This window comes from Hermetia illucens, chromosome 1, assembly GCF_905115235.1.
Source record: "Hermetia illucens chromosome 1, iHerIll2.2.curated.20191125, whole genome shotgun sequence".
Classification (NCBI taxonomy): Eukaryota; Metazoa; Arthropoda; class Insecta; order Diptera; family Stratiomyidae; genus Hermetia; species Hermetia illucens.
Genome location: NC_051849.1, coordinates 71,527,447 through 71,815,804, shown reverse-complemented (window position 1 = coordinate 71,815,804; position 288,358 = coordinate 71,527,447). Strand labels below are relative to the sequence as shown.

At 40.7% G+C, this 288,358-nt stretch overlaps 2 protein-coding genes and 1 long non-coding RNA gene across 10 annotated transcripts in view; 1 reads left to right on the top strand and 2 right to left on the bottom strand.

The window, feature by feature from the left end:
• LOC119652706 overlaps positions 1–18,277 on the bottom strand; it is a 23,432-nt gene extending 5,155 nt beyond the window's left edge. The window contains exons 1-3 of the mRNA XM_038057027.1: positions 17,142–18,277; positions 509–693; positions 228–447 (exon numbers count right to left, since the gene is read on the bottom strand). Coding sequence (XP_037912955.1) covers positions 228–447; positions 509–693; positions 17,142–17,770 — 1,034 coding nt within the window. The 5' untranslated portion in view covers positions 17,771–18,277. The remainder of the gene's footprint in view (positions 1–227; positions 448–508; positions 694–17,141) is intronic.
• Positions 18,278–113,464: 95,187 nt separating this feature from the next.
• LOC119647100 (filamin-A) lies at positions 113,465–280,437 on the bottom strand. 7 transcript variants are annotated; one of them, XM_038047873.1, is made up of 19 exons: positions 280,310–280,437; positions 236,187–236,651; positions 206,348–207,304; positions 205,452–206,244; positions 205,181–205,380; positions 200,142–200,420; positions 199,409–200,031; positions 198,943–199,340; positions 137,620–138,000; positions 136,762–137,392; positions 136,449–136,669; positions 127,335–127,483; positions 116,959–118,006; positions 115,873–116,895; positions 115,678–115,806; positions 115,244–115,605; positions 114,185–115,186; positions 113,944–114,123; positions 113,465–113,880 (listed from the first exon to the last, which is right to left on the bottom strand). In XM_038047873.1, the coding sequence occupies exons 2-19, from the start codon at positions 236,421–236,423 to the stop codon at positions 113,749–113,751; spliced, it is 8,745 nt and encodes a 2,914-aa protein (XP_037903801.1). In that variant the 5' UTR covers positions 236,424–236,651; positions 280,310–280,437; the 3' UTR covers positions 113,465–113,748. The 7 variants fall into 7 exon arrangements, with proteins under 7 accessions (XP_037903801.1, XP_037903799.1, XP_037903800.1 ...); XM_038047871.1 differs by having other exon boundaries at positions 236,187–236,866; positions 280,310–280,427; XM_038047872.1 differs by lacking the exon at positions 280,310–280,437 and adding an exon at positions 279,922–280,190 and having other exon boundaries at positions 236,187–236,866.
• LOC119647101 lies at positions 236,864–258,828 on the top strand. Of its 2 annotated transcripts, none has more exons than XR_005248802.1 (3): positions 236,864–236,999; positions 237,069–237,203; positions 258,449–258,828. It is a non-coding gene; the product is annotated as an uncharacterized LOC119647101 (long non-coding RNA). The 2 variants fall into 2 exon arrangements; XR_005248803.1 differs by lacking the exon at positions 258,449–258,828 and adding an exon at positions 248,539–249,038.
• Positions 280,438–288,358: the final 7,921 nt, after the last annotated feature.

Genomic DNA, 288,358 nt, shown 5'->3' with positions numbered 1-288,358 from the left:
GTTCGTTAGAATCTCAATCTTGTTTCATATCAACATTTGAGCAAGCGCTTTATTCATTTTTGATTAACTGTACTCCGATAATAAGGCGGAATCTATATTAAGGCAAGTAATATAACTCCAAAATAATTGCTTGTAATTCTTAATAGCTAGCATTCTAAAGTGAGTATTAAAAATGCTAGATAGTTTCATCTTCCCAAAAGCAAACCCAAACACATAAAAATACAAACCTATATTCTTGCAGTGTTGTCATGTATGAAGGTGGTGGTTGTCTATGTTGAAACTCCGGGTAGAAGTAGGCCCCCGTAAGGAAGCGGTTTGCACAGTATGGACTATTACAATTTCTGCATGTGTCGAAACTAGGTCGGAAGCATTGGAAGGATTCACTATCGTCGGGAATACTTAATCTCCAAATTGCACCGGAAATTACTAGCATTGATACACCAATACCTGCAACCAAATTTTCCCGATAAAATATTTGATAATTTTTTAAAAATATGCGTTTACAAACCTATCATTAACAGTGCCGCACTTAAATATTGTGTAGAATGTTCTATAAGACCAGTGGAACCAAGAACTATCCCGCCCAATGTGCAAGCTACGCCTCCTAATGCTAAAATTCCAATTACAAACGGAAGCGATGGTCTTGTAAACCAATCTGCACAGCACCTTTTTCTATTTGGTTCTGGAAGAGATCTGAAAGCAGAAAGAAAATAAAGATAAAGCATTATTTCAACTAGGTAATTACCACAAATAGTTATGTACACGTTAAAGACACTGCGTCAGCATGTACCCCAGATCGGGTTTAGGTAAACCGGAATGAAAAGAAATTAAAAATTAGTGACTTTTTATATCGATAGGAAATACGGGAAATGTATTTCCTATTGATATAGAGAGCCGTAATACACTCACTTATACAAATCTTGAACCAATAACTCAAAACTTTTAAATATTTCGGATATTTGCAATGAGATTGTTTCCTTGCTCGAGAATCGTTTAATGTACTAGCTGGCGCCAAAGTGGATCCCATTTTGAAATGAAGACTCAGGACTCCAATGTACTAATTAACTGAACTGGATGCAAAATGATAGTTCGAATTGGAAGTGTCATCAGACACAAAAATTTGTCCTGTTCCAATAAAATTTCATCATCATCATCAACGGCGCAACAACCGGTATCCGGTCTAGGCCTACCTTAATAAGAAACTCCAGACATCCCGGTTTTGAGCCGAGGTCCACCAATTCGATATCCCTAAAAGCTGCCTCGCGTTCTGACCTACGCCATCGCTCCATCTTAGCTAGGGTCTGCCTCGTCTTCTTTTTCCACCCACAAAATTTGGTATCTTTATATGTCAGGTCGTCAAGGAATTGTTGGTAGTAATGGCCTAAATTTGATGCGAGACCGAAGCGTGTGAAATTTTCGATTATGCCAGGTCAAAATCTGCACTGGTTGCCGCGCTATTGGTGATATTGGAGATAACCCTTTTCGTTTAGGGCCTCTCAATAAAAGATCTATTTAGCAGCTATACACTTGAGAATTCAAGGAGCACGGCAACTTACTCCCGAACTCAAAACTTTGTACGAGAGACCAACAAGAGCGTAAGTGAGTCTATAGTCCAGAAACAATTGGAAATTACTGTTTAATATATAAATATATAAATATCAGTTTATGGTTCGCTTTTACGATTCTGGCACTTCGGAAAAAGTACTCCGCATATTTACTTGAGCAGGTCTTGACGAATACTTCCAGCCAAGAACCAATAATTTAGAAAGAGAATTTTATTTAATTAATCTGTCTATGATTAATCGTCGGATGCTTCGATGGGTCATGCATTCTCTCTCGTTCCTGAAGTTGCGTAGATTATCTTCGAAATACAGCTCCACAAGGAATGTGAACTATTATATTTTGTGTAACTTGAAAAGTCATAAGTAAATTATAAATTCTTCTAAACTTATTTTTCTGCGGTCTGAGCACTAAGGGTCGTCGCCTCTCCTCACGTCTCCTTAGCTGAATACCATAGATACACCCCATTTCCACCTTGATATCACATGGACGCAAAATACGATGCCTCCATGACATGTTATTCATTCCGTCAAAAGCAGAGACCCAAGCGTTCGTTGAGCGTGGAGGTCGTAAAGTGGTAGAGAAATTGCCTACAGGATGAAATATAATTCAATTTCAAAGAATGTCCTAGGCTAGATACCGAAGGTAAACTTAGAATCAGTTTAGGGGAACAGAGTAAGAGACAATGCAGAGATCCTTTTGGATCAACTGCCAAAATTGGCAATTAGGAAAACATTATGCATTCTAAGAACAGATCATATAACACCAACTATACACAAAAACTCGACATCAGCGGTTATTCGTCAAACTGACTGCTTGGCTTTCGAAGGCTCTGGCCAACTATTGATGTGGTTAAAATGTTACACAATCCAACCCAAAACTTAAATACTGCAGTTTGATGCAATGTACAGCAAAAGTAGCAAACTATTTCCTGAACGTCAGCGAGAGACTACATACTTATGATAGTGGCAACTGTCCTAGGATTCACAGGGGTCTTCAGTCTTTTGCTATAGTTTCTCTCAGTTATGAGGGCTTAGTTAATCCGCTGTGGCCGAATTTGTGGGTAAATTAAACGGAAATGATGCTGAAAGTAAAGGGGTGAATATATAAAGCAATCCTTATAGAAATTTACAAATCTTGGAAAAACGATTGACTTTAAGCTGAGCATTAATCTACATTCGCGTTGGACGACAAGAGCAATGGGTACCAACTACCAGAACTAAACGAGTAGACTCAGCGAAATTAGATTCAAAGAATTTCAATCTGACACACTTCCGAAGTGGGCATGTTGAACTTAGGAAATATTTTCACCGGTTTGGTTCAAATAAATCACCAGGAGTTCCTACATGTAAGTGTACAGCGGAAGCTATAGATATTCCTCCACCTGCCGGAGGTTTGCAAAGATGCAAAGAAAACTATAAGAAACTAAAAATCGGATGTAGCTTCGATTACAATGTATGGAGAAGTTGATTGGATAAACTACCGATTAAAACCACCAAAAAGGTGAGTGAATATTAGAATGGGCAACTTAAAGTCGAACAAACAAGCGGGCAATACTAGAACAGTTATCCTGCGAGGAGAGTATGGCGGATATTTAAGAGAGCTAGTAGAAATCTGGCGTAAGAAATATCTAATAATATGCTTTTCGATATCAAGCTTAGTATTCGGAATATGGTTAGCTCAAAGTGGCCTGCTCAAATGTTAGTAGCGATTATTAAAATGAGTGGAGCAACGATGCTTCTTAAAATTTTGCAAGAAACTGGGGAAACATTTACAAAAATATTTCACTACAAGACAACAAACGGGGAACTCTAAATCAGACGCAATTCTACAAAAGGACTTCAAAACGGTGGTCAGTTCAGATTCAAGCCGACGATCGTCAGGTGATCATGACATGACACATCAAAGCAAATTCGTTATAAAGTTTAAATGTCATTCTAAAACAAGCTATCCAGGAAAAAAGTTGAGAAACGTATGTGCGAAAAAGGAGAGGGGGTAGTTTGGAGCGGACAGAAAACACGAAGACGAATATTGTGTAAAACTAACTAATTTTCAAAAAATGGGTTCGATTTGTTCCTGAATAGATCGCGTCTGCGTTCATACACCCATCGACAAAAAAAAATTGGTACACCTCTTATAAACCGCTTTTTTGTTTTATTTCACCAAATTTTCTCACTTCACTTCCCTTAGTGGGATATAGCGTGTCAACCATACCTTTCAGCTCAATTCGCGACATTCCGAGACGCTCCCTTTCCTCCCCTACTGTTCTGCGCCAATTTCCCTTGGGACGACACACTCGTCGGCTATCTTAGGAGAGTGAATTCCACTGCAACGCATAGTCAGCAATGCAATTGTCGCCCCTTCTTGTGTGTTACCTATCCACTGCCACTTCCGCCATTGGATAACAGTGCATATGAGTGCCAGCAAAACAGAAAAGATACTAGCAAAGAACGGTCTCAACTTGATCTTAGTGTTGAGATAACTGCATTTCGAGATTTTAGGCAGGGTGGTGAAAGCGGATTTAATGCTCTTAATGCGTCGGGTAACACCGTAAGCAGAAACCACGCTTTCTATATATGCAAATTGATCGAAGCCGTTGACGCTCAGGCTATTAATGCAGATAGGAAGACGACCTTGGTTTTGTTGGTGTTTATGCCCAGTCGAACTTTACCTGCCTCTCTTTCTAAATCCGGTGAGAGAGAAAACAGATGTCAGTGTAGTTGAAGTATTTCAGGAAAGATATCATAGTGCATTGAACTCCTCCAAGCCCTCCGAATAAGACAGCATAAGGAACGCCACTGATAACAAGAAGAAATAATATCGGTGACAGGATGCAACGGACTTCGCTTTGAACCTCAAAATCGACGTGATATTTTGAGCCATCATATGTCGCCTCTGACACGTTATGGAAGGCTTTCTCGAAATCGATTGAGCAGGTGTTGTTTTGAAATAATCCATAGGATGTTAATGTGGTCAGTGCAGGAGGATCCGAAACGAAGGCTCTGAAGATGTTCTTTGATGACTTCCAGGATTATTTTAGTTATTATCTTATCCTTTCTTCCACTCTCTGCGGAAGGTCTCGGAGTGCCAAGATTTTCAGACGAGTGGAAGCAGAAGAACTGCAAGTGCAACGGTATGCACCTCTGGGGAAAGATCGTCAAGGCCAACCGCTTTACGCAGTTTGAGTGCATTGATGGCCGAAATGATTTCACTGCCGCTTGGAGAAATGGTCTCTATCCGCATACTACGATGACTAGCCATTTCATAGACAGAAGAATGAACTTCACTGGATGTGACACGGTTAAAAACCGTGCTGAAGTGCTCTTTCCACCTCTTCAGTTGCTCGTTGTCATGGATGAGAAATCAACCGTTGACGTCCTTCACAGAACCATTGAAAGACTTCCGACCGCATGCAACCTTTTTCGTGGTCCGGTACACACTTCTGAAATAATTTCATTCCGCGGCATCTTCCGTTTCTCTGAATGCAATACAAATTCTCTTTTGTCACGGCATACACTACGCTGAACTTCTAGGGATTTCGCCCGGTATCGAAGTTGCGCTCGCATCTCTCGCAGCGGCCAATAGAACCCTTTGCGTTTATCAATCTGCTTCCATGATTCCGCAGTCAGACAGACCTTACGAGAAAAGAGAATTTTTGATAGAAGCCTAATGCTCACCGATATTCTCAGGCGTGCCACTCAGTGTATCCGCCGTCCGATTAGCAAGATAGTTCTCCCAACGTCGAGCGGCGGTTGGATCTTACAAGCGGTCGATATTGAACTTGGGGGCTACAAATACGGCAATTATTTTTATTGACGTAACCATTTAAACTTAAATGTGCTTCACCACTGAAGAAAATTTTCAAATGATATTGTGGATCAATAACAAAGTTGTCTTCGGATCATTTGCAATATATACGACGCGAACGTGATCGTGAACGAGTTGAATGTTCAAAAGATGTAACAGAAGATCTTTACGCCAAACTATCCATAAAGTGGATGACCACAAATTTAATTGTTGATACGATGCAGAATCGGCACATTTCGATCATCATCAACAATACGCTGTATACGATCAATCGCTTATTGTCTGCGCACTGTACAAAATTTCACGAGACGCCTATTATCGGTCAGAGTAAAGCTATTGCAAAAACGATCCAGAATTTGTCGAATTAATTGCTCTCAAGGACCATTATGAACACCATAAAATGAACGTAACGCCCCCTAAATTTCGCGATATGAACAAAATGAGATAAATACTGCTTCGAGATGATTTTATTCACAATGAACTGCCAAGTCATAATAAGGGTAAAACAGCCAAGAACTGTCAAATCTGCTGTCACAGAAAATAGTGCTGTCAAATTCTCCGCGTCTAAAACATAATCTGTATATCTACGATGGATTCTGTAGTACAATAGCTAGGCAGACTATTACAAAAAACCTTAGAAAATTCTCAAAATTTCTTAAATCGTTAGATTCGAAATTAAAATTATTAATTGTCAGTCCCTTTAACTAATAGAAATTATTGAAACGAAATGCATTCTCCTCCTTCTGACAAAGGATATTTTTTCATCTATACTTTCATCATATTCAAACTGTTTACATTGTGGCATATTTATTTTCCGCCATTTAAATGGGACCGCACACATTGCATTTTCCATCTGTTCATTTGACATTATATCCCTGGAACATATGACTTCCCTCATACACCATTCGACACATCACACACTTTATTTAGTCGTCGCCTCTTCAGGATTATTTTTCTTGGCTGAACGCAAAGTCTTGAGGAAGTTATTCGATCTCCGTCAAGTGACACTCAAGTTGGTCCTTTAATTGACTTGTGACCGACACACCAGATCATATATTGCGTCCTCGAACCAAGATTTCACCCTCCACGTCTGTTTCCATATGTGCATGATTTCCTACGTAGGCGTATCGGATTACCTTTGACTCATGAAATATCATCAGACACGTGTGCCACAATGGACAAATATGAGTTTTAAGTGTGGTAATTTGGAACTTGGGATGGACTTTCATATTTGCAGGGTGTATACAAACGGTCCAATTCAGAGGGTACTCCTTTCCAGGAATGGGCTATAGAAAAAGCGAACTAGCTCAAAGAAGTCCAGGATCTGCTTAAGCAGCATTGGCATTTATACAATACATAATGAACCTCTGTATATCTGTGTTCCACTAAATGGTGTATATCTATAATTGCCAAAAATTGAGAGGCTACTTATGAAGAGACTCACTAATTTTCGAGTAGTCAATTGGATACGAGAAAAGATTATGTATGAAATCTGACCACATTTCTTGAAATCTATAATATTCTGCATAAAAAAATTAACTCTAGCTTTAAAAATAGATATTATGAAGAAGTACCTTTACAGTGCAGGAGATATTATTCCTTTGGACATACGCACTTAATGATTTGGTTAGTTTTTTTTTAATACCAATAAATAGTCGGTTTCTGTGTTTTATTTCTAATATTGATAATTATAAAGTTAAAAAACATTTGTAAGGAGAATAGTCACACAACACCTTTCCCTACCTACTCAGTTTTGGACATCTGTACGCCACATGGATTGTCAATTTAAATTGAAATCTAGACACTTTTGACTAGAAAATCGGACATATGTGGAAACTTCCCAAGGTACAATTATTTATGATACAATTGCAAGGAAAAATAAAACACATTTTACGATTTTCCAACGAAGGAGCAACACCACCATCCCTATAAATCCAACATATTGTCCACTTGCAATTTGCCATTATATCAGCGCCATATGCTGCTCTGACCGTGCCACAAAAAAGGATCAATTTTCTTCCAATATCTAATTCAGATGGCAGCCATATCCCAAATTACCTACGAAAACCAAGAGGAAGAACCTGGCAGGTAAGTATAGGTGTAGGAATCCATTTTTTTATCCCTTTACACGTCAAATAAATTATTGACTGTTACAATACCCAAGGAGGTAAGTGTACTACAGAAACCGATTTAGTAAAAAAAGTATCTGAAGTAAGTTTTTTCCTCTTGCCTTTATGGGCCAGAAAAATCATTAGTTTTTTTGTAATCCACGCAACATTATCTTTTTCTTTCTTCTCATCTATTCTCGGACAATAATTCTTAGGTAGCACAAAAGGTGAAATAGAAAAGATCCAGATATTTTCTACTTCTTGTGCTCACATATGTAAGATTGGATTTTAGGAGATGCCAGAAAAAGATTTCGATGCATCTATTATGTTTCTTGTTCGAATTTTGCAGCTGCCGTTTCGATTTCAATAGCGATGGTGACGGGACCGAATTGAGGATTCCAAATGTATTTTTGTCCGAATGTAGGTACGTAGATTTTCCAGTTTTAGAGGAAACCATATTTACAAACATATTTGCTGTTCAAACTTTGGAAATTTGAACTATGCCCGACGTCGTTTTAAAAGGAATCGTTATAAATGTGATAAGGAAATTGGAGATTTCGTTTACAAATAGAGATTTTGAGATAAATTTCATCCGCATTAAGGATGCATATTTGGAATTTATTTAAACAGTTTATCTGACGATGAATGGTTCATCGTTATTTGAGAACTAACAACGTGTGCACATAATTTCAAATAAAATAATTTAGGAAGACACAAACAAATATGATAAATTGTGGTACTCGGCGGTAGATGGATAATTGTTTCTGAGTGATATGCTATTTGGAGGCAATGGAATGTCAGCTATTTAGGCTTAGATGAATTAGTCTGGGTATAGAGATCACAAACTTATTCCAAAAATTTCATCCTGTAGTTCCTTGAATAGACCGCATATGTTGCGGAAAGGACACTTATGTAAATACCCTCTTCAGTATATCATAAAGAAGCAGAGGTTTATGCTTACTAGTAATTGGTAAATACTGATAATTATTTTGTAATTGAGACTACATTACTTCATAAATCTTGCAGTGATGCATGTATAGTTATATAGTTACACATATTATCATATAGTTTCTACAAACTTTAAGCGAACAATCAAGGACCACTCTGCATAATTCAGCTCCCATCTCAGGCTGGAGGAGGCAAGGAAGACTTTTAGCATAACATAATCAGTAAGGCTAAGGCCACAACGGCGAATTGGTTATTTTACTTAGTTACTTGGAGCCTGAATACATACTCATCCTGGGTTGCCTAATAGCTAGAGTTTGTTCCGTAGTGCACTGTGGAAGATGCCTTCGTTAGGACTCTTGCAATTTTTCCACGCTCCCTTTCGACAGCGGACTACCTCATTTCAAATGTGATCATATCATGTTATAATATTCCACTATCTAGCCCAACAGTTTTCTTTCCTTTATAGAGAAATATAGAGGGAGACAGGGAGAACGAGATTGCGATGGATTCTATATTTGTGACACCCACAAGACAGAGAGACAACCACAAAAAGCGCCACTTCATCCAAGTTGCACCGACAAATGACGTAATTTCATAGTGCGGTTCACCGTTGGGTGATAGCATTTATCCGAAATACTTAAATGAATCACTTCGGAGTAGATGAGTGCCACTGGCAGTGATAAAACTCTGTTTTATCCAAATTCAGTCAGAGAACGTGCTGCATTAGTCAATAATTTCGACAAATTGCTCGACCTCAGCTTTGTTATGAGACGCAAAGTATACAACCAAGAGAAGTGGCGAAGTTTATTATTTGGATCGCGATGGAGTAATTTACCTCAGTGCACCAATTACTTTGGCACTAAGTACATATCATCGTCGTTTCGCGGCTGGTATTCTTGCCACTTGGCAAATTAATCAGAGGTATCTGTTCCCCCTGTACTGCATCCAAATACTTTAATACTGTCCAAACACAGCAAAACTTGTAACTTACTGCCATGAACTCCCCACAACCTCTTCAATGTAATCAGGAAAAATTTCGACCTGCACAAATCACACTCTATCCATTGCTCCCGAGGGCATCACCGATCGAAATATCACTAATGAAAGAAGTTTCTCCCAGGCAGTTAAGCAAGATGTGAAGCACCACATCAACACTACTGTTAGCTATTGCCAAGAAAGAGTTCGATTATTTCATGAAAGAGGATATTTGTAGACCTTCAATAGCTGTTAGTCATCTTCTCTCCATATAGTTCCTAATCCAAACAGCGAATGGAGGCCTTGCGGAGAGTACAGGCGTCTGAATTACCTATTCCACTCATTTATGATTTTGCACATTCACTGATAAGCTGCTGTGTTTGCACGACCTTGGATCTAGACAAGGGGTATCCCCAAACCCCAGCTGCTCTCGAAGGCATACCGAAAACGGCTATTTGTACACCTTTCGGTTTCTTCGAGTTCACCAGGATGGCCTGAGCAACGCTGCGCAAGCATTTTAGAGATTCGTCCACTCTGTCCTACGGAACTTAAACTTCTGTTTCGTCTACATAGATTATGTTTTGGTTGCCTCTTCTTCCGAATCTGAAGATTTGGACCCTCTCGAGTGTATTTTTCAACGACTGCTTGAAGTTGAACTCATTCAAACGTTGAAAAATGAAAATTCCTACAGAAGCAGGTGAAATTTCTCGGCCACATAATTAACTCAGGAGAAATCCAACCAGATCAAGATTGAAGCGATCAAAAGCTTTCTCCTGCCAACCCCGGTATAGAGGTCGCCGTTTACTGTCCAAGACTGCTCACCACCGAGCGATTCTCAACGTTTACTTGCCTGGGCCAAAAACAAAAGACTTCCGTGAAGTTGCGTGGTCTACTGAAGCCGTGCAGGCATTTGAAACTGTCCAACAACAGCTAATTGATGCGACAATCCTGACATTTCCTCGGCCAGATGCACCCCTAGCCGTGTTCGTCGATGCCTCATACACAGCAACAGGGGCCGCTCTTCACCAAACCACTGCAACTGTTGAAATCCTTTTCGAAACAACTGAACCCAACTCAAAATCGCTACAGTACCTATGATGATGAGCTACACGCCGTGTACCTCTCTGTTAATTACTTCCACTTCTCCCTTGAGCATCTCCCCGTCAGCTTTAGCAACTGTGTTTAATCTGCCAATTTACTTCCGACATCCAACACGTATCTGGAAAAGACAACGTAGTTGCGGACGCTTTGCCACGAATCTCGGAGGTCACAACCCCCACCGCGATTGATTACACGACAATCGTCGAAGGGCAAAAAGACGACGCAATGCTTCTGAGCCTGAGGGCAAATTCCAAACACAAGTTCAAGGAGTTTCCTATCTTCGGCTCACACTTCTTCGAGACCTTAGACAAGGGACCTAGGCCATTTATTTCGGCCGATTTTCACAAGTAGGTATTCCATCTTGTACACAATCTTGCACCCAGGCATCAGCACGACGAACCGACTAGTCACCGGGAAATACATCTGGCCGTCCATGAACAAGGAAGTAAACTCTTGGGCCAGACAGTGCATTGCGTGTCAAAAGTGTAAGATCAACAAGCACGTAAGAAATGATGTAAGCGGTTGACCAAGCGCCTTCACATTTTTCGCGCCGACATAACTGACCCTTTGCGAGATTCGCACGGAAACAATAGTGCCTCACAATCGACAGGTTTACGCAATGGCCAGACGCAATAGCTCTGACTGACATTACGGCACAATCATATGCCGAGGCCCTCTGTCAAGAATGGATCCCGCACATTGGTGTACCAGCCGTAATTTTTCTCGGAGTTACGCAAACTTATGAGTTTCAAACGCCATAGGATCACTATATACCATTCGTAGTTTCATGGGATGCTGTTATAGTGGCGCTAGATGCTAAAGGCCGCCTTAATGGTTCGCAACGATCCGGCGTGTTCACAATCTTTGCCTAGGGTGGACGCTCCCCGGAGGCCGCTGCACCTACCATATGAGGGCTTCTTTAAAGTCCTGGAGCAATGAGAGCACTCCCTCAAACTCGACGCTCGGAGCGGGCCCAAATGGGTCTCCCTGTCGAATAAAGGCCTTCGCCGAACCGAGGGATACTGCAAAAAAGCATCAGGTTCGCACGCTAAAACTATTGGCAGGATCACGGGCAAAGCGGAGGCAAGAACCCATGACTGCATTGCCGGCGGTGAGAACACCTCCGCCAACGCACTGAACTGTCTCCGACATAACTCGCAGCCTGGCATGAAGCCGTTTCGATACTCTCTCTTTTTCTTCTTGTTCCGACCACCGGAGAGTGTGGACACTGGCCACGACATTTGCACAAAATCTGTCACTCGTTATTGAAAAGTAGTCATATGACATTTGCGAGTTGGTTCGCTGAATTTGTCGTATTATCTTCTGAAGTTAAACTTCGAAAATGGTTTGTAAAATGTGCGGTGCATCCAACTTGCCAATATTCTGGCCACTGATGCAGTGTCTTTTAAAAAAGCTTGGGTGTTTAGCCCAAAAAAGCGAGGTTCGTGGATTACAAGAGAATAAGTAAGTTGGTTCCCAAGTTTCAGATCTGTCATCAAATGGATGCGTACTCCTAAACTCCCTGCATTTTAAACGAAAAAAAAAATTACTTCGGCCTAGTTTAGATTTGAACATACGACGAATTTCAATTCAATATAATTCGCACTCGTGTGGTGTTTGCGATTATATAAACGTTTTTAGGAGCGGGAAACCCGCTTTCATCCTTCTTCGTCTACAGCTTTTCGCCAACGAAACACTACCAGCGGTCACCACGTGGACGTGGAAATTGGGTTTGGTAGTAGAACTGCTGGTGTTGGTTCAGCAGGCGGTTCCACGTTTTCGTCTCGGACCAATACTACCCTTTGACCACTTCTCGTCGAATCTTTACCCTTAAATTTACGTGGTAGGACACGATGGTCTCATAGGTTGGTTGATTCCTTTTTTCATGTGATTCGTTCCTTTACGTTCGTTATTTTTTTAATTTTGCTTGCTTTTCTTAACGAGATTTATGTCGATTTTATGACCATATTCCTGCGACGTAAAAACTCAATGGGGCATTAGATGTTGTAATTTGACTTATGGACGACATTAAGACGCTGCGTAATATTTTAACCTCCCAGTAGTCGCTGCTTTATCCATCCGAACCAGTCCGAGATTGGTCTTTCTATGCTTTTCGGTGAATATTTTTTTCCTTTTGTTGGTATAATAAAGCAACACCGGTTTTGAGTCTTTCAGCAAGCGGGTTAGATTGTTTAATGGTAGTAATAACACACACCATAGAATTATCTACAATCCATAGGCCTACTTCCTAAAATCTGAACAAGGTATGTAAATGATATTTTCACCATTGTTCATAAAGAAGTAGTGGCCGACATGCTGGAAGTTCTGAACAAGACACATTGGCATTTACGGTGGAAATTGGAGACATTGCACAACTTCCATTTCTAGATTGGAAAATTACAAGAGGAGGAAAAGAAATTCTCTTTGACATTTATGGAGAACTGAACCCACACACAACGAATCATTCTGAGATGTTGGAACCACCTCCGCCCACATGAAATGAAATACCCTCCGGTGCAGAAAGCTATATAAAGGAAAATTAAGAACGGCTCAGTCATTGAAAGCCTCATGAAGAAAAAAGCGAAACACGAAGAAGCACTGGCTCTGACATTCCCCGTCAGCAATGAGGAGAAGAATAAGGGTCGCGCCAAGGAGACTAAACACAGGATATTCAACTCCCGGCGCATTGTTGAAAATTATATGATAAGGAAAAAACATTGCGCATATTTGAGAAAAATTCCCCGCATTAGGTCTAATGCCGTGTATGTGATTCAATGCGTTGGTGTGCGGCCATATGGATTGGAGAAACAAACACAAGGAATTTGCTCCTCCTGTATTTAATCTTCTTGGTTCGCGCACTCAGTGGTTTCGTCAAAACTCAAAAGACTGACGAAAGGATTGTAAACCGACATAGTGCCACCTGGTAGGATACGACAAATCAAAATCAGGTAAGGATCACCCAAAGACCGAGAATTGAAACACGGCTCCGGGGAAATAAATGAAGTAACATGTTCTAACTGTGAGAAGAGTTATGTAGCAAAAACTTAAATATTAGTTTTAGTACGCTGGGGCAGGCTTGCCTGGCCGTTCCCGCTATATAATAAAAGGAAGAGCACATCTCTGAAGTTGATGGAAGCATGGCATACGATAGAGCAGGGCTAAAGCATCACAATTGACAACATAACACTAAATGTACAAGGCAGCCTGGCAATGTTACGTGCACCAGAAGAAAATAGAGTAAACAAATACAATTCAATACAATAATATTCAATCGAAACTGATCAGAGATATGGCAAATGAGACATCTGGCAAAAATCACCTGACAGATACCCAACATAGAAGATAAAGGTACAGCACAAGTCTTGCCTAACCCCCAATTTCTTCAGTTCTCTTTTTTATCTAATTAGAATATCACCTATAGTTAAAAAATAAGAATACATAGATAAATAGCTGAAGGCAGACTCAATAAAGATGACTATGTGCTGTAAAAGGACAAAACTGGTACCTGAAATATGGATTCATAACTAATTAAATAAAGGAATAAAATTTCTTCCAAATAAGATTTTAACTGCAATATTCTACTTCTGAAGGAGTATTGCAATGATGCAGTGCTTTGCTACAACGGAGATTTCCAGTATAGTAGAGAGGGATACATCCGCAGTTTACTAGGGGCTGAGCAGAATACAAAGATGGGTTCTGACGACAACCTATTTCGAACATGTAATGACAATGTAATGGACGTAATAAAAATGGAAGCGTTTGTAGATTTCTGCAACTTTCCCTGCCTCGGCTTTGGTGATACACTGTTCGAGCGCAGGGCATACATACTGAGATTTTGACTGACCGACAACGAAAATCTAATCAGACTGACCACTTTGCAATCATCAATTGAGTTACGAGTTCTGAATGTACGTAACATTCCCTGAATAGCATCATGACAGTACTGCGTTTTCTCGCGGATTAACGGGGACCGGTCTCCAAACCCAACGGGCGTTGTTCCTACGATTCATCCAACATTAGGAAAATGCGAGTAGTACAGTAGAGGTAGCGCAAACTTCTTAGAAAATCGTGAGATGAAGCAGGTTGACAGATATCGATCGCGATGGCTCATAAGTGTGTTTGCACGTGGGAGGGTACAAGATTCATCCAGTTATAATGCCCACATCAGCAAGCGCGATAAAAACATTGCCAAACATTGCAACATCACCGCATTACCAAAGTGACGGTGATATTACTTTTGTGATGGGTAATGTGTTGTAATATAATAACACTTTACAAAACATTGCCTTTCCTCGTGGTACGAGTCGCGGCGACAATTATCCAGTGCCGAGTCGATGCCTACACCGAGTATCACTTGCAGATATATTGTTATGATTGCTGGTTCTTTTTGCAGGCATTGGGCTGGCTTCGCGCTGGATTTGGGCTAGAAAATGATTTCAGGTGCATGTTAATGTGGGGATGCGGATTCTTTGCTTTAAGTAACTATTTTGCAATGTTGGTAATGAATATCAAGTGCTGACTAATGTGTTTACGGCATTGGTATACGTAATATTATCAATTTCAAGGGGGCGAGGCAATTGTTGACATCAACTATCGGTCGGGAATATTTTTTCTCAAATGATTTCGATTTTGGGCTTTGTAGAACTTTTAATTATGCCAAAGATAACATCCATAGTAATTCTTATTCGCAACAATCATGATTCCACGTACTCTGCATGTAAAAATATTGCACTATCTAATATCTTGTAGAGGATCTTTTGCTTTTTTTTTCTTTTGTATGAAAGCTTCATCCATTCTTCATTGATACTCACTTGACGCTGTGTACACATTACGCTATGGATATAATAAATGCAGGGCAAATTACCCCAGTGACAAGTAACATTTTTAAATACAGTAGAATCCTCATAATTCGTATCGTCAAGGGACTGACGTTTTTGTATTAAATATCGGGATTACCAATTATCTGGAGTTCAAAATAAAGAAAATTATGTATAGTGACGGGCAAATTTGTACAAATCAGCTGGAAATATGAATAATCGATCTACAAATTATCGTATTCCACTGTATCGGCTGAGGCGAGTGTTAATATTTGATGCTGATAAGATAGATTTGGCAAATTTAATTTAGAATTTTCTAAACCAATTCAGAATTTTCTAAACGAATTTCGAAAATTTCCCAACTAACTAACTTCAGATTTTCCCAAATCAATTTCTATTTCAAATTGGTATAGGGTTCCTTTAAAATAATCTGATCAGCTCCTTAATTTTCCATCATTATTTGTTTAAATGCACCATGGTAATCTCCCTGGAGAAAAATATAATTCCCTCAATCTGCTATTTTTCTCATCATGTATTATATAAATACTTGTGAGGACAATTAATTCCGCCGTTTCCTGTAGTACCCCATTAATGTCCACTGACATACAGGAGGACTTCCCAAGCATTAAGAAGTTTAAATTGTTCTGTAGCTATGTGTACTATAACTATTATATTCTTAGACCGGTTCATTAAAGCAAACAATGCCAGAAAATTGATGGGCAGTCCAGATTTTTTTCGAAGAATCCCAGGTCCATCTTCATCCAGAAGTAAAACGTAGGTAGTATAGTGAAATATTGAAACATTTCTTCCTTCAAATGGAAAAGTCTGAATTTGAAGTGGAAAACTCTGAAATTGACTTGTAAAAGTTTGAAGTTAATGTGAAAATTTTTAAAATTAGTTTGAAAATTCTGAATTTGACTTGCAAAACCTATATAGCACAATATGTACGGTTAGAGTAATGACAGGTGATGTTTGTGATATATATTTTTAATATAACTTTTTTTAAAAAGTAATATGATGTCTTAAGGTGATATTTCGCACACCGCTCTAATGCTTACTTTTTGCTGATCGCAAAGTAAGTCCTACAAGCAGCATCCACCAGCATTAATTAAATAAAAAATTTTTGTGGTTAGAAGAGTTGCAGTTTTATTCCTTTACAGACGTTTTATTTTGCATTCGAAATAAACCTTGGCTTTAGCCACTAATGTAATTCGTTATCAAAACCAAAACTCAAAAAGATATCACTTGATTACTAAACAATTTAAAATAAATTGATGTTCCTATGTCAGACTGAATGACTGTCCTACAAACATTTAATGTCTGCTTGTGGGGAAGTCATACATAATATTTGAATAACTGAAAGCTAATCGAAGGAAGTGAATTCCTGAGGTTTTTATTGCTAAAAGTCCATACCAACTAACCTAGGCCACATGTACTGGAGACATAAATAAATTTAAACGTATTTATTCCATACCCAGTAACTGTATTTTAATCAATTTGATTCGCTAAAATTGACCCAGATATTCAACAGCTAAGAATTCCTTTGTTGTTTTCGACTTTGCCCTCAGGAGGGACCAATTTGACAATGTGCTAGGCGCTTGTATAATTACTTAATGGAATTCTGGCCTGGTTACCAACGAAAATGTAACACTGAACCTAGTGGGGGTTTCTTTATCAAATTCATTTTCAGTTCATCAAAGCAAAATAGTTAAGTTTAAAAGAGAGGAGAAGAACTCTAAAATATAAAAGTCATTACACATTTGTACACAAATTTATTATATACACACGGCCTAGTTTCCTAGAATCCTAAGACAATAAAATTTACCTGCGAATCATAGGAACTTGCACAGTCAAGTGGCCACTAGCAAAGGATCCTATAGGATTCTGAAATCCTGCCGTTGCCGGTACAATGGTTGCCCCCGTCATAGTCGTTACATTTTGCTGACCACTTGAATCCCCACTTCCAGCATCCACGTAGATGGTTGCATAAGGGGGCGGAAATGGGTTTACAAAAATCTCGGTAGGTCGGCATTTTTTTAATTTCCTCCGCGACGAAGATCGTTTCAGATTACGCCGCACATTCGACTCAAGGGTCGACGAACAGGTATCACTCGAATTAAGGTATTCCGCTTGACTTAACATGCCACTAATTGAACTCATATTACTTGGCGGGTCAATCACTAATGCACCACAAGTTTCCCCAGAGGACAATGAGGTATTATTGCTACAATTCACTATTGCACTATTTGAATCCGTCCGGAACATATTTAGATTTAGCATTTCACTAGTCAATGTAATCACGGAACTCGCGTTGGTCGACTCGCTCATAGTTTGCGATGGCTCAGGTAAAACAGCGCCCATCAATGTACCATTCTCAAAAACCTCGATTAGAGTTCGACCATGATTATCGCCCGCGGTTTCTGCGAAAGTCTTACTAGCGGATGACGACGGCATCTTCACCAACTCAATTAAAGATACCGCGTGCACGTCAATCACTTGTTAAATTGGATTTTTTTTGTAGGTTCTTAGATTTTCGAAGAACCGTTTCTGAGCTCAATCTAATATCGCAGCGACTTTTCTTCACTCGTCAACAAACAACCAAAAACTGATTCTTCGACCCGAAGACAGGCCACTCGATTTTCAAAACGATACACCTCGAATTTGAACCTAGATTTTTTGTGTGTCCCTTTTGTGCGTGTGCGACTCAAAATGCTTCAGATACTCCGATGATGGGTCGAAATTTTCAGATACTTTGATCCCATAGGCCTATGTACATTTTCGGCTTTAGGTATGATCGTAGCCAAGGAGTCGAACTGAGGGAAATTTAAAAGTATCGGAGTGGAATAGATTGATATGAATGCAACTAACAGTTCGCTTTTCAATAGCATTGGATTTTAAGCGTTTTACAAACTCATTTGAGTAAATAATTGCTTAAGCTATAAAGACAAATAGATCAATTGACATAATGCACGTTAGTTTATGGCAATTTTGATAGAAGTGTTAAAAATCAGCTTCGATATTTGACACATTCAACACCCCTACTCGTACCTATTCAATTTTTCGTGGTTTAATGACTATCCGGCATCAATTCTTCACTTTTTGTTTGTGTGTTAGGCCTAAGAATGGTCGTAAGCCAGTCCCACATATTATACATCCCATTTGGACCAGAATGTGTAACACCATATCTTATATTGTGGGGTGGAAAGATAGTAATTCTCAGCTTCGCATATAGTGTTAGCAATTAGATTTGAACATCTTTGATTAATGGCTGATGCTGAATTTTCGATTAGCTCCATCCAATTAGTAGTTTTTTCAAAAGCTGTTTGTTTATTACTTCTTTGAAATTCAATGAAGTACCTGTTTTAGTTTTTGCAAAGAGGCGGGGGAATAGCATCTGTCTTTAATACATATATACATATGTAACATACATACCGACGTACTTCGAAGGCACGTGAATGCTGCGCTGATTAAGTAAATAACCATAAAATTATATGTACATATATTCATATTTGGTAAAGATATTCCAGAGACATCGAAAGTTTAGAAAGGTCGGATTCCGATACTTTAGATTTATACAATATATCTAGCTTCTGAATGAAATTGACAATTATTTAATCTGGGATTACTCAGATTGATGGTGTAAACGCAATGACTGATGGACTAATGAATGAGAAAATATCTAAATTTCCAAAAAAAAATCTGCCAGTCTGTCTGGTGTGGTAGAGTGGTCACAAACTCGAGAAACTTTTCTTGCTCATTTTTCCCGTTTGTACATAGGTTAACATTCGAAATATGAGTATGAATATTCTAGACATAAGTACGACATTTACATACACTAAAGTATACATGCATCCAAATTAAACATTGCGCACATACATATACACGCATCTGATTATTTCCGTTTTAATATGTACGCAAAAGCTTCCATGGGAGTTCGAACTCAATAAAAATCACCTCCGGTCACTCCAGTTCCAGGCCGCCTCAACAACTCCCCAACCATACTCTCACGGCCTGGTTCAGATTCCCTCTCTCCATGGCGAATCTTGCAGAGTGAAGTACCACATTCACGGCGAATCATCTAGCCTAAAGCGATGCCTGTAACAAACACCGTGCTTTGTGAGGAATTCGGTAATATGGACGTTAATTTTCTCATGTATCTGTGGTTCATCGTCTCTTGGAAGACTTGTCCCATTTGCGTTGCCAAGAAGCATGTGACTTCGTCCTTTAAGCATTTCTGTATTCTATGTGCCTCCATATATGTCCTACATTGTCCATGAAGATTTTGGGGGTATAACGTACCTGCCTTGTAACCATAATCCACATGACCTGATTAGGAGCCCTATCCGAGATATGGGTACAACCACAACCACCATGAAACTCCAAGAAAGAAGCTAACGGCAAATAACGGGTCCGAGAACACCCCGGGATTTTCTAAGACACATGCTGTCTGAGGACCACCACAGTTCCCATGGTACCACATAATCTTCGGCGAGGCTTCGTGACAAGAGCCACTTTAGATGAGTCCTTTGCAGATTTGGGCCTGATAGCTTTCGTAGTCCTCAAAGCATTCGCCTCCTACATTCAAGACTGGCAAGTCGATGCGAATACTGCGCTTCCCAGTGCTACCGCTTGGAGGTTCTCCTCTAACCATTTTGTGTTGCTCAGAAGACTGCCTCCTCGCTACCTTTGACCAACTTCTACATTGTACAGCGGACTCTTTTCTCTCGACAGAATGTCGAATGTGATCATTCTTCCCATTTGATGACTCATCGGATGTAGTTCCAAAGTTTTTTTTTGATATTCATATTCACAGTCAGTACCCTGCCGAGCAGCATGACCTAATGCGACTACAGGTTTCATTTTGGCGTAGTTTTTTACAGGTTCGATAACTGTTTTACCAACGTGGAATTTCGCTCCTTTTCTATACATTTCGATTTTATAGTTGACAGAACTAAGAATACATTCGTTTCATACAGAATTTGACTTCCTCATGACCTGAAAATTATGTGGAGGCAAACGATTATTAGGCAACTCCGAAGACAACGTATTTAATTAACTGCGATGAAAGAAACGCCCAAATTAATTATTGTCAGCTACAAGGGTAGAGATATCAAACAAACCACAAAATTGGAGTTTTTATTAGATTAGCAAGGACTTAAGGGTAACTCTATCAAACGCCAATAAGCCTTTCGTTAGCAATTAGGCAAGCAGGTTTGTTGTTTTTTTCTCTTATATGATCACAAAAAAACTTATTTATAATTTTCACCAAGCTCCGTATCCCCAACATAAGACAATTCAGTTCAGGAGCAGTAGGCATGGGAAATGTGTATCTGATTTTTTACCATTTTTAAACTTTAAAACATGAAGTTGAATTTTCAACAACGAGTTTGCATTAAATTTTGCCCAAAATACGTAATTCACATGACTGAATCCGATTTAACATTCATCAAAAAGTTATTGCATTGTGGGTTTGAGAGCACAACTCGCAATTCAAATATCAAGTGAGTAACTGCATACTGCAAATAAGCCGAGGCCGAAGAAACGCGTAATTTTTCACCAGAGGCAAAATACCATTATTATCCGCGCAAACGAGAAGAGAAGCACCAATACAACAAAACCTCCTGTTGGGAAATTTCCACTTGGAAAGGGCGGACAAATCCGTTTACCTCAGGATAAATCTGACCTATTAGTCAATCTTAAAATTAAAATCTTCACAGCAGAAATAGACTCCGCATCCCCAAACCTAGTAATGATTGGGTTAGTTTATGGTTAGGGAGCATTGATTCAAAGTCAACGACATTAGAAGCGCAAAGCCTCAAGACAAATTCTTGGACCAGTAAAAGAAGGAACTTGGAAAAAAATCGACCTATAACCACGAAAACATTGAAATGACTCTGTTCGCGATGTTAGTAGAGGCAGGCTTAACACTTTCAGCTCGAAGCCTCGGTTACAGGATCGAGGCGCCAAAAATCAAATAGGGTCGTTTTTTAAAAGCAAGAAAATGGAATATAATTTTATACAATCATTAACATTCATATACTTTAGTGCATATACATAGTTTACCTTATCACAAACCTAAATATGTACGAATGACGCTTTCTTTAAAAAGACCTGAAATTCTGTAACCAATTGAGTTAGACATTGCATCTTCAAGTGGCGTCACTCACTTCAGTCATGGGGATGCAATGTTTGAAGAAGTCCTCTCGCCATGGTCGGAAAACAATCGTGGTGTTGTTATTCAGTCTAAAAGTTACTTTTTTTGAAAGTTTTTTGCTATTTATGTAAACCCCTACTGGTTTTTACCAAGATAAACCATAGAAAAAATATGGAAAGCTGGAAATGTATGCTAGTTTGATATTCGTTCTATAGTATGTAAATGATCAGGTCTTTGTCGTGTCAGAAACAGTGCAATCAAAAATAAGGATCATTCCCGAATTAGTTTTCGTCAAGCACGAACACAAAATCCACATTAGAAGCTTGTATAGAGTCGTCCGTATTAAAGTTTAACGGGTTAGGTGGATTTCAAAGGTTTAAAGCGGATACATTTTTACAATTTTATATATCCAATGAAATATCATGATTCATGTGATTTTAAAATGTGAATGCAAAATTAAAAAACCAAAAATTTTCTGTTAGTAGATCCTTTTAGATCGTGCTTGACGAAGGAAAAAAAATAACTTAAAATTTGTGCCTGAAGTACAAAATAGCATCAAGCACTCCTAATAACTTCGACTAGATTCTCTATAGCTTCATTGAAAACAGACGCTTCAAAGTTAAGTGCAAAGACAGTGTCAGTAGGCACCATCTCGTAACAGCAGGCTTACCACAGGGCAGCTTCCGTATTAGGATCGGTCCTTTATCTTTTAAACACCGCCGATATACCAACCAGTATTCTACTCTACTCACACGTGATCCCCACAACGGCTAGAAAGGAGTTCCAAGAACATGTTAACAAGATCATGGATTGGTTCACCATATGGAATATCAAGATCAACTAGGGTAAAGTAGAGGTAGAGCAAATTGCATTTACTCTAAGGAAGGACAATTGCAGGGCAATTAGTATTAACAATAAAGCAATAAAGCAGGTGAAAGTAGTGAGATAGCTAGGGATACACCTGGATAGGAAGTTGAATTGGAAGAAAAATATCCATATGAAAAGGGATACGGCTTTGCGGATCAGCCAGGAACTTCAATCTTGCAATAATCCTGGAAATCCAGACAAAGATAATTAGATTAATACTTGGGGCACCTCGCTGCGTTTATAATAGAATAATACAACGTGACACCAATATTCGCACCCTTCAAGATGAATGTGCTATACGCAACAAAAACTACATAAAAAGGCTGCGCAACCATCCAAATAAATCGGCCAAAAGCATTCTTACATCGCATAAATACCACCGCTTAAAAAGAACTGATCCACTCCAGTTGGTTAATTTGACTTAACGTTAACCACCGCGTAGTAGTACATACTCGCAAAATGGGAGGATCTCAGACGAAGGAAGTTAACGCGGGAGAATTAATTAACACGTCCATCGTGAATCCGGTAGATATAACATCATTTCAGATCGAAACTACTTTGCTGGTACTAGCTTGACCCGTTGGAGATCCACTCGCGTATCAGCTTTATGAAGACTACCGACGGAGCCTCAAAAAGAAATACGCGACTAGTACAAACCCTTGCTGAGCTTAGGAAGAGCTACCCTAGCCTCGCCACAAACAACGACCTAACCAGTAAAACCAACAATTGCAGATGTCAGGACGCTGAAACATCAAACTTAAATCTCCCATCAACCCAAGCTTTGGACAACCCAACTACAGTAGATCCGGCAACTATCATAAACTTATAAATTCATAAATATATTGTAAAACATCTGTTATTTAACTACCACAGCTATATAATTGCTCATACTGCAATGGCAGGAGGAGAAATGTTAAACTAGAATTAAGAGTTGCAATAATGCAAGCGAGAGGTTGGCCACTAACCTATTTCCTGTAATTGAAACCAGTAAAGTGTAAAACAAAAAAAAAATGCATGTTTGATGGAGTCGTGAACCAAAAGGACCATTTTTTAAATAAATTCGCACTTTGCATGGCCTTGGCAAATATTTTGAAATAGAGAGAAAAAAATCCTGCGTTCAAGCAGTAGAAAATATTATACAGAAGAAGTGTGCAAAATTTGAAGAAGATTGTTTCATTACTTTTTGAGAAATCGCGACTACCGATTTCGTTTACATAGAGTCGTCGATTTCAGCAGATATAAAAAACAGCCTACTGTAGCGGAAGTATCCAGGGCATCCTTTTGCCCTTATCTATGATGAGCTCTTGCTTCTTGCGTTTCAGCGACAGTTTTTTTCGGCTATAATTATGTGATCTTCATCCTCTTTTCAAACATACTCCTAGCAGTTCCGCCTAACTTCCAAAGGTCCTTAGCATTTTACTTAGACCATTTTCAATTTTTTACGGAATATTAAAGACATATTGTATTATTAAATAAGTAAAAAAACAAGAAAAATCAATTTTTTGAAATCTTGAAACCCAGTTAACCCCTTAATTCATTCGTAGCATTATGTGTGCCAGCTTGTGAAAAATGGATAGTTTCCTTGGCAGTTTTCTTAAAAGAAATAGCGCGCAATGACAAGCAACTTTATTCACATTATATAAACTGAACAGCAGCCGATGGTCACAATTTTGAGAAATAAATTTCGAATGCCGCGAATCCTGCCGCGCCACAACGTCATACATGCCCATAAATTCACGTGAAATACACAACATTAACCTTCTATAACTTGGTTAATAATAGTTGGATTTTCCAAAATTTTGTTATTACTTATAACAATAGCAAATTTTGTGCTTCTATGGTGAACTTAAGGGAGGCTTTCGGGTAAATTTCTAAAACATGGTATTATCTGAATCATCACCATCATCATCAACGATGCAAAAACCGGCCTAGGCCTGCCTTAATAAGAAACTCCAGACACCCCGGTTTTGCGCCGAGGTCCACCACACAAAGCTGCCTGGCGTCCTGACCATCGCCACCGCTCAATCTCAGGCAGGGTCTGCCTCGTCTTCTTTTTCTACCATAGACTTTCCGGGCTGGATCATCCTCATCCATACGGATTAAATGACTCGCCCACAAAACCTTAAAAATTGTGTTAAGATGTTCCTAGACAGTCCCAAGCCCGCTTGAGAGAAATGGAGAGAAGAATCACTATAGTCTGAACGACTATGCAACGCCTAGGCGTTTCAGAGTTTAGGTGGGATAAACCCCTTTCGGAACAAAATTATTCAGTATAAAGTTGGCTTGATAGACACTTTACCGAGGTGGTGTTTTCCTTCTCAGTTTGGGGTTCAGAAATCGCCTAACGTATTTGCGGATATTCATAAAAATCAACTAAATTGTGTAGAAATTTGCGGGCTAGCAATCTGCAAATTTCCAATTATGCTTATGCCGACTGATTTTATTTTTAACGCCTGTCTCGGTTGTGTGTCGGAAATCCCGAAGTGAACCGAAACACATTTTCTGGAACCAGCAGCGATGGCGCGTGTAGTTGACGCGTTCGAATCGATTTAAGGAACACTGACATTCATATATAAAAAGAACACCTCGATATTGACTTTCGTGAATCACGGCAGCTTCGCAGAATCTTGAAGAAACCCACTCATTTTCTCGCACTGTATCATGTAACTGCAGTTAATTGCAGGGTGACCTATGGGGTCTCCCTTCAATTACACCTCTCCTCGCCCTCGGCACGGCTGGGATTGAATTTTGTCCACCCCAGCTCAAAACGTTCATTACAACCTCAATCATAACAACAAAACACATTTAAATATTTGATTAATGTTTGCCAGAACCTCAATCAAAATTTCCAGTTTTGAAGTGACCTAATATTTTAACGCTCACTTCGTTTTAAAATTGTTAGATAACTATTTTCCCCTCTACGCAACGATATCAGATCCACACTGATTTATTCCATACACTGTACACCACGCCATTATCCATTCTCAAAACACAAAACAGATACGCGGCTTAGGAAAATAGAATACGGTACGAGGTCGACGGCTTTGTGACCCTCCATTTGATTTCTATGCCGGCTTTAATATGGGTTTTACTCTAAAACCTACCCTAATAGGTGGCTGAGTGTTTTTTAGTCGGGTTGTAATCTTCTGGTCTCCGAGAAAAAAGATACGGTATCTGAATGCATTTATCCAATGAGTCTGCATCTTTCTGGAGTTGCAGTTAGATAAACTTAATGAATTATGCAGGGATGAGGATGCGCATTTAAAAGGAGGACGTGCACAGTTACACTAAGGATGTTTCAATTATTGTCAGCAAAACGTATTACCTAAGCGAAGTGATATTGAGGATTGTGCATCTTATGCATTTTAGTTGCGCATTGTTAGATTGAAGGTAGTGATTGCACAAAGGACTGTAATTAATAGTTTGATTAATAGTTTAGTAAAGTAATCATTTTTGACGTCATCATGGGTAATTCTGTCCAGACCTTTTTCAATCCATAAATCGCTCTACTTTTCAATATTTGCTTACTAAAAGGAAACACAGCTCGTCGACTGTACACTACCGCATTCTGTGTAAATGACTTAACAGCGTCGGCCTTCACTGTATCTACATAGGAGCAGTGAAAATGTCACCCTCACTTTATCCCCTTTCTTTTTCCACATCCTCAATGCCGAAAAGTTGACATTACTTTGAATAAACACAAATTTGAATTTATGGTTCTATTGCCCACTCAATGACTTAACCACTTTGTGACAATATTTCTACATAAAAAATTTACGAGTACTTCGATTATCTTAATCCATTTTTGATGTGTTCATTTCCTTCGGCCTTCGGCGGCACATCCAAGCCGTCAGGGGTGTTAATGTAGCAAGACCGATTTTGATTACAACCAGATGAAATTTTACGTTTATCACGTTACAAATGCAAAGAAGATTAAAATTTTCGGGAGGCTTTGATAAAGCAGATGAAGTAGGGAGATATGAGTTGAAAATTAATAAGACGCATAAACGGCTTTTCTTGGGTTGAATGGAAAAATTAATCTGAAAATAATTTTAAGAAAATTATTCAGGCATTCAAGGTGGACTTGAATAGTGGCATGGCTGCGTATGCATTGTTAAAACTCAAAGGTATTATATATACGTGTACTTTTGTCTGAAGTGAAGGTGCTTTATGCAGATTATGGCATGCTTTTTGTCTTGTAAATCGAAATCCCTATCTGACTTTTTATATTGAATTAAACGTATGTTTTGATATGGCTCTTCACTCAGGCTAAACACCCGAATCAAATCTATAACGCAAATATAAAACAATTTGATGACAAATCTAAATGGATTAGGAAAGGTCTTTAGGTAATACTCAATTGTAGGTTTTTAAAATTTTAAATGGGGCAATTAATAGCATGCAGGTAATTGCAAGAACATGCTGCATTGCCCAGACAAAGGAGGAGGGTTTCACTACTATTCTCAGTCAAATTTGCAAAGAGCAGGCAAAGCTATAAGGTCGAAAAATACATATTAAATAACGTCGCAGATTAGAAAACGAAACTACTTGGCTGCGCATATAAAACAGCATACAGTCATCCCAATGGAAAACTTTCGGGAAACCCGAAATTAGAGTCCTTTTTATAGTTGAAGTCCCAAGGTTCCAGCGTACGGCACCCCCAAAAACACCAAATTTTTCAAGTTCTGCCTTACCAATGATCATGTTGTAAGGCAAAATAAGGATGGAGAAATGAGAAATAACTTTTCTAGACACCCAGAGGGGCTTTACAATTTGCTGACCCCTTATGATATTAAGATATCGCATGGGGACTTTAAGGCGAAAGTCAGTAATACGCCACACTCACCCTATTATTTGGAGCTTAAGATTATCATCATCATCAACAGCGCAACAACCGGTATCCGGTCTAGGGATGCCTTAATAAGAAACTCCAGGCATACCGGTTTTGCATCGAGGTTCACCAATTCGACATCCCTAAAAGTTGCCTGGTGTTCTGGCCTATGCCATCGTTGATTTTCAGGCAGGGTCTGCCTCGTCTTCTTTTTCTACCATAGATATTGCCCTTATAGACTTTTCGGGCTGGATCATCCTCATCCATATGGATTAAGTGACCCGCCCACCGTAACCTATTGAACCGGATTTTATCCATAACCTGACGGTTACAGTATCATTCTTAAATTTCGTTGTTATGAAGGCTACGGAATCGTCCATCCTCATGTAGGGGGCCAAAAATTCCTCCGAGGATACTTCTCTCGAACACAGCCAAGAGCTCGCAATTTTTCTTGCTAAGCACCCAAGTCTCCAAGGAATACATATGGACTGGCAAGATCATTGTCTTGTACAATAAGAGCTTTGACCATGTTGTGAAACGTTTCGTGCGGAACATTTTTTGTAAGCTGGAATAGGCTCTGTTGGCAGCCAACAGCCGTGCGCGGATTTATTCGTCGTAGCTGTTACCGGTTGTGATTTTCGACCCTAGATAGGAGAAATTATCAACGGTCCAAAATTTGTAGTCTCCAATGCGGTTGATGCGGTTTGATGTTGTTGGTTGGTTGTTTTTTTGGTGCTGATGGTGCCACTATTTATCTGGTCTTGCCTTCGTTGATGTGTAGCCCGAGATCTCACGCTACCTGCTCAATCTGGACAACGGTAGACCGTACATCTCGGGTTGATCTTCCCGTGATGTCGATATCGTCAGCGTAGGCCAGTAGTTGCATGGACTTGAAAAGGATCGTCCCCATCACATTTACCTCAGCATCACAAATCACTTTTTCCAGGGCCAGGCTAAAGAGGACGCATGATAGGGCATCCCCTTGTCTTAGACCGCTGCTGATGTCGAATGGTTTTGCTGCTTTTATCCGAAAAATTGCAGAGAAAATCTGATTAGGTGCTGATTTGCCTGGAGTGAAGCCTTTTTAGTATGGGCCAATAATGCTCCGGGCATACGGGCTTCAATGCCAGTCGCACACCTTGCGGATACCATAAGTTGATGAACCGTTTGGTATAATTGGTCGCCTCGATATTTAACCAATTCGCTGTAATTCCACCAACTTCCGGCGACTTATGATTTTTAAGCCGATGAACTGCACTGACTGTTTCTTCTATACTTGGTGGTGGCGCTATTTGTCCGTCGTCTTCAGTTGGTGGGACCTCCAAGTCGCCGATGTTCTGATTGTTCAGCAGTTCATCAAAGTACTCAACCCATCCCTTCAATATGCCCATTCTGTCGGAAATCAGATTTCCCTCTTTGTCTCGACAGGATGAGCATCGAGGTGTGTAAGGCTTCATCCTTCTGACTTGTTGGTAAAACTTCCGCACCTGGTGCGGTTGATTCATGTACTTTTCTAGTTTACAGACTTGATGGTTCTCCCAGACTTCCTTTTTCCGTCTGTGGAGTTGCTTCACCGTTCGCCGGAGTTCGTGATAAGTCTCCGCGCGCCCCGCGCCCTTTGAGAAAACAACATTACTCGGTATGCAGCATTCTTCCGTTGCTAGCTTACATTCATCGTCGAACCAACCGTTCCAATTTTTCTTGGGGCTGAGACCAAGTATGTTTACGGCCGTATTTATAATATGGTTGAGGAGATCATTTGTTGATTCTTCATCTCCAGAACCTCTATTATCTATATCTCTTATAGGTGTTGCGGAGGTCTGCGCTGTGAACTCTCACCTAATTGTCAGAGGGGATTTTTGGTGGTGTTGCTATTTGAGCTCGAAGCACTATGCCAATGAAATAGTGATCCGAGTCTATATTATCAAAGCCGATAACAGAAGGTTTTATTTTTTGGCTGACTAAGTAACCTACTTCGGATAGCTGAGTGGTTAGAGTACAAGGCTAGCGTACGAAAGGTCTCGGTTCAAATCTCATTGGTGGTAGGGGGATTTGTATCGTGATTTGGCGTCGGATACCAATCGACTCAGCTGACCCGAGTCAAATCAGGTTAATAATCTCGGTTGAGCGCAATGCTGACCACATTGCCTCCTACTGTAGTAAACCGTTACGGTCTAGCATAAAGTCCTCTAACACACTTCAAGGCCCTGATTCAATATGGATTGTGGCGCCAACGATTACTATTATTAAGAAACCTACTCCGAGCACATGGTTTACTGGATGGCCACTATAATATATGGTGTAATGGTTCTTGTTCAGGAAACCAGTTCCTGTCCAAGCCATTTCCTGCAACGCTGTTACATCAGCCGTGTATTGGGACAGTGTATTGGCTAGCTATTTGGCAGCTCCGTCTCTGTACAAGGAACGCACATTCCATGAGAAAGTGCTCAAATTGTTAATCCGTTTTCGTTGCCGGGTTGGTCGTTGTGTTATCAATCTAGTCCAAGGCGCCTTTTGTGGCTTCGTAACGAGTTGTTTGCTGTGGAGATGTCAGCCCTACTCAATCTCCAAGCTAGAGGACCAACCGATACAACCAGCGGTTACCACGTGGAGGTGGAGATATGGTTTGGTAGTAGAGCTTTTGGTGTTGGTTGAGCAGGCGTTTCCCAGCTTTTACGTTCCATTGTGGGTACCAATCTACGTTTCGTCCTGAGACCTATATAACCCTGCATCGACAGCTCTATATCCGCTTTCACTGTTTTATCCATCTCCACATTCATCGTTGTGCTACAATATGAGACTAATACGTGGAAGATAGCTTCCAATGTTATTGGAGAGCTCCAGTCTTCCATTAGCTCTTATCTGCAACGTGTGATCGGGGTATTCTAGCCTGAAGCAATAGCAAATTATCAACTTAGTAGTATACAGCAAATTCCTTTCGAGAGAATCTTGAATTTTCCGTAAGTCTTCCATGCAACTCGCTCCAGGAAATCTTGAACTTTCCGTAAGTCTTCAATGCAACTCGCTCAAGGAAATCTTGAACTTTCCGCATGATTCCAATGCAACTGGCTTCGTCAAACCTTTCCTTCAGGAGTACAGCTTGCTAACGACAAATATGATTTCGTTCGGAGCACCCTTTTAAATTTCGTCAACCCTTTAATAAAGTCTACAAACTTGTTGCTTTTTTGTTGAAACCACAGAAAGAAATCAATGATAAAACTTTATTTGATTTTAGAATGTAAATAACTTTATTACATAAAAAATGTAAGAGGAACTAAAAACTTTGTGTATAATCTCTTTCTTAAAATTGACATCATACTAAATTCATTTTCAAAATTCAATTATTTGTTTTTTTCAAATCACGGCCTGCTCAGCCACGGAGAACACCGATGGTGGCCACTGGCAGTCGAATTAACAACATTCGAAATAAACCCCGCTGCGCCACATCCCTATTGAAGAGTTGATGAGAAAGCGGAAGTGAGCGTTAGTAGGTCACACAGGTAATACTGTCACATTGACCGTAGACATGAATGGTAGGATGAGTCGTGACAACACCCTGTAAATACAATAAGAAAATGCACACACTTTCCCCGGAAATATAATAATTATACCTAATGCAATGGAATTCGGTGAGCATATGAACTCATGTATGCAGACTATAAAACCCTACACAGTGAAGTTTTTTCGTAGAATTTAAGGGGAAATCCCCATACAAGAGATCAGAGTTTCAAATGAAAGGTTTTAGCACTTTTCGAAACAGAAGTCTATGTTGATTGTAAACTAAGGAAGATTAAAAAGTAAAAAGGTGCAGACAGGACTCATTACAAGTAACTACGAGAGAGTAGGTATAAGTTCTAAATAAAAAAAAGTTTTCCCTCCGCTGAATGTTTTACGTCAAAGCAGCTACAACTAGCCAGTTGACGAGTTCGAAATTACCTCGAATTAACTTCAACAACTACGGAGAAATTGATGTCAGAAAGAACAATTTTACGAAAAACATTTTATTTGCAACTTTCATTATTAAAATCAATTCACCTCAGGGCCATAATCCTTCAAATCATCCTATTTCAAGAATTTGAAGAAAATAATTTCCTTTTTGATGAAAATAGAAATAGAATCTAACATAAGACCTTCACCCATTTATGGCCGCTTAGGAAAAGATAAGAGTGAAACAAAAGATTATATTCTACGTTCAAATGGGTTGGCGTATTCAAGGCACTAAGGAAAATCCTATCTCGATACTACGATTTGAAGAAAACCTTTAACTTCAACACAATGAAAAGAAAATTCAGAAATTTTCCCATCCATTCCTTACCTATACAAGGAAAACAATTTCGTGTTCCTGATAAATATCACAGTTTTAATGAGTTGAAAAAGTATACTTTTTTGGCTGTTTTGCTCTTAATTTAAGACGGTGCAGGTAAAAAATTAATAATGAAATTAGGTTTACCTCTTTAAGGAAAATATGGGGAGAGATTTTGTTCTGACGGATTTCCCATTCTTCTCCTTCGACTACTCTTTTGCTGCACCTTATAACGATGAGGTTTTTACATTTCTTTGTAAAAAAACAAAACTTGGCGAAAATCAATTCATTTTCTGTCTGTCCGCCTATGTCACACACTGACAGTCACAAGCACTTTTCTCAGAAAGGGTTACACCTAATGACACGAAATTTGGCGAAAAGGTTAGAACTGTGAATCCCCATATATGAAGTGAACCACATCAGCGAGTTAGGTAACACTTTCAGATAACGCAGGATAAGGATCCGTTGCACGTAAGCAATCTATTAAGATAAAGCTTGAAAGGATCGGACGTTGCAAATATTCAAATCCATCCAACTGTGTACATAATTATCTGACCCATAAATAAAAGAAGCCTCGTTAGTTTTAATTCAATTTTGGTAGTAGAAGTCAAGACTAAAGGACGCCTTATACGATATTGGTTTGATTTCGAATAAGAAATTAACGACTAAGACTTGGTAAGAAACTTTCTTTTGAAACGGACTTTCATATTCTAAGCGACAAAATTGTTTTAACAGAAAAAGGATCAAAAACCCACATAGCAGTATAGATAAAGGATACAGATCCTTTAAAAAGAAGAGGCAAAGGCAAGTTATCAATTTAAAAACAAAAATGGAAATAATTGAACTATAAAAACAAAACACCGACCCTTGGTATAAGAGAAGAGGGAAAAATTGCTGTCTGCCTGGATTCTCGACATGAACCAGGGAAACATATCAATTTCAACTGTAGTCATCCAAGAAAAGGTAAAGAGTTTGTTCAATGCCGCCAGAAGTGAAAACGAAGCCTTCGATTTTAATGCAAGTCGAGGATGGTTCGGCAAGTTCAAATCAAGATTTCGTCTGCATAATTTAAAATTGACTGGAGAAGCGGCTAGTGCCGATTATGAAGAAGCGAAAAAAATTCCCGACATGCTTAAAAGTATTATTGATGTTTTGGGCGGAAATGACGCTGGCGATTTCAAACTGAAGTCTCTACTGGTGTACCATTCGGAAAATCCAAAGGCCTTAAAAAAATATTTCGAAAACCACGCTGCCAGTTATTTGCAAACATAATAAAAAGGCTTACGTAACTTCAGCATTATTCACTTAATGGTGTAGAAATGAATTTTGTCCAGGAGTCAAAGAATACTGTTGGAAGAACAACTTATCGCACAAGGTTTTGCTATTAGTCGATAGTGCTCCTGGACATCCTGCAACTCTCAACCAAAGCGATGAAAATATGAAAGTGGCCTACCGCCAAATACCACTTCCCTGCTGCAACCCATGGACCAAGGTGTAATTGCTACCTTTAAAGCATACTATCTGCGTCGAACTTTCAGGCAGTTAGTGGAAAGTTTAGACGATATAATAGCATTGGATAAAGTTAGGCAATTATCAATTAAAGAAATCTGGAAAAATTTTGATATTCTCAATGCTGTTGGAAATATCGAAGCTTCTTGGAAAGAGGTAACTCGTGGCACAATGAACAAAGCTTGGGGTAAAATCTGGTCAGAAGTGGTTGAGTCTCTTTCTGGCATTGATATCGACAGCGATTAAAAATCAACAGAACAATTCTTGAGATTGCGAAAAATCGACGAAATCGATGAAGAGGGTATATTTGACGTAATTAATACTTCTGAAGTGTCACTTTCCAACGCAGAATTGTTGAATATTGTAACAGATGGCACAGAATTGGTACAACACAATTTAGACAAGAGAGAAAAAGAGTTTCCAACCAAAAAAATTTACAAATTTTTGGAACACATTGAGGAGGCGTTGGAGTATTTGCAGGATGATCGAGACAATGAAAGAAGAAAGACGGTGTCCTTTTCAATAAATAAAAGTGTTAAATGTTAAATTATACAAATCGAAAAAGATTAAAGCAAGTCAGACAACTTTAACTAAATTTTTTAAACCGTCAACATCTAGGAGAGCTTCTCAACTGCAAACCTCAGCAGGGATTCATCGTGGTTTGCCATCAAGTGATAAGCAGTGACTCATAAATATTCATATTGTATATAACATGTGTACTTTTATAATATTTTCTAATAAATCATCTTTATGTATGTATTTTGAATTAATTCTTAATAGGCGCTATATGCGAAATGTTAATTTTGGTACTTCATAAGCAACAAGCGACAATTAACGAAGAATTCTACTCTTCTTTGCCCTGTGCATTCGAGTATGTATTTTTTATCACATTTTCGACTTATAGCACACTTTCACGGAACCAATTAACGTGATAAGTCGAGGTATGCCTGTAGTCAATTTTCCTTGGCGCTGACTTTTTACGAAAGAGGAAGTTATCTTAACCAAGGCGACGAGGACTTAAGTCGTGAATTCTGATGCTACTCGCCTCTTCCTTCTTTTTATTTTGATCGTCAACGCCTTGCTATGAATTACCACCGAAAATGTTATATATGCATATTGCAAGCTGTCAGCTGTATTCGTGTCACAGTTTTCGGTAGAGCCTTTGATTTATCAAAATAATGCCTTCTGGTGGAATTATCATTCAATTGGCGTTTAAGAATTTGAATTGCTTATTTATGCCGGGGACTGCTACATATTCGTTTGACATTATCCGCGGCGTACACCAATGTAATTTTGAGAGGTCTAGTTCTTCACACTAAGAAAATTGCGGTCCAAATTTTATTGATAGCAAAGGGATTTCTAGCATAGGTCGAATGGCGGGTATTAATCGACTCAGTTGATAATGAGTATATGAGTTAAATTAAAGTAATAATCCCGGGCAAGCGCCATACAGATGACATTAGCTCCAAGGGTATGAAATTAAGTACTCTAGCACGATTCAAGACAGGCAATGAGATAATTGTAGGAATTTCTGCTTGACTTAGGTAAACTGAAGACACTTTTGCTTATATGTGTAATCCTGCCAAGAGCAAGCAAACCGTAAAATGCTAAGCCAAGCCTTCCTCAAAAGTGATTAACGTTTTCAGTCAATTGAGGCCTATAAACTCTAATAAGGATAATGGATTCTAAGCACCCGGTTTTAGAGCTCGGCAAAGATATTCTACAACTTTTAGGCTTCTCTTCACAACGAACTTTTAACTGAAATAATAAAAACTTGTTGTTTCTTATTCGTTGGTGTGGGTATTTATTCTTGCAAATACCGATATTTCGGGAACCACTTGTTCCCTTCATCAGTGCAAACAAGCTTGCTCATCTGTAGACATGATGTCTACAGATGAGCAAGCTTGTTTGCACATGATGTCTACAGATGAGCAAGCTTGTTTGCACTGATGAAGGGAACAAGTGGTTCCCGAAATATCGGTATTTGCAAGAATAAATACCCACACCAACGAATAAGAAACAACAAGTTTTTATTATTTCAATTAATTAATCATTGGAAACACCGCATAATTTCACTCTGAACTTTTAACGTTTAACCACGGTTAAAGTGTTCACCCTTTCTTTTCCAAACATAATTTATAAGCTTAGACATCGCTTCCAGACGGCATTCGTCACTAAAGATGACCTACAAAAAAATTAAAAATAGCAAATATTTGAAACTCAAAAAAAAAGAAGAAAAAAATAAGTTTAACCAATTTCCTTTTCTCCAATAGTCCGAATTGTAATCATGGTGTAAGCGGACTTACAAAAATCGCCGCTGCCGGATCGGTTCGGTTAACTTCGACTTTTTAGTTGGTCTCCTGCATTTCAATCCGCTTTCATACAAACGCCTGCATAGTGTATGATGGAATATCTCGACGCTAGCATCTCTTGCATCATCCAAAATAGTCTGGGAGGTTGCAGTTCGAGTTCCTTCAGATTTTGGTTCTCCTTTTGACATCCGTTTTCATAGTTTTTCCGATTATTCAAACTCCAACCTCCAAATGAGGATATCCGCGATCGTTATGGGATTGCACCGATCATGGAAAAATTGCGAGAGAATCGCCTTCGATGGTATGGTCACGCAATTCGCGCTAACGAGGATTCACTTGCCAAGATTGGTCTGAACATCGAAGTCGGTGGTAAACGACCAAAAGGCAGGCCGAAACAACGGTGGCTCGATATGCTGGATGGGGATTTAAAAGCTTCGAGATTACACCCAGATCAGGCATTCGATAGAGCTAAATGGCGAAATCAATCACTTGTTAACGGGACAAAGGCTGAAGAAACAGAAGAAAAAACCTTTGGTTTATCACGAACAATACTGAATCTTCTCGCTATTTTAGCCACTGATGGTTTAGAAACGCCGACATTTAAGACAATCGCTACATAGCTTGGCTTTTCCTCCTTCCAACTTGCATCTTCTATTTCACCTTTCTTCCTTTTTTACCCATTTCTTGGTAATTTGCCATTAATAAGAAACATAAGGCGAGTATAAGGAAAATAAAATCAATGTTTAATCCTAGGTAGTGGAAAAGCAAAAGTAGGTGGCAACGTAATTTTATTTTTCCTCACTATCAAAAACTCAAAGATATAGTAAATTTTGTCAAAATGTTCATGGTTCATAATTCGACGGACAGATGAATTTAAAGACCAGAATTGAACGAAAATTTCTTAGTTCACCAGATACTATGAAGGGCTCAACTTGTGCCCAAAATACCTATTTGCTAATCAAATTAAGATATCCCGTTTTAGAGGACTGAGAGAATCAACTAAAATGGAAAATTGGTGTTAATCATTTGAAGATTTTCGCTTTAGCGAAGAGGAAATCATGGTTGGCATTACAGCCTTGGAAGATTGGTACCACCCACAGGAATCAGAGAAGAATTACTGAAAGTTTGCAGTACGATATGCAGAACCGAAACATTTGGGTCCGTCTTAAGACAAGGTCGGATGCATTCGCTAAGTTGTCCGAGGCATGCATTGTAGAGAACACTTTGCCTGCATTATTCGCAGAGCCAATAGGAATACCGAACGCAAGCGCTGTGCAGTATACTTGCAAATAGATTACCCAGGCCTGATGAAAGGGGGGGGGGGGGAGGGTCAGAAGATCGACCAAGAATAGAGACATATAAAGAAGTAACTAACGATAAAGAGATAATATAGGCCCGGATTTTCTCCTCACAGCTCTGAGGAGAGCCGTATTGGGTCTGCCATGATAAAACCAAAAATCACGTCTTAACCTCTGATAAAACTGGCCACCAAATTAACCAGGCCGTTCTTAACTGCACTAGTCAATTGAAGCGGATAGTTTAGGGTTTTCCTTTATTTTTCAGAAAATATATCGCACGTCCGCATTGAAAATTTTGTTTAAAGCTTCTCTGCCGTTATTTTGAAATATTGTATATTATCATGTATAAAGCGTGGTGTTATACTCTGAACTATAGAACCACTTAGCCTACTATATCTCCTATTTTGGCATCGATGCAACCCACGAGCATGGCGCCAAGAATTTGTTGGGACAAAAGCTCTCTCCCAATGGGTAAATTCACAGCGGAAAACAAGGCGAATTTAGTTTGACTACAACTTCCTATTCCCCACTCAATATCACTTCAACCAAGAATTATTAAATCAGCATTACCTGATTTCGATGAAGCCGGTACGCTTCATTTGTTGATGATATCGTTTTACAAATTATACACCAAAAAATGTACATCCACCACTTCCTTTTACCACAAAGTTCAGGAGAACATAATACCTGTTTTTTCAAAATGCAACCCGATCCCTTCACAAAAGGAAAACATTTGCTAACCATTCATTACTTTGATACGGAAACTGTATTTACTCCAGAAAATTGTTAATACAAAAGAAGATTCTGACTGCGTTAGTACAAGCTGTTGTCCTTTTTTTTCCTCCTTCATAGCGCACAGGAATTGATGTGGTAACTATGTATACGGTTATTGTGGATTTAATTAAAGCTTGTGGGTGAATCCATTGAGTCTGACGTTGTTTCACTTATCCAGGGAGAAATTTAACTAATTGCAAGCAGTGTTACCACTGATTAATAGAATGAAAGACAATCTTCTTAATTATTGAGGAGTTAAATGATTCATAAAGTAAGCTTTCTCAGAACTGATTAACTGCCCGCTTTCAGTACTTTTATTATTTGCTTTCTATAACTATTCTGGGGCCGTGGCTGATGGTCAGTATCAACGTTTGCCTAGTTTTTAATGCGACAAAATAATCTTTAACATTTGCAGGCAAACTGTTCAGAAGAAATGCCGTCTTATCAAGCAAATAGTTTTCACACGCTCGTAAAAATCTAGCAATAAATTTTATTCAAATGTTGTTTTCCCGAAAAAAGTAGGAGAAACCGGGATCCATATTTCACATATTGTCCCTCTAAGATCTGTATAGACGTGATATTGTCAGTGCAAACTCCAGCAAAATTCTTGCAATATCGCAATGACCTTATTACATACGACACCGTCAGGAACATCGCATTGAAGCTGGTATTCCTCCATACTTACACGACTAGACTTGCGTCATCATCCCTTCTAACCTTTCAATTAGTCCCCACATCAGCTGTCAACCGTGCAAACCACGATTGTAAATCCCTTTAACCCAAATCAACTTATACCAAATTTAAAAATGTTCTACTTCGAATAATTACGTCCTCATTGGTAAAGTTTGACGTTGAGACCATCGCAGGCATGCAGCCGTCCTGGAGGAAAAACTATCACCTATGCTCCACGACATCAGCAACACAATTATAGAGGTTATGGGGAGAACTTAAAGGCACCATCAAGGAAGTCGCAGGGAAAGTGGTGGGATACAAATCCCGGCGAACGCGAATTGACTGGTTTGACGATGAATGCAGAATATCAATGCAGAACCATCATGCATAGAGTGGTGATATCTAAAATGAAGTAGCGGAAATCATCCCAATTAATTTGTTTGATAATGCTGGAATGCAGCGATTGAAGCATTCGTAGTAACAAACTTAGAGAGCATACCTTGTTTCAGAAAAGATGGATTGTTTAAAGTATGTGAGAAAATAAGCGAAATCAAATTCTAGAGGTGAACAAAACACTAAAAGTTGTCGGCCATGCACGACCAGACATGGTTATACGTAGTATTTAAAAATAGTTCTGCGACCCTTTACATCCCTGGAAGCAGCAACATTTGGTATTGGCACCCGAAGGAAGTAAATGACCTGGAGATCCAAGGAGGAATAATTGTGAGTTTGATAGGCAGTATGAATTCAGGAAAGGCCACTCAACCGTTGCCATCGAAGCCGAGAATGGTGGTGGCAGTTAAAAGAGTACTGCGCGGTGGCCACGTTGAATGTAAAGAATTCCATAAATTCGGTAAACTTGCCGCCTATCAAAACAATTTCCCAAAGCGAGGTCACGTTTCGCCCTTGTTCCTGCCTTGTTTTGATTACTTAAATGTCTAATGCTCATTACATCTTATATACCCCGTACCGTCGCAGTTTTGCCTTGGTGCAAGGTGAAATTCATAGAAACGTGTCAGTAAAACCGGAGCCCTTAGCCTCTAAATGTTTGAAAATTGTATATGTCGGCGAAAAGTTACTGTACCCACATCTCAACACTTACAATAGTGACAACCATCACTTCCGGTATTAACGGACCTGCACAATAATTATTTACCACTTTCCTATATGAAGTATGGCTTCGTCCTTGTGGTTGACAACGGTAGTCTCGCATATATTCTATTTGATTACCCCATCATTCAGATTTATTACAGTTGTGGACGAAATGACGCCTTCCACGGTACCGTCTCCATAGAATACAATGGCGGGGAAAGCAATTATTGAGTAAGAGGGTTAGCTCTTCTGACAGCTAAGGGTTAGCTGGGAGACAATAACTGGATTAGATGGATGGATGCAAGGGATAGGGAAATTTTTGTCAGCTCCTTGAACTATGGTTTGAACATGGAGCTAGCGGATCAAGCTGCAACACCTGACAACACTGACGTAGTCTTGAAATCGGGAAGTGGAAATAGAATTGGTGCCCCGCGTAGCCACTCGGAAGTTTCAGCATTAGTAAGTGATGCCTGCAGGGCCATCAGAGCAGTAGAATTAAGATAGGTTTTGCATCAGTGTGTGAGGAGAGGAAGAAAAATAGAAATAATTATAGAGTCAGAATAGAAACTTGTGGTACACAAGAGGAAGAGGCAAATCAACAGAATATGAAGTCAACAAGAGAAACGAAGCAGGAATAATTAAAGAGGTAGGGGGGGTGAGGATCTTAATGGACGCGATTTTGGATAAAAGTACCGCGTGATTAATGGAGTCAAACGTCTTAGAAAAGTTTCTGTAGATGACGTGCACTTCCTGCCAAAAATTTAGACATTTGACCACAGAGTAGGTCAAGCCTAGTAGATTAGCTGCAGTGGACCGTCGCTTCCAAAACCCGTGTTGTTCTTTAACTATAAAGTGTTCAAAATGAGTGAACAACGGAGGAGAGGAGAGAAATAGGATAGTAAATTTCGACATGTAAGATCACCGCTCTTCTACATAGGGATAACGGAAGTGTCTTCTTTCAGGCTGGGAAAATGGCAACATTCGACGCTTTTGTTAAAATTTACACAGACAGGAAAGGAAATACGTTACTTATGCAGTTGCTAGCAAAGGGCGTTAGGCGTTCAGGACGTGACTAGCAATGACATTAAGGTTACCAATATGATTGTCAACTATGAAAGGAGTAAGGAGGGAGATTAGAGAAGTTTGCATCTGGTCGGGGGAAGAGGAAGACGGAGAAAAAAAGTTATTCACTGAGGAGAAGTAATTACTATGAATGGAGCGAGTCAGCACAGGAGAATGCAAAGTTGATGAAGTAAAAGAGGGCTGAGCGGCATTGCGAGTTTAACGAATGTAAGACCAGAAGGACTTGAAGTTTCTGAATGCCAATGCCACCACGGCACTAGTCAGATACTGCTTTCTGGACTTAGTTATCAGCGAATTTACCGAATCTTGCAAAGCTTTAAAGTGCATACAGTCAACATGGCTTACGAAATATTTATATGTCTTTCTTATTGCTGTTGCAGACGCAGCTTTGTATGGATCTCGGCGTTGAACTAGGTAGGTAGGTATCAGTGGCCGGTAAGGGGAGTCCGTTATGAGAACGAGGAGGCAGAGTCAAGCTGGCTCAGATCTTTGGAGCCAGGCCATAGCATTCACCAATGGAAGTAGCTCTTCCACCTGCAGCTAGAAATCTCTAAGAGGCCGCCAAAGAATAATTTATCTAGTGTCGGCAGCCTGGCTATAGCTTGAGTAATCGCAAAAGAAGTTATTGAGGGTTTCACAATTGCCAAAATATTGATAGAAAAGCATGAATGTGGACAAATGAACAAACTTCAAAACAAAGTCAAATTTCTTGCCGTTCTATAACGCCTCAATAGATGGCGCCTGGCACTTGAATAGCTGGATATTCTAAACATCTGTAAAAACCAAGTGTCATCGCGAAGAGTAATGAATCGGAAAAGTGTAACAAAGGTTCTGCAAGTCCAGCAAGGAAAGTTCACTCAAAGGAGCTCGTTGTCAGGATGACTGAAATCATTCAACGGGAACAGCGGTTGATTCGTAAGGATCCAGGCCAGTTGATTCGAAAATTGTCGTCGGTTTGTTGGTGTGAATCAAAAAAATTTGCGTAAAATTGTTGAAAATGACCTCCGCTACAAATCTTATACAATCAAAGTCAGACAAATTCTTCCCATAGCTGCAAGGATAAAGCAAGTTGAAATAGTACTGCCGGGCGCCTCGGATATTTTTCTGGCGAAAAAATGTTTACTGTTGATGCGAAAAGCAATCGCAAAAATGACCACTGTATCGCCCATGATCCTGAAAAAGCTCCCATTATTTCAAGAACGAAATTCCCAGCGAATGTCCACGTGCTAGGTGTTGTACCCAGTGAGGGTGATGTCATGCCACCTCATTTCATCAACAAAGGAGAATATATAAATAAAGAAGTGTATTTGCGTCACATGTTTTTCAATAAGATGGCGCGCCCCGCGCACAAGTTATTTGATGCAAAATTGGTTGTCAGACAACGTCGATATTTTCCGAAGAATGTTGGCCTTCCAACAGCCCGGATTTGAATCATTTAGACTTCTGTTAATGGAGCGTAGTTGAGAGAATCACCAACAAGTCCATATATCCAAACCTCGCATTATTGAGAATCATCATTGAAGTGACATTGGAGCGATAGTGTAGGTCAGGACGCCAGACAGCTTTAGGGATATTAAGGCAGGCCTAGACCGTATACCGATTGTTGCGCCATTGATGATGATTGAAGTGACATTCGCCAATATGGACCGTGACGCATTGAAGCAAGCCTGCAAACGCTTTAGACCGAGAATGGAGGCCGTGAAAGCAGAAGGAGGTATTGGGTTGTTGCACATGAAATGGCCGATTTGGCAATCAAGTGAAGTTGGTTGCGATTTGGCTGTATCAAACTACCACCAGTTGGCGCTGTTGGTGTTGGATAATGAAGTATAAATACTACTACATTTAATCAAGGAGTTATTTCAGTTTTAACCATCGTTGTGATAACGGTAAATAAAAAGGAAAAAAAGGATAGAAAAGGGCTAAGAACATATATAATATTTTTTCTGCATGAGTTCAAACTCGGTCATATAGCAGCGGAGGCAACCAGGAACATTAATAGCGCATTCGGAGCTGATACGGTAAGCGAGCGAACCACACGACGGTGGTTTGAAAAATTCCGGTCAGGCGACGTAAACCTTTAATCTAAGCCACGTGGACATCCAGGACCATTGATTGACAACGACGAGCTTCGTTTGCTAGTCGAATCCGACACGTCAGTCTGTGGGAGACATTACAGAGAAACTGGGCATGCACTATTCGACAGTTTCCCGGCACTTGCAACAACTTGGAAAGGTGAAAAAGCTCAACAAATGGGTTCCGCATGCCCTTACGGAGCAAAACATGATACTTCGAATGGAAATTTGCAGTTCTCTACTCTCCCGCAATAGAACCGATCCCTTTTTACTCAGAATAGTGACATGTGATAAAAGGTGGATATTATACGACAATCGTCGCCAATCAGTACAATGGCTAGATGCTGATGAGCCACCGAAGCATATGCCGAAACCGAGCCTCCATCCGAAGAAGGTATTGGTGACTGTTTGGTGGTCTAAAGCTGGAGTTATCCACTATACTTTTTTTGCACATGGAGAAACGATAAATGCACAGAAATACTGTGCCCAATTCGAGGAAATGCACCAAAAATTGATTATTCAACGGCCGACAATCAAAATTATTTCAAAATAAGTTTGATATGTCCAGACTTTGGCGTCGCACCCCCGTAGAAAAAAATTGACGACAAAACAGGATCAATGCTACGGTATTTCTTCTAGAGTAGCCGCTTAATTTGAAGAGTTTAAAGCAAATTCCTTTAAAGCGCTGTGTACCTGGATTCTTTCAAGTTTTCATTCACTACCGGTAACTCCTCCCTAAATAACATATTCCCTTCCATTCCTACTCGCTCATGCACTACTAAAGTTGAGCCTCAGATTTTTTTAAAATGGGAGTGTACGAATTTTCTGGTTGAATTAAATTAGAGTCCCAAACAGACCTTTATGTACCTGAAGTTATGTACACATGTAGCATTTTTCGCAAGGCGGTGAAAATACAGACAGGAGCAAGGATAAAAATCCACTGCGCGAAAACGTGACTTAGCCACTAGCATCGCCTGAAATTATAAAACAACAGTAGGGGCGCTAGCTGGAATACACACTTCGCACAAGGATGAAATGAATAGGTAATCCTACGCGTTGGCATAATGGACTGTATTTCACACAAGAATGAATGCGGATGAGTGAAAAACATTTAGGTGACTTTGCGAGATTCAATTTAAGGGATGATGGGGATGTGCGAATTTCAGAATTGTGGGTTTTTAATAAAGTGGAAATTTGGATCATACTGAATTGGAAAGCTGCAATTATTTTTAAACCTTTGCTTCTGCTGTTATGAACACAAAAATATGCTCTCCGATTCATCACTTTTTATTATTCTTGCAAGGATTTGATTCAAGGTGCCGTTCTTTTCATGAAAACTCACAATTCCGAACCGTCTAGCATCCCTTAGCACCATTCCCTAGAGGCTGTACTAAATCTCAATCTGAGTGGTAATTAAAAATGGTACGACGGTTATTAGAATAATGTCGACGAGATTTCATGTTGAATCTCGCCTCTAATTCTTATTCCATGTTTTCTGAGATTGAGATTTTCCTTGTAAGGTAACTTTTCACTTTTGACTTCACGTAATCCTCCATTTCGCCATTTGCATCTTAAGTAGTGGTGGGTTTCCTTATTAGAATCCCAGGTAAGGCTACAGGCATGATTTTCTTCTTACGAAAAACGGGTCGAATGTTAGGATGCTAATGTTCTAGAATGACCCGAGCTTTCCCTCGTCATTCACTAAATGTTTAAAGTCTATTTGCATGAATTAGCTTAGGGTACATTGTGTAAGAGTAATTAAAACTCTTCATTTATCTTTGAGATTATGCTGCCCTTTGGAAGAAAGAACAGTAATTCCTTCTAGGAAATTAGGTTTGCCCAAAATAATTCCAGAGAAACTGTGCTTACAATGGAATATTTTTAAGTAAACTTTAACAGAGAAGGAGGAATATTCTTAGATATTTCCAGGAAAAATGGTTCTGTAGTTGTTGTTTCTTTATTCAGATGGTTTTAGGAATTTTTTTTTGTTTTGTTATCAGTGGGAGTAGGTTTGAGTCAAACGAGTCTTAGCTATAATGTAATAAAAAATTTGTGCAAGGGGGATTACAGGGAGGGGGGAGCACCCGCATGGGTTCAAAGGGGGTGAAGGGGAAAAGAGGCGACGATTGCCTTACAAATAAGCTTATTAATGATAACAAAATAGCGCCATTCCTTGGCCCCGCAACTTTTTAAGGAGTAGTGACAGCGATCTGGTTTTAGTCGTGGTAGGAAGACAGTACTGTTCTCTATCTTTGGCATGTGCTCTTTACCTCGAAATACAACTTTACCATGATGATATCAAAATACACCTATTTCATCATCAACGGCGCAACAGCCGGTATCCGGTCTAGGCCTGCCTTAATAAGGAACTCAATCGATATTCCTAAAAGCTCAGGAAGGGTCTGCCTCGTCTTCTTTTTCTAGTATAGATATTGCCCTTATAGACTTTCCGGGCTGAATCACCCTCATCCATACGGATTAAATGGCCCGTCCACCGTAACCTATTGAGTCGGATTCTGACGGTCATGGTATCGCTCATAGATCGTCCATCCTCAAGTAGCGGGTCAAAAATATGTCAATAGGTTTCCCAGCGCTTGCCGCACAGAGAAAATCTGATTAGCCTGGAGTGAAGTCTTCTTGGTATAGGCCAATGATATTCTGGGCACATAGTAAGATAGCGAAGTATATTTTATAAATGGTACTCAGCAACGTGATACCTCTATAATTGCTGCACTGTGTGATATCTCCCTTTTTATATATGAGACAGATAATGCTTCTTTGCCAATCGTCAGGCATTGATTCGCTATCCCACACCTTGAGCACAAATTGTTGGACCACTTGGTGTAACTGGTCCCCTCCATATTTAACCAATTCGGCTGTAACTCCATCGGCTCTGGCGACTTATGATTTTTAAGGTCATGAATTGCACGGACTGTTTCTTCTATACTTGGTGGTGGTAGTATTTGTTCGTCGTCTTTAGTTGACAGGACCTCAAACTCGCCGATGTTCTGGTTGGCCAAATACCTTTCTGGCCGTATGATGATAACGTTCTTCTGGTGATTGTGATTGTGTGTTGACTGCAATTATTGTAGCATCCATTTCCCTCTTATAGATGTTTGTGTATCTAGGGTGATGTTCGACGCATGTGCAAAATTCGGAAATACAACTATTGCAGCACTAACGTATTATTGATGCTTCTTCGCTCAATGGAGTTGATAAGTCTTTGCGCATGTCGGTCTTCTTTCAGATTGCTGCAACGCCCGATATCCAACATTCTCCCAGTTCGCTGCTAGCTTACAATCATCATCGAAGCAAAACTTTTGGCTTTTCTGCTACTGCGAACATATATGTTTGTGGCCGTGCCAACGATGTCCCCTTCTAGATGTTACGGAGGGCTTTGTTGACTTACTTGATTATCAGAGAACATTCGAGGTGGCGTTACTATTTAAAGTTCGAAACCCCTGAAAATGAGACCTGAGTCTATATATGCCCCCCCCCCCCAAAGCTTTGACATTCATCAAGACTGAGAAGCGGCATTGCTTCATTAAAATGTGGTCAATTCGATTGAAAGTGGTAATGTCTGGAGAGCCCATCGATTGTTTGTGGACCTATTTCTGCGCAAACCAGATACTTCCAACAACCAATTTGTGTCACCTTGCTAGTTGAATAATTTGCAGTCAATTGTCATTGGCAATTTTAAAATTTATCTCGGATACGCAAAGGGTATAACTGTTCGTTTGTGTTGCCAAACTTGATAACATTGATTATTAAAATCTGATGGACCGTATAATATACGTTGTAGTAGCTTTTCGTTTGAAAACTGATCCCTTTCCATGACACCTATTGCAACGCGGTCCGTGCAAGGCACTCTTTTCATGAGAACATACGCAAATCGTTTGTAGTTGTGTTGTCAATCTAGATAGAGGCTCCTTTGAGGGTTTCGTACAATTGTTTTGCGTGCAGGGTTGTTAGCCATACGCCCTCCGCAACCTGGACCAGCTGGTAAAGTTTGTATCGTTTTTTTGTTTGGTACATCGCCTTCATCCTTCTCCGTCTGCACTTTTGTGTTAAAACAAAGCTCCCAGTGATTGCCACGTGGAAATCTGGTAGCAAAGCTATTGATTAAGAAGCTGTTTTAAAAAGTTTGTTGATCCATCATGGGTAACAACCCATACTTTCATCTTGCGGTTTATACATAGTACGCTTCAACCGCCTTCAAATATTGCTCTGAATTCATGAAATGCTTTTACTTTGGCTCATTGGAGCTTGTTAAACTAGATAACTTCTTAGCGAAGATAGGTGTACCCAATACACAAAGCAGATCCAATTCGGTGTGCTGGGTGATGTCACAGAAACCTTACCTGGAGTGGCTTGGATTTTTTTAGGTAGACTTCCAGCTTCAGTACTGGATAGAAAAAGGCACGAGGAAATCGACTATTACACTTTTCCGATATTCGCAGGTATTGAGGATACCGCAAATTAAACTGGCTAGTTCATCTAGTTGTGTTTAGTTTGATGATATTGCGGAAGACCGGGGACGTGGTTTCCATCATTGTTTTAACATAGAGCCATTGACGAAAAAATCTTTCATTGCCATTCAGATGAAGGAAGGAATCTAAAGAAAGAAGGCGGTTGGGACGAGAGAGAATTAAGTTAGGGAAACTCTCGCGGGCAAAAAACATTGGAATACAGTTAACCACATGATGAGGGGCATTTTATTTAGATTGAGAGAAGCGGGAGAAAAGAAAAATGATAGTTAAGAGATGATGGACGAAACGAGCGCTAGCTAAACCTGCTCCGTGTTGTGATACTGGTATTAGTAGTTTTGGGGATGAAAAGCACACAGTATCCCTAAAAAATTTCCGTCACTAGGTAAAGATAGACAGATACCAAACCACTTTTATTAAGCGTTTGCTTCATTCATCAATAATGATGGTATTTTTATGTCATTTGACCTTTTTATGTTGCCAAATTTCGAATTAAATATCGACACTTTTCCCAAATCATCTAAGGAATGTCATAAAAGTCTCTTTGAGAAAATAAGGACGATTGAAGATGTAGATGGAAAATTGAAATCCATCATCCTGATTTGGATCTTCCCATCCGTCAGCCAGAATTCAATTTTACCTCTTTGCACTATTTCACTCTCCACAGACCTGTTATCGTACTCGTATTCTAATCAGTCCCAGTCATTAACGCATTAACTTAATTAGAGACTTTGACTGTGTTTCGTTAGCATAATTAGAAAAGTTGAATCCAGGATGCCTCTTTTCAACAAATTTTCCATATCTCGTCATTATCATCATCGTGTGGCTTTTCTGAAAAGTTCCACTCTTGTGCCTTTCCATCCGTTTCAATGGAATACTCCTTTTCTTCGAAGTTCGCATCGACTTTACGTGATATTGTGAAACAAATTTTTAAGGACAACCATCCCACTCACCGGCAACCTGCCCAGAAGATTGAAGCGAATCAGAGAAGAATGCCAAAAAGCATATATTGCAAAGGAGATTTGAGCCATACTCGCATAAAGTATGTCATCGAAAAGTTTTCTCATTAGCTTGAGTGCATCATCATTTCCATTCCATCGTTGGAATAATCGGATGTTGTGGGGAGGGTGGAGTTCTACGGAATGTCTAAATCATCCTTCAACTGAACGTGGTGGTAAATATAGTGCAATCAGGTGTATCCTTAACAGAAGACAATCATTTAAAATTTGCAGTGTTTAATGTCAAACTGGCTCATTTGTATTACCCAACTGAGATCAAAAGTTTGGAGGACGAGAGCAGAGGAACTCACATTTTATTTTCCTTTCCATTATGAACAACCTGTATCAAAGATTTGTTCCCACCTCCAGATGACCTTTTGTACCCTAGCTTTCCTACAATTTGCAAATTATTGAGCTATTCTTTTCCGCTTTGCCGAAGGAACTTTCCCCGGCACAGGCTTTCTTCTTTCCTGAATACTAGCGTAATAATGTAAATTGGGAAAGGTAATTGGAGCTGTAAATGCGCACGCCAGCTGGAGTCTACGACGGAACTTTTGATATAATACAGGAAACAGCGAAGCTCGGGTGGAGTGAACCATTTACTGCGAGGACTCGTTAAAGTTAAAGATCGAATAGATGAGATAATCTGCAGATGTTGCAGGTTGGGTAAATATGGCTCTTGGTTCATCTAATGTTTTGATATTAACTCTTTCACTGCTACCGCATACTTTGAACAAGTACCGGCGCTCAAATTAATATGTAGCTGTAGGACAGTAAGCTTCCAGATGGTACCATGTTCTTTACAAAATGAAATAAATTTTCCTCGATTTTCTTTACTCCTCTTTGCATTTCAACTAACATATTTTTCGAATCCAGTCCAGGAGATATATAGTAAAATAATATCCTGAAAATCGATGCCAGAGCAAATAGCATAAATCTACATAATAAAATCATCATTCTTGTTGAATATAGTGATTCAATCATAAAGTGCAAAAATACAAAATAACTTACGAATATCGGTTTAATGTTTCCCTTTAATTTTATTATTAATAGAAACCCATCTTTGGATAACAGTGGCGACCATAAAAAACTGCTAACAATATTGAAAACACCAACGAGACTGCGAGTCTCAGTAAGATTCTGGTTGAGAAACAAAGGAACCCATCCTTTCTTAGAAAGTCGGAATGGTTCCAGATGGAATCTTCTGATGAGACCCTAGTGCTGCTAGTCCGCTTCCATGCGCACTTTCCCGCCTCGCTGGCGGACTGTGAGAATCTTGTTTAGGGATTATTTAATCCTAGTCGTTATTACCGATATAACCGAGGATAAAATCAGCTGTAACTTCAGATCCATAGGCTAGTCGTATTGCCGACACAGCATGTAAGGGTTGTGCCTTGGCTTGGATTTACCGAGACGCTACCTTTCGGATGTGTACCGTACTTTTGATAACGTGCAAAAGGTTTACACACCGAAAGCGGTCAACTGTGGCTATGAGTCCGTGAAGGACTTTCGGCTAATTAACCTCACCACTTTCGTGCTGAAGACCCTTGAATGCTTCCTGCAGATCTACTCAAGGACAATCATGGAAAGGACGCCTATTTCCAAATCTGTACACTTCTTCCTCAAAGGCAGACCCTCAGAAAATGCTCTTCACAAGGTAATTAGTACAGTTGGGCGGTAGCTAAACTACAATAAATATTCTCTAGAAGCCGCCCTGGATATAGAGGAGCATTCAATAACGTTAAAACCAAAGCAACCAAGGGGACTCAAAGCAGAACAGAATTAGAGGGATGACTGGCGTATTGGATAATAAGCATGCTAAGAACTAGGACAATCCAATCTGGTCTGAAAGGTAGCCACTTGACCAGAGCGCCAAACAGAGGAACCGCCCAGGATAACGCCATCTCTGCGGTGACCTGGTTGATGATGATAAATGATACTCTACGTATACTGGACAGGACCTGGATAAAGATAGTGGCGTATACCGACGACTTGGTGATATTACCGGCAGATATGTCTCCCTTCATTGTGAGTAAAGTTATAGAGGGTGCGTTAAGAAAAGTTTGCATGTAGGTTGAAAGATATGAACTTGATCTGAATCTTACCAAAACGGAGCTAATGCTGTTTACCATCAAGACAAAGGTACCCGAATTTCGCCTCCCGCAGCTAAATGGACAAAAGTTGGCACTGATGACATGGGTGGAAATATAATCAGCGTGAGCAATTGGATAAACAAAGGATGAGCATCCTACTTCCTTGGAACTTCAAAATCTTTCCAGTTTATCAACAGCTTAGTACGAACTTTCTTTGAAACGTAAAGATTGCATCTCTGTAATTGATCTACTGTCGACAGAAAAAATGGGTATTGCCAATGAAATCCAGAAATTAAACAAATCATTTACCATTGACATCGTTGTATATGATCCTGGATCTCAAGTTAAATTATTAACTATATCTATATATCTATATATATAATCCCGTGGGTTGAATATCCGATTTCATTCTTTATTTCGGTCACTGGTCAAAATTCTATATGTATGGTTGCTAATAACCGCGCCAGAGAAACGGTAGTTCAGATGGCCTCGTGTTCATCAATATTCTAGGGTGAGTTATTTAAAGTTTCGTTTTTGCAGGAAGAGAGTTATTTCACTATTGGACAACAGCCAGATCACAAGAGCGGTCTGTATTGAATTTGGAGGCCAGAGTTCTTTTCTTTATGAGCAAATTATGGTCCTTTTCGATGCTGATAACGGCCTGTTTTCTGACCACCTAAATCTACTGCTGATTCCATATACAGTCAATCTAATTAGTTGTTCGTCGACATGCATATGACCATGTGGCCGAGTTGGAAGCCCTGTTTTCGAACAGTGTGCCGTCGATGACGACCATGATGATTTGGTGAAAGTAGTAAACGGCTCCCAAGTCAAAAGAGCACGTCTTCCGGCAGCCATTAACAACAGTCCGATATGATAGCACAGTACGGCAGGAAGGAGTGTATTCTTAAAACCTAACGTAGAGGATAACATCTAAACCTACTGCTGATCACCAAATGGTCAATCTGATTGCTCATACCGTGTCGATCTGTTGAAACCCAGCTGGCCTTATAACAGGCTCTATGCTCGATCAATGTGCCAATAATAACGAGGCGATGTGGAAACTCTAAATTGCATACCTCCCACCATTGTCGTAACGGTCATCAAGACGGTGCTTGCCCATCAGATGTCCAAGCAAAGTGTTGTCAAAGCCCACCTTGGCCTTTAGATCACCCTGTAGGACCACAATGTTAATTTTTAGGAAGCGTCTAATAGACAGTGTATAATTACTTATAAAAACATCCTTTTCCACGATGTTGGAAGTCTCAGCCACCGGATTTGTGTCTGCTACTACTCGGCTTTGGACTCGAGTTGGAAAAAACGATGACCCTTGCTATCGTTGTCAAGGAGGCGTACACATTTCGAACACCAGTCATATAGTCCATGTTTGATAGCTGGAGGTCACAGTTATCAAATAAGTCTTTATCCTTTATCCGAAGCGTTATTGACGTGTCGGTATCAGTTAAATATCGAAATTTGCAGGTTGGTATCCTATTTATATTTTTCTTATTCGACTCTTACGACACGCAGGGAAAACTTTGTGTTTATTTTTAAGCCCCTACTCAGGGCTAAAAGTACTCCTACTCCGACTAATATTCTGGAATGTTATTCTGTATTGTGGTCTCTCTTTGAAAAATAGCATTAAAGGTTATGTCATATAATGAAACCCTTTATACCAGAATGGCTTGTAAGTGAGATACCCTTGAATAACGTGCGGTTGAGCAGGAGTGTAAGCCCCTCGAAAAATCATCGGAAGAGCTCAAGCACATCGCTAACAACCGATAGCGATAGCGCTTAAGTGTGTTTGGGATACTATGGTCCGGATAGGCGTTCATAGAAGACAAGAACTGAAATTCATGGAAGTAAATTCACTCAAACTTTAAATTTCGAATATAAATTTTTGGGCCAAATTAAAAAAAAACTGCAGTCTGAAGTCTGTAAAAATGTTTGTGTTTAGTTGATTGAGGGCCATTGTCTGAGTTAGAATCTCACCTCCGTTCTACTGATGAACATTGAACTTGTACCTTGGATTTTTGAACTTCTAGAAGTTCTTACTTGCTTATGGTAAAATTTTGAATAGATTAGGTCATTTTTAAAGGCATCGGACTTCAAAACAAGTCGGGAAACCGGAATTTGGATGCTTTAGGTACGCAAGGTTTTGTGTATTTCTTGGTACGTGGCACGTAATATGAGCATATATTATGTGAGAGTATCCACTTTCGAGTGGTATTGACATTCATTATCTTGAATTTGCAAAGAAGCAACAACTTTGACCTATTAAAACTTTGTTAGTAATAGTGGGATTTCCACCAAACTCCAAACTAGATCGTGCTCTATGTTATACCCTATATTGTTGCGAAATTTCGTCGTGTTAGCATGAACTTAAGGTGGGTTTGCAGCGAATTACTAAAAATTATAGTAATATACTATTGTTCACTTTATTTGTACAGATATCAGTATGGAAGGTATTTCGGAGCCCAGGCACTATATAGTGGCAGCGTGTTGATTTTTTTCAGATTTTTCGGATTGGTAGTTTCTGAGAATGGCCACCTTAAAGGAATGATCACTTTCAATCCCCCGCACTCCCCAACTTTCCAATAAATGTCAAAACTAAGAACAGCTTCGAAAAATACTAACCAAGACCTTTAATTTGATACCCCACATGGCTATATTTGATTAAAAAAAATGTACACCCCTCTTTTGCATGTATGGGGACTTCCCCTTAAATTCGTCGTAAAAGGATGTAACTTACTGTATGCGTGAGCGTTCACAGTTCCCAGCTTTCTACCAAATTTGGTGTCAGTCGCCGCAACCGCCTCCGAGAAAAATGCGTGTGACGGACAGACAGACAGACGAACAGACAGTTAAGCCCTTTGGTGTTTAGCATAGGTACCTGTCATGGAGACTTAATCCTACAGTCCTCTTCAGACACGGATTGATTTTGTGGCCATAATCAGAGCCCCGCTGAGAGAAGCAACAACGATACTAGTCTATACCAAGTGCATGGCTTAGCATTCATACTGGTGGGTGCAAGAAATACCTAAATCTCTACCGAACTAAGGAGTACGGCACCCGTGTTGAAACGCAACACCACGCCGAGGCCCGAAGGTCTCTTCTCGCTTGAGCATAACCACAACCCCCATGAAACTCCCACTAGGGGGCCTACCGCAGATAACCGAGCTGTCCTCACATACAACAGGAGTTCACCCGAAGTATGAGAGTCCAGGGGCTATCCCGGTTCCCATGGTACCAGTATACCCCTGGTAAGGTTTGGTGACCAATTTGCCACTTCAGATGAGTCCCCGTGCAGAGTCGGGTCTGATCGACCTAATTAGGCCGTTGGAGTATTCGCCTACTACACCACGGCCGGCAAACCAAAGTGATTACAGCGTCTCCCGGTGCCACCACTATGGAGGTTCTCCTCGGCCACTTGGTTTTGGTTTGGCCGACAGGGTTACCACCCCGTCTTCCTCACCGCCACCTCTGAGCACCAGACGGGCAGACAGACAGACAGACACTAAACCGATTTTATTAAGGTTTGATGTTTACACAAAAGCTTTAAAAGGGATGTGAAGACATATTACTAACTCGCTCGGTACTCTAGTGGATGTGTCGTTTTCAGCTGCACATAAATCGCGAGCTTTTCTTTCATTTGAAAAGCTATATGGTGAGATGTCTTCAAATCGCACTCCGTTTATAAAAATAAGCATAACTAGAGGTAATTTGTCGAATTGTTCCAGCTAGTGTACTAAAAGAAGCATTGAACAATTTATCCGAAATCTTATCGCACGAGGAGAATCATAGATTTTGTGCGTCCTTGCATTTCACCATACTATCTCATCGGCGACCTTACTCAGAAAATTATCAAAAGGATTTTTAAATTTGTCAGTTTCATCAGCGCGACAGTCATGGGACATAAAGTAAGTCTACTATCGAGTATCCTTAACGTTGAAACGAGATCTTAATCATTAATAAAGTTTGGCCTTAAAATGTTGTTGAAATCTTATTGCCTCTAGCTTGCGGACTATCAAATAGAACATAATTCTCTACATAAATACTAAAGGATCGATTTGTGGTACCCATCTGCATAAGCAGTACGCATTACAAAACACCTAAACATTCCGGAAAACTACATGCAATACTCGCAATAGAAATCATTTGACGCTCCTAAATTTGCTTTCCTCCGTTATCTAATCCAAACTTTTGAGATTAAGACACAAACATGACCGTCCCCCTAGTACCTCTAAAATGTTAATTGACCATTTAGTCCTTCGGTTGTAAAAATTTAATGTGCCATGTAATTACACCTTGCCTTTGATTTCGGCTTGCTAGTGCGCACCATTGATTCCCAACGAATCCTAGCGCTCTCGCTGTCAGGAATGCGATTGCCTATGTGAACCCAGGGGCAATAAAGTTGGTTTGGAAACGGCAACTAGGTGAACTAGGCCATCATAAATTTTATGATCCACTCCGCGAACATACTAGGCTAATGTACCCGCTATCCTGTGGGTTCGTATACCTGGACGAGTGTTTACAATCTGTCCTAGTCAGAGCTCGCAGGAGATGCGGTTACGAACAATGGCACCATATCTGCAGTTAGGAGTCATAATAAAAAGTTCGTCATGAATCATTTTATGAATCTACGGAAATTGGCGCCATTAGGTCGGGAATATGACTTTCCGGTGAAAGTTGGCATAGCCAGCGACCACAATTTCAAGGCTTACGTTTTCCTGGCTAGATAGGTCATGCGAGAAAACAGTCCTTATTTTCGGTGTGCAATATGTAGCAGGTTAAGTGCGTCGCTGAACATTTTCCAGCGGCATCAATTTTTGTATTTGAATTTCCTAAAGTATATAAATGTGTTTGTCCTTAGATAACATGAGATGAAAGGGAGAACTACATTTACATATGTACCTAATTGGGTAGTTCCTCGCAAGAAGTTCTATATTTCATGATGTTAAAAAATTTGACTTTCTGTAAACAATCATAACGAAAGTCTATAAAATCTTTAACATGACAAGCTGTGCCCAACAGGATACGGACATACATATTTGACCCCGGGGAATATAGTGGATGGTACACGTTTCCTGAATTTCGGATGTGGAACTTTACCGCGCTCGCTATCTAATTTGAATTGTATAGCCTTTGTGCAACAAGAGGCAAGCAGAGAGAGAGAAATGCATGCAAAGGAAGGAAGGAACATCGTGCACTGGGTAGCTCTGATCATTATGTCATTTGTGGTGCCAGTTGAATGCAGTCCCTAAATAGGATATCCGTTTTAGGGACGTTTTGCCGGAATTGCACCAGTGGAACTTAATTTGTTGGGGTGATTATGTTCGAGGCAATAACTATCGAATGAAATAAAGCTTTTACTATCGCAAATAATGATAGCAAGCATGTTTGCGAGTCAGCGACATGATTGGTTTTTGTAGGTACTAACTAAATGTATTCATGGTTAGTGCAACATCTTCATCAGAATACATAATGGGTCACACGTTCTAAAATTTGATGTCAGGTGTGAGTTCTAGGTAGATTCTATAATTAATGGTATATTCAGCACTAATTGTGCCGAAGTATAGGATACTTTTTCCACGGGACCTGCAGTACTTCTTCTGACGTCAGGTATATTTTTACCATCTTATGATTCGAGGGTGGCGGCAGTGAGGGATGACTCCTTCTTACTGGTAATAGCCTGCTAGCTAAGCATGTCGTATTAACGCCATTTTTAAGCTCACTCGTTAATTCTATCGGAAATGGATACAAATTTGAGATCTTCTTTCCTAATTATCAGTAATATCGAATAGTTACTGCTGGTACCTTGCAATCAGCCCAGGATACATAGCGCTAATGAAAACCGAAGGTCATTTCATTGGCGATTCCTTATCTTTTAAAGAAATCAGTTAGTTGACAGGGAACCGTAAGCAACAATATATTCTTGGAATCAAACTTTGCAAAAAAATGTATGCAGCAGCTTTAGTTTAGAGAGATTACGCTCTACTTCTAACTTCTGGTATTGATTCGAGTGGACTCTGAACTAAAAAATAATGTGATGTCAGAACCTCCAAATTATCGAGATTTTCGGATAGGGGCTGGAGTAGTCTTTAATTCAGGCGGATTTCCTTTGCCTATATTTTCCGGAGCGCGATTTTTATTATTTTGAATTTTGGCAAAAATTTGTATAATTTTATGAAAAGCTTGTATTTTGTACTTTTTTTAGAAGCTGCGAAAATGGAACAAAACAAAATTTTCAAAAACTGGCTCCTGAGATCATAGCGAGTTGTTTACTGAAAAACTAAACAGAAATTTATTGAATTCGATAAATATTTCTGGTAGAAGTGATGCCACAATGTTTAAGAAAGTCAACTTTCGGGAAAACGCGTTTAAAGATAAAGTATGACATAAAACATGATTGCAGAACCCAATCTACAATGCTAAGGGCGTAGAGTCCTTCTTCCTCATTAAGAAAATATTTTCGGTTGGCTGCATGTTTTGGAGCCAAAATCCAAATACTGCTTTTGAAGGATTCGTTGCTGTTTTGAGTGTATGCACCCATCCATCTTTCTAATAAACTATCTGAAGAAAAATGCTCGTATGACGATTTCATCAACTATATAATCTGGGATCGATAGGAGTTCTGTCTTACTAAAAACTTGTGAAAGTCCCTTGGGCATCGGCCTGACGCCACTTAATGAGCGCTCGAAAAAATGACAGGTGTTCATGTTCCTCTTCCGAAGTACGCACGAAGGAATATTCTTTTCCTGAAATCCTTTTTATGACGTATTCCTTACGTCACTGACTTTCAAAATATGGGAAAATACAAAATTAGTTTGTTGAAATCACGACGGTAGAAAACTCCCTTAAGTCTTTGCGCCCTGAATTTCCGTATGTTAGCCACTCGCTGTGGGGTGCAGTTGGTGAGTCGGACGAGGACTGCAGAGAGCAGGAGAGCAGACTCGTTGACGTCACTAAATGCACTAGCTTTGTGGTCAACAAATCACCGCCAACTCGGCTTCGACAGAGTTATTTTTGCTTTCAACGACTTTACTCTGATCGTAGCGCAGAGCAAAATATGATCAATTTTTCACTGGAGTTGATGAAACTACTACATACTATCGCAGTTTATGCAGACTCGGAAGCATCACCAAATACGTGAAGCTTGAATTGATGTCTCTTCGCGTAATGGGTTCATCGGAGAGTTCGAACGAATTCCAGGAGTGGCAACTTCACCTCATACGGTTTCCATTTTCAAGAATTTCGTCCCGGAGAATTTCATCTCAACCAATTCCGGGGTGCCCATTTTCCTACATCAGAATTTTTCAGATAATAGGGGTAATGACGCCATTACCATTGAAGGAAATCGAATATCTAAGTAATTTTTTATCAAAGGCAGCAATATAGAATATTGCTCAAAAGGTTGGTATTAGTCGACGTTTACTTGTCCGTCCGTCAGATGTCTGGAAAGAGCTCTCGCCTCTTGGTTGAAGTCAGCTCTGCTAAGGAATTTTTTGACATAAGAATCTTTGATTAGCTTCTTAGCCTAGTGAGAACCTCGTTTCCCTATCTCCGACTAATTGAAACAACGTTCCGACTGACAGGAACGTGCCAGGAGCTTCCCCAAACGAAACAGTAAGGACGTTCTTTGGAACTGGCGTATGCCCACATGGCCACATATAGTACAAATTGCAAATGGTGATGATTAGAGGAAATCAATAATTGAAGTTTTCTTCTAAGTAAGATTTGCATCAAATCATCCTATAGACGGCGCGATGGCTGAAGGCGCTTCAGCCCCTGTATTCGGAAACTAGTCGTCTATGTTCGTTCTGTGTTTATCTCGCTGCTATGAGCTTATCACATCCACAGCGTTAAGTGTAACGAAAATGACACTGAAGCACATTCTCATTAGAGACTGTGTGGATGCGCTATATTCTACTAAATATTGAACAGGAAAAACTAAACATCCTCCAATTTAGGAGCAGTTAAAAATTTATCAATCAAGCTGGCCTCGATAATACTGACCTCAGCTTCGTAGTAGAGCTTTTCAAATTGTTAACAAAGTAACAAGGAAGATAGCATACATTCTAAAACATAAAACATATGGCACCACTTGCCATATGAGGCCCAGATCCTCTTCTCCTTTTTCTTTAGTCTTTGTCCCGTTCACATGCGGGGTCGGCTCATCGTGATCGGTTGCGCAATTTCATTTCATCAAAGGACTGATTGGGATATAGTCGCAAGGTCTCCAAATCACCGTCTAGTGTATCAAGTCACCGTTGTTTCGGTCGACGGTTTACACCCGCCACACTTCGAACTTTACTTTTCGGATCGTGGAGGAGCAATTTAACCCAGCGTACGAGTCCTTCTGGCACTAAGAGTCGTCGTACAACATACCAGATAAGTTCTTGTGCACACGGTCAAACGCTTTCTCCAGATCCAGAATTGCAATAGACGGTGGTTCTCCATGAATAATCGCGCAGCGTGTATTGCGTTAGTAGCTCCGCAGTTCTTGACAAATCCCGTTTGATTCACGGTTATTTGAACGATTTCGCGAATACGGTTGTCAAGAATGCGTTCAAGAATCTTCATGGTATGGGACGGCAACCAGATTGGACGGTAAGTTGTGGTCTAGATCTATATGAATCCTATTGCAATGCTTTGTGGTATGACTGTCAACGAGTTCAAAGCGAATCATCGCTTTATTTCATAAGTTACCTAGAGATCCTTAAGTGTTATTATTAGCATACCTATGGCTGCCTTCAAGGTGAACTGAAATCTGGTAACTAATTTAACGTCCTTGCAGAAATGTTGGATATTTATGTGTTGATCTCAGCATTGGCACATTGTCCGACAGAACCTAGCCTAATTTCATCGCGTAATCTACAACATTTCCCTTCTTCCGTCCAATTATCTGTTCGAAGATCCCTAGTCGGTTCCTGATTCCATAATACCATTCCATAAAACTTGGCATTAGCTAACTGTAAGTAAAAAGGTCATTTCGGTTTAAATTTTACCAATTCATTCAGTTAAAAGGGAAAATATTACATATATCTACCCCACCAATTTCGGTTATCGAAGTAAATGTCTTATTCTTCAATAGGCCCAACTTGTGTAAAATTGCTGACCTCCCATCAACAAATTCCTTATCCTTAGCCATGCTCAAGATGCAGAGTGGGAATGAGTTTTGGAGATCTTACTGAAAAGGAGGTTGTACCACTCATCAACCATTCAGAAAACTGGAGAGGCGCTGACCTGAATCGGTCGCGGAATCGTTGGATCGAGGGGCTTCAAAGAAGAAAGAAACTCAATGGTGACTTGATAGTTGTAAGATAAGCAACTTCATTTTAAAAAGATTTGTTTAGTTGCTATATCGATTACGCAGAATCGGTTTCGCGCGTTTGTATCGCGTACATTCGAATCTAGAAAAGTTATCGCCGACACTCATGGGAAAGGTGGCAAACCACCGAATCGGAACACACATTAGAAGGTAAAAACAACCTCTAGGGGGAGGCATTTTTTAATATATATTGAGTTCTTACTGTTTATACCTCTTTTCGTGGCTACTAAATGATGTTAAAGGGTCTATACTTTGTTTGAGGATTGAGGGATCCTAAGTCCGCATCCATTTGATATCGGACCATGATCCACGGACCCCTTGTTTATGTCTAGCAACCCAAGCTTCAAAAATACAAAGCGAAGATGGTTTCGTACCAGGGCAGAGGCAACTCATCAGACGCTGCCTCACCTCTGCCGTGGGCGTAGCGTGACCTAAGCAGTTCGCAGATGTAAAATGATCACTTTACATAATTTGCATCCACTGGATGTATTTTTGGTCCACGGACTGCTCGCTTGGCTTTAATAAGCGTATTTATGATCCCTCGTCTGATTCAAACCAAGGAGAAATATTAGGTTGTTGCACATGAAATGGCCGATTTGGTACTAAAATTTGAAACGACGAAACGACGAAATTTGAACTTACAAAAATTTACTAATTTAATCAAAATAGATGCCAGTCGATCCAAAACACTTCTCCCAGCGAGATACAAGATCATGTATGCCAGTTTCGTAGAAGTCCAATTTTCAGGGGTTGATAAACTCGTTGAAGGCAATTTTGATGACATCTTCTTTCCTCAATTCTTATTCTTATAAACATGATCCAAATACTTAAAAAAGTGGTAGTCGGTTGTCAAAAGGTCCGGTGAATATGGTGGATGAAGCAGAGTCTCATACTGCAATTCGTTCAAATTTTGAATCGTTGTTCTTGATTCATGAGGTCGTGTATTGTCATGAATCTCTGTTGACTAATCGGACCGTTGAATACTCAATTTTTGGTGCAATTTCTCGTGTTTGGCACAGTCTTTCTCTGGAATTATCGTTTCACTAGGTGCCAAAAAAAATAGTGGATAACTCCAGCTGTAGACCACCAAACAGTCACCATTACCTTCTTCGGAAAGAGGCTCGGTTTCGGCATATGTTTCGGTGGCTCGTCAGCATCTAATCATTGTGCTGTTCGGCGACGATTGTCGTATAATATTCACTTTTCATCACAGGTCACTATTCTGTGCAAAAAGGGATCGCTTTTGCTGCGGGAGACTAAAGAACTGCAAATTTCCATTCGAAGCACCATGTTTTGCTCCGTAAGGGTTTGCGGAACCCATTTGTCGAGCTTTTTCACCTTTCCAAGTTGTTGCAAGTGCCGGAAAACTGTCGAATAGTGCATCCCCAGTTTCTCTGCAATGTCTCTGACAGACAGTTGGATTCGACTAGCAAACCTAACTCGTCATTGCCAATCGATGGTCCTGGATGTCGACGTAGCTCACTCTGATGGTTTATGTCACGTGACCTGCATTTCGAACCACCGCTATGTGGTTTGTTCGCTTACCGTATCAGCTCCAAATGCGCTGTTAATGTTCCTAGTCGCCTCCGCTGTTTTATGACCGAATTTGAACTCATAAAAAAAAAGTACGTTTGTGGCTCCTTTCTATCCTTTTTTCCTTTTTATTCACTGTTATCACAACGATGGTGAAAACTGAAATGACTCCTTGATTAAATGTAGGAGTACTTATGCTTCATTATCCGACACCAACGGCGCCAACTGTTGGTGGTTTGACAGCAAAATCGCAACTAACTTCACTTGATTGCCAAATCAGCCATTTCATATGCAACAACATATGCCCAGGGATGATATCCGATCGTACGCGGATATTACAGTCTTAGGTGAACGAGACTTGAAACTGATTGATTCCAGAATCGTCAGGTGTTTGGCTCCGTTAAATTCCATGATTAGAAAGCAGGAAAATCAGAAAAGGCGAACAATATGCGGCATATTCATGTGCGCATATAACTTTCCAGTAAGTTTTTATATCACAACTCCACATCAAAAGCAGTCATTCGAGGAGCTTTGGATTCAAATTGATAAATGATTTCCTTAAAACATGGCGTAGCGTAACAACTTTCCGTTCTATTCTCATCTGACGATCTAGGGTACCAGAGGGATGTTATATTTTTTTTTGCGAAATCTAGCCTATCACAATTTCAACATTTAAGCTCCCTCATTTTAACAACTTATCTTGATAATGTACAATTCCCCCATTCCCACGGAAAAAAATTAAACTTTATCTCATCTACTCTCGCATAAATCAAAAGTCATAAATTTTTCCAATTTGCCACGCTCCTTTACATACTTTTTCTAGCCTTCAGAATAAGAACGACAATGCTCGCGAATCTTTTTATGTCTTCTGATAAAAATGAGTTTCCTTTTCGGAACTTTGAATATAAAAAACTCAAAACTTCCTTTCGACTCACATTCACTGCAGGACAATTTGAAAAGAAAAGAGGGATCCATTCCCGGATTTGCCTTAGATGTCGTTTTCCTGTTAATGCTGTGACTTTGTTGCTTTGATGTCCTTTTGATAACATCGTTTCGTCGCTTTCTATTCGGCAATACTTCAAAGAATATGTGCAAGAAAGAATGCTACATTGTGAAGCGTAAAAGTGTGACCTTCGGAAAAGTGTTTAACGGCGAAGGTTGTATTGGGAAATGTGTAGAAGCGAATTCGAATTGCATTCAAGTATTTGGTTAGTTGATAGCTAGGTGTATAGCTGTGTTTCTTCCTTTGAGGACGATGTGAAAATCTTTAAGCAGATCCTCGAAGAAAGAGCTCCGGTGAGTGTGGGCTTTTCACCACTTTACGGGTCACTGCAACACAATTTGGCATATTGTTCGCTTGGTGTTTGGAAGGTATGACATAGACTTCAGCCCAGGACGGCATTATTCCCAATAGCAACTCTAAAATGTTACTATTAGCTCCTTTTAGTGGTTCATGCTATTTCCCATTGTTGATTAGATTTCATATTTTCAAGATAATTCTAGTATTTTTTAAAGATCTTTCGAAGGGTTTCTACATTCAGATGCTATCGTGCGTCAATAATACTTCTCTAAATCGTATTTTGGGATGTTTATATTAATTTTAAATTCGCTTTCTTGGTATATACTGCATGGCGTGGATCGATAGATGAGTGCCATGCTTTTGGGAGTCCTGGAAGGAGCTAAAACACATTTCCACGAACTGGAAGTGCTGCTGGATGCATACTTGCTTACGCCTACGTTATTATTCGTTTTGATTCCTCATGTGTCATTTTAGAAAATCCAAGTGTTTTATGCATAGCGCGTTGGGGCTTGCACTGGAATAAGCCTAAAATTTATCGAAACCGCTGCGTTACGTCAAAATAAATATAGTGGGTTTTGCTGGTCCTTGTCGTTATGGACTTAAAATGCACCAGTTTGCGCGACAATGCCCAATCAAAACAATATATTTATCCCTGGAATTAATTTGTAAAGCGGTATGACAGTGCGTGAAACTACTGTTTGCTGCAGTCCCCAATTCTTTTCCCGAACGAGGGAAAGGAAGTATTAAAACTTTTCGATCTCAGTTGACCATAAGACGCCGCATTTGAGGTTTCCGTCCATCTTCATATCGGTTCTTCATGGAGGAGAATCAAGGAAGCTTTAGTCTGCTTGAATTGGTTATAAAGTACATTCAAGGGTGGCAAATAATTTAGGGTGCTAATGTTCCCCCCGGGCCATAAGGGTTCCTTTGTTAAAAGAGTGTAGGAGTTTAATTTCAATTTCTATTGCGAGAAAAGCTAAGTTGGCTAATTGGTCCTCCGAAATCAATTCTACTAGTGATCTGCCCAGCTCTCTAAACTAAACTCGTTATCTACCTCTAAGTTATATCCTCCTTCTATCTTGAATTCGCTGCATTCACTGATACAAGAAATGTACAAAAACAGATATCATAAGACGAATGGTGAAGTAATATTAAGATAATGATGCTTCGAAAGAGTGTCGCGTTTGCGAAAGGATAATGACTTTTAAACGGACTAATTTAGATAATTTTAATATTGATATGAAATGAACTTTGGTGCAATGATGCATCTTGGATGAATCACTATCACGAAGGCAATAATGTTGTGTTATGCGAAAATGTTTTGGTTAAAGGCGATGTACTTATTATAGGAGGAGGAGTATGAAGGATTCTACAAATAAATTACCTCAAACGATAGCGATTATTTCGATCGAAGTAAACCCATAAAATGGAAAATTAGCAGTCGCTACATTGAAAAATGACGATGATTTTCAAGTTAATCTGCCTAGACGTACGTTATTTCCCGCTGAGCAGCTTATGAGAATACTCTCTGAATGCAGGGAGGCCTGTAGTTTCAGTATCTTTTTCTTATTTAGCCTTTGTCCCGTTCAGAAGCGGGGTCGGCTCGTCTTGATCTGTTACGCAATTTTGTTCTATCAAAGGCCTAATATGGATGCAGTCAGGAGGCTTTGCTGTTTGTTGTTTCGACCGGCCTTGCGGTCGCTTACCATCGACTTTGATTTTCAGACCAACAGACCAATCTTGAAAAGTGAATTCTCGTTAGTGTGAATTATGTGATCATACCATCGAAGACGCCTGTCTCGCAATTTTTTCGCGATGGGTATGATCCCATTTGGATCGCGAATAACGTCATTTCGGATGGGATCAAGTCATGTTACGCTACTAGTTCGACGCAACATCTTCTCTTTTATAGTCGACCAAAGCTCAGAACCATAAAGGGTGTCAAGGCGGACGACGCGCCAGTAAATTTGAGATTGAGACGTTCGTTTAAGCGTCGATCACAAAGAGTACCAGTTGGGGAACGCCACTTCATCCACATTGCGCTAATGTGCGAAGCATTGACCTGAAATATTTAAATCGTTTAATTCTGGGCATGTCACTGCCATGGGTATAGGTTCCATGGGTTATGTTTTATCCAGATTCAATCTGAGGTGTAACACTGGTTGCATGAGACGATCATTCCATTTTTGGACAAGTTGCTCGAGATCATTTTTGCTATTATATGCTAGGAAATCATCGTCTGCTTAAAGCAGGGTGATGGGGGCTTCCTTGATGAACACCGACAGACACACGAAGCGGTTTTGATACCCCGGTCAAACTTTGAACTTTATTTTTCGGATCATGATAAAGCAACTTAATCTAACGCATAAATTCTTCTGACACTAGGTGTTATCGTAGAGCATACCAGATGAGTTTATGTGGCGCACGCCTAAACGCCTTCTCCAGATCCAGAAATACAATATAAAAAGGACGGTGCTTCTCCCGGTGTTTACCCGTGAGTAACTGGGCAGCGTATTTTGTAACGTCAGTCAGGTAGTTTTCTAGTCCACCCCCCCTTAATAACGTAGTTGAAGAGCTTATTGAGCCAGAGTATTGGGTCCTAGCTCTTCGCTTTACAGAGCGCAGCTGCGATGTCGCCTGGTCCTATTGCTTTCCCCAATTAGATTCGCTTGATTGCTTCCTCGGCTTCTGTGGCATTATCAGGTTCAATTGGTATATATGTCAGCAATGCTTTCGGAAGTGGTGGATGAACAAATTTTTTCGCTGAAATCTACTCGATGCATTCCTATTATCTGTCGGGCGCACCTCTTTGGTCGGGAAGCAAGGTATCAGCATCATTCTTGTTATTAACAAAACCACCATGTGTGCTTTAATGTCATATTTTGACAAATCGATTTAGATCTCCCTTACCCTCTCGAGTAACAGCGGTCTCTTTCTTTACTTTGCGGTTGGCATTCTAATAAATTGGCTAATTGGCCAGTGCCTTATTGGTGTGAAAATTATGGCAGAGACGTGTCTTCCCATGGACCTTAATTTGGAAACTCAAACGCCAAGTATCTCTGATGAACCACTCGCCAGGTTTGGCGACCCCGAAGGTTACACAACGGTCGGTGTTCTACTGCGATAGTCTAATCACTTTTCTGTCAGCAGCGGGGAGATGGCAACTTTCTATGAAGGTATATTTGACTTTCATTTTAGCGTTTCACTTATCAGACTTGCTGACACCAAGGGTTGCAGAGGCCGCTTTGTAGATCGAATCTTTAACTTAGTTCCACGAGTTTTCTTCATTCCTAATGGTTGGTAATCGCGTAAGTGAGATCATTTCTTCTTGCTTCTAACGAAATCGCCACCATTTAATGCGCGACAATCCAGTGCGTTCCTCATGTTTGATTCGCAAGACGACGATCAAAGATCGAAGTTGAGGTGCAATGACTTCATAGAGAACGACTTTGTAGTCAATGACAGTGGTAAAATATTGGCGTCTTATAGGAAGATGAGTCAATCGTTTGAGGTGCTTTGTATTCATAATGTATTCAAATTGCTCCAGTTACCTGCCCACATGACCAATAATGTTGCCTGCAATTATGATATAGTCGTCAGCGGGCACGTTACCGATTTTTGCCGGGAGGAGTTGCCAGCGTCGGTATCAACACGCCTTATACGAAGGGCTCTTCGGGGTTCCTTCGTCTTTCCATTGAGGTTTCCAATAATTAGCGTGCAGTCAAGTATTTGTTCTGCTCCGACTAATTTACTTGCGTCCTGATGTGCCGTTCATGCATAAAGAACCCTTGCTCTTGTCTCGGCTGGACTGGGACCCATCCTACCGCGTCGACTGTGGTGAATGCCTTAGCCTTTCGGAAGCTTACTACTTAACGCGATCATGTTGTTTTTAACGACATTGGATGCATTTGCTTGCTCGGCCTGTCGCGAGGCCTGCCACCTAGAGAAATCAGGTAGAATGTAGTATAGTGGAATGACTCCAACTATACTTTATTTATCACTTTTCCTGATTTCAGCATTATATTTTTGTTTTACTGAGGATAGCACAAAGTGCGTTTCCTCAAATCTTCTGCCTCTACCTGGGCTTGGGACCAGTATCGTATGTTAATAACATGGCGCAATTATCCCGACCGCATGAATCCATTTTCATTTCATTTCATTTTCATACTAGTACCAAGCTAGTTGCGTCCACTTCATCACCTCCTTTTTCCACCGTTTTCTAATAAAGGCAGAATAGAAGAAAGTGCCTCCAATGTGGTACCCTTTAAGTCTGTAACATGGATGAAGTTGATGAAGAAACTTAAGAAAACGCTACACTCTATTTTGCTTTTTTTTTGCTTTGCGTTTAGTGTTGTAGGTTTATATTCGAAAGCAACACACAGAATAAATGTTTGTGTAAGCGCATTTATCCCTAGATTCCTACCGCACGTCAGTTTTTCGATAGACATGTTTCACAATGTAGCTTATTCTCCGGAACGAATATTTGTCGCCCAAGTCTGTTATCTGTTATGCCTGATGATGAACAGAGCCATACGCCTCAGAGAATGCTAGCAAATATTTCTGTGAAAAGAGTGTTCAATAAACTCCTGGAATCAATCATCAAAAATCCTATATTTGTGTGAAAATATTTATAATAAATGCTAACTATTTGTCACATTCGGGGTAAATTTTCAATGAAGTGCAAGCTGTCTAAATTGGTAACTTTCAAAACATGAAACAAAAGCTTATGAGAATCGATTTAATGTCTGTCTGTTCCTCTGTCTGTCAGCCTTTTTTTCCAGAGGGGAAATCTTCTAAAAACACTGGTACACATGTACCAGCAGGTGGGATTTAGCCACTAAAACCACCCCCTAACTCCTGTCCTCTTCCCCGTGGAACCACCGCAAAGTATGATATCGCGACATGGATCTAGCCTTCCACTGCCTCCCTCAACCTGTACTGAGTCCGCCTGATCATGTCGTTCACTGCTTTCCAATTCTCTCCTGACACACAAGTATTTTTCCAATTATATATAATTCCTCTAGACTCTCGCTTTCTTCTGGGAATCTAAGACAAGGAAAAAAAACATTCTCTGGATTCCTCCGGAATATCGACGCAGCTAGGACAGTTGGGTGAGCCGTCTACCTGCGCGCCATCCCATCGGCCAAAATTTCGATCGGCGTCATTCTGACTATGGCGTACTCCGTTTCATCTGAAGTAGTTTTAAAACCACAGCCCACTCCTAAAGCGGTATTTCTATAAGCAACACATCTTTTAAACACTGCATGTGATCTGCAATGCAGTTGCCCAAATTGGCGCTGCGCGAAGCAGTATAGAGCTCACCACATTAGCTATAAGCAGCCTACGGATGCATCGCGAGCCCTCAATATTATACATCATTCTTGCCAGGGCCATGCCAGCATTGGATTGTCCAATAGACATATAGGGCTCCAAAAATATGGTTCACCAGAAAGCAACCAGGTTTAGGAAGCAGCACTACACTGTGTCTTTTCCATGTCTCGAGAAACTGGTACATGTAATTTGCGAATGTGTCAATATTTCATTACAACCCTATAGGCGCTTCCTCATGGGTCTATATCCGCCTATGTGCAGAGTTGTTTGAATCAGCCCCTCATAATTGACCGTATAGCTTGCTTCAAGTTTCTTGCAGCTTCCTTGTAAACACGCTGCTCCAACTCCTGGCCAACGCTGCCATTGCTCTGCCAACCGAAGATCAGAAAATTCACTATTCCAACAATAGTTGGGCCTTCTAATGTGGAAAGTATAACGTCTCGACATCGATGAGTCGCATACCATAGCGACACACTCTGTGATATGGAGGGCTCTCTCCGACGATATCCCTGGCATAGTATCCTGGTCCCACCATACATCAATCAATTTGTTCGTTAATTGCTTTCGCAAACCAACCTGGCGTTCTCCTCATTCTTGGATGAATACATCCCCAAACGCTTGGCTTGCTTTTCAGGTGAAAGGTGGTTGCATGGTGATGCCTGTGGGTGTAGTGTTCACAGGTGGCCCATGAAATATTCCGAGCTAATGAAGGGCTAACGAAAGTCACATCAACAAACGAACTGGACCTTCTTCCAGTAAGCATTACCCCGAATATCGAGACGACGCCCTTTTGCTTTCGTCAATGAGCTTCTCGATTCTGTGTGACGTGCAATGAAGTTACCGGCGACGACTTTTCCTCGCCAAAAACTAATCTGCTGCCTCAGAACGGATCCTAATTTTCTCCTTATATTTTTTAGGTATCTTTGGCAAAACTTTATTCCAACCGTCGCGTACTTTTTGGTCGAACAACGGCTGACGCTAATGTTTTAAGCACTACTTTACTACTTGCCGAGGTTTTTGGTCCCTTCATCAAAGGGCCATTTTGTTCTTTGGGAACCTTCTAATTTCCTGAATGTTTGTTTTCCTCTTCGCGAGCCTGTTTTTTTTTGCTCATCCACGAGTATACAGTTGGGTGTCGCCAGCATTGACTTCGTTACGGTTGAAAGGATAATTTTACGGCTCTCCTTGGACTCTGCTAAATACTAAATGTAGTTTGAAATTCATCAGTACTTTTCCACGTTTTTAAGTACTTTTTTGATTAATTGGGTACTTTTCGGTACTTTTCAACAGAAACCCAAAGGAAGTTAATATTTGGCAATATCAGATATTGCTTAATGACAAAATGACCGGAAAGTTGGACTGCTAATACAGCGGAACGTAACGTCATTTGTAATTTGCATAAAAGTCGGCATTGGAAGATATCGCAACATACACCGGTTAACAGGTTCACTTCTAGAGCATACGCAGAGTATTGTGGATAGCGAAGTTTCATAATCACTCAGCCAAAAGGAAAACGTCCATCCCTGAAAACAGCCTGGCTCTCTAAAAAAAGGAGCTTATCAAAATCTTTGAGTAGGTATTTTGAGTAGGTATTTAGATCTGTGGTTCGGCAAAGTAAAATCAGTCGAAAAGAAGTCAATCTGGAACTTAATATTTAGACTTAGATACCGCCCTCAAGCATGGTGGCGGGAATTAGTTGGGGTTCGAAGAGACCAGAGTGAATAGATTGGTATTTATTGACTAGAACATGAAGAACAAGTATACCTTAATGTGCTGTGGTTTAATTTGTTACAAAACGTGACCATAAGCATAGAATAACCATCTGACTTTCAGTAGGACAACAACCCCAAGAACACTCAATACCTTGCCAATTCGCTGCATTGTTTTTCCGCAATTGTAATTGCATACATAACATTAGAACTGAAGTTCGAATTTGGTTGGTTTTTAATTTAATTTGGTTGGTTTTTGGTTTCCATCATATCGTCTTACTTTTAGAAATAATGTAAAGTAATGACACAGTATTGGTAGTCACATACATGAGTATGACACAAAGTGCAACAACAAGAGAGGTGAGAATTATTTCTTTTTACTTGAATCTAGGAGCACTCATATGAAAGTACCATTTAGTACCTTTAGTACCCACATTTTTTAGAACCATAATTTTCCCGCTTCCGGCAACAAAGTAAAAGTTCTTCTTTATCGGTGAAATATATTTTTCTTATCGTGTATGATTTAGCCAATGGTCTTTCCAAAATTTTTATTTTTCTTCAAGGATAATTTCATTGGATAATGGTGATGGGATAACTACGGCCTTTTAATTAATTATTTTTCTTAAAACTTCTATTGAGCAAAACGCATCCATAGGCCAACCATATATAGTATTTTCCCTAAACTAAATATGTATGTACATATGTGCTGAGAGATAAAAGTCCGCACTTGCAACACTGCATAAAAAATTGTGAACTTTCAGATATTTACTCGCTGCTGGACCTTATCTAATCCTCACCTCACGGAAAACTCTTTTTATGCAAATTGATATTTTATGGTTTCTTCATTCACCCAAAGAACGTGCAGAGAAACAACCTAAAAAATCTTCATGGTCTATCGAACCACATCGTTTGTTGATTTATTGTTGACATAGATGTGTTTCCGTATCCTAAATTTTGCTTTGAAAGAGGTCCATCCTGTTCAATTGGATGGGTCAGCAGGATATAAAATTGGCATTTCACCGCCAGACAATCCATATGAGTACAAACATCCACATGGCTGCTGTCATGTGATATTCAAGAGGTGGCTGGGACAGAATAGCCTCAGAAATTTAGATGACATTGGGACCACTTTTTCCGCTCTCACCTGGTGTAACTATGTCGGCCGGAGAAGAAAGAAATCGTGCCATTGTTCGTAGTTTGTATGCAGTGCAGGAGAGGTCATTCGTATGCTATTCACCTCTTTTCTAGAACTCACATCCAGATGCAGTTGGAATTTCAATGTGCCCGAGAATAGAGAAATTCAAAAGCGTGAGTGCACGGTTTAATGGTTTTATTGTGTAACTTTACCCAGTTATTGAATTCTCGGTGTGGTAAAATTTATTTATTTTTATTGAAAAAATCGAATAGTTAGGATGTGTTGAAAGGCTTCCACTCAAATCGAATTTAAGTTTTCTATTACAAAATTTATATAAGTTGAATTGATCTTAGTCACTGGACAAAATTTTCTGCTAATGATATACAAAAATAATTGATCCGTAAACAGCACCAGGCTAGCATATGATCCAGAAGAGAACGTAACTGACGGGTAGTGCAACTTTCTAGAGTGGACACAAATGAAGGAAATGTTCGTCCCAAAAAAATTCAGAATAATGATGAGGAAAGTTGCAACACTAGCTGGCTAGATATATGATAGGTAGGATGAGGAAGATCCAGTACATGTACTGCTCAAAATTTCAAAATCCGAATTTCAGTCACATATTTGAGCAAGTCGGGTTTTGTGATCATCCTATTTGAGAAACTCTTTATGAACCATTTTCCATTCGTATAGCTAAGATATGGCGATAATGACGGTCAAAGAGTACTATAGGTAACAGGGCGAAACGTGGATTGATACCCACAATGAAGTATAAAACTTGGGCAACGCTTGCTAAACCAACACCAACAGGGATGGACAGGGACCGGTTTAAGACGAGGGACAAATGCTGCCACCACCAAGCATAGAAGAAGCAGTCCGTGCAATTCATCGCCTTAAAAAATACCGCCACGAGCCGATGAAATTACAGCCGAATTGGTTAAATATGGAGGCGACGAAATATACCAAATGGTTCATGAACTTGTGCTCAAAGAATAGGACGATTGGCAACCTGTCTCATATATAAAAAGGGTGATATCACGCAATGTAGCAATTATAGAGGTATCACGTTGCTGAGTACCATCTATAAGACATTATCCGTTATCTTGCTAGGTCGGATAGCCCCATACGCCCAGGACATCATTGGCCCATACCAAAGAGGCTTCACTCCAGGTAAATCAGCAACAGGTCAGATTTTCTCTCCGCAGCAAGCGATGGAAAAACTGTTGGAATATGGACATTAGTTGCACTGCATCTTTCCATCGACTTTAAAGCCGTCTATGATAGCGTAGCCAGGGTAAAACTGTACACGGCCATGAGAAAATTCGGTATCCCGACGAAATTGATAAGACTGACTAAGCTGACCCTGATCAATGTGTGAGACCAGATCAGCAGGATCACTAGCGAGACCGTTCAACATCAACAACAGTCTACGACAAGGAGATGCCCTATCATTCGTCCTCTTCAAACTGCCCTGGAGAAAGTGATTTGGGATGCACCATCCTCTTCAAGTCTACCCAACTACTGACCTACGCAGATGATATCGACATCATGGGAAGAGCAACTCGAGATGTACAGTCTACCTTCATCCAGATCGAGCAGGCGGCTATCGGTGCTAGATCTTGGGCTGCACGTTAATGAAGGCAAGATGAAGTACATGGTGGCAACGTCAGCGCCAAAACCAAAAGAACGAATAACATCGAATCGCGTTGTTCAAATGAAAACAATGAAGATAGGAGACTAGAACTTTGAGATCGTTGAATATTTCTCCTATGTAGGGTCGAAAATCACAACCGATAACAGCTATGACTATGAAATCCGCGCACGGTTGTTGGCAGCCAACAGAGTCTATTTCAGCTTACAGAACTATTTCAGCTTACAAAAACTGTTTCGCCCGAAACGTCTCACTATAGGGTCAAAGCTCTTACTGTACAAGACAATGTCTTACCAGTCCTTATGTATTCCTCGGAAACTTGGGTTCTTAGCAAAAAAAACTGCGAACTCTTGGCCGCGTTCGAGAGAAGAATCCTCCGAAGAATTTTTGGCCCCCTACATGAGGAGGGACGATTCCGTAGCCTACATAACGACAAAATCAATGAGCGATACCATGACCGTCCGGTTGTGGATAAAATCCGGCTCAACAGGTTGCGATGGACGGGTCACTTAATCCGTATCGATGAGGATGATCCAGCTCGGAAAGTCTGTAAGAGCAATATCTATGGTAGAAAAAGAAGACGAGGCAGACCGTGCCTGAAACGGAGCGTCGGCGTAGATCAAATCGCCATACAGCTTTTAGGGATATCGAATTGGTGGACCTCGGCGCAAAACCAGGACGTCTGGAGTTCCTTATTAAGGCAGGCCTAGACCGGATACCGCCGTGGATGCCCATGCTGATGCCAATGATGATGATAGCTAAGAATACAAAAATATTCCTTCATATTCTGATAAACTCCAAGATACACATTTATATATACATATCAAAGGTATTAATACTGTGTTCATCCTAAATAAACAAACATTTAGTATTACCGCATGACGATGCATACATATATCTATGCGCATTTAAATTGATCTAAAGGGGCTCACCCACTGGTGCCGACACGACAGTTTTGCTAACGTACAGTGGGCACAACATAACATGACACGACAGATTTGCTAACACCCATTGAAAACGACACGACAGAACAGTGCCTAGTGTTTTTGTAAGGTAAACAGAATGAAAACACTATTATTAAGTTATGTTTTGCGTAGGAAAATACCTCCGGATGTCGCAGACTGCAGCCAGACAAATATCTGTGCTTATTTCAGACATCATACACACAAATTTTTGCATCAGGCAAATCTGTTCCATTAGTACATAGCTAAAAATGCAAAATATTCCGTCATATATTGCTTTAAAAAATGTATATGTACGTACATATTAAAGATATCAATATGGTGCTCGAAATTGATCTAACGCATCTTCACGCATTTCCACCTTACTCCATGCGAAAAACCATACACATATATTCATCATCATCATCAACAGCGCAACAACCGGTATCCGGTCTAGGCCTGCCTTAATAAGGAACTCCAGACATCCCGGTTTTGCGCCGAGGTCCACCAATTCGATATCCCTAAAAGCTGTCTGGCGTTCTGGCCCACGCCATCGCTCCATCTTAGGCAGGGTCTGCCTCGTCTTCTTTTCCTACCATAGATATTGCCCTTATAGACTTTCCGGGTGGGATCATCTTCATCCATACGGATTAAGTGACCCGCCCACCGTAACCTATTGAGCCGGATTTTATCCACAACCGGACGGTCATGGTATCGCTCATAGATTTCGTCATTGTGTAGGCTACGGAATCGTCCATCCTCATGTAGGGGGCCAAAAATTCTTCGGAGGATTCTTCTCTCGAACGCGGCCAAGAGTTCGCAATTTTTCTTGCTAAGAACCCAAGTTTCCGAGGAATACATGAGGACTGGCAAGATCATAGTCTTGTACAGTAAGAGCTTTGACCCTATGGTGAGACGTTTCGAGCGGAACAGTCTTTGTAAGCTGAAATAGGTTCTGTTGGCTGACAACAACCGTGCGCGGATTTCATCATCATAGCTGTTATCGGTTGTGATTTTCGATCCTAGATAGGAGAAATTATCAACGGTCTCAAAATTGTATTCTCCTATCTTTATTCTTCCCGTTTGACCAGTGCAGTTTGATGTTGTTCGTTGGTTGGTTTTCGATGCTGACGTTGCCACCATATACTTTGTCTTGCCTTCATTGATGTGCAGCCAAAGATCTTGTGCCAGTCGCCGTCTGCTCGATCTGGATGAAGGCAGTTTGAACGTCTCGGGTGGTTCTTCCCATGATGTCGATATCGTCAGCATAGGCCAGTAGTTGGGTGGACTTGAAGAGGATCGTACCTCTTGCATTCACCTCAGCATCACGGATCACCTTCTCGAGGGCCAGGTTAAAGAGGACGCATGATAGCGCATCCCCTTGTCGTAGACCGTTGTTGATGTCGAATGGTCTTGAGAGTGATCCTGCTGCTTTTATCTGGCCTCGCACATTGAAGAAGAAAGATCCTTTATACTTTTATCAAAACACTTTGCTGTTTTCTCAAATTAAATGAAATGGAGGTGGGAACATCTGAGTTGTGATGACCCAGAAAATCTTTAAGCACTCCTGGAGAACATAAGAAGCTTTGTAATTTGTAATCACAGATGAAGAAAAAGTCCATCTTTCAGAGGTTTCATAACCATAGCATATACATAAGCCACATTTTATATAAATAAATTTATATGAAATTCAAAATCTGTTATATTAACTGACTTCATCCACTCACTTGGCACTTATGCACGTATAATGAGCAAATCCATTTAATTCTAGATTTTAATTACCATCCTAGTCTCTACTTTCCGTCCAGGTTCTCTGTGTGCTCATCCTTTCAATAGCGATCCTCTCTGAATACAAATGTAAAATGTAGAGTCTTCCCTCGATACTATGAAGTTTTACCCCGAGAGTCGTCCACATATGACGATAACTCAAAGCTCACAGATGTAATCCCAAAATTTCGGGAAGTTACCATAGAAATTCAAGTCGGTGGCTTTTGTGGTTTCGTCAATGAACTGGACTTAGCACTCCATCTTTGGCAATGAGCAGTTTGCTTTTACCCTTACGGAAATGTGACCATGTGGCATCGTCGGAATTTAAAGGATTCTCTTTCATTAAACAGCTGCTTTGATAAAATTCTGGGATGAGTCAGTTAGGAATGAAAAAGGGAATAGTAAAGTGGAACTTTGGAAAACACTTTAGCCTGCCAGTGGTAATGATGAGGAGAGGAAGGAAGTTTCCCAAATCATTTATTTGGTTAGTTAGAACCCATTTCATCTCATGAAAGAGTGGCGAAAATGGCACAAAACAGAATTATATATTAAAGTGAGAGCGGCGAAAGTTCTTTGTCTAAAAAGTAAAATAGATTCACGAATTTTGGAATTTTCCAAATTTGTCCCTTCACAGTTTGAAAAATTAATATTGTACATATTAAACATCCTTAAAATAGTGCAATTTTTTTAGGCTTTCGTGGGGGTTTCAGACGTGACTTCCTTGCTGATGGTAAAAATGTATCCAGAGTTTTTTTTTCAGATTGAAGTCGTAACCAAAGGCCTGAGAACAAACAGCAGATTTGAGCAGATCAAGAATTTTTCAAGCCAGCCATAAACGATAGTCAAAGGGATGGCCTATCATGTGTCGTCTTTGACCTCGACCTGGAGAAAGTGTTTCGCGATGCAGATGTCAATGTGAGAGGCGCCATTCTCCTCAAATCCACCCAATTACTGACGTAAGCTGATCATATTGACATCATGGGAAGAACAACTCGAGATGTACAGTCGACCTTCATTCTGATCGAGCAGGCGGCGGAGAGATCTTGGGTTGCACATTAATGAAGCTTAGACGAAGTACATGGTGGCAACGCCAGCGCCAAAAGAGTAAAGAACCAACAACATTGAATCACACTGGTCAAACGAAAACAATAAATACAGGAGACTGCCACTTTGAAACCGTTGAAAGTTTCTCCTATCTAGGGTCGAAAATCACAGCCGATAACAGCTATGAAGACGAAATACGCGCACGGTTCACTATTTCAGCTTACAAAACCTGTTCCGCTCGAAACGTCTCACCATAGGGTCAAAGCTTTTACTGTACAAGACAGTGATCTTGCCAGTCTTCATGTATTCCTCGGAGACCTGGGTTCTTAGCAAGAAGAATTGGGAACTTTTGGCTGCGTTCGAGAGAAGCATCGTTAGCGCAACAATCCATATCGGATCAGGGCGAGAGAAGCATCCTCTGAAGAATTTTTGACCCCCTACATGAGGATGGACGATTCCGTAACCTACATAACGACGAAATCAATGAGCGATACCACGAGCTTCTGGGAATGCATAACAGGTTATGATGCGCGGGTCACTTAATCCCTATGGAGGATGATGATCCAGCCCGGAAAGTCTATAAGGACAATATCATTGGTAGAAAAAGGAGACGAGGCAAACCCTACCTGAGATGGAACGATGGCTAAGTCAGGACTCTAGACAAATTTTAGGGATATCGAATTGTTTGACCTCGGCGCCGGGGTGTCTGGAGATCCTTGCTAAGGCCCGCCTAGAACGGATACCGGTTATTGCGCCGGTGGTGATGATGATGATAAACGATAGTCGGTAGTCGGTCATAATTTCGAGCAATAATGGACTGTCTTTATCATATTTGTTCATCAGCAATGTTTCGTTCAGTCGGCCAAGTTTCAGCAGTACCTGATAACAACTCCACACCAACTGGCTTGATATGTTGTTGCCATTTAGTGCTGATAATGCCGCCCGACTGTCGGAACAGATTCGAATGGTGCGACCCCTCCATTTTTGTCGCAGACATTTTTCTGCTGCCAATGAAATGGCATATATTTCCGCCTGGAATATGGTCGTCATTTTTCCGAGGGGTCGGGTCAGCTCTATAATCGGATTCTCCGAGAACACACCTGCACCCGATCCATCCTCCGTGACTGACCCATCGGTGAAGATTATTAGGCCTGTAATCTGAAAAGACTCATGGCCGCTTGTCGACCATTCTTCTCTTTTGGTGATTACGACAGTGTATGTCTTTTCAAAGACGAATCTGGAAACCATATGATCGGAATCTGGAAACCATATGATCAGGGCTACCGGATGTTTTTCAAGGGTATTTCCAAATAGACGCATGCCCGTTGGATTGGCCGCCTTTCCACGCCCCAATGGTATCGAGCCTATATGCGTCGTTGGCCGCTTTCCGTTTCACCTCCAAGTGAATTGGGGGTAAATTTAGGATAGCTTCAAGTGCCCCAGTCGGCGTAGTACTCATTGCTCTAGTAATACATAGACAACCAAGTCTCTGAATCTGCGTTAGCAGCTTCCTGCTGTTAGCAAAGTTCAGTCTTGACCACCAGACGATGCATGCATACATCAAAATGGGTCCTATTATGGATGTATACATCAAATATATCCGTTTAGGTGAAAGTCCCCAGGTCTTACCTATCGCATTCCTACAGCACCAGAGAAATCTGCAGGATTTCTGATATTGTTCCTGGATCTGATGCTTCCACGTTAACTTGGAGTCGAAATGTACTCCTAAGTACTTGACTGTTTGTGCCAGCTGGATTCCCGCCCCTGCTATGGTGGGTAGCGTATAGCTCCCTCACCTGACGTTCCTAGTGAACATAACTAGTCCAGTCTTCCTAGCGTTCACCGTGAGTCCATTGCGGAGGCACCAGCTGTGGATTACATGCAGAGTTGCATTCAAGCGGTCACATACTGTGTCCACAAACTTGCCGGTAATTATTACGGCTAGGTCGTCCGCAAATGCTTGCGCGAAGACTTTTTTGCCCTCCAGGAGCCACAGCAGGGTATCCATCACCAAGAGCCATAACAGTGAAGAGAGAACCCCTCCCTGTGGGCAGCCCCTGAGACATCCTCAATAGACTTCTGGCCGACCGATATGTGGATTTTTCTCCACTCTAGCATCTGAAGGATCCAACTGATTAGCAGCGGTTCGATTCCATGCTGTCTTGCCGCATCACAAATTGCCGCAAATGAAGCATAATTGCAGGCACCTTCGATGTCCATGAATGCGCCTAAGGCGTATTCTTTTTCGGACATCGCCTTTTCAATTTTTGCCGTAAGTTCATGGAGTGCTGTCTCCGTGGATTTGCCTTTCTGGTAGGCGTGTTGCCTATGGTGAAGTGGCCGTTTAGAAATGTGTGTATCCCTTATGAACCGGTCTACCAGTCTTTCTAGTCCTTTTAGCAGAAGGGACGTTAGGCTGATCGGTCGAAAGCTTTTTGCGTCTGTGTAGGTGGGTTTTCCTGGTTTGGGAATGAACAACACCTTCACATCCCGCCATTTAATTGTAATATAAGCGTGTGCTAGGCATGCACGATATATATTCCGAATATGTAGACCCAGGGCATCCATTCCTTCTATCACTAGCGCAGGGATGATGCCATCCGGACCTGCAGACTTGTATCTATAGAACGAGTTAAATGCCCATTTCACTCGCTCCACCATGGTGTTTTACCCTTCTTTGGCATCTTGAGTGGACAGCTTTCTTCGAAAGCTTCTCTCATGCTAGTTGTGATCATCTGGGTTGTCTTCTCAATTGCAGCAATGGATTTGATGCGCTTCCCAGGGATCGTGACTCGAGCGCTCAATTCTGTTTCAATGGGGGTACTTCACAATTGTATTTCATCATCGTTTCCCAGATTTGCAAGTTGGGCAGTTTTTGGGAATGGGTCCTGATTCCTGGTTACGTTTTTCACCGCCACTCTACTCCTTCCATAACCGGTTCCAAAACTTTTACTTACATCGTATAGTAGTAATCGATACTTTTCGTTGAAAACATGGCTTTATTCGGGGAGAAAATTATTGGTTTGGGTTTTTTACATTAAATAATTATTCATCCGACTTAAATGTTAATCAAAATGATCAATGTTACAGAAAAGACAATAAAAACTATATATTGAACCAACAGATAAATTTAAACTTTTTCCAATTTTTAATAAACTCTACCCTCTGTCCTGCCATGTTTTCACTGTCATTGGCGCTTACGAGCTTCGGCATTGCGTCAATGAAAACACGCAACCAACCGGTCGTGCTAAGTCCTGACCTATTATCGAGAACAGGGCACGCGTGAACCTACCGATGATTGTGTGGCAACACCTGAAACCACCCTGCTTCTTATCTAGTCTTGCAAAAATTAATATCCTTGTCCACGGATGGCCAGAAATACTTTAAAGTGACTAACCAATTTGTTGTTCGAATGCCCGGATTCGCTAGACCGTGGATGGCGTGAAATATTTCCCTTCGGAAATCGCCCGCAATTTAACTATATTATGTTTTCCAGACACTTGTTGAATGACGGAAGTAAACTGACTAATAAAGCTCATGTACCGAAGATGGCAAGGGAGCGCTTTGCCAGGCTTCTGTTTCAAAGCAAAAGTGAGTGGCTTATGGTCCGTAAACGATGTGAACGACCTGCCTTTAAGGGAATACCGGAAGTATTTAATTGTGAGGTTCGCGGGTAATAACTCACGACCATAGGTGCTGTAGTTCCGTTGAGTGGCATTCAGCTGTTTGGAGAAGAAGCTCAACGACTGCCAAATTTGGTTCACTTTTTGATGAAGAGCTATGTCTGTGGCATCGACGTGGCAATGAGATTTAAGGAATTTGCATTTATCAACGGCTTGGAGTAGACATTGAAAAATGCACTTGAGATGCTCAAAATGACCCAGGAGAAGACGCGACCAGAACATCATCCGAATATGCGAAACAGAAGTGCAGGTTTCATAACACAGAATGGACCTACTATCAGATCGTCCATTTTGGGACACAGATCTAGACTTTGATCTAGTCCTACTTCCCGAACTGAAGCACCGACAGCATCTGCCAACTCAGAGACGGTAACTGTTAACGCTGCAGCTGAGCCACCTGGCTTGATGTGTCGCGAAGCACCTCGTAAGTGGACCTCATCAATTTTGTCAGTGGCTAACATGTCCAGAGACTCCGAACATCGTACATTCCAGAATGGCCTGTGCGATCTTTGGGTTTGATCGCTCTCCTCGTGTATGTGACACTCCCCAACGGCTTGACTGAAATCAGTCCCGTGCGAGACAGGAATACAAGTGGACTTGCAGACAAAGAGACAATGGTACGCATAAGTCTACTTTGTTGGCAATATAAAGTCAAAGCTCCCATCCCATTATGTGCCTGGTAGGTAGTTTCGACATTATTCCCCTAACAGAAACTGCTGAAAACATCCCTCCAGTATCGGCAGGCCAAGTTTTGAACGCAATGAAAAGATTCCGAGACAACCCTGTAGCCCCTGGTATTGACCAAATTCCTAAAAGTGTGCTGAAAGCTGGGATTAAAGTGGCACCAAGCAAGTTCGCAGTAGTATGCAAAAACGACTGCCTAAAAGAAAAGACTTTAAAAGCTTGCATTGAACCTGAAACCAGGTAGACCTATCTGACTTCTTAATAGAGTAGCAGACTTTTTCGAGGAAATAATGTATAACCGGTTCGATCTAATAACTGATAGTGGCGGTTATATATCAAACAGATAGTTTGGCATCCGAAAGGCTCGACCGGAAGTAGAAGCTACTAAAATGGTTGTTGATGTAGCTGGGGAAGCCTTTAACTAAGGTGAATATTGCACACTGGTGACTCTATTCTGCAAGGTGGAACTGTATCATCGAAGCGCTCAATGCCGCACAAACGCCAAAAAATATAGAAAGTTTTATCTCTCACGTCAGTGAAAGTTATTCCATAGTTGGGACGAAGGATGGAAGACGTACGACTTAACGACAGGTTTTCCGCAGGGTTCTATTCCGAGTCCTCTGATATGGAACGTAATGTATGGCTCGCAGTACCTAAGAAAGTAGTCCTAGAACACGGTGCGTCTGCCAGATAACATTGTATGAGGTAATTTGGGTAATTGCGGAGGTAATCCAAGTCCATATTGTAGCCGCTTATATGAGAAACAGAAAATAAGACTAGCAAACAAACTGTCCCAATGATATCATTGATTGCGTGGCAAACAGCATGTTCTTAGGCGAGGATGGTCGTTGGGCACAGGTTTTTTCCGAACATAGAGAGGATAGGACTGCGCAAAGTCGCGGCGAGACGTCTTCGTCCCTCTTTTCATTTTTTGAACTTTGGGGGTTAACCTATAAAGAAAAATCCGTGGACCATAAAAAGTGGGTGGAAGTTGCTCTCCATTTGGTCCGGTCCGACATCAAGTGGATGCGAACTTAGAACTCTTCAATCCCTAAAAAGAAAATTGTCTAGCGGCGTCCAAGCTCCCCCCGTCCTCGTCCCCAAATTTATTAAAAAGATATCAAAAGCACATTAATAGCTCCTCGATAACTACTTCATTCTGGCGTCGCATTCCTAGTCTCTGAATCTAACGATAGCTATAAACAGTGAAGCAATTTTTTCTCTAACTTCAGCGGACGCTTCCAAAGCAATTACACCATTTTCACAAACCTAACAAGGCTTTTACAAAAAACTTCTTAATTGGGATGTAACTTTGCGAACTTTATCTGCCACCATAGATATAGTATAACGTATTGTACCCGTATTTGCCATAGTCCCATTTATTTGTTCAATCAATTCAATTTCAACAAAATAACGAATATGGGGAGACCAAGGGTAAACGAACAGATGAAGCGAATTTCTTGTTGGTCTCGACTAATTTATCTATTCTCGTGAAAGTAGATTTCCGAAACGGTGCATGAAAATAGTTTTGTTAATCCTTGTATTTACAAACAGAGTAGATAAGATAGCAGATCTAGCATACACAGCAGTGTTTCTAAGAGCATGGAAACTATGATTTAAACTAGCCGTCTACGAAATGACTATTAATGTCGGACGAATCAAACCTTGCCCTAGATCTGCTTTTGTACTATTGCAATATTTTCAGTTTTCACTTTTACAATACGATAATTCTGATTATAAAGCTTAAGAACTTCCACATCAAAGTAGAGGGAAGGCAATATTTTTCTACAATTAACAAATACATGATGGCGCCAGTCTGGCTGTATGAAGAGAAATTTTCTGATTCAATTGTTAGCGAGCAAACACCACTGCAGCACTTCCCATCATTACACGCCGACAACAATTAATTGCAAATGGTCGATAATTATACAAAAGAACCAATTAGAACTTTCGCTAGTGCAGCCACTGCGCTATGGCAATAAAATGGGGTGCAACGGCAAATGCAGCGTCGTTTGTAATTTGCAGTGAAACCGGTCTCGATTGTGCTGTGTGCAAACATGCTGAATTGGATTTAATTGCTCACAAACTGCAATTGCCTAATTTGTATTTGTCGGTGCCAAACAGTGAGTACTTAACACACTTAACAGTACCACAATGATTAGTGCTAATTTGCATCCATTAAGAGACTTCTGGCTGAGGAGAAAGAATGTTTCTTATGCTCGGAAATGATAACGATCAAGAGAAGGTATAAACTCCCTTTTAGCACTTACGAGTTCGGTCTTACATTTCATATGAAAAGTAACCCCAATACCTACACTTTCATGTCTAACTTTTCTTAGTCAATTCAGTGCTAAGCAGTCTAATAATTATTTGACGGTATTAATATTATTCTGCTAAGGGAAAGTCGCACCGCGTACTTAAAGAACTATTGTCCGCTGTCTCGTTGCCCTCCAACTCAGCATGGCCTGGAACCCAAAGTATCCACACCTTGTTGGACGAGTCGAGTGTATTCAGTCTCTTAAGGCATTCCCACACCAGTTTAGAGTTCACCTGGTTGCACGTAGGTGCCTTGATCGCTGCTTGACTATCGGTGAGAATAGCTCTGCCCCCTATAGTTCCTTTGCAGATTAAAGGGGGCACAGTTGGTTATGGCGTATATTTCCACCTGGAATATGCTAGTTCACCTACCCATTAGCTCAAAGTCCATTTTCCTTGGACCAATGACACTGGCACCCGCTCCCTCTGCTGTGAGGGATTCGTCAGTGTACCAAATAATCATTTGCTGGTTTAAGCCGTTTGTCGCAGCCACGCTCTCCCAGTTTGCCTTGTTACTTGTGCTTCAAACTTCTTATCGAAGTGAAACCTCGTTGTCATGTTATCCCTTGTTATCAGTAATTCGAGATACCACCTAGAAAGAATATCAATCTTCCTTCGATTTAGGCTTTTCGCCTCACTCATACTACCGGCCATCCTCAATATTTCCGATATGTGTCATCCAGAGTAATTTTTTAACTGTATACAGGCATGTTATCCTGGGGAAGTTCTTTAAGAGCAATATCTTGTAAAGTACAAATAAGTCTCCGGCGTTTTCGAAGAATACGGGCGATGGATGGAGTATTAAAGTGTCTAAAGAAGGTGGAGCTTATATCTGCGGATGGTGATCTAGGCCGAGTTGAGATTCATAGAGTATGCCAGTCTAAAGGAGACCAAAAGGTATTTACGGGTGGTTACTGAATGCAAGCTGGAAAACTGGCTAGGATGTTGCGATTATGTATGAACAGATAATGAAAAAATCCCAAATGGTAAATTTAATTCACCACCTGACGTATCTGCAGATTTTCAGCTCCTTAAATGCAACATCACTTAACACAAGTGTTGTTTTGGCAAGAATGAATACCTAATGTTAACTTACTTGGAAAACGCGTCTGTTGTGCTAGACGGATTAAATGCACTAATCGGCAAAAAGAGAGAGAGTCATGCCGAAATAAACTACCACCTCACGCAGCTTCCCGCGCTATACGGTCGCTGTTAAAAACAGTACTTATCTAAAGCCCGCCATCCACGTACAGTTACACCTGAAGAGTTTGCGTTCGACCGGCGGCCGTTATATGTATGGGAAGCATTTGGTCTGTGCGTTTCCACTGCTTAGCGGTCGGTGAGCCAATGAAAAGTGATTCGGCCAATCGTCGTCGTCTAATGGAATATCCCGGATTCGTTTATGTGTCGCAGAATTTCCATTTGTGGATGTGATGCTACCCGTTACAACTGGAGCACATCAGCACCGTAACCGGATGTCAGATGCGTATGTCTACGATGTTAGAATGTCTACGATACTCCTGCAAGTCTTCCTTGCGGTATGCATATTTGTTTCTCACAGGAAAAATTTGGTGTGACTACCAGTTCTTGCGGCGGTGGAGGACATGAAGAATCATAATCAGAGGCAACTATGATGTTTTTATTATCGCCATTAATCTGGTATTTATTGTAAGATGACTGCAACTAGGCCCTGGAACAAAACTGTCTCAGCACGGTTACCTCTTACCGTCTTGTCATCAGGACTTAAGGGGGTCATCCCGTGTGTCGGATAGGCGGGATCGATTTTTTTTCCGCATCAATTGAATCTAGATATAGTGTAGAATATATGGGCAATGTAATTTTTTGATATTCGGAGTCGTTCGGAAATCATAGTGTTAAACACGTGATAAGTTACATGCCAGATTTATGTCGAACGCCGTAACAAAGCTCGTATTTATCGGTCCGAATGACGTTCGAATGACTTCGCTAAAAGGACAAGAATTGAAGCCAAGGGGATACATGTCTTTTTTCAAGAAACCTAAGGTTCATGGACTAATTGCCAGTTAAGGTTTTATAGCTAAAAATCACATTCTACTTTTTAAATGCGTTTTTCTCGAAACTGCATATTGAAAATCAGCTGCCACCATAGCCCAAAATCTATCCAACGAAATTCTTTGAAATTTTCACGACTTCTTCAGAACTAGAAATGGTTCCCAAACTAGGATAATTGCGATTCATTCAGTCGTTTTTTTTATTCATTGAAGAAGCCGTGAAAAAACACCAAAATCCTCAAAAAAAAAGTTTAACATGGCACCAAAAATTTAGCTTTAAATATTTTTTAATAATCCTAGTTTGCGAACTGTAGTTAAGTTTGCACATTAAAATGCCGTTTACTTTTTTCTTTAAGATGATCGCAGCGCCCTCTATCGTGGCAGCAGAAAAACAACTTTTTTGGAGATGGGTGTATAAATTGTTCTTTCAATAACGAACTATGCGATCGGGCTGGGAAACTTACTATGTACGGTCAAGATATTAATAAAGCTATGGTGAAAAATTCGTATTTGTATCTTTATCCAGTTCTTCAAAACAAAATTCTAAAAAAAAGCCGAAAAAAACGACCCCCAAACGGGATGACCCCTTTAAGCTCTCGGTCTCATGGATCTTTCATCGTAAAAGATACCCATAGGGACATACTGTTACATTTTCACTGATTAATTTTTCAACTGGTTTTTCTTGGGGTCTCACACCCCGTAAGGCCATCAATCTGATCTGTGGAAAGGTCCATTATAGAGTATGTTGATATGTCCACTATGAATCCGCGAAAATATTTTGAAACAAGCTCAACTCAACGTCTGCTTGATCCTGAGAAGATGCTTAGAGCTGACCAGAACTACCCCATTGCAACAGATTTAGCCAACGAGCCGCCTCTCCGTTTCACGTCTTAAATTAAAGGAAAGAATTCCCAAAACCTATCATTTGTTGGTTCAGAACCCGAATGCTGAAAATTTCCTCTTTCCGATCTATAAGTCGTTCCGCAGCCTGTTTGACACTATAATTCCCAATGTTATTCCCGAAACCTCTAACAAGATTCAGGTTATCCTATCGTATGGTTGTGGCAGAGCCCGGGTGGCGGCTGCATGTGGCTGGGCAGTCCAGCGGTTTTCTGGTCCCGGGGTCTGATGCTACGTTCACACGTGGTGACTTTGCCTGTGGTCAGGCCATCAGGGTGGCTTTCAAGATGAATGAGGAGAAGGTTGCTTTCATTACATACTTTCTCCATACATGTAAATTACTCAAACAAACTATACCATCACATCATCTAGTGCCCAAAATACAAGCCGTTGCTTCTGACCCCATTGTTAAGTCCCTAAAAGTCGTATGGTGCCCGGCGCACGCCGGATTAGATCACTTCGTCTATGTCGAGGCGATAAATGTAACACTTGCATGGTTTGAGAAACTAACGAACACATAATCTTTGTGTGGAAGGACTATGCCCTATTTCGGGTTAAGTGTGGATATACCATATACCAATAAGTCTTTTAACTTTCAAAAAGTCTTACATGATTGATGACCTTTTATATTTCTCTAAGGAGGCTAGAATCAGATTATACAGGGTGCGGCAGCATAACTTCCTTTTTTAAAATGCGCGCCACTCAGTTAGTTGATGTCATAGCGGAGCGCTAGTGGTCTCGTTCAAGAGGGGATACTGTAAAATTTTGTCCCGACACGGTTCAGTCGCCATTATGCGTTGGAATAGTGAGGAGCGTGCCTTTGCCGTTGAGGTTTACTTTTCAAGCGGATGTTCGGTTATTGCAACACAGCGTGCATTCCGGAGTCGCTTTAATTTAGCCCCGTTGGCTCCCGTCCCAGACCGCAAATCAATTGTTACATGGGTCACTACATTCAGACAAATTGCAAGTGCGACAAAAGGAAGAACTGGAGTCCCTCGGCCCGTTAGATCACCTGAGAACATTGAAGCAGTGAGAGCGTCAATGTTGCGATCGCCACGGCGTTCTGCGCGCAAACACGCATCTGCCCTTGGACTGTCCGATCGTTCAGTGAGAAGAATTCTTCGTGATGATCTTCATTTTCATCCCTATAAGATAGATAAGGAACTTTCAGAACGTGACTTCAATTCCCGGATGAACTCGTGTGAGCTTCTTCTTGATGTCGTTCCCGAGGGTGCTATTGTTTTTTTAGCGATGAAGCCCATTTTCATTTGTGTGGGTCGGTTTATAAACAAAACATGCGCTACTGAGCTGACACTAACCCTCGAGAATTGCATCAAAAGCCTTTGCATTCACCCAAAATCACAGTGTGGTGTGCAATTTCCTTCGCTGGAATTATTGGTCCCTGGTTTTTTGAAGAAAATGAGGTTACAGTGACAGTGAATTCGGACCGGTATGTAAACATGCTGCAGAATTTTTTTTTCCCACGGCTAGAAAATTTGGATTTGGGGGACACTTGGTTCCAACAAGACGGTGCAACAGCACACACTTCAAGAGCATCGATGGCTGTTTTGAGGAAACACTTTCCAGAGCGCCTTATCTCAATTAGAGGCGATTTGGAATGGCCGGCACGCTCTCCCGATCTGTCCCCTTGTGATTTTTTTCTACGGGGCTTTTTGAAATCCCGTGTTTATGTGAACCGTCCAAGAACCCTATAAGGTTTGAAGACCAACATCCAAGAAGAAATTGCCAACATAACACCTGCTATGCTAACATGAGTCATGACAAACGCCAGAAATCGGTTTACGCAATGTTTGGAGAATGGGGAACGTCACCTAACAGATTTGATCTTCAAAACAATGTAAATAAAAACTTTAGACATGCACCTACATTATAAAAAATAAATAAATATTTTCCGATGCATACAATAGTTTTTATTGAGTTTTGAAAAAAGGAAGTTATGCTGCCGCACCCTGTAATACAATATATATAGTTTCACATTCTTCGCGGCACGGTACAACCTGCCATCCCTGCTCTTTTTTCGTGCATTGATCTATCATTACCCTCGGCGCTCCAATTGTTTACAATGGTTATTTGAGTTGCGGAGAAATAGCACACAGTGTCAAATACCTTTAAACTTAACTGAGAAGCCTCTATACGTTCGCGCCTCAAATTGCTACCAACTTTCTTGTCGGGGCGATCAGAAATGAGGCTGCATTGAGTTGGAAAACATGCTTTCTACAAATTTCTCCATAGGGGACATGGCTCATGATCGCGGGTGAATTCGTAGTCTGTGACCACTTACCACTTGAAAAGTTAAAATTCTTAGCTTCCATATTCATTTTTTTGGTCATCCCTAGTGTAACAATAACAGTAACAAAGTAATAATTCAATGGTAATCTAGTGGGTAGGATCAGATGACGAAGTTACCGCGCCTAGTAAGTAGTACGTGTTTCGGGTGAGACGGATGCGTCTTTTTAAAATATCCTCCTCTGTGTCAAATACCACTCGTTACAATGATCGTCTGGGGGCACGGCACTTCCCACTAGGATGCTAGAAAGCAGACCGCAATGCAACGGGCTCTGAAATTTTACGCCTGATAGCATCATCCTGCATATAATATTGCATCGCTCTCCGTATAAGAGTCGCCTGTTTAAAAAAAAATATTAAATTCGAAGGGATGACTTGTAGTTGTTGAAAAATATTAAATAATAGAGAAGGGTGTCATATCTCTGACTAGGCGTAGGTGGGAATGGAAATCGAATGCCATGTTCCTCTTACCTTCCTATCCTTCCTCTTCCTGATCAGTGGAGTAGGCAAACGGCTGGTCATTGATGTCAAGGAAAGGCGATCTTCCAGAAAGCGTTAACGGCAACGCAAACAGCGGCTATTTCTCGGTCGTAGGCATTGTAACTTCTCTGGCCTGTTTGATAATTTTTCTGGAGAAAAAACGTAGCGGGCGCCAGGTACCACGGGGAACTTTCAACTCGAATGGGACCGTCGATTGTGGTATAAAATACGTCCACTGTAAGGGCCAGAATAGTGTTCAATGGCAAAGTCGAAATTGTAGTTACATTAACTAGTGCTGTTTTACTGCTTCGAAACATAGAAGATCGTTCAATGGAGCCAATGTGTCAGCAGCCCTCGAAAAGCAGCTAGTAATCATTCCTAGAAATTGACGAAACTCGGCGGATGGAGAATGTTTAATGGATTGATATCCTCTAAAGAAGCCAAGGTATTATACTTTGCCCCCACCCAAGACATGGTTTGAAGTCCCGAATACGTCATCCAAGTAATACCGCGCAAATAGACAGTCCCCGTGAGCTTTATTGCAAAGACTCATAGATGACCGGATGCATTCGAAGACGCTGAATGGTGTTGTAATTGCCGTCTCTTGAATGCCCCTTTCTGTGGTCGGAATCTGTTAGAAGGCCTTGCGAGGTCCATCACAGAAAAGACCGCGCCTCTTACCTACTGTGACAAATCTAATAATGTAATGACTACAAATCATCCAATGGTCCAGACGGTGAATCGTCTCGTGTCGACTGTCTTTGAAACAAGCTGGAGCACTCTGCCTAATTCACTGGACGATGGCCGAAAATTAAACTACCCCTATAGATAAAAAAATTGCTTGTTGGCGACTTCGGAGTCCAACGAACCTGAGCTGGCGCTCTACGGTGCGCTGGTAGATCCGGAAGCGAAATGGCTATACTGTATAGAGAGCAGACGTCCTTTAATTTTTCTAGTGCAGCGAGTAACGACGTTCTCCCTCGGACATTGACAAGGAAGCCTTGTTGGGTCAAGAAATCTGTGCATTGCACATTTACGACAGTAAATTACCAGGAGTAATGACCTAAATTCACCGAAAGTGGCGATGCAATTACTTCCTCATGAAGGTCACCTTAGGTAACAGCGAGATGAGGAAACCAGTTACGACCGAATAAATACCACCGTTTTGCTGCGGGAAATATAGCGTTGACCTCTGCCGCCTAGGTGGGAGATGCATTTATCGGTCTCCCTGTTTATTGAAAGAGCAAGCCGTCCTACATTTCTGTGCCTGTGAGCTATACAACTTCGGGTAACTCCTTAGTCGAAAGCGCGCCTACGATCCTCAACGTCCTCGTTGCTGCTACTCGATGGGGGATGGAGGTTCCTAGGTTTCAATCGGCTACCCGGTTAAGGAGATCAGATGAGCCATGCTGAGCCAAAGCGCGAACTCCGCCATGCTATTAACGTAGTATGCTGGTCCCAAGCCCAGGAAAAGGAGGAGGAGTTGAGGCAACATACTCTGTACTATCCTCAGTAAAACAAAAATAATACGCTGAGATCAGGGGAAAAGATATATAGAGTATAGTTGGAGTTATTCCACTATGCTAAATCCTACCTGATCTCTCTTGGTGACAGGTCTCGCGACACGCCGACCAAGAAAATGCATACAATGTCATTACAAACATGATGATCGGATAGAGGCACAAGTCTCGGAGAATTGCTTGGGCGTCCACCTCAGTCGACGCGACAGGACGGGCCCGGTCCTGTCGAGGAATGGGCAAAAGTTCTTGATGCATGGACGGCGTCAGGACGTAAGCAAGTTAGTCCGAACAAAACAAATACGTGTCTGCACGCTAAATGTTGGTACTGAAAAGATCGAGGAACTCGCAAGAGCCCCTCGGAAAAGACGCATTGATATCTGCGCTCTGCAAGAAACCCAATGGTCTGGTGCCAAAAGCTTCGACATTGAACGCGAACGCGGTAAAAATGGCTATAAACTTCTCCTTTCTCTTCTTCTCAATATAGTGTTGGCATTGTCATCTCAGAGGGTTTCCGTGATGCTATTAAAAAATTTGAACGATTCGATCGGCTACTGAAGCTCACCATTATATCAGCTGATCGCACTATTCACTTCTTCACCACGTACGCACCACGGACAAGTCGACCTGATGCCGAGAAAGACGTCTTCAGGCAACTTTTTGACGAAAAGACTTTCACGTGCCTGCTGTGTATGTGGGTGAAAAGGCAGACGGTAACAGGTGCCATGGGGGAAAGGGGTTCGGAGCGCAGAATGAGGGTGGCAAGCGTTTAATCGATTTTGCGGACACCCATGACCTTATACTTATGAATACATGGTTCATCAAACGATTGTCTCATCTTCCTACATTTTATAGTGTTGTGTTAATGACAAGAACGGTACTTTGTTTACCAACCGTCGAGCCGCAACGAATAGATGGCGAGAATACTTCGAGCAGATTTCAACTGATGAATTTCCTCATCCTCCGCTTGCACAATCATTGCCGGCATTTGGACCAGCTCCTCCTGTCAGCGCAACTAAAGTCGAGGAGGCAATAGAACGAATAAAATCGGGGAAAGCCAAGGACCTGATGACATCGCATTTGAATTCTGAAAAGCGAAGAGCTGGGACCCAACACTGTGGTTCAGTGAGTTCTTTAATCGGATTATTCAGGAAGGTAGAACACCATCTGACTGGCAAGAAAGTACCACTGATCCAATATGGAAAAAGAGAGGTAGCCCAGCAGAATGTTTAAATTACCTTCCGATCCGGTTACTTTCCCATACCATGAAAATTTTTGAACGCATTCTTGACAACCGTATTCGCAAAATCGTTGAAATAACCGTGAATCAAGCCGGATTTGTCAAGCACTGCGGAACTACTGACGCAAAACACGGTGCGCGGTTACTCATGGAGAAACACCGTGAGAAGCATCGTCCTATTTACATTGTTTTTCTGGATCTAGAGAAGAAGGCATTTGACTATGTACCACACGAACTCACCTGCCATGCTCTACAACCATGCTCTAGAACTTGTGCGCTGGGTTCAATTGCTCTACCACGATCCGACAAGTAAAGTTCGAAATATGGCGGGTGTATCAAAGCCGCTTCGTGTCTCTGTTGGTGTTCATCAACGAAGCGACCTCTCACCACTCCTCTTTGTTCTTATTATGGACACCGTCACACGGGATGTCCAACGTCCAGCGCCCTACACACTGCTTTATGCAGACGATGTTTTGCTAGCATCTGATAGCAAAAATGATCTCGAGCAACTTGTCCAAAAATGGAATGATCGCCCCATACAACACGCTTTCAGACTGAATCTATACAAAACTGAATTTTTGACGACCGATCCCCATGAAACAGGCACAATCACTGTCCATAACTGAGCATATTTAAATACCTCGGATCAACGCTAATCAAGCCAATGGAGAACTGCGTTACGAAATTGCTTCACGCATTTACGCAGCCTGGATGAAGTGGCGTTCCACAACTGGTGTTCTTTGTGAACAACGTATCAACGAACGTCTCAAATCTAAAATTTACCTCAATGTCGTCCGTCCTGTCGCTTTCTATAGTTTTGAGTGTTGGCAGCCTGGTGGCGTGATACGTTTTGATCACATTCGAAATGAGGATATCCACTATCATTATGGGGTTACACCGATTGCGGAAAAAATGCGAGAGAGGCGTCTTCGATGGTATGGTCACGCAATTTGTGCTAACGAGAATTCACTTGCCAAGATTCTTCTGAACATCGAAGTCGATGGTAAACGACTAAAAGGCAGGCCTAAACAATGGTGGCTTGATACGCTGGATGGGGATTTAAAAGCCTCGAGATTGCACCCAGATCAGGCATTCGATAGAGCCAAATGGCGAAACCGATCACGACGACCCGTCCCGGCTTGTGAACCAGACAAAGGCTGAAGAAAAAGAAGTAGATGCTGATCCAAAGCGCAGTTAATTTTTTTGTTAGGATTGACTGCTCATCGAAGTGAAGTCTTGGGTGTTCTCAGCAGTCTGCTTATGTTTGGGGGCAGCAGGTCCAGCCACTTCACCCATTTCCCAGACTGGTGAGCCCCGGTTTTGTGGAGGTAACACCTCTGACCAAACTGAGATTCTGCGGAACGTCAAGAGAAATCAGACGCTAAGCAGCCTGGGAAACAATGTCATAAAAATTAAGAGAACGGAGAAGCGGATCTACTCCTGCAACTTCGGATGACGCGTGACAAAAGGACGCTCAACTACCAGATTGGTAGATCCTTAGAAGGAGGACATATGAAGGGAACTGGTGCGTCAATTTCAAATTCCATACGGGAGAGTCTACGCAATAGAAATTTTATGGAATGCATATGGTGGCAAGTAAACCGCAATCATCAGCTTGCCGGCTATTTGTGCCAACAGGAGCACATCCTTGTTGTGTGCCCGAGATTTGTAAATGAGAGGGAGCAGTTTGAACTATTCTTGAGGAAACCCTTACAAATGGAGACGATAATTCCGTAAATGCTCGAATCGCAGCTTTATTTAGGAGGAGCTTCGAAGATAAGAGCGCTTACGAAAAAGTGACAGGGAGGAACAATTCTCACCAGAGGAGTAGTTAAGCCAGTAGGGCTTTAACTCGGAACGTGATGTAATGTCTATAGATAGATCGGTGGGGCGGGTGAGGAGAGGTGATTTTAGTGGGTTAAAGTCACGGATTGTTTCATACAAAACCTGAAAAGTGTATTCTGAAAATCTTCTAATGTGGTTTCCCCCTTCAAGCCAGCTACTTTTAATGAAAATAGTCCATTCGATCTGGTCCAGTTATTACTTCGTAGGTCAAACGGACTACTTACTGGAATGAAGCTAATCTATATAAAATTTGTATAAGGCTTATATACTACCTGTGACAGTTGCTGCGTAGCTGTCATGTTAAGAAATGAAAACTTCCAGTTGCAGTTTCTGCTTCATTTTATAGGTCGCACATACACTTGAAGGTGGAAGAAAAGCTGCAGAATTTCAACATTCCGCCCGAAGAGTGTGAGGACACGTTATCAAGGGGTTTTGTCAACGCAGAGGATCACTCGAACTTGAAAATCCCTAAATGCAGCTATTAGGATTACCATTAGGTAGGTCATAACATGAAAATAATGAATTAGAGTGCAAGCGCTGCTATATTCAAATAAAATAGTCTTAAAGTCTTCAATAACAATGTAAAATAAAGCAAAGAAAATTGTCTTTAGCTTGAATAGCTATATTAATATTTCAATTCTCCTTCTTGTGGAAAAGATTTAAGGGATTAAGTTTTGTAATTCTGAAGTAATTCACAAAGAAACCGAAATATGGTAAATAAAGAAGTTTTCGGGGTACTTGAAAAACTAATAATATTTCAGCGAGCCTAATCTATTCAAATCGAACTTTTCTTCTCTTAACCAAATCAATTACGACTACTACTCTTCCACTTATTCGATCAGAATCGAGAGAAAATGCAATTTATTAGAGTCCTTTGGTAGCATTCGTTCCAGTTCCTATCAACTTGATTCGATTCAATATCGGCATTACCTTGTTCCTGTCTGACGATTTTAGTAATCCTCTTAATGTCGACCCATCAGCCTGTTTCATGCCAGCATCCACCTCCTTCTCTGTTTCGATAAGATAATAAGAGCATCTGTCCGACATCTCAGGATTCAGACATCGTAAAATCGAATCATTCAGTAATCCGTGCTCCATACAAAGCCTTCACCAATAATAATATAACGCTGTACCAACGATGATACCTCCATCAAAAGGAAGGTAGGTAGAAAGGTATATTTATGAAAGGGAGGACATCCATCCAGTTATCCGTAGGCTTGAAGAGCGTTCTGCACAACAGAATGCGTCGCTTTTATTGAAGGATAATGGCCTCTGTGCTATGCGGCGAGGGGTGAGATCCCAAACGTTCTGTAGAGTTTTTCCAAAAACGTGAATCCATTTAAATTGTATCGTTTCGTTACAAGCGATTTATCATTTCACCCCGTTTGCATGTTGTTTCTGGGGTAACTGACTAAGTTTCATCCGAAGGATTTTGGCATCTACTTTTTATTGTAGTAATATACCAATGTACTTGTAGTTTGCAGGATATTGTCCAATAATAAACAGTTTCAAAAGAGTTGGATGTAGGCTTCGAAACTGATTTGGCTCAGCTATACAGGCAGGGACCATAACCGGACATGTACATGGTATACATACTAATACTACAGTGTTCCTAGCTGATGATGAATTCAGTCAAATTGTCCAATTTTATTTAAAAAAACAAATTTCAAAGGAACAGATTTTATATTCACAAATAAACAGACTCTTTATTCCTGTTTGACAATACAGTTTTTACTCTACAGTTTATTTATAAAACAACCCGGAAATCACCCCCGGCTTCTGCGCTTCAGGTGTGAAGGGTTTTGGGAATTTCTTTTCATTTGAGCAAATATCGGTAAGGAGGGTATTTCGAAATCTAGATGCCACACAGTTGCAGATTCTTAATTTTTTTCAGATTTTTGGCTGGGTAGTTTCTAAGAATAGGTCCTTGAGAGCAATGATCACTTTCGACTCCCCGCATTGCCCACGTTTTTAACAAATGCAAAAAATAAGATCGGCCTCGGAAGGTACTAACCGAAATCTTTCATTTAATATCACACATGATTATGCTTGGTGAAAAAAAAATTATACTCCCCTTTTGCAAGTATTGGGACCTCCCTTATACTCGACGTAGAATGACTAACTCATTCATGGGTGTAACAAGACCATCCTATCAAAGCAGACAAATTCGCGGATAAAGCTCTCCATGCCACACAAAGCAATAGGTAGGATCAATCAAGAGCAAAACGAACATGCCTATAGGGAAGCCAGCAAAAACTTCAAGCCCGCCATCCAGTGGAATAAGAGGGAATGTTTTAAGGAGCTCTGTTCGGAAGCGGACATAAATTCGTGGGTTAGCGTCTATAAAATCGTGACAGGACGATTCAGAGGGGGTTCACATCAGCAGATCACGCCCTATCTGCCTATGAAAAATAATCCACGGGTTATTTCCGCACCAAAACGGGGGCGGGGAGGTTGGGTACTAATACCTCCCAGTAGCCCCTAAATGTGACACCGATTCCACCAGCCATCAGTGATGAGCTGCTGGAGATCTCCGGTCGAATAGGCAACGTCATAGGGTAGTATAGGTCCCAGGGCGAAACGATGGAGCATAAAATTTGGGAAACGCCTGCTGAACAAACAGTAACTGCTCTATTATCAAATCCTATCTTCGCCTCCGAAAAGCTGCAGACGAAGATGGATGGAGGCGAATCTCTTGCACCTAAAAACGGGACAAATTGTACTAATTGGTCCTCTAGGTTGGGGTTCGATAAGGCTGACAACACTACACGGAAAATAACTTGTTTCGAAGCTGCAAAAGGAGCCTCAGACTGGATTAACTACATAATGACGAACCCGGCAACGACAACGGATAACGATTTGCCCCCTGTTCAGGGATGGAGCTCCCAAGCAGCTAGCCGATACCCTGTCCCAATATAAGGTTGATGTAACAGCGTTGCAGGAGGTGCGTTCGACACAGACCGGTTTCCTGGAGAAGAGCATTACACCATATATTATAGCGGCCATCCAGTAAATCATGTGCAAATCGGAGTTGGTTTCTTAGTCAGCCACAAAATGGAACCTACTGTTATCAGCTTTGGAAACATAAGCGAACGGCTATGCATTCTGCGCTTGCGAGGCAAGTTTAAAAATATAAGCCTCATTATCATTCACGCCCCAACAGAAGAGACAGGGTCGGAGAAGGATACCTTTTACGAGGCAGTAGAACAAACCATCGAAGCCTGTCCCAGGTATGATATCAAAATCATACTTGGAGATATTAGCAGCCAAGTAGGGACGGAGCCCGTACTCAGGCGATATGTTGGCTCCCATAAATTACAGCATAATACAGCAAAATACAGCAATAATAACGGAATGCAGGTCACTCAATTAGCAGTGTCACACGAAATGTTTATTGGAAGTACATGGTCTGCGCGGAAAGCGGTTCACGAACAAACCAAATTGATCACGTACTGGTCGATCGCTACCACCTCCCAGCCTTGATGAATGTCAGAACATATGGAGGGGTCAATATAGGCTCGGATCACTATCTCGTTGGAATGGTGCTCCGGGCTCGAATAACACCACCACCCAGAAACCCCTCTATCAATCAAGTATTAGCAACACGTACAGTGGGAAGAGAATACCGTTATAACTGCAGTCAAGGAGGTTCTGCTTCATATTTCGACATTTCGCGAAAGTATACACTATCCGCATTAATAGATTCGAACAATGCGGAAGATTTGGAAGAACGGACATATTCCCAAGGAGTGTAATAGAGCTTCCAAACGCATTTTATACGAAGCATTGGAGGGACAAGAGAACCGACATACTGTTGGAAATGGAAATGATGAGAGGAATTTAATCAAGGAAACCTGCAGGAACGCTGAAAAATTTCTTCAAGCTACGAATCCGAAATGCAATGGTATGTGGTATGTCCTAGAACGATAACCAGGTCTACACCCACAGCAATTATCAGGCAATTATTTTCGAACTATATAGAGTGACTAAACCATGCTAGATAATAAGATGATCCATCGCGAAAGTATGTGACGTGCCTGTGCCAAAAATATGCATATTCCAACAATGAACTGGCCAGATTTCAGTCAACAAGTAAACGAGCTAAAGAACTCAAAGAGCCGTAGGAGGAACCGATTTGGTGCAAAAAGAGCAGGCCTTCAAGAAAAAAAAACTTAAAGTGGCTTCAAAAAAAACATAAAGTGGCTACCCACCAAAGCAAGAGGAAATGTATTAAGGAGTGAGTTCTCTTTGTAGGTAGACGTGACTAATTCTCCGACAAGGAAGGGGCACTAACGGCTTCCAGAGATCTGTTAATACAACGGTGATTGCCGCGTTGAAATAGATAACAACAAAACTCCAGGGCTGGACGGCATACCAAATAAGACTTTACGCTCGCGTCGAAATCTATACCAGACATGTTCGTTGATTTAAGCTGCTATTATTGCGTAAGCTTGGCAAACCTCCGGGTGAGTCATCCTCCAACTAAAACATATGTCTCTTAGATTCTGTGGGGAAAATATAATCTACACTAGGTTGTTGCCAACTAGTGGAAGCCATAATGATTCACCCAATTCTAGGTTAACAGGGAAACCGCTGGCGACGATTGGTATTAGTACCTGTCTTGCTACACTGTCAAAAGCAGAATCCTCTAATATAACACTGAAGGAGGACCCCAGAAGTACATCGCCCTTGCAGATATGATATTCTGCACAACTCTGTACTGGCCCCAATGTTGTAGAACATTATTTACACGTTGAACTTAACTTTCTGGTTCTGGAGGAAGAACTTTAGCATATGATGTTGCAACGCAACACTGGTGGATTCCTCATACCAAGGAGGAATCTAGAGGAAACTCTAAGAACGGTATTGGTACCAGAGAAGCATGTCAAGAGGATAGGAATTCAATCAACTCCATGAGGGGACCTGTAAAGAGTAAACAGTAAAGGCGTAGAAGTTCCGAATAGCGCGGTTGCATGCACGAAGCGCAGGGGGAGAATCGATGGTGCTTTTAGTTTCGACACACTGATGTGCCAAGGCAAACATCTTTTCGAGATCTCCACCTCTTTAACAAAAAAACACAGACAGGCAGACAAACAGATAGGTTTTGCTTTACATAAAACTTTAAAAACGTCCATTATTTTCCAACACTCTCTACCTACTGATTCCTTCCAAAAAAGGTTTCTTAGTTTATCGCGAATAAACTATCCGATCCTGTAAGTTAGAGGAAAATCGAAAAGTCCTCGAAGCTTTTTTAACAAACAAATGAGATTCAGACTCTTTATAACCCAGCTTGAATCGTCAAAGCCTAATTCGCTTACAATTCATTCAGTGTTATCAATGCGCATTTGGTAACGGGTGTTTTTCATCCCGCTGTAAATTGCTGATCCGTAAAGGCAGAGTAGATCCTGACTTAACTCAGTCTATCGTCCTCTCAGTATGTTGGACACATTGAAGTAGTTGCTCGAATATTGGCTTACGCCAAAACAGCATTATTTTGAAACTAGGCGATTCACATTGCCTGAAATTGTTGACTCCCATTTCCGGCTATAAGTTGCGTGGATACCCTGTTTATTTGAGTATCAGTAGATATTCGTGGTGCTTTTCCTATGAAATTTCATCGCACACTAAGTGAGGTTGTTCTAGCCCAATTCAAAGCCCAACGTTCGTATCCACAGGTCTTAATCAGGAACGACTGTAATTTTTTCACAAATTGTGCACTCCCTATTCCCTACCCATTTCTTCAATTTTTAACAATTTGAGACAAGTGGAAGGAGACACGTATGATCCTACTAAACAAAAAAGGCAATGCTTCATTGACTGTAAACTATCGGCTCATATCTCTCCTTCCTTTTTCTACGTCTAAAATTCTGGATAAGTATGTCAAAGACGGCCCTTCGTTTTGCTTCGGACATCTCATTGTGAAGAACCAGTATAGATTACAAAATGGGTGCTCGACTGTAACTAACTTATTGGAGTTTACAAACCTCGCCTCTAAATTAAAGCATGCACACATTTTACCCTCACTTCGTCAAAGCTTTTGACTTTTGACATCTGTTCCCTCTTGGTTGAGTGGTAAGTGGTATGGTGAGTAGGTGCTTTTTCGACACTTGCATTTCAAATTTTTTTTTCCGACATATGAAGTTCACCCCTTCAGGTATTTCCTCTTAGAAGGTTCTTGGCATGACATTCGACAGGAAGCTTCTATTTAATTTTCACTACGTTGATATTCTCAGCCAAGCTTAGAGAGCTCTTTCCAGCTCAAGATTCATTAGTCATTCCGTGCAACTCCTTTCTAACGAAATATCCTTAAGTGGGCTTCAGTAGTATGGTGCCACTACCATTAATGCGGTTGCCATGCAATTGGATCTGTTCAGAGAAAGTTTACTCAGTCTCTGCTTTTTAAAAGGAACTTTTCCTATTCGTGCCATCTCGATCAACTTCCATTTATTAACATATTATTTATTCAACACCACAGATGATGCGTATGTCCTTTATAAACGGGCGCAAAGACGGGACCGGTAGTTTTAAATACTGGATCCATGCCCTGGAAGGAAACATTTCCGTCGTCACCTTCATATTGAAATATTTGGTGGCTCGCAATCTTCCAATATCCACGAGCCCGACACTCTACCTGAAAGTGAATCATCGAGAAGGTGAACCTCGGGAGATTTGTCGAAGCCCTTGGAACAGGGGGAAGGGTTTGCAGCTGACACTGTCATAAATTCAGTTATGAACCTGATAGCAACAGCCAGGGGTTTCTATTCCGTGGAGTACACCCAGCCATAACAAATCTTCTATATATTGGTGAACAACAGGCCTGACGAAACGAAGGATAGAAAGTGATGATTCATCGCCGGGCCAGGGGAAAAGTCTCCATCTATCTATGCAATTATATAGATATATTTGGCAACCCAAAGGGGTTTCTTTTCACTCCAGTTCCGGATTTTCTTTCTACATACAACGGATTAGAATTATGAAACCACAACATGAGGGCCTAGCAGCTGGACTATATAGTACTGGAGCCTGCAAGAGCAAAATACGATTCAAAGTTAAAATGCTATATATTCCTTAGTATAAAACCTAAATATTACAGAAACAACAAACTGGTGGGTGGTTGTATGTAAGACTGATTGAAAAGGAAAGTATAAGCTTTATTAGAGGCCTAAAAACTTCTAATTAGTTGTGTAACGAAGTGAAGGGAATCTTGAAGGCAGTCTGTTCAGAGGCGCATATTAGCCATGAGAGGAATCAGGGTTTAATCCCTCTGTAAGAGCATCATGGCTGCCATAGGAGACTTGCGGGATAATAGTAGTAACCACCTTAACTCAGAAAAGGCCTACTGCAAAACTGATACTGAAGATACTGTGAAACAAAACTTTAGGCCTGGAAGACGAATTTAGTAAGTAGTTTAAGCTCACGGTTAAGGCATAACCATACACATTTACTAAGTTGGGCGTAACATGCAAGTTACATGTCGTGGGCCGAAAGCGTTTAAAAAAATGGACTCAAAGTCCCCGGAGATCCGAAATGAATCAAACAAATTACTAATTAATACTTCAACTTCTTTATTCACGGAACTTCCTATACCGACTCACGCGGATCTACGATCTAAGTAATATTCTCCGTGAGAAGTTACGTGGCAGGCGTATTTATGATTTTATTGTGCTGACTTAGCGTCTACATTTTCTTGAATTGTGGAATGTTGTAAATAATTTCTCACGTCTGCGAGTATGGTGTCGCACTTCTCGGCGTCATACTGTTCCATGCCAGACGTTACCCTGATACATAACTTCCATTGCAGAGGAGATCTTCCCGTTATGGCAGTGCAGAAACCTCTGTTGGTATCTCAGATAAAGAGATGAAGTCAGCAACGATTGCTATGGGAAAGAGCTGAAAACTTTTAAGATTAGCAATCCGATTTCCGACTTGGCCGGTGATGTTCGGTATAGTTTTAGCTTATTCAGACCTACGGCAGAAAGGAATCTGGAACTTTCTAGGGTTCTCGGGATAGATGAATACACCAAAATGGCTAAAGTGAAAGGAATACTAAAGAACCCACATAATTTTCACCCAGGTGCCGGATTTTCACTCTAGGGCCCTAGTGACGAGTTGTGGATGGGGTGTCATAAGCTCTGCCGTTTGAGACAGCGTTCAAATGACCGGGAGAGTCGTGATCCAGAATGACAGAGTGCAGATCAAGTAAAAAGAGACTCCGCACAATCATAAAAAAAAAACAATTTTTGCAACCCTTTCCCTTTGGCAAGCCTGCTTTGAATGGGATTGACAAGTAATACAACGAAAATTCACAGAACATTTTTCTTTTATATAGATCTACATACGCTGTATGTGTTAGCCATGCTGGTCACATGGAGTTCAAATGCAGAGTATCACTTCATATCAAATGCAACATAACCCAAAATTATTGAATCGTAGAAGGAAATTAAAACATTGTCTTGATACGAAAACAGCTTTATCGTCATAATCGTAGCAAACCGCCCAATTAAACCAGCTACAAAGCATAATCACATGTGAAACGTGGTGTGGTAACATTCACCATCAATGGTCGATTCTGCTTTCTCTCAAAATCGTTCCAGTACATTTAAATTACACGGTCACTCCCAACTCATTTCGAACCTTTTATACACCAGATGTTTAGTTCCCATTCGACTTCTCAAACGCATATCCCTTAGGATAGTTTAGGTGTAACTTTTCCAAATTTTAGCCCATAATTTAGGACTATTAAGGTCATCTAATTTTGTTTCGTGATGATTATTCCGCCTACAAATGTACCTAGTTTTCAGTGGAAAGGTTGCAGGTCATTTTAATAACTGTAAGTCTACTCTTAAGTAATTATTGCAGAAAGGACTACTTGGGAATGGTGCATCATTTTTAGACAACTGAGGAGGGTGTTTTATAGGCAACTGCCTGCAGCTTGGTTTGTATTGTAAATTAAGGTTAAAAAATAGTTGAACCATTTCTAATAAGAATATATATGCCTCTCTCTTCCAGTTGTAATTTCAAATTTATACTTTATAATTTGTGAAAACTTTGATATATGAGCAGTCTAATTTTGCGCTTCACTTTAAGTTATCCTGCTCCTATAGACTTATCACCTGAAAATTATTAAATGTGATGGCAATGCAACTTGACCACACCAATTACATGGTTTCAGTCTCGGCATGGAACAAATTGAACCTTATTTTGGTAAGGCATCCGAGATTTCCGGTCTGTCTCAGTTTTCTCTGCGCTAACTGTACACCTTCTATCAAATATAAGTGCACAGATCTTACAATCAGAAGATATTAGAAAGGCTAGATTCAGATCTTCCTATATCTCTTCCAATACTCTGTGGCCCTCACTCTGGTGTATTTTGAAAAGTTACACTATAATTGTGGTAATAACTCACTCACTCAAATGGGTGCAAAATTAAAGGTATCTTTATCATATATAGCGGATTTTTTCTTCAAAAAAAGTGCATTTTTATTCATGTTTTATGCACGGAAGTACATTAACAGTTACTATCATTTAGGACATTATCGTGATTATCGTGATAAATGAGTTCACACATTCTTCAGTGCCGTGCCGTAATAGTAACTATCGATGTAAAGTGTCTAACTCTAACTCCTTGTACTCCCAAAGTCAGCCTTTCAAATAACACTAAAAAACGTTCATTCAAAGTAACACTGGTTAGTCAACTCTAACTTCCCACCTTTTTTGCTTAGCACTCAAAAATGCTCCACTTGACTATTTTTCAATTACGTTCGCACACGTCAAATCACAAACAATGAATGATTTAATGCAAAGAGTATGATTACGTTCGATTCTGGTATGATTTTATACGAAAAGTTTTGCAAAATCACCCTAATGTTGAGCGCACTGAAACCGTAGCAACTGTACAAAACTTACTGAGTAATATTACAAGGGTTTTGGTTTATTCCCAAATTACACTAAGTTAGTAATATTACTCAAAAAATAATCAGAACACAATTTTGCTGCGGCAGTGTACTTTTAGACAGCCATTTATATCTATTTAAATATTTTTTGCAATTTTTTTTCAGACTATATATACAAGTATTTGGAAGGCAAAGGCAATTCAGTTTCCTCCTTTTTGTAAGCAATAGCAATAGCGCGAGATCTTGGGCTGCACATCAACGAAATCAAGACCAAATATATGGTGGCAACCTCAGCAGCAAAAACCAACCAACCAACAGCATCAAACCGCACTGGTCAAAGGGGAAGAATAAAGATAGGAGACTACAACTTTCACAGCGTTGATAATTTCTCCTATCTAGGGTCGAAAATCACAACTGATAACAGCTACGATGGTGAAATCTTTTGTTCGATTTTAGAAGCTTTGAGTCCAGGAGATAGGCAGCGGCACAGACATACCAAACATCACAGAACATCAAACACATCCAATCTCACTTGCAGTTAAATCGTACGAATATGGCCAACAGCAACAACAATAATTGAATGCAATACAATCCAGGCAACTTCATTTTTTTATTTCATTTCCTTTATTTTCTTTTAATATTATTTTCCGAGTTGCCACAATGTCGACAGATGCCGGATTTTACCTAATACTAGCACTAAGTACCAAGCATTTAGGCTCGAACTATCCTACTTACTTAAAAACTAAAGGGGCGCTGGTGGTGGTGGTCGGTGGTAGGTCAATGGGAGAATCCGTCAAGAACTCCTCGCAACATCGAGCACGTATGCAGAATGTTGTACTTCTATTTCCGGTTTCCGCTCCGGTGTGTCGTCTATTTTCTCCGCTCTCCCTGAATCACCAAGGAATATGTCGCGCGAGGAAAAATACGCGAAAGGTGCAATACTGCTGCTGGCGGCAGTCGCGGTTAGAGTGCCTCCCTTTTGGCGACGCAATCCGGCTGCGTGATTCCGCCAGTTGGAGGCGTGGGCGTCATGCGGACGTCACCAGGTTCAACCACGCACGCATCACGGACGTGCTGGAGGAGTGCCATTACGTCCGCTTGAAGGAGCAGCTGATTCGGCGCCTTTCAGTGAATGAGGAAGCAAAGATTGGTCACTTCCTGGGCGACACGGGCGCTGAGGTGTCGGTTCTCCCTGTAACTCGTCCGAACACCCTATTTCCGCAAAATTTACGTCTGGCAACCGCGAACTCATTTCCCATCAGCACCTATGGCTATAGGGTGGAAGTGAGTCTCGGACTGAACCGGACAGTTTCGTGGCGTTTCATTCTGCCGGACATTAGCATCCCCATATTTGGCACAGACTTAATGTGTTACTATGGGCTGCTGGTGGACAAAACAAGACATTGATAGACTCCGCAACCTCGTTACGTACGTCAGGGAAGATTTCTACTTGCCAAAATGACACTCTATCTATAATTTTCGAGGACTTTGCCGACCACCGCATTCGCGCACACCTCCGAAAATACAGAAACATCACTACAGAAGGTAGTTTCTCTAAGCCGGTTAAGCACGATGTGCAGCACCATATCAACACTACCGGTTCTCCAATCTGCTCAAACGTGCGTCTACTTTCACCCCAGAAGCTTGCTGTTGCGAAGAAATAATTTGAAGACTTGATAAAATAGGGTACCTGCAGACCATCTAATAGCTGCTGGTCCTCCCCACTTTATTTGTTCCCTAAACCAAACGGCGAATAGCGGCCATGTGGAGATTATAGGCATCTGAATGCTCAGACAGTTCCAGACGGAAATCCCATTCCACTCATCCATAATTTTGCGCACTCGCTAACGAACTACCGTGTTTTTACGACCTTTAGCAAAAAACCAAATCCCTGTCGCTCCCGAAGACATTCCTAGGACGGCTATCTGCACACCTTTCGGACTCTTCTAATTCACTAGGATGACTTTCGGCCTTTGCAACGCTGTACAGACTTTCCAGAGGTTCATCCACTGTCGTACGAAACTTGAACTTTTGTTTCGTCTGCACGAATGATGTTCTGATCGCTTCCTCTTCAGAATCAGAGCACTTAGAACATCTCTAGTGCATTTTGTCAACGCCTCCTTGAGGCTGGACTTGTACTCGCCATTTCTCCTTTCAAGATTAACTATTCTTACTTCTGCTCTTTTGAGGTTCTAAGCTCAAATCGTTACGAAGTTCAGCCTCAATCCGGGCGCATCTAGGGGCCGATCTACATAGTATAACTGAAATCAGACTTCGATATTAATATGTAGAAACGTCCGTTCTACCAGCGCAATCACATCATCCACATGAGCTTGGGCTTTTTAACAGATTTGGAATGCATTTTAGTTAACAATAATATTAAATTAACCGAATGTTGTTGTTAATGTTGCACCATATAAATATTCATCATCAATGGCGCAACAACCGGTATCCAGTCTAGGCCTGCCTTAATAATGAACTCCAGATATCCCGGTTTTGCGCCGAGGTCCACCAATTCGTCTTCTTTTCTACCATAGATATTGCCCTTATAAATTTTCCGGCCTGGATCATCCTCATTCATACGGATTAAGTGACCACCGTAACCTATTGAGCTGGATTTTATCCACAACTTGACCGTCATGGTATCATTGATCGATTTCGTCGTTATATAGGCTACGGAATCGTCCATCCTCATGTAGGGGGCCAAAAATTCTTCGGAGGATTTTTCTCCCGAACGCGGCCAAGAGTTCGCAATTTTTCTTACTAAGACCCCAAGTCTCCGAGGAATACATGAGGACTGACAAGATCATTGTCTTGTACAATAAGAGCTTTGACCCTATGGTGAGACGTTTCGAGCGGAACAATTTTGTAAGCTGAAATAGGCTCTGCTGGCTGTCAACAACCGTGCTCGGATTTCATCGTCGTAACTGTTACACTTGCCTGCACACGTATGTATATATTGCTGTCATAATAGGCTAACTGGGAACATGTCAACTACAGCAACACGTTCGATTCCTAGCAATATATTTCAGCTCACCCAACGATTTCCGTATGTGAAGCATTTCGGACAAACTCACTATTCACGAGTTAGAAAGTCTTCTCAAATTCGATGAAGAGCAGGTGGGGCGGTGATCTAAACTCCACATATTACTACACTATGATCCGACGAGTGCTGATGTGGCCAATGCAGGAGGGATCTAAAGTAGAAACCAAATGTTAATTTGTTGTTCGTTGACATGTTTCAGGATTATTTTAGGTACATATAGGCAAAAAGCACCAAATACCTCTCCAATTGTTGCACTTGTGGGTGTCCTTCTTTGGAACGTGATAGAAGTAACAACTATGCAGCAACTGCACTAACTACAAGGAAAATTTTAGGAGAGAAACCGTCGAGACCGGCGGCTACTACTTCCACATTTTCGCGGCAAATATTATTTCGCTTCTATTTGGGGCGTATCCGTAAGTTAAGCTGGCTTGCAATATCATCCACAAGAGGTGGAATTTCATCGGATATTATACTGTTATTGATCGTCGTGAAGTGATCACTCCATCTCTCCAACTACTTTTCATCGTCGATGAGAGAGTTCATTGCCCATCTCAGGACCACCGAAAGCCTTACGAGCGCTTACAAACTTTTTTATGAAATCATTGCAATTTGGGCAGCTTCCGTTTCCCTTACTAACACAGTAACGGAGTTCCAACCAAAGCTGCAAGGCAGTTCTTATACTTTACACAGTTACAGAAATTAAGCAACACCAACAGGCTCTCAGTTTCTTATTTTCATGAATCCGCTTCCATATTTCTGCACTAAACCTGTTTCTGCGGCCATTAAATGAAGTGGCGGAGGCAAATTCATATTGGCGTCTAGGTTCGCGCCTCTAATGTGCTGCCACAACGTCTCCCGACGTCCTTCTGGGACCTCGCCAATAATTCCTTCCGCGCCAGAAATAAAGGTAGGGTTCAGTGCTCATCAACATTCTTACTTAGAATGTGTGGTCTTTGAGCTGCAAGAAGGCTTTCCCACTACTGGGCAACAGCGTAACCACGAATGGAATGATATTGAATTTTGGGAGAATTGGGAGATGACTCTCTGTTTCTCTGCGGGGAGAGGCAGTGGTAGATTATCATCGTGTACTACCATAGTTTCGAGGCTTTTGTACGCACCTGTTTTGTTACAGCCATTCAGAACTTTCTGAGTTTTCAGACAACTCCTAAATATACTGCTGATCGCGATATATTCCATCTAATTAAATGTTTATCATCGATCCATTGAAATCCAGCTATTCTTGTGGCTGGACCCTGCCATAAGCGAGAGAAATATTATCAAAATCCATCCTGACACCCTTGTCATCTTTAGGAAACTTCTTCTGTACAACCTGTAATCTACCCTCTATACCAGAACTCACGGTTGGTGCTCCGTTACCTTGACTGGAGTCCTCCCGTCAAAAACCGATTCCAGGTCGTATAAGCATCCTCCGCGGTAGCTCTCAGCAACAGTCTGCCACCAATACAAAAGCAAAATGTTGTTAGTGGGAAAGGACTGCTATCCAGAATTGCATCATCCCGCTTTGTTTAAGTCTAGCATGTTCAGTTTATATTACCGAAATTCTCATACAAGCTGGAATAAGCGAGCATCCCTAGAAGAGTTCAATACCGTTGCCAATGACCATAAAGTAAATCAGCATAGGTTGAGAGCACCGAACTCAGGTATATAAATCGTTCGGTGGGTGAATTTTTTTTTACATTTAGCCGTTGACGGTAGGATAAATTGTTCGAGATCATCTCAGTAGTAAAACAGTAAGAATACAACACTAGTACCTAGGTCACCGGTCATTAGGTGGCCGAAATGGCAGAAGAAGAACAAAGGACCACCTCCGTGACAAACACGACCGGAGCAGTTTTGTTTTACCAACCATACTTCCAACTCCAACCTCTCAGACAATAGACATTAGGTACTAGATCTTCTTCGAGACCATACCATAAGAGTTTTTGTGGGATGCAGTCAAACTTATTGTCTGGATCTATGGAGGCAAGGAAAATATTGTAGTGTTTTTCAAGGTATTCAACTTTAGTTGAATGCAATTTCAGCAATGACTCGAATTAGTAAATCAAGAATGCCCTCCGACATTTTTATGGGATTGGATTCATACATACATTGGACCGGACTGATTTTTTCCTTCAATATTGGAATCATTGCGTTGTAATGCGAACGATGAACGCTCTGACTTAGAGTTTCATCTATCAACTCTTCGCTTTCTAAAGCTCCGCTGCGATGTCAATGGGTCCTTTAATTTCTGCAGCGCTTATAGGTAGAACTGCTTCGAATGTCGGCATTACCTACTATTCCAGGTGAGAAAACTATTCCGTTGATATTGGTTGAAGTATTCCCGCTGTCTACCTGCCGTGGCTTGATGATGGACAAGCAAGCTACCGCGCGTTTTATTATTAAAGTTAAAGTGCTCGTAAAGTTACCCTGCCAAAATTAGTGTTTACTTTTGTGTAGTAGGATATTTGGGTAACTATACTTCTGTACTTCCTTGGCATGATAATTCTGCCGTTTTTCTTAGGAAATGGACACAACGCAAGGCATACTGTTAATCAACATCTTAATCAACAGTATGCCTTGCGTTATCTAGATGATAGTTTCATGTACAGAACAGCAAACTCTTCCGTTCTCCCTTTAACTATAATAGTCCAATTCTTTGCAAACCACAATTTTTAGGTACACCGGAACATAGACTAGGTTTTTACAATCAATACTCGATAGATAACACAATTAGACTTTATTAATTAATTTATTTAAAAAATGAAGAAAGAGTGAAGTGACTATTTACTCGTTAGAGGCAGAAGAGAATTATCTCGCTTTATGTGTTTCTTTTCTGCCCCTAACTCATGGCACACTTTTCTCGCTAGTCTTCCACTCCCGTGGCGAAATAAATTTTGAATGCTGCGAATCCTGCCGCGCCACATCCCGATGAGTGTATAAATATTAAGTATGTAGGCACGGATTTCTGTCGCTTCCAATGATTATCTTATTGCTATTTTGCTTGTTCTTCATGAACCTTTATTCATTTTTCGGTAGGGCCTGTGGCTGCCCGTCGAGTTGCTTTTTTAGGCACCCTATCATCGCTTTTAAGTATTTCCGTTTCATCAAGAAATAACAGATGTAGATATATACCTTTTTTACTTTTAAAATTTTCAAAGAACAGAGATGTGAAGGGAAAGCGATCGGCAATCATAAGTTTAATGAGTATTATAACCAGTCGGGAAACCGAAAGCTTGACGCTTCAGGTATAAAAGGTTTTGTGCTTCCCTATGTGAGGAGCATAACGTAGTTCTCCATTGGCTTATAGCATTGACCCGAGATATTGAAATCGCTCAGTTCTGGGCAGGTTACTGCCATTGCCAGAACTGAGCGATTTAAATATCTCGAAGGGCAGGTTACTGCCATTGCCAGAACTCAGCGATTTAAATATCTCGAGCCAATGCTATCAGCCAATGGAGAACTGCGTAATGAAATTGTTTCACGCATTAATGCAACCTGGATGAAGTGGCATTCCCCAACTGGTGCTCTTTGTGATCGACGTATCAGCGCACGTCCCAAATCTAAAATTTACTGCAATGTCGTCTGTCTGCCGCTCTCTATAGTTCTGAGTGTTGGCCGACTATAAAGGACGAACAACGGCGTCTTGCGGTAATGGGGACGAAGATGTTGCATTGCACTGGTGGCGTGACACGCTTTGATTACGTCTAAAATGAGAATATCTGCGATCGATATGGGTTTGCACTGATCGAAGGAAAACTGCAAGAGAGGCGTTTTCGATGGTGTGGTCACGTAATTCACGCTAACGAGAATTCAACAACTGGTATTGGTCACAACATCGAAAGCAATGGTAAGCAACTAAACAGACGGCCAAAACAATGATATGTTGGATGGGGATTTAAAGGTCTCAAGATTACATCCTGATCAGGTATTTGATAAAATAAAATGGCGAAACCGATCACCACAGGCCGACCCCGCTTGTGAACTGATGGCTGAACAAAAAGAAAAAGATGTGAGGAGCGACGAGTACACGACAGCTTCGTGTAATATAGCTAAAAATTCCATTGCCCTCTATTTTCTAGAAAGCGATTTAAATAAATCATTTGATGGAAAGCCCTGTGTTGATAATGGTCAACCTCATACGCCTCACACCCTCAGTTTAATAATATTAGTAAATGCCAGCAATTTAACCAACATCAAATATAAAACAAGTCGGGAAACCGGAGCTGGACGCTTCAGGTACGAAAGGTTTTGTGTATTTCTCTCCATATATTATGTGAGAGTATCCACTTTCGGGTGATATTGACATTCATAGTCTTCAATTTTCAAAGAAGCAACAAATTTGAGGTATTATAACTTTGTTAGTAATAGTGCGATTTCCACCAAAGATCATGGTAAGATCATGCTCTATATTATAGGCTATATCTCTGCAAAATTTAATGGTACTAGGAGGAACTTAAGGGGGGTTTCTAACCAATTACAAAAAAATGTAGTAATATACTATTATTAACTTTATTTAAGCAGATATCGGGATGGAAGGTATTTCAGAGCCCAGGCACCATATAGTGGCAGCCTCCTGATTTTTTTCAGATTTTTCGGTTTGATAGTTTCTGAGAATGGCCCCCTTAAAGAAGTGATCACTTTCAACCCCCCGCGCTCCCCACCAAGACCGTACTTCTCCATCACATGTCCGAGCAAGATGTTATTGACCATCGATCACGAGCACAATATGATTGGTAGGAAGAGTCTCCTGAACTGCATGTAATGAATCATAAAAAGCATCCTACTCCACTATATCGGAAATGTCCGTACAATTGTCAAGCACCATTAGCTAGACGGAAATTTCATAGTCAATATCGTGTCAAAAACCGGCTCCCAAATCTAGAGCGCGACATCGGATTCACACGCGCCAAGTTGAAGATAAGAAGATACCTTCTAACGCAAAGAAAGCTAGGAAACTCCCACATGCTATTAACATAGCAGGAAAAAGGGGAGGATTTGAGGCAACGTACTTTATACTATCAACAGTAAAACAAAAATAAAATGCTGAGATCACGGAAAGAGATAAATAAAGTATAGTTGGAATTATTCTACTATGCCAAATCCCACTTGATATCTTTTGGTAGCGTGTTCCGCGACAGGCCGACCAAGAAAATGCATCCAATGTCATAAGAAACAACATGATCGGGTCGAGTAAAAAGCCTCGGAAGAATGCTAGAGCGTGCACCTCAGTTGACACGGCAAGATGGGCCCCGGTCCAGTCGGGAAATGGCCAAGGGTCTTGACGCATGGGCGGCGTCAGGACGTAAGTAAATTAGTCCAACCAAAACAAATACGTTTCTAACTAAATTAAATATGGGCACCCTAACTGGAAAGATCGAGCAAATCGCAAGCCATTCTGAAAGAAATCCGATGGCCTAGTGCCAAAAGCTGCGACACACAACGCAAACGCGGTAAAAATGGCTATAAGCTTCCCTATTTTGGTAGTCCATACACTCAATACGGTGGCATTGCCATCTCAGAGGGTCTCCGTGATGCCAGTAAGGAAGTAGAACGATTTGATGACCGGCTGACGAAGCTCACCATTATATCGCACTATCCATTTCATAAGACGCCAAAATTTGTTCCACTGTCATTGATTGCAAAGTCGTTTCCTCTGAGACTATCGCACTTCAAAATCGGCCGTTGATTGCCGTCCTACGAATTAATCAACCGATAAAATCGTGAGGAATCCACTGGCCCGCCGTACATTAAATGGTGGTGATTTCGCAAGAAGAAAGAAATAGTGATCTTACTTACGTTATTGCCAACCGTTACGAATGTGAAAAAATTAATTAACGAAATTAAAGGCACGATCCAGCGGCATCCGCAACCCTTGGGGTCACAAAGCCAGTTAAGTGGTGCATTAACCGAGATACTTGGCTTTGGAATGACGATGTTGAAATGAAGGTCCGTGAAAAGAAGCGCCGCTACCACAAGTTTCTCAATGATAAAACTTTCGCCAATTGGCAAATTTATGAAACTATCAAGTCGGAAGCACAGAAAGCGATCGCTGTCACCCAAGCGGCCCTTTACAAAAGCCTAATGATAAACTGGACACTCGGGATGGCGAGAGAAGTCTGAATCGACTTGCCAAAAGCTGGACCGAACGAACACAGGATATCGAACACTTCCGTTGTGTTAATGCCAAGCACGGTACTTTACTTACCACGTATAGATGGTGCGAATATTTCGAGCAGATTTCGACCGAAGAATTTGTTCATCCACCCCAATCATTGCTGACATTTAGAGCAGTTCCATCTGTCAGCGTGACTGAAGTCGAAGAAGCAGTAAAACGAATGAAATCGACGAAATCCACCGAACCTGACGACATCGCATCTGAGCTCTGGAAAGCGAAGATCTGGGACCCAACACTGTGGCTCAATCCTTTAATTGGATTATTCAGGAAGGTAGAACACCATCTGACTAGCAAGAGAGTACCACAGTTCCAATATGGAAAAAGAAAGGTAATCCAGCAGAATGTTCAAATTACCTTCCGATCCGGTTACTTTCCTATACCATGAAGATTTCTGATTGCATTCTTGACAACCGTATTCATGAAATGGTTCAAATAACCGTAAAGCAAGCCGGATTTGTCAAGCACTGCGGAACTACTGACGCAATACAAGCTATGCGGTTACTCATGGAGAAACACCGTGAGAAGCGTCGCCCTTTTTACACGAACTAATCTGGTATCCTCTACGACACCTAGTACAGACGAACTTGTGCGCTGGGTTCAATTGCTCTACCACGATCCGGAAAGTAAAATTCGAAGTGTGGCATATCAAAATCACTTTGGGTCTTTGTTGGTGTTCATCAAGGAAGCGCCCTCTCCCCACTCTTATATTCTTTCTAGGTGGTATCCCGAATTACTGATACCTAGAGATAGCATGACAATGAGGTTGGATCAGAAATTTAAAACTCGATGAAGCAACAGGGCCCATTGGGATAGCGTGGCAGTGACCATCGGCTTAAACTAGATACTGATTACCTGACATTGAAGGAGAACGTACTTCAAATTAACGGCTGAGCACATAAACATATGTATTTCAGGCGATAATATACGCTATAGCTAGGTGTGCCCCCTTCAAACTCTAAAGGAACTATAGGGAGCCAAATATTGAGCTCTGACCTTGATCAGGTGAATTCCAATCTAACATGGGGATGCCTTAGGAACCAGGAAAATAAAAATCCAGGACCATCATGGAGGAATCCAAGTGTTCGCTGGATTGTTTTAATTCCCCTAAGAAAACCGTAGTAACAAAAATACTTACTGGCCATTTGAGACTGCATAGGGAAGCTAGGGGTACATGTGGACACTGTCTCCATTTTCTGTGAGGAGAGCGATACGATTTCTATGCATGTTCTAGGATAACTTGTCCAAAGTTGGGTAAGGCGCTTGGGGAATACTTAACACCGGATGGTAGGTTGAAACGCCTAGAAGTGGGAAACATCTTAAAATTTCTGTCTATTATAAGCTTTACAGACTAGTTAATGAGTATATTATGACCGTTAAAGAAACACAATGGTTCTTCTAGGACGCAATGCAACTTCCCTCGACACTATTATTATTATTAAATTTATGCTGCATAGAGTTGTCTTCCCACTTTTCTCTTTATCTTTCTTGGGGAATGTTGAGATCGACTCTTGAATGTTCTATCTATCGCTTACTCTATGAGCTTGAAAACTACGTAAATGTTATTAAGACTATTTGGAACGTCTGACGTAGTTGAGAATCAGCCTCACCATCTCTTGTCCATAGGTTCAAAGTGTAGTGGCGGTCATTGATTATCAAACTGCATATATTCTTGCTGGACTAAATACCATTGGATTTGCTTATCGAAATTTCCATGTAACTTAATCAATTTAACCAATATTTAAAAGTATTTTTGAATTATTTATTCGATTTAATAATAATATTAAAAATAATAAAAATGATTAAAACATCAAACATACACATAAGTCCATTATTCTTGTTACACTCTTTAATTCGTTGTATAAATATTCGAAAAATAATGTTATTATATAGAAGCATAACGAAACAAAAACAGAATATTTGCATTTGTAAAGTAGAAAAATTGTGTCTAATGCAAAGGCACTAAGTCTGTCTTATCAATTTTCGACATTATTTTCTGCATGCTATTCTCTGTACTACGTGGTCTAATTGTTTAAAGTCCTTGCAGATACCTCCTCAGTTCTTCCTCGGTGTCGAATATCATAACAGGGAACGGTGATCCCGGAACAAATTCTCCAGCCCACTTAACTTCAACCCGATAGTCTCCCGGTTCGGTTGGATCATACTACGGAATAAGCAAATCAAACGTTTCAGTTAAGGAAAGGGAAGAATAGTAAAATAGCAATACCTTGCACAAAATCGTTCTATCCTTTTGGCTTTCGCGTTGCATTTCCACTCGGAATGCACCTTTAGGTCCTCGAACCCGAACAGTCAATTGACCGGCTCCAGCCCCTCGAGTATCGCAAATGAATCGAGATTGGAATGTAGCCAAAACACCATGTTCAATACCAGGTCCATATACTCTCACCTAAAAAGCATAAAGAGCATAGTCAAAGTCAAGTTAGTCTTTCTCATAAATAGAGATATACCTTGCTTGCATCTGGGGCACCGGCAATCTTCAGTGCAAACGGCGATCCAGGTACATGTTGCCCACCATATTTTATGGTAAGTAAATGCCTTCCAGGCTCCTGTGGCTTAATATTCAATGTAAACGTTGCATCTCCGTGATCATAAAGTTCACAGTAGGCAACTTTTCTAGGACCAGCACAATGAGCAGTCAACTCTCCAGGTCCAGCTCTTCGAGTGTCAATCCACGATTTGATTTCTTTACCGACTATGCCGTGACGAAGACCTTCACCTGAACAGATTACCTTCGAAGCATCTACAGAAGATCCAACGGCGACCGTCAGAGGGCATCCCTTTACCATTCTTCCATTCCATTTAACAATCAGATTCAGTGGTCCTGAAGAAGAACGCTGTGGAGTATACGACGCAAGCCAAAGTGATTCATTGGGACGCGGCTGGGATAAACTGACAGGTACAACAGTTCCATCTTGATGAGTGAGCATCACCTCTGGTCGGCCAGCTGGCGCGTCGGATGCATCAATCGTAAAGTGGGCAGCTTCACCAGCTTGAGCAGCGGCCAAGCCACGACCAGTTAGAACTACCTTGTCTGCTGCTTGCTGGGCTGTTACATATGCGCTTCTTGGGCAGTTTATAACTGACACCCCACTCCATGTTAGATCAAAGTCATGCTCTCCGGGAGTCAAATTATCTGCACTGAGAAATAGACGTGCTTTGCCGTCTCCGTGCTTATCAACTGTAATCTCTCTTCCGTCAACGGTACAAACCAATTCTCCTGGGCCAGCCTGGGATACATCAAACATAATTCTTGCTGGCAAGATCAATCGACCTTCGTGATCTAGGAGAGTTCCCCAGCCGCCAACTGGTGTCACTTTGTTAGCATCAACGCAAGAGATGCTCCATGGGGATCCTGGTAATGGGCCACGGTTTGGACAGCTTGCACGAATTTCATATTTTCCTGACGAGAGAATAGTATATGAGACTTTCCATTCGTTGTTGCCAAGAAGCTGGAATAAATCAATTTTAATTTGACTAAATGTTGAAATTTATTCGAACATTTATACCTTTATTCTTGGTTCGATTCTCTCGCCATATTCATCCATTCTTTCAATTTGAACATTTGGCATAGTTGGGCAATACACAACAAATGAAGTTTCCTTTCCTCGATGGCAAATTTCTAAACCGTTGCCTGCGGCTCTTGCATCAGATTTACTTCCCGCTTTCGTTACAGAGAAAGATAAAGGTGTTCCTGGTACAGGTTCACCCCCGTAGAAGATCACTGTTTTGTAATGGCCTGACATGTTTGGTGTGAATTCAATAACGCTTTGACCTTCAGATTGCTCACTAACTCGAACTGGAATGTTTTGCCCGATTGGTGATAGGACAAATGCTTCCAATTCAGCAGTTCCAGCTTGGTCAGCCTTAACTAGAATTTCGAATAAAGGAGAGAATTATGATTAGTTATTAAAATAGATCAGCCATGCTAATTTCAACTTACGGATCATTGAAATTGGGCTATGTTGTGCTAGTTGACCCTTAGGTACTCCTTGCAGAACAGCTTTCTCCGTGTTGAAAGACTCACATGTAAACGGACTTCCTGGCAGCGGTTTAGACTGATGCAGTACCTCTGAAATGACACAACGAAGTAACACAATAAGCAAAGCTTAATAAATAGATTCATCGGTCAACTAACCTATCAAACACTGTCCGACTTTGTTGATGGTAAATTCCGCCTGTAAATGACCTCCCTTCGTTTGATAGCATCGCACAGGCAACGCTTCTCCTCCAGGCCCTGAAACAACTACGTCAAATTCTCTAGCGGGACGACCGTTCGTATCGATTGAAAACGAAGTTGTTTTCCCAACCCTTGCTTGATACAAACCCAATCCACTTACAGTAATCTCTTTCCCAGTACCTGGTGGTTGGACATTGATCTCAAGTGACTTTGTCGATATGGGTACGCCATTGTACATTATAGCGATCTTATGCGGTGCCACCCTAGTTGGATGGTATACGATTTCATAAACACCATTCTTCGATGGCCCGCGTATCGAATGTGGTACCTCGACTGGACCACATCGTACCAGAGCAGTCAAATTGCCTTGGCCAGCATCATCGATAGCTACAGCTATAGTGGCTGGTCTGTGACATAAGGCTTCACTAACCTCAGCGATCTTGACAAGGGTTGGATCAAACACACTTATGGTCCTCGTTGTAATATGGTGGCGTGTTTCTCGGTCGATGAAACGAATAATGTAATTTCCGATAGAGTGTGTTCGGAATTCGGCAACATTCTGTTGAAGTGTATAAGCAACGGGTTTGTGGTCAGGACCAACCACTTCAACCATCTGATCTTCGGATGCAAGTTCTATAGTCGCAGCGCTTCCAATCTGTAGATATTGTGTATTCTGATTGACTTCTACACGGAAAGGACTTCCGTCTACAGGTACGTCGTTGAAGGTGATATTTACAAAATGGGGTTCGCAAGATTGCGGGATAAATGTTACATCGTACAAACCACGTGCGCAAGCAACTACTTCAGCTTTTACCGTACTCGTTTCTGTAGATACTACTAACTCAAGTGTTCCTTCACCGGCACCAGCAGCGTCTACACTGAATGTAACTGGAACCCCCAGGGCTGTTGGTCCTTCTGCTTGGTCTAAGCCACTTATAGATACCCGCGATACGTCAAATACGTTACATGAGAAAGGCGATCCTAAAAATATGAAAAGAGTCAGTTGACAAGTAATTGCAAACAGGCATGAATTCCTTTCCTTACCTGCAATATGTTGGTCGTTCGCCGTTACGCTAATCAAGTGTCTTCCCACCACACTGGGTCGGAACGAAGCGATATACATCTCGCCTCTTGGTGTCAAATTAACTGGAACATTATCACCAGACGGGGAAGTGGCAAAAACTTGCGGTTCAATGCCCTCGAAACCTTCCAATTCGAACGTATTGTCCATCTTGACTGAAGCTTGTTTCAGTCCTTCTCCAGTAGCGACCGCTTTAGGCAATGAAATTGGTGCTGGCGAAATGTGGCAAGCAAAAGGTGATCCCGGGACTGGATGACCGTTGAAGCGTACCGACAATGAATGAGTTGCTGCTTCTGTGGGTTTGAAGTTAACTTTAAACCTTGCATTTCCTTCCGACTGTACGAAATTCGGAACATTCTTTCCATTAACTGCCACTATAATCTCCAGGTTCCCGGCTCCAGCCTGGCTAGCGTTAATACCAAAACTAACACTTTTTCCAACCACGCCAGGTCTAATATCCGTAACAATAACCTTTTCTGCTGAATATGCTTTCAACAAGAAAGGGCTTCCTTCTACATGTCCTCCCTGAGGCACTCTGACTTCTACAGAATGATCTCCAACATCCAAGGGTTCAAATTTCACCTTATATCCATTATCGGTAGATTCAATTTTGGTCGGAACACTTCTTCTCGCCGGACCCAAAACCTCCACCAGTGGGCTTACATCGGAGTCTACCATGAATTCAAATACTCGACCAACGCTAACCTTATCCATTGAATCAGCTGCAACTACTCGGGCAGCCGCTGAGACTCTGCAAGTGAACGGGCTCCCGGGGACGTCTTGACCATTGAAGCGTAGCTCTACCGTATGATTTTGAGCTTCGCGGGGTGTGAAGCTAATAGCGTATGTATGCTGTCCTTGTGCTTGTGCTGAAGTCGGTACACGACCACCGTTAACAGTGACTTCCAAATTCCCTGGTCCAGCTTGTGAAGTTTCAACGAGGAATGTTACGGGCTTACCAACAGTTCCATTGCTCACATTTTTCACCTTGATAGCGTCCACGTCGTAAACCTGAAATTTAGCGGTTTTATTATTATTGCATAGAAAATAAAAAGTTTTATAATCGATTGGGGTAGGATTCAAATTTCAAGAAGATTTACCATATTAGGAGGTAACGCAAGAAAGGCACAAATCAATTTACACTGGCCTTAAAAAAATATGAGAGAAAGAAGTTTGGATTCCTCTAGTAAATGTGGGAGATATTTATAACTGAAAAGTTCGTAGGTTAACTTAGAACAAAAAAATATTTTGTGAAAATTTGATCTTATTATTCAATATATTTGCTTTTGAGAGCGATACAACAAATATAGCGGGCATACAATTTTTTGATGCTATATTTATAATTCGATTTGCCTTTGGCCTCACAGGCCTCAGTTTCGGCGATTACCTCTTCTTAGTTCCTTTTAATCGAACATTCTCTTGGGGTCTGAAAATAGGAAAAAGTCGCTGGAGGCAGATCTGGAGAACAGGGTCGATGCGAAAGCAGTTCCAAGCCCAATTCATTCAATATTGCCATCGTTTTCATTGATTTGTGACTCAGTGCATTGTCTTGAGTAAACAGTACTTTCTTTTTCTTCAAATGGAGCTTCATCCTTCAAACCCTCCAATATCGCTTTGTAATAGTCGCTCTTGATTGTTTTTCCCTTCTCAAGATAATTCACCACGAGCAGTCGATTCAGATGACGATGGTTTTGATTCCAGTGTGAAATAATGGAGCCATGTTTCGTCCATTGCCGCATATCGGCACATTAATTTGGGTCTTTTTATGGAGGACGAGCTCCAAACACTGCTCAGAATCATCAACTCGCTGTTGCTTTTGGTCGATTGTTAGCTCGCGCGGACCTAGCCAAACATTCATGCACGATATGTCCAACACATTTCTTTGATATCTTTGGAGCCTCAGCTATCTCGGTCACCTTCACTTTGCGGTCGACCAAAATTATTTTGTGGACTTTTTGATATTTTCGTCGGTAACACTGCATACTGATTCCACCTCGTTTAAACTTGGCAAACCACTTATCAACGGTTGATTTTCCTGGTGAAAAGTCCGAAAAATGCTTATCAAGCCAAGCCTCGGCTTCAACAGTATGCTCTATCCCACAAACTAATAGTCTGACAGCTGTCAAATTTGAACAGGTGTCTTTTGAAGGTTAGGGTTAACTAAAAATCATATAGATGTAATCCTAGTAGCACCATCTGTGTTAGCCTACGAACTTTTCAGGCCAGCCACTAAATACTTAAATAGTTACTGAATTTCCTCCAAATAAAGCTAAGAAATGAAAATTCTGAATTTTATTTCAGTTAAAGGGTAGATGGATAAAGTTGATTTTATGGGCTTCTCTCATAAATATTTCTTCTAAGGTGTCATCCCGTGTGTCGGATTCGAGGAATCGATTTTTTTAGCATCAATTATATCTACATACAGTGTAGAATATATGGCCAACGTGATTTTTTGATATTCGGAGTAGTTCGAAAATTACAGTGTTAAATAGGTAAAATGTCACATGGCAGATTTATGCCAATCGCCGTAATAAAGCGCGTATTTATCAGTCCGAATAGCTTTCGAATGACTTCGCTAAAGTCATAAGAATTGAAACGAAAGGCTTTACTTGTGTTTCTTCAATAAACATAAGGTTTATGAATTAATAATCAGTTAAAATTTTTAGGTTAAAAATCGAAGTCTACTTTTTAAATACGTTTCTCTCGATGCTGCATGTTGGAAAACTGCTGCCACCATAGCCCAAAATCTATCAAATGAAATTCTTTGAAATTTTCACGACTTATTCAGAACACATTTCTTCGGACCGCAAAACTAGGATAATTGTGATTCATTCCGTAGTTTTTTTTTTATTAATTAAAAAAGCCTTGAAAAAACACCAAAATTAACAAAAAAAAAGTTTAACAAGGCACCAAAAATGTACCTTTCTATATTTTTTAATAATCCTAGTTTGCGGACTGTGGTTAAGTCCGCACGTTAAAATACCGTTTACATTTTTTCTAGCCTGGCAGCAGAAAAACATTCACAACATTACCCCCTTTTCAATTGCTTGCAAAGCTTCCATAACATAACGTCGCGTGTAAAGAAGATCAGCAACTATTTGAGCTGCTGAGGATCAGCCAGGCACACTTCCTTTAATCTAGGAAAACCTTTTAGAAACTAGACACGAGCTGATGACAAAATGTCTTCATATCAAACTTTACAGACGATAGTTTGACGTCAAAAGACGGCTTCGCTCCCACCATTGTAAGCGTCATGTTTCGGAGGAATAGATTAATTCCATAAATGTATTTTCCGAAAACGTCTCTGAGCACGATGCTCCTAAACAGTCGGTGAAGATTTTTGTAAATGCAATCCCAAAGCCACATGGCCAGTTGAATTTCATTCTTGGCTTTTCGGTTTTATGGTAGGGTGTGTCTTCCTAGAAACAAATTTGGAAACCATATAATATGAGCGCTGTGATTTGGGCTTAAGAATAAGCTCAAAGGCTTCTCTGTGCCTGGGATAGGGACTGACCTGTTGGCGAAGACCATTGATTATGGAAAACCGACTATGATTGTTCGCTCCTCGACAACGGCAGCGAGGGTTCTCAGAATGTTCACTTTCTCCAACTAGACAACCAGACGCGAATCCGGTGTCAGGTTGTTTGTGACAACAACCACAAGGCGCGGTCTCTTCAGCTGGTTTCTGACAGACTTCTGACTGATTCCGGTCCAGGTCAAAGATCCTCCGATTTACTGAAGAAAGATGTTTCTACTTTCTTCTTCTAAGGAATAGGAAAGTGATCCACACTGTCACTCACAAACTCCAAATCTTCGTCAACACCTGTCTGCAAAGTATCATCGGGGTATGCTTGCCTGATGCCATTACAAACGGAGAACTTGGTCGGCGCACAGGCCACTTATCCGTAGACGAGTTGATGAGATGGTGGAAGTGACAGTCGCTTATAAAGGAGGGCTACAATTGCTTTGCTGGTTACGCCATGACAACGCACCTCGAACCCTTACTCCCAAGACGGTCGCTCCAATGGCATTTGGAATAGCAGAGTGGAGAAAGAACGCCGGCGTCTCGGGAGGTCTTGGGTGGTGTGGTGTGGTTCACGCTTGGTAGAAATGGTGCTCTAGTACTTCACGTTTTTACATGACCTTGACCTAGACCTTTTAGGGCTGAAGTCAGACAGCGAAACGCAAGGAAGTATCGTATGCCATAGGGAGGACAATACTCCGACTTTGGAGAAAAGCTCCAAGCGCTAATAAAACCGATGGCCAGCACTGAAATTGCCCAGTTGAAACTTGCACTTGCATTTACTGCATCCGCAGCTTTTGGATGTTTGCCATGCTAAAGCTGCATCTGCAGTAATTGCAATGGTGCTCTGAGGTGGCGGGGAGGAAGACGGGGCGGCAACCCTGTCGGCTGAACCAATACCAAGTGGCCGAGGAGAACCTCCACGTGGTGGCACCGGAAAACACTGTATCGCATTGGTTGCCGTGATGCAGTAGGCGAATGCTCCAAGGCCTAGCAAGGGCGATCAGACCCGACTCTGCACGGGGACTCATCTGAAGTGGCTTCGGTCACGAAACCTTACCAGGGGTATGCTGGTACTATGGGAACCGAGGAAGCCCCTGGACTCTTATACTTCAGGAGAATTCTTGTCGTATCTGTGTACAGCTCAGTTAGTTGCGGTTGGCCCCCTTGTGGGAGTTTCATGGTGGCTGTGGTTGTGCTCAAGCGAGAAGAGACCTTCGGGCCTCGACGTGGTGTTGCGTATCAACACGGGTGCCGTACTCCATAGTTCGTGTAGATATTTAGATAATTCTTGCATCCACCAGTATGAATGCTAAGCCATGCACTTGGTATAGACTGGTACCGTTCTGCTTGTCTAACGGGGCTCTGATTGTGGTCACAAAATCAATCCGTGCCTGAAGAGGGCCGTAGGATTAAGTCTCAAGACAGGCACCTACGTTAAACACCGTGGACTTCACTGCAGTAGTTGCAAGTGCAAGTTTCAATGATAACATTGGAATAGTGCTGCCCAAAGAACCCAGGGTGTATCGGATGTAGATTCGTGGTTTGCAAGGAGGAAGCATGCAACTAATCTGGGATCCCTCTTGTGACAAACCAAGAAATTACGTCATTCTCAAATGAAACTTAAAATATATATGTCTTTCACAGTTTCTAACGGAAGACCTCGTGGCTGTCCAAGTCGCACTGGAAGCCGTCGGAAGAACAGGAGGGGCAGTCGATGCTTCCCACCAGATGACACTCAAATTCCACCGGAAGAGTCATTAGACTGGCGAATTTCTACGAGAGAGAGGTGTTACCACATCTTCCACATCAATCGAAAAGATGAGCACCTTCCTGAATTCATCCTTAGTAATAAGTAAGAAATATATATTAAATTGAACACGCCAAAATTCGTGACCAGCACCAGGCACGAGGTATTAGACATAAATCTAGTAAATATTCCGATGAGCGGCCTGGTCAAGAATTAGAGGGTGGCGGAAAACCCAGGAGAACAGATTATATATACAAGACCCCTGAGTGACAACATTGCTGAGCAAGGCCCAAATAGAGCTGGAAATAGTAGTGAAAGACTCAACAGAATCATCATTGACGCATATGAGGCCAGCTATACGTACGACACGGAAAGTCAAGTCATCAGGGGACGTACCCTGACGGAACAGGAATATAGCCAGAATGAGGACGGAGGTGCGGAAATTCTCTAACCGGGCAAAGCAAACCAGGGACGGGCAGAGGTACAAAAGAGCACTGGCGACCCATAACAACGCGATCAAGGAAGCAAAACGAAGCAGTTTCAAGGAATCCAGGGAAGGGACAGATCACCCCACCGAAGCAGTAAAGCTATACAAAGCTATAGTAAAAGACAATGCAATATCTTCGGTCTATCTGAAGAAGGAAAATGGGACATTTATTGAGAATTAGGAGGACAAGATACATCTGCTTCTCAGAACTCATTCCCCGGGGTTCTACCCTATGGCAGAAGGCAATAGCATTCTGCCTGACATCCCAACAACGGACAGAAGGAGAGAACTTTTGGCGGTTCACTATTTGTCGAACAGATGGCTACTTACTAGTTACTAACTACTGTTGAGAAAGAAACACATGTTTGCTATCCAGGACGGCATGAGCCATGACCCATGCCTATAGGAAACAGAGTAACAGAACTGATGGAGAAGTAAACCAAATATTCAGAAGCACAGATTGTTATTGATGTTTTTCCCGGATCCAGTCGAAATGCTGCACTCCCAGCCTTGACACAATTATAAACGATGCTACAAAAGGTATTGTTGAAAATAATGCTCCAGTCATCTGGACAAGAGATAGACGAGCAAGAACTTGAAAGTAAATTTCGACTAGAATGAAATAGGTTCCGTCGGAACGTTAAGAGTGATCTGACTACCAAAGACAGACCAATTTTGTATAAGACTAAGGTGCTAGAGTCACAAGGAATAGAGAAAAGAGTAGTTGCATCTGAAGTAGAGCAGTTATTCGACTAATTGGAATTGGTAGCACCGGTTGGGACAAAAGCGATGATAATTATCCAATAACATATATAATAAAATAAGTACCAACAAATTCGACATACGTTTCCCAACTGCTATGCAAGAACGAAGAAGGCAAATCAGAATCATCATCATCAACGGCGCAACAACCGGTATCCGGTCTAGGCCTGCCTTAATAAGGAAGTCCAGACATCCCGGTTTTGCGCCGAGGTCCACCAATTCAATTTCCCTAAAAGCTGTCTGCCGCCCTGGCCTACGCGATCGTTCCACCTCAGGCAGGGTTTGACTCGTCTTCTTTTTCTACCAGAGATGTTACCCTTATAGACTTATAAACTTTCCGGGATGGATCATCCTTATCCATATGATTAAGTGACCTGCCCACCGTAACCTGTTGAGCCGGATTTTATCCACTTCCAGGAGGTCGTGGTATCGTTCATACATTTCGCAATTTTTTTTGCTAGGAAACCAAGTCCCCGAGAAATACATAGGGACTGACAATATCATAGTCTTGTACAGTAAGAGCTTTGACCATATGAGACGTTTTGAGTGGAATAGTTTTGTAAGCTAAAATAGGCTCTATTGGCACACAACAACCGTGCACCGATTTCATCGTCGTAGCTGTTATCAGTTGTGATTTTTGACTCTAGATAGAAGAAATTATCAACGGTCTCAAAGTTGTAGTTTCCAATCTTTATTGTTCTAATTTGACCAGTGCAATTTGATGTTGTTGATTGATTTTTTTTTTGGCGCGGACATTGCCACCATACATTTTGTCTTGCCTTCATTGGTGTGCAGCACAAAATCTCACGCCGCCTGCTCAATCTGGATGAAGGCAGTTTGTATGACTCGGGTCGTTCTTCCCATGATGCCGATATCGTCAGCATAGGCCAGTGATGGGGTGGACTTAAAAAGGATGGTTCCGTCTCGTTTACCTCAGTATCACGGATCACTTTTTCCAGGGCCAGGTTAAAGAGGACGCATGATAGGGAATCCCCTTGTCATAGACCGTTGTTTTTCCATCGCTTGCCGCACAGAGAAAATCTGATCTTTTGCTGATTTGCTTAGAGTGAAGCCGCTTTTATATGGATCAATGATGTTCTGGGCGCATGAGGCTATCCAACCTAGCAAGATAGCGGAAAATATTTAATTATTATATATTTAACAACGTGATATCTCTATAATTGCTGCACTGATATCTCCCTTTTTATGTATGGGACGGATAATTCTTCGCTGCCAATCGTCAGGCATTGATTCGCAGCCGCATACGTTAAACATAAGTTGATGAACCGCTTAGTTTAATTGTTCGCCTCCACATTTAACCAATCCCGCTGTAATTCCATCGGCTCCTGGCGACTTATGATTTTTAAGCCGATGAATTACGCGGACTGTTTCTCCTATACTTATTAGTAGCAGTATTTGTCCTTCGTCTTCAGTTGGCGGGACCTCCAACTCGCCAATGTTCTGGTTATTCCACAGTTCATCAAAGTACTCAACCCATCGCTCCAATATGCCCACTCTGTCTGAAATTAGATTTTCCTCTTTGTCTCGGCAGGATGAACATCGAGGTGTGTAAGGCTTCATTCTGCTGACTTGTTGGTAAAACTTCTGCGCCTGTTGCAATTGCTCTCTGTACTTTTCGAGTTTACAGACCTATTGGTCTCCCAGACTTCCTTTTTCCGTCGAGAATTCAATTCTCCGCTCGCTGAAGTTCGTGATAAGTCTCTGCGCGTTCCCGCGTCCTTTGAGAATGCATCATTACCCGGTATACGCCAGTCTTGCTTCCGTTGCTAGCTTACATTCAGCGTCGAACCAACCGTCCCGACTCTGTTTGCGGCTGAGGCTAAGTATGTTTGTGGCTATAATTATGATAAAGTTCTTGAGGTGATTGTGAAGATCATTTGTTGATACTTCATATCCAGGATCTCTGTCGACTGCAGTTATTGCGGCATCTATTTCCCCCTGATAGGTGTTGCGGAGGGCTGTGCTGTGGATGACTTCAGTGTTAACTCTCACCTGATTGACAAAGGGGATTCTGGGTGATGTTGTTATTCGAGCCCGGAGCATCATGCCAATGAGATAGTGATGCGAGTCTATATTGGCCCCCTTATATGTTCTGACAATCATCAAGGCTGAGAGCTGGTGGCGTTCGATCATTTTTATTTGGTTGAAAACCACGTTCGTTTGTGGACCGCTTTCCGTGCAAACTAAGCACTTCCAACAACCATTGCGTGGGACACTGCCATTTGAATAATCCGCAGTCCGTTATCATTTGTATTTTGATGTAAGCTATGGGAGCCAACGTATCGCCTTAATACAGGTTCCGTCCCTACTTGCAGTTAAAATCTCCAAGTATGATTTTGATATCATAGTTGGGACAGGCCTCGAGAGTTCGTTCTACTGCCTCGTAGAAGGTATCCTTCTCCGACTCCACAGTCTCCTCTGTAGGGGCGTGAACGTTTATGAGGCTTATATTTCTGAATTGGCCTCGCTAACGCAGAGTGCATAGCCGTAAGATAGCAGCTGAGTAATAAATTATTTTTGCCAGTAGTAGTAATAAACTAGTTGGAAACCGGAAGCTCAGTGCTCCAGGCATGAGAAATTTTGTTGATATTTTATGTAAGACTATTGGGTATTGGGTTCCATTTATACGTAGCTCGTTGTCCACGTGCTTTGAATACACTCCATATTCAATTCAATGTGATTCTATGACTTAATTTCTTAGGAAGTACTAATTTGACAAATTGGCCACTTCTACCTACTATAACTTTGTTAATGATGTTAGGATTTCATCCAAACTTTCCAGGATGATGCTTCGTATTAAAGTCTATATTATTTGCGGGTTTTAGTTGTGGTTTCACTCTATCTCCGTTGATAAATCTGGTTGCCCACATATTTCATTTTGAAAAGTCATTCTATGGGCGGAATTTTTGTATCCAGTGCTGCCTGTTCCAAATTCCCTGGAAAGGTTTCTGGTTGCCTCCGCTGTGTTGTGACTAAATTTAAACTTATGAAGAAAAGGTGCCCATTTTCGACCCACTTCTATAGTTTTTCTTTGCCCTCTCTACAAATGTGTGTGTTCATGAGATGAGAGAGATGGAAAGCCTCTGCACACTCAGACCTTACTGGTCTAGTAGTCAACCCCTATACAAGTATAGTCATGGTGGTAACTGACCCCTCGATGAAATGTAGGACTATATATACTGTATTATCTCATACCACTAACACTACCTGACCGCAGTTGAGAACCATCAAATCTGCAACTAGCTTCTCTTAATTGTGAAATCCGACATTTCATCTGCAACAACCTAATCGGTAAGAAGACGCTGACAAGGATGATTCACTCTAGAAACTGAAATACAATTGATTTTGTTAAAGTTTCAACAGTTTTATCCAAGGTTCAAGAACTTATGAGGTCATGTAGACAAAGACGGAATGATTTCTTTACTGTGTCACGCATGAACTTCAGAACTGCATTTTAACTAAGGACACCATTTTTTTCATTTCTTTTCTTTCTTTCTTTTCCAGAAAACTTGAAAGTAATGCAATGAATTGCGAAATCACAGGATACTAAACGAAGCACCAGTGTGAATATCAGCGTCTGAATGAACGCTTAAAAAAATTACATATTGCTCAATAAAATTAGGGGTCATTCCAAAAACACCACTTATAAATCCTAGATCAAAAAATTATACCACTAAGGTATGTAATAATGAAAAAATCGAATCACAACACAGCACCATAGAATAGGTAAATCGCCGGCACTAACCTTAACATTAATTTATTCACCTGTAGTAATTATTAACAAAAAAATCCTTACCTTGGCGGCGTACGGGCTCCCGGCGGTTGGCTGACTTTTCACTAAAACATTAACGCGATGCTCTCCAACAGACCTTGGTACGAATTCAGCCTTAAAAACTCCCTCCGCCGTTTGATGCACTTGGGCGGGTACCGATTGTCCTGATGGACCTGACCATTGCCATCCAACCGTAAGCAAGTTGAAAGTTGAGAGAGAAGAGGTTTTTTTTTATTTTCTTTGTTCTTATTTTTAATCATTTTTATTCTTTATTTGTTCAACTGTTTTCTGCATTTTTATTTTATTCTTTCATTTATTATCTTCATTATCATTTAATTCTTGTATTTTGTATGGTTTCGCTAAAAATGTCACAGCAGAGGTGAGCAACAGATTGAGTGGGTCTGAAGTTTCGGTCGAAGGTTAGTCGACACGATACGTGTTAGCTTCACAAACAAGCAAAGAAATGAATGTAGTAATGCGACAGATGTCAGTGTGGTTCAATACTGATTGTTACAAGTGATTTAAGGGAAGTAGGAAAGTATGGCACAGATTCTAGGGCGAAATGAAAAACCACCACCTCAGCCAGATACGCATGCATATTTGTCTAGACAACTTTATTTCTCTTCTATGTCTTTGCTCATCGTCGTTCTCCTCCCAAAGTATTCCTTGTTAAAGTTAGTAACAATTGATAGCCAAGAGAATTCTCACTTAGACTGGCTTATTTTAGCCTTTCAAACATTAATTGTAAAATCAAGACTTGGAAACGACAGAAATTCCTATCGCTTTCAAGAAAATACTTTCTCTAACTTTAAGTTACAACGAATTTAGTAAAACAATTGACTAATTTCAGCAAAAAACTAACTGAAGTCCATGGAAAAATCAGAGAAAAATTTGTTCGTTAAGAAATCTCGTATTGCCTTCCATATTTGCATTATAATTCGAAACTAGTGCAAATAGGAATCGTCAATTCAAAGTTTATTAGTAGAAGCGTTTAAGGAATAATGGTAAGTAGCTGGTTTAGTAAAAACGTTTGTCCGAAATAAAACAAGTCTAGTACAAAAGTCTTCGTCGCCCTGAAATATACAGATATAAAGTAAGAAATTGTGATTTATGTAATTATAACCAATAAAAGAAAATTAAAATATTTTTAACCATGAGTTTTATATACAAAAAAAAATAATTATTTTAGATTTTTGTGATTGCTTTCATTCATTTAAGATACAGTTTTGAGTACAGTGAATTTATTAAGCGTTGCTAGCTACTTGAGAGGAAATATCTTATTGCTAACTGTCTCTAAAAGAAAACAAAGGAAACTAAATTTGAAGTTTAACTAAGTGATCATGAGGTTATGCGACAAATTTCTTAATTACTTTGTAGTGTTTCCGGCTTTGCGCCATGGGCGTTATTTTATTCGCCTTTTCCCAGGTCAATCTAACAAGAGAATGCAATCAATAATATCAAATATTCCTTTTCTTCTCCCATTTTTACCCCCCTTAACCTTCCCAATTACTAACTTCAATTTCATAGTTCCCACCCCGACATTCATTTATATTTAATATCATTTCAACATTTCAAATAATTAATTTTACTTATTTCTTTAAAAAAACTGACAGTTGGTGCCCTTCCCCTAGACTCAAGAATCCAATTTCATTTGATCAACTCCAAATTTTATTTTTAATGGTGCAAATGGCACAAACGAAAATTGACCACGCTGATCATTCGTTAACCCTCAAAAACTTGCCCATGTTACGCATTACTAGATGTAGGCAGGCAAAGAATTTGCATGCCACTTGTAATACAATTTGTTATTATTTTTGCTTTTGCTGGGCCAACTTCGAGTTTTGAGTTCATGGCCGGTATCGGCAAGGCGCAGAAACTAGCGAGACCGGCTGATTAGATTGGCAACTGATCGGCCGGACGCGGCACGAGAGAGCGTTTTTGTTTTTTTGCCAGTGACTGCTACGAAATGATCGTAGTTAAGTCGAAGATGCCGTTTTACGAATACAGAATAAGTTGCAGTCGCATGGTTTTAAGAGCGGCAACACAGCAAGTAATTCCCCTCAGCTGGGACGGAGGTGATCTACGTGGCACCCCCTTTGTCAAACTAGTGAAATCTGGATGCATCAACACTATAGATACGACCCTTGGTCGCTGCAGTGGAGTGCACAGGCGAACATACCGTGAATGAGCCCAAAACAAAAAACTTATCCTTAAAATTAAAAATGAAGGTTTTTAGGTGGCACTTCCAGGGCTTTAGACTGAATTATTTTCAGAATTATCTTATCTATTGCACAATCCACAGTATATTCTTTTTCATTGCCCGAGGATCGAGGTTACGAAAACTACTTGAGAGATGAACCTTAACACGAAAACTCTATACATAGAGGTGATTCTTCGTGGATATAAATCTCACAATCGACAGTTCTATGCCGTGTTTCCTATGATTATAATGGATATATTTTCCATATTTCTCCCTATTTACAGAGAGAGGGACTACGCGAAAGAATGTGACGTCTGAAACTACATATTTACATTTAAAGGAATATAAAACCATAACGTCTTAACAGATATAGTGTCCGGTTTCATGGCATCTAGACCATTTTGTTGCGCCTGTGTCCCGCATCCCCCCATTTGCTTATATCTTGCATTCTTCCTTTTCCTTCTATCCAGCATCTCCTAGGACCTCAACTATCCTCTTTTAAAATTCCTAATCCCATCCCGTCTTTACATTATGTAAAAACATTAATGCATTTTAATTTCCCAGTTATGAATGATTATTTTGATTCCTTCTTGAAATTTTTATCATAAAACCCTCTCCCCTAAAAAAATTCCCCGGGACCCTACCTAACCATTTATAAACACCAAAATGATCAGCGGCCCTTTTTTGTTCTCTCCATAAATGCTATTACCTATGTACGCGCACATGCTAAGTACTAAAGAATGCATTCTCACCTAGTGCGCCGACTCAGGCAATTACGGAACATTTATAAATATATATATTTAGAATTGTTGTTGCTGTGGGTGCAATGACCATTTTACAAGTAGAAATTCCCTCTGATGCATTTCTTTGCCTTTGGCGAGAGCTCGGGGGAATCGGCGGATTGGGCTTTCCGTTGTGTACAAACCCCAGAAATGTTATCATGAAAAAGTGCGCGTTTTGTAGCTACCATTATTTGAATATTTTCATGTATGTGGAAAGTTGAAGAGTACAAAAATGCAAACGATGGATGGAATCGCGATCACAATACGATTACGGCAACTAGATATATGGGATAATTAGACAATTGTGGAGTAAACTCCGCAAATGAGGAACGTTTCCGAAGTAGCTTGAAAACGGAAAGCAGAGTTGATAACTCCCAGGCGGGCGCTAGTTAGTTTAGTTTAGTGGAGGAGCTCCAAGCACTCATTCCTTTTGATGGGTCCATTGTACCATCCCCGAAGGTTGGCTATTCAATGGTCACCCGACTGCAGGCTTTTGAGAATCTGAGAACGTTCTTCAGAGGCAGAGAGTACGTAAGAAAAATTTACCGAAATATCTGAGATCTGAGAAGGCCCGGTAGCTACATATAAAGTTCAGGTTTCCCATCCTTCTTACGCTGACTGCATATAGCCGAGACCACCACTCTATTTTTTATATGTAGTAATTTAAGGATCAGTGTCCCGGTAAAAGCTCCTTGAGGGTTTTCATGTCCCACTTCTTAACGGGCCACGAAAATTCCGCTCTAGCGGATCCGGATTCTTTCTCAATGATTTTCACCCACCGGGAGCACTTCAAATTTCTCCATTCGATCCTCGTAATTCTACCCTTCAGAATACACTTAAAAGTGAAATATCACCTTCCTACCAGTTAATAGTAATATAGACGTATACTGGGCATGCACGGTATACGTATCTCTTGCTGCGGATATTTGAATGCCCGTCTTCGCGTCTTGAGAATGCCAAGGAAGGGCCATTATAAATCTGTGGTAGGAGAAACATCGATCGAGGATATGATACGTCGTGGATTCTCCCTTTCAATCACGACACTAGATTCGGAATTTAACGGATTCACACTCGATCGCGTAGCCGTTATTTTTCCCATTTTCATTTCAGGTTTAACTCTCGTGATGTTATTTTGGTAGGCTCGCGCGAAACTCCCTGTTTGTTTACTTTTTAGGATGCGTTGCGGACCTACTCATTGGAAAGGATACATCAACTCTAGACATCCCGGCTTTCCTCTGTCTGGCATTATGGCTTACGCTATCGCACCATCTCAGAGAGGGTCTGCCTCATCTTCTTTTTCTACCATACACATTGAACTTATAGACTTTCCAAGCTGGGTCATCCTCATCCATACGGATTAAGTGAATTGCCCATCGCAACCTATTGAGCCGCATTTCATCCACAACCTGATATCGCTCATACATTTTGCCGTCATGTAGGCTACGTTGTCCATCTCCATGTAGGGGACCAACAATTCTTCGGAGGATTCTTCTCTCGGGCGCGGCCAAGAGTTCGTAGTTTTCTTTTGCTAAAAACCCAAGTCTGCGAGAAATACATAAGGACTGACAAGACCACAGTCTTGTACAGTAAGAGCTTTGACCATATGGTGAGACGTTTCGAGCGAAACAGTTTTAGTCTCCTTTATAGTTTTCGTTTGACCAGTGCGATTTGATGTTGTTGGTTCTTAGATTTTTGGTGCTGACGTTCCCACCATATACTTCGTCTTGTCTTATTAATGTGCATCTCGCCCCGATTACCGCCTGCACATCTTGAGTTGTTCAATAGTTTCAATATCATTCAATATTATGTTTCATATTTTCTTCCACTTTTTTTCGAAATTTTATAATCCTTGCGTTTACTTTTCGAAAACATTTGAAAATATACATTCAAAATAATATACTGTTATTAACTTTATATCAAGAGAGATCAGTATGGAATGTGACTGGAGGCATAAATTTTATAAATGTAAGTGCATCGTCATGCTCATCATGAAATCAGTTCTGTTCTACTTTAGGTTTATACGCTTCGCTCACTCACTCGTCTACCCAGCAATTAATGTTAAATTTAAAGCTTGCTTTGTAGGCTACTACTTGGGGCCTTTCTTTTGATACCGCGTATGCCTAAATTCGAAGAAAAACCTTTCACTCCTTCTTTATAGACCAAAAATATCTGGCATTTACGTAGATAATTCTCATGCTCACTCAAGCACGACGATGGCACAATACGAAAAGGTGGTAGCTATACTGGTTTCGGATGCAAAAAGTTGAAACCCCAAAATCATAGTTGTTGATTTCAAATGTGGGCTGTGGATTGGCGCAGTTGAAAGAGAGGTGGTCATTTGTCAAAGACTATCGCGAAGCTAGATTTCGTGCTTGCAAATACCAGAAAATATTCTCTTTTCGAGGGACAGGTTCGATCTCAATAGTCGAATTGACATATGTGAGTAGAGTTAGTCACCAGTATCTCATAGCGACCATCAGGCAATATACCTCTAGATTCAAAGAACGGCTCCGTATGTTTGAAAAAATACCATTGTAGAAATATCATTGGGAAGCCATCACCCCAAATTTTGCGGCTTATGAAAAAGAGCAAAAAGAACCACACAACGACCCCGAGGAAGGCCAGACTTCAGCGAGGAACAGGAAGCGTACATGGACGTTCCAGATGAGGTTAAGCAGACTATACCGAACAACAAGCGCTAATATTTTAAAGAACCTTACACCGGAGGCTATGGACCAGTGTACAGAGTTGTTACGAAAAGGATGAGAGAGCCAGACATACATATGCAGAGTTGTTATGAAAAAGATGAGAGAGCGAGGAAAACAACTGATCTACCCGCATCTGCTTTTCCATAAGTGACGGCACTCTTCCTCCGCATTAAAGACCGAAAATATTATATAAACAAGCGTTGGACGCCTTAACCATACCTGCAGTAACAGAGGAGGAACTTGCGGAAATTTACCGGAAAAACGGCGATAACATCCCTTCCGTTTTGAATGTCCTTCCCAAAAGCTCGCTGCTAACATTAGACCCGACTGGTTCCTATTTGAAGCATGCATGGCGGTTGGAGTTTTCCCGGCCCAATGAAAGATTAGAAACTAGTTTTGCTACTGAAGCCTAATAAGTAGCCGGGAGACTCATCATTATACCGCCCCTTTGCCTTAGAGATGCGGTAGGGAAGATGTTAGGAAAAGTCACCTACAACAGACTTCTCCCATTCGTAGAATATGGGAATAGTCTACCGCAGGGACAGTCTCCTCCAGTTCCTTTAACGATGTGAATTCGAAGTTGGCTGGCGACGTGATATCCTACAATAAATACAGTACCGTGACAAAATTAAACGTAGAAGGCACCAATACTGGGTTTTGTGGATTATGTGATTGTAGTGTAGTTGTAGTGCTTCTTCACGTGGATCCTGTCTAATAGAAGCCTGTGAGAGGCGTTCAATATCGGTACAAAAATTATTAAGAATCCTCACCAAACGAAGCACTGTCCTCTCAAAATTACATTTCTAGATCTAGGGAAGAGGTTTGCCAGTGTGTCACACTGGTATGCTTTATGGCAACAACTAGTGACAGAGTAACTTGTTGTGCTGTGTGCTGAGTTTGCTCTGCCATGATCCGAAAGTGAAGTTCGAAGTATTCTCAAAACCGTTTCTTGTGTCTGTTGGTGATAATCAAGGCAGCACATTATCGCCACTCCTTTTTGCCCTTGTTATGGACACTGCCACATGGGACATGCAATGTCTAGCACCCAACACACTGCTTTATCTAATAGGACGTTTGCCGACTAAATACATTCAAACAAATGCTGTCAATGTCACAATGAAATCGCTTCACGCATCAGTGTCACTTGGATGAACTGACAAGCCTTCTTTCTAATCGACGCATTAACAAATGTCTCAAATTCAAACTCGACCGCAGTGCCATCTGCTCTGTAGCCCTCTATGATTCTGAGCATCGGAACACTATAAAAAACAATAAAAGGCGTCTAGCGGTAATGAAAAAAAAATGTTGCTTTGTGCCACTGGTATCACACGCTATGATTACATCCCAAATAAGAACATCCGCAAACGAATTCTGATTGCAAATTATGAGAAAGGCGCCTTCGATGGTATGGACCAATAATTTATGCTGACGAAAACTCATTTACTAAGATTAGTCTAAACAAAGTTGATGGGAAATACCAAAAAAACTAATAATCTTTCATCCTGACCTGTCCTGTGACCGAGCCAAATGGCAAAACCGATCAAGGGGAGCCGACCCCGCTTCGGAAGGGGACAGCGACTAAAGAAGAAGTAAAAGTTTAAAGATACACTGAAAGTATATCTTGCTTGTCTTAAAAAGCGACTAAACGGTATAGACATTTTTTGCTAACCAATCAAAAACTTTCGAAATTAGCATGCTCTTGCACTATCAACTGCGGCTCGGCTACGACCGTTGGGCATCGAAAATGGTTGATGATTGGTTTGTGAAATGTGGGCATGGTCTTCCACAACGGTATCAAGGTCCCCCGAAATAGTCTCTTTCTCCAACTTGAAGAATAATTCCAGCGGTATAAGCTTATTAGTCTAGGCCTAAGCGAAGTGAGGTAGTCAAACCTTGGAGAGTACTTATCTCCTTCTGTCAGCACTGTGCTTTTGTACTCCGGAAGACCTAGTAGCTGCATACAGTCTCCTGATCCTACCTACGAGATCCCGTTGCAGAATAAAAAGCATCAGAATTCTCAATGCTATTCCAACGGGGATTTTATGATAAACAGGAGAAAACGATTCCTTTGAGTAACTACAAGCAATTCAAGGCGAAATCAGGTTGGTGATGGTTGATATAAATACGAAGATACGCTCTGACAATGCCTTTCTCCGTAATATGGGCGGGCGATGAGGAAGCATGATCTCAGTGGCAGCAGTAAGTCGTCATTACTACACTGTTTGAGCTCAATGCCTGTCACATGCAGAGGCAATTCGGTTTCGACTAGCAACAAACATCTAATGAGTTAACCATATCGTGTTCGTAACTAAAGCTGTGCTATCTTCAGACTCGAAAAAGATTATTATCTGATGGTCGTTTGCCATCACATGCGTGTCGCTAATGCGTCTACTTTCAGGGGAACAAAGTGTCGCGATCTTCCTGCGGAACCATTCCTTACTGTCCATAGAATTGCATAACTTCAGCTTATTCATAAATTCCGGGAATCTGAGATATTTCCCAATCAATTAGGGTAGGGGAGAATCGTTAAGATTCCGAAGAAGAGCGCCCGATTTGAGTTCGACAATTGAAGGAACATGTACGTTGTTCTTATCGTCATGAAGATATTGACTAAATTGACATATCACGAGAATGTATAAAATGTGGAGTGCTGCAGGTGATGACAAATTTGAATTGTTGTATCTTGTCGAAGGTGAGTCAAACAAAGTCATGGACTTTGGCTAATATATCTACTCCAATATAACAATGTGGTCCTAGATCTGGAGAAGGAGGATGCAAGCGGAGCCCGATTGAAGGCAAACTTTATTTGCGTTTGCCTTCAATCGGGCTCCGACAAATGAAAATATTTAGAAAATATCTTATTTCTGGAATTTCTCCACACACATAGAGAGCCCCTTTAAGTTTCTTGGCATGTAAAGGGATTCACAAACCACACGGTCTCACCCAATTTCGCAGTCGTTCGCATGCAAATTCAATCTAGCAGACAGACAGAACCCTAAAAGATTCCTCCTAGTATACATATTGGAACAGAGTATATTTATCGGTTTTTTATTTGAAGCTGTATCTCAAATTCATCCAATTATGATGATTGGAAATCACTTCCTAAGTAACTTGCAACTATTCTTACTTCATTTCTTATCTGTATCTTAAATGAAAGCCAGGAAAAGTGCTCGAGAAAGAAATTATTATTTTATCGAAACATGCATTTTCCTTGAGAGGAACTTTCTTGTGTCTGATCAGTAACAAGAAGGAAGAACTTTTGTTTTGGAAAAATATTATGAAAAAACGAATAATGTGCATGAAATGAGCCGAATTTGTACATGGTATACAGAATATACAGAAAATTTACAATTTTTTACATTTAAAATGGACCTCGAAAAAGTGAATTTGAAAAATGCAATATTGTATAGGAAGTGAAACTCTCACTTTAACTTAAGTCAATCCTTACCTTCAACATTCACTTCAATGTCTTCAAGTCGACCACTTGGATGATTAATTGTAAACGAATTAGCTTGGTGTACAGGACCGGGACCGCCAAGGGACACTTGCGGCCCCGACGTTCCACCACTAATATTAACCGAAATCGGACAGCCAGGTACCGGCATTTTATTAAATGACACATTTATTATATGTTCACACGCTTCAGCAGGGACAAACGAAACGGAGAACCTGAAATGAGAGATAGAAGACATAGGGTTGAAAAAATAGAAGAATAGTTAAAATTCTTTAGTTTTAGCACTACTGGAAAGTGGTTTCATTACCTTGCATTTCCTTGCGGATGTACTTGCGTTGGTATATTGTGACCCTTGGCAGCAATCGTTATTTCCAAATTTCCCTCGCCAGCGTCACCAGCATCGACGGTAAATTGTACCGGACGACCAACTGTTCCTCGAGATACACTTCCCACTACAACTTTGCCAGCATCGTATGCCTTAGCCAGGAATGGAGTTCCTTGCACAGGATATCCATTGTATTCAACATTAATTGTGTGTCCACCGACACTAGTTGGTGTGAATTCGGCAGTAAATCCGGCGTGAATGTCTCCTGTTACGCGTACCGGTAATTCACCGTGCGGGCCACGTACACTAACAGCGAGCTCGGCTGCACCACCCCCACTCACTGTTATATGGAAGGAGGCGGGTCGATTAAGTGCAATCAATTCTAGATTCGACAAATTCAACATCACACGACTTGTATCTGCTACAGAACAAACAAAGGGGCATCCTCGTACTGTCTCCCCATTAAATTTGATATCGATCAGATGGGGCTTAGCTTGTTCTGGGGTGAAGGAGACCAAACAACGACCGCCTCCCACAACTTGAACGTGATTTGGTACTTCGCCTTCATTGATTGATATTTCCAATTGTCCTTCGCCAGCCGCACTTGCATCAACTATAGTCAAAATATAATATAAAAAGATATATTAATGTGACGTCCTTGTTATTATATCTGAACTTCGAATTAGATCAGTTGGAAAAAAGTTGAAAATAAGGAGGGCCGATTAGTCAATTTTTCAATAGAATTTTGAAGAATGGATAACAAAAAGGAGGAAGTAGCGATATGGACAAAAAACCATAAGTATGGAAGTTTCTCGAAAACATTACGGTGGCTTCACCTACCTCTGAATTGGCATGGTTGCCCAACTACGCCGCCATTAACATCAGTCACTTGTATCAAGCTGGCGTCGTAAACTTTAGCCACTAGTGGGCCGCCAGCTAACTTGTTACCACTTATTGAAGCTTCGATTACATGCGTTCCAACTTCGGTTGGTACGAATTCAATACGCATCGCACCATTTGCCGCCTCATGGGTGACTCTAGCGTTAACTTTAGTCTTGCTGGGAGACAGGACTGTTGCTAGGCAATCGCCTCGGCTGAGGCTTGATCCAGGAGGCGGCAGTATCTCAAAAACCGCCGGTGTGTTAGCTGGTACTAGACGTGTTGAATCCCCTAAAGGGGTTAGGCCTGGCGAAGACATTATATCGACGTGCCAAGGTGATCCTGAAAATGAAAGAAAGAGGATCATTAGTTGTTTCACTATTTATTTAGTTACTTAAAAACTAGGTAAACACGTTGGACATGATCAATAGGAACAATTTGCTCTCTTGAAATTTTATCATGAACGAAAACTTATTAAATTAGATTTTATGGGAGTGAAAGATCTAAATCTGTATTTTCCGAAAATATCTGCAATAGATTGATGTTTGATATTGTCATATCAGACTACGGCGAATCTCCTTTTTTATGGGAATACCACCCTCGCTAGATGAAATTTCAAGAATATGCTTGGTTACCACTAACAATCACTCGAGTGCTCTTGATAAACTTGCTTGCGAGAGTAAATACTACCAGAATATCCCAGTTTAAGTAATTGGTTGATTATGGTGCTTTACTTCTAATTCTGATTCGTGACTGATAAACTGATCGCGGAGCATATTTATGAAAATAAGTCGGAAAACCGGAAGCTGAATGCTGACATTCAAAGTCTTAGAATATGCACTGAAGCGACAACTTTGACCTATTATAATTTTGTTAATAACAGTGTAATTTCAACGATTTTTTAGGATCATGCTTTATATTAGAACCTTTACCACTGCAGGGGGTTTTACAGGCAACTACTAAAAATTATAATAATATACTATTATTCACTTTATTTGAACAGAAATTAGTATGGAGGATATTTCGAAGCCCATGCACCGTATAGTGGCAACTTCGTGAGTTTTTTTTTCAGATTTTTCAGTTGGTAGGTGCTAAGAATTGGTGCGTGGAAGAAATGATCACTTTTCAGCTCCCGCCCTGCCCTTGTGCATTAAATATCACAACTGAGATCAGCTACCAAGTACCAATCGAGACTTTTCATTTGATACCCAACTTAACTATTATATATTCGGTGAAAAGAAATGTTTAGCACCCCTTTTGAATGTATGAGGACCCCCCTGCCTTCCTTAAATTTCACGTAGAATGATATCACTCATTGTATGCGTGAGCGTTGACAATTCCCACCTTCCCATTAAATCGCATCAACTCCTCTCAAAATCATGCTGTTGACTGTGCGTGGGATTTCACGGTGTGAATATATATGTCTACCTATTTTCGTCTCAATAGGTTTTTGAAAAGAGCAGGTGTGTGGGGGTGTGGTTTCACCAGCAGGTAGTTCTCTAACTGCATTTATCGGCAAACATTTGGGGGAGAAAGAACCATAAGACAACACGAATGATGAATCCAAAGAGTATGTTATCTCCACGGACGTCTCAGATGGTTCCCCGTTGGGACCACTGTTGTGGAATATCATATATAATGATGGTCGTAATACTTTTGAAAAGGCCACGATAGTGGGTTAACAGTGATTGGTTGTTAGGTTCTATGCATCCAAAATACTACTATAAAGAAGTGGTAGAAGAATTCAGAAGGGACTCTCATGGATTAAACAATGAAGGAGGTGCTTATCACAAAGCATCGAAAAGATCCATATGCTCACATTAAAGTAGGAAGGCGATAATTACTTACAAGGAGGCACATGCCAAACTTCTATTCCAATATCATGACGAACTGGCCATTCACTGTTTGCTCCACCATTTAAAAAAGTAACGAAAAGTCCTGATTTAGGAAGAACCTAATTTTTGAGACGGCGGGTTTTTGCAACAGCAAGATCGACATGAAGCTCATATCCCCGTATCTGTATTAGCAATTTTACCCTTTACCACCCCTGTGAATAAAAATTAACCTGAAACAGAAGTGCTTTACCGACATTACCAAGATAAAGAAAAATCCAACAGAGACAGAAAACAAATCGAAAAAACCTTATTCAAATTGGGAGAATAGTAATTTGTAAATACATGCATAGCTTTTGTATAAGCTGTCTGACGTCCTGACCTACGCCATCGCTCTATCTCAGGTAGGGTATCGTCTTCTTTTTCTACCATAGATAGGCTCTTATAGACTTTCCGGGCTAGATTATCTTCATCTATAGGGATCAAGTGACCCGCCCACCGCAGCCTGGTGAGCCGGATTTGATCCCCGATCAGATGGTCTTAGTATGACTCATAGATGTCATCGTTATAGAGGCTATGGAATCGTCCATGCTCTTGTAAGGGGACAAAAATTCTTCAGAGGATTCTTTTCTCGAACGTGGCCAAGATTTCGCAATTTTTGTTGCCAAAAGCTTTTAGGGATATCGAATTTGTGGACCTCGGCGCAAAACGAAAGTGTCTGGAATTCCTTATTAAGGCAAGCCTAGACCGGATACCGGTGGTTGCGCCGTTGATGATGATGATGGTTCATAATTTTCTTAAAAGTTTCCTAATATTTTGTAGAAGGTTCTTAGGCAAATAAAAGCTGAGAAAATTGCTCAGAAAATTGGAAAATTGCAGAAAACTTCCGCGTTTTGCATTTACACGTATACACTTTTTGTTTTGGTATCGTGGGTCAAAACCGCTCTAGTCAAAAGGAAAACGTGTGTATCTTAACTAAAACCAGGTTCAAAACCTGGCGCTTTCGTTAAATCCGCGCTCAGCGCTCTTAGCGGGGCGATGTCTAGCACCGATCTTCGGAATCATCTAGTGCCGATAACAAATCCCCCTCTCCACCACTGAGATTTGAGCGACCTTCCGTTACGACAGCCCAGCGCTTTAACCACTTGAGCAATCCGGACAAATACGTTGGCAGCTTACAATTGATATCGTCAGAAGCACATCGGTAGCTGTTAATGGCGGTGCTGTGAGATAGGACAACGTCTGATGCGTCAGCTAGGGAAATATAAACGCGAAGAAGTATTGATGGACCAGTCCTCTTTGGCATGAATTTCATCCGAATCTTCCTACTATGCTATGTATTTATCGCCAATTTCAATGGTATTCAAGTGGTATTAGCATAATTTGCCAATAAAAGTGTCCTGCTTTTATTGCGCTAGAAATATGGATTGCGGGAAAGAACAGAGAAGGGAAACTCTAGTTAAAAATTTATCTAAGGGCGGATATGCCGTTGCTATTGGCACAACATTTTTCAGCCACCAACACAAACGTGAAAGGGTAAAAAAATGTATGCTAGCAGCTGTCTACAAATATTCAGTTTATTCCAAGAGTTCGTAATAACCCCTCTGCCTTACACTCCCTAGCCTGGTCAGCATATAGACAAGCAAGCCTGTATCGACGGAAAACTTCGATGGAGCTTCAATATTTGCAAGTTGTCAATGACGATCAATCTCGCCTTCTAGGTTCTTAGGATAGCTCTCCCCTCTTGGTCGTCTCCGGCCACTCAAAATAGTTGGAACGTCTGACCATTAGGGAGTTTACTGGACGGTGAAGGAAATCAGTTGGAACTAGTTACAAGATTTTGACAAGAAAGTTAAAATGCACCACATCCCCACAAAATTTGTGCCAGGCTTGATGATGGTCGACCAAAAGGATAGCCACCTTCTGATTTATCAGGAACTTGATCGTTCGGAAGAAAATGAAAACTTCTCGTCAATGACTGAACAGGTAATAAATGTGGATTTATAGTTATGACATTTCAACAAAAGCTTAACGGTTCTAGTGGATCCATAAAACGTCCGTAAGAGTCAAACAAGCTTGCTAAGTTCGGTACCTCGTTAAGGTAACGTTGACAACGTATAGTTCGCTAAGGGTTCTACAACGAAGCAGGCTTACTACATTAAAGTTTAGAAACGACAACGAATTCGTAGCAGTAGTGACTGGTTTTTTCACCTCGACACTCCAAAGCATTCAGCTTCAGGCAAACTCTATCACTGTTCCTCGGCCCTTACTTACTTTGCTTCTTGTAGCCTTTTTTTATTATCTCAAACTAAAAACGTCAAGGGACTTGACGAAGAAGATTTAATATGATTTGCGAGGATGAGGCAAATGTGACGAAGGAACTTTAAGACATTGCCAAACAAATTTGCCAGGATTGTTTCAGGTAGTGGTAAGACCATTGGGAGGAGTATATCCGTTGGGGTGGAAATATTTGGAAGGGAACCGAAACAGTCAACGTACATATAAATATATTTTGTTTTAAGAAGTATTCTTCGTATAGACTTCGTAATTGTCAAGCAGGTTAAGTTTGTAGTAATTCAATATTTTCACTTATAGGACCTAGGAAAGAAATAGCCTTGATTTGCTTTCCCCCCCCTCACCCTAAATGCCAATCAAAAATCACTGCTTTTGAACTTCTTTTTGGTCCTAGCGAACCTACACTCGCGCTGTTTATCAATTTCTCCCACCGCGAAGTTTGGCTTCCCATAGTCAACAAAAGTAAAGCCCAGAAAGCGTTTTAACACCCCAAAACAATCCAAAGCTTTATAAATAATGATCAGTTACTGAAAATGAATAAATGGTCTTGGTCTGTATGAGACCAGGGCTCTTCCACATGCAGATTTTCATAAAAATGATGATGCAGTTAATTGAGTCAGTTATAGTATAGGCTATGTTCTTTTATCAGACATTCATCAAATATGCCCCCTTTACTTTATAAATAATGACAAAATTAAGTTCAGTGGAACTCGTTTTGAACAAATTTCTTGGACCCAGTTCTTACGAAAATCTATTCATTAATTTATATCTTTCAAAATCAAAATAAATTCCATTCAATTCCTAGTGTTAATTAGCGAATATATAATCAGCATATGTGAAATAGCTACATCAATCTATTCATAAAATAACATCAAAACTTGCACAATAATTTTCTCGAAATTCAGTTAACTTCATGTAAAGTATCCAATAAGATTGTAAAACTAAATCGAACCCTGATGTAATCGCAAATAGATTGCAATTTTCATAAGTGCAATTAGGTTCACTTCTAGCCAATTTGCAGACCCGAGTTATCCATACATCGATTTGTTCACTTTCACATTAGTCAGATTTTCGGAAATAAGTTATTGTACTTAATTTGAATAATTTTGCTATCTTTTCATAACTTTGATTGGTCTGTTTTTATAAGGTGTTGAAAAGAATAATTAGGCTGAATTCGAAAATAGATTATAATGTCGGGAAAGTCTTGTAACAACCAACTAACCAGCTATGAACTTGAATATGTAAATTTTGAGAAATTAATTTGCTTCAAATGTATGAATGAAGACATTATCAACTGAAAATGATAATTCAAAAAATTACCTAATTTTAATGATTTGGACTTTTTAGTAATTAAGACAGCCGACAAGAAAAATGAGCTCATTACCATAATGTTTTACAAACTCTTGTGGTAACTGAATATATTTTGAAACCACATCTTCGTATATTAACAATTTGATTAATTAATTAGAATTGATCAATATATTCAAACATAATCAAATATAACAAATTGCATTGCCAGCGGTTTGCCACATTACTATTGTGGCTAGCTTTGCTGGGAAGCGCTAAAATGCCCAATACACGAGGGTCAGCAAAATATCTTATAAACGAATTTATTTTTTTTTTAATATTTTTTGCTGATAACCGTACAATTTCATAACATTTTTTTATTTTTCTATACTTTTGTTGTAATTTTCATCTACATAAAAGTTAAAGATTGAGGCTCTAACCAAATCCGAATAAAAATTCAACCTTGTCCACAAGAATTGAAACTTCACTCCCCCTTATTGGAAGCATGTTTTCTTCAATGATGGAAGGTCAAGGAAGCTGGTCGTGTATTTTATTTTTCATTATTCCCAATTCCATTCATAAAAATGAGTTTCGACAAGTTTCCCTTTCTCGCTGCAAGAAACATCATGGTTATCAGTTGAACGACGGAGCTCCTTGCAAACCTATTGCTATTGCAGTGCATTTGGTAATGGAATGGAAAGATCCAGGTGAAATTCATAGAATAGCTGCCGAGCCTTCCGAAATTTCTAAAAGTAACCACTATTATTAGTGCTGTCTCCCAAATAATCTGAACTAGCACAAGAAACTCGTACTATCATATAATGGCAGTATAGAACAATCAGCCTCCCGGTATAATTACAAAGATTAGCTTTGCTGAAATCAACTTCAAAGATCATGAAAGGGATTGAGGAGAAACGATTATCAGGACGTATTTTTATTAGTTGTATGTAAGTAAGTGCGCAAAGAACATTGAATTTAAAATGAGAGAAAATCGGATGCGAAAGTTCCCTACTAGATTTCACACCATCTCAATCGCAGGCAAAAAGATTGGTTTATGAAAAAGCATAGCATCAAATTTCATATAAGGTTGTTGGAAATTGAAAAAATAGTTCTGAAACATGCAATTATCCCACCGGGATTGTTATCGGTCCATAAGCGGGCATTCACAAAGAAAAAGTTCCGCGGATCTCGCTTCCTCATTACAGGATGGGTACGTGTCATTTTAGAGAATTCTTATTCTACACATATGCCCAAATAGTGAATTGTGGTCAGTCAGAATGCCCCCAAAATTTCCGCAAGTCTTCCTGCTTTTCGACAGGATAAACTATGTAGTATTTTTGATTGGCTCTGATAGGAAAAGCTTGGTGTTATTAGCAGCATTAAGGCTCTGCCACCTACCATAATGAGAAGCTTGTTCTCAGTTTTTGATAGCAACATTAGCCAATCCTACTGACATCCCAATTGCTGGTTCTGAAATTGAACCCTCTTTTACTCAAGCATCCGACATTTCATTTCCCTCTACACTAAAATGACGGCATACCTAGAGTAGTTCCACCGTATTGAATCCAGAAATACAGTTCATTCGGTTTCTACTTTTTTGAACGATTTTTCAAGTGATCAAGGCGGAGGACTATACAAGGCCCTCAATTCGGCTTGACTACAGATTGAGGTGCACCTGCCTTTCAACCGCTTGCCAATCAACCAGATTACCGCCCCGCAAATACTTCAGTCTGAAAAACAGTTGCATATTGACCCATTGCCTACTTATCATTTTTATTGGAGAGATGGACACTTGCTCCAGAACCCTGCTCTGTTTTTGAGCCATGGGTGTAGAAGACGTCAGTATATCCTGACACGCATTCATCTGATTCGTCTCAGATTTCCCATCGTTTCAAGATAACTTTATATCTTATACCAAACACATATGTATATGAGGATCCGATGATCGCAAAGTATTGCGAAAGCTGAATTCAGTTCTGCCAAAAATCGTTCCAATGCTCTGTGCCCTACATCCGTTGTTTCCCCAAAGATCTAATCGAATTAGTCAATGAGCTGCTCTCATGGGAGTGCTCTGAATCAACAAATCGATGGGCTAGAAATTGAGTAATCCATTCAGAGTTGCGTCGTACTCAAGACATCGGTTTCGGTTTTTCGGTTCCTTTCTGTAAAGAATAGATAATCGAGTCTAACTTCCCCATAGTTAAGAAATAAGCAAGCAATTCTTTGTGAAAAATCTGTGAAGAATGTCAGGTAAAAGTTTTATAGTAATTTAGACAATAAGCTTTCTAAATTTTTGTTTGGAAAATTAGGGATCCTAAGCCCTAAGTTTTCGGAAGCCCATGGGTGACAATATTATTTCTCCGAGTATAATTCATCATCATCATCATCATCAACGGCGCAACAACCGGTATCCGGTCAAGGCCTGCCTTAATAAGGAATTCCAGACATCCCGGTTTAGCGCCGAGGTCCACCAATTCGATATCCCTAAAAGCTGTCTGGCGTCCTGACCTACGCCATCGTTCCATCTTAGGCAGGGTCTGCCTCATCTTCTTTTCCTACCATAGATATTGCCCTTATAGACTTTCCGGGTGGGATCATCCTCATCCATACGGATTAAGTGACCCGTCCACCGTAATCTATTGAGCCGGATTTTATCCACAACCGGACGGTCATGGTATCGCTCATAGATTTCGTCATTGTGTAGGCTACGGAATCGTCCATCTTCATGTAGGGGGTCAAAAAGTATAATTATGCGGTATTTATAGCGATCACATTATTTGAAGTAATGAAGATTTGTTTTTTTCTATTCGCTAGTGTTATTTATTGGTCTTGCACATACCAATATTTCGGGAACCACTTATTCCTCTCATCAGTGCCAATAAGTCTGCTCTACTCTATAAATTTAGATTAGTATATAAATAGTTAATAAACCCAATGAAAAGCAGACTTGTTAGCACTGAAAAAGAGAACAAATGGTTCTCGAAACATTGGTATGTGCAAGACAGATAAATAACACTAGCGAATAGAAAAAGGCAAATTTTAATTATTTCAAATATGATTTCTCCCCTTCCATTTAACTTGCAAATATTTTGCTCTACCCTTCTTCCCTTCTTCTTTTTCTTCAGCCTCAGTCCCGTTCACAAGCTGGGTCAGTTCGTCGTGATCGGTTTCGCCATTTGGTTCTATCAAATGCCTGATTTGGATGCAATCTCGAGGCTTTTAAATTCCCATCCAGCGTATCAAACCACCGTTGTTTCGGCCGGCCTTTTAGTGGCTTACCATCGACTTCGATGTTCAGACCAATCTTGCCAAGTAAGTTCTCGTTAGCGCGAATTACGTGACCATACGATCGAAAACGCTTCTCTCGCAGTTTTTCCACGATCGTTGCAACCCCATATCGGTCGCGGATATCTTCATTTCGGGTGTGCTTAAAACGTGTCACGCCACTAGTACAACACAACATCTTAGCCTCCATTACCACAAGACCCCTTCATTGTCTTTTATATTCGGGCAGCACAGCGATAAAACGGACGACATTCCGGTAACTCTTAGATTTGAGACGTTCATTGATAAGCCAATCGCAAAGAACGCCAGTTGTGGAAAGCCACTTCATTCAGGTTGCGCAAACGCGTAAAGCAATTTCATAACGCAGTTCTTCATTGGCTGATAGCATTGAATCGAGATATTTAAATCGCTTAGTTCTGAGCAGCTCTTTGCCGCTTACAATGATTATGCCTGTTTCATGGGGATCGGTTGTCGAAAATTCAGATTCAATCTGAGGCCATGCTGCACGAGGCGATAATTTTATTCTTGGACAAGTTTTTCGAGGTCATTTTTGCTATTAGATTCTAGGAAAACAGCATAAACATTGGATGTCCGGTGTGACAGTGACCCATTATAAGAACAAAAAGGAGTGGTGAGAGGGCGCTTCCTTGATGAACACCAACAGAGACACGAAGCGGTTTTGATATATCCGCCGCACTTCGAAGTTTACTTTTCGGATCGTGGTAGAGTAATTCAGCCCAGCGCACAAGTTCTTCTGGTACTCGGTGTCCTCGTAGAGCATACCAGAGTAGTTCGTGGGGCACACGGTCAGAGGCTTTCTCTAGATTTAGAAATACAATGTAAAGAGGGCGATGCTTCTCAAGATTTTTCTCCATGTGCAACGGCGCAGCATATATTGCGTCACTAATACCGACTTGATTCACGGTTATTTCAATGATTTTGCGAATACGGTTGTCAATAATGCGTTAAAAAATCTTCATGGTATGAGAAAGTCCCTGAATCGAATGGCAATTTGAAAATTTTGCTGGATTAACTTTCTTTTCCATATTGGAACTGTGGTACTTTCTTGCCAGTCAGATGGTGTTTTACTCTCTTGGAAAACCCGGTTAAAGAGTTCAGTGAGCCGCAGTGTTGAGTCCAAGCTGTCGTCAGGTCCTGTTGCTTTCCCCGATTTCTATAAAGCTTATACTATTGCAATTAAATACTTCTGAAATGCATTTATGATTTCCAGCGAAGTTCCAGGAGAGATTCATTAACTCTACCCCATTTCCAAAATAATAAAATATCATTGACTTTATTCTTAGAATTAGATGTCATATAGGAGGATGCCTTTTACTCTATTCATGGAGGTTAATCTTTGCAACATCCTCAAAAAATTTTGTGCTAATAAGAGCGCCTCCTATATAGTGAATAACTGCAACAGACCGACAAATTTCAAGAAGTGAAATTATGTTATCAAATCTTTGATGAGGGCAATCTACACTCATTACTCAATTAGGCAGTTACCAATTGTTTTTCCGTTTCCCGGTCAGTTTGTATAAATGTGATGGATAATGATATGAAGAGCTGTATTTCACGAGGATCCTGTGTTACTTGGCTTTAAACAATTTTGGGGTTCTTCAAATGCGATTCAATTAATTCTTCGCTGTTTTTTTTTTCTGTCAATATCGAAATATATATTATATATTATCAATTCTGAACATCAAAATCGAAACCAAGAACTTCAATTACTTGAGAATAACGGGTTTGACTTTAGGCAGAGAAATGACTTCCAGCCGATAGGTAGGGATAAATCAAGGATCCGAGGGACAACATCCAATTTCTCAGTTAAGGCGTCAACAAAATGGTGATGGTTAGTGGCGAACTCAGTTTAGGTGCCAACTACATTCCGAGAAGGTTTCACTGAAATCGTAAAATTTCACATCTCTGTTCTTTAACAGTGGCGTTTTCCTGTCGATGTTTACCACTCCAATGAACCAAAAGAGAAAATAAATTGTTTACGCCATCAATTCAATAGAAGCTCATTTAAAACTGCATAACCTCCAGAGATCCCTTCTCGAAAATTACTTCTGAAGAAGTCAACTAGGTTATCTAAACAACGCTTGTGTTTAACAGGAATATTTTTTGAATTTCCTTCAGTTCTTAACATTAAATTCTGAAGTTAAATTGCTATCATTGAAACACTCTATGCTGTGTAAACTAACTTTTCGATTAAAAAAAACCATTTATGAGAGGAACCTTGTTCCATATGGTTGAAAATACGAAAGTATTTGGATGACGTTACACCTTTCGGCCCGCAAAACCTCATTACCATTTAAACTTCGGGGACTAAATAGAGAAGAATGAATTTTCACGGTTTTCTCGTTGTCTTTTTGATTATTCTGTCCTTATACATTAACAAAAGGTAACAGGTTTTGTAGATTTTAATTGAATAATTGGTTGGGTAGCCCATCATAAGTGAGATTCGCTTACTCAAAAAGCCTCTTGCTGGTAAATGTGGAAATCAAAAAGCAGACATTTTATTTTCTTTGTTCTGCCAAATATAATGATTAGTTCTCCGTAGCATGAGTAACATTTTCACTATCATCACACTTAACGCTGTGCAACTGATGAGCTCACAGCAGCAAGATGAACACAGACACCCTTGATGACTCGGATTCGAACCCAGAACAGCGAGATTGAGAGGCTGTTGCTCTTCCCCATCAATAATCACTCGTGCGTTTTGATACTATTAAATTTCTTTCCATTCATCGTCATCAACGGCGAAACAACCGGTATTTGGTCTAGGCCTAGTCCATTCAGGTGAACTTAAAAATTGATATAAAGAAGTACCGGAATGAATCTGTAGCCGGACCGGAAGGAAGCGAGGATGAAAAGAGAGGAGTCCCTGTCGCCCAGAAGTCCAGAAAACGATGCCTGTGTTGAGGGGCAACTTCAACGCTCATTATCCTGTAGGTTTCTCGCATTCATAACCAGTAATGCCCAGAATCTTCTCCTAGATTCACTCCCGTCTGCAGTTCCGCTCTTCAATATTTACAAAACCAACTAATCAAATTTCTACCCGCATTGCAAATAGAACACAAATGTGGTCTAGTCAGAAGTTTGGTTTGAGAGTTGCTACTAATACGGCTTTTAAGGAGCAAGATCTAACCAATTCACCAATTTATTAATGGGCCGAAAGGCTCGAAGTCCCCATGTGGAAATCGATCTGTTCACTTAAGGGGAAGACCGTTCTTTTTTTCGCTTTTCTTTGAAGAAATTTTTGTGAAGAATTGGATAAAGTTACAAATATGAATTTTTCAGTATATATTTAATTATAAATTTCTTGAGCATGCTTAGTAATTTTTTCAGGCTGATAGCATAGTTCATTATTGAAATACAGAGCAACTTATAACCCCATCTCCAAAAAAGGTGTTTTTCTGCTGCCACGCTAGAGGGCGCTGTGATCATCTTAAAGAAAAAATGTAAACAGCATTTAAACGTGCGGACTTAACCATAGTCCGCAATTTATTAAAAATGTTGAAAGCTAAATTTTTGATGCCTTGGCTTCTTTAATGAATACTGAATGAATCACAATTATCCTAGTTTACGGACCGTACAAATATGTTCGTCGTGAAAATTTCAAAGAATTTCGTTGGACAGTTTTTGGGCTGCGGTGGCAGCCGATTTTCAACATGCAATTTCGAGAAAAACGCATTTAAAAAGTAGAATGTGATATCTACCCATAAAATCTTAACTGACCATTAATCTGCTTTGCCTTGTCCACAAACCTTAGGTTTCTTGAAGAAACACATGTAAGCCTTTGGCTTTAATTCTTGTCCTGTTAGCGAAGTCATTCGAACGTCATCCGGACCTATAAATACGCGCTTTATAACGACGATTGACATAAAGTTGGTATATGACATTTTACCTTTAATTTTCGAACGACCCCGAATATAAAAAAAATACTTTGCCCATCTATTCTACACTATATCTAGCTACAATTAACGCCAAAAAAATCGAATCCTCGAATCCGAGACACGGGATGACCCGCCAGTACTACTGCATGATGGTGTTCACATCCCCTCTAGCCAATTTTTAGTGCTCGTATTCCCTCCATATAACATGAAAAGGAAATTTTAGAGTAAAGTCTATTTAGGCTTCTACGCCATATAAGAATTTACCTAGGGCAGGGTAGACAGGACCAATAAATTCCAGATCTTAGAAATTAAATATGGGGATCACGCAGTCCAACCATAGCACACGCATCACCTACAACTGAAGCGGCGAAATAGCATCCATCGTGGATTTTCCGAGGTATCGAGTAGTTCGAATCTACGCCGAGTTGCTGAGTTTCCTTAATATTTCCATCTTCAGGAGCATCCCCAGACATAAAGCTTACGGAGTTTCTTATAGTCGGATTTGATTTCATTTGGTGTTCCCTTACTTCTGTTTTACAAAACAATACAACCAACCCCTATTAAAAGCGTCCCATTTCCAGGTCACTGTCTAGACTCAATCAATGACCTTTTATGAATATGCAACCTGAAACCGACATTTCCGTATTTAACAATGAATAAACAAAGCCAATATTTATGATTACGATATACAACTAATCAATTTGAATTCCCAATCAATTGCCGACATACCCAACACAAATTATCAAATATTGTATAATTTGCAACAGAAACCATAAACTTTACTAATTGGTTATTGAAAATCCATAAATAAGGAACGATAAAAAAGATACACAAGCATAAAAAGTGAAATTGCATTAACAATTTTGAACCTTGCAACATTCGTTATCATGTTGAATAACTGCTTTATTTTGGGCATTTCAATGTTTCTCGAATCAGATACTACACGTTTGCCAAATAAACATGAACGCAACGTGTTTAACTAGAAAAACAATTAAGTAAATTATATGTAACTGGTTTTGTAACATTCTATTCGACAACGTCGCTATTTTTCTGCGTGAACTTATGTTCGTATAAAATTGATAAACACAAGTGAAAGAGAAACGTTTTTTCGACTGTAAGACCTTTAAAAAGATCCGGTTTGCGGAAAATCATGTTTTTCAACTTTTGCAAGCGTTCGAAGTGCATTGTACTATGCATATTAGATATTTCGTGAGGACTGTGTGGGTAACATGATTGCAAGGAAAATCCCAAGCGAAATTGGCAGCGAGTCCAGAAGAAAGATTTATTGGAAACTGCAACGTTCAGAGAAAATATAGTTAGTTTCCACAATATTAATAACTTCCTCATATAACTTCATTAGGATTTAGTCATACATGTATATACGTACATATAACGGCAGTGAAGAAAAAGTAGTATTATACTTTCATATACATAATTTACAGTACTGAAGAGGAGCATCCAATATATCAACTGTATTGTAATCAGATATGATACGAAGCATGTGATCCTATGCTTTCCAATCTCATTCCCTATCCGGGCTTTTCATAATAATGTACTTTTGTAAGAAATTTAATTGAACAAATTAATTCTGCAACAAAGTATCAAACAATATGAATGGCTAACGAGATTCGCAATGCCGCATTAAACCGTGCGAACTATCACTTCATTACTGTCTTTTTCCATTGGGATGTTTCCAATTCAAGGAAAATATCAAGTGAAATTATGTGTGCTCGTACTTCTCATTTCTTATCTCGTAAAAGCCATGCCATCGCAAATACAAGCCAGTAGATGTTTCCATCTTCTAGTCGCAAGTGTTCATTGGGTAGAGTTTGAGATTTTATCTGGTTTTTACCATAGCTTTCACCCGAAAAATGAGAAATCTTTTATGTGGACACTTATCATATCTGGTGTCAGTGGACAATTTGTTTCACTTTAGTCATACATGAGTACGAGACTTATTGAATTATCTGGTTTTCCTACCGTTCATTGCATCCAACATTTAGATAGTGCAATTTTATGGCTTTCAATTTGTAAATTCCCAGATGTTTCCAATTATTGTATGGAGAATCAATTATGGTATGAATAATGACTTTCTAAATTAATCGCTTCCGAATTAGGCAAAATAGCGCAAAAAATATTGCTATTAGAATTTTAATGAGAGTGTGCACTAAACTAGATGAGTCACGAAGTGAAAATAGCTTCTGAAGTTAACCATCAATCAGCCAGTTAGAAACAGATCTCATAGTCAAAATAGTGGAATGGAGAAAATCGGCTTGATAAAACCACTGCAGTATGGTCGGCAAAATGTGGGGTCACAGTGTTTTGCTTCGTGGCTCAAAAAGATGAGCTCGGTTGAGGTCGGAATCAGCTTTAAAGGACTCTTCAGTTGCAACTTCAGTCCTTAGCCTCACGAAGAATTCACCACCATTCTAATTTAAAAGATTAACGACTCTTGTCTGGCGTTGTTAATCAGGATCCTCTTGCCGGTATCTGGACTTCCCCGTGTGTCATTGTCCTAGTTTAGGCCCAAATAATCTTCCATTTTGTCATAAATGGTACGCAATACCTTATTGTATCTTTGTTGTAATTTGCCAGCCAACCACAATGGGCCTAGTATTTTATCAAAACTCGTCACTAAAGCAATCATTACCTTCGTTAGAGCGCACTTCTTGATCCACACTCCACAGTAGTAACATAGGACACACTGAGTCAACGTCTAGTATACACTAGATATACTAGACAAAATTACAAAATTACTCCTGTTTTTTCTTGCATTGTTTTATAGTCATTTTTCCTTAATCCAATTATTCCCACTACCACATCGAACTCCATTTGAGAGTCCTTAGCGAACACATTGGGTCAAGTCAGAGCTTTTTATCAAATGCAAATGCCACATCCCACGGTTCCCGATATTTCGGTCTTGCTCTATGACTGCATAAAGCTGCTGACGAAAGTCGTCCCATTTTTCACAAGAGAAGAAAAAGGTGTGTTCGGTGTCGTTCGCCACTTCATTGCAGAACATACGATCTATAGATCGTGCCTTCCCAATCTTGTACAGATAAGACTGAAAGCCTCCATCTCCACTCAAAAGGAAGTAATCAATCTCATTATGCATTCGATTCAGCAACGACTCTAAATTCTTGTGGGCCGCGCAGACCACCTGCCTCTTAGTTCATTTTGCAAAGAGAGTTGCCACGCAGTCAGTGTCATTGACGTTCATTACGAGCACCCCTACCAACAGCATTAAACAGAGCAGACTACGATGTTTCCATAAGAAGATTTTACGGGTAGACATAGGGCCCCCAACATTCGCATTAGTTGACTCAAAGCCGAGACTCCAACCGCCGCCCTGTCCACTGCCGCTTTGATTTGCTTCGGCAACAAGTGTCGCAATGTCGTCTGCATAATCGACGAGGCGCCAATTTTCAGGCATGTCAAGTGTTTGCAGGCTATAGCATGAACCGCTTCAGGGGACCGGCTCTAGGATGGACCCCTATGCTGCTCTTTTAAATAATCCCTCAATATCCGCAGGAGAGAGCTTGGTACATGAAATGAGTTTTCTAATGCCTAACAACTGCCTTGAGGATAAGTATCTGCAGCGTGGATCACTTCAGCGAGTCTACTCCTTTTGAAGCATCTTCTCGATGGTGTCAAGCATACACAACGGCCGGTATGCTCGAGTAGCGGTAGCGCGAGTCTCACCACCTTCCAGCAACGAGGAAAAATGCACCCCTTCGGGCAAGCGTTGGACGCTCCAACCAGGAAGTCTGGTTGTTGGCGGAACACCGGTTTGTAAACCTCCGCCAGGATACTGTCAGGACCTGGCACCTACTTGTTTTTCACCTGGCTGGTACTTGGTATGCAGGGTTTCCCCAGCGCCTCGACTTTCCGGGTGGCAAGTTTATAGCCAAGTACTCATTTACCTCGTTGGCTAGATTCTGTCAACCGCTAGCTTTGGCTTTATTTATCATACTGCAAAGTTTCCTTTTTGATGGTCTATATTTTGCCTTTACGGCGCATGCTTCCTCGCTGGCATTTAAACATTGTACCAGGTAAATATCATTAGTGAATCGTGTGTACGAGGACAGGCTGCAATAGTCAGGAGCGGGTATATCTTCGGGAACAAATCCCCTACCCCAGTTCCCTGAGACCTAACCAACGCTTAGCTGATCCCGGGACTCACGGATGAATAAGCGTTCGCTCAGAACAACGCGGTTTACTAACATCGGTTCAGTGCACAGCACCCGACCAGAGCTAGAGCTAAGCTGATGTCACTCCATCGACGTCGGTAGAGAGCTGTCGAATGCACGCCGCTGACGAGCCCTACGAGGCCCCACGTTTGCGGTTAGTGTAGGGCGAACGACCCTATCTGAAAAATCGACCTGCCACGCAACGAAACTCAAACTAAACTGAAAATACAACGAAAGAACGGCGACAAAATAGGACTAAAGATTTGTGCACTTTTCCATAGACCGCGCATACAGAACAAAAGCTGCTCATTCAAAAAATAAATGGCTAATATTTCGAAGATTAAAGTTTCATTGTTAAAGTCTCTTCAGAGGAGAAAGTGGGATCGGAAAAAACATCTTGCACGAGACAGTGGACCAAACTGTTGAAACTTACCCAAACTATGATATAAAATCCTACTTGGAGATTTCATCAGCAAAGTAGGTAGGTAGCCTGAATTAAAGTGGGCACCCATAGCTTACGTGAATGTACCAAAATGTATATCACAGAAAAGTGATCGTGAGTAAACCGCGTTGCGAGTAGCAAAAGGAGAAGCATAGATGGAAGGTAGAGTAGAAAGGTGAAGTATACAAGCAGGAAATAAATATTTAGTATACCTATCGCATCGCTTGAGAACTGGTTGTAATTCCTTGGTAATGAACATAAAACCATCTACAAGCACAAGGGGAAAGATTCAGGGAAAATGGCTTCTCGTAAAAAGGGCACCACACACTAAATAAGTGGCAATTATCCTGGCAACACGAGTCAAGAAGCAGATGGACTATGCGGTAACATAGGACTATGGTTGAACTGAAAGAATGGTGAAATTGAGTATTTTCCTACCAAACTTCAATCTTACTTGCACAAGGTCCGAAAGGCCCTCACTGTGTGTTCTGAAATGGGGTGTATTTGGTGGAAGACGCCAATCATAAGTTTTCTTCTTGTAGAAAATCGGTTGGAATTTGTTAATAACTTTATGCGAACACTGCTAGAGAGATGAGGAGGAAGGTTCACAGATGGAGCCATGTTCCGCATATCGTTCGCACCGCAGTAGATGGTCGACCTTGTTACGAAGAGGGTTGAGCTCGCTGGAGTGATTAACTAGATGGCACGGGGTTACTTCAACATACAATTCTACTCTCCCTTCTCATTGGTGAAAAAATTCTCTAACTTAAAAAGTTCCTAAGGCGGAAGAGCGGAAGGACCAGTTAGAAATAACGTGACAGACGGTTCCAGGCTTGATGACGGCGAAATGCTTAAATGAGAGTCCGACGCGTACCATTGCACGTACCCTACCCACATAAAAAAACAATTTGGCGAATATTTAATTTCTTTCGGCGGGAGAGGGGGTGAGAAGAACATCGAAGAATAGGGTTCGTAAGAAATTTTAAGAGGCTTCTCAAATTAAAGAACTGTACTAGAAGTAGTACATCTATGAATTAATACAATCAATCCCTCAAGTATGCCTAACGTTGGGACAAGCAAACGGTTGTCAACCAGCCATTTCAGTTGAATTACCCTTAGATGCTGGTGGACCTGCGCGGTCAATTTTTAGCCGCTTTGTCAGAAATTTGGGTTAGATCTGCCCGTATGGTCTGCAGCAGCCAGAGATGGTTATTCTGGGCACTTCTAAAATTTGCGTTCATTACAAACTACTTGCCTGATTCAAAAGGTATTCCAAAGTATTCACTTGCTGGAATAAGTCAAACCGGAAATTTTTCCTACAAATTTATTCATGCTGGCGCACCCAATTTTCGGTTGCAAGTGTTTAAGTCCACGTACATTGGTTGCCAGCGGAGATTTCTCTTGAATTATTTAGAATGAATTAAACCGATCTTTTAATCTTAGATAATATTTTGGAATGGTTTTTTAAGATCAATCTGGAAAGGACTTTTTAAGTGCTGATGCAAGTGCTATGCGGTGAAAGCTGTTTCAAACGCTGCTTATAACAATTTGTCTAAAGGCCATAGAAGAACTTTCCTTCTAAACAACGTATCAACTTGACATATATTCAGCTAAGAATGGGACTAATATGTAACAACAAATGGTTCCCAATCTCTTCGCAATTGTACTCAATGAACTTTTTGAAAGACGATGCTCATAAACTTATAGAAACTGGTCTAAGCCCACCTAGCGGTCCATCTACCTGTCCACTGTACTCTAATCTTAACCAATTCAAGTATTTGACCTTAATTACACGAACTACTAAGCAAAAGATAGGTTTACAAAAAAAACATTCAATCAGACTGGCTCTATGTATCAACATACACCTTCTCTGAAACACCCAACTGTATGGCCAATGCCAAGCCCGAGAGAACAGATATAAAGAAAAGAAAGATGATTGTTTGATTGCTAGTCTGGTCAACGTGCCATTGTTAACTTTCCATAAGAAGACTCATGTGCTTTACGGTATTCTAACTTTACTGCCGACAAGACGCTGACTTTGGCGTTTCAGATCCAACAGGGTGGTAGATTCGACAAGGTAAAGTAAGATACCAAACCTCACATGCATGATATTAAGTGGAATATTGAAAATATTTATGCAAAGCTATAAAATCCACGATAAGGTACAAATATCTATGAATTATAGATAGTGAATTTTGTTAGACAATAAGGCTTATGTCAACCTGAAGTGATGGGAAGACCACTAAACTGAATGGGTAATCATCCAATAAGAGGACGGTGTACTTTCCAAACAGCACATGTATCTGATAACTTAGAATTCACCCTGTACGATCTCTCATCCCCAACTATGTATCCATACCTTTAATAGATATTCAATTGAGTTGAAAGCAGGTGCATGCAACAAGTATGTACTTTTCTGCTTCAACCGAGTGAATTCGCATTGTTTTACAGAAATCCCAACTTAACAATGCACTTCATTACAAATGAGGACGGTGTTCACATCCCATTTGTACGAAAACCTCTGATAAAGAGTTAAAAAACAACCAAAAACAAAAGTAATTATTGTTAAACAAGATCCACCCAAGATAAAAATGTAAAAGTAATTATTTTGAAATAAATCTTTTGTTCGTTCAACAATGCTTCGAGGAGTTTGTGGACAATTTTTGAAATACAGTAATCGGGGCATTTCATAATGAAGTCATAATGGGTTAAGGTCGTAGTAAAGATACATCAACTGACCTGGAAAAGGCGGTAACGGCTTATCTCCAGACGCATCTGCAGTTCGCGAAAATATCAAGTTGCTAAAATGGCCATTAAGTTATCTCCATAGATTGAATGGAAAACTCACTCCTCCTACGAAAATGAGTGTAATGTACTTTTGCCGGCTATTGTTCTTTGATATTTTATAAAATTACAACGGGAAAACCAGCGACCTTACCGAAACCACTATTGAAAACGCTAGCGTTTTGCTTAACCTAAAATCACAAATTTCAACAAATTACTGTTCTTTCCGATCCGCTACGTACCTAAACGAATTAGAAAAAAATTTTCTAAGCCTAATGATGATACTTACAAATACTCTTAATATCATCAATCTAAATCCACAAAGCTCTTTTGAAAAGCCATCAAATCACGCCATATTGTTATGCGCTTAAGAACAGAAGTTACCAATCGAAAGAACCGACTCATCTTTTCCAGCAGATGGTGGTCTTTACAGTAATCACTGAAAAGTTGCGGAGGAAAGAATGGTAATGAAATGTAGGCAAGGTGAGTACGACCGGTGTACAAATATCCGCACTCATCGCTATTTAATGAAGACCTGCTCACTTGGGCATGGAACTATGTAAGTAAGTGTTTTTTTACTTACTTCCGATAAACCGAAAAAGTTGAATTGTTTCGTGATTTATATGCAAGGCGATGTGATGTTCCGATACTAATGGCTGGTAATAATGCAACGGAGCTCAGGGAAGATTATGGTGGATAAAAAATCAGTTAGGTTATCATTATTCTGGAATTTGTTTCAATGTACGCTTCCCTGTTGCTATGCATGACTGAGCTAGCTAAAGGTGAATTGCCTGGGATGAAGGTGCGTGTGGTTTTGAGGGCATTAACTTCTTGCGTTTTCAGAACAGATAGCCTGCTTTTGTATATCGATTTAGAAGCATTTTTTCAGTCAGTATAAGAGCATCTTTCAACGGGAATTACTACTACCAGTGGAAACTGCTGGACGATTCAGGCGCTTGGATAAAAACTGTATAGTCATAGATAAAATCAATCTGAAAAGGCTGGAGTGGACGGGTTACATGACCCTGGGAATACCAAAAGGACAATATCTATATAAAATATGAAAGATAAAAGACAATAAAGCAGACGTTGCCTTCGGTGCAGCGATGACATATAACCAGACGAAGGAATTTGTTAGGAATAATGAATTGAACAATCTTGGCGTGGGACAGATAACGCAAATTTTCAAAGCGGTGAAAATGAGAAAAGTGGTTTCACGCAGTCATCCATAGAATGCAATTCGATTCGATTCGATTATATAAAAACGGGATTTCCTTCCTTTTCGTTTTTTGAATAATTTCAAACTAACCTACTAGTCTGCGATAACCACAACGGATACCAAGACCCTAGAGATTAGAAACCAACCTCTACAGGTAAAGCGTCATCAAAGAATACTATAGGGACCTAGCATTGCGAAAACACCTAGTGTCAAAGGAACTCTTGCACTGGGTTTAATTGTTCTGCCATGATCCTTAGAGTAATGTTCAAAGTGCAAGAAGTATATCGATATCGGTTCGTGTGCCTGCCGGTGTTCATCAAGGAAGCACCATGCCACCATTCCCCTTTGCTTCCCCATTGTGCAGCGCCCTACTCATTGCTCTATGCAGATGATGTTTTCGTAGAATCACAAAACAAAGATGACCTCGAGTAACTTGTTCAAAAGTGGAATGATTGCCTGAATTCAGAGTTTTCAGCCAGCGACCCCAATAAACAGGCACTATCACCGTCAGTGACAACGACCTCCCCAGAACGATTTTAATATATCAGTCGACAGTGAACTATGCTACACAAATGCTCCATGCATCAGCGCGACTTGAATGAGGTGTCGTTCCACAACTGGATCGAGGCATCAACGAATATCTCAAATAAACAAGTCAGGAAACCGGAAGCTGGGCGCTTCAGGTATGAAGGGTTTCGTTTGCTTCTTCTGTGAGTATATTTAAGTGTTAACTATTCCATTGTTCGTAGCCCGTTATGTATTTGCATTTAGCATGTCTGACAACCCACTTCAATGTGATATTGATATTTAGTTGCAGTAAATTTACAGGGGAGAGTCAAATTTGAGCTACTGTAACTTTGTTACTAATAGTATGATTTTAATCAAACTTGGAGATAATATGCTACATATTATAGTTTATACTACTACCAACTTATAACTCTGGGATAAACTTAAGGGGACTTTTACTCACTTTCCCCAAAAATATGGTAATATACTACTAGTAACTTAATTTGAATAGATGTCGATATGAGGAGTATTTTGAGACCTGGACACCATATAGAGGCAGCTTCATAAATTTTTCCAGATTTTTCGGTTGGGTAGTTTCTGACAATGGGTCCTTTAAAGAAATCATCACTTTCCACCCCTCCTACTCCCCGCTTTTTTAACAAATCTCAAAACTAAGACCGGCTTCGAAAAGTACTAATCGAGACTTTTCATTTGATACCCCACATGACTACATTCAGTGAAAAAAATTGTACAACCCCCTTTTACATGTATGGAGACCCCCCTAAATTCCACCTAGAAGGATATCACTCATTGCACGCCTGGGGGTCCACAGTTCCCACCTTCTCACCAAATTTCGTGTTAATCGGTATAGCCGTTTCTGAGAAAAGTGCTTGTGACAGTCAGTCAGACAGACAGACAGACAAACAGACAGACGGACGAACAGGCATACAGACATTGAACCGATTTTAATAAGGTTTTGTTTGCAAAACAATCTACCCCAGGGTCGCTAGTCTTGTTTTCCTCTATGATTGTAAGCGCTGGCTGACCACCAAAGGCAAGAAATACTATCTCGCGGTAATGGAGGCAAAGATGATGCGTTGAATCGGAACAGTGCTGCAACGATCGTAGCAAAATTCAAATGACGACGTTGGTAAGAACGCGTTAGCTTAAACGTGGAAGTCGGCCAACCGAAATAGCGATAGCTTGATACGTTAGATGATGATTTGGGACCCTCTTAACTCCACCCTGATCAAGCCTATGAACAGTCTCTAAACGAATTGACCGCGCTATCGAACGGAGCAAAGGTTAAACAATCGAAAAATGATACAACATGTTTAAAAGCAAGGGAGGAAGGAAAATGTCACAAGAAGACTGGTGAATGTAAACCTGAAAGACATCAGTAACAGTGGTACCAGAAGTGGAAAAATACTGGTATTAAAAATGTGACAGAAAGGTACTAGATGGCACCCTCATATGAGCGTATTTAGATCTAAGCAAAACGAAAAGGCTTTCACCTCTGTTGCTGCTGCATTTTGTGTTATGTTCATATATGTCTATTGTGTAATATGACTACCAATATTGTTCGTACACTGCGAAAAATTCTTCTAGGAGAGGAGGTTGAAGAACGCACACTAAACACGTACCAGACGATACAATGAAAATACCAAAGCCCGTAATACACAATGAAAGCAAGGAAAATGAGCATAACAAAGTTATTGGCCTGTAAGATAGCTGAATGGTTAGGCTGTTGTAGGGAAAATCGCGGTTCGAATCTCACTGGCTATCAGATAACCTACACCGATTGGAAAAAATCATATATAGAGCAGACTAGAAGGTTAATAACAACGAGTTTCAACGAACATATAAGGAAAGCAAATCAACACTTGTGCTGAAATCTGCAACAACAGAGGATAACCTAAGGGTAATTAAGGAAGTTAATGACTTCCGCAAATTGGACGTATTAGAGAGGGGGAAAAGAATTAACAAAGATTTAGGAAACGTCAACAGTTGGCTTTTTCGAAAAATTAGGTAAGAAAATTAACTAGCAATTAAGATCTGGATTTTGGTATTTAAGGACAAGCTGGACCATACGCAGTTCATACAAAAACTCACTAAGGAATAAGCCAACTGGTCCTGCATTTAAAAAACAAAATTTGTCTTTTTAAGGTTTTGTGTAAAACATAACCTTATTGAAATCGGTTTACGGTCTGTATGTCTTGCTTTTTTTTGAATGGGGGATACGTGGATACGCATCTGGAATTTAGGATACGCATGCCGGACTGTTACCGACTAAAACCTCCTATATTTTCTCCACACTTTCCCCGCGGGTATTGCTTCGCGGGGCTGTTCAGTTATTAGCTGTCCACTCTAAACGAGATGCTACCGCTTTACGTGGCGTTCATTGCAGTAGCTTCTTTCCATTGCTCCGCTGTGGTTCTGCTGCTTTTACCTGCTGGTGGATCCATTTCACGATTGACACTAGCGCGCCCCATGGTATATTTAATTGCGCCATGCACCTTATGACATTTTCCACAGTTAAATGGATATTTAGTTCTGCTTCAAGTTTTTAAATCTTGGGCAGGCGAATAAAACGTGTTTCGCATTTTCACACGTAGGACAATCGGGCTATTTATCTAAACCGAACCTATAGAGGTAATTTCTGTATCCACGGTGTCCGATTAAGAACTGAGTTAGATAGTCTCGTTCGCATATATCGGGGTTATTGGATGTGATGACCATTCGAATGTCATCTGCAAATCCGACAACAACGGCTTGTTGAGCTACTGGAAGCCGTAAGACGTCATTATACATTAAGTTTAAGGGGGGTTGAAAGTAATCATTTTTTTCACGGACCCATTCTTAGAAACTACCCAACTGAAAAATCTGAAAAAAATCAAGAAGCTGCCACTATATGGTGCCTAGGCTATCACGCGAAAGTGGATATTATCACATAATATCGTGATTTGACGTTGGATGCCAGTCGGCTCAGGTGTGAATGAGTACCTGAGTCAAATCAGAGTAATAATCTCGGCCGAGCGCAATGCTGACCACATTGTCTCCTACAGTGCTACTGTAGTGTACCGTTACGGTCCTGAATGAAGTGCTCTAACACAGTTCAAGGCCCTGATCCAATATGGATTGTTGCGCCAACGATTTTTATTATTACTCACCGAAGCAAATTTCGTTCCCAACTTCTCACAATGCCTTCCGGAAACTATTTTTTCGAAAAGAAAGTGTACTTAAGGTCGTGGTGTGGTCTTGCTGGAAGACAAATGGTCATTGTATGCCTAAAGTGATATTTTGTAATAAATTAACGCACCCCACATTAAAGTATACTTTCTTTTGATGTCCTAGTCAAGAAATCTGGTCACTCTAGTTGGTTTGAAACCCCAAGTTGCATACATGTCCACAACACTCTGGTCTAAAGTACAACTGTTCATCAGTGAATGCGGTGACATTGTCCTCCGATGTCACAGAACTTCTGAGCTGCTGTGGATTCCGAATGAGGGCGCGATGTTTTCGAACTGCCAGCTTGTGGACTTCCATCTTATTTTATTTATTATATTAGTCCGTTATTTAATATCGTTCATGACATGGTGCACTGCACTCACCGAAACCGCTACATTCTTTTTTGCGATTCTACGGAAATTCTGGCTTATTTCACGAAATGCCGACAGAGAACGAATGTTACCTGCTGCACGGAGACCCATCTGAAGAAACTTCAGCCACGAAATCTATAGCTATACCATGGAATCGGGGATATACTGCCAGTGGTAGTGACCCACCCAGAAGTAAGTGATTGAAATACCTCGGGTAAATGCTATCAGCCAATGGTGAATCTCCTTATGAAATTGTTTCACTCATTAGCGCAATCTGCATGGAGTAGTTTTCCCCAACTGGTGTTGTTTGTGATCGACATATCAACGAAAGTCTCAAATCTAAAATTTACCGCAACATCATTCACCCTATATAAAAGACAAGAAACTGCATCTTGCGACAGTGGAGACGAAGATGTTGCGTTGGACTAGGTTATCCACGATCGATAAGGGATTACACCGATCGTGGAAAAATTGCGAGAGGGGCGTTTTCGATAGTATGGTCACATAATTCGCGCTAACGGGAATTCACTTGCCAAGATTGGTCTGAGCATCGAGTTCGATGGTAAGCGACTAAAAGACAGGCCGCAACAACGGTGGCTTGAAACGCTAAATGGGGATTTGAAAGCCTCGCAACTGTAACCAGAAGAAAATGGCGCAACAAAATGGACAAATGCTAAAGAAAATGAATGGGATCCGGGATTGCCTTCTGAATTTACATGTCTCAGGAGCATTCCTGGTGGAGATTGTGGTTACGTCCCAGCGAACAAGAGGCCTTCGGGCCTCAAACGCGGAGTTGCTTTTCAAATTCCGTGACGTAGCTCTGTAGTTACAGACTGGTAGTATTGACCTATCACAGTGACACAAAATCAATTTGTATCTTAAGAACATCACGCAACAAATATCCACGTTAAACTTCCAGGGTTTAACTGTTGAAAATTGCAGAAAAGTACCTACATAACTAAAAAAGTACTGAAAAATGAGAAAAAGTTCTGAAATATTAACGAGCTTTGATGTTAATAAGTCACTGATCAGAAAGTCACACTGATCAGGAATATTTGTCGTTCTATCTAGGACCTTACTGTTCACTTACACAAATTTTTTCGAGAGTACCAGGATGAAAATATTCACCGGCCATTTGCTCTGAAAGTTTTTGTGAACAATTTACAGGCAATCAAAAAAGCAAATCAAAACAACTTTCATCTTCAACTAGGTCACCATTCCATACTCCAGCGCTTGGTGTCTGAAAACATGTGATATGTTCCGAAAAATTTGAATAGTTGAAATTCACATAGAATAATTTTGGAACCGATTTTTGTTTAATTGATTGTTAATCTGAGTATCATTGCTGTCTTTCAGATTAAATTCCTCTCCGATCTTTCTGACAATCAATCGGCGAAACTGTGTCCAAGTTCCAGTTACTTCCAATATTTTTATCGAAACTAGATAATGAAAGTCTTCTTTCCACCAAAAAGTCAAAGGCTTTGAAAAAGCAATAGACATGCTGAATTTCCGCTTCATAATCTGAAGTCAAACATAATAGCAATTTGAACAATCTACGATAGAAGAGAGCTATTCCAAAAACCTAAAAACTGGCGAAGTTGATCATGAAGGTTCATCCGGAAACACGGCAAGTCGACTAAAGTGCCTTAGTGCTAGGCATATTCAGAAATGTGAGGGGGTTCCTTCTGGACCCTACAATTCTTTTAACACATTTGACAAAAATTGATAGACCAGTAGCTTACTCCAAACTACAATTTTATTTTATTATGTATATATATATTTCGGGAGGAACTTACTCCCTTCATCAGTACAAAGCTACTTAAGAAGAAGAAGGTGGCGCATCCGACGGACGAACCGCACACTGTCTTACTTGCTGCTGTAGTGGAGCGGTACTTGATACCCGCTTCATAGTCCTGACTGCACCGCACAATGGACGCGACCACAGCAGTACCCTTCGGGTAACATCAGTCCTCACCAAAACGTAGGTCCGCGTCCAAGCGCAGTCAAGGCTGTAAGCGGGTGTCAAGTATCGCTCCGCTACAACAGCTGAAACCACGGGTATTGGCGAGAACCCATAGTGAGGTTACTTGGGCGTGACCAACTAGCGCAAGTCTAAACGGAGGCGACGCTCATGCATCCTTCCAGTGCCGGTTTCAGCCTGTCTTAGGAGACTGTCTCGAGGCTGCTGCCAGAGTCCGGCCTAAACGCGTGCTCCCTACGCTTATAGGGCTTTCGTAAGGTGGCTTCAACGGCCTCCGGGTGACAGCAGTACTCACCAAAACATAAATGCAGACTTCAAGCTCCCAAGGAATGTGGACCGCTGGGTCCGCTTCAATTTCGCAAGGGACACATAACAAGTGCGGGGCGGGAATAGGAAAAATATGCGAGAAAAAGAGGAAGCCTTCCCCCCTCTAACTGCACGTTTTGACCTCTAACTTTTCTACTCACCAACCTATGTGGAAAGTAAGACCTATTTTAAAAGTGATAAGATTTTATGTCATTCTCAAAAAATTTATTTATTTTTATTTTTATTATCAAAAAAGCTCCCCCATATCTTGTTGTGACATCATTATCATCGAGGTCAGTCAATCTGCTACTTTTTATGAGACTGAAATTTTTCTCCCACAAATAGTCTCTTCCTTTAGATAGACCGGAAAACGGAAGTGAATGTGATTAAAAACCACTTGATAGACTTGTACAGATACGACACAGGTTTATAAGACAAATCGATTAGAACAGCAGTTGACCTTTTAGCTTTCGGAAAAAATCTGGTTAGAATCGAAACTGCAAATTTTTCAGATAAAAAATTTAATGAAATCCTAAAATTCAAGATACAGTCGATTAAATACTAAGATTTAGTGTGACAACCATAACGTCATGTAAACCCATCCAAATCGTAAAAAGCTACAACACAATTTACATAAACATCAGAATTCACTATCACTATTCTTTGCAAATCAGCTATAAACAAAACAATCTTATAAATTTCTAACACTTAAAAAGCATAAAAGACATGGGAATTCCAAAAAGTAGTTTTTCTAGCCACTTCAGAAATATGTATGTATGTTTGCTGGCAACCATAAATACGTTCCGCGAGAACTTCCTAAACAAAACACAATTTGAAATGAAACTTTGGTAGCATTTGAATACATAATAGGAGGAATCCGTGCAAATTTGCAGAATGAGCTGAAATGATGGGAAGAATTGCAAAGATAATGACTTAATAGTTAGAGTATCTAAATTTGCACAGGTTTTGTGTATCCGTGGATTCATATGTTATGTACATGCCGCGAGCTGTGATTGATTGCGGAATATTACGGTCATATGGAGGAATGAATGAATCCATTTCATTATCACACCATGTTCTCACCATTGTTATCGCTTTTTCTTTTTCTACACTTTCCACCTGATTAATTATCTATTTCCTATGGCTCATTGAATTCAATCGTCTCAGACAAGCTGCAATGCTTTTAACATATTTACGGGAAAAAGATATTTACAGAAGAAAAAACTACTTTCTCCAACATTCCAAACAAAATCGAACTTTGTGTAATTCTGGGGGATTAGGGAAATAGTTATAACACAGGAAGAATTAACGCTACCGTATAGAGCTGGTCATCATCATCGTCATTAACGGCGCAACAGCCGGTATCCGGCCTAGGCCCACCTTAGTAAGGAACAATAAAGGGTAAATTTACTTTGAAATAGATGACGATTATCAGCTTGAACGAAAGTCCTGAGGAGAAAAAATTCAAGCCCAGGATCAGATGCATTTCTGCTACCGCGTCCAGAGTAGGATCGTTTCACACATACTATATAAGGTCCCGAAACCTAAAAAGAACTAAACTAAATGAAACTCTTTCACACAAACAAACTTCCATTCGGCAAACTGCTCATTTCACTCGAATAAAACCTGATAATAGTATTAATAATAATCGTTGGCACAACAATCCATATTAGATCAGGGCCTTGAAGTGTTTTAAAGCACTTCATTCAAGACCATAACGGTACACTATTGGATTACAGCACCATTTTGGAGGCAATGTGGTCAGCATTGCGCTCGCCCGAGATTATTACCCTGATTAGACTCAGGTACTCATTCACAGCTGAGCCGACTGGTGTCCGACGTCAAATCACGATACAAATCTCACTGCCACCAGCGAAATTCGAATAGAGACCATTTGTACGAAAGCCTTGTACTCTAACCACTCAGCCATGCGGACATAAAATCTGATAACTTTCAACAAATCATCATTAAACTCCGCTCGCTGTGAGGTCAAAACCTAGATTGAACTGCGTGATTACTGTGATTACTTTTTGTTTCTTACACATAAGTTCAAGCTGTACTGAAACCCGCTCGTTTCTTGGGAGTACTCAGTTCTATACGGTTTCAATTAGGTGCCGAATACACACCGAAGTGAAGCCTAAAATGCGTTTCACACTAAAATAAACTGAACCGAACCATATATGTGTAAAACGAGCCTTAGGCAGCAAAGGGGTTGTAACAGCACAATAACTTTTGAGCATAAACAATTCCTGATCTGATTATTCGAAGATTGGAAGACCATTAAGGAAGCAGTATCAACAGTCGAAGTCAAACCGTTCGGCAGCAACAATCATTCGTAGTTATAAAACAAATCGGAAAACTGGAAGCTGGACGCTTCAGGTATGGACAGTTTTGTGTATTTCTTATATAAACCCATTAGAGCATGCAATTGCCCCATTAGTACGTAGCACGTAATATATACATATATGATGTCCCTTCATAATTTTGAGTTTGAATTGAAATTTGACCTATTATAACTTTGTTGATAATAGTGCGAATTCCAAAAAACTTTGTAGGATCATGATCTATGCTATAGCCTACATTACTGCATTTTCGTGGTGCTAGGACGGACTTAATGGGGGCTTTACAGTCAATTATTAAAAGTTATAGTAGCATACTATTATTAACTCTATTTGAAAGGATATCCATATGGAGGACATTCCGGAGCCTAGGCACCATATAGTGGTAGCTGATGTAACTCCCTGTATGCATGAACATTCACAGTTCCCACCTTTCCACAAAATTTTATGTCAATCGCTATAATCGTCTCCGAGAGAAATGGGTGTGACAGACAGATGGATAGACAGACAGACAAACCGATTTTATAAGGTTTTGTTTTACACATAAGGTTTTGTTTTAAAAAAATATTATGCTTTTGGTTACAAGCTTGCTGACAGGAAGTTATCTATAACAACAAGTTGGTGCATTCAGTAGTTAACTAAAAAAAATTTATATTTTCTGAGGGTACTAATTGAAAAGCATGGGCGGGCCTTAGCCTTGATAATGCCAATGTACAAAAAAGCGCAGAAACGAAGGAAATTTTACAGCGAGGTGGTTTAGATTTAATATTTTTATCGCCATAGTCTCCACTGTTAAACGCCATTGAAAAAGTATTTTCAGGGGCGCGTACGCCAAACATTGTGAGATGTTCGCCGAAATTTGGTTCTCACGGACATAATTTCCCAATCTGTTAATGAAGAGTTCAAAAGTCTACAACTGTGAAATTCCATGTTCCGAGAGACAGCTATAAGGTGCGTGTGTCTATTAGTAACAGCCGGCTTTATATCGGACATCCTTTCCCAACAGCGCACACCATCTATTTTGAAGCAGAGAAAACGCTACCGATGAATTCATGACATGTTTGACCGTCTTTTAAAACACACTGCAAGAATTGGATAAGTGGTTTCAATTGACCACGATCAAAATTGACTCGTTATGTAGCCACGTCATTTACAATCCAACAACGAGCAAGTATATACGTCTAGCTCCGCCAACAAGTTAAGCCAAGTCGATATGAGTTAATGAACTTTCGCATTTAAAAAGATGACAAGAACAAGCTATGCCTTCGTCACAGCTGTACCAGGGTTTATATTGGGTTATAAACCTACTACAAATTCTTAACCCATCAGAAAAAAATCTTATATTGGAAAAAAATACACTGAAGAAGGGAACAACTAATTCTCGAAATATGATATTTGTTTAATGAGTCACTTTATAGTCAAAAAATGTAGAACCTTCTCCAATTTCATCACTGGCTTTTATTACTCTGATTATCTTTTTTTTTCTATCAAAGAGAGAGCATCTCTCTACAGCGAGAGAGATCCTCTCTTCAGAGCGAGCGGTCGCCAAATTTCTGACTCTCCTACTAAATCTAGTAATCCTCAAATAACATTAACAACCTTATGTACGGTCGCGATCTCACCGTTTGGCAGTCTAATATCAGATCAAATAGTTTCTGGAGGCACTACAGACATGTATTATTTGAAATGGGAGGATATCAGAAAACTTGATATGAAAAAGTAGGTGTAAACCCCCCGTCTCTGGCGGAATGTCACAGATTATGTATTAAAAAGAACCGAAAGCGTCTCTATATTTTCAAATATAGTTCAGGCTTCGAGGGTCGCTTGGAAAATTATAAAATATCAATCATTCACTCGATATGGAACTGCAAAACGATTTCCTTAGGGATCAGAATCAGAAGTCGCAGTGTTAGCAGGAACATCATATGTATCTACCACTCCTGAAAAAATCCGAAAATTCAAAAGTTCACTTCACGCGAAAGAAACTGGAAATCACAAAAACGGCGCTGATGCTTAACGAGCTGGTATAGTATTGCTCTTACTGAGACTTTTCTAATTAAAGTGAATTAAATTAATTTCAAGGAAATAACTTTGCACGTTCCGTAACAAGTTAAACCCAAATCAACATAAAAATCGCTTTTCCAGGAAATTAATTTTTACTAAATTGATTTATTTTAAAACAAATCATTATAGCGTAATTGGTACCCTGCGAGCTTTCCACTTAACTTCTGTTAAACTGACCAAAGAAATTTTTTTCATGAGTCATTGAACATTGAACTCAATTCAGAGAAATATCTTTTGCTTTTTATTTCTTAGCAAATCAACACAAGCTCAGCAATTCAAAGCCTCCTACGCAGTCAACGGTTCGAAATGAGCTAAATAAGTTACGAATCTCCATTGTATCTATGTATAAATGAAATATCTTGCGAATGGAACATATATAGCAAAAGAATTGGAAACAAAACAAACATCTTTTCTTTTATGTTTTAATCTATTAAAGCAAATGTACATCATTAACAGCATTCTTCTAGAATTTGAATAATAAAAGATGTGTGCGTTCATAGCTTTCCGGGGGAGATATATTTGGAAAACTGAAAATAGCCTTGTAACAATGGTTAAAGCGTAACTAAGGAACTGCAAGGTAAAGTGACACACTTTGGAATTTGAAACTATTCACGGAAGGGTATAAAGCGACTTTAATCAAACTAAACTTAACACATAAATTTGTTTCTGATACTCATTCATAGCTAAGTCGACTGATATCCTACATCCGATCGCAACATAAATCCCTTTACTGCTAGTGAGATTAGAACGGCACTAGCCCATCCGGATACAGAGTCGCTAATAATCCCTCAACTTTTTTGATTGAAAATTTAAGTGTTTCTGAGTCCTGCTGATTCCTGCTTGATGGCGCACCGTACTAATTTCAAGTAGCAACTAACTCCTGCATTTTAGTGTGCGGACCATTCTTTTTTTGGATCAACCTTTCCAATTCCAAGCCTGAGCCTAGACTCCAATTTGCTACTTATCCAGTTAGGGACTTTGTCCTTAGTGGACGAACCAAAGCAAACGCCTTCAATCAGCACCCCCCCCCCCCCCTTCTGAGCTTACCCACTTGTAATATAAGCTTCTGTCTTCTTACTTTCGAGTAAGCCTTCTTTGTACAAACCGCCTTCAGGCAAACCCAAACTCCCGGACAGTGAAGGAAAGTGCATTCGGGGCATCTGAAACTAGCAGCAAACAGAAGTGGCAGCGGTCCTTTAACGATCTCAACGCCTCAACCCAAAATGCAGCAAAAAGCGCTTAGCCGGCAATGACTACTAAATCTTCACTTGTAGCCTTGCTTATCGAAGCCCACGCATGGTTCTTGTATGACGATAACAATGCAGAAAACTCCTCCAAGATATAACTAAATCTTCGTAAGGCATCCAGCCTTGCCTTGAATCGTTAAATATTTATCTTATAATAGAATGCTATGGGTAAACAGTGCTCCTCCCTCAATCACGTGTCAACAACTAAACCTGAATGCTGCAAAGCAGTCAACCAGGAGGAAGAAAGGATAAGCCCGAAATTTTCCTTACTATCCTTTGCGTTCCTAAACCGCGTGTTAAGAAAATTCTGGAAAGTCTACTGTTGGCTCTACTACGGGCTTGGAACCATTGCATTGCATGTTCCAGCTCCTAAGTTAAATAAATGGCACCTGTAGCACATCTGAAGCTTAAATGAGGTAGCATATTTCACAAATAAATTGCCAGCATTGTAAAGCACTGCAGTATGCATGGTGGTTTCAAAGGACCTCCAGACTCCTGATTAACAACTTAAGCAATGACGATACCACAACGGTCAAAATAATCACCTTGCTTATTACCTATGACGAAGATAAAACTCCCAGTAGAATAGTCGACGGAGTTACCTAATATACCAAAAGTAAAGGGATACGTGCAACAGCAAGATGCAATGTTAACACTCACAATATCTGCATCTACACTGAAACTATTTACTCGAAATGCGCTTCCCAGCAGAATTCAGGGTTGACAGCCGCATACAGTCCTCAACCGCCCAGAAATACATACCAGAAATACAAATCTGCAAATAGAGCATTCCATGAGCTAACAGTAAAAATTGAAGGGGAACCTTTAATTATGGCTCTTTCGGAGGCAATTTGTGATGCGGCAAGATAGCGTAGAACAGATCCACTGTTACTTAGTTGGTCCTTCATATTCTGGAGTGAAAGAATATCAATATATTGGTCAGATGGAAGTCTATCGAGGCAGGGTGTCTTAGAGGCTGTCCACAGCGAGGGGTTCATTCTCCTCTTTTATGGTTCCTAGTAATGGGCACCTGGCTTTGGCTCCTGGAGGACACAAAGCTCATTATGCAAGCATTTGCTAACGATCTAGCCGTGATAATTATGAACTAGTTTGCCAACATAGTATGTGACCGCTTGAATGAAACTATGCAGATAATTCAATGTTGGTTCTTCTGTAACGGACTTATCCTGAATACTAAGAAGACAGGACTAGTTCACTAGGGGCACTAAACTGCAGACCCAGATTCAAAGGGTCCTAAAGGGGGTACCTAAGCATTACGGGAGCAGTGTATATTACGCCGACCACTCCACTCTCCTACAAGTACTCCCATTCATTAAGAGGTGAAACGCATGCGTCTATTTGTAAATCCCTTGATTTCCACATTAGCCTTTGAGAAGACATACTCCGTCGTAATCATTGAGAGAGAAGAATGGTCGATAAATGTCCACGAGTCTTTGGGAATTATAGACATAATAACCTTAACCGACGGGTCAGTCATGGAAGATGGAAGGGACGTCTTCCGAGAAAACCCAATTATGAAAATGGTCCCACGGTTCCCAGCGGAGTTAAATGGTATTTCGTTAGCTGCAGAAGAATGTTTGCAAAAAAATTACGACGTTGTACCATTCGAGTCTGTTTCAAGAGTCGGGTATTAACTAGCAAGATCATATCAAGCCGGTGGTGCTGAAGCTTGACCGACTAAATGAAATATCCTTGATGTAGGTGCCAAAGCATTCGAACATCGCTGGTAATGAGGATGCTGACAGACTGGCTCGCCAAGGATTTGAATCCACAATGGTGGGCATTTGGTACCAAACCATCCACTGCCAAGTCTGCAAGTGGTGGTAACTTTCAAGCAAGTCCCAAAAACTGAGAGAGTGTTTCGCTCCAGTTGGTTTGATCCGCAGTAGATAACCTTGCCCATAATCATGGGATAAACGGAAGCCACTATCCCTTCTAAGGCGAGGCAGAATGCATTGTTCTCCATAGTGGATGGCACAATTGAAGACAACAATGTGGTGTGAAAAAGTTCTTAGTTAGCTTACAAATACATCATCCATATACAGAGAAAATGAAATTTAAAATGGAACTATATTCCAATGCCAATGCTTAGCCCAACAAAAAGCACTCAGAGACCAACTCAAAGAAGCTTAAAATGGAAAACGACTACGCCTGAACGAAAATTGAGATGCAAAAAGCAAACGAGTGAAACGCAAGAAACTCCAACTAGATGCAGAACGTCACTTCGGATTTGAAGTATCTCAGAAGTTCTACCAAAGGGTAGCCCATGGTATGGTCTATTTATCGTTTTAATACTGGTGCGCGCGAGGTCGTGTGGTGGTAGATGGGACTGCGACCCTGTCGGTTGAATCAACACCAAATTACCAAAGGAGATCCTCCAAGTCGTGACACCGGACCTAAATAGAGTTGGCAAATAATATGAGGACTAGAGTAATTAGACCCGAGTCTGCAAGGGATTCATCTCAAGTGGCTCTGGCCATGCAGTCTCAGCAGAGGTTATCTGGTAGCATAAGACGAGTTTCATGGTGGTTGTACCCATATCGCGCATAAAGTTGCTTGTAAGCTCAAGCGTGGAGCTGCGCTGCACAGTTCCGTACCGTTTGGTTACGATGGAGGTGTTAGATGGGCCCGCATCCACTGGTTTTATTCCTGACCCTGCACTGAATATAAACAAGTACCACTGTGCTAGTCACGGCGGGGCTCTGATCCTGGTCTCCAAATCAATCCTTGTCCGAAAAGGGTAGTAGGGTTATGCCTACACGGAAGGTACTTACATTAAACCGCTTGCACTTAAATGTCCTTTTGATATTATTTCTTGGAAGATGTGCATTCGATCTGGTTATTTTTGTTTGGACGTAACCGCCATGAAACTCCCACGATGTTTCATGGCAGTTGCGGTTTCGTTCATATCTCGGACAGGGAGTTGCGTTTTACAACTCAGTCCCTATATCCCTTACATGCAATAGAGGTGTTAGGTAAACATCAGCTCCACTTGTATGAAAGCCTATACTGATGTGCAATTTACAGCGGGGCTCTAATTACGGTCCAAGAATTATCCTATGTTTGAAATTGGAAATGGAAGTTTATTCCAACCGTGAAGTAGAAAAGTTCACCATGAGTTTTAGAGAAATGTTTCTACCACTTGTTGGTCCATCATCATCTTATTACTCCTTAATTTTCAGTTTTCCTTGACATACCTCAGAATTTTAGTTCATAATTTCAACAGATCAAATTTTCACTCTTATCGCAAACTTCAATGAAATCCTACAATTAAATTCCATTCTCAGTGAAATTTTCAATGCATAGTTTGTTGCGGAGGTCATTATTATCAATCCAACACAAAATTCACGCTTGCTTCTAGGAGTCAAAGCTAAGTAAAGTAAATACACAATGTTGCCTCAGCAAAAAAGCGTTCTTACGATAGCAATTAGTTGACCTCGGTAGAACAAATAGGAGTGGTGAAATTGTCATTTCCACAGTTGAAGCCAACATCAAAGAGACCTCAAGCGCATACGGATTTTCTGCAGTCAAAAGACTACGAATTAAATTTCATACCAGCATTGCAGAGAGAAATCCAAGGCCCGGGGTAAAACTATGATCAAAAACTGGGCACGAGGTGTAAATTGTCCAGATCCCCTTATTTTTTCTTTTTCCGAGAAAATTCCGGGCCTGGGCCGAGTCCTATCCACTCCGACTCGCCAGAGCTTTTTCACACTAAAGATCGTATTTTTGTTGATGTAGGTTGTTGGTGGTAGGTTGATGGTTAAACAAAAGTCTAATATATTTAATCAATTTTCGTGATAAAGAAAATGGAGTGGCTAGCTTAATGGATGAGCAGACATTTATTAATGATTTCACCCACATCTGCCCTTCATCCATATCTTCCTCCTTCTTCTCTTTCAGCCTTTGTCCCGGTCAGAAGTCGGATCAGCACGTCATCGGTTGCGCCATTTTGTTCTGTCAAAGCCCTTCGAGACACAGTCGCGAGGCTTTCAGACCACCATCCAGTGTATCAAGCCACCGTTGCTTCGGCCGGTCTTTTGGTCGTTTGCAATCGACTTCAATGTTCAAATTAATCCTGGAAAATGCATTCTCTTTAACGCGATTTACGTGACCATATCAACAAAGATGCCTCCGTCGCAATTTTTCCATGATCAGTACAACCCAATATCGATCATGAATATCCTTATTTTAGGTGGCATGTTTAACGTAACATGTTCGTCTCTATTACTTCAAGACGCTGTTCATTGTTTTTTGTAGTCGGCCAACACTCTGAGTCATAGAGGGCGACAGGGCAAACGACACTGCAGTAAAGTTAAGTTAAGTAAGGCCACTTCATTCAGGTTTTGGAAAATCCAGCTTTGTCCAGATTCAATCTGAGAACATGTTACATGAGGCAAACATTCCATTTTTGAACAAATTGCCCTAGATCAGCTTTGCTACGAGACACTATGAAAACATCATCTGCATTAAGCAGTGTATAGGGCGCAGGACGTTGGATGTTCCGTGTGACAGTGCCCATAAGAAGAACCTGCATTTTTTTGAATGATTGCAAATAGAATGATTTCTGCCTTAATAATAATCGTTGGCGCAACAATCTACATTGGATCAGGGCCTTGAAGTTTATTAGAACCCTTCATTCAAGACCGCAACGGTAGACTACAGAATTACAGTACCCTGTAGGAGTGATAAGTATCATTCCACAAGGTGCATTCCAAGGTAAACAGGTTTTGTTTAAGATAATCAACTTATTATTTTAGCAAAGCCCATTGATTTTATGGGAGACAGTAAAGAATTATTTCGAATGAGTTATATAGGCCATCTTGGAAACTGTGCTCGGCTATCTATGTATTTTGTCGAATAGGCAGCAAAGATATGGTACTAAGTTAGACCAATGTGGCTGGAGGTTGATAGTTAAAAAGTTATTTTTGGATTAAAAATAGTCATGACGGCCGACTAATCCAAAACACGAGGATGGAAACAGTATTAGCTGGCTAACTACATTAATAGGAGAAACTGGTTTAAAACTTTTGCCTTTCAAATTGAGTTCTCTAAACGATTTTGTTTGAATTACGACAATCTGGGTTCTGTCATTCTGCACTTCATTGCTTGACGCCAATTACGCCGTTTCTTCCTCGAATTAGAAACTTAGTTCGGAATAAATACGAGGGCGGTCCGATAAGTACTTAGCCTCTCGGCCCGATGGCGCTACTATCGCAAGAAGTATTTACTGTCGTGTAGAACATTCTCGTAGACGGCTACTGTCAAAATTTTAGTCGAATAGGACTTGTAGTTTTGTTTTTAGCGCGTGTAGAAGCGGGCGTGCGGGCGAATTTTAGAAAAATGGAAAAAGAACAATATCGGTCGGTGATTCGATTCTTGTTTTTGGAAGGGAAATCGCGCAGCGAAATCAAAGAACGCTTGGATGCTGTGTACGGTGACGCTTCTCCTTCGATGGCGACCGTCAAAAATTGGTTTAATGAATTTCAACGTGGTCGCACGTCAGTTTTTGATGAGCCACACCCCGGTGCCCCGAAAACGGCTACTGCGGAGAAGAACGTTACAAAAATCCATGACCTTGTATTGGCTGACCGCCGATTGAAGGTACGCGAGATAGCCGAGACAGTAGGCATCTCAAAAGACCGCGTGGGTCATATCCTGCACGAAATTTTGGGCATGAGAAAGCTGTCGGCGAGATGGGTGCCGCGTTTGCTCACTCCGGACAACAAGCGCAACCGTGAAACCACTTCAGAGCAGTGTTTGACGCTGTTTAAGCGCAATTCGAAGGAGTTTCTTCGTCGTTTCGTGACCGTCGACGAAACATGGATCCACTGGTACACTCCAGAGACCAAGGAACAGTCGAAACAGTGGACTTTACCCGGCGAACGTGCTCCCAAGAAGGCAAAGACTGTGCAATCGGCAGGAAAGGTGATGGCCGCCGTTTTCTGGGATTCACAAGGTGTGATCTACATCGACTACCTGGAGAAGGGCAAAACGATCACAGGGCTGTACTATGCCGAATTATTGAGCCGATTTGACGCCGAATTGCGGAAAAAAACGGCCGCATTTGGTGAAGAAAAAAGTGCTCTTCCACCACGATAACGCACCGGCTCACACTTCCGCCGTCGCCACGGCCAAATTGGTCGAATTGGGCTACGAACTGCTGCCCCATCCACCGTATTCCCCAGATTTGGCCCCTTGCGACTATTATTTATTTCCTAACTTGAAAAAGTCACTCGCCGGGCAGAAATTTTAGTCGAATGAGGAGGTTATAGCCGCCACGGAAGCCCACTTTGCAGACCTCGAGAAAACGTATTTTTCAGACGGGTTAAAGAAGTTGGAGCATCGCTGGGAGAAGTGTATCGAGTTAAAAGGAGACTATGTCGAGAAATAAATCGCCACTCTTCAAAAATTTTCGTTTTTTTTTGGTAGGCTAAGTACTTATCGGACCGCCCTCGTAGTTATGTTTATCATTGTGCTTGTACTGCTGCTGCAGTACTATTTGCAGTCCATTGAATGTAATGATATTGGAAAAGGTGGAAAGTTTAATAGGAAATCAAATAGAAACAAAATAATAATTTGTATTAGGCCTATTTCCCCAAGGAGTGAATACGAAATATACAAAAAGTGGTCAAATTATCACGGAATTTTGGCAAACCACCAATTAAGGAAGTGCCTTTTCAACTAAAGTATTTTAGAAAGTTGTCTTTTTTTGGAACCTACGTTACGTTTGCAACTATTCGAAATGATTGGTATATCCATGACTGACTTTGTGAATTATCTTCCTGGAGATACTATTCGAATACATATGTAAAACAAATGTAAAACAAACGTAAATTAGAAGTACGAACCACAAAAAAACATGGCATATATCATCTGTTAGTTACTAGTAATGTTCCGCGCCAGTACCTTGTTTATGATCCAAAGATTTTCTTACTTCGCTGCGTTAAAACCTCACCTCTTTTGCAAAGGTTACTCGCCAAATTCAAAGCATAGTCATCGTGATAAAGTACTTGAACCGAACAGAGTGCCGAAAAACAGCTTATATGTGTGTACACATTTATTAATATTACTTCAATTATTTGTAAGTGTAAAGTTGCCTGCATCACTAGTAAATGGTAATTAAGCCAAGGGCAGCGCATATATAGAAAGTAAAAGATGCCGAAGGCAGCTAGCTTAATCATAAGGCGGTAGCTACGTCAACTACACACACTTGAAATTAAAGCTACATTCCAATGACGAATAAACCACCGAGATAGCACCAAGAAAAACCAGTTGGTGACTTTTTGAGAGTTGTCATAAATTTCGTCATAGTTGGTCGTTAGTATCTCTTTGGCATTTTACAAATTCAGGAAGACGATAATTACTACTTATATATGTCCGTAACCCAAGAAATCAGAAACATAATCCACGAAATAGAGTGGAGAACGGCAACAGAAGCGCATCATAAACCACTGCAGTAGCTACAGTAAATATGGCTCGAACCTGAAGATTTTTAAATAGATACTTCTTCATAGGTTCATATTCCTCAAGTGCCTAACTCATTGCTAAATCTGAACATACCAGTACAAAAGCAAACTAAAGACTCTACACAACTGCATATTAAAATAGTTAGCGGAAGTCTTACACAATGAAGAATGCATCATAATTACTTTGGAAAGTCCTTCATCAGAAAATTAGAGGAAACGTGGTACTCTTCTCCTTAGCTCTATATGTAAAGGTTCGCACATTAACCCTGAATGGCAGTACCTAATCAAGGTTGAAGTGACACATTCAAATCTAAAAACAACTTTTCATTACCTTAACGTTCAACAGGACTTCTTTGCTGGCCTGAAGATGCTTTATCGAGGAAGTGTATCCAATACCCGCTATCCGCTCAATTGAAGAGATCCGACTAAAGCAAGGATCGCAAGGATTACTTAAACGCGATGTCCCTCTGCTGTCACACTACCGCGCACTAAACTTAATTCACCCAAAGCAAAAACACTGAATCATACACAATAAAAACATACACTTAACGGAGTAGCACAAATAAGAACTGTCACGTCAGCTCCTACATCTGCTAAACCATGCACCGCATTGTAATTACACCTGTAATCATACCTTTCAGGAAATGCAAAAAAAAAAATACAAACAAGCATATATCGAAGCCACCATACGCGAGAACCGAAATCAAAATCACGCTCAATTATCACCTAGAGAACTTTTCAATACACCCACAAACCCAAAGCCAAGATGGCGACTATCAATTCTACATTCCAAGATCAACTACTTGACCCTAGGCTCTAAGGCTATACCGCTCTTTGATGCAATATTCCAATTAGAGCGATACTTCGCAGGCTATAGTTAGTAAGGAGAACCTAAAGATATCTTCCAATGAGGTTAAATGAGGTTGCCAAAAGCCAAACAAAACCCCGAATTTAAGACCGATCTTAGTTAGGCCCCAAACCCAAACCTTGTGGAATTCCAACAAACAAAAACAACACCAACACGGAAAGGTAGCAAAATCTTTTGATTTTTGCTTATAAATTTATTCTCTTAAATATTTCAAATGTGAAATCTACACACGCTCGACAGTAGATTGATCAGCAGTGGACGACTTAAAGTTGAAGACTGGTTTAAAGAAACGAAGAAACACACCTTTCCAGGTATCCATCTATGTACGTGAGTATCGTACGAGATTCTTAAAGATTTGTTGCTTCTCTCTCAGTGCAGTACTCTCTACCTGATCCCACTCACCTGAGTTGCTAGCAACATTTTCTTGAACGGTAACCATGGGCTTACTTTGAAGAGCGTACTGCGGTCTAGCAATAGTTCGCGCTGAAACATAGTCTCTAAGTCTTGAGTATGCAATAGGGTATGACGCAGCTGAGTAGCCACAATGAATGTATGTTCGTATATGGGACTACCTGTTTACACAGGTAAACCGCGAAAGGTGCAATGGCAATGTAAATAAGATACAATTACAGAGCAACGTACAGTGTCATGTGAAATAACAGTAGAAATCTCACTATTATTCTAGGTAAACTTGAATATGCAACACGAAGTTGGAAAGTAATGATTGAATTAAAATTGTGCTTGCTCCTTAAATGGTTGTTTACAACTAATAACGGTAAAAAATTCTTGAAAAAGATGTAAATTGTCCGTCGCGTTACCCATTTACAAACTTGAGAAAGATGGGAACTATCTAAAGTGAAATTCGAGTGAGTCGTAAATTATTATCTACGAATTTTATAGGAGCGTAAAGATCAGTTATTAATAAAAGCCAACATTTTGTATCTATTTACGATTATTTTATTATAATTATCTACCTCTAACGATATTGAACAAAGATCGAGACAGCAAATCTAACAGCTAATAAATTGAAAAAATATTAGGGTTACATTAGAGGATTCTACTGCATGGAGTAGCTAGCAATGGAATTATCGCCTCTCCTTAATATGTCACACATCCACTGCCACATCCGCCCTCCGATCCCGAGTGGGTTGCCCCAAGCCACCTGGCGCAGTGGAGAAGGAGTGCGGGCGTCTCAGGAAATCGTGGGGGGAGCGGAAGGGCATTTCAGGTAACCATGAGTGATGCCGCGTACGTGTGATTGATGTACTATATCCCACCAAGGAGTAAATGGCAACTATATATATGCCTGTTTCATTTATAAGTAGCTCGTAATTCGCAATATATAATATATCCATTTAGTGTATTAGATTATTCAGTTTAAGGTGTACTGACATTCTGCCATAAAATGGGGCCGATTTTCGGGAAAAGGACTTAGGTTTTATCATCATTTTGTTAACAATATCAGAATTTCCCCAAACTTACCACTATTATGCTTTATATTACGTTCTATATTAGAGAAAGAAGAATTTTGCACTTTTCGGATAAACTTAAAGAACTTTCCAAAATGTTTTTCAAATAATGATGTATACTGGCATTAATCTTATTTAAGTATATATTGAAGTAGGAATAGGATAATCGTTCGGTTGTTTAACCCCCTTCGAAACTAAAACTTGCTCCAAGTTCTAATGCGAGAAATCAAATTCAGTGAATTTTAAGAAGGTCCTAATGAAAGCACTGAAAAGGACACTCTTCCTAAGAACAACAATTGGAATTATGAGGGATTCCTCTGTATACATCGTGGAATTCCTAAGTAATACTCACTTCTACATCTCCCGTATATCATTGTAGAAGAGGACAAGTTGTTCCCGAAATTTCGGTCATACCAGAATAAAAGCTAGGTGAGTTGTGTATTATTTCAACTTGAACACTCCGTTAGCAGAAAACGGAACGAACTTTGAGAGCATCCATTACATCACACAAATAAATATATATTAAAATCAATCAAATGTCCGGATAGCTCAGTGGTTAGAGCACTAGGCTGTCATACGGAAGGTCGCGGTTCAAATCTCACTGGTGGCAGTGGAATTTGCATCGTGATTTGACGTCGGATACCAGTCGACTCAGCTGTGAATGAGTACCTGAGTCAAATCAGGGTAATTATCTCGGGCGAGCGCAATGCTGACCACATTGCCTCCTAGTGTACCGTTACGGTCTTGAATGAAGTGCTCTAACACACTTCAAGGCCCTGATCCAATATGGATTGTTGCGCCAACGATTATTATTATTAATCAAATAGTTTACTGAGCTATAAACTGCCAATAATGTTACGAAATTATTAGCGTCTGATTTACCTGGTTAATGGAGGTCTCGCGGCATCTGTTATGCTGACTTGAACCTAATAAGAATTTGGGGGCCAGTAATGGAAAGATAACATATTTCTTCTGTAACATATTCATCTGGTTGTATCGAACTGCTATTGTCATTTAATCCACTTTGAAATATCTGGGATAATCCTACTGACCCTACGTTCTTTTGGTAAATAGTCTCACCTTTTCTTCAACACCAGGAAAGATTCCATCCATGCTAATTGCTTCCAAGACCGATTCCATATGCTAGATCAAACCAGCGTCGAACATTGTTCGCCAAGATGTAGATGAGAGACATTCCTGCTATCACACATGCTGCCTCGACGAATGATGTTTGAAAGGCACACGATATGCATAATGCCCTCAGTTGGTATGGAGCTCCAATGTTTCAATTTTCTTCTATATAATTGCTCTAATGCCAAGGCTCAGACATGGGCTAGATAAAGCAGGATCTGGCTAACAACCCTCGGAATAAAGAGCTAACGACTTCGCCTTGAATCATCTATTTTTGGCAGCCTTCTCGCAAACAATGTACTCATTCCAGTTACTGTTGTTGTTGGGCTCACAAGATGTGGCTACAAATAACTTCGTCTAACTTAAAGAGAAAACACCATACATACAAAGAAGGGATGTGAAAATGTTTTCACCGAATATAATCATCTGAAGTGTCAAATGAAAAGCCATGATAAGTACTTTTCCAAAAACCTATTCATGCTAACATTAGCCGTGCAGGGCATGATTAGGGCAAAAATTAAGGAACCGTACAATCCCAAAAAAATACGGTAATGTTTCATCTAGGTCTCAATTTACTCACCGACTCGATATCTGTTCAAATTAACAATAACATATTACTATATTTTGTAAACTTATTGGGAACCTCCTCAGTTTATTCCAGATTAACAAAACTGCAGTCAGGAGCACGATACTGGAAATTTTGGTGGAATTCAAGCCATTATCAAAAAAGTTATAGAAGGTAAAAATTTTCATTTCACTTAAATTAACAATACTCTAAGCACACTCTACAAAACCTTCCCTATCTGGAGCCCCAAGCTTCTGGTTACTGACTTGTCTGACTGCTGTGTATAATTTGAGATAATGTCAGTTTTGGCGGAGGACGTTAGAGAACCAGAAAATAGATAGAAATAACTAGCCAATTAGCGCGGTTTCAAACTCCGAAGACCACAAACAAACAGAGGATATAGCTCCCATGGTTAGAGCAAGAAAGTAGAGTCCAATCGGCTCAGATCTTCAGACCAAAAAGGACGAACGAAAAAGAAAAGAAGAAAGTGACTCTCCCACAATACAGGCTTCAAAGGTCCTTAAAGAATGGTCTACCTAGTGTCCGAGGCCTGGCTCTAGCAAGGGCCGAATGTATTTGCACGCGTCTGGCACAAAAGCTCTCGCGATCGGGTTTTGTTACAGGCGGGTCAAATGCTACTTGAACTAGCGCAGGTGGTGAACCTTCGCAATCTGAAGATGCCGGCAATTAAATAGTGCAAGTAGGTTCCACCTTTAACATACACCAATGGGACACAGACTTTGCCTGCCGAAGGACTGCCAAAAACAGAACCCTACCTGTCAACCTGCTCATTCCCATCTATATTCCTCTGACCAGGACTCAAGTATTCTGGCAGCACTGTATGCTACAACAATCTGCAGAACTCCGGTAGCTCCTGCACAAGCAGTTGTAAATGAAAATGACAGTTTCTGAAGAAAACCAAATAAGATATTAAGACAATAGAAAAGATGTGGATTCACAACAGATACCACTCCTTTTCTCTACTGTTTCCAAGTCGCGGTCTTGCACGTCTTTCTGTCGCTTCACAGCACGTGCAATTTGGTTCAACCTTTCACATTAGCAAGCGGAATGAAGCACCTCGCCTGGCCCGTCCATTGACCGCTTCATTCTCCTTTATTTTCTTCTTTCCGAAAATCCAGAGAAAGGAGTCTTTGTGCAATCTACCTAGACTGACCAGTTCGTCTCTACACTGATTCACCAGCCTGATGGTGGATCGCCAACTCTAAAGCAAAGGTAACTTAACTATCTGTCGAAATAACTATGTTTCGCTTAGTGAGTCACCCTTCAACCCGCGATTAGCCTACAATCATATTTTTTTCAAAGCACTGTTCGCAATATATGGAGTTGGTGGGATAGGTGGTTTAAACATGCCTAATACCAAGATTTCCACATTATCAGCATCTGCATACGCGATTATTAACTAGAGGACAGAAGTGATAGGTCCGTTTTGGGGGATCCCTCTACTAACGGCTTGAGTCGTTATCTTCAAGGTCAAATTGGCCTACTCTAGTTCTTAAGATAGAGACTATTCATTACATAGGAGGCCCGTCTAAGTTCCCTCTGATTAAAGTCTCCTGAATACTGTTCCTTCTCTGTTCAGAAAAGTGGCTAAGCTATGCTGCTTGCAGTACTATATATCGTCTATACAATCATTCCTATTACTCGTAAATTTAGAGGCAAGTCTGCTGAAAGTTGAAGATGATTTGAGAGGGATCTGAAAGCTGTGCAAATTGCTGTCTTGGCAATATATTTAGAAGCTACAGGGATTTAGTGGTAGGTCTTGGCGAGGTCAAATTCTAAGTAAGTAAGTGAGGTTGTGGGGTCTATCAAGGACCTGTGCTGCATATCTACTAGCAGACCATCGTGACACTGAAAGTCTACGACTAATAAGGGGGCACTGATGTCAGCCAAAATTAAGTACCACGAAAAGGTTTTACGCACGACAAATTAACGTCCACTTACCTATGGCCCTAAGTTATGATGGAGTGGAGTTTGCCGTCCCTAATTAGTCCCTAATTTCAGCTGTTGAGGGAAAAAACTTGTTGGGTCTGGGGGCAGTGAGGACTGAGACCTCCGCACTCGGGTCTTATAGATAATTGCGCTTACAAAGGGAGTCATACACTGTGAGGCAACGCGTTACCGCGCTTCTGGTGGAGGTCGCCACATTCCCCAACGAATTCAATGGTTTTGAATCTCCGAGAAAAATGCATGGGCCGATAGGAAGGAAGTCCTGAGTCACATCAATGCGAAGCGCAAAATTCGTTCGGGATCGGGACAGCTTCTTGGGCGAGTCCAAATACTTGCGGCTGTAATAAATGTAGTGGCTTCACCACACACCACACTCGCCCATCCAACAGTTTGTCTATCTTTGATGACGAGTATCCATTATTCCTAGATTTCATAAGCCCTGCCCTCTGAACTCCTTCGTAGTTGCATTCTTGCTGCACATCTAAGGGATTGTCAGTGCTAGGATTTACTTTGACTATGAAGTATAATAATAATCGTTGGCGCAACAATCCATGTTGGATCAGGGCCTTGAAGTGTGTTAGAGCACTTCATTCAAGACCGTAACGGTACACTAGGAGGCAATGTGGTCAGCATTGCGCTCGCCCGAGATTATTACCCTGATTTGACTCAGGTACTCATTCACAGCTGAGTCGACTGGTATCCGACGTCAAATCACGATACAAATTCCACTGCCACCAGTGAGATTTGAACCGCGACCTTCCGTACGACAGCCTTGCGCTCTAACCACTCAGCTATCCGGACACTCCGGATGTCCGGATGTCCGGATGAAGTATAGGTGCGAGAACTTTTACTTAAATTAAGTTCTGGCTCAAATTTCGTCCAAATCATTGACTTTTTACTATTGTGCTAGTCGGTATCGACGCTTTTTCACCAGGATATTTCGGATCTACAGCGCTGCTTCATCTCAGTGTCCATCCGTCTTATTTCTCATGTATACAGAATATGAGCGAAGCTAATAATAGCTCAAACATTGCTTTAGCAATGCTGCATGAAGTTACAACCCTATAGCCTATGGTAAGCTCACTATTGAAATTTTGTCCAGATTAGGTTGAGCTGCGTTAGTCCCTCTTTTTGAATGCTTGGGTGCTATACCCCAAACGAGGGGTCTGTGAACCAAAAAACGTGAAAGTATGTTGCTCTCCATTTGGTTAGGTCCAACATCAAGCGGATATGGACTTAGGGATCTCTCATATTCCAAACAATAATGTAGCTTTCGCCTAGCTTAGGCCCAAACTATTGGCGGTTTAAACTTGAATATAATTCGCACCCTTGTCGTGTTTATGCAATTATATAAAAGAGCGTTTTCGACCTGTTGCCACTTTCACTCATGCTGCTCCCAGGGTAGAGGTGAGGCAGCGTCGGATGAGTTGTCCCTCTTTTTGAGTCACAGAGCTTAGAAGAATTTTGGGCAAACTTCTACCGTCGTTTCCTGTCCAAAGTCGCTCATCACCAGGCATTACTTAATGCCTTCCTCTCTGATCATAAGACCAAAAATTCGCGGGACGTTGTGTGGTCTCTAAAAACTGTCCGAGTATTTGGAACCACCAAGTAACAGGTTTGGCATTGCCGTAACAAGATGCACCCCTAGCCGTATTCATCGTTGCCTCAGATATTGCAGTAAGCGCTGCTATTCGCCAAGGTGGCAACCGTTGGGTTTCTTCTCCAAATAGTTTAATCCCACTCACCGGAAGTACATCACTTATGATCGTGAATTACTAACCACGAAGCTGAGCATCAAATATTTCCGTTTTTCCCTTGAAGGCAGGCTGTTCACCGTGTTCACGAACGATCAGCCTCTAACTTTTGCATTAAGCCAGAAGCCCGACAAAGCGTCCTCTCATCGATTTCGACCCTTTTCCTACATCAGCCAGTTTACATCGAACATTCAACATGTGTCTGGTAAAGATAACGTTTACGCGGTGGGCTGGGGCAACACCTTTGAAGGACATTACAACACAGTGATATGGTGAGGCCCGTTATCGAGAGTGGATTCCACGCTTTGGTATTCCCGCCGTAATGATCACTGGCCAGGGGATGCAATTCGAGTTCATTCTTTTCATAGAGCTCGGAAAGTTCCTTGGATTGAAACGCCAGTGGGCAACCGCATACTATCTGCACTTCACTTGGCTGCTAGAACGTCGGCATCGGACGCTGAAGGCAGTCATTATGACGCTCGACTAGCTGCCCTGGTCGCAAATCCTGCCTTTCGTCCTACTTGGCCTCCGTGCAGCCATTCGTGAACAATTTGGTGCTAGCTCTGCTGATCTGGTGTATGGAGAGAATCTACGGTTACCCGGCGATCTAATCCTCGACAAGAGAGACGAGCTTGGAAAGAGCGAAGAATTGCCCCTCTATAGAACGTATCTCGTCACGAGCGCCTAGAGGTCCACACCCCTGGGGAGTTTGAAATCTGCACCCATGTTCTGATGAGAGCTGATGCTTTTCGAAAGCCGCTGCAGCCATCGTACCAAGGTTGCTACAAGGTCCTCGAACGTGGAGAGCACATGTTCAGTTTGGACGTCAGTGGCAAGCCCAAGCCAGACTAAAGCCTAGAAGGAAGTGTTAGCGCCGTGTACATTTTAGCGTTCGCCAGGTAATCGTGATCGAGTAGCCTGCCGCGGGTTCTCCCGCCGAAACCTCTCGGTTTCAGCTGAGAGGGAGGCTTTGGCAGGTCGAAGGTGCTTTATTCTAAAATTGGCGTTGGCCATGACATCAGAAAAAGGATCGGATGTGAAGAACAAAAATAATGAATGAACTGATGGACTCTTGAGTTTTTACTAAAGTAAGTAATAATAAGTTAAGAAATAAATAAGTTTTTATTAAATTAAGAAATTAATTATTATAAGAATTACTAAATTTAATGAAAAAAAAACAAAACTGAATTAAAAGAAGGCATTTTTAATAACAATGGAAAGATTTGAATCCTCCTTGACGTGTTGCCGCTCTGAAAGAAGATGAACAAGACGCCGGTGGAACCACGAGTGAACCCAAGGAAAATATTTCTTAGTCTAAATGTTGTATTTTTCGTGTATGTAGTAAATTAATGCTTTCTGCAGCTAAGATTTTCGCACACTAGTTTTATGCAACTTTTCCATCTTTATGTTCTGAATTTGAATGTCGAACGTCGAATAGGCTGTATAGAGACTTACCTTGGAAAATACAATCTACAATGTTTTATAGCTTAGCCAAAGAGAAATTATGATCGTATCAGAACAGTCACAATTTACATAAATTTGTCAAATCAATCCAGCATATGGACCGATCAAATAGTCACTTTTCATTCAAATTCATAGAAATTTGCAACTCAAACCTTTTTTTAGAATTTATATGATTAGCATTTTTGATATATAATCTACTAGTATAATCTATGGCATCTACAATGGTGCGATGAACGCTTTCTATTTTTTTATTATTAACAATAGCCAAATGACATCAGTTAAGCCTCTCGAACTTTTCAACAATCTGATTATGATACTTGAGTTATCTAATTCGTCGAACTGGACGCTTCCAAGTCGCCTGCTATTATCATAAACCTATCACAGATCAATAGAGTTTCTAAATAGATTACATAAATAGTTTTGTTATATGATCATTTTTTCCCAAGCAATAACAAAAATTCTACAGGTTTTCGATTATGGTGTAATTTACGTGGATACCATATAAATTCACAACGAAATTTTTCCTTATGCAGTTCCATATCTAATGCGATATCTCCACTCGTTCAAATATGCGAGAATGCATGGCATGTGCGTTACATCAATCTTCGTATCTTGGAAATGTGGACTTCGGTATCAACCAGAAAAGGTCAACGAATATGTCAAGTATCAATGATCCTTTTATTGTCTACTATCTTTTGTTGAACGAGCTTTATATAATATATCAGATTGCAATACGTCGACCCACGGACTTTCCATAAAACCATTTTAATTCACCGATGTAGCTGGAAAACCCAAGAACAAACACTGTACACATGTATGCAAATTTATTATAATCTTCTGCAACATCGAAATACCAATCAAAAAGTGTCCGTAAACATTTTCTCTTTCTTCGGTCACGATTCCGGGGTTTTCACCCACAGCTCTGTTCTCGCCGAATATACAAATTTCATTTTCGATTTCAGCGTGTTAACTTTGAAACTAGATTTCAGATCGCATTACCATTTAAATGAGGCTGATTAGCAAGTCGGGGCCAAAAAGTAGGTCTAAATTAACCGAATAAGTCATCATCATCGAACGCCATGCCAATATTATGGTGCTCGCGTTGCCGCCGTTGGTAACGTTGCCAATGTTGCAACTAATTTCATTGAATTGCCGACTTGGATTCCTCTAAATATTTTTTCTACTCGTTCGTAAACTTTTTAAATTTGCATTTACATTTGGAATTTCTGGGCTTCAACGAAAGACCTAAATTCAACTCAGTGGAAACTTTACATTTGTGTTTAGGAAGTACCGAGTTGGGCTTACCATGCTTGGGAGTATCTTTTACATGGACCTAGGTCCGCTCAAGAAAATCACATAATTACCGAAGTTTTTAAGTAAAATCAATAAAATAAGATGGTCTGCAACTATAGTTAGTGTATAGCGATAAATCATTGAATTTTGTTCAGAAATTTTTGAAGTTTTCTATGATACATTCCATGTATTGCGTGTGCATGAAGATTGTAAGATATTAGTAAATCTACCTCCTGGCTAACTATGTTAGAAGCAATTATTTCCTAAGACAATAATTAATGTAAGTCAGTCATGAAACTTTATCGCAAATCCCACTTCAAGGTCAGATGCACAAGATGCGGGTTGATTTCCAAAGATTCAGTTGCATTTATCACGGAAGAAGTATCTAAACCAGCTTTCATCTTCCGAGTAAGACAACAACACCAGCTTCGTCAAATGAGTAGGTCGATAGGTATTTGATATTCGACTTGCACGATTATCCAATAAAATGTCGATGGCTCTAATCGAGACTCAGCTTCCAGAAGCCTGGGTATCTGATACTAACTTCCACTTGCATAGGTGGTCAGTTCCAGTTTTTCTACTTCGGAGGTACTTGTGTCTAATGGAAAGGAAGGTAGATACGTGCAAAAATGGCTGATTTCAGCAGTGCATAGCTAAACATACCTACGTTTAGCTGCGAAAAGGTACTCCGGAGCGAGTAGATTGTGTACGTCGGAAGGTGCAGTAACAACAAGAGCAAATTAATTCATTAGCAAACGAACCTTATGTGGGGTGAACGTGTCTCGGACCTCGCCCTGACTAGAATTATAAAATTTCGCAATGTTCGTATTGTTGTCTTGCTTACGACATTTCCTAAGTGGAAAATAAAGTCTTCTGGGCAAGGCTAATTCGAGATTATATGAGTGCATTATACAAGATAATTCGTATATATATGTGGCTATCAAAACTTAATCAATTATGAAGATAATGCTATTGGAGAATTTATCTTTGGAATTTGGAGTATAATTTTAAGATAGGAGCTATCCAATTTAATTTTTTCGTATATCGAAATCTTACTTATAATTACCACTGAAAAAATACACATTTATGTGCACCACTGCATAGCGAAGGTTTGAGTAACTATTAGTACGATATTAGTATTGGTCAAAAACAAAAACAATAGTAAGAACCGCAGGGAGACAACGTGATCTGATACACGACTAGCACAATTCCTGTGAAACATCTCCCGTATTTTAACATTGACAGCGCTGCTATCGAATCCTATCATCACCTCCACGCGGTAGCCACTGGGTGTTTTGGCAGCAAGCAAACAGGAAACGGAAGAGAGCGAAGGCGAGCTTCCCGCGCCTTAAAACGGAAAAACTATCCAGACGGTCTTCCTGGTAAGGAATTGAGCGAAATGCTGACAACGCTTCCTCGGAAAACATCAACATGTCTAATAACCCAGGATATAGCCTCGACTTGGACGGATCAAACGACAACGACTTCGGCAACGCAAAGTTTCGAACGGTTGCACTGTAGGAGTTTCTCCAGGAAACATTACATCCTCCGTTCTAAGAAACGAAATAACTCGGGAGCGAAATGAATAATTGCGTACTTTACATAATATTTACCAGCAGCAAAGAGCGAGAAATCAGAGAATTTGTTGTCGCCTTTGCCATAAACAAAAGCTAGTAATTGATTTCAAACCGATTAATGAACCAATCTGCCTAATCCGTTTCAAGATGAAGTTCGAAAGAATGTGTGGTATATCAACTACCATGCACCAACGGAGGGCAATGATGATGAAATTAAAAAAACAAAATTTACACCCGATTGGAAGAATTTTTGACGGGTTTCCCTCCAATGACATTAAAGTATTATTGGGAGACTTCAATGCTAAAACTGGCAACGAACTGATTCATAGAGGCATAACAGGAGGACAGAGCCTCCACAATGAAACAAACGATAATAGCCAAAGACTGATCGACTCCGCCAGCAGCAAAAATTTAGTCGTAAGCTTCACTTGCTTCCCCCATAAGAACATACATAAAATGACATGGGCAACACCAGACGGGAAGACATACAATTAAATCGACCACGTCCTCGGCCAAAAAAGAGCTGTGTTCAACTTAAACATATTGGACGTAAGGAGGCTACTAAGTGCCAACTGTGATTCGGACCATTTCCTGTTTATGGGGAAATAATGCTGAACTCTAAAATCAATGTAGAAAAGCTGAAAGACGACACGGTCAAAATGGCATACATGTCTACAATCAAAGCACATGTCGACGCACTACCTCATGCTTGTCCTGAGCAAATTAGTGATGAAATGTGGCGAAAAATCGAGGATGAGATCCAGACTGCAGCTAAAAACAGCCTTGAGTAGGTATAACGGAAAAACCATAACGAACGATTCAATCATGCCTGCCTGGAAGCGATTAGAAAGAAAAACCAAACTTACCGGCCATTAATCGAAAAGCGAACCCGAGCCAGAGAAGACAAGGGGCACAAACTAGGACAATACGCTAAAATGGCGAGAATAGCAAAAGTTCAATAACAACAAAATCTTAAGACTTGACGAAGAGAAACGTACGGCCAGCATTTAGCACAGCGAAATAGATGAGAATAGTTTCGAACCCTCTGCAAAGATCAGAATAGCAATATCATCAGCGACGCGACTCAAATAAAAGCAAGATGAGTTCAGTATTTTCGAGATCTCTTAAACTCAAGACGACAGATTTTCACCACTGTGTCATTCCAAATGGAGAACAAGTACCCACATCCTCGACTGAAGAAAAAGTGTAATTTGTCCAGTCTATAAAAAAGGTGGTCGTCTGCGTTGCAGAAACTTCAGGGAAATCTCATTACCGTGCACTTGCTACAAGGTTCTAATGAATATAATCGAACGACGACTGAGAGAGTATACAGACAACAGTATCTAGGAATACCAAGGGGCAGTTCGCAGCTAAGCAGGTGCTTGAAAAGTGCTGGGAAAATGACATCGATGTGCACGAACTGTTCGTTGACTTCTGTCAGGCGTACGATAGTGTAAATCGTAATGCTCGTACAGAATAATGAGCGGGCTAAAACCGAACACCGAAACAATCCGGCTAATGAAAGTGACAATGATTAACAACGAGGGCCGGGTAAAAATCCGAAACGAACTGACAATTCCTATCGTGTCGGGACTTAAGAAAAGGGATGATCTAGCCCCCACCCTCTTCAACTTCGTCCACGAATACGGCGTCAGGAAGGTGACCTCACACGTACGTTACTGGTAAAATTCGCGCAACTGATGGCATACGCAGACGACGTGGATATTCTTGCCCGATCGATGCTCCGTACGAAGAAAGTGTTGGAGTAATTCGAGTCAGCAGCGACTGAAATGGGGCTCAGAGTTAATAAATTCAAAACGAAATACATGACTCAAACTCGAAAGGCGGTTGCACAATTTCGAACAGGTGGAATTGAATACGTAGGACTCTAGAAAAATGGAAACGAAAAATACGAAATCCAAAGGCGGATTACTACTGCTCATAAAGTATGTATAATAAAATCGAGAAAAATACACAGACGCAATAAACAACGCATCTACAAGATATTAATTGTTCGCGTGTTGCTGAATGGGTGCGAGACATGAACCTCGATACAAATGTCGAAAAAGCAGGTAGATATCTTCGAGCACGAAGTCCTCCAAAGATTTTCAGAGCCGTAAAGGAAGGAGATGTTTGGCGAATCAGATACAATCCTGAATTGACCCACACCCACCAGCATCGACACTAGTCAAAATTTGAGAATTACAATGGGCTGGCCACATTGAACGAATGCAACAGGGAAGGATTCCGGGGCGATTGCTGAAAGGCAAAGCCGATAGTAGCCGACCAAAAGGAAAGCCGGGGCCTTAAACTCTGTTAGAGCACTTCAGTCAAGACCGTTACGGTACACTACAGGATTACAGTACTGTGTAGAAGGCAATGTCGTCAACATTGCGCTCGCCTGAGGTTATTACCCTGATTTTACTCAAGTACTCATTGGCAGCTGAGTCGACTGGTTTCCGATGTCAAATCACGATAAAAACGCCACTGACATCACGATAAAAACGCCACTGACATCAGCGAGGTTTGAATCGCGACCTTCCGTACGACAGCCTTGTGTTCTAATCAGTCAGCTATCCGGCGATATGCGGTCTTTGAATCGAGTTAATTGGAGGCAATGCATCTAGGAGGCCAAGACTCGATTCCGACTGTAACGTCATCGAAGAAGAAGATACGAGTAAGAAGAATTGTTATAATTGGAAACTATGTGTTGCCTAAATCTTCGTTTTGTATCACTTAAGCAGCATGCTGTTCCTAAAAATTATAACGAACGTTTTCTCATAGCGAGAAGAAGTCAGACCAGGGTGCAGAAATAGATGGCAAAAGCTCAATTAACAGTTCAACGTTGATGGTTTCGATTAACATTGTAAGAGTGACCGTCATCTGTGCATATTTTGAGCAGGAAAAAGCTTCAGAATTGAAAGGAATCCCAAACGAATCCAAATGACTCATTACTGCTTCTAGATCCAATATATTGGAAGGAATTTCTTCCACCAACTAAAACGGCAAAACAGAAATTGGTCAGACTACTATAGCCCTAAATTTGTAATATCTTTCTTGAAACGGTTGGTGTATATACAAGGTGTCTTCTATAAATAATGCAGTATTTTCCTGGCAGAACGTTGTACTGCAACACATTATCCTTTGCTAGGCTAGGTGGACGGACCCTAGCCTCAAAACGCAATCGCTGTCGACTTCGCCCCCGAGCTGTTAGAAAATCAAGGCTCCTGTCAACACTATTTTCAAATTGTACACGCAATAAAATTAAACTTGTCAACATGAAACGCTTTCACTAATTGATCAGACGTTAGTCAGTGATTACTTATCCAAATCACAAGTTTTTCGTTCGCACAAATTAAATTCGCGCAGAGGTCACCGACAAACTACGCAAGAAGCATCCATCAAACACTTGGATGGACGAAAATGTAACGCGTGTGCATAATTATATAAATCCTGAATTGAACATGGTAAACAAGTAAATAATAATTTATCGAGCAACAAATTAACTGCCGCCCACTCTGGTACCGAGAACTGCCTCAATTTCTTAAATTAAGTTGTCACCAGTGCGGTTTGAGTAAGGAAAGTTCAAAGTAGTAAACAGTACTCTCCAGATTACTCAACACTTATTGAGAGGCAGGTAATATGGTCTGTATAAAAGAGAGGAGACAATTCCGCCCCTTCATCGATCATACTTTTGAAATATTCTTTAATACGTTCCAGGATGATTTTAACTATTATTTTCGCGACAACAGGAAACACGCAAATACCCTTCCAACTGTCACACTCAAAATGAGTCCCTTCTTTCACTCATTGGTAAAGATCTCATACTTCCAGGATTTACAAATGAAGGAAGTATCAACTCAACAGTGAATGCAGGAAGCAGTTCCGCAGGGAGACCTCAAACCCAGCGGTTTTACTCCGATTAAGCATGTTAAGGCCGCCATCCACGTTTAGTTCGACCTGTTTGCTACGCCCAAAGAGCCCGGAGTGCACCCGCCCACTAATTGAACTAAAAGCACCATCCACGTACCGGCAAGCCAAGCGGCACCAGAGATATTTTTGTGAGTGAGCATTTATAGAAAATGTTTACGAGCGGTAAAGGTCCCCCTTAAAATTTCCATACACTGCCTAAACAGCTTTGTGCGACCGTCGACAGGGCACATCAACGCACACACATACCAGCTTTCCTTATCTCCTTTCGGGTCGCCGGTTGACCAAATCATTTTTTATTCGATCACCGGCCGCCTGAACAGTCCAAACTGACCGACCGGCGGCATCCCATTTATGTTGCGGACGCCGATCAACTGCGGACTACTTAGGCGTAACTGAGAGGCCGAACTAATAATTGATGGCGACCTTTATGGTGGCTTGCCGTATTATGCACAAGATGTGAAGCTACACCGAATGGTATATAACTCAAAATTGTAGCGAAGTGCTCGTTTCACCTCTTCAGTTGTTCATTATGGTGGCTAATAAGTTTATCAGTAGCTTCCCTCACACGACTGTCGCAAGACTTACAATCACAACAGAACTGTTATTGGGTTCCGTTCTTGTATTCATCTTGACACCAGTTCGAAATTCTAACATTTCGCTCACTTCACTTTAACTGCAGGATTAATGTTATACTTCCTCTATGTTTCCAACGGTTAGGAAATTTTGAATGTATTGAATATCGGGAAAAAATTATCACCCATATAATCAATTACCCAGAAGTAATACTAGAGCATCCACCATTATCACTGCGGCAGGGTAAGCCATAGTTCTCCCTAGAATTGAGCGAAACTTCTTGGCGCAGACTCGTTAACTTTGGTAGCCCACCCACTCAGCATCGAAGTTTCTGGGACTTTGTTAAAGACAGACGGTTGACAGATAGGAAAAACGACATCAGCACACGCACATGGCAAACGTCACTTTTGCCGATTCTCATAACCTTTTACGTACATATACAAACATGGTTTATTAAACAGTTATCACACTTGCTACATTTTATAATAACAACAGTAAGACGTAAATCGACTGTATTCTCATAAGGCGCCAATTGGGTGCCATCCTCATCACATGCAGCCAAGGTTTATAAATTACTCGATGCCCTCGATATTGGACCCATTATACAGACGGTTTGATCATCATCATCATTAGTCTGACTCTGTTTGTATGCTCTGAATTCAAAGCCTTTTGGATGTGACTCGGTGTGAGAGCAGGCGAATAGCGTAATCGAGGTATTTGAGGAAAGATGTCATAGTTCACTAAAACGATTCACGTCCTCGCTCTTCTGGGGACTCGACTTTAGGCTACTCCAAGCTTTTACTTACCTTAAAACGTCAAATTTTGTGCCATTAAATGTCGTCCGGATAACAGATATTAATTTCCACGGATACCAACCACTAGCAAAGCAGGGAGTCTATTAGCAAGTACTCAATAGCGGACATTCAGCGGCAGCTACAGTACGAGCCATCCTGGCCCCTATAGTAGACAAAATTGCAAACCGAAGAGGGTTGGACAAGAGAGCAGGGAACGGAAGGGCAGCCTGGATGTAGGCACCTTTTGCAACGAAATTTACTAATGACTCGATTACGCCCCGAGGAAGTCCGAGGACCTAGCACAACAACGTCCATAAAACAACTATTAACCTAAGTCCTACTCCTTCCTCCTAACTCAACGTAAAATCTGTTCATTAACTCATGTATGGGATTTATTAACTTACATATCAATAGACGAAACCGTCTTTGAGAAAAAAGCATGTGACAGACCAGCAGACAGTTAGTATTTCAATTTGAATAAATTTTTATTTTACACAAAACCTTCAAAATTAGGAAATGCCATGGTTGCCCAGTATTAGAGTCGCAGGTTCTGACCATGAAGGCGAATCAGACAAAACCTCTACTTTAGTCCAAAAGTCCGAATCAAATAATAATAGTAATCGATGGCGGAACAACCAATTTGGATCTAGTCCTTGAGGTGTATTATAGTACTTCATTTCAGCACTAGAAAGAAAAAGCCCTCATGAAATAGGTAGGCCTAGTGGATGTATAATGGAATAGAAACAGCAATCTTCGTTATGTATGTACATAAGTAAAGTGGCCTCAGCATTGTTTGGGAACAATATTAAAATCACTTCAGCAGAGTTTAGAAAATTGACGCAAACAGAGAAGCTGTTGTTTGAACGTGCGGAACCCGGATTACGCAGCAAGTAAGAAAGTTTCCCAAACGAGAGTTTGCAAGATTTGATGTGGATGATGTCGCACTGAAATTGACAATAGCAAAAATGCCTCACTAGCCAAATATTGTGAATGTAGAAAGACGAGCCCGATACAACGCAGTTTCCGATCTAGATGGAACCTGCAACGAGGCTGTAAAATTGGCTACTAATTTTCTCGTAGCTTACCTAAGAACAGCTAATAAGCCACTCTCGGCCGACCATTATCCTACAAATCTATCTGTTTCTTGAATCCAATAAGCAAAATTCTCCAAAAAATAATTCAGGACCAAATAACTTATAATGGATGATACCTATCAGACTAGCATGTATGTTAGTTTGGCATCCGGTTGGTTCGTTCACAACATGGTAACTAGCGAAAATCGACGGTTCATACGTACGTTTATCTTCATGAAAATAAGTGGACTATAAGAAGTCGTGAGGACACCGATTAGGATTCGGTGCAATTCATAGGTAAACACGATGTTTACCAAAAGTATCTTTACCGATTTAGTTTGAGTGGATCACCTTATACTGCCCTTTAACATGATGGGAAGGATCAAAAAGAGGGATCCAGGGATGAAACCCAAAGTAATGCGGCAATTAACCCCAAACAAAGATGGCATGAGTTGTGTCAAGTGCTGAGCGATCACAATGGTAGGTGTAGACGTAAATTCCAGATTCTGAACGCCCCCAGATTTTATTAACTTTCTCGAGGCAAAAACAGAGATAGATTTATTTTTCCGGGGATCATCAAATCGGACGAAAATATAACGGAAGCTAAACTTCAATTCTGATGGTCAAAACGAGCAAGAACGAAGGAACAACATTGAGTTTCAGTCTAAAATCACCACAGTCAAAAGGAAATCAATCCCATACATGGCATAGGAAACCAGTTCTCCATGAACTAATCAAAGCAGGCTACTTTTGCCAGCATTGCTAATAGGAAACTTCGATCGACACCATCTACTGAGGTCAAAGTTTTACCCATTGCTGCATTTACCTCCAAGCAAAAAGACCGTCTCTGGGCAAAACAACGTATTGGCCTGACGTTAAAACACTATAACAGTAATCCTAACACCACTATGAAATACTAGACGAGAAAGAAGAGCTGATAGGTTGGGAAATTTCGTGACTACTGGAGTTCTCGTAGCAGTTATTAAGAAAATTCGGAAATAAATTTGTTACCAGCTCATCTAAGGGCTTGGGACCAGTACGTTACAAGTATCGGTGTAGATGAAGTATAATATCCTGCAAGCTAATTTACAGAAATGTAAAGTGACTCCCATTGTAATCCTTGCCTAAGTGGAGATAGCTAATTTCTTCAGTGCCCTGCTAATTTCTCTTACGAACAAAACAAAACTCCTTGTGAAGCATTCATAAGAGCTGTTCAATATATTTACCGACAGTAAAGACAGAAAATTGCAATATTAAGTCCTGCTTCATTATATAGAAATAGCGCCACAAATCTTCAACTTTAGAAATGGGCACCTGTTCTCAATGTAGCCGGGCGAGTAGTCTTCGATATCACTGTGGCGTCCTGCAAACGATATCATGGTTCTCTTTATGGACTTGTATTCCCCTTTCTAAATCTCCGAAAGATTGACTCAACTATATACAAATTGTCACTGAGCGCCAAAGTTGAGATCCTTTACGAAGAGCCAGTAGAACTCTTAACGGCACACTGCTAATAGTTATAGCTCTCCAATGTTGTAGTTGCGCTCCCCCGTGATTATTATCCTGATTTATTCAGTCACTCACAACTCAGTCGATTACTATTCGATTTTCAGTTATATATATACTTATACAAATAGAAATTAAATTTTTAGACTTTTAATTTCCACAGAAAATTGGCTTTGATTCCATCCCAGGATTCCTAAAAAGACTAGCAAGATGAAACGAACCTTCCAGAAGGTATTCCCAAAGGCAACATAAGAAAACAACAACACACAAATGGGTTTCAACTACTGCAACCATAGGATAATCAAAACGAAAAACTTAAGCGAGCAACTCCTTCATAAAATCTAAATGAAAACATTTCAATAAGATATGGCTAGGTGAATTGTTACTACTAGAAATTGAAAGCAAGTCTATTAGGTGTTGAACATTAAGCGCGGTTTGATTTGCTGCAGTTTGACCATGCAAAACTTGTTGTTTAGAAAGAAAACTTACGATGACACCTAATAAGGTCGACACTCGATAAACATGTCAAAGTTAATCATTAATCACTTACCTTCAACAACTTCACCATTGAATGTTATTTGAACTGTATGCGTTCCCGGCTCGTGTGATGTAAAGCTGGCTATAAACCGTTGACCGCCCAACGATCGCACTGAAGAGGTGACTCTACCACCATTCACTAAAATCTCCAAATTTCCAGACCCTGCTCGGGATCCATCTATCTCGAACTCGACTGGTCTGCCCAGAACACCATTCGGAATGTCTTGAACGCGAATAGCTTTAGCTCCTGTTACATTATCAGCTATCGGACGAAATCGAGTCGAGTAACTGTAATCCCCACCACCTCTTTCATTAGTAACGTATCGCTCACTAGTCTCCTTTATTGTGGTTGTGTAATTCCCTCTAGCGTTATATGAATTTTCTGAGTTTTTTACTGTAATGGCACTGGGTCTGAAAAAGATTCATTGTAGTGATTAGATTTATTTATTGAGCATAATATGTTATGTAATTTAGTTCACCTATATTTATCCGAATCATCTGAACCACGGCGGTCTGAACGCTGCCGTGACTCGCTCAATGAGAATTTGTTATAATGCGTATTCCTTTGTGTTTCATTGTCAACGTCTGGACGAACATACGATAGATCTGTATTCAACTGACTTTCGGTCATATTCGCCAGTGACTCCAAAGAATTATGTGAGAACATATGCTTGGTTTTATTGATTACATCCCAGCTATCTCGCCGAGAAGCGGCGGGCTTTATCGACGAGACGCGAACATTCGAAGAATGATCTACAGGATCAGGACTCACCGTTCTTCGACCACCAGTAGTAAGTGGACTGGATCGGATATTGCTATCCGATAAGTAGTTGGAAGACGTTTTGTAGCTTGTAGACTTTTCAACATGACGAACATTTTCGAAGACTCCTGCTGAAGAAGTTCTGTTAACTGTAATTGGACTGCCAATGCGATGGGTTGATGCTGTGATATAATTGCTGGGAGATCCTGTATATGATCGTTGAACTGGAGATGCTGACACCGTTTTTGGGCTGGAAGTGAGGTTTCTGGAGCTGGTACTTTCGAAATGGCTTGTGGATTTTATTGTAATTGGACTATTGCGGGACACTGAGCTCGCTCGAACCTAAAACAAGACGAATGTCAAAATTAGTTTTAGCCTAACAGACCAAGATAACAAATTTAAATCATGCTAGTAATGAAACGTTACTGCTTGATACAAAATATTTTACTTACATGAACTGGGCTTGATACAGGACTACTAGATCCTCTTTGTTTTGCGGCGTAACTTGAAGAGACATATGTTGAGCTATTGTAGCGATCTTCTCTGGGAGGACTTAAAGTTAAGTCACGATCACGCTTTCTTGAGTAAAGTTCATTTTCCTTGTCGTAGTAGTAATCGTTCTTCAACTCAGCTTGTTTTTTGGATTCCTTTTTCAAAGTGCTCGAGTAAATGTCGGTGGAAGATTTAGATGAATACTCACGAGCAGGCGACGAAAGTCGTGGTGAATAAACCTAAAATTCCAAGGAAAAAAGATTAAGCTGCATTATTAGTACCTTTGTACTACATATCCGTATGCTCATAAAAGAACTATAAATTCCAAATGAAATAGCAACTGAAAACGGTAGGAGTACGTAGGAGTAGTGACTTTTGATAAAAATAGAAACCCGAGCATAATCGACTCCAATTTCAAGCTATGCTAATATAAAAACGATAAAGAAGCAGTTAATCACTCTGTTTCTACCTCTGTATCAGTAGTCCTTTACAAAACGTCTCAAGAAATCTTTTAGCCAGAATTTGCATTTGCTTATATACACTTAAACTTCATGCACAGATCTTTTCAGATATACTCCCTGCTGACATTGTGAAAAGCTTTTTCGAAATCGATTAAGAGCAGGTAAAGCGGAGATCTGAACTCTGAATACCGTTACAAAATGATCAGAAGAGTGTTGATGTCATCAGTCTACGAGAATCCGGAGTTGAAGGCTACTCTCCGTCGATCAAACTTTCAAGGTTTCAGTTAATGCGTTCCACCTGGCAGTACTATCGTAACGTAGAAGACGATTCTGAAATCATTGTGATCTGTGGCATTTTCTACTTCCCCGGCCCGCACAATAATATACTCCCTTTGTCTCGGCAAATAATGCCTTAAATTTCCCGGAATTTGCACCTTATCGAAGCTCAAATGGAACACACTCACCATCGCCCGCAGCAATCACTAGAGCCCTTCTGTTCATCAATCCACTTCCTTGATTCCACTGACAACCGAATCTTATGCCCTGCGTGTTGCCCAAGAAAAGGGTGTTGTTATTGGCGGCACAATGTTCATCAACATTATGATGCGGGTAATCCAAAGTATTTACCGTCCGATCAGCAAGAGGAATTTGCGCTCGAAGAGAGAATTAACCAACTATCTGGTTTGCGCGGAAAGAGATACACAAACCAAATGTGGACCACTACAGACCAACCAAATTGACAAAGTGACCAACATAGATTCGGATCACTATCTACAACACCACCTAGAGTCCCCTCTGACAATAAGAAGAGAGTGAACCCTAATTCCATCCATACCAAAATTCTTCGTGACAACTGTAAGAGGAAATCGATGCCGAGGTAATAGCTGCGACCGCAGGTCCTGAAGAAAACGATGAAAATGACAAATGATCTTCACAATCACCTGAAGAACGTTATCATTGGTATAATCACAAACATATTTGGGCTGATAATGATGATTGTAAGCTAGTAACGGAACGAAAGAAGGATGCATACCAGGAAATCCCAAATCTCGAAAAACACCGGCACGTGTTTCATCAATTTCATTGAGCGACTTCACAAACGGAAAAAAGAAGATTGGGAGAATCAATCGCTCTGTGAACTCGAGAAATACAGTTTTGCGGACAAGTCAAGAAGTGCAGGGAGTAACAGAAAGCGCGGAAATTTTACCGACAGGTCGGCAAGATGAAGTCTTGCCGATGCTCATCCTACCAAGAAAAAAAAATTTGATTTCCGACCGTATGGGGATATTGGAAAGATGGGTTGAGTATTTTTACTCGGAACATCGGCGAATTGGAAGTCTCGTGAATTAAAGGCGGCGGACAGATGGTCCCACCACCAAATATGGAGGAAAAAGCCCGTTCAATCCATCGGCTTAAGAATCATTTGCCCCCAGGAACCGGAAATTATAGTCGAACTGGTTAAATATGAATGAGAGCAGCTACACCAAGAGGACAGCGAATCAATGCCTGATGACTGGCAATCAAATATAAAAAGGGACAAATCACGTAGTGCCGCAGTTATAGAGGTATCACGCTGCTGAGTACCATCTACAAGATATTTTCCACTATCTTGCTATGTCGGATAACATCATGCGCCCAGAACATTATTGGTCCATACCAAGGATACCTCCAGGTAAATCAGCAACAGATCAGCTTTTCTATTTGCGACAATCGATGGAAAAGCTGTTGGAATATCAGCTGCTGTCTATAATAAATAATTAATACCCTGACTCTGATCAATGTGTAAAGATAGATAGAAGGTGTAGAATCACTCTGAGGACACTTCACCATCAACATCTATTTTCAACCTGGCCCTGCAAAAAGTGATCCGTAATGCTGACGCAAACGCGAACGGCACCATCCTCTTCAAGTCTGGCGATATCGATATAGAGGGAAGAACAACCCGCGATATACAAACTACCTTCATCTAGATTGAGTAAGTGCCGTGAGAGCTTGGGTTGCCCAATAGTGAGGCCCAGGCGAAACACAACAACATTCTTTCTGGTCCGAAAGTGTGTTGATCAAGCCATACAAGTACACCAATTCGTGGGTAAATTTCAAGACAACCTGCCTGTCTCGCCGAGCAATGTAACTGAATCCGTTTTTACCGTGCCTCTGTTCGATAAAAAATTTTGGAGGTTTAAAACCAAGCTGGAGTCTTTCAATTTATCCGCGCTGGCTCAGCAGCACCATGCCATCTGTATCTCCGAAAGCTGGCTGGACGGTGCCATATTAACCTCGAGAACTCCCCGAAGGGTACTCCACTTTCGGCTGTGACAGAAAGCCGGATGCACCTCTTAAGTCCACCGGGGGTGAGGTCCTAATTGCAATAAAAGATACACTCCGCGCTGAACTCGTCTTCTTCTCCTCTGGCTGTTCTTATGACTGTGTTGCTCTTCGTGTCTCACCGCTCAACTCTCTCTCGTCCATTTTATCTTGTACATACGTCCCTTGTGCTTGCCCTTCTTATCTTTCCAACCTCGCTTCCTTTCCAACCTCCCCGAGCGCCACCTATCTTTTTTTTCTTGCATATCCCTGTATGTCAAAACTGACGCTCACCACCCCCCACTTGAATTTGAAGCGGGGCTCCCTCCTTCAAACTCCAAATCGGCGGGTAAATCGACGAACTCAAAATGCAATCAAGCTCATAGCACCTTTTACAATATCCTGTCCGATCTCATCTCCTAATATGCCTTTTCTTCCCCTGCTTGCCTGCATTCCTACCCAACTTGGTTCAAAACGGACATCTTTAATAACATCTGAATGAAATATGTACTGCGAAAGAGGTTTTAAGCTTCTGAGAATGACGCTGACCTTGCTCACTTCAAAGCTATGCGTTCCACTGTAAAGTTCATTATTAAAAAAGCGCATAAAAGGTACTTGTTGAGGCTTTGCCTGCAGTAAGTTGAAACCATTTTGGTCCCACACTTGCTGTTCCCGTAATCCCACCCTTTCTCCCCCTTCTCCTATCAGTTTTGTTGACTCCACTGCAAACTCGCCACAACAATTCTGCGATCTTCTCTACTCCTGCTTCTCTTCCGTATTTTCTCCCTAGATCACTCCACCCTCTACGCCTCTTCTAACTACAGACTGCTCCGAATCTCTGGCCATTCCTTTACTTACGCCTTCCTTGGTTGAGTTCCTCATTGGTAATCTTGACACCAATGGCGGACCAGGCCCGATGGGCTTCCTAACCCCTTCGTTCTCAGACACATTTCCCTCCCCCTGAGCTCTAGAAGTATGCTACTTTTCCCATCTCTGGAAAGAGGCCCTTATCATCCCTGTCCTCAAGAACGGAGACCCTTCTCTTGCTATGAACTACCGCCCCATCTCTTTTCTCGCCTCTTGCTCAAAAATCCTCGAGAGATACATCAGCGACTGGTTGACCACGCACTTCGGTCACCTCATTTCCAAAGAGCATAATGGTTTCGTAAAACATAGGTCTACGGCTTCAAGTCTTCTGATTTTTACCAACTTCGTTACTAAATGCTTTAATTTATGACAGGAGGCCATGCTATTTATACTGATTTCTCCAAAGCCTTCGATACCGTTAACCATAATATTCTCCTTTCCAAACACTCTCTACTCAACTTCCTTCCCTCAATCATCTCCTAGCTTTCCTCCTATCTCTCTCGCGTTCCTGCAGAGTTTCTTTTCATGGTTTCCCATCTGGTACTTTCTCCCCTTCGTCTGGTGTTCCTCAAGGCTCTACAGTTGGACCCCTGCTCTACCCCTTTCACTACTGACCTCCTTCCAAGATCTGGGTGTAATACTCGATGATAAATTTCATTTCAATTTCACATCATCAATTGAGTTTTCAAAATGACCGGTTTTATCCTACGTTCCTCCTTGAACTTTACATTAATTCAGCCCTCCATAACACTCTTCAACTCCCTTGTCAGAAACATCCTTAAATATTACTGTGCAATCCCCTGTCCGCATCCGTGGCTGTGGCGCTCTTGAAGTTGTACAACATAAATTCACCCTGACCCTCTTTTCAAAAAGAACCTCCTACGAGTTGACTATCCGTCACGACTCCGCACCCTCAATCTCCCTTCCCTGCAGCAACACCGCATCTTCCTTGATATGTGTACCCTTTTTAAACTTTGTAATTGCCTGTTGGACTGCTATACCAACTCTGATATTATTTTCCGAACCGCCTCTCATAATACACGTAGTTCGGACATTTTTGAGGCACCCTTCGCGGAGCCCGACATCTACTTTCACTCCCCGATCACGAAGCTATGCCGGTCCTACAACGCCCTACAACTTGGGCCCTTTGACTATTTCTCCTTCCTTAGCTTTAAGCATAAGGTAAGCTATTCACTTGCTCCTCCCTCTAAGGACAATACGTAACACGGAATTTGTTTTCTGTGTATTGTCTTAGTTAAATAAGTAAATAAACATTCAATAGCACTGATCAACTGAAAACAGTAAACTTTGAAATCAAAACCCTTTTCTGAAAGTTTATATGTAAAAAGGGATAAAACATTGCTTACCTCGGCATCGCGTTTTGGCGAATACATACTCGTAGCTTTGTATCTATCATCATCATTTTTGGGAGAATACTGCGGAGAGTAGGATCGTTGCTTACTAGTTTCTTGATGAAGAAGATCCTTTTTCGCCGATCTGAAATCATTGTGTCGAGTTGTTGTCGAACTTGCATATAACATAGATGGACTCTCAGAACGGTGCTTATCTGCAAGATGCGGAAATTATTAATTCAAGATATCCAAGTAAAATATAATAATATAATTTTCTTGCACTTACTCTCGTGATGCGGGCTGCTTCTTGTTTTTCCTGATCTCCCCTTAGTGCCCACTCTCATGATAAATGGTGATCCTTTGACATCATATCCATTGAAGTATACATACACGCGATACTTTCCATTTTGTCTTGGCATGAATGTCACACGATATTTATTTTCAACAATTTTCTCCACCGAACAAACTAACGAGCGTTTGTCGTGCACAATATCAACATGCAGTTCTCCTGAGACTCCTACTCCCCTCGCATCAACTTCAAACGAATGTGCCCGTAACGGCATGGCTCCGTCCAATCCATGAACTGAAACTCCATTCGGGTCAAACACAGCACAAGTAAATGGCCCTCCTTGTATATGTCGACCTTGGTAGGTAATTGCAATTTCCCAAATTCCAGCTTCATCTGGTTTGAATATGGCACTATGTCCTTCTTCGCCTTTTTTAATTGGACATTTATGGGAACGTCCAGAAGGACTGTAGGCGGTAACCAAAATATCTTCCGTCTTTGGAGCACCAGTGGCGTTAACTAGTACTTCGACAAGACTTCCCAGCGCACATGGAGCCATGCCAGGTGGGGCCACTTGTAGGAATCGTGGTAGGACACGGAAGAAATGACCACCTAATTTGTCATCATCTATTTCTACTACGATTTCGTGCATCCCATATTTATCTGGGATGAAAGAACCTTCTCCATGCTTATTCAAACGGACGGAGTGTGGAACTCCGGATGGCGGCACTACGAAAGTTCTCACTTGACTGATGTCAACTTCACGAGAGAGAACTTCAACTCTGAAGTAAGTCTAAAATAAGTTTATATTATTATCATGTGTTTTCCAAGAAGTACTTTTTTATAAATTCTTATCTTAATACTAGAAATTCTAAAACCTGATCGAAAAAACTTACTTCTTCTCCAACGCGTCCAGATGAGCTTTGCAAATGAATCGCAACTAAATCAGAAAGCGGTGGTCGTGGTGGAATCCACTGCAGATGAGCAGCATAGGCCATTATTCCCAAATGCTCAACATCAGGATTGGCCATATCTTTTGGGCTCAGAACGGGTTTCACCCCTAACTTTTCACCAGCTTCGACAGCTTTTCGTATGTTGTTTTCATAATGGAAAGGGTCGGTACTAAGCTTTTCCGGAGCCGGAGCAGGACCTCCTAAATTTTTGATAATTTCGCAAAACACTTTGCCATCATTCCAATCTGTTGTGAAATTCTTCACAGGATGATGGACTTGAGTATTGACCCAGCGCATGGTGGCATTGTATCCAGGACCTCCGGGTTTCATGAAGTACGATAAATAGGTCATGCCAGACAACTCATCTAGCCATGGTGAAGCTAAATATTCAGGCTCCAGAACTTTGGGAATTCCAAATTCACGTTGAGCAATATCCATGGCATTCGTACAATTTCTGACACTTTGGCTTGGGTCTAAGTTCTTCCAGTGGGAGAACAGACCTGGTTGACAATAATCGAGCAGGGCGGAAAGATTCACGCCACTGTTCCAATCCGTGGTGAGATTGGTGATTTTGCATTCTGGCAAAGCAGCTTGGAGCCATGCCAACATAAGTTTCCTGGGCGGAAACTTACTTCGACCTATCTGATACCTGACAATCAGTGACCAAATTAATCCAAGGATCAGTTTTACGTTCCCATTGACGATATCCACATTTCCAATGTTAACCAGCTTAATGTGGTCAGCCTCGATTGCATTCAACGCGGTTGTGGCGTTCTCCAGATAATGATGCTGGTTTCCGGGCCGTCTGTTCCATGATGGCTTCAATGGACGCGTTTGCAAGCTTTCAACCAACGCGCAAAGATGAGTGCCATCGCAAAAGTCCGTGCTCCAGTCATGCACCTGCAAAAAGATAGAGGAGAAATTTAACAGATTATCTTTGATGAATTGTGGGAATTCTTCAACTAGATGTAGCGAATAAGTAACAGTACTTCCTCATGCTTTCATTCATGATCTCCGCATTCACTTATAACGCAAGCTTACAAACAAGATCATTTGAAAGAGAAATCTCTTGAAAATTACTTCACTTCCTAGCGTCATTCCCGGCCAATTCAATTATTATGTCTTTCCTCATGCTTAGAATAAGCAACTTAGATATTTTATGTACACACAGTAACGACAATGTAAATTAGCACCGAAAGAAAATTCAATGTTTTCGGTACCATGAGAATGCAGCCATTGTTGTCGGGGAAGCAGCAGCTTCGCAAACAGATGGTCTACCCACTCGCAAATCTAATTAGCATTTTATCAATGACGAGAAAATTTTTCTGCTTAATGTGTGTGGGATTGCACCTCATGCAACGCCGTGGAATAATAAAGCCGTGAGGTGTAGAAACTGGACTTCTGATTATGGTGAAACGATAAGAGGCGCGAAGGCTAACAGTTTATAGTGAAACAACCAGATATAAATTAATATTGAATAGGTTTAGATTGGATGCTATCAGTTTTGGACAGGTTACATGATATATGAAGTTATTATGCTAGAAAGGTTACGACAGTTGTGGAGTATACCTCTTTAATAGAGCTTTCCACCTTACTTGAGGGTCATATTGATGAGGAACGAACAATTTTCGACTAGATAAATTGAAAATATTGTATTGTGTATATCGCACAAGAAGGTAAGAAGTGACCACGACTATTCCAGCGCTAGTGTTTGCCCAAGTTAAACCCTAGAAGTAGTCTAACATGGCAAATTGGAAAAAGAACAGGACCAAAATCTGAGGCCAGGTTCATTAGAGGATATTTGTTAGAGCATAACTCAGCACGTATAACTGCGACACTATGACAGCGCTGCTACAATATTGGCACTACAGCAAAAAAGCAAACTACTGGTGGAACCACGGAATTTTGACGTTAGCAAAAAGGACGCCAGAATGTTAAGAGCTAAGGAGAAGGCGGACAATTCCGGAGTAGTTATAAGAAGACTATACGGAAAAGTAAACGAAATTATAACAGGCAACTATGCAAATTCATGAAGCGTTGCCTAAAAGATTGCAGTGAATAAGATACACGTACAGAAATCACCTCAAGTAACATACCGCGACTCTTAGTGTAAATATGATAATTACAACGCTCTTCCCGCAGCAGGAACAGAGCGGAGCTCATGGTTCCACAGGACGTCACGTTGAAGGTTACCGAGGCAAAAAAAAATAATCCCATGTGCCCTGATCAGGTCATCCTACTTGACTTTAGATACTATGGGGAAGATATTGGAGGGGTTACTGCAATTCGTCAAACTCTAACATAGATTTCAGCGACCCTTTACTACGGTCATAGAGTGATAGCAATTTTCATGGATCTAACCCATTGGCGATGGCGGTCGGTAAGTGCTGCGCAGTGGTGATGCTAGATGTCAAGTATTCTTTCATTTAGCCAGCCAGGGGTGCTACACTGGAGGTTCCTAGCTGCTTTGCTCTGTTGGTAAAGAATCAACTCTCGAAGAAGCTTCTTTGGTACGAAATGGATATATATGATTGCCATAGACATCCATGTGGAGCATAGCACACCCACGCGTCATCATTGTCGGTTGCGCGTATCAGCTATCTTCACGGTTTTCTGAGAATATTGCACTTACCGTTCTACCCCCACATACATCTAGGGCAACTCATTGTGTGGCATAGTCAGCAATGGGGTTGTCACCCTTTTTCAATCTATGACTCGCTATTTCCGCCTTCTCATCAACACGTTTACGGGTATCTAGCCTCATAGCAGCGAACTGTCCATTTGCTATTATTTCAGCCCAAAGTACTCTGACACAAATATGATTTGAAAAAACTTGAAGCTTGGTGGTAATCGTGACTTTGCATGTGCTAATCCCAGATAGCACATCTCGGATTCCCCCTGTGTAGGTTCTACCGGAACAATTCTGTAGGTAGACAATTAAGCCCGAATAATTTACCTCGCTTGAGTGTGTTTTGGTTTCAACGCGCTTATCTGCATTGCACAATTACTGTCACTAGTCGAGCCATCTAAATTGGTGACCCCGAAGAACTCGCACCATGGCCAGTTTGGACTGTTTTTTGTGTGCCGCTCGTTGCGAAAACAGCGAAAGGTGGTTAAACCGTGCGCCAGAAAAAGCCAAACGCAGCACCGCGAATGCGGCTTCGAATGAGCGATCGCCAGGAAATCATTTTATCGTTGTAGTTGAATTCTGCCGAGGACGTCCCGTATCAGCGCCGACTGGAAAGTTCATGCCGTTTATTTTGCTGGGAAAGGTGCTTAGATCGTCGCGGAATCGAAGAGCATAGTGTAAAGTAGACATATTGCAGACGCGAAAAAATCCGTTGGTTCTTTTATGCTCCCGATGTCGAGTGCTGAAATTATTGATCAGTCCGTTGAGCCACCAGCCTGTAAGGAGCGGAAGCTGACTTCGACGATGTCACCGCAGGGAGCCGGAGACGCCGACAAGGATCAAGCGCACGCTGTCAGTGCAAGCCACCGCAGGGAAAAAGTTTTTTTAAGTTATAAAATTTTGTGCTTGTTGATATTGATGACATATTCCTTGCGTGTCGTGAATTACTAGTTAACGTGAAAGCATAAATAAATATAGAACCGCTGCAAAAGCCGGCGACGATATTCTTTTTAAAATTCGTCGTTGGAGTTCCGCACTCGTGGCGAGTTTTTTTATTTTTGGTCTGCGCGTCAAGCGCCCGCTCCGAGGTGCCTCAGTGGATTTTGCTGAAGCGTGTTTTTCTTTTGTCTTTCGTACGGGCATTTGGGGGTGCGGTCTGCCGTCGTCAAATTAGGGTCTATTCAAATTCGGTACAGCCGCATCCTCAACTCATCTCGCATCGTTTAACTTAGCTATGTCTCTGGACAACAAAGACGCGGCAGGCCCATTGGACCGTCAAGTGACCGCCCCTGCTACGGAACATCTGCACTGATCGCAAAAATATTTCACTTCTGTATAGATGAGAGGTCCGCCTCCGCATATTACGGCGGCTTGGCATATCACGCACAAGAGATTGAACATTACAGGATGTTATACGATTCAGAATCGCTCCTTGTGCCACTTTAGTTATGCATCATCGTGAATGAAAAACCTACCTTCGGCGTCCTTTACAGGACCATCGAAAAGCTTACAACAACCTACAGACGTTTTCGTGATGCGGTATACGGTGGCAAAATTGGTGCGTTTCGCCGCAGCATCTGCGTCATTACTTTCTTGTTATTCTTTTTTCGAACGGACGACGGGGCGAAAAAGTACATTGTGACTCTCCAGATGAAGCAGCCTTGAATGGTTTTACAAACGATCTGAGTGATTGCACTTGCAAAGCTTCCCGAGGACATGGAGCTTTATGGAAGTGGAATCATTGATGTCACTCAATCATAGTTTTCAATAATCAAACTGGACCTAGCGGACGAAGAAGGCTGGTGTATTCCTTTTTAGCAATCATAAAAAAAATGATATTGTCAATATCCCTGTTAGTGGCAGCGTGGTCATCTCAAAATAGATACCAGAGGCTATCTGGACCTCACGGACCCTTAGACTATGTCAGGGTATAGTTGCACGTTGCTTATTGAAGAATTAGTGAAATCCACTATGATGTACGCGACATCATGTGGGCAGGATCAATAGGACCGTCCAATCGCATTAGGAAGTATAACACTAATAGTATAGCGTCAGGTGAGGTAGTATACATTATCGTGTGAATGATCTTTATAGATCTTCACGCGAACGAAGCCCACTATCTCTACAAGGAAAGAAAGACCCATCCTTCCAGCAATGCGGAATACTTCTGAAAAGCCACCAGAGCAGTATCCTGATCCCATATATGGAGAAATGGTTCAAGTGGAAGAATTGAATTACCTCCTAGCTAGCTCATTACAATGTGCCGCTTCACCCAAGGACCCGTACCACATTATTTTTGATTTTTCATGATTCATAAATGAAAGAAGGAACTTGTTGAATTCCTTCAACGTAGCTATCTAACTTCATAATCTCATGGCCAAGACGTTGAAAACGGGAGCTAGTTGAGGGCCGGCAAACACAACACTAGAATCTGAAGAATGATTCGATACGGAAAACAAAGATCACTCTGGAAGCCGGATGTCCTTCCAAAATGCGTGATTGGCGGAATCTTTCGAACAACTTATTGATCTGTTGAGAATGACTGAACATGCCTTTTGTAAATATCTACATGCACTAGGAATGGTTCAAAAGCAAGATAATTGCAGCAAACGTTGCATTAACCACAAAGGAGTCGTTGCAATAATTAATGTATATAATTGCGGATTAAATTCCATACTCAGTATTTGATGAGATCTTCATTAAGTGAAAGTTGTAGACCTAACATTAGGCAATGCTGCGCTAGATTTGCTGTAGAACGTTGGAAAAGACCACAATCGTCTTTGGTCTAAGAAGCAAGCCAAGAGACTGGGGGCTTGCCAGGCTAAAAAATAGAGAAAATTTCAGAAGAAGAATGAATACAAATTTGTGAAAAGTTAGCAGGACCAGAACAATATGCCAGGCACACCCTTCGAGTAAGCCTTCTGTATAACAGAGTGAATCACGAAGGCGTCCAACTGACCAATTCCCATATATAGCACATTCCCCACTAGAAGGCTTAACTGCCCGTCAACTACAGAATTATTTGATCTTCAGTTGAAGTATCACTGTATCACCAAAGCAGTTCACGGAACAATAGTTAAGACTAGCCAGAAAGTGAAAAATATAACTGCAAGGAACCTCGTTGAAACCTCAAGTGGTTTCAGGTTATAAATACTAAGTTGTTCAATAAGTTTTGCGATTCGATAAGAAAAATACAATTTTATGATTTGAAATACACTTTATTCTGTATAGTCAATATAGCCAATTTATGAATTCCATCCCTGAAGTGGGAATCTGGAAGGGCTCCAAAATGCGCTTCAACAGCTATTATGACCTCATCATTTGACAAAAAACGCTTTTCACGTATGATTTTTTTTAGGTCATTAGGAAGTCACTAGGGGCCTAATCTGGTGAATACAGTGGATGTTCCAACAATTCAAACTTGAATTCATGGATTTTAGCAGTCGTCAAAATGCTCTTGTGACACGGTGCATTATCCTGGATTTTTTTACACAAATTTTTTCCTTCCGCTGGTCTAAAAGGATAGAATAGTTTTCAGAATATATACTTTTACCAGTTTGCAAGCAATCCACAAACCAAATTCCTTTCGCATTACAAAAAACTGATGCCAAAACCTTCTTGGCCGATTTCTAGACACGAATTCGTTTCGGAGCCGAACCAGGTGCACACCACTCTTTACCCTCTTGTTTTGATTCAGGATCATGGTGATAGACCCAAATCTCATCCATAGCGATGAATCGACGCACAAAATCCACTTCATCCTTTCGAAAACGATCTAAATGTTGCTGAAAAAGTCACATTCGAATGTGTTTTGGTTCCATTGTTAGCGAATGCGGCACCCATTGAGCACACAGATTTCTAAAACCCAATACTTCGCTCCAAATATTGTCCAATGAGATGCCTACGGCTTCTACTAAATTTATTTCAGTGATTTGACTATTTTCTAATACGATATCCTGTATTTTTTCTACGATTTCTAGTGTTGTTGCTGTTTTGGAACGCCCTTAACGTGGATCGTCTTCAAGGCTTTTACGACCACATTTAAATTCAGCAACCCATTTTTCTACTGTAATAATTGAAGACGAAGAGTCCTTATACACTTTCAACATTCTTTCATAAAATTCCTTTGCTTCTAAACCCTGCAAAACTTAAAAATTCAATCACTGCACGATATTTGATTACCTCCATTGTAAAAAAATACTGTGACACCCCGATACTAAATGGCTTGCAAACAAAGAATGAATTGACAGATTCAGAACCGCAAAACTTATTAAACAATCTGGAATAGCGAAGTTTCAATCTATAGGAGGTTATCGCAAATCTTCCGGTAGGATTATAAGCCTGACAATTCGACTTCCGATAACCAGATAAACCACCACCACCATCAAACTAGTTACTAGCTCAATTAAAAATACAATACATGGTGCAAAGAAATATTGTACAAAATTTACCCTCAATGGACGAAATACATTCAATTCAACCCATTGCTGCCTAGTAAAGCCCTCCTTGTTGACAATCAGTGTACCAAAGTATCTTATTGTACATCTGTTGAAAATAAGGCTTTTGTAACAAATGGGTGACTGAAGTATGTTGTCCCCTCGGGTTCACGCAGTGGCTTTTACAAGTTTGCTATTGTAAAATGTCATATATAACGATATCTTTAACGTTCCGATCACTGAGGAAGCCACGATATTAAGTTAAACAGAAGACATAACCGTGATCCTGTTTACCACATATCTTACAGGTATTGAATTCGCTCATTCTACACACAACAACTTGTTACATTTATATTGTGGTCATTAAAAAGTGTCGTAAGAAAACCTCTGCGAGTAAGGAGTTTCATCATCTGTACGTAAAGCGGTATGTCACTGGTGGAATGTGTTAGGTTACAGAGTGCCGTCCAACCTTGAAGGGATTCTTGTAAAATGGTTTTTACATGAAAATTCATTAGAGATTACTTGGTACTACGAGGACCGGAACGACCCTCTGAAAGTATATGCTCCAGGGGAATTCGCGGTCATCTGATAGTGTTATTCAAATCAATTCATCTCCGGGAGGATTCTGGATTTAGGCTTACTCAGCAGGGTAAACTTCCAGGATCCCAATTATTTCAAAATCAATTATCAAATACCTTGAGACGATGATGGACGATACACTATACTTGTAGAATCATCTAAAGAATACTTGTGCTAAGATAGATAGGAAAAGCAGGTAATGTACACGTAGGTTGCTTATGGTCAGGATAATGAAGTTCATACTGCTCTTCCTACCGGAAAGCAGAAATTTCACTCAACTTCTCACAAGGCATGGAGATTACCTCACAAGTTTTAACTGGACACTTCACCTAACGGTTCCAGTTGCTTCGGTGTCCCGAAAGCCCTAGAGCATTGCTAACAGAAGGAGTTTGTGGAAAACACTTAATATGACTAAGGAGACAAATAGTTATCGAGCTATAACTAATAAATTTAGCAGAGAAAATCTTGAAATTCGTTCAATTAAGGCTTTAGTAAACTCTATTATTAATCCAATGCATATTTTACCCCTTTGAGATAATGCATGCCTCTGTGAGCCTCAGGTTAAGAATATTTAGTGCAAGATCTAGAAGGTTTGGAATATTTCAATACCCATGGAATACTATCTACGTTTCAGATAAGATCGGTGGAGCAGTTACAAACAGCGCACTGGCTGCGAGGCTCCAATATACTAAAATAAGGAGCATTTTCTAGGAAACTAAACATAATCCTGAACAAACTTCCTTTAGATGATATTATGATCGTAATGAGCAATATCAAGAAGGTAGTGAGGAATATCAAGAGGATCTCTGATAACACTTTGCTGATACAGGAACACGATATAGCGGCAATAATTAGAGGTTTACGGATTCCAGCAATTTATAACACCACTTGGTTCACGGCACATTATTTGAACAGCAAACTTTCCACAAATTTAGATCGAACCCGCAATCAATAGCAAATTTAGTAGTTTGTTATATTGGCGAATGCAGCAAAAGGAGGGTTAATTTTCAGCTCCGAAAGAGATCATTACTCGATGGCCGCAAGAATAGCGAGAATCAACACCCTCACATAAATTCAGCAACAACCGTTTTCATGATCCATTTGCTGATTTGCAATAAAAAGGTACCTAACTCACCGGACAAAAGAGGTCTAATAACAACCCCCCAGCAAATATTGATGATGCCGATTTCAAAAGCACTCTTTTTGCTAGCGCTAGCCAAGTCGTCCGCAGCGTCTCGAAGGGTATCCATAAGACCTGACTGAAGAACAGTAGAAGCGGGTCCACGATTCGAAAAGATTGAAAGCTTTAATGAGCATGCCCAGATAGCCCACCGGTTAGAGCACAAGGCTGTCATACGGATGGTCACGGTTCGCTGGTGGCAGAGGGATTTGTATAGTGATTTGACGTCGGATACTAGTCGGCTCAACTGTAAATATGTACCTGAGTCAAATCAGGATAATAATCTCGGGCAAATGCAATGCTTGGTCACATTGTCTCCTGTTGGGTACTGTAATTCTGTAGTGCACCATTAATAATAATAATAATCGTTGGCACAACAATCCATATTGGATCAAGGCCTTGAAGTGTGTTAGAGCACTTCATTCAAGACCGTAACGGTACACTACAGGATTACAGTACCATGTAGGAGGCAATGTGGTCAGCATTACGCTCGCCCGAGATCATTACCCTGATTTGACTCAGGTACTCATTCACAGCTGAGTCGACTGGTATCCGACGTCAATTCACGATACAAATCCCACTGCCACCAGCGAGATTTAAACCGCGACCTTCAGTACGACAGCTTTGTGCTCTAACCACTCAGCTATCCGGACAGTAGTGCACCATTACCATCTTGAATGAAGTGGAACAGTAAGTCTTTCAACGGTCAGACGAACAGTAGGCCCTATTACTACCTGCCTTATTACTGAGAGCAGCCTTTAAGGTAACATTCAGTCCGATACAGACTGTTTCTCCAAATAGGAATGAAATCATCTTAGCTATCAATGCACCCAGTCGATTTGCTTCTTGTTTGAAAATTCAGAAAACCTGGAATTTTTTCCATGGAGTGAGAGAAGGCGATAATGTTTAAGAAAAGCTATAAAGCACGCTCTTTTAGTATACTCCTGGAGAGCATTAAAAAGACACCAACAAAACAGTCTGATTTCTGTTCTGAATCTTTTGGCTAAAAAATCAGCCATCATTAATTTGGAAAAAAAATAATTGTATTGCAAAGACTAACCTGTAATCGTACTTCTCATTATTCATATTATTACTACACAACAAGAACAAGCTTGTGGAAAAAGGTCAATCAATTCCGTATCTCTAAAGTGTGCAACCTTGCTCAAATAAAAGCCGTACTCAATTAAGATACTGTTATCCAAATTTGGATTTTGATCTCTTTGCTTAATTATGCATTTAATCAATCGTGAGAAATGGGATTTATGAGCACGATTATATAGTCTTGACACCAAGCACCACAACGAGCGGTGAATAATTTCTACCCTCAACTAGCACCCATTATTATGATATATAAAAGATGCTTAAAATGAGATGCAAATAAACTATTATGATATGGAATTCTGAAATATTTGACTATCAACAGCAGAACGAAACGAAATCTACAGAAATTATCATAGAAAACATATATTAATTATACGTCCGGTATTGTCTGGCATACATACATATTTTCAGCTAATCGGCCGAGTTAACATAATTTCCTGGCTATGGAAATGAACAGGAGATAATATCTAATATAAAAGTATAAAGCATCAAACGGAATATCTTAAATATCTTATTATATTACCCTGCATGGATGTATCGAATTTGCATCACTATTAAGAATCGTTCTTTTGCCACAGATAAATAATTAACAAGAATCGTTGATTCAGAATAGGATTGATGATAAACTATTCTGATTTCAGACAAGCTGTAAATATGTATGTATATTCACTTCGAATTCCAATGTCACCGTACGAGCAAGATATTCGTTAATCAGAAAGCGGAAATGGCAGTGGATTGATCACGCAGAAAGGGTAAACTACACTAGGAGCAATCCCATGGAATGGAAGCCACTACTATAGGGTAATGGACGAGTAGATACCTCCAGATATATCAATTGCATATCGATTAACCCGAAACGACAGTACATAGCTGGTAGTACCCCAAAATCTTGAAATATATTTGAAAATCTGTTTCTCCCCCTTAGCATATTTCTTTTGTCAATATTCCTAAGTGCAACGTTCAACTGAGAGAAAGGTTCGAGTAAGATCTATCCTTTCCAGGCTGTTTCCGTTGTATTATTTCATAATGTAATTACAGTGCCGAACTTTCTCATTACACAACACTTTACACTGAATTATTTGCGCTAAACAAAATTTTCATTTGCTATGATCGAGTTCAACATTTATTCTATCACACGTAACATGTTCCATTCCAACTTCTCACATCAAGACTACCCCAGATCTCATTGCCTCGAAAATAGATGGTATCGAGAGATACTGTATATTAGATGGTTTGCCAATATACAAAAGTAATTAGGAAGAATGTGACTAAATCATTTTGACACGAACCCTCAAGTTTCTTACCTTTGTTCCCTTTTGAACGATAAACACTTACGTGGATATATAACAGTGAATACTGTACGTAGCCCCACTTTAAAAGCTAAATTCGACCACCTCCATATCTCATCTTATCTCTATAACCTATTTTCTCAATACTTAATACACCTAAAAAAAGTGAACGTCCTTTTCTAAAAAACACCCCTCCATACTCCACGCACTTTTCCCGATTCGGAATCAAAGCCAACACATTATTATTGGAAGGCTCAGGCTAGACCTCAACACCCGCAACATTCTGCCCGAAGAGCAGAAAAGCTCCCGAGTAGGGTCAACGGGAACGAACTAGGCTCCAAAGAAATCCCATTAGTTACTATATCGATTACGTCAAAACTTTTGACAGCGTCCCACACATTTGGCTAGTCGGTGTCCGACGTCTGTACTGCATTGACCGAAGCTAATAAAATTTTTGACGACAGTCATGGAAAAATTGCATACCACGTGGTCAGTGACAGACTTCTACAAATGGCTAGGAATTCTGCAAGAATTCTCTGCAATCCCAGTTCCTGGGACATATACGTCCCAGGAACTCGGAAGCTGAAAAAATAAACGCCTTGAATTTGTTCGCTATCGCTTCGCTGGTGTATCGATTGGGAATATTGCCGTGGACGAAGACCGATCTGGAAAACATCCAGCGGTGGTTACGAACTACTATGTCCAAATTTGTGGAACGTGCCTTCAGACATCTTAGTGACATTACGGCACAACATAACTGCATTTTACGGGCTAGATCCACTTAACTTGAACGATAACGTAAATTGCCTCTGACAAAAAAAATGATTGTCGATCTGTATCTTTTAAACAGATGGCTGTGTGCTAGGGAACTCTTTACTGAGACGGAGGATTCATGTGTGCCTTTCAGGATGGTGTGGTGCAACCCGAGCGTATTAAAAGCCCATAATGAACGAGGGTGGAGTATGACCAATGCGGGATATGTGGTTCGGCGCTGGAGACGTTGGACCATCTAATTTCTGTCTGCACTGTTCTGGCGCCGGTTCTGCATATGATCAGACGTAACGCTATATCTATCAAAACCTTGCATACAAGCATCAGCTCATCACGGGAACATGTCCGGTTTACCAATATGATCCGGAAGCAGTACTCGGATGATTGCAGCATGTATTGTACCGTGATAAAATGGTATTTTTTATTAAGCTATCAGAGAGTCAGAAGCTGCCACGATTTCATAGCGGTATACCGAATCACAAACTTGCTAGTGCTCACAAGTCCTCGTTGGTCTGAAAAATAACGACCTTCTCAACAGTATAACATATGGTGAAATTAAACCTTTGGTGGATGAAATGATTAATCACGATGACATGCAGATTGAGACTGCCCCTCTAAACAAATGCGCAATCATTTCGGTCGTCAACTAATAAATAAAATTAACTTGGAACCAATTTCTGAAGCTAGATCGACAGAGAGCAGGTCGCGAAATTAACGTGCTCTTTATTGATTTCGAAGAATCTTTCATATATCTGGAACGCTCTTTGCAAGAGGGGTGTTGCGGATAAAAAGCTATTACCAGAGCGAAATACAATGGCCCAAAATGAATGTATTGATTCAAGATAACATTTTTGAAGAATTTGAAGTTTAAAGTGGATCGCGGCAAGGCAAGGTTCATGCTAACCTTCTTAAAATGCCTCGAGTGCACTGATGGCATCTTTGGCCAAATACCTATCAAATACTGCATTAATGTCATCTGTTGCTCTCTCGCGAGTAACCGAATGATTCTGGAAAGAAAGGCAAGCAACTGAAAAAAAACACCACCAACAAAATCACAGTTCTCAGCCTGAAGGGTCATTGCCCTCTTTCTATTCATACATATTAATGGGTAGAATATTTATGGTGTCGAACAATTTACACGTCTAAGTGGCATTGTTTCTGTCGACGGTGGATCCAAACTTGATGCCCTTGACGTATAAACCGCGCTAAATCCCCCATCGCTATTTTATATAAAGTCTGCTACTATCTCAACACCAACATCATGATGAAGTAGTTCCCTCCGGAACAATATTCTCTCTGTGCTGCTATATGGTAATAGTACTTGGAAAGTGCCTTTCACTGTTACTAAAAAGCTAAAAGATTTCATCAATTCATATCTACGACGGGTTATAGGGATATTTTAACAAGAAGAATTTGACCTGTGTACGGACCAGATATAACTGAACCAAGTGAACCACATTCAGACTACATACAAGGAAGAGGAGTTTCTAGACAGCGCAGAATCTGATGGCATATATGCGAGTTAGGTGCAACGTAACTAACTGGTGCGTGTCGATAATGTTTTCTTATGTATGTTTGCCCATCCCATCCACCACGTATCCAGGCGATTGAAAAACGTCAAGTATATACAATGCTTTCCTTTCATCATAAAGATTCAAGCAATGAGCCGGGAGAAGAATCTCTTATATGTAGCCTTCTTGCCCTGGACGTATTTACGAGAAGGCGGAAATAGCAATGTATAGGTGACACACTAAAAAGGGCAATAACAGCTTCTCATAAAACCATGGAGGGAGTTGAAGAATAATGGAAGAAAACGACAGCGACGATGCACCACTTAGGAATATAAATATATATATTTTAAATAAAGTATCTCGAAAAAAATTATCACTCTTATAACTGAGTTCGGGAATCGTACGCTTGACGCTTCAGACCTGAGAGACTTTGTGGATTTTATTTGAGTGGTGATGCATACCATAGCATCACTCGTGGATTATATAAATTGAGTATGTCCGATTCACTGTCATACCGATTTTGACCCGCCCTAACTTTGTTGATAATGGTTGGATTTCCATTAAACGTTGCAGTATAATGCTCCATGTCATGACAACTTTATATGAGTCTAGGATGAACTTAAGGAAGAATAGCAGTCAATTTGCAAATATGGTGATATACTACTTTTAATTTTATTTGGGTAAATATTGGAATAAAGAATATTGTCAGGCCTAGATATCATATTCAAGCTCCACTATTATTATAATTTTTTTTTCAAGTTCTTCAATTGAGTAATTTCTGAGAAAAATGCCCCTTACACTCGATGCAAGAGAATGTCATTTATTAGAAGCATAGCATCCACAGTTCCAAATTTTCCACCAACTTTCATCGGCAGACAGACAAATAGGAAACGCCAAACCCGAAAATTAGCAAAAAATTACAACGAGATGTTCGGCGCAATGTAACTCAAGTCCTGCAGACAGCAATTATTCAGACTAGTGCATACAATAAACCCAGGAGGATTAACCAATCAAAATTTTGAGTGAAACAAAATGATTACTGCTATACGAGGTACGAGGTGTGAACAAGAAGGTAAGTGACTTTCTATTTTTTACAGAAAATATTGTTTGTATATATCATATATATAGCCTCCTTCTAAGTAAAGTGTTTTCATCTGTTATCGATATGCTGAGGCATAAGAGCGTGCTTCATCATTAATATTTTCTCGGCCTTATTATAAAATCGTATACCACTTCTAAAAAATCTTCTTACTCAGAGCGTATGCCACGCTCAACATTTCAAACAAAAAATTTTAAACAGCTGAAATATACGAGACGAGTGCAACAACATAAGAACCTTTCGGGTATAAGGGTTTTGTGTTCATCTTATGTGTGAAACTCTCCATGCACGTTCCATTCCTCCAATTACCCGCAAACTTCATTAGCAAATACATATACATGCCATGGCTACTTTCAGTAATTGATACTGGTTTCAATGGAACTGAAAAAAGCTAGGAAAGGAAAGCTAAAATGTATCCACGGAAGCCATATAAGTTCACTTTATGTGGTTATGATGTCATACACGTCTCAAACCTTCCAGAATTATATCTTATATTATATTATCTTATACTGCTCCTTTGTACCTTTAGGATGAACTTAAGAGGGTTTTTCGAGTAAATTTCTAGAATATGGTAATATGTTATTATTAACTTTATTTGCGCAGTATCGGAACGGGGTATATTTTGGGGCTTAGATTTCCAATAAATACACCATCGTTATTTTTTCAGGGTAAGGTTCTGGGAAGGAGACCAGTTTCACTTTTGGGGCACACATTTTGTGTCTTCACTCTCATGTGTTTCACCCAACATAAAAAATAAGATCAGTTTGAAAAGCATTAATCGATACCTTTCATTTGATACTCCATACGACCATATTCTGTAAGAAAAATGTACCCCCCTTTTCGCATATATGGGAAGCAACCCTGCCCCCCTTCTTAGTCCCAACGCAAAGTTATTCCACTCGTCGCAAGGGACACACAGACCACATGTTTTCACCAAATTTCGTGACAATCGGTTCAACCGTTTCCAAGTGAATCGAGTGTAACAGACTGATAGTGAATCGATTTTAATAAGGTTTTGTCTCACACAAAATCTGTAAAAAACGCAAGCCAACTGTATGCACCCCGCGAAATTCAAACAGATGTTTGCATGTAGATAATTGCATGATTCACCGACTGATCACATACCCTCTTTCGGAATATGGTTTGAATAAGGAACGGCAGCATATTATTGACACCGCTATTAAGAATGGGTATAATCCTCAGACTATTGAGAAACTGATCGGAAGGAAAACAAAGCAACACAATAGGCATGCCTATACAACACTATTTTCGCAGAAGGAGGCAACCACCAGACGGATAAGTATCCCGTATTCCTACTTATTTAACGTAAGGGGGGAAGTTGCTCCCGAAATATATATTTACACTGAAAAATAAAAATTGCAGTTTGGAGTTATCAATTTTAGATGTTTAATAGTCCAGTCAGCTTCCAGCCTCCAAATACTTTCGGTCAAAACCGATTGACATGAAATTTGGAATTGAAGTAGAAGGTGGCCATAAGAAACAAATGTTATATAGTGGCGATATGCGAGCGGATCTGCCTATAGTGCCGTTACTGTTGATTAACTATGAGATGTAAATACCAATAATAAAATAAATGCGTTTTTCTAAAAGCAATATTTTTGAACGTTTCGTTGAACTAATCAACAGACTCGCCTGAAATGTTAACTATATATTCGAAATATGTGTGGCTATCTTCACTACTCCAATCAAGTTAAAATATAAAAGTGCACAGCTTCTATGCAATAAAATGCATGAAAAAACATCCGATTTTTTCAATTTTTTCTTCCACCGTCCTCCACTCTATTGTTTTGGATAAAAAATTGATTGAGGTAGAGACGATAGCCACTTATTTATTGATCATAAATCTTTTTGATTGTTTCGTTTCGCACCACCCGATGTGGAGATTTTAACACCGCAAATTGTTCTGTTTTATAGGTTTTTCTTTTATAACTTTGTTATTAATTATTGATAGTGTCTCTTCTTTTTCTTCAGCCTTTGTCCCGTTCACAAGCGGGGTCGGCTCGTCGTGATCGATTTTGTTATTTGGCTCTATCATATGCCTCGATGCAATCGCAAGGTTTTTGAATCCCCATCCAGCGTATCGAGCCACCGTTGTTTCGGCCTGCCTTTTGGTCCTTTACTATCGACTTCGATATTCAGACCAATCTTGGCGGGTGAATTCTCGTTAGCCCGAATTACGTGGCCATACCATCAAAGACGCCTCTCTCGCAATTTTTCCACGATCGGTGCAACCCCATAACGATCGCGTATATCCTCATTTCGGATGTGATCAAAACGTGTCACGCCACTTGTCCCAGGCAACATCTTTGTCTCCATTACCGCAAGACGCCGTTCATTGTCTTTTATATTCGGCCTCAGAACCACTCAGAACAATAGAGAGCGACAGCACGAACGAAGTTGCGGCAAATTTTAGATTTGAGACGTTCGCTGATACGTCGATCGCAAAGAACACCAATTGTGGAACGCCACTTCATTCAGGTTGCGTTAGTGCGTGAAGCAATTTCATAGCGCAGTTCTCTATTGGCTGGTAGCATTGACCCGAGGTACTCAAATCGCCCATTTCTGCGCAGTTCACTGCCGCTGACAGTGATTGTAGCTGTTTCATTGGGATCGGTCGTCAAAAACTCAGCTTTATTCAGATTCAATATGAGACCATGTTGCATCAGGCGATCATTCCATTTTTGGACAAGCTCCTCAAGATCATTTTGGCTATTAGACGCCAGGAAAACATTATCTGCATGAAGCAGTGTATAGGACCCTGGGCGTTGGATGTACCGTGAGACAGTGTCCATAACAGGAACAAAGAGGAGTGGCGAGAGTGCGCCTCCTTGGTGAACACCACAGAGACACGAAGCAGTTTGGTACACCCGTCACACTTCGAACTTTACTTTTCAGATTGTGGTAGAGCAATTGAACCCAGCGCACGAGTTCTTCTAGCACTAAGTGTTATCGTAGAACATACCAGATGAATTCGTGTGGCACACGGTCAAACGCTTTCAGATCCAGAAATGCAATGTAAAGAGATGCTTCTCACACAGTTCTTCACAAATCCGGCTTGATTCACGGTTATTTCAACGATTTCGCAAATACGGTTTTCAAGCATGCGTTCAAAACTCTTCATGGCATGGGAAAGTAACCTGCTCGGAAGGTAATTTGCACATTTTGCTGGATTACCTTTCTTTTCCATATTTGAATTGTGGTACTTACTTCACTGAGCCACAGTGTTGGGTACCAGCTATTCGTTTTGGTTGTATAAAATTCATAAATTTTTTTTTTTTACTATTTATATTACAAGAGTGTGTTAATGGAACCCAAAAGGAATTAAATCATTATATATAATACAATTGGTTTAAAAATTCTCCAAAATAAAGTTGTTTTATGAGGTAAAAGGGTGAGAAAACCTCTTCAAAATTGCTTTCAATAGTACTTGACGCAATTTCTGGAGCAAAGAGTGGCAGTTGGGGGTTGAAAAGTTGTAATAAATAATATATTATGTACTGAATCGTTAATGAATGTTTTGTTCTTTATATGAAATAAAGAAATTTGTCAATTTTGTCAATATGACCAGCGCAAAGGAAGGTTTTCAAGGAAGAAAATGTTTAAAGATTTAAATTTACGGAGTAAAAATCAAACACGTTCCAATTTAATAAATAATTTAATACATCTGATTCTCTTTTTATACGAATTATCTGTTTTTACAGGTTTTGCTTTAACACGATTTAAAATATTCATATATGTAAAGGGGGGGGGTGTAAAATGTTTTTTCACAGAATGTTGTCATGTGGGGTATTAATTGAATGGTCTCGATTAGTACTTTTCGAAGCCGGTCTTAGCTTTGAGGTTTGTTAAAAAAGCGGGGAGTGCGAGGAGTGGAAAGAGATGATTTCTTTAACGGACCCATTCTCAAAAACTACACAACCGAAAAATCTGAAAAAATTTCATGAAGCTGCCTGTATATAGTGCCCAGGCCTCAAAATACTCTCCATATCGATATCTGTACAAATGAAGTTAATAATAGTATATTACCATATTTTTGGGGAAAGTGAGTAAAACCCCCCTTAAGTTTATCCCAGAGTTATGAAAGTTGGTAGTAGTATGAAACATAATATGAAGCATATTATTCCCAAGTTTGATCAAAATCCTACTATTACTAACAAAGTTACAGTAGCTCAAAGTTGACTTTACCCTGTAAATTTACTGCAACTGAATATCAATATCACATTGAAGTAAGTAGTCAGACATGCTAAATGCAAATACATAACGAGCTACGTACAAATGGAATAGTTCTACACTTAAATATACTCAAAGAAGAAGCAAACAAAACCTGTCATACCTTCCATTTAGCTAATATCTTTTTCATACGATACCATTGAGAACGTATCTATCGGGTAAAAAGAGAATTGGATGTATACGATATTCAATTTTTTCCAAAGAAGGGTAGTTTTTACCTCTTAAAACAAAAAGCGCATATTGAGAATGCCCATATAACTTTTGAAATAAATAGAACACAAACTCAATTCCAAATTTTCATGTAAATCCATGTTAACCAAAAGATTTTGGAAGTCACAACATTCACGAAGATTAGCAACTCATCCATCCTGCAACTAGAGATCTCTTTCAGGCTTCACATTCTTCGACCTTCGCGTGAAGACCTGAATATGTACAAAATTGAGTGGACCGATATGTTGCCACTAGCTGTAATCAATTACCTAAGTACGTATTTGCTGCAGAAAGTACTTAGTCGAATTCTTCCCGACTCTGATGTCTCTGGATATACGTTGCATGTTCAGCAGGAGCGCAAAAGCAACGGCAGCAGCACGATATGGAAACTTGGGGCAACAAGGATAAACGACGAAAATTGCTATGTTTTCCAGAAGATTCTTAAAGAAGTGATGATGAACTCCGTCACACAACCAATAATTAACACTCAAAAACTGCCCTATTCATTATGGAACCCATCTCTAAACAATATTAGACCCCAATCCACTATTCCAATAACTCACAAATTTCCAAAAAAAATTACTGGTAGTCGATGAGCGAAGTTAGTTTTAGTTTGATAGCCATTAAATAGGTACCACAATTTGAAACTCAGAATGCAGTAAAAGCCTGAAAATTTGACCTATTTTGAGGCAGACAAACAGAAAATCGAGATCATTTCTTACAGTCATCCGTAGCACATTCACAAAAATATGAATGCATTATCTAATTCTTTGAAATAATTACGACTTCGCTAATAACGCTCATATTTACGTTCCATCCGAAATGAGCTCAGACCCCATTCAAGTTCCTTTCCTCTGCAAATTTATTGCAAATTGCCGTCTTGTCGGCTCAATCAACTCTAATTAATATTCATCACACGTTCCACAACGACTAATTATTCTTCCACGAATTGCGTCAAGTGGCCATGCCGGCATGCCTATTACAATACCTCAATTTCCACCAAATTCCATCCCTAATGGCAATCACAATACCACCGGCTAGTAATCATAAAATTACATGATCAGTCACCAGTTCAGCCGCCAATCAATAGAAGACATAGAAGCACAATAGTTGCACCATTATCAGGTGGTAACCTCCCCGCCCCGTGAGGTGTATCCGAACGTCTTAGAATTAATTATAAAAGATGAGTCGACATGTTCATAACTCAACAGTCCGCAACACGAGCAATTTGTTGAATTGTTGCCGCTGATATGCAGAAGCGCCACATTTCCTCCACACACGATCATGCTGGTACCTGGGCTAATAATGTTTGCTAACAATTTTAGTGAACTTTCCCAAGGTAATTTCGTTGTTACAAAGGTTAATTGAGTAACGACAAATTTGTCATGTGAGCGAACTTTTTTCGGGCCAGAGACGCTCATAGGAAGTGAAGTAAAGACAGCTCGAATTGCCTGGGGTTGCTATTTATGTTGCTCAGTTTATTTTCTATTTGATGAAAGTTAAACGATTTCTGTGATGGATGCTCAGAGCAGAAATGATGAAAGTTTAACAACACACTGAATCGGTGTCAGCACACAATTTGCATGATGCACTTCAGCTAGAAGAGGCATGCCCGAATGAGACCAGTACCGTGGTCCCTATGGTTAATATATAATAACTGTAATTTGATAAGTAGATATAAATCAAAATTGATTGATAATGGAATACTTGGATGTTGTTATAATTCATTCACATATTTGCCAGCATTTAAGGAAGTTCGCTTGCAACTTATAAAGAAATAGCAGCGGAGCCTAAAGCGAACACATTAAAGTAGAAAGTGTCGCACTTAACGATGCCACTAATAAAATAGAACAAATTTGTGGCATCCAGGGAAATGAGGTTTAAGGTCGTTCAGGTACTTGTTCTTAGCACTTAATTTTCCAGTTTCACATGCATAAATACTAAACATTACAGGTTGATGCAAGACTCATACTTGAGGGTTCTTCAACTGAAACTGGAACAGTTAATTAAACAAGTAGGGAAACCGGAAGCTGGACGCTTCACGTACTAAAAGTTTTGTGTATTTCTTAGTACGTAGCACGTAATATATATCTATATATTATGTGAGAGTACCCACTTTCGGGTGATATTCACATTCATAGTCTTCAATTTTTAAAGAAACAACAACTTTGGCATATTATAGTAGCAATAACAGTGCGATTTCCACCAAACTTGGTGAGATCATGCTCTATGTTATACCCTATATTGTTGCGGAATTTCGTGCTAGCATGAACTTAAGGGGGGTTTCGCAACCAATTACTAAAAATTAAATTAAAATACTATTATTAACTTTATTTGTACATATATCAGTATCGAAGGTATTTCGGAGCCTAGGCACCATATAGTGGCAGCCTCCTGATTTTTTTCAGATTTTTCGGTTTGGCAGTTTCTTAGAATGGCTCCCTTAAAGAAATGATCACTTTCAACCCCCCGCATTCCCCACCTTTCTAACAAATGTCAAAACTAAGACCGGCTTCGAAAAGTACTAACCGAGACCTTTAATTTGATATATGACTATATTTGATGAAAACAAATTGTACACCCCCCTTTTGCATGTATTGGGACCTCCCCTTAAATTCAACGTAAAAGGATGTAACTCACTATATGTGTGAGCGTTCACAGTCCCCACCTTTCTACCGAATTCGGTGTCAATTGCTATAACCGTCTCTGAGAAAAATTCGTGTGTGGAAATAAAAAGGATGCCACTGGAAAACTATTATAAAAGACGAAAGTCAACCCGGGAGTTCTCAACACATTCTAGCTGTAAGTGGCTAATTTGCGCAGTGTAAATTCTTATTTAATGTTCATATGCCATTATGTTTACAAGAAATAGCGTAAAATCAATAAAAAGGGAAAAAATATGTTTTTAGATTATTAGGGATTAAAATGTATGAAACTCAGTTTAGTGCGAATTCCGCTTTACACGAATTTTTCAAAAACCCATTAACCGCGTTAAGTGGGAATTTCCTGTACATGGCTTATTTAACAGTTGCTTCACCGTCTCTATATTGGGAATAGTAAAACACAATGACAGCAAAGCTATGCCCTTGGAGAATCAAGACACCGTTGAAACCACGAAAGAAACACACTCATTCACAGCAAATTTAATGAAGACGATTTCGCGCTCATTGCGAATGCCGAGTATACAAAAGATCATGCTAAAAATAAGATCCACTAAGCAGCCTATCCAACCCTCGGGGTCACTAATCCCGCAATGACGATATCCAAACGGATGCCTAGGAAAAGAAACGCCTCTACCATAAATTTGCACCGACAAAATATTAGCCAATTGGCAAAAAAACGAAAGTGATCGCTGTTGCTTAAGTGGCCCATTATAAAGATGTTTATGATAAACTGGACACTCGAGTCGGCGAGAGAATCCTCTATCGACTTATCTATAGCCGACACCAATGCATATAGAAAAGCAACACTTTTGTTGTGTCATTCACAAGAACGGTACTTTACTCACTGAGAGATGAACTGCAACGGAGAGCTGATATTTGGAGCAATTCAGCAATTATCAGCACCACAGAAGTCGGTGAGGCAATCAAACGAATGAAATCGGGAAAAGCAAGACGACATCAAGGTTGATCTCTGGGCAGCGAAAAGCTGGATCAAACACTTTGGCTAGGTGAACTCTTCACTCGGATTATTACAGAGGGTAGAAGACCGTTTGACTGGCAAGAAAGCACGACAATATGGAAGTAGAAAGGTATTCTAGCAGAATGTTCAAATTACCGGCCAATTTGGTTGTTTTCCCATGCCATGACAAATTTTGAACTCGGTTTTGTCAACCGCATTCACGACAACCTTAAAATCATAGTGGACCAAGCCGGGTTGGCCGAAAAATTCAGAGCTACCGACGTTGCACGATGACTCATTGAGAAACACAAACGTCGACCTCTCCGAATTGCATTCATGGAACTAGAGGCGGCGTTTGACTGTGTGCCTAAAAACTCATCTGGTATGTATTATGGCAATATCTAATGCCGGAGAACTTGTGCGCTGAGTTCAATTGCTCTAACGTGATTCGAAAACTAAAGTTCCAAGTGTAACAGGTGTATCAAAACCACTTGATGTCTATGTCGTGTCATCAAGCGAGAGAAGCGTCTTCGATAATCTGGTAATGTAAGTGATTCTGGCGGGAACTCATAACTAACATTGTCTTGAGCACCGATGGCTTGATTCGCTGAATACTGCTATGAGAACATCTCGACTCCATTGGGATCGAACTTCCGAACGACGGAACAAACGCTAAAGAAGAAACTGACGCCAAAAAATTGTAGAACAGGGTCATGGTCCTAAAAGCATCTAGTAGTCTTTTTAGGATAGTATCGTTCGCCGATCTGTTGGAAAACATCAACCCTTTTAGGACGTTAGTAGCTTATCCACCCTAACACCAGAGTAAAAAAAAATTACATCTTCTGATCACTTTGATATCAAGGAAGACTCCGTTCGTCTTTTTTGGTACAGTGCCAAATTAAATCCTCAAAAGAAAATAAAAAGATAGAAATAGTCTGCCCAAACCTAAAGTAGAAAAATTTATTGTATATAAATTCGAAATTCACAAAATATCATCCAATCACAATCACTTTTTCGATCTTTTTTTAAAGTCCAGCTGAAGCTTTTAAGAAGTTTGTGGTGTCCTAATGTTTATTATAGATGGTGAATTATAATCCATATATTTATTTGGAGTCACAGTCTGACACCTGCTCAAAGAAACTCAGCTGTACAACTTTAATAATAATAATAATCGTTGGCGCAACAATCCATATTGGATCAGGGCCTTGAAGTGTGTTAGAGCACTTCATTCAAGACCGTAACAGTACACTAGGAGGCAATGTGGTCAGCATTGCGCTACAACTTTAGTTTTGGTATATGATGTCATGAAATTCTATAACTACTTATTAAAGGAAGCATTTACGACTGCAATAGATCATGCATGTTTTAAGTATCATTCAATCATTTTAGTTAGATGATCCGTCATAAAAGGTTAAAAGATTATAAAAGCAAAATAATTCTGGTGAAAATCCCCTCAGCCAGTCTGTGCCGAGATTAAAATTACAACATCTTGTACATGGCCAGTCTTTTGTTGGGAATGAATAAAGAAGTCAGTATTTACACCATCATCATTAGAGTAATAATAACATAACATAACAGCCGGTGTCCGACCTAGGGCTTGTTTAATAAGGAACTTCAAACAACCTGACGTCGTGACCTATGCTATATCTTTCTCACGATCTGCCAAATCTTCTTTTCTTCCTGCCAAATATGTTGCCCCTAGAGACTTCTCGGCTGTATTGAACGGAGTTTTGCTCAGAACCAAATATTATATAGACTGCGTATCGTCTATCCACCTGTATGGGTCAAAAATGCTTCGGAGGTTTTCCCTCGGAAGCTAACCACTCGTACTTGCTTGAACGCTGAAGAACAAATAGGAATTATTGAGACAATATGGAAAATGGAAGCTTTGACCCCCTCCTCCTTTTCTTGGTAAGTTTGTTTTTGAGTTTTTTTTTACCATCAAACCGAGCGAGTCAATATAGTTTGAATAGCCGCCTACTATCCTCTCAGGGAATTGATGGAGCCTTCTTAATGAAGTTTGTTACTCTGTGAGGGAGCGATAAAAAATTCACTCCAAGTATTCCCCGCTTGTCGTAAAAGGCGACCAAAAGGCATAGAAATCCAAGTCTCAGCAACGATATTGGCTGGCAGATTCCGTTCCAGAATGAGGAACATTGCAATAGTACAGAGTAGGAAAACTCCCGATTCAGAGAAGGAAGCTTCCTATGAGAAATCGAATGCAGTTCAGGAGAAACCTAAAGGCAGCATGGTAATGGTGATCGGTAATCTGAATGCTAAGATGAACTCTAACAACATCATACTCAGATAGGTGAGAGACAAACACGACTCTACATGACCATAGCGTCGAAGAAACCGAAAGTCAGCGTGAATTCGAGTAGAGATTGATACGAACTGCATCCACCAGGCACGATCTCAAACTGGATTTAGAAAGAAGATTGTGTAACCCCTTGCTGTTGTCCTGATTTCAGTTCTTAATCACTGGCCTTAACATGCATTAAATATCCAGTGCAGCTTTTTCGGGGTGCAACCGCATTCTTTCCCTGCTATGGACCTGCAAGTCATCAGAGCCCTTGTTGCTTTCCAGCATATGTAACCCAGGAAGCTTTCTAGATGTAACTGCACACAGTTCGAAAGAGACTTATAATAACAGCTTCCTCCAGCAAGTGACGAGCAAATATCATCATGCGAAGCTTAGATATGCGTTCACTTAATCTTCATTAATAGTAACACTATTATTAACAAGCTAAATCAACACCAACATCGAGTTAAAGTTCGTCCGCGACAAGGTTTTCTCTGTGCTACTATGAATTTGGGGGTACTACATAGAAGTGACCTTCGCTGTTACTCAAAAGCTTGGAACTGTCATCAATTCCTATCTGCGCCGTTACATCAGAGCTCTCTATCCCGCAACAATCTTAAGACCTAAGCTACCAGTAGATGTATTGACTAGAGGACGAAAATGCCAATAGATAATTCAGCTTTAAAAAAGACGGCAGCTCCACTATGCTAGAAAGGCTGGAAAGCCACTCGGCCTAGGAACACGATAAAAATACAAACTTCTATGAAAGACCTGGAAAGAGCCAAATAATACAATATTTCAGCAAACCGGCAACACAAGTAGGGCTGCAGCCTCATTTAGGATGGTCTATCCTTATATAGTCCTGCCCTAAATACTGATAATCGTTTAGAAATTACTTTTTGTGTACCCTAATATTTAAACCCCTTCAACTGCAGCTACGCCCTCAAACTAGCTTCACTGCTTGTCGCACAAGACACAAGAAATATAGTATCTGTCCATTAAATCATGCACGCTAGGAAAATATGCTAATTTCAACTTCAAGCAGCAATAAAAACCAAAGTTTTTAAGTTATATTAACAAAACATGGCTTTCTTTTTGAGTGACATATGTGTGGAATATTGTTCAAACCTAACGTCTCCTTACATTGAATAATTTGTAACTTCAAGTATCAGAAGTATAAAAGGGCACTGAAGGCATATAGCAACGCCATCAGGGAAACTAGAACAAACCGCAGAAGCATTCAGGCTATATAAAGCTGTAGCCAAAGACAAAGTAATATCTTCTGACTGCCTGAAGAAGGAAGACGGGACATTTACCGAGAATGAGGAGGACAGGTTACATCTGCTTTTCAAAAATGATTTCCCGGGGTTCTACTAGACGGCAGAAGGTAATATCCAACAACGAACAGAAGGGGAAAAAACTGAATTGGAAATTATCGAAAGAGGTATGCTCGGAAGCTAGAGTAAGATGGACAATGGGAACCTTTAAACGACTGAAATCACCCCAAGAAAATGGCATTTTTCCAGTGTTACCCCAGAAGAGCCTAGAAAATACCTTAGGAACTTTCCTAAGAGTGGTAAGGGGTAGCGTAGTCTTGGGATATATACCAAGGGCACGGAGTGGTCTTTATTCCGAAAGCGAGTAAAAAGGATCCTTTTCACCCTAAATCTTACAGACAATCTTCGTCGACAATCACGACGTTCATACTTAAGACGGTGGGGAAGGTCATATATAACTATATAGAACTAACGTTCTAACACGCAAACTCCTACATCCACGTAAGCACGCTTACCGGGCATTATGGTCTACCGAAACTGCGCTGTATCAGCTGACCGATGTATTACGGGTTACCATAGAAACAAAGGAAATAGCACTGTGTGCGTTTTTGTCATCGAAGCAGCTTTCGATAATACATTGCACACAGAGATACGAGTTGCCCTGATCCGCAACGTAGTGCGAAACACCCTACCCTTCTGGATGGGCAGAATGTTAGAGGGTAGGCAAATAGAAGTACCGACTCATGCACACTACTTATGTGTCTACAGGGTGGGGTACTATCACCATTAATGTGTAGCATGGTAGCTAATGAACTCTCAGGAGAGCTAACAAACACTGGAATACAGGTCCAGGGTTATGCTGATGATCTTGTTTTATCTGTAAGGCAAATATGAGGATACGCCATAGGACAGAATTCAAACTGGACTACGAATCACTAGTAATTGAAGCAGAAAGGTGGTCCTGCGCATAAATGAACTCAACGCCAATATGGCACTATTCACTAGGAAGCGCAAGCTTGATCATCTGAGAGCGATTAGGTTACATGGCATGGAGGTGAAACGAGCACCAGAGGTAAGATATTTGGGAATCACACACACAACTACTCTGGAAAACATAAATGTAGGAAAGCAACAAGGGATCTAATGACTTGCAGACCCATAGGAAGGAAAAAATGGCAATGCACCCTGAAGATATTACTTTGGATATACACTGCAATAGTAAGACAGAAAGAATTGAACTCGACAGTGGCATCCCTGGAGGTCTTATTGGGATTAACCCCTCTCCAACTGCATATACATATGCAGGCAAGAAGGGGAACCTTCACGTTGCCGGAGTATCAGTGAGGAAGGGGGCTACCTAAATTGAAAGAAAATTGATATTCTTTCTAGGCAGCATCCCGAATTACTGATACCAGAGGATAACATGACAACGTGGTTTCACTTCGATAAGATACGTTCGAGCAACAGGGCAAACTGGAAGGGCGTCACACTGATATACGGCTAAAATCAGCAAATGATTACCTAGTACACTGACGGATCCTTTAAGGCAGAGAAATCAGATTCAGGGGTCATTGGTCCAAGGAAGACGCACTTTGAAACAATGGGTAAGCATACCAGCATATTTGAGCGGAAATGTACATAGACAGATGTGCCTCCTTCATCCTCGAAAGGAACCATAGGGCGCTGAACACTACTATTCTAACCGACAGCCAAGCGGCTATTGACGCACTTAGGCCCTAACAGATAAATTTCAAACTGGGGAATGCCTTAATAGATCGAACACGCTCGGCTCGCTCAATGAGGTCAGAATAGTCATTGGGTTAGAAGGCAATGGAGCAGCAGACGAGCTGGCCAGGGAAGAAGCAGCGACGCCGCAATACGAACCAGAGCAATTCTTTGGAATCGGAAATGGATTTATGGCTACGATATTGAAAAATGAAGAGGACCGGTTGAGGGAACTTCATCAGACGTGCAGTGCAGAGTGCTCATGGGAGGATACGAACCCCCCCACAACAACAACAACATATTTCGATGTTTCTTTACAATCAAAATTTCAATGATATAAAAAATTTTCTCAAAAAACTAATCGTTCATAGTTCAATGGGTAGATACTGTATTTAGTATTATACTTCAGTTTTTGAGCCAGTATTGGGTGTAATGTTCTAACCAGAGCTGGACCTTAAATTTCTAATGTTGTTAACCTGCCGTGAACCTCAGTCGAAATCATTGGATTAAATAACTAGTTGAAATAGTTCTAAATATCTACAAGGGAGCATTCCTATTCCCAAATTATAAGCATATTCACTAAAAAATGACAATGAAATCAAATATTCTCTTTGAAAATAAGACCAGGCCATTGTGAAAAAAAAAATGAAATAGCTGAGAATAATTAAGAAGTTAACTCACATGCAGTACCATTATTCCTATTTGGTTTATATCTTGAGTCAATAAACTGATTAAGTCCCCACCTTCAAACTTCAAATTGAATTCTTAAGCTTCGAAGCTAACGTGAGTGACCTCCAATCCGGTTTCCTACTTCTGAGTCGCAGCTGCTTTGCCAATTAAAAGTCACGCGACCGGTCGCAAAAACCAGATTATTTTTTATAATACGATGGCGGCTGTTCGGCCTAAATACTAGGCCAAACTAGCGCTGGTCCACGTAAATGTACGTTTAACAGCTCTTGCTCAGAAATCTTTTAAATTAAAATTATTTGTTCTTTTGTATACTTTGATAATTTTCTAGATAGTACTTCCAACATAAAATCTTCGAACAAAGCTTATTCTTTCAAAAGAACTAACGGAAAATCTTTTTCAGTTCTGCTACCCCGGAATGTAGATGAATAACATTGTAGAAAGGAATATCTACTCCGAAGTAAAAATTATTAGTTAGCTTGCTATTACGACTGTCTTATTGGCCTTAAATTACCACAAGAGGGACGTTATTGACCTGGCTCTATCTAAAAGTAAATTTGCTATTCCTGATATCTCAAAAAAGATCGGATTTACAAAGTAACTTAGTTTTCATACGAAAAACAGAAACAATTAGAGACGAGACTGACCAATAGTCTGGTCGCAGGTGTTGTTTGACCACCCACTATATGAGCAAATCTATTAGATACCCTCTCTCGCAAGGTGCTGCATCAATGCGATGAAGGTTTTGTATAACTCAGTCACAGACAATCTCTAAAAATCTATACTATTATGTGGTAAATATAATTTTAAGAAGTTTGTAGTTTGTGAGTGGCTCTTTACACTAGAATTTGAGCTCTTCGGAAAAGAATTCTAAGCAAGCGTCGCCATATATAAAACAGGCCTAGGAACCTGGGATAACAATCGCTTAAACGAAAAAAAACTTCATAATAAGAGATCTGCATCCATTCGGAGCTCCAGAAATAAATAGATAATGAGCAAATTGAATTGTCGGTCACATTATCGCAAACAAGCATACTAATTACTGACGTACTAAGCTGATGCTCTTCTTATCCACAATACTAATATAAAATGAGGACTTTGATCAATAACTCACCTGCATGCCAGTACCACGAAGATGCTCGTTCACCCAATTACGAAATGTGTTGGCTTGAATTTCCACCCACAGATCCTCGTTTCCACGTATGTTCATACCTTTGGCAGCTGTACCTTCAGGGCTGCGCGCCAGCAAACCCGCATGCGTGATCTTTTGCGTTTCGGTGGAGCCATCGTTGTTATGCTGCAAAAGACCCGCGTGTGTGATTTTCGCTCCTTTAAGCTCCTTTATATCCATTTTTCACAAAAAGAGGAGGGGAGGGTAGGCGAGCACTAAAACACTACACACCTCCTCGATTCACTTACGAAACGTTCACTTGTTCATATACCCAAACTTCTTAAGCTATTTCTAAGGGTATTTTTGCCACATTATCAACATTACTCCACTATTCTTCCGAAATGGTATTTTTTCGCTCCCTTGGATTCTGCACTACAAACTTTTCACTTTCTTATCGAGGCAATTCACCTGAAAATAAAACCGATCACTCATCGAAATGCACTCCAATAAAACTTCCGATGGCACTCTATTTGGGAGTATAATTCACACAATTTCCACCTAAAACACGTTTCCACATTTCCACATTTCCTCACGCCATCGACAGAGCTATAAGGTTCAACTCTAGTTAGTAGGCTTGCCGACTGTCGTCCGTCCAATTGACTGAGTCTACTCTAATGTGTGATCTGAATCGAAATAAGCGAAAAAGAATCGTGTATCTTGTATCTCACGTTGTACGTTCATTAGTGACTCGTAATAAGTAGTAGGTAGATTGTGTAGAGTGGTATTTCGGAATAAACAAGCGGCCAAACAAGTAAGGTATGTGCAAATAAGCAGCGTAAGACAATGACGTCATGCTGATCATGCCGAGATCTTTTCTCAACGTAGACCGTCAAACTGCCAAACCCATCGTTCAATATGACCCAACCTTATAAAACAGTGGTTACTAATCGTTGGATTGCTGTGGATTATGATGATGATAAATTAAAATTCTAGTGAAAAAGAGTTCCGCGGGAAATGGAGGTACGTATATGGTGATGGTGCCGAAATGGTTAAACCTTTTTCCAAGTTTGGTGTTTTGGGTTGTAACTAGAACAAAATTGGATCGTTGACGAATTTTGTGTTTTCTCTTGTCACTGGATTTCAACCCGAATATCATCAAATAATTTGGAATTTTCTAGATATATTCATAACTGGATAAACTGATATTATCTAAGCTATATGTTTATTATTATTCTCGACCCTTGTCAGTATACATTGTAATTGAAATGCAGGCAGGGTAGGTAACAGCAAACGCCCACCCGTGGATAAAAATTGGTTATGGGAAGATTTTTGGTTTTTGGAAGTGGGCTCACGGTAGATGACATCCAGCCACAGTACTTCAGTAGTGGGAAACTTGTCTACTTCAGTATCTAATGCTACAAGAGACGATAATAGAGTGGAAATGAGGTCCACCCCGGATACTTTTCATATGAGCTCGAAGCGTGGAAGATCACCACCGAGGCCAGCGTTACCCCTCCGCAGTCGAAGCTCGTCGCGTCGAAAGGAGTACGGATAATCCTCAGATCGACATGAATGCTGCTGTTGGAAAAGACGAGCGTAGAAGGCAGCAGACTGGAACAGCGTTTCTTTCACTGGGAGATCGCATAAATAAACTCTGTGAGCTCATCAAGGAGAAGTATAATCCAACGAATTATCAGGCGTAGCAATAAGTTGTCCCATATTAGGGTAGTGGAGGAGAAAAACGCCCAAACGTAATGTGGCATAAGACACCGAGACGGAATTACTCCGCCCCTTGGTACCCAGCAAGCGGCCAATAAGAAATAGATCGGATCACTAGAAGCTCAAAGTTTCAGCTTTTGTGTATTTCTTATATCAAAACATTTGAGTGGATATTTGCCCCATTAGTACCTAGCATGTTATGTATATACATATGCATATGCATATATTATTCACTATTACATGCTGTTAATATTCAAAGTCTTAAATTTTGTACTGAAGCAACAATTTTGATCTATTATAATTTTGTCAGTAATAGTGTAATTTCCACCAAAAGATGATGTTTTATATTAAACCCTACAGCTTGTGGTCTGAAGCTACAGTATGGGTTTCGAAGAGCACGTTCTTCGGTCGATGCAATAGCAACGGTTGTGAATCAGGCTCGGGAGGCATCGGCTGCTGGTAAGTACTGGAGGCGTTAGATGTCAGGAAGGTCTTTAACTCTGCTAACGGGGCTTGGATTACAGGCACCCTGGCTAAACTAGATTTCTCTGGTTACTTAGATCAAATAATCGAGAGTTACTTCATCGGTACGAGTCGGATAACGGACCAAAAGAATATGCTGTGAGAACGAGTGTACCCTAAAGCTGCGTATTGAGACCTCTGCTGTCGAACATAATGTATATCGGAGTGCTTGGCATTCGCGTAACAACGGAGACAATATTCATTGCTTTTGCAGACCATCTGACGGTGGTAATAATTACAAAGCGCTCCGAGGACGTGGAAATTAATGGTTGCAAAACCATCCATCCCATAAAATATGGTTAGAAATGGTTGAACCGGACCTGGCGGACGCAAAGACAGAGGCATTCCTTATTATCAATACTGTCGAAATCCGGAATGATAATAACTAGATCATTTCAAAATTGTTCACTAGATACCTGGAGGTCATGATCGATGTCAATTTGAGCTTGAAAGGAAACCTTGACAATGCGCGAGAAAACAGCTGCAAAGGCTAGCTCATCTCCAGGATGGATGATGCCTAAAGCTGGAGGGCGAAAAGTAAAACTGCCGACGATCGATTAGTCGACGAGAGTTCTTAAAGAACAAGCGGTTGTAGTAAAACCTCTACACAAAATATTCGACAAGAAGCACAAGAACCTGCCGAAAATCCACAGTACGGCAAACTGTGCGAACTACAAAAGTTAGCCCCTACACCTTACCGTCATCAACAGGCATGGGGAAAATCGCCTCAGGTAAGTACAATGTTCAAAATTGTATTACTTACAGAGAGAATCGCAAAGTCGAAGAAGGATATCCTCTACGAGGCGGTGAAAAGAAGCCTACCCCAGGTATGACATCAAAATCATTCCTGGAAATTTTAACAGACAAGTAGGGGCGTGGCGCTTATTCAGACATTACATCGCCTCCTGTAGCTTAGCTTGCAACGGATTGTAAACTATTCAATTAGCAGTTTCCCCCGAAATTGTTGTTGAAAGAACCTGGTTTGTGAGGAAAGAGACCCAGGAACAAGCTTTGGGCTCTCCAGATGAACCACTTTCAACCAAATTGACCACGACCACAAAAGTCGCCACCTTTCAGCTTGAAGAATGTCAGAATAGAAAGGGTGCCGCTATAGATACGGATCACTATCTGGTTGGTGTGGCAGTCCGAATAGCAACATCAGTTCGAATCCCCTCTGAAAATCAAGTGAGGGCGAACAATGAAGCCATTCATAATAAAGTCCTTCATAACATATATAAAGGGGAAATGGATGTCGTAATAACTGTAGTTGAGAAAGGTCTTGGAGATAAAGCGTCGACGAATGATCTTCACAATCACCTGAAGAACATTATCATTCAGACGCCCATTAACATCTTCAGTCCTAAACGCAAAAAAATTGGAACGATTGGTTCTATGATGAATGCAGGATAACAACAGATAGGAAATATGCTGCGTACTGGACAATGCACCACATGCTGATACTCGCAAGGACCTAATGGAACCAACAGAACTATGAACTCGAAAAGTACATAGAACAATCGCCCCAGACGTAACAAATCTGGAAGATGGAGTCATATACACCTTGAAGTTAATCCTGTCAAGACAACGAGGGTAATCTGATTTCTGACCGTATATGTTTATTGGAATGAAGGGTTGAGTATTTTTACATACCGCTAAGAATCCAGAATATTAACAAGTGGAAGGTCTTGCTAACTGAAGACGACGGACAAATGTTGCACCCACCAAGCTTTAAGAAATAGTCCGTGCAAATCATCGACTAGAGAATCATAAGTCGCCAAGAGCCCAAGTAAATACAGGCGATCTGGTTATATATGACCACTATACTATACTAAGCGATTCATCAACTTTAGAATAGCGAATCCATAGCTGATTACAGGCAACAAAGTAATAGCTGTCCCATACGTGGCAAGTCGGACCCCGAAAACTCAGCCCTTCGGGCATGAAAGGATATATTAGTTTTTTTATGTAAGAATATTTGATTGCACGATGGTTGCACTTATATTTAGTTCGTAGTGTAGTGCAGTGTTGAATATACCCGATATCTAATTCGATGTGGTGATGAATTTCATCTTTTAGGCAGTAGTAATTTGACTCGAAAGAGCGAACTTTGACCTATTTTAACTTTGTTAATAATGGTAGGATTTCCACCAAACTTTCCAGAATGATGCTCCATACTCAAACCTATATTACTGTATTTTTCGAATCTATGATTAGCTTGGTAGATATAGTAACGGGGCAAATTTTGGAGCCTAGATACCATGTGCATGGACCACCATAAATTCAATGGACAGTTTCTGAAAATACATTCTTGAAGTAATTGACCGCGCACTCCTCCCCTTTTCAGCCAATGTTAAAACTATTATCTGCTTAGATACGTTTTATATATTAGGTGAAAAAAAATGTGCACTCCTGTTTTGGGATTATGGGGACCCTCTCCTTAAGTTCAACTTGTAGCAAAGTAATTCACAGCATGCACAGGTTAACAGTTCCCACCTTCCCACCAAATTTCGTGTAAATCGATATGGCCGTTTCAGAGAAAAGTACTTGTGACAGACAGACACACACACAAACAGACAGACAAACAGGCAGACATACTAACAGGTAGACAGACAAACGGATGCACAGACAGATGGGCAAATACAACTGTTTACACTGGTATTTTAGAAACAGGTATTGCAGTAGAACCCCGAGTTCATTCGAACAGCCGTAGAAAAGTGTCGCACATGTCCCAAACGATTTATGAAGAGCAAGCGGTACTTTCGTGCCAGTAGGTGCACACTCTCGAAAGCGCAACCCTAACTAATGGTAGAACGCTGAAATGGCGAACTGGCGTACGAAATATCTAAAAGCCAAAAGACGGAATCAACGTCAAAGAAACACGCCAGATTATGAACAAAGATACCTTGAGTAACATATAAACACGAGACTAAAATAAGTTAAAAAAATATACGTCAAGCGACTCTGCGATGAGTCAAATTCTGATCCACGGGGAGGCGCGTTGAAGTCGATTATGTCGACAACAAAACGAAAGAGGCCGCCTTCTGCTATATCCCCTAGTTTGCTGTGGGAGATAGTTTCACCATTGTTTTCCCAACATCCGAAGACTGCCTCCCCAATAGTACAAATGAGCGCCGAAGACATCCCTCCAGGCGAAGGTTTGGACCTGGTGAAAAAGGCCCGACCCAGTATGGATTGAATTCCCAACAAGGCACTAAAACTGGCAATTAGAATGGCACCAAACGTGTTTGCATAGGTATTCACTACCTAAAAGAAGGGTCTTTCCCCGCAGAGTGACAAATACAAAAGCTTATATTGATCCTAAACCAGGTAGACCGATAGATGAACCAACATCTTACAGACTTATCTATACAATAGGCTTCTCAAACGGATAATCTAACCGGCTGGCGGTTATTTTTCAACTAGGCAGTTTAGCTTCCGGAAGACTCGGTCAGCGGTTGATGCCACTAAAGTGGTTTTTGAGGTAGTGAGGAAAGCTTAAATAGGATGGATTATTAACGATGTAGAATACTTCAAGAAATAATGTTTATTAGTTCCCACTGGTGAATTTAAATTCTAGTAAACACTGGATTTCATTATTACCACTTATGAATTATTGTAATCCGAAACACAAGCACCCCGCATTGGGCGCTCTCTAATGAAAGTGGAAAAAAATCGTAATAAATCAATGTTGCCCTCTCTAATGTCGGGATTCTAATTGTAAATAGCACTGTTGTATCAGTCAATTTAATATCCTTAACAATCCTGACATTTTTGGCGTGAAAAGTATTTAAGAATGCTCTTGTAAAATACCTCCCCTCAACTATACTAAACAGTCCGCTACTACTGACGTAAAGCTCGTCATCCATCCATTTCCAAAAACCAATCTTTTAATATGTACAAGTTATTGCGCGAAAGATAAATCTGAAAACCAGTTTCTTGTGTCGTAGGATTGTTGCATTTTAATCAGCGTCTCGACTTCACGACCTGGCATACATAGCTGCAAGGCGGTCCGCATAATCGCATAATAAACACTTTTCAGCATAGAAATTGCAAGCATCCCCGGAAAAAAGGCTGGTGAGAAAACGCGAAACGTAAAAAGCTGGTCAACCAAGCATGCAATATTGTTCATCATTAGCCGGACGAGGTGCGCAGCGTGCAGAAATGCCGGTGGGAGGATGCCCAGTCATTACGTCATTATGGTCATGCTGCTGTGCGGGTCATGTTGTTGTTTATTCTGCTAAGAAGCACAACAGCTTCTCTCGATTGCCAGATAGTTGATAGACGCTGCGATGGTATTCTCTTTCGGAGACTCCATAAACAAGGCCGGTGTTGTTAATGTATTCACTTGAGTGGCGATGGCGTGGCCCAAATTAACAAAGATATCTTAAATATTTGATACATAATCAAGTTCAGAGGAGGAACTAATAAATTCTAATTTGTCTTGGAATGTATGCATGTTTGTGCAATGTGAATCGAAGCCACAAAACCAACCTTGCCTTTGTGCTCCAACAGAAAAGCACAGTTATTTTTTAATCTCAGCTTGCGGTATCAAATTTATTAGAAATTCACGTGAAAGAAAGCCCGCCGAATGGAATGAATTTAAACTACTCCAACCTAATATCTGGATGCATGAACACAATGCAACGGATACATGGAAGCATCAACGCGCACGCATGTACGCATATGTGGGCAACTTTCATAAAACAGTTTTGATTCAATGGAAGCAGATGAAATCGAACTAAACTAATCAACTAACCACCTGGTACCACTTTTACGACCGTCTTCCATCATACCCGACCTAGTAGTGAAGATACGTTTTCAGCGACTAATTTGATTGTTGGATGTCTACTGTCCTTTAAAGTAAAGTATTGGTAACACCAACCCACCAATTCTATCTGGAAAATTAATAAAAAAAAAACTTTTCGCTGACTTATCGTTGACTTTGCGACCAGACTACCTAAAAAGTCAGAAGAAGTCTTATGGCGGGGAGATCGCTGAAAAGATGACTTCATTTCGCTGGAATGGCATTCTTTCGGAAACTGTCCATTCAAACTTTTTGATAATACAAGAAATTTCTTGGAACTGTTGTTTGTGCAAAATATTGTTAGAGGAACGGTTCGCGGATGGCTGGACAAAACGCAAATTACAGCTAACTAATGAATAAATGACTTTCAACCATTTGGAGACTGTATCTGTAGATACTTCAGATGAGGATTAAGATTTCTTCTAATTGTTCAATGCGAAGTCGTCTCAATGTTTTTGAGAATGACCTCACATATACTTTCACGGTTGGTTCTATTATTTACTTGGATGAATTTGTAACTATTTTCTAGATTTTTAGATAAACCGATGACAGCCCATAAAAGAGACTTTATTCTCTCCCAGAATATCTGGGGGGAGCTATCAAGACACAAAGGTTCGAACACATCCGGACCAATGTTATGATTGTTATTTGTGGCAAAGGAGAGGGATTTAGCAGACATCTTTAAGGAAACTGCGGGGAACTTCTATGAACTCCAGAATTGAATCAGTGAGAGAGATGCTTAGTGGTTCCTTTCAACAAATAGATCACTGCAAGAACAGTGCTTATCTGTGAAGAAGCATTATACTATTTTCTCAGCACTGTAAAACAGCTGGCAGAGATGGAATCTATCCAGCATTGTTAAAGGAGTGTATAGATCACCTAGAGCCAATTCTAAGAAATATTTTTCCAGCATGTCTTGCTTATCATCATTCTCCCAGAGCGGTGCATTAGAAAAGTTATTGGAGAACTGGAATCAGTTCTTTCAATACCTTCTGAAACTCGGATCCTCATACATCTTTTTGGTAGAAAATATGAAATTGTCCTCAAACGAAAACTGAAGTGAGCGGTATATGCTGCAAACCAGGTAATTGACGAGCGATTGAGAGGCAGACGGATCGCAATCGATAGTCAAGCTACACTAAGGGCATTGATCAGTCCTTAATCGCCTTATTAACCTTTTGAACTCGATTTCTAGATTCAGCACAGTAAAGCTGCTCTGTATACCTGTTCGCTGTGGCGTAAAGGAAAATGAAATTTTGGACGCCCAAGCAAAAAAGGGTCCAATTCCTTCCTTGTCGGAACCGAAACCGCCATATGAAGTGTTAGTAGCATTCATTATTGCTTCCCATAAGGGCAAATGCCTAAATGCAACTTGACATACCTACCTGAAATTAACAAAGATACTTGAAAGTTTATTGTGGGCATAATTCACTAGTTAGACATATGTTCAGAATAGGAATTCTACAAGGTGATACATATCCATCCTATAATAAGAAAACGGAATATTCCCTATGTGAATGCGCCACCTAAACCCGAATCAGACATCAGATTTTTAGCACTGAAGTACTCAAGTTACAGCGGGTAACTTCATATCTACTTCCAGAAATCCTGCTTGGAAGCTATGTCTCTCACCTACCTCATACACGCACAAACATACCGGGAAAGTCTGAAAGTAACCCATAATAAACTTCCAAGCGGAATATCATGAGCTGAGTAGGTACGCGGGTTCAAATATAGCAATGGGCAGTGAACCCCAGGTACCAGGCTTCCTTGAGTATTACCGATGGTGAGCCAAAAGCTATTAATATTGCAAAGCCAAACGAATTCTGTAATAAAACAAATAGGTTTACCATACTCAGCAAAGATGTTGGGAATGAAGAGCAAAGCAGTAGCTGAGAAAACCAGCCAAAGCCTCGTAAAAGCATCCTCACAATATTATGCGTTCCAATTTAAAAGTGCAAAGGCTTCATGACAACCATAAAAGGCACCGAGAAGACCTGCTCTAACAGCTAAACGATCTAACAGAAAATCAGTGTAGAAGATAATCTACCACGATAAATTCCTATAAACTCTATACCACATCGAGTTTGAACCACAGCAAGGTGAACTACAATTTCATGTGACTTCTGCATCACAGGATCTTTTTGAAGGACCGCTTAAGAGAACTGAACCAGTATAATTGTCAAGCTATTTAAAGGCTTATTGTATGATCTGTACAGATCTGCATAGCACAACTACTTATTCAAACTGAGCTCTAGTGCCGAGAACTGCAGCAATTGTGGTCTGACTTAAGCATGGATGATGCAAAGACAATGCGTTATTAGACGTAATCAGACGCGAATATTATCTCCCAAAAATGAAAACAACATCAGCCTGAATCTGGAATACGACAATTACTTTTTGACAAAGAAATAGACACAGTGCGCATATCCCGAACTCATTTCCCTGAAAAAATTATTTTCATATTGATGGGCATTACTTCTACGACACTAAACATCCAGAAAAGAAGGCCCATGGCGATACTGGAATACTAATCAGATTTCTCATTAAGCACTTCTCCCAAAAAAAATTACTGCAAGCTAATTTCACAAACATTCGTTGATGACGAATTGTCCTACACGGGAAGTGATTTCTTATTGCCAAGCCCTCGTTGAGGATCCAGGCTAATCACTCCCGAAGGAGGACAGCTGTAGGACTCACTAGCCGAAGCCACTAGGTTGGACATCGTTTCATCTGGACAGTTGACGTATTGACCAGCATCGGCGAAAAATTGCTTGACTTTATTGATGGATATTGACGGACTTTATAGTTGCCAAAAACGTGAGATGAGGGTTAAAACGGAGCGTGCTGTAAGTTTTTTCAGATCACTTGCCTAGCATTATGAAACTTGCGAGGGTAATTCAGCAAATCAGCAAGCTGGTTGAATTTTCGAAAGTGCATAATCAACAAATCAACATGAACACCAGAAATGAAGTAGACAAATCTTTGTCAAAATACAACAAAATAATGACTGTAGCTGCTCAACCACACGCTAAAAATGTACATAGTTACGCTAAAGAAAAGCTTCTCATCCAAGCCAAGCAAGTTGGTCGAGGCTTCTGAGAGTGAGTTGACTCAAAAAAGCTCCAGGACATGACCTTACACATGTTCAACGCAATCATAATTTAATCCCACCGAAAAATACGAAGCTCAACTCCGGGGATAAGCCAGTATCTCAAACATTAAGCTACTACAACGAGAAGAACGAGAAGAACTCAAAGATCCACGAGGATCTGAAAATTCTACATACATAATACAATTGATTAATCACCCGAAAATATTGGCTTCAAGTCTACTGGCTCGTCCTAGAACATATGCCGTATAAACAATTTTTATACTTTATTTGCCTCCTATTCACTACTTAGTGGAGTATAGGGCACTGTTCGTTAAACTATATTTCAGTTTCATTACCGCCACAAATAATACTCTGCAAGTGATAGGCTCAGAGCAGCAAGAAAAACACAGGACGAACACAATCATCCATGGCCACTGGAATTAGAGTCCCGGGAATAAAATCACAAGACTAGCTTTTTACCCCTTTCAAACATCCCGTACCTTTAAACTTTGTTTTCATTAGATCACGTTCTCCACATATTCAATCGAGAACCTATCCCACGTGGCATTGGGAGGACCACCCGAAGCTTGAGGTGTCCATCGACGCGTGCCGCCTTCATGCCAATCTCAGGTTTTACCAAGACTGAGGTGAAACATGTGAGGTAAAGCATAAACCGAAGGGTGGCGCTTCTCTGACTATCTGACTAACTCCACCAGCAGCAAGTCAATTTAACACAGGAATCGGCACTTAAACAACAACAAAAAATACAGGAAGGTTTTGTCGAACATACTCTGTAATTTAGCTAGACGTACTCGCAATCTAGACTAGACTAGACTTTGACATGCCAAATAGTGTTATTTTTATAATAACAGTTTAGTTTGATACTGATGTAATCCAATAGTAATAGTAATTCAATATTAGGTTCTGCTACCACTTCTGTTACGACTAGTTTCTTCTTCAATAAAATCATTCTGTCATATCGAAACCATAATTATATTTTCGATAAAACGATTACAAGCAAAACCTTCTATTTAGTTCAATGATTACAAAGAAAACTTTTTATTTAATTAAATGATTTCAAGCAAAACTTTACATTTAGTTAAATGATTAAAAGCAAAACTTTTTATTTAGTTAAATGATTACAAGCAAAACCCTTTATTTAATTTAATACGAGTATCTGATAACTATGAAATCAACCGCCACCTTTTACTAATCAAACACAACTCTTTCTACAAAACGTCTCAATATCGGCAATTATTTTTCCCATCATGCTATTTAGTCATGGCACTCTGATCTCCACTCCTGTGACGAGATCTGAACTGAGTGGAGGGCGCCGATGGCGTCATCTGTCCGCTCGTATTCGCAACATTCGAAATAATTTTCGAATGCTGCGAATCCTGCCGCGCCACATCAGTAACTAGCCCAAGTGTTAAAGAAGAAACTCCGTTGCCATTAGAAGGAGGGAAGTAATATAATCATAATTCGCAATAGGAAGAACTATGAAAACAAACTAGTTGGTTATGAGACCAAGTCTTACCAAAAAAGTGTAACCGTCTGGTTTTGACAGATCCAGAAACCGCGAAAATCGATGGTCTTCTCAAAGCCCGGCCGCACGAGTTATCAAGGCACCATGGTAGTTTGTAGGATGGAGCCGATAATTGATAAAAAATGTCAATAAGCTTGTGTATAGATAAGTTGAAGGGCATCAAATTGAAATCAGAAGAACTTCTGGGAACCCGAGATATGAAAAACCTCTTTGAAGCATCTCCGCAAAAGAAGTGTAAGGATCGTGTGGCGCGGCAGGATTCGCAGCATTCGAAATTTATTTCGAATGTTGCGAGTGCGAGCAATATAGATGGCGCGGATCTATCCACTTTGCGTAGCACGACAAGGGAGTGGAAGATCGCAGTAATTATGTTTTTCAGACCTGTCACTGATTATTAATATTAAGTTTGGAATTGAAAAAAGAACACTGAAGTCTTTTTGATTTGGAAAATAGAATTGGAGTTGAGTTCGCGGAATAGAATTGGAGTTGAGTTCGCTGATTAGAATTAGGACTAATAATATGTAAAACCATTAATATTAAATGTTCGCTTAAATATTTTAATAAAAATATAAGTAATGTTAATTACTTAATTGGTGACCCCGCGTTAAAGCAGAGCTAGTGAAATTATGCGGATATTTTCTTCTTACTTCTAGGGAATCTTTAGAAAGAGGTGGGTGTCGTCGTAATGGTTGTTTCTCTGGTTGTACATGAAATTTTTCTGGAGAGGCTTCAAGCGGAATTCTCCTCTTATGACAATGAAAAACCAAAAGAGAAACTTTCGAAAACTTCCCGAATCTTGTAAACGATTGAACAATTCTGTTTCTACATCAATTACCAGGACAATTATCAGGTGGACTTCATCACCGAAAAAAAGTTTCAGACAATTGGTTTTATAGGAGAGGGAAGGAAGTTTCTACCTAGGACGAGCCTAACGAGTAAGCGAAATAAGATTACGTTCGACGTTCTAAACAACTGAATCAAACTACCATATACTATAGAATGAAAATGCCCAATAAAATGCGGTTCGGACCATTATAAACAGTTACTTTTTGGCTCTGCACTAAAAGACAAAATACCTCAAGGAAATCCCACAGCATGCAAAATTTCATTTAAATCATGCTTCTGAATCAACATACTATTAACAAACACAAACATGCGTGGAACAGGTAAGCAAACAGTAAACCGCTTTTAGTAAGGCTTAATTTTACGCAAAACCTTCAAAATTTATTCTTTGCTGCAGATCACATTCGTAATACCACCCTAGACGATCCCAATTCCCAATTTTTCGACTGTGACCCTTTACATTCGACAACAGCTTACGATTGGATTCTACAATACGCAAACGCTCCATATTGACGGTCTGTCGTAGGAGTCTGCGGATCACTCTTCTCCTCTTCCGGCTCTCTCTATAAGTCAATGAGAACCCATGTCGCATTAACGTTTACTAGGCTCACTAGACACAAATCTAGAGAGATACAACGAAAATTATTGCACTGGCCAGGAAGGCAGAAGCTGTTGCAGAGACAGTGATTTCAACACTATACACCTGTCGATGGTGAGAAAGTTTATCTGGAGTGCTCTGCAGATGGGGGATATTTCAGAGAAATTAATAGATATTATCAGAACAACATACGTTGACGCAAAATGTTAAAAAATGAAAGTGCAGAACGGAGTCCGACATGGTTATATGGTTATCTCTATTTGCTATCAGTAGCATACTACATGTTGCCATATACAGAAGGAGGACGAAGCTTCAATGGACCATAATATCTTTCCTCAGACACATCGAATACCCTGATAACATTTACTTGCTGGGGCTCTCGGTCTGATGGATTTTCGTATCTTTTCTACCTGGATTAATCAGCAGAGCATATAAGGCGTCGATCAAACTGTCTAAGGTTGGGGTGGCACTGCTGAAGAATGCACCGAATTCAGTTTTACCCGACGTCTTCTCTGCACTAGAACCGCCTTCGTTGTTCTGTGCATAATCTGGATATACAGATACCTCGACACCAATATGAAGATGAGGTTGTTGCGCACCAATATCCTCTCTGTGTACTGTTTTATAAGAGCAACGTAGGGAAAGTGACCACTACTGTTACTCAAGAGACCCAAACCAGCGTTAAAACCTGTCTCTTTCATATAATCGTTGTGGTGTGACCGGGCAGCTCCATTGCTGGCTATGTCATCTAATGGAACGCAATTTTCTTGGATAACCGGCAAATGGGTTATCCTAGAAACTCATGACATAGAACAGTAAAAAATGCAAGCTTCTCGGAAAATTATGCGAAAAATTGAAACGGATTACCATTATTACTATTATTCAATTTGACTGCTGATCTAGAGGCGTGGCCGGGAACTCCCTAAACTTTTCTGGGTTTTTCATTGCCACCAGTCAAGATACAAGAATCCCTTTCGTCTTCGCCTTTCAAGCAGTTGTTCACAAGCAACCAAAAGCAATTCAATATTCCGTCGCTTCAAATCAGCAGCCAATTCTCTTGTCGGAACGGCTAGTGTAACGATGAATGTAAGCTAACAATGCAACGGAAGAATGCCGCATACCGAGTAATGTTGTGTCCTTAAAGAACGCGGGCACGCGCAGAGACCTGCCAAGAACTCCCCCGAACGGACAAGCGACTTCATAGACGGAAGAAAGAAGCCTGTGAGAACCAACAGGTCTGTGTACTCGAAAAGCACAGAAAGCAGCCGCACCAGACGCGAAACTTTTACCAATAAGTCAGCAGAATAAAGTCTTATACACCTCGATGCTCATCCTCCCGAGACAAAGAGGGAAATCTGATTTCCGACAGAATGGGCATATTGGAGCGATGGGTTGAGTACTTTGATGAGCTACTGAACAACCAGAACATCGGCGAGTTGGAGGTCCCGCCTACTGAAGACGACGGACAAATACTGCCACCACCAAGTATAGGAGAAAGAGTCCGTGCAATTCATGGGCTAAAAAATCATAAGCCGCCACGAGCCGATGGAATTACAGCCGAATTGGTTAAATATGGAGGCGACCAGTTACACCAGTGGTTCATCAACTGATGCTCAAGGTATGGGACAACGTATCAATGGCTGACGATTGGCGAAGAGGCATTATCTGTCTCATACATAAAAAGGGAGATATCACACAGTGCAGCAATTATGGAGGTATCACGTTGCTGAGTACGATCTATAAGATATTCTCCGCTATCTTGCTAGGCCGGATAGTCTCATACGCCCAGAACATCAACCCATACCAAGGAAGCTTCACTCCAGGCAAATCAGCAACAGATTCAGATTTTCTCTCTACGGCAAGCGATAGAAAAACTGTTGGAATATGGACATCAGTTGCACCATTTTTTCATCGACTTTAAAGCCGCCTATGACAGCATAGCCAGAGTAAAAATATACATGGCCATCAGAGAATTCGGTATCCCGACGAAATTAATAAGACTGATTAGGCTGACCCTGACTAATGTGCGAGGCCAGATAAAAGTAACAGGATCACTCTCGACACCATTCAACATCAACAACGGTCTAAGACAAGGGGATACCCTATCATGCGTCCTCTTTAACCTGGCCCTCGAGAAAGTGATCCGTGATGCCGAGGTAAATGCAGGAGGTACGATCCTCTTTAAGTCCACCCAACCACTGGCCTACGCTGACGATGTTGACATCATTAGAAGAACACACCGAGATGTACAGTCTACCTTCATCCAGATCGAGCAGGCGGCGTGAGATCTTGGGCTGCACATTAATGAAGGCAAGACGAAATACATGGTGGCAACGTCAGTGCCAAAACCAAAACCGAAAGAACGAACAACATCGAATTGCACTGGTCAAAAAAACAATGCAGATAGGATAGGATAGGATACAACTTAGAGACCGTTGAAAATTTCTCCCATCTAAGATCGAAAATCACAACCGATAACAGCTATGACGATCAAATCCGCGCACGGTTGTTAGCTGCCAACAGAACCTATTTCAGCTTACAAAAACTGTTCCGCTCGAAACGTTTCATCATAGGGTTACTGTACAAGACTATGATCTTGCCAGTCCTAATGTATTCCTCGGTTCTTAGCAAGAAAAATTGCGAACTCTTGGCCGCGTTCGAGAGAAGAATCCTCCGAAGAATTTTTGGCCTCTTACATGAGGATGGACGTTTCCGGAGCCTACATAACGACAAAATCTATGAGCAATACCATTACCGTCTGGTTGTGGATAAAAGCTGGTTCAACAAATTGCGGTGAGCGGGTCACTTAATCCGTATGGATAAGGATGATCCAGCCTATAAGGGCAATATCTATGGTAAAAAAAGAAAACGAGGCAAACCTTACCTGAGATGGAGCGTAGGTCAGGATGTCAGACAGATTTTAGGGATATGGAATTGGTAGACTTCGGCGCAAAACCTGGGTGTCTGGAGTTCCTTATTAAGGCAGGCCTAGACCGGATACCGGTTGTTGCGTCGTTAATGATAATGATAAAGAATAGTATTCCGTATAATTTTCCCAAGTTTCGTGGAATTCAGGCTATTAGTAATAGCTATAACAGCTCAAGCTTATCAATTTCGCCTGAATTTACTGCATATTATGCCACACAAACAAAGTGCTGACATCATAGTCAAAGACAATATTTGACATTCTAGTGGAATATTAAAGTCCCATATATGAAGAATCTACTCATTCCCTTCCCTTCTGTGTAAGGTTTTGTGTGTGTTAGTACTTTTCTAAAATGATTTAATTTCTGATATTGAGTGAAACACGAGAGGGAGGACTCAAAATGTGTGCCCCGAAAAGTGAAACAGGTGTCGTTCTTAAAACCTCTCCAACCGGAAAATCGGGAAAAAATCGCAGTGATGCATCTATACAAAATCAGCATGGCCTGGAACCCAAAGTATCCAAATCTTGTTGGACGAGCCGAGTGTATTCAGTCTCTCAAGGCATTGCCATACCAGTTTAGAGTTCACCTGGTTGGACCTAAGTGCCTTGATCGCTGCTTGGCTATCGGTGAGAATAGCTATGCTCTGCCCCCAATAGTTCCTTTCCAGATTAAAGGAGGCACATTTATCTATGGCGTATATTTCCGCCTGGAATATGCTAACGTACCTGCCCATTGGCTCAAAGTACATTTTCCTTGGACCAATGACACCGGCACCCGCTCCCTCTGCTGTGAGGGATCCGTGAGTGTACCAAGTAATCAGTTGCTGGTTTAAGCCGTATGTTGCAGCCACGCTCTCCCAGTTTGCCTTGTTACTCCAACGTGTTTCAAACTTCTTATCGAAGTGATCATGTTATCCTTTGGTATCAGTAATTCGGGATACCGCCTAGAAAGAATATCGATCGGCCTCACCATTAGCGTATGAAAACTGCGAATGGACCTCAACTGCAGATTTTTTCACATTGAAGCAGAAAGTTAAAATATCCCGCAAATGACAAAATGATCAGACAAAACTCAATAATATTTCTATGAGATTATGGTGACAGGTGCGCAAATTTATTGCATGACATATGATTTACTCACGGCAAAAGCCATCTATTGAAAAACAGCAAAAGCAAGGTTGTACGGCATCATCTCTAATGTTAACGGTTTTATTCTTAAGCACGAACATTTCGCAAATCATTTTTATGATGAGCTATCATCGTCGCGGGGTAGAATATATTTTTTGGCAAGAAGTTGTCTTTGTTAAACGTAAACCTTCTGGAGTTTAAAGTAACCTTTAATAAAAATACGAAGTTTATGATCAGTGGAGTCGAAAGAAATTCATTACGACATATATCCATGCTATGTAGATGTTAACCAATCTTATCTCAACTCATTAGATTACTCCGTCCCATTGGCATTTTTCCACTGGAACTTCGACATTACATCTATTTACAGCATCTGAATCAATTGTACAACCTACGTAAATAAGAAACGCTTCAGACATTCCACTGAATACCAAATGAAAGTATTAAATCATTAGTCGTAAGTCACCTCGACTCATTCCCATAAAAGTAAACATGTAGACCTCGCCTTATATCAAGACTGGAATTCATCCATTTTGGTCCGGTCTGGTGAAGGTAGATACTATGAAATCGAAAATAATGCAACAGCAATCAAATATTTATAGGTACATGTGAAAACAGGTGATCCCAATTTTCCAGGTGAATCGGAAGCTCCAATGCAATTGTGGATTACAAAGCCATGGACGGGATGAGGTACGCAATCATGGCCAGTAGACTGGAGCGAGTAATCGAAAAGATAATAGGAGAGATTGGAATCTATTGTAGCGTAATCAAGGCTGGAACTTTCATTTTCACAGCAATAGAATCTGCACAGCTGCTCATGAAAATAGGGTATAATTTGATTTGCGGAGAATGCGTAAGTAAGGTAAGAATGAGGCGCTCTAACCAGGTTAAAACGTTGGTCTTGTATTCCAGAAACCGTAGATTGCAATTAAGCTGAGAATTCAAATAGATCGATATATCAGATTCACTTCTTTGAAATCTCTACAGATCTCATTAAACAGTTTCTCTTCTCTTCCGCCCCAGTATATATCATCTTACAAACTTCTATTTTCCCAGTTAGATGCATCCAACACTATCCTCCCCTATCACGTTGCGCCAGAGCCCATCCATGCGTACAAAAAGCTACTAAACCTGTTAGGCTGTGTGCTAACTATCCAAACTAAAATTAAAATTACTCACAAAAACAATACCGCACAAGACGCGCTAACAAGTAAAAAAGTACACCAAAGACGTAGCAGATAGACAGACAGTTTTTCTTACCACTTTCAGTTGAGCTTTTTCTTATTATTCATTGTAATATAAGTCACATGGACTGAGACCTTGAACGCTGAAGAGGTGCTCACCTGAAGTTACGTCGTTTTCGTTTTACAATCAGACAAACATGAATTGCAGGTTCCAATATCAGTTGCCGAGTGGATATTATATGGTTTAAGTGAATGAGATTAGCAAGAATGGAGCGAAATTCATTGGTAGAGGTCAGAGAAGCGAAAACCTTTGAAAGTGGGGTTATTTTTAGTTTGTCATCATTATTACGTAAATTACTTTTTCTAATTGTAAATCGTTGCTTCTAAGAATCACAGATGGTCGTCTTAATTATGATTCTCAAGGTTTATTCAATATCCGCAGAACAGCACTCTGATTATTGAAACTCGCCTTCATTAGCCCGAGGAGCAAAAAGTTAGCAGCAATATCCTCACTATGAAAAAGTTGAAACAGTCACTTCCTCTCTGCATCTAAAATAACAATCGCATTTTCCGACGTACCAGCAATCCAATGCTGACTATATATATTCAACCCTTGAGGTTCTGCCTACATGGTTCCCATTCTGCTTGAACTTCTCTCGAGGAATATTCCATCATAATCAACCTTTGAACTAAACTTTGTAAACCAATAAACAATAGTATTAGGAAAAGGTGATACTCCTTTTGTAAGGCGGCCTTTTTTTTCGCAGCTAGCGCATTTCGAGAAACAATTGTTCCCTTCAGAAGTACAAGGTCTTCTGAAACCGAAGAAGAAAACTTCTTCTTTACCCATATTCGAGCGACCCTTACATCGTGCCACTTTCAATTTTGCTGACCCGCACTGCTGCTATTCATGGCGCTCACTACGCAGAATTCATGAGCTTTGCTACGATAACGTAATTCTAAATTCTTATATACATATCGTTGCCATCTACCCCTTGTCCCTTGGCGTCAGCCATAACCACACGTCATTGTTCCTGGTTACCTGAAATGCTCTTTAGCTCTATCCGCGACTACCCGAGACGCCCACACTCCTCCTCTACTGTTCTGCGCCAAGTGTCCTTGATACGACACACTTATCGGCCATCTTGGAAGAGTGGATTCCACTATATCACGTAGCCCGAATGCAATTGTTGTCCCTCCTCCACTGCTACTTCCATTCGATCAAAATTTTTCAGATTTTGTCAGGTCAGTACTGCGATGATACGGCGCAGACAAGTATTAAGAAAGCTTGGAGCTCTTGAGTAACAGTGGGGCTCACCTGCCATGTGCTACTCCCAGATAGCAACACAGAAAGGACATTAGCACAGAACAGTTTCAACTTGATCTTGGTGTTGAGATAACTGCATTTCCAGAGTTTAGACAGGGCAGCGAAAGCAGATCTAACGCTATTGACGTCTCGGACAACATTCAGTTCGGTGCCACCGTTCGCAGAAATCACGCTTGCTAGATATACTAATTAATCGACGCTTTCGATGTTATGCACGTTAATGCAGACTGGGAGAGTCCGATGACCCGTCAGACTGAGAACCCTGGTTTTGTTGGCATTTATCTTGAGTCCAACTCTACCTGCCTTTCTTTCCAAATCAGAGGCGATTAAGTCAAGTTCCATGATCGCAAACAGATATCATCAGCGTAGTCCGGTAGCTTGGGGAAAGATGTCATTATCCATTGAATTCCTCCACGTCCTCCGGAAAAGGCAGCAGAACATCACCAATAATAAGAAGAAATCATATCGGTGGCAGGAGGTAAATCTGGTGGACTTCCCTTTGGATCTTGAAATCCTCCGAGCTTTTATCTCGATACAGCACGTAATATGTCACTCTGATAATGGTTATTGGTTTCTCCGGAACACCCTTCCAGCGTAGAGCATTCCAGAAACACCCCCTGTTCACGCTATCTCGATATCGATGAAGAACAGGTGTAACGAAAACTCCGCGTACTATTCCCAAATGCTCCCTAGGGTGTTGATGTGGTCAATGCAGGATAATCCGGAGCGGAAACCAGACTGCTTTTTGACGATCAGACTTTCGAGATGTTCTTTGATGCGTTGCTGGATTGTTTTATAATAGCTATTATATTTTCGCCGGTAGAAAGCAAGCAGGTGCCGCTCTAATTATCACACTCAAAACGGATGCCCTTCTTTGAAATCTTAACAATCATCCCTTCTCCATTCTCTGCTATCTCTCTACAAGATAGTATGAATAGAAACAGCAGATTTGCAGTAACTGCAGATACAGCGCTGAATAATTCAGCGGAGGGACCGTTAAGATCAGCGGCTTTACAACGGTTGATTGCATTGATGGCCGAAGTCATTTCTCTTCGGCTTGGAGTAACAGTGCGTATCCGCATGTTACGCTGACTAGCCATTTTATCCACAAGCGGACTAACCTCACCCGATCTGATACGGTAAAGAACCAGGGTGAAATGTTCGTTCCACCTCTTCAGTTGCTCATCACCCTGGATGAGAAGTCGATCGTTGTCGTCTTTCACAAGACTATCGAAAGATTTGCGACCACATGCAAGCTCTTTTGTGATGTGGTATACACTTCTAAAATCATTGTATTCTGCCGCATCTTTCGCTTCCCAGACCAGTGCAATAACAAATTCTTACTTATCACAGCATACACTACGCTGAACTTCTCGCAACTCCTCTCATTCATCGATCCGCTTCCAGGACTCCGCAATCAGCCAGATCTTATCAAGCCCCTTTGAGACGTGTGCAGCACCCGAGAAAAGAGCAATTTTAATGGCGACCCAATGTTCATCGATATTTTACGGCGCGTAACTCAGTAGATCTGCCGTCCGATCAACAGCTGGGTCATACAACCCGTCGATGTTGAACTTAGGGGTCGCAGCTCCCCAATCCTGCGAAAAGTGGTGGATGGAACACGTATGCGACCATCAAATGGTGATCCGGCCGATGTCTCTTGTTACGCGCATCCAAAAGACAACTCCGAAATCGACCGCCGATTGCGAAGTGGTCGACCTGTTTGCTCGTACGACATCAGTCAGTTGAAACCCAATTGGCCTATGCTCGAACAGTGGAACTTGCAGAGATCCACAAACCTTCCACCATCGTACATAGCATGTACGAGTAAAGTGGCATTCAGATCACCTATCACGATCACAATGTCACCGTCCGGAACCCTCCCCTGAACTGTGAGTAATTGTTCATAAAAAGCTACAAAACAATGTACAATTGTGATGCCCCTTAACGTGCACCGGAATCTTGCAGTTAGAGATTTGTCAGACCCCGACTCCCAGGTCGAGAGAGCCCGCCTTGTGGTACCCCTTAGAAGCAACCCGAAACCGGATTCTCATCTGTAACCACTAGGCGTAACGTATTCATGTTTAGATACCGAATATTAGCGTTCTAATGGTCTGATCATGTTGTACATATGTATGGTGGAGTTGGACTTAATATTCAATAAGAGAATCAGAAGGCGTTGCCGGTGTAGACTAAAAAATATGTACATAGAAACTTGAAAAATATTTTCAAAGCCTAAAGAATTGGAAAGCAAAGACATTCTTGTTCTTCTATAGTTGTGTCAGGTAAATATCTGTGCCTGTATCAGACATCAGATAGTCTGTATCAGACAACAGGCAGACAGATGGCTGTGTCTGGAGCAAACAGGTGATTGGGCAATTGACTCATACACTACGTGTATCGAAATAATTGCCACTTACGAAATACGCCTATACATATAAATATTTAAGTTACTAAATGGGGAATAGTCCCTGACACATATATATTTGTGCTCATCTGAATTTGCCATTTCGGCTTGCAGCCGACACGCTTTGTTTACAAATTACAAACAACCGACTAAATATTCCATTTCAGATCATCTGTGGAGTCGCTTAGCGGAGATTCGTCCGAACTTAACAACAAAGTAGCGCAACTCAACACAACTGGAAACTCACCCACCTGAGTGACCCGCCTGCCTTTTGACAGCAGGTTGACAGCCACGAGGTTGACGGAGCAATCTGTCGGAAAAAGCAGTCTGCTGTCAATAAAATATGAAGAATCATTTTTAGAAGATGAATTTAAAGACAGTAATTTTCTAAAACCAAAAATTTATCAAAAAATATGTATGTCAATGTATGTAGTATGCGCTCAGGAGTAATATCGCTTAGTTAATGTTCGAAATAATGTTATAAGAAAGTTGTGAATTTAGTGCAGCAGAATTGTCATTGAAATAATTTTAAAAAATACAGAATTAATTTATATTATTGAGATTTAATTAATTCTATACATCTGTGTGCGTACCGTGAGAGGTTGTTTTGCAATTCGTACCTATATTTGAATTCTCATATTGGATATTAAGTCGAACTCAACCATACATGCGTACAACATGATCAGATCATTAAAGCGCTAATATTCGGTATATTCCAATGCAAAAACAAATCGCATTCGCATTGGAAATATTAATCCAACAGAATTTGTATTCGTACTCATAAATATGAATGCGTTTCACTTTAAAAAAATAAATATCAAAATATTCACTTTTTTCGAACTCGAATATAATCGTATTCGTATTCATAGAAAATCGTCGTACGAATTTATTCGCATTTACGAATACAAATATGCTCAACACTGTTCCAGAATACAAGAGCGCATTGCCGCAAGAGCGAGAGGAATACTCTCCACAGTCCCAGCATCTTACTTCGGTTAGGCCCAAAAGTTGGAGAAAATGAGTATTCTGAGGACCCTCGCTACCGTTGTCGAGGAGCGTGTGCACATTCCAGAAACCAATCATAATTCGTTTTCGATAGCCAAACGTCATCGCCGTGAGGTCAGTCCCTATCCGAGGCGATTTTGACGTTTTGCTAGCTTTAAAGTTTCAAAATTTGCAGCCTGCTAGCCCACAAATTTCTATCCCTTTTAGTCGCCTCTTGCGACAAACCGCGAAGGCCTTGAATATATTCTTAAAACCCAACTCACAGGCCCATTGACTAATGCTTCTATCAAAATTTGGGAACAGATTTCCCATAATAGCAAGTGACAGAGCTTTAATGCTGCCAAACCCACCAAACTTTTCCTTTCAGAACCAAACGGACATACTGAAAAGTTCATCCTGTCGAAAAACAGGAAGACTTAATATAAAAGTCCCAAAAGGCATCCTCAGAACAGTGCATGAGTTCGCTGAAAGCAACTGTTAAAAGTTGTTAACTGTAAAAAATAGACAATACATATATCCAAAAAAGAATTCCAACGTAAAATTGATATTGTTAGACGGATCAGAAAGCCGAGGAAATATCACTAAAGGGGCCTTAGGTGGTGGCGATTGAACTGAAATATTTAGAGGAGTCAACTCTTAAATCCGGCTCTAACACAACAATGAAAAAGTAGTTAGCTACTCGTAAATAATACCTCAAGCTCGGCGCTTCAAGTATTAAAGTTTTCTGAATTTTCTATGTAAAAATATTTCGGTGCACAATCCATTTGTTCAAAGCTCATGGTGTATATATATTAAGAAGTCAGACTACTTTCTTTTTCATGATACGGACATTCTACATACATATGATGTCCTGCACTGCAGTAAATTTAAGCGAAGCAGGCAACTTTAACCTACTTTGTTTTGCTAATAATAATAGGATTTCTATCAAATTGTCCAGCTTGCTGCTTCTTATTGTGATTGATTTTGCAACAACTTTTGTGTTGCTAGGATGAAATCCAATAGATTTTCCACATGTGCTTAGGGTTTTATGAGGCTTAGATATCATTTTTCTGAAAGTAGGTTCTAAGAATTGATCTTTGAAATAAATTCTACAATCAACGTCAAAAATAACATTTGCCTCTGAAAGTACTAATCTAGACTTTTCAATTGATACTCCACGTGGTTATATGCATTTGATGAAAAAAAATTACCCCCAATTAAGGGGGTCATCCCGTGTGTCGGATTCGAGGACTCGATTTCTTTTTTGCCATCAATTGTATCTAGATAGAGTGTAGAATATACGGGCAAAGTGATTTTTCGATATTCGGAGTCGTTTAGAAATTACAGTGTTAAACAGGTAAAATGTCACATGCCAAATTTATGCCGATCGCGGTAATAAAGCCCGGATTTATCGGTCTAAAAGACATTCGAATAACTTCGTTGAAATCATAAAAGTTGAAGCTACGGCTTTACATGTGTTTCTCCAAGAAACCTAAGGTTTATGGACTAGGTGCAGCAGATTAACGATTAGTTAAGATTTTATGGTTGAAAATAGCATTCTACTTTTTAAATGCGTTTTTCTCGAAACCGCATATTGAAAATCTGCTGCCACCATAGCCGAAAATCTATCTAACGAAATTCTTTGGAATTTTCACGACTTATTCAGAACATATTTCTACGGTCCGCAAACTAGGATAATTGCGATTCATTTGGTAGTTTTTTTTTATTCATTAAAGAAACCTTGAAAAACACCAAAATTCACAAACAAAATTTGACACGGAACCGAAAATTTAGTTTTCAATATTTTTTAATAATCCTAACTTGCGGACAGTGGTTAAGTCGGCACGTCAAAATACCGTGATCACAGCGCCCTCTAGCGTGGCAGCAGCTCCGTATTTCAATAACGAACGATGTTATCATGCTGAAAAAATTATTACGCATGCTAAGAAATTAATGAATGAATATATGGCAAAAATTTCGTTTTTGTACCTTTATCCAGTTCATCACAAAAAAATTCTAAAAAATCGAAAAAACGAACTTCACACGGGATGAGCCCCTTAAACTGAACGTAAAAAGATGTCATTCACTGCATACGGGGGGTTCATAGCTCCAGCCTTGTCGTCAAATTTCGTATCGGCAGGCATCACCGTTTTAGACAGTCAGACAAGCAGACAAAATGGTGAATGGGCAAACAGACAGATAATGAAACAATTTTCATAACACTTTGTTTCCCGCACAACCTTACAATATTTTGTAATTTCTAGTTTGCTCCCATGGGAAAGGTTAAATGAGGATTCAAAGAACGATTCGAACCTAAAGATATTTAAAGGCATGTCCATAGACTTCTTGGCAGAAAAAATTAATTGAAACGAAACAATTACGGATGATACTAATGAGGGTCACATTTAAATGCGCTTTTTTCTGCTACTATGAATTTGAGCAAAACGCCAGTGCCGAAACGTAGGTGCAGCCACTTCACCGCCAGTGTTTCTCCGCAAGGCCGTAAATTAAAAATTATTACTTTTCATAATTTACATCAGTTCATACATTAAGCAAACTCGCAATTCTAATTCAAGGCTTTTATAATAACTGCAGCACGCATGTGCGGTCTTATATCAGAAGCGAAAAGATGGCGCTCTGGCCTACATCAGCGCCTACTTACTCAGCATGGCTCCATTCCGGAAATATCATCGTAATTCGATATTTTGTCACACTCAAGTATCCGCGGCGTGTATCAAGATTCACGTCGTTATACCCAACGAGAAAATTACTGGCTGCTGGAACGAATGTGTACTTTTCTATTATTTTCTTGTAGGTAGTACCATATCTGTGGAAATTAGCTACATATTTATATAGGTGCGGTTTAGAGCTGAAAATAGCTGAAGTGAAACTAGGGGTATGGCAAAAGAAACGTGCTTAATCTCTGTTTGCATTTCTGCATTTTTCCAGGGGCAACAAAAATGTGTGAAACGAGCAATCTTCTTTAATGAGATCGATTTGCAATGCAAATACTCACGTTTTTATGACTTTTTTTCTGTCCATAAAGTATTAGAAAATCTTGTAGAAATCTGATAAAGTAGCAGTAAATGCTTTATGAAAGAAAGATTTCATACCTCGCTCGAACAAAGACTTATTTCTTTGTTTATATGCAGATACCCTGGATGCTGTCGTTATTTGCAAGATTTATATGTAACAACACAAAGCTGTGACGCCTTTACTTATAAAAACTGGATGCAAAATGATGCAAATAGTCCACTGGCTTTATGCACACATGCAGCAATACATGACTCAATGACAAATTGTGAGAATTTCATATACTTTTTTATGTAACCCGTAAGAGTTTCACTTTACCAAAAGCGGTCACAAGCTTAATAAAAAATGCAACCAGAAAGAACTTGAATAACCGAGAAATACTGGTGGCTCAAGGGGAGATGTAAAATCAGTAATTTTGATATTTGACATTAATTAAAAACACCGACGAACTTACCATGATAGCGCCTCCGTAGAGACCTAGTCATCAAGAAGCAAACATTACAAAACCCGTCGTAGTAAAGGACACAAAAACAATCAAAGGAAAAATACTAGGACCAGTAAATTTTAGACGTATCCATTGAGATATGTTTTAAAAATACACTAGAAATACCCCTTACCAATTTCGAAATTCTATGGCTACCGAAGGGTCTCAGCTAGTGTTTTTTCCCTCCATTTCTCAAGGAAACTGTGATTTAATTTCATTATCATCGCACTCAGCGCAACAGTGTCTTGTATAACAGCTAACTACTTGGCAACGATCTTTGGCTACCAAAAAAGATTCATCATTATATTTCGGAATCTGCACAGCCTGCTCGACCACAGTATGAGGCCACCCAATGTCAGCTTTCTCCAATATGAGCGGGAATTCTGGCGATATAGAGTGAATATTCTTAGTCTAAGCGAAATGGTAGAATTTTGGAAAGTTCTTTTCTCTGTGTTTTTATACTTTGAAAAGTGGAAGTCGGTTTCTGAGAAGACCTCGATTGAGATATTCCGTTCCAGGTTAAGGACACCAACAGAGATTTCCAATATAGAAGAGAAGGAAGTTATCTATAAACAACTCCAAGCAGTGTAGGAGAGGTGTCCTAAAATATGGAACTGTGATCGTGATGGGTAATCTCAATGCCTAGGTCAGTTCTGACAACATGGCGCCACACTATCCGCGCACAGTGCATACCATAATCTTACGGATGAAGCTACCGACAACGTCTCAAGAAACATCACAAAACAATCACAGGATTCATTCCCATAAATGTAAGGAACTGAGAGCTTTATTGGTGACTACGAGCGGGGATGAGCGTAAAGCACTCTAATTTCATTACAATAAAAAAGTACGAGAAATGCACCGATGCATAAGCCATGATAAATGGTAAATCGAACCATTATGTTGATAAGGAAACCAATAGCTACCACAAATAGCATAAGTTTCGCTGCAATATACCGAATCTCGGAAGAATTAACAAGTGGGGGAACATTGACAGTAAACTTCCATTCACGATAAAGAGCAAATGATGTGGTGGAAGAAACACTTTACCACGATTCTCAATCGTGTAAAACCCAGGGAAGTGCTACTTCATGTGGATGAAGCCATCCTAACATAAGGATAGGAAATACCCCTTCATACAGAAACGACATTACTATTGTCATGAAAAAACACCCGCAAAACTTGATCAGTAAAAAGCAAATAGGTTTCCGCTATACAGATCAACGTTAGTATCATTATGGAATAGTATTCAGAGTTTAGATCACTGTTTCAACTGCTGTTCATCGATCTGTAATAATGGACAGAGCATCGAAGGCATTGATCAATTTATATATTTCGAAACCCTCGTTTCTGCCAACATAAACATGACATTGGGTTACTCTTTTCTGCGCTAACCTTCTTTTTGTGCTGCTGTAGTTCATACAATGTTGTATCATTGGAACTCTCTGGACTAAGACACCAACAAATGAACAACTTCGCTGCGTTGAACTGTAGCTGAGAAAGGCAAGCTTCTTGGAAAATCCTGAGACTGCTGAACTACATTGTCACGAACTGAAAAGGATGAGGCATACATACATATGTACGGTAACGCTTCATGACCCACATAGGGGTCTATGGGAACCATATAAATTTTGAGCAGATCACATTAAAGTCAAGCTAAACCCTATACTCTAGCGAAGGAGCCTACAGAGCCATCACAAACAACTCCCTTCTGCCTGACAGTTCGGCCGCGATATCCAGCTGTTCTTACCATACACATACGTCCTGAAAGGAGCACAAAATTATAGCTCTATTATAACATCACTTATTCAGAACTAGAATTAGTTCACATGTGTCTCTCAAGGCATGATTTCGAACTATTAAAACGAATTCATAGTTTCAACATAGTTTAATAAAAGAGTTTTATTGGAGCGGGACTCTAGAGTGATTGTCCAATAATTTCGATCCTTTGTTACTCTACTTACTTCCCCTACCGCAAACATGAAGTTCCCAGTGGAATATTAATAAGAACTATCCAATGTACAAGAGTGTGGGGGTTAAAGTAGATTGTGCCCACAATATTTGTTGGAAAGGTTCTAACATCAGCAGGAAGAGTACCTATGTAGGATCCGCAATTTGGGTGATGAACCCACTTTGACACACAATGTGGTTCTTGCCGAGTGGCGGATATCAAACGATATCCCGCCCTTAAACCATTTCACAGGCAGGCGGACAGATAGACATTGAATCGATTTTAATAAGGTTTTGTTTGACACAAAACCTTAAAAACGGGACAAGACATGAAATACAAAACTCATTCAATTGAAATTGAAGACCAAGGAATAACCTGTGAAAGCGAATTAGATTGATATGACTATATGTTGGTTTCCAAATTTTTTTTTCCAATTTCATGTGCAACCTGTGGTGGAGCGATTCAAGGCACCAGTTTCCTGGAAGAAAGGCATCAGCCTGTCCAAGGAGATTGTTTTGGACTTGCCACCAACGTCCAAACTAATCGAGTGCTCCTCACGCTCGAGGACTCCCGGAGGACATCAGTTCTCACCGATACAAACTTCGAATTCTCCACGGGTGTGGACCACCGGCTGTGTGTGACGAGATGGCCAAAATGGCTTTAATCTGGGAACGACCTCTCGGAATAGACGCAACAAGTCGGTCCCTTCTGTCGAGGACCAGGTCGCCACGGAGTTCTCCCCGTACACCAGCTCAGCAAGGCTGGCAACAAACTCATCGCGGATGGCTCTCCGGAAGCGAAACAGAAAGAAAGGAGCCACAAACAAAATTACCAACATATAGCATACCGACAACTCCCAGGACCCCACACATCATATTGGCAATAAATGACCAAGCGAGATAAGAAGAATCGCAAAGCAAAATATTAATAAAACAATATAAGATAAACATGCCAGTTCCGTAGGCATAAGGCAAACGGAGGGTATAAATGCAATGAATACGAAACGGACGCGAGTTCTGTCATCAGACGTTGTTCTGGAACGGATGGAAGGGATCAACCTCTAAATCCAACGACCTTTTCCTGAATGGTCCCATTGCTGTTGCCATCTGCTTATGGATCTCTCGCTTTTGGCTTTTTCACCTGCGATAAGGTGGGGATGGTTTTATAAATGTTCATCATCCCGATTGCTAGGATGTCAATCGGCATCATTCCGGCGATGATTAATGCTGCATCATCTGAGACAATCCAGAAGGCAGACCACACTCTTAAAGCTGTTTTTCTGCAGACCATACTCAGTGTCCGGATAGCTGAGTAGTTTGAGCGCAAGGCTGTCGTACGGAAGGTCGTGGTTCAAATCTCACTGGTGGCAGTGGAATTTGTATCGTGATTTGACGTCGGATACCAGTCGACTCAGCTGTGAATGAGTACCTGAGTCAAATCAGGGTAATAATCTCGGGCGAGCGCAATGCTGACCACATTGCCTCCTAGTGTACCGTTACGGTCTTGAATGAAGTGCTCTAACACACTTCAAGGCCCTGATCCAATATGGATTGTTGCGCCAACGATTATTATTATATACTCAGTTTATGGGCATTGCCTAAAACATGCAGCACTTTTCCCCCAACTGGGACTGCATACAGCAAGATAGAACCCACCAACTTTACTATGAGCAACCTACAAGTACACCGCGATCCGCCTACGTTCAGCATCGTCCTTGCCAGATCCATACTCGTGGTGCATACTTTTTCGCAAATATGCTAACCTTGTGTAACATTTTTTCTATGTGCTGCTTAAAATTGAGTTTTCCATCTATCATCACCCCTAAGTATTTGATGGCCTGCTTAGAAGTGATGATACGATTCCCAGTTCTAATGCAGGCGTAATTTCTCTTATGGCACTTGGTGATGAGGACCGCTTTCGTCTTTTCCTCCGCGAGTGCCAGTCCAGCACTCTCTAACCAAGACTTAACAACACTGATTGCTTCGCTTGAGTACAACTCAGCATCGTCTAAATGCTTGGCGACAACAACCAGTGCTATATCGTCGGCTTAACCCACCACCGTGGCTTCCTCCGAAACCGGAAGGTTAAGTATATCATAATACATGATGTTTCACAGTAATGGGCCCAGTACAGAGCCCTGTGAGACACCCACGGAGACCATGTACTTCTTGGGTCCATCATCGGTATTATTCCAGAACGTCCGCCCTTGCCAGCAACCATCGAGAATAGCGTCGAGGGGGGAACACCATTCGTCGCCAGAGACTTTCGTATAAGGTTCCAATTGGCAGAGTTGAATGCATTCCTCACATCTAGGGTCACCATCACATAATATTTGTTGGTACAACCCCTTCCGCGAATTGCAATTTCGAACAAACCAACAATCATTTTGACGGCATCAATGGTTGATCTGGCTTTACGAAACCCATATTGCCTATCTGAAAGGCCCCCTTTGCTCTCAGCTAATGGGTGTAATCTATTATAAATTACCCGCTCCAACATTTTCCCCATAGTCTCTAGAAGACATATGGATCTGGGAGGTTTGCCAGTCTTAGACAGCAGCACCAGCTTCTGCCGCTTTCATGGTGCAGGAAAAATACCCTCGGACGGAAAGGTGCATACCTTTCAAAAAGCTTCGCAAGCATATCCGGTTTACATTTGTCGGCAAGTTTGAGGGCCTAATTCGGTATGCCCCCCAGACACGGGGCTTTGCTATCGCCTACTCTACTGCTGCTTTCCAGCAGCTCGTCGTTGGTAACTGGTGGAATCGCCGTCATATTCAGTGGGCGCTGGAAGGTGCAGTATCTCCCTCGTGCCGGGGAAATAACCCCTGGATTATTTTCAACAAGAGCATAGGATACGTGATCTGCAGGGATGAACGGCCTCTGAATTGTCCTGCCACGATTTTGTGGGCGCTACCCCACGGATTTATGTCCGCTTCCAAACAGATCTCCTTAAGGCATCTCCTCATACTCGACTGGATGGCAAGCTTGAGATTTTTGCGGATTTCTTTATAGGCATGCTCCTTTTGCCCTCTGAGTCGTTCGTCTGACTCTGTGGCAAATCGATCGAAGGTAGGCAAGTTCACTATTCCACCAATAATTGGAGTTTCAAATGAGGAATGGGCATATCCTAGGCCAGGACGTATCACTCCGCAGCGCAGGGCTGACAAAAGGCCACCACACCGCCCCTAGCGTTAGTCTCTTTGCTGTCCACCTCGTCCTCTTGCATCGTGAACAAGATCGTCTAACAGGTCTTCAAACGCAAGCAGTGTGAGGCTCCGTGGGGTGTAGCAGCTGTATACAAATATACCGCTTATTTTTGCTCACATAAAGCCACTGGCCACTGACCCATGCTATATTGTATGACTTGACGACCGCACGCCCATGTCGCCGCTGCATCAGTCGAATCTGTGACCCTACACCACCGTCAAGATTTCTGTACAGTTCACCATTTGTAACTGGTCTGCGCAAGCAAATCTCTAGATGTTACTTCATCGAGATCCTTGCACTGTATATAGATCTCATGTTTTTGGGAACGAACTACGATATCCTTCCCAATGAGTTTATAACTTGGTTTCGAAAGCCGTCAGTTTCTTCCACGCTGGTTTTGTTCAGCTCAAACATTTTTGGATTTTGCTGACATTTCTGCCTAAGTCTTTTAGGTCAGGGTCAGATTTGGCCTTTTCCAGTATCTCCACAAACTTTAGATTTCCCTTGCTGGAGATTACAATTGCCTCCGGGCGAATTCGCACTTTTAGTTTCTTGTTCTTTTTTCCGTCCCCGTTCTTATTTTCCTTTAGTTTCGCTTCGCTAGCCGACATTCCTACTTTGGGCCCTTCTGAACTTTCAATTCCGTTTGTTGAACTGGTCAAGACCCCTTTTCTCCTTTTTGGTACCTGTTACTTACCTAAAGCTTTGTCTCGCATTTTCTTAATTTATCGAAGGTCGATGACCTTGTGCTTTCGTGTCACTTGAGTCGCCTGTCGCACTGTTGGGGCTGGGATGTTCGACTTTTCCTTAAGCTTTCTTTCTTCTTCCTGCGACCTATTGGAAAGCTATCTGTCTGGCTGTCTGTCAGTGCATGTGGTCTATTGTTTCCTTTACTTTCAGGAAGCGGTGTGATTTTGTGTCAATGTATATATGTGAATTTTTTTCAGAAAATGTGGCCATGTGGGGTATCAAATGAAAGGACTCAATTAGTACTTTTTGAAAGTGGTCCCATGTTTGATATCAGGTGAAACGTAGGGGAGTGAGGGCTCAAAATATGACCCTCAAAAAGTGTAACAGATCTCGTTCTCAGAACCTTCCAACCGAAAAATATGAAAAAAATCAGAGTGATATATCTAAACAAAATCTAGGCACCAAAATACATCCCGTTCCGATATCTGCACAAATAAAGTCAATAATAGTATATTAGCATTAGCATTATAAATTTTGCCAGATACCCAAGTTAAGTCCATGCTAGAACTACAAAATTTGGCACTTGCATAAGGGATAACATAAAGCATAACGTTAGGAAGTTTAGAAGAAATCCAACTATTATTAACAAAGTTATAGAAGGTGAAACTTTCATATTTCGTGTGAATTTCGTGCGTAACATGATTCCGTTTTTGTTTGTTAATCATTTGTATATCAATACCAATTGCTCGAGACAGACATATATATGTATTTATATATAAATGTAAGTGAAGCTTTGGGGGTAGGGCCTAATTCAGATTGATATATTTGTACGTTGAACAAACGGTATTCAATATACGTATTTTATATGCACATTTGTATACTTTTATGCACAAAGTAAACGGAAAATAGGTGCGCGATCAATTTATATACATGCATATAGAATACAGCATTCGGTTATAGGCAATGTTTGTTTGTTTAGGGTGAGCATAATAGCTGCGCCTAATATATATATATATATATATATTTCTTGCAGTTTCAAAGAAATATGAAGGAATATTTTGGGTTTTTACCCATAGGCGAATGGAAAAATCTGCATATAAAGTTTCTCACATAAAATGAATACAAAACCTTTAAAACCGAAACGCCAGCTTCCAGCATTCCGACTTGTTTATATAAAATATTAGGGAATATACTTATGACAACGTACATACATAGAAATCCATCCTTTTTGCAGGGGTAATTCACCTAAAAGAATTATCAATTTTTCAACCCTGTTTGAAAATCATGAATAAGGTGACGAACAATTTTTCAATAATTCAATTCAAATTTGAGTAGGTTTTTGTTGCTCAAATTATCCATTCCTAACCAGCCAAGAATAGCGAAAATCTCTGCTGCCCAAAAGCTCTCAGACAATATGTTTTTCAAAATTATAGCAAAATTATGTAAGAAAAACATCTCATAAGACCTTTCTCGGAGTTTACCGAAAAAAAATTACACCACATACCTGAAATACCAAACAACAATCAAAAAATAACGTGAGCCTTCTCCCCTCAACTCTTACATTCAAATTTCAAAAGAAAACATTTCAGCTTGTCACATCAGCATTAATTCAACTCCTTGATTGTTTAAGATGCATAAATTTAAGATACCAAACGATCAATCATCCTCGCTCAAACATTTACTTATTCTCGATATAAATTTAGCATATGATGTGATCACATCAACCATAGCATTTTCAAAACTCATTTGTACAATCAAAAGCCTTACCACGATTGCGCCAGTTTGACAAAAAATAAGATAACCATTTGTATCTATATAAGCTCAATGAGAATATGTAATATTGTATTTATGATATTTGTTACGGGTATTTTTATTTATAACTGAACATGTTGCTTTTGTCTTCTACATATACATACATTCTACAATTTTTTCTTCCTCAATTCAAGCCCACACTCCCCGATCACTTCCACACATAAATGCCGCGATTTTCATTGTAGATATTATTATCGAACTTTGTGTAGGCAGAAGTAATTAGAACCTTATACAGAAAATGCCAAACCCGGATCGTGAAAAATATCGGTTATAGCAAGAAATCTATTTTATCGATTACGGATGTGTTACTTGAATAACTTAAACAAGAAGATATATTACATACATTTAAGATATTTTATGAGTCTCCAGGTAAATGAGTAAGGTAATTCCCAAAAGGCGACTAATACTTATAAGGAAATTGCCTGAGGATCTTTGGATGAATATGACATAAAGCGCGTTGCTCATAATTGAGGCAAAATACAAATTTGAAAAACAGTTTTGGCTCCAACCTCCTACCTCTACCAAAATAGCGTTCTGGAGTTGAAAATACTAATTTTACACCCCGAAAATATGATATAAGACAGAACCTAAAAATTCATTAATAAAACTTGTATCTGTTTTTCTTACTATTCAATAAATGATCTTTTTGTGTAGAAAAATGATTTCCTATCAAAATGCCAATAAATAATATGGAATTCAAACGGCGCGGTTCTAAACACTCTCTTCACTACTTCGGAGAGATCCTAAAACAAGAGTGGAATTCAAAAAAATTATGCAATAATTCGTGATTTTGCGAAAAATTAATAGACCTCATTAATTGAAGATTTCAAGTATGACGCTCGATTTATTGCAGCAATTTAGCAAGTAAGTTTTGAATTACTCAAATCGTATAGAACTTTCTAATGGGAAAAGTCAATAACAGTTCATAATCTTAACTGAGGGAAAATTCTGCTTTGACAGTTATTAAACAACACACTTGTAGTTTTCATTATTGACGTTGTATGGAATAATTCAGTTAATATCAATAGAAATCCTTGATTTCCTCGGAAACAACACCCCTTCGGAGACTGCACGGGCTTTTGCTCATATAAGCCTCAACTGACGCTCGCTTCCATTCAAATTCCGACCAACTAAACAAAGATTCTGAATTCAAATTCTACCTAAAATGGTGTTTTTACTTTGAATGCCGAAATACTCGAAACAACAACCAAGTTACCGATAATTAAGGCATGGTTGATTCAACATAGATTTCTTTTAGGGATTCCCTAATTTCGCCATGTTACTTGCATAACATTCTGGTCCCAATTTCAGACACGCGAGGAAGATGTGAGGCAACGTATTTTTTACTATCTTTATTAAATAAAATGGTAAGATCAGAGAAAAAAATAAATATATTATCGATAGAGACACTGTACTATGCTAAAATCTACATTATCACTCTTGGTGACAAGCCTCACAATCAAAAAACTCATGTCGTTAAAAGAGGCATGATCGTTCTGAACGAAAAGCTTGCGAGGTATACTAGCGCGCCTACCTCAGTCGACGCATCGGGATAGACCCCAGTCCTGTCGAGAAATGAACAAGGTTTCGGAGGAACTAGCAAGAGCCTTTTCGAAAAGGCGCATTGGTATTGCGATCTACAAGAAACTCGATGGTGCAGTACCAAAACCTACGACATAGAACGCCAAAGCGGTAAAAATGGATATAAACTTCCCTATTTTGGTAACCCACAGACTCAATATGATGTTGGCATTGCCATTTTTGAATGTTTCCGTAATGTTATTAAAGAAGTCGAGCGATTTGATTACGGGTTGATAAAGCTCACTATTATGTCAGCTGATCACATGATTCAATTCTTCACTGCATATGCACCACATACAGGTCGACGCGATTACGAAGAAGATGCCTTCCTTCCTGTAACGCGCCTCACGATGACTATATCTTCATATATAACCCTCGGGGTCATCAAATCTAACAAGTGGTTCAGATAATCGAAATACTTCTTCTCCTTCGGAATGAAGAAGTCCAAATGAAAGCCAGTGAGGAGGAACGCCTCTATCATAGATTTATCGCCGAACGAAAACTGGATAGTTATTAAGTTTCCTGGAAAGCAAGGAAGCAAAGAAATCCATCGCTGTTACCCGAGCGATCAATTACAAAGATCTTTACGATAAACTGAACACCCGATTTGGGCAAAGAGGTCTGTATCGACTTGCCAAAAGCTAACGCCAACGCATACAGGATATCAAACACTCCTGTTACTTTAATGTCGAGAACCGTACTTTACTTACCAATCAACGAATTGCAAACGCAAATGGCGGGAATGTTTCCATCAGATTTCAACGGCATTCATTCTATAACGCTCCTCTTCGACAAGCACTGCGGACATTTGGATCCATTCCACCTATCAACGACCACTGCAGCCGAGTAAGCAATTTAACGAATGTAATCGGGGAAAGTAAGTAAAAGGACCTGGCAACAATGAAGCTTAGCTCAGGAAAGCGAAGAGCTAAGACCCAACACTGTGACTCAGTGAATTTTTCAATCAGGTTATTGAGGATGATAAAACACCACCTGACTGCCACGAAAATAAAACCGTTCTAATGGAAGGCATTGCAGCTGAATGTTTAAATTGCTATCCAACCCGGTTGTTGTCCCCGATCTTGAAGATTTTTGACAACCTGTTTCGCGACATCAAACAGATAACCATGTGCTAAGTCGTGTTTGTCAAGAAGTGCGAAACCACTGACTCCGTCAGTATTGCATAGACACTGTACCATCAGTCATAGAGAAAACCGTGAGAAACATCGTCTTCTCTACATTGCATTTCTGGATCTAGAAAAGACGCTTGACTGTGCGCTATACAAACTCATTTGGTATGCTTTTACAGTAAAGCCACTGCCAAGTGCCAGAAAAAGACTCCTCTACCGCTTAGTATAGCCGTCCATATTCTTCGAAGAAGCGACTTCTCGCCATGTCTTTTTGGTATTTTCATGGTAACTGCCACGTGAGGCAATCAGCGTTCAGTGCCCTATACACTGCTCTATGCAGATAATGATGAAATGATACCACAATCACAATTTCAGCTTGAATCTGAACAAACAGAATTTCAGACGGTAATATAGCAGGCATTATTACTTTAAGTGGTAGCGACGTGCCACAACCAAGTGCTTTAAATATCTCGGACCAATGTCATTCTTGAACTCCGCTATGATATTGCTCCACATAGCAGCATAACTTAGGTGAAACGTCGTTCCGGAAGTGGCTTTCTTTGTGATTAAAACATCGACGAGACACATCTCAAATCCAAAATCAACAGCAGTGTTGTTCGCCATATCTATATGGTTCTGAGTGCTGACCGAGTATAAAAAATAATGAACGGCGCCTCGCAGCAATGAAGACACAGATGTTGCGTTGGACCAATGGAATAACACGCCATGATTACATCCAAAAGATCATGAAACAATACAAGGGGGCGTCTTCGATGGTATGGACACGTATTTCGCGCTATCGAAAATTCACTTATACGACAAAACCTGGATATGTTGAAAGAAGCACAGCACTATCATTCTAAGATTTCTATCACCAGCAAAAAAAACACTCAAAAACGTAAACCAGTAAACCAATTTTAAAAAAATGTTATGTTATACTAAGCCTTCAAAGTGGCTATTTTAGGTGACAGCAGCCCCAAGACCGATTGACCTCCTTGGTTCGAAAAGGCAATAGCCCTCGGGTATGTCCCCAAAGAGGCTACTGAGCGAACCAGTGGACCGAAAACTCTAGATTCATATTAAACCGTGAGCAATAATGTGACATCTGAGTGACTCACCTCAATCTATTTTTGACTAACTTCAACTCGGTCCAAGAAAATGGCAAAGTTAAGGCCACGGGAACAAGCGCGACCCGCGAGACGGGGTAACCCAAAGCTCGCCAATAGTAAATCTTCATATACACCTAGATTGTCCATACTCGTAGATCTAATCGAGTGAATATTGTCCCCTAAACCGTTGCGGCATATTCATTCCGGGCGTACCGTTTCCGATCAAACCACGACCATTAAGTTATACCAGCACTGATACGAAATGATCTTCTTACATTTTAGTGGCGAAGAGTAGAGCGAAGCGAATAACCTTATAGTGAGTGCGACTACTCAACCCAACCGGCTGAGAAAAGATCACGAGCGCCTATAACTGAAGTTTTATACGCATTCAAAGCTATTACAGTCAGGTAAGGACCGAACTGGCGTTTCTGGATTAGCCTGCCTTTCAGAAAAATCTCAACACGAATACATCAATTAGGCGGTATACGGGTATATCGAATGACAGACCAGGAGTGCTCCACAATATCAACATTCCTGAAAAGGATATAAATGGGCTGCCAAGTCTTCCATAGACTTAGGACCATCACCCAACAGACTGCCTTTATTTACCGAAGCTTATGATAATAGTCAAACCTATTATAAAGAATCGACAGGAATATAAGGACATTTTATGCGACTCTGCCTAGTTCACTCATAACACGGTCGATATTCTTAGTAGAATATTAATTATGTGTAGTGAGCATAGCAGATACGACGCCAAGAGAAAGGGATGAACATAAAAACAGGCTGCAATATTAATGCCATCTTCCGAACTAACATATAAGCTAACACCGGTTCATTGTGGCGACTTGACAACAGATTTATAAGTGTAAAGAACGCTGCGAGTAAGGGCGAATACGAAGCATTTGAGTTCCGGTACCGTCGCAGGTAGCAGGTGCCTTTGCAAAAGGGAATCTTTTATTGGACTAGCCGAGCAGGTAGAAATTACCGTAAATGATAATGACTTCAGAACCATATACAGCATTATAAAAGAAGTTGCGGGAGGTAGTAAGCGTTTCGATGGCATTGTAGAGGTAGTTAACGATCGACTCTTCATCCACGACGAGCAGTTTACGAGGTAAAGAGACCAGCGCGGTTCCCAACGGTATAACATTGGAGGAATTTTACCTGTTATGAATGAAGTTGCTAGCCACCATGCATGCATATAGGGACTACTGATTGAAACAAAAGCGAAATCATCTTGGCCATCAATGCTCTCAAGAAAAGGAACTGTTCACTACAGCTCTCTGCAGGGCTGCTTATTCTTCTCAACCGTAAACCCTTGTAATTTTACATTTTTCCCAGTGAGCGGAAGAAGAAAATATCGTGAAGGCTGCATTCTATCGCTGTCACTATTTTCTTTAATTATCAGTAACGTTCTCCATACTACCCTGTCCTGAGGACATATTACACTTCACAAAGTCATCGACCTTGGCCAGATAGCTCGGGATTTAGAAAGAGAGGCAAGCAGAGTAGGATTGAATAAAACCTAGCTTCTTAGCCTTTCTGGTCATGGCAATCTTCCTATCTATATTAACAGGCAGGGCATCGAGGGCATCAATCAATTTGTCCACCTGGGTAGTGTTATTCTGCTGATCCGCTTTTGTTGTTTTGTCTAAAATCTGGAAATCCATATGCATCAACATGTACGTTAAACTAAGGTTGTTTCGCGACGATGTTCTCTCTGTGCTGTTATATGAGAGTAGCACATGGACAGTGCCTTAGCAGAATAACAATGTCCCGCAGATCAGAGTCAGAAATAGCCTGACCGATGCGTTTAAGACAATCGTCGGGTTAAACCAAGGAGATGGGTTCACCCCTCTACTGGAGCAGGTCAAACAAAAGTTGCCTGTGGACATAGAAGGTACACTGCTCCATAAGGCCTGCCAAATCGGCGCATATGCAGACGATATAATCATCCTGGCGCAACCGCATATTAGAAAAGGAGATTTTTATAAATTTCGACAAACCAACAAACAAAGCTGGTCTAGAAATTAACGAAGACAAGAAGAAAATTATGACACAAACGAAAAAAATGACAATACTCGGATACCTAAAAGGGTATTTTCCAAGGGAGAACAAAAGAACGAAGACCGGTGAACGAAAGCGCGGGCCGGGAGGAAGAGATCGCATCACTGCAGGTTTTCGAAATTGGAGGATGCGATCGATGTTAGTTGTGATAATCTGGATGGATTTGATACGTCTCCCAGGGATCGTAACTCTCGCGCTCAGTTCTGTTTTGTACGTCGCCCAACCTGCCTTACGTGGATTCCAAAATGGAGTAGGTGGAGGTGGATCCATGTCCATTACCTAAGCAATTCGCCTGTGTTCCGAGAGCATGATATCGGTTGGTACTCTCCACTCTCCAACAAGAGCCGCAATATCAGGGTATGCCATCGTGGTGTTGATGACCTCTTGTCTGACCATGTTGAAGAAAGTGGGTTCATTACTCAAATTGAGGATCTGCAATTCAGTTCTACCAGATACACCAGTAGTCTCGATCTTCTAACGTTGATGTTCGTACTTCCACAGCATCTATGATGGTGTTATTATTCTCATGCCTTTACTTTTGTCATATTGGTTAGCTCTGATGAATATTCCACTTGGAACTTCATCTACATTACAAAGGAAATAAGCAGAGCACCATAGAATCTCTTTATCTCCCTGGTGGCTTTTTATGGTCAATTTGATCGTTGTGGTGTCTCCCTCACATAGGTTGTTAACGAGGAAAGTTTCTTGTGAAACCACCATGCAGGAACGGGGTCTATCATTTCCATTGGCATACAACAAGTCAACATGTCCGAACTTTAAACGCCGAATTTCCTCACCAACAACCCATGGTTCCTGTATGAGCTATATACAACGACTAATGAGTGCAGTCATCATCATCATCAACGGCGCAACAACCGGTATCCGGTCTAGGCCTGTCTTAATAAGGAACTCCACACATCCCGGTCTTGCGCCGAGGTCCACCAATTCGATATCCCTAAAAGCTGTCTGGCGTCCTGACCTCCGCCATCGCTACATTTTAGGCAGGGTCTGCCTCGTCTTCTTTTTCTACCATAGATATTGCCCTTATAGACTTTCTAGGCTGGATCATCCTTATCCATACGGATTAAGTGATCCGCCCACCGCAACCTGTTGAGCCAGATTTATTCCACAACCGGACGGTCTTGGTATCGCTCATAGATTTCGTCATTATGTAGGCTACGGAATTGTCCATCTTAATGTAGGGGGCCAAAAATTCTTCTGAGGATTCTTCTCTCGAACACATCTAAGAGTTTGCAGTTTTTTTTTTGCTAAGAACCCAAGTCCCCGAGGAATACATAAGGACTGGCAAGATCACAGTCTTATACAGTAAGAGCTTTCACCCTGTGGTGAGACGTTTCGAGCGAAACAGTTTTTGTAAGCTAAAATTGGCTCTATTTGCTGCCAACAACCGTGCGCGGATTTCATCGTCATAGCTGTTATCGGTTGTGATTTTCGACCCTAGATAGGGGAAACCATAAGCGGTCTCAAAGTTGTAGTCACCTATTTTCATTGTTTTCGTTTGACCAGTGCGATTCGATGTTGTTCGTTCTTTTGGCTTTAGCACTGACATTGCCACCATATACTTCGTCTTGCCCTCATTAATGTGCAGCCCAAGATCTCACGCCGCCTGCTCGATCTGGATGAAGGTAGACGGTTCTTGGGTTGTTCTTCCCATGATGTCGATATCGTCAGCGTAGACGTAAGTAGAGTCGCTGCAAATTTATCTGAAAGATATGTCACCTCATCTACGTTTCAGATGAAGATGCCGTGGGCCGTGATGCTTTTGGGAGCCGACACTTGTAAGGTGACGGTCCCAAGCCCATAGTAGACACTGTCGGCTCTTCCTCCTGCTTTGCTACTTAATCGTGTCCAGGTAGAAGTGTTGAGGTTATTCTGGACTCCAAGTTGTTCCAGGACCTCAGCACAATTACGCTCCTCTTCTAGAAGCCAGACAAAGCACTTTTTAAAGGATAGTGCTATAGTGCTAAAAGAATTTTTTTTGAGGGACTTAAGAAGAGATTAGTTTTATTTTGCGAAATCCAGCTTGAGCGAAAATAGGCTAATCAGATTCCCACCACCCGGAGGTGCGGATTATATAACCATTCTATCGAAGATGCCTCTCTCATAACTTCTCTTCGATGGATGCAGCACTACATTGATCGCGAATATATATTCTCTTCACGTGATCACAGTGATTTATACCACTGATCTAGTTCAATATCATCGTCTCCGTCACCCCAAGCAGAGAGGGATATCAAGTATCCCACAGACATTCGCTTAACAAATTAGGCTAATATGTAGCATGCAAATACCTGACAAAAGACTCTAAGCATCCAAAATCACTTACGCTACTTTCAGAATGCAAGTTATGTGTATTTTTGTGTTCATGGTTGAAAATAGCCAACCTAAGCTAGTCGTAAGGCAACAGCCCAAATTTTTTTATCATGCTCAACAAAAAAGTCATCTTATTTAAAACTTCTTGCAATCTTAAGTATTGTGGGCAGACTCCTCGTCACTTTTCCAATAACAGCTTCTGCGAATACTCTCGCAAGTAAACTAAAAGCTAATAAAGGCAATTTCTTACACAGGAAAAGCCCAAGATACATTTCAGTTAAAAATATCACAACAACTCCAAAATTTATGTATTTTCTTAAGAATTCCCCACAATTTAACCCCTTTTGAACCACAGCTCTTCACTTTTGTCACATTTGCCGTGTCGAAAATTCGACCTTGTCAAAACTTGTTTATGCATTCACAAATCAAAAAAGTGCGATATCTTCACAATTCCAATCAATAATTCTACGCATAGAATCAAACCGTTTAAACCGCATTCAACGAGTAAATACAAAAGGTGGGACCTTATGAATAGAAGTTTATATCAAATATCGCAATGCTCAGTTCTCCCCAAGGTTGCATGCCGTGCAATATTCATTAACTATTCATTAAGTTACATCACGCAATATTTTCAGTACCTTTCATCTGAGATGATGATTTCATATGGCCTTTTCAGATAAGTGTAACCTTTGGAATTCAAGGCATGCAGTTTCTTTGAATGCACAACCCAAACACTGCATTATTGGTGAAAAAGCCTCTAAACGGATTTCAAGTTTGGATATTTCTAGATATCACTGTGGCCACTTCCGTAAAAAAATTAATGTACTTACGGCTCATTAACTAAATTAACAAAATTAAGAAAGCTAACCCGAAAATAACCCAAATATGCTCCAAGGAATACTTGAAATTCCAATCAAGTTACTCGCCTATTACAATTGTGCGTCCAAATCTTTCGTTTTCTTTACATATTGAACGCTTCGTTCATTGATTATTTGCGCATTTACCGCAAAATTATTGGTGATTACATAACTCGTATTCGCGTAATTCTTCCTAATTCGATCTTTGAACCTGATTAACTGTGCTAATCACCAGCGGAATTGGAAAACAGGGCCGGCTTAAGACATTCAACATGTTCAAGCGGATATCCCGAGCAGCATTTAGACACAACATTCCTACGAAAATGGCATTGTTTCCATTGTTTTTTGTTTCAAGAAATTCGTATCTTACTATCAACACTAAACATTTGCACACACCTTAATTTGAGTCGCTTGTTTTTTCAGTTCTCATCGTTGTCGGTGCTCATTAGATATGCGGGTCATCTGAATTTGTATGCACAGTTTTGTAAATTAAGCACAAACACACAGTTTGACGTTGTTCCGAAGCAAAATATATCAAACTGACACAATTTCGTTTCTACTCATAACAAGCATCACTTTTTCCATTTATTTGCGGAAAGAAATGAGAAATTGTTGTCTTTGTGATAAAACAGACACAGATTTGTACGGAACCATGTGCATATCTCCGATAGCAAACATATGCAGAAGATATTGCGCGGCAACGAACCGTAAATTGATAGCAATTATCTTACTACGCTACAAGTATAATTACAGCACTTTTCTCAACTTTTTTTTCAATTATTACTTCATTGCCTGCTCTCCGATCGAGTCCAAGTTTTCTCGCTGGTTTGGCACTTGTTTTCGGGATTTTACTTTTATCTGGAGAACAAACAACCACTAACGAATCGAGTGTGAGTTCGTCTCACCTGTGCGGCTGACTAAAGGTAACTAGCGGGGTTACTCTCTTGGGTGCTCCAAACTCAAGTGAGCCCCCATACACTCCATCAAAAAATGTGTTTTTCAGAGTTTTTTTATTCGTTTTTTCTCCTCAGCAGTTTAGACTTATTTTTCTTTGTCGAGTATTATAAATGCTTCAGTTAATGGGTGGTGATGTTATTGGAATCGATGACGACGCCACGCCGGTCTCAACATGGATATGTGTAGGTTGCCGGAGTCAGTGCTTATTCTCATTTTTTGTCATATATTTGTTCGTTCATTTACTATATGACTGTTTTGGTAATTATAATAAACGAATCGAGGTGTCGTCGTTCATTTGAAATCATATTTGCCTGCTCAATATACGTTCAATGGAATACTTAGAGGAAACATTTTTTGATTAGAGAAGACTTGGCTGAACATCAAGGCTAGATTCTATAAATACCTTGTGATTGGAGTACAAATCTGCGGCCTCATAGTATTTATAGTTCATATAACAATTGAATATTTTATCTAATTGATTTGATATAACTTAACTCCGTAGTATTGTTCCACTTTGGTTTGGATAAATGATCCCCAGAAGTTTTCTTTTCATATTGCAACTGAGACGCTGGAAGACACCTCTTGAATCTAACAAATCATCACCATCATCAACGGCGCAACAACCGGTATCCAGTCTAGGCCTGCTTTAATAAGGAACTCCAGGCATCCCGATTTTGCGCCGAGGTCCACCAATTCGATATCCCTAAAGCTGTCTGGCATCCTGATCTACGCCATCGGCCCATCTCAGGCAGGGTCTGCCTCGTCTTCTTTTTCTACCATAGATATTGCTCTTATAGATTCTCCGGGCTGGATCATCGTCATCCATACGGGTTAAGTGACGCGCCCACCGTAAACTATTGGGCTGCATTTTATCCACAACCAGAGGGTCATGGTATCGCTCGTAGATTTCGTCGTTATGCAGGCTACGGAATCGTCCATCCTCATGTAGGCAGCGAAAAATTCTTCAGAGGATTCTTTTCTCGAATGCGGCCAAGAGTTCGCAATTCTTCTTGCTAAGAACCTAAGTCTCCGAGGAATACATGAAGACTGGCAAGATCATTGTCTTGTGCAGTAAGAGCTTTGACCCTATGGTGAGACGTTTCAAGCGGAACAGTATCATAAGCTGTTGGGTGACAACAACCGCGGATTTCATCATCGTAGCTGCTATCGGTTGTGATTTTCGACCCTAGATAGTCTCAAAGTTGTAGTCTCCTATCTTTATTCTTCCCGTTTGACCAGTGCGGTTTGATGTTGTCAGTTGGTTGGTTCGGTGCTGACGTTGCCACCATATATTTTGTTTTGCCTTCATTGATGTGCAGCCCAAGATCTCGCGCGGCCCACTCGATTTGAATGAAGGCAGGTGGTTCTTCCCATGATGTCGATATCGCCAGCATAGGTTAGTAGGTGGACTTAAAAAGGATCGTATCTCTTGCATTTACTTCAGCATGACGGATCACTTTCTCTACGGCCAGGTTAAACAACGATCTACGACAAGGGGATGCCCCACCATGCGTCCCCTTGTCGTAGACCGTTGTTGATGTCGAATGGTTTTGAGAGTGACCCTCCTGCTTTTATCTGGCCTCGCACATTGGTCAGGGTCAGCCTAGTCAGTCTTATCAGTTTCGTCGGTATACCGAATTCTCTCATGGCCGTGTACAGTTTTACCCTGAATATGCTATCATAGACGGCTTTAAAGTCGATGAATAGAGAGAGAAAATCGGATCTGTTGCTGATTTGCCTGGATATGGGCCTCTTTGATATGGGCCAATGATGTTATGGGTATATGGGGCTATCCGACCTAGCAAGATAGCGGAAAATAGCGGTAGCCAGCAACGTGATACACTGTGTAGTCAGCAACGTGATACACTGTGTGATATTTCCTTTTTATGTATGAGACAGATAATGCCTCGTTGCCAATCGTCAGGCATTGATTCGCTGTCCCATACGTTGAGCATAAGTTGATGAACCACTTGATGTAACTGGTCGCCTCCATATTTAACCAATTCGGCTGTAATTCTATCGGTTCCTGGCGACTTATAATTTTTAAGCCGATGAATTGCACGGACTGTTTCTCCTATACTTGGTGGTGGCAGTATTTGTCCGTCGTCTTCAGTTGGCGGGACCTCCAACTCGCTGATGATCTGGTTTTTCAGTAACTCATCAAAGTACTCAACCCATCGCTCTAATATGCCCATTCTGTCGCAAATCAGATCTCCCTCTTTGTCTCGGCAGGATGAGCATCGAAATATATAAGGCTTCATGCTGCTGACTTCTTGGTAAAACTTCCGCGCCTGGTGCGGTTGCTCCCTGCATTTTTCTAGATCTCAGATTTGTTGGTTCTCCCAGGCTTCCTTTTCCGGTCGACGGAGTTCGTGATAAATCTCTGCGCGTGCCCGCGTTCTTTGAGAATGCAACATTACTCGGTATAGAGCATTTCTCCGTTCCGTTGCTAGCTTACATTCATCGTCACACCAGCCGTTCCGACTTTTTTGCGGCTGGGGCCAAGTACCTTTGTGGCCGTATCAACGATAACGTTCTTCAGGTGGTTGTGAAGATCATTTGTTGATGCTTCATCTCCAGGACCTCTGTTGACTGCGGTTATTGCGGCATCCATTTCCCTCTTTTAGGTGTCGTGGAGGACCGTGTTGTGGATGGCTTCAGTATTCACTCTCACCTGATTGTCAGAGGGGATTCTAGGTGGTGTTGTAATTCGTGCTCGGAACACCATGCCAACGAGATAGTGATCCGAGTATATTGCCCCCCCCCCCTATATATTCCGACATTCATTAAGGCTGAGAGGTGGCGGCGTTCAATCAGCACGTGGTCGATTTGGTTGTAAGTGGTCCCATCTGGAGAGGCCCACGTATGTTTGCGAACCGCTTTCCGCGCAAACCAGGTACTTCCAACAACCATTTCGTGTGATACTGCTAACTGGATAATCCGTAATCCGTTATCATTGATATCCCTATGGGAGCTCCGTCCCTACTTGACTGTTGAAATCTCCAAGTGTGATTTTGATATACTTGGGACAGGCTTCGAAGGTCCGCTCAACTGCCGCGTAGAAGGTATCCTTCTCCAACTCTGCAGTCTCCTCTGTAGGGGCGTGAACGTTTATGAGGCTTATATTTCTAAACTGGCCTCGCAAACGTAGAGCGCATAGCCTTTCGTTTATATTTTCAAAACCGATAAAAGCAGGTTTCATTTTTTGGCTGACTAAAAAACCTACTCCGAACACATGGTTTACTGGATGGCCGCTATAATATATGGTGTAGCGGCTCTTCTCCAGGAAACCGTTCCCTGTCCATCGCATCTCTTGCAACGCTGTTACATCAGCCTTATATTAGGACAGGGTATCGGCTAGCTGCTCAGCAGCATTCGCTCTGTGCAGGGAGCGCGCGTTCCATGAAAAAATGCGCCAAAACGTTGATCCGTTGTCGTTGCCGGTTTCGTCGTTGTAAGATCCATCCTGTCCGAGGCTCCTTTCGTGGCTTCGCAACATCGGTTTTCCATGTAGGTTTGTCAGCCCTACCCAACCCCCAACCTGGAGGACCAGTTGGTACATTTTGTCCCATTTTTAGGCGCGGGAGACTGGCCTTCATCCTTCTCCGTCTGTAGTTTTTCATAAAGAAAGAAATAACTCCCAGAGATCACCACGTGGAGATAGGGTTTGGTAGTAGACCTATTCGTGTTGGTTCAGCAGGCGTTTCCCAGGATTAAGCTCCATCGCGAGTACCAATCCACGTTTCGCCCTGAGACTTATACTACCCTTTGATCGCCTGTTAACCATAGTGGCTAAACTATATTCCAAGTTTGCCAAAAATGAACTATTAATTTTCATTTAATCTATTTTCAAGGAAGTGATAGACTTTGATCATCCATTTTTTGTTTCGTACAATTATTTGAAATTTTTCTTTTTAATTCTGATTTAAAAATTTTTTTTAGTAAAGGCAGACACAGTATATACCAAGATTTCGAGAGCCAGAATAATATGGTTGCCATTTACCCTTTGGTACAAGGCTGAAATCACGCTTCCCAGATAAACAAATTGAACGACGCTTTTGATACTCTGCCAATTAATGCAGATAAGTAGAGTGCGATAACCCATCATACTGACAACCTTGACTTTGTTGGTTGGGTTGTTTGGTTTACTTGCCTCTCTCTCCAAATCCAAAGCCATTTTGCCAAAGTCGATGCCTGGTGTGAGAGCAACCAGATGTCATCAGCGTAGTCGAGGAGTTTGGGAAAAAATGTGGTGGTCCATTAAATTCGTCCACGTCCTCCGGACAAGGCAGCATGAAGAACGTCACTGACAACAAGAAGAAATAATACCGGTGATAAGATGCACTCAAATGGACTCCGCTTTCAACGCACGTACCATTTTGCACCAAAATAGGTGCTTTGATAATAGCTCTTAGCATGTCCGGAATACTCCCCCGAAGAGCACACCACATGCACTTCATATTTAAGATGCCCTATGAATTGGGGCTTAAGAATAAACTCAAAGTGTTCCCTGCTTGCGGTACGAGGCGACTAAAAGGGGCTGAAATTGTGGGCTAGCAACCTGCAAATTTTGAAATTTCATTGCTACTGTTGCAGTGACTGACCTCAAAACCTACGACCTTTGGTTATCGAAAACAGACTTGCCCGATTGGTTTCTCGGATGTGCGCACACTTCTCGACAACGGTAGCGAGTATATATGCTCTCTCCAACTAAACATTCTGGACCTAAGCCACTGGGACTGTGGAGAGAACTCCTCTCTCTCTCTTTCGCCAATGTACTTTTGTACTCTGGAAAGCCAAGTGGTAACAGATAGAAATCCGGTGTCGGATTGCTTGTGACGGCTAACGCAACGCGCCCCCCTTTTACCAGGATGCGGATTTTTAGCTGACCAGGTTAAGGACCATCACAATTCTACAATGCTACGCACCATTTTGGAACATATAGTGGAGGAGGATACTTTCTACTAGCAATTAAGCACAGTTCATGGGAGGCTTCCTAGAGGTAGCATTGTGATCGTGATGCCAAGGTGGGCTCTGAAAAAATTTTGCTTGGACTTGTATTAGGGAAAAATGGTCTTGGTGATCGTAACGGTACTGGTGGCAGGTTTGTGGATTTCTACAGCTTCACTGCTTCGTCATTGCCATAAGATTAGTTGGGTTTCAACGGACACCGTATAAGCTATCAGATCGATCACTTCGCGGTCAGCAATAGATTTTAGAGAGAGGCGCTGACATCGGCCTCGAAAGGGGTTACCATCTGATCGTCGGTTACATTCGCTTACATGTTGCGTCCGGCACTTCTCGCAGGGTTGGGGAGTTGCGACCCGCTAAATTCGACATCAATCGCTTATATGATCACGCTGCCGCTTGACAGTGAGAGAGCTATCTAGCTGATCGTACTAAGTTACCCATCTGAGAGTATCGACGAGCACTGGGCCATCAAAAATGCTCCTTTCTCAAGTCCACAGAGCGGATCGATGAACGGAAAGGGTTGAAGGCTCTCTCGCTGCCAGCAATGGCGGGGGTGATACGCTCGAACTCCAATACCGAGCGAAATCCCGAGTCAAAGGTAGTATACCCCGTGACAATCGAGAATTTCCTACTACGCTAGTCAGGCCATCGAAGGGTGCGGCAGAACGCAAAAATTTTAGAAGTGTACACCGCATCATTATCATCATTCTTAACCGTATCACGTCCGGTGAGATTCCTTCCCTTGTAGATAAAATGGCTAGTCAACGTATCATACGGGTGTAGACTGTTCCGCCAAGCAGAATCGGAATCATTTTGGCCATCAATGCACTCAAACGAAGTAAATCCGCTGGGCTTGACGGTGTTCCCGCAGAGTTATTTATCTGCTATTTCTACTCGTACGGAATTCTTGGGATATAGTGATCTTTCTCAGAGAGTGAAAGAAGGGCATTGAGTCTGGCAATTGGATCGATATCTGCGTGCTCCCTCCCGTTCCAAAGAATATAGCTAAAATAATCCTGGAATGCATCAATGAACATCTCGAAAGCTTGATCGACAGAGAGCAGACTGGTTTCCCCTTCGGTTTCCCCTGCATTGATCACATCAGCACCCAACGGATCATTTTGGAACAGTACGCGAAGTTTAGGTTTCGCTTTCACATGCTCTTCATCGATTTCAATGGCATGAACAGAATGTGTTCTTTATTCTGCCTCATTCGGAGGGCGTGGAGGAATTCCTGTCCTGTGCTAGTGTTCTTTCTCTTTTGCTATATCGGAGTAGCACATGGGAAGTGAACCCCACTGATCCTCAAAAGCTCCTAGCCTTCGGGACCCCTTCAATTATCACTTTCAAAACGGATGCCCTTCGTTGGAATCTTAACGATCATCCCTTTTTTCCTCTCTCTGGGAAAGATCTCGGACCCCCAGGATACCCGTACGAGTGAAGTAGTACATCTCCAGAAACTGCAGGAGCAGGTATAAATAACTCTGCGGGGAGATCGAGAAACATAGCGGCGCTACCCCGTTTGAGGGCATTCATGACCAAGATTATTTCTATTCTGTTAGGATGAACAGTCCGTTCCCGTACGTTACGACGACGAGGCATTTCATCCACAAGAAAAGGAACCTCACCCAATATGATACGGTTAAGAACCGTCGGGAGGTGTTCTTTCCACCTCTTCAGTTGCCCATCATCGTGTCTGAGGAGTCAACCATTAACGTCCTTCACAGTACAATCGAAAAATTTGCGGTCTCATGCGAGTTCTAAAGAGATAGTGAACAGCGCAATAACAAATTCCCTTCTGTCACGGCGAACTTCTTGGGATTTTGCTCGGTATCGGAGTTCGTGTCTTCAATACGTTCATCGATCTGTCTCCATGATCCCGCAATCAACCAGATCTTATGCCGCCCCGTTGAAACTACACTACAAGTCACTCTCGCGCGCGCATTTTGCGTGTGCTCTTTATCTAATGGTTAAACCCCACCCGGAAGGAAGGAAAATCCACTATGAACCATATCCTCAAAATATATGTGGAGATTTTAGTATCCCCCCCCCCCCCAAAAAAATCCCTAGCTTCGCTAACGACGATTTACCGTGCTGTGACTTCTTGCTAAGGTTTAATCTTACGCGCGTATCCTGAATACCTTAGGCTGTTCCATTTCCTTCAGTTCGCCCAGTATAATCATATAGTTCATTCCTTAGTGTCAAAACCATGAAACTCTCTCTGATTCCACAAAATCTTCTTTCAATTTAGGTAGCTCTTCGCCTCGCTGATACTCCCAGAAGGATGCCTTTCTTACCTGGAGTTGTATCTAAAAATGAAGTGGAGTCACTTCCAAAAAGACGTCCAGATATTCCATAGGGTATGTTCTTATTGTCCCAGTGACAAACAAACAACCCAGTATTTGAAGTATGTGTAACCCCCAGACTGTTTTATTGACTTCGTTTCCGTCTACCCAGATTACCGCATCATGGTACTTTTTTTGGTAGGAAGGCGAAATCCGTTTACGCACAAAGTGGCAGGCCCTATCTCAGACCAACTTCTGGCTAAACACACCCCTGTTGGCTTTATAATACTAATCGGAAATTATTTTACATATCACCTCAGGCCAGACCTATTTAAATAGTTCCTCAATATCCACAAATGGTAGCCTGGAAGCAATTTTTCTGCGCGTCGAGCATTTAATACCACTTAGCAGAATTGAAGGCGCTTCTTACATCTAGTGCTTCTCAAGCAGTTTGCCTGCTATGCCCAACATACTGAGTAAACGATACACAGACGGCACCTTGGGGTCGCTTTTGCCGCTCTTTGTCGGCAGAAGCCTCGCAACCCGACTGTCAGACATGCGTTCAATGCGCTGAGTAGCAAGTCCGGCATGTGTTTGGATACAAGTTTTAGCACTTGGCT

Bases quoted from the DNA above. Each gene is read 5' to 3' on its own strand.
- LOC119647100 (XM_038047873.1), bottom strand. From the start codon at position 236,423: ATGGATATAAAGGAGCTTAAAGGAGCGAAAATCACACACGCGGGTCTT. The intron at 137,393-137,619 runs GTAGGTGAAGCC...TTTTGACTATAG, and splicing joins GCAACCATGCCAATTCAGAG to TTGATGCAAGTGCGGCTGGC. The intron at 136,670-136,761 runs GTAATGAAACCA...CTCTCATTTCAG, and splicing joins CATCCGCAAGGAAATGCAAG to GTTCTCCGTTTCGTTTGTCC.